Source organism: Pinus tabuliformis, chromosome 7, assembly GCF_031772625.1.
Source record: "Pinus tabuliformis cultivar Carrire ecotype Pingquan chromosome 7, CPIR1, whole genome shotgun sequence".
Classification (NCBI taxonomy): Eukaryota; Viridiplantae; Streptophyta; class Pinopsida; order Pinales; family Pinaceae; genus Pinus; species Pinus tabuliformis.
The window spans coordinates 1,765,078,469-1,765,366,826 of record NC_142293.1 but is presented as its reverse complement, the minus strand read 5'-3'; the positions used below and the strand labels follow the sequence as shown (position 1 = coordinate 1,765,366,826).

The following is a 288,358-nucleotide window of genomic DNA, read 5'->3' as shown; positions in this document are numbered from 1 at the left end:
TGAAAGTTGCAGCAGTTGAATGAATGGAAAAGTTTGGCACCAGACTACAATAGTGAGACTGTAGGAAGAACTTTTGGGAAGTTTTTAGAGATTGTAGTAGAACCTTATTCTAGCTGAGGTTTGGAATAGATAGGGATAGAGGAGCCCTTAAGAGAAGTGAGTGGAGCAACCAAAGAGAGAGCAAGATTGCTCAGTGCTAGTTTTAAAGAAAGAGGACTTAGAGACCAGGCAGAGGAGAAGCTTGGTGAGAAGATCAACTTAGAAGGAAGTTGATTGGTTGTAGGTGTGGAGCTCACAGAGAAGAGAAGATGGCTATGGAAAGTCATATGCAAGGTTCAAAAGAAGGCTACAAGATGAAGGAGAAGGGTGCTCAAACAACCCGTAGGAAATGGATGAGTCAAGTAGAGCTTGATAAGGAAATGGCTAAGATAAGAGAAGAACTCGATGTGTTAGTAATGCTGCTATAGGAGAACCAAAGACAAGGTTGGGTCTTGAAGAAGAAGCTAGTGAAGTGGCCTAAGTTGTAGAGAAGGTTGCAACAAAGACAGGTAAAGTGGTTGATAGAAAACCCCAAAGAAGAAGACGCAGAAATGGAAGTTTCCATTTGTAGACCAGAACAGGGTGAAATGTTGGGTGAAGAAGATAATGGGAGATCAGTTGAAGATCTCATGGACTATTGGCATATTTCAGAAAAATTTGAAGATATGTTGAAAAGGGAAGCAGATGAGGCAATGAAGCCTTGTGATTTTAATTCTCATAGTTTGTTTATGTTTGCAGGATATGCAGAGGATGATGGTAAGTCTGGTGAAATTCTCACAAACAGGAATGAAGCTCTTGAGGTGAAGTATGATGGAGAATTCCTTTTAGACTAAGAAGGTGTTGATTTATTGCAGCAGAAAGAGTTCATAGATGAATTTCTGTTTGGTGTAAGACAATTAGATGAAGTTGATATGGACCAGAAGTTCAATGAAAATTCCATAGTTGTATTCGAAGGAGGTAAACAAATGATTTTGTTTAATGAAATTGATGAAAGAAGTTTGCAATATGATAGTGCAAAAAACAGGATAACTCAGGAGGATTACCAGGAAAATAATGAAGTTGATGATGGAAGTTGTGATGAACTACTGGAGAGATTTCACATGGAAATAGAGTTCCTGGAAATATTGCTCAAGGAACCTGAAGGAGAAACAAAGCTTTCAGAACCTGATAAAGAAAAGGAAATGGCTACTATGCATGATAAGGATGAAATGTCTCTAACATTTATAGAGTTAAGTAAATGTTTAGACTCTTCAATTAATGATGTGACTGTAGGTATGGAAGATGACATTAATAAATATGATGTTGAAATCAGAGAAATTGAGCAGAGATTATTTGAAGGTGAAACGGAAGATGAAGGAAAACAAGGAAGTTATGTCGTCAAAGACATGAAGGAGATAGAAGAATTAATCCAGCAAGATAAAGATGGAAGGAACCAACAATTTAAAAGAGATGATGAACAACATGAGAATGAATTTGAGGAAGGCATTAGATTGCAGAATGATAGCAACTGGCAACAGAATGAAGAACAAGGGATAAGTCTGGTACTACAAAGAAAGACAAATGAAGACCGAAGATATATATGGAGAATCAAGAAATGGGTCAAGTGGAAGCTATTGCAACAGAGGTGGAATGGCAAGCTGATGAATGAGTTCAGGGAACTTGAAAAAATTCATATTGATTTGTTAGAGAAGGAGAGACTTAACGGGATGGAGTCACAAGAAGAGGGATCTGCTAAAATCCAAAATATTTATGATGGAAGATTGGTGCTTGAAGCATCAAAAGAGGATGAAGGATATTGTATTTTAAAAATTAATAATTTTTTTGTGTTTTCAGGTCATGTATGCTTGAGGGGAGACAAGCAGTTAGTGGAAACTATCAAATCAACAGGTGAAGAGATGACTACCCATAGTCATATGAAGAATAAAGAGAAAAGTTACAATCAAGTGAAGGAAGATGTCCAGATAGATGACATCCAAAGGATAAGTCAAGAGGAGGATGGCAAAGAAATTATTGAGATCAAAGGAAGTTTTGGAAAGGAAGATATCCATTCATATGAACATAGAACAAAGATTTTTCTCGGGAAAACTGATGAAGCTAATACAAACCAAGTGGAGAATCTTATGGTGTATTCAGGAAGTGGGAGTCAACTGGAAGAGTTGATGATGAAATTATTTGAGGAGAACTTGGTGTCTCATACTTTTGAAACTAATATTTTGTGTGTAAATGCGGTATACAATGAAGTAAGGAAACTGTTTAATGTTGTCATAAGGGAAATGAAAAGTAACGAGATGATTTTTCAAAAGTTAGAAGAAGGAAATTCACATAATATTGTGATGCAGAGGAAAGAATAGTTGTTAAACATAACTGTAGTGAATTATTCAGATATTAGACAACTATCGAAGACTAAAGCCAAATGAGAATAGCTACTGAAGGTTGATATAGAAGACTTCGTATATATTAAATAGTTATTGAAGATTATTGACCTTGAAGAAAGCCATACTAAAGAAGGACTAAGGACAGATGTTCCAAATGAGATGACAGATTTGTGGCACGAGTCTAGTCTTTTGGAGAAGAGGCAAGGAAACCAAAGGATAAGTAATTAGATTGTACAACCAGAACTAAATGAGAATGAAGTTGTCATGAATGAAAAATATGGAAAAGAAGTTGTCAGAAATATTGGCATAATGAAGAAACAGGGTGAAGCATTTGTTTTTAACGAAATTATTGATTATGTGAAGATTTATATGCAGGAACAAGGCAATGTGAAGTCAATTTGAAACAAGGAGTTGATTTCGAAGATCAGATCGAAGTAAGGAGGGATGAGATCAGAATGTCTCAGAAAGATGGAATGACGTTGAATTTACAATATGGAATTGTTGAACAGGAGATGAGTTCAAGAGATGATAGTAACAAGATTACTATTGTGCAACAGGGAATTATTGTAGGGGATCAATGGAGAAGGTATTGGCACATGGATTATGATGTTCTTATGCAAGAATACATCCAGTTATAGGAGAATAGTATTCATCATCTGAGAAGTGAAGTGGACAAAGAAATTGATGAGTTGTGCGAACTCATACAACAACATTCCAATAAACTAAATAGAGGACAAAATAAGGAAGGGAGATTGGCTAGAAAGAATGGTACAGTTGAAGGTAATGGTAAATTCTGATGATGAGAAAAAAGCAATAAGATATATGGAAGAGACAACAACAGACAGTGAGAGCATACCTAGTGGGGCACTACAGCTTAAAGTATGGAGACCTAGAGAACAAACAACAGCAACAACCAAGGACAGACTACCAAACAAAGTATGGGATCCAGGAGGACACAGATAAAAAGCACATGATCAAGAGATCATGATTATTCTTAAGCTTGGGAGTCTGATGTAGGAGCATCTAGGTCTAGCCAGCAATGTGATGGTGTGGTCACATGTTGTGGCTAATGAAAGTTTGGAGGAAGAATTGGTTGTTTAATTTTATTAATTGCGAAGTATGTAAGTAGTTAATTGTTGCCTAATTCTAAACAGAATTGGGAATAAGTGGCAAGTGATCCTCCCTACATGGAGATCAAGCCAATTAGTTATATTGATTAGTTAGGGTAGGGTATGATTTCTAAGTATATACTGAATTCCTTCATATGTGGAAGGATATTGTTAGATAGGACATATATGTATTTCCCTGTCTTTTATGAAACAGGGGGAACAAATAGAGAGGATTGACGATGGAATTGTAAGCCTATGGGAAGACTAGGGACAAAGGCCACTAATTTGAAGAATCATGCTAAAGAGGAAGGATTCTGGAGAGGAAGTGAGTTAGCGAGAGCAAGGATAGTGTGTGGATTGTATTTTGAAATAGAGATCCTTCATTTGTGTAACCAGGCCAAGGCAAGACTTTGTAATTATTTTATTGTGAATGAATGATGTTGTGTGTATGATTGATTATTGAGCCTGTGGAAACCCTTACATGCTTTTAGATTCTTTGTATTCGGTCAGAGTGATTATCCCTTTGTTTTCTTATGTTTAATGGCTAAATCATATGATTGATACAAGTCGAAGCTGTATTTTAAATATCCTTGTTTGATGACGGGTCAGTGAAGTCTATTACATATTTTTGGTCCCGCAGGTAGAAAACCCAAATTACACTAAGAATCAGTGCAAAACACAGTTGAATATGAAATCCGGACTTGAAAATTTATAAACAGGGACCTATACCCTTATTAGGTTCGAAAGACTGATCAGATTGGCACTTTGAATTGGAAGGAGCCTCACAAGTGAACTTGTGACTTACGATCGGCCGATTCAATCGTGGCCGTTAGATCGCGATATATCACAACCATTGGATCGTGATCAACCATGACCGTTGGATCACGGAAGCGGTCTCGCTACAGTAAATGGTATTTTGAATGCGTTAAAGGTTGCAAGCTGTTTTGAAGGGTCGGCACCTGATCCCATTCACCCTTCGACACGTAGCAAGGAGGACAAAGAGAAAATTGTTTATCGGGTGGTTAAACCTTGTGTTAATTGTTGGCCCAAAATAGATGAGAACCATCAAATCCACGACGTGTAGATCGATGGTGGAGAATTAGTGCGCCAATTGGATAGTCGGAGTAAATGTGGACCATTGGATCGGAGGATGTATTGAACGGTAGAGATTAGCTGATCGGGGATCGGTGATCGGAGAGCGTGGAGGTAGCTTGGAGTAGGTGGACTCGATGATTTAATAGATGCGGGTGAATAAGTTTTGAAGTTTGGCTATATGTTTGGAGTGGGGTTTTTCCTTTGCCCTTGTGTATTTCGATAAAAAGTGTTGTCCAGGCTTTTTAGGCTAAAGTGATAATGAAATACTTTTGATAGTGTAATGGCCTCGATAGCCTAAGTGGTTCCGTTTTTAAAGGAAATGTACCAAACTACTCTTCCGATATATATATGTGGGCATGGAGCTTTAAAGGCTTATAAGGGAGAAATAGTCTCGATAAGGTGTTTAGGGTGTGGCAGCCATATGGTTGCATTAGGATATAAAATTTCCTCAATTACGCTTTGTCTCCATCATTATATTATACTCAAAATGGATAAGGATAAACTCATATGATAATAAATTATCTCGACCATTACATTATCATCAAAATTGATAGTGATAAACAAATTTGATCATAAATTGTAATTCCTATTTCATTGTCGTTGTAAATAACAATTGCACCACATGTTGCAAAGTAAACAAGAAGCATAGGAAAGAGTAGTACCAAAGATAAAATTAAAAATTTTGTGCAATTTTATTTATTTATGAACATTTATGTGAGAAGAACTTTGAAATCTAAACTTTTCAAAATTGGGCTATATCATGGATTATAATTGTATGATGGGTTCATTGTTAAAATCACTCTCTCTAGAATTAAAAAAGCATTTTATTGAATGTTTCATCATTTTCAATATATATGATCTGTTTTAAATTTGAATGGTTAATGTCAATATACATTTTGTAGCAAGTTATTTTTCACTCCTTAAATGATTGAATAATAAAATTGGTATTTACTGTAATATCTACAATGCAACTATCTCAATTATAACACCTAGAACATTTGTATCACAAACATCAATTTACTTAAATAAAACCAAATAAGTAGATCAATTGATTCCTTAGTGGTTTGTGTAATTTAGGTATAACTCTTTTAGATAATACAACAAAGAATTGGCCAAGACCAAACCACTATAATGAAGAGATTTATATTTTTAAGAAGTTATCCAAACCAAACTACATGCCACCTTCTCAATTCTAAACTTGTCAATAAATTCATAAAAGAATTCAAAACCAGATAGGTTGGAGACTAAATTAACAAAATTTGAAGTGCTATTAATGGTAGAGAGTGTTGCAGATAATGTACAATATTTAATTTAGGAGAGAGTCGGTTCACTAGAGCCTTGGGTTAAAAATTAGTTCCTACTTCTTAAACAGTTGTTCTAACTTCCCTACTTGTGTAAAAACTATATATATTTTTTATTGTAAGATGAATTGTGTAGAGCTTCATCTAGAGGTAGTCTCCAGGTGAAGCTCATCACCGGGAGAGACCCAGTTTGATTAATAAAGTTAGTTATTCAATTTTAACATGGTATCAGAGCTCCAGGGCTCGTGACTCAAAACCACTATGCTTTGGTAGCATCTAGGTAGGAGAAGAGAGGCCCCTGGTGGATTGAGTGAAGATCTAAGTCACAGGACACGTCCTCCAGGGTCCCATGTCCAGTATTGTAGTATTTTATGTACTGGACACAAAAATGGCCCTAATACGTGTCGAATACGATTTTTATCGTGTCCTGTAAAATGGAATACGTATTCGCCGGTTTTTGTCGTGTCCTGAATTTGGAAAATGCGTATTTCGTTGGTAGAAAACCTTGCGTGCATAAGCTGCAATTTTTTTTTAAAGAAACAAATAATTTTTGAGTGGGGCAGCTTAATGATCAAGTCTAGGCCCTAGTATTGATATGCTATTCATGGTAATGTTAAATTCTTAAAGTAAAAGTGACATTCTCCTTAATCTTCATTTTCATCCTTTTACTTAAATTTTTGACATTACCATGAAATGACTCAGGATGTTTGAGAGTGGTTCCACAGCCAACTCTACCAGCACCAGCATCTACATCTAGAGGGAAAGGGAAAGTTGTGGCATTTTCTCGCAAAAGGGGCAGAGGAAATCAATAGGATTAGACTTTAGTTATTTTCTTATGTGCTTGTAAGTTGTACATGAACAATGCACATTGAATATTCAAGAATCAAGACCAAGCATATCACATTCTAATTTCTAAATAGTAAATTTTGATTCTATTTATTTTTTTAAAGTGAACTATGAACTTTGAGAAATAATTATATTTTAATTTGATTAGATAAGCCGCAACCTGCAATTTAATATGGATAAAAAACTATATTTCGGTATATATATATATATATTATTTAATATATATAAAACGTGTCCCCTGTGTCCTGTTTCAGGTTGCTGCATTTCGTATTGAATACTCATATTTACGTGTCCTTCGTGTCTCGTGTCCTCCTTGTCATGTGACTTAGGTGAAGATAGTCCGTGAGGAGATAACGTTTTTTTAAACTATGGAGTTAACTGGATCAATGCTTTTTTTCGATGAATAAGGGCACTCAACAATGTGGATTCCAGAGGTCAAGACATGTTATTGGATGATTTCCTTAGTGGTCAATTGATCAGCACACCCTAAAATAATGGATCTGGGTTCGAAAATTGCATTGCTGCTAAATGTAATTTGAAACGCCGAGGTGGAGGTTGCTGTGGAGTTTGCCATGACTGGAGGAGTTGTCTCGGTGATGCAGTTAGCATGCAGAGGGGCCTGTGTGTGTGAAGCAACGAAGTGGAGCTAGAGATCGAGCCAAGCACTGGGAGGAAGAGTAGAGGAGTGAGCTCCGAGCTGAGCACTGTGGTGCGTTTTCTGGGGTTCAAGCCGAGCGGTGGTAAGGCCAAAGTGGTAGCGTAAGCGTTGTCAAAATCGAGGCAACGGATCACCCATATCCACTCATGGAGTAGCGTGGAGTGTTGATTTGAGGAGGAACGACGTGGCTATAGATGCATCGTCCGATCTATTGTGTGTGAGCATCATCATTGTGTGGATCAGTCGTTGTTGGCCATTCGTTGCAATTCCTTTGTTTTTTAATAGTGCATGGACTCGATAACTAAAATGAGGAAGTTGTTTGGCATAGCGGAAGAGGTGGAAGTGTAGATCAGTAAATGCACTTGAGGGAACCACAATCGAGTGTTGTGAAATTGTATGAAGGATCCATAATTTCCTACAACTTAATGTGGACTGTATTGTGGTATCGACCGTTTGGAGGCTTGGTGCATGGTAATGTTGTGGCCAAGCAACTATAACATTTTTTTTTTAATGTTTTGGGATTGTAATATTCTTTTTTGCATATATTTAAAAAAGGGGGGAGTGTTTTTAAACTATGGAGTTTTTTTTAATTAAAAAAAGCAAAGGGGATATTTTTTTTAATTGAATTTAGAAGGTTTTTCCTTTAATTAAATTGAATTGGGGAATATTGGCTTGTGTAATGAAGTTTGGATTTTGAGAAGGTGCCTTGACATCGTTTGTCATAGATCTGGGTTAGATTTGGTTTTCTTTTGCTGGTGGTCATTTTTTTTACTATTAATATGAACAATCAGATAAAAGAGGCTTATCTAAACGAGAGCAACATGCTCCACGACTCCAATTAATCAAATTGGAAATTTAAGTTGCAGACATTGTTGGAGAGTCAAAACACATGGGCGATTGCAATAGGTGATGAGTGAAGCCAACCCTAGCTATAGGTGGAACAACCACAACAATCTAGGAGTCGGAAAAAATGTAGAACAAAGAAAAAGTGGTGCTTAAATTATCAGTGAAAGATTGCATTATTCTTCATATCCATGAATGTAAATCTGCAACAGACATTTGGACGACGCTCAAGGACCTATATGAAATCAAGAACACAAATCACCTGTTGTTTCTAAAGGGCAAGATTATCTACATTAAAATGGAGGAGAATAAATCATTAGCAATGTTCATTTCTCGTATCAAGGAGTTTAAGAATAAGTTGGGCAACATTAACGAAATAGTGTCAGACACTCATCTTGTCATGATTACGATGAATGGTATGACTCACAACTATCAGATGTTCATCACCACGTTAAATGCGAGAGAAAAATCCCCCAAGTCTGAAGAATTGACATGGATCCTAATGTAGGAGGAGGAAAGGTGAATGACCCTGAAATCCCAGAGCTCAAATCTTGCCCTAATGGCAAAGAAGAAGCCCTTCAGATGAAAGGATAATGCAACACACAAAATCAAAGGAACCCCACAAACAAAGCCACCTCCATCTCAAGGCATGTCTTTAGACAGAAGTGATTCAGGACCAAAATGTTTTTATTGCCTTAGAGTTGGTGATATAGCTAAACATTACCAGAAGAAGTAGTTTGATGAAGGTCAACATAGACACAGGAAGCATGTAGGTCATTTTGCTGATGAAGAACATAATCAGAATATCAGACTGTTCGTATCTGATTCTGCATTTTCTGATGATGAAGACGAAGAAGAAATTTGGTTTGTGGACTCAAGAGCTTCCACCCACATGATAAGAAACATGCATTGCTTTGAAAATTTCAAAGAGACCAACAGTGGAGCAAACATCTATCCTGGCGATGATGGAGAGTAACAATGGTAATGTTCTTGTCACTTTGCCTGATGGAAATATTAGACATATTCAAAATGTAATGTATAAATGTGGAATAAAAAAGAATCTGATCTTTTTCTTGATGATAACAGATCATAATCTTAAGGTAGAGCTTTTTAAATCTTATTGTGTTATTAAAAAAAAATTGGATTGTATGAAGCCAATTGCATTAGGTGTTCATGTGGGAGGTCTATACAAGGTGATTCTGAGAAGTGCACCACACCAAGAATTGACATCATCAGCTATGACTACAGAAGATTTATGGCATGAAAGATTCGTCCCTATTAATTTCAATGACCTGCAGCTACTTTGGAAACAGGGTACGGTTAATGTTCCCCCTATTTTAAAGAATGTCCATGTTGATTGCGAAGTATGTGCTCTTGGAAAGATCCACAAAGATGAGTTCCATATAAATGTAGATAGAAAGAAGAGAGATATACTAGAGCTAGTACACACTGATTTAGGTGCCTATTATTTCTTACTATTTGTTGATGATTGTATGAGGTTTAGTTAGTTATATTTCCTTAGAAAAAAGAGTCATACATTTGAATACTTTAAATAATTCAAAAGCATGATTGAGAAGTAGACATGAAAACTCATCAAGATTCTCTACTGAGATCAAGGGGGATAATACAAGAAGGCTGGTTTCATCAAATACTATAAAGACCATGGGATGCTACAATCTTTCATAGTACCCCACACTCCTCAACAAAACGGGGTTGTAGAGAGGAAAAACATAACCCTTGTGGAGTGTGCTCGCAACATGCTGAAAGGTAAGAATCTGTCTAATGGATTTTGGACTGAAGCAATAAATATTGCAGTATAGTTGAAGAATAGGAGTCCAATAAAAAGTCTTGATTTGAAAACTCCTTTCTAAGATTTACTAGGTTTTATGCCTACAGTATGTCATTTAAGAGTTTTTGGCTCCAAAGTGTTTTCTCATGTTCCAAACGAGGATATGAAGAAACTGGATTCAAAGGCTGTTAAATGCATTTTTGTTGGGTATTGTACAGAGTTTGATGCTTATAAATTGGTTAATCCCTCTACTTATAAAGTCTTTGCAAGTAGAGATGTAGTATTTCATGATCATGTTCATGATGGAAACCATGAGAGTTCCAATGAAGAGTGGCACATGCCTTTGCTGATGGAAGAAGGGAGTTATGAAACATGAGACAACCATGAGAAACAACAGCAACAAAAAAAGGAAGTGGATGGTACAGATGCATTTGCCAAGCGAGGCCCACCAAGGGATGATCAAAATAGGTTTGAAGCCACTCCACCACTCAGGAGATTATGTAGGCAAACTTAGTTTCCAATAAGATATAGGGAGCATTATTTTATAACTAGTATTTTAAATGTTGTTGAACCCTCTAGTTATGAATAAGCTAGTCAATATAATGAATGGAGGGTAGCCATGGAAGAGGAATATGAATCGATACTTAAAAAAAAACCTGGGATCTAGTTGAATTACCTAGCGGAAAACAACCCATAGGTTGCAAATGGCTATAAAAGCCTAAATTTAAAGCAGATGGGAGTATAGGAAAATATAAAGCTAGGATGGTTGCAAAGGGGTACTCACAGAAAGAAGGTATTGATTATGAGGAAACCTTCATGCCTGTAGCTAAATTAAACATAATCAGAACACTATTTGCTTTAGCTACCAAACATGATTGGATGATACACCAACTAGATGTGAAATCTGAATTTTTAAATGGGGAATTAAAAGAAGAAGTGTATCTAGTGCAACCTAAGGGGTTTGTTAAACAGGGGGAAGAACATTTAGTTTGTAGATTGAAGAAAGCATTGTATGGACTAAAACATGCACCTAGGTCATGGTATGATCAAATTGATTCATTTTTCCTACAACATAGTTATAAAAGAAGAAGGAATGACCCTAATTTGTATACCATGTTTGCCAAAAAAGGGGAGAATTGTTTTCATTTCCTTATATGTAGATGATCTTATCATTACAAGAAATGCAGATGAACTCATTAAAGAAATCAAAGAGCAGATGTCACAGTCTTTGAGATGAAATACCCTGGAGAGCTACACTATTGTTTGGGTCTGGAAGCCTCGTGGGATTCTAGCAAGACTTTTCTGTCACAAGGTAAGTATGTGAGGATTTTACTAAAAAAGTTCAAAATCGATGAGTGCAAAACTGCAGTAGTGCCTTTATAGCAGAATGCCAAACTTTAGAATGATGATGGTTCTAAGGAGGCAAATGAAACATTGTATAGACCATTGGTTAGGAGTCTAATATACTTGACTACAAAATGGGACAAATTTGTCTAGTGCAGTTAGTGTATTGATCCAATTCATGTCAAAGCCTCGTGAGAGTCATTGGGTTGCAGCAAAAGATGTCTTAATCTATTTGCAAGGAAACATAGACTTTGGTATTATTTATACTAATTCGTTTGATGTTAGATTGACAAGTTTTTCAGAATCGGATTGGGCCAGAAATCTAGATGACCGATGATACATAACAAGTTATGCATTAAACATTGGGTCTCGGGTCATTGCATGAAGTAACAAAAGGAAGAACATAATATCCTTGTCTTCAACAGAAGGTGTGTATCAAGCAATGTGTGCAGAAACTTGTGAAGCAGTTTGGTTGAGGAGACTTCTCCATGATGCTGGAGAAGAACAAAAGGTTTCAACAGTTATGAAATGTGACAACCAAAGCTCTATCAAACTTGAAAATAATCAAGTATTCCTTAAAAACACAAAGCACATTCATACACAGTTTCATTTTGTCAGGGATAAAGTTCAGTGAAAGGAAATACATATTGAATATTGTAGTACATGTGACAATGTTGTTGATATTTTCACTAATCCTCTCAGTCAAATAAAGTTTGAGTTGTTTAGGGAAATGTTAGGAATACTTGTGAAACCCTTTCTCTATTAAGGGTAAGTGTTGTGGACAATGGATAATATGTAATTTAGGAGAGAGTTGGTTCACTTGAGCCTTAGATTAGGAATTAGTTCCTACTTCTTACATAGTTGTTCTAACTTCCCTACTTGTGTGAAGACTACATGTATTTTTTATTGTAAGATTAATTGTGTAGAGCATTTTCCAGAGGCAGTCTCTAGGTGGAGCTCCTCACGTGTGAGCTTCCCAGTTTGATTAATAAAGTTGGTTCTTCAATTTTAACATCCATCTGAGGAATCCATTCTCTAACTATGCACTAATTAGCACCATTATTAACACTCCTAATCCACAATGGTAAACCCATTTCCTCGTCACATTGTGGTTCAAATGTTATTCCAAGTCTTATTTAGGCACTTAATCCACCCTTGTAGCAGCAATAGATTCTCACAAACTTACATTGTACCAATGGCATGGAATGTACGTTAGAAACTTAAGTAAGGCCCTCATTTTCTGACACTAGTTAGAAGGTAGTTGAGAACAATTTTGGTAAGGTGCCTATATCAAACACCTTTATAAGGGGATAAAACAAGGGAATCACATCTCTTAAATAAATTTGGTTAACTGAGGACTTCTTAACTCTTTTTACGTTTGACTTCAATTGCATAGCCTTTTACTCTATACAAATTTCCTCGGGTTATACACTTATTTTAAAAGGTTGTCCATTTTTCTCAGTTTGAAGCAACTGCTCAAACTACAAAAAACTAGGAAACACAGGCAAATGAAATTTTCCAACAGTGACTTGTCCATTGTTTAGAAATACGTAGCTTCTTTCCCTAGTAATAGCACTCTTTAATGGTTCATCTACGATTCATTGTTTTCTATTAAGGTTGTTTTACTCAAGATATGCTTATAATATTACACCTAAATTTCAGATCGACATTGACAAAGGAATGCTTAATTTTTCGTTATCAATGCAAGAAGTACATGATTTCTGATATTGATCTCATAGGGTGCACAACTCAATAATATGCATAAAGAATCTTCATTAAATATTGTGATATCTAGTTTGACAACTCGTCAACTGATCTCCTCCACTTCAAATAACTCGAAAAATATGGCAAGTGGAAGATCCTTAATAAATTTAGGCCCTAAATCATGAATTCCATCTACACCCACAACAAGGTCTACAAGGCCCAAAACATTAAAGTATTTTTACCCCTCTACAAGGCCTGCAGGTCCAACCTCATCTAGGCCTTCAACACCTAAACAAAGCTCTATAGTGCTTACATCAAGGTGTACATTTCCATCATCAAAATCATTGTCCAAGCCATCCACACCTGCAAGATGACCATCTACTCCAAGCCTGAGTGAGAGCGGTTATTGCCTTGTCCACTCTTATTCTACCAACAAAATATCTTGTATGCTCTCTACAAACCCACTAGTCTTCTGAGGAAACTCCCCTCACCAAAACCCTAACCATCTCAGCCTCCATTATTTCTTGGATTTTATCATAACGTACCTCCAAATTTAAGAATGATAATGCTTGAGAGACCACCTTCTACCACGCGGGGTAGACCAAGAGCTCCCATCTCTATAATACCTACTACTAAAATAACCTGTGCAAGTAGTAGGCCACGAAGATAGTCATGTTCTCCTAGTGTCACAATAGGAAGAATCTCAAATGATAGCCATCATAATGAATAATGTATGTTGAGAACCAACAAACCACATACTGATAGCATAACATGAAAATACCTGTTTTACTTGGCGGAAAAATGGTGTTCAAGGAAATGAGTGCAAGGTTTGTCACATGAAGGCATGAAGATCATGGGGTATTTAGATGTAATACCTCCACCTTATAGAACAAGTGTCTGGTAAGTCCACACTATCTCCTCATATTTCTTGTTTTGGTAGAACAATTTCAAAGAGCTCATTAGACATGGCTGTCGTACATATGGTATGTTCCATATATTTTATTGAATCAAGCTTTTGTTTTATAGCATGAAACAAAATGATATTTATTTTAGGGGAACCAAAATGGCTAACTTAACTTTTTTTTCATCTAACTTGCTAATTTGTAGCTTCTAAATATTTTTGACTCTCCAATTGATACAAGTAGCAATACCACTTCATAGCATAGTGCATTGATCGCCCCTTATCCTAATGGAAATGCAATGGATGATTATGATTATAAAATAGACCAAGAAAACATAGTGGCTAGTGTGAGTGAACGAAATTCAATTATATTTAAAGGAGATGGGTAGAGTACAAACTAGTTGCATATTATTAAGAGCTAATAATATTTGGTATATAGATGAGGACATTTATTTTTTTGTTGAGAACAACATGTTGAACAATCCACACTTTTTTTTTTTTTTTTTTTAAGTTATTATCCTAACATTAATCTATGTAAACATATTAATGAATCCTCTCTTCATTTTTGTTTCGCATTTAAATTTGCAGCTCTTAAATTGTTCTCTTTCATTCAGAAACATGTTGGTGCTTTGCAAGTGATCCGGATTTAAACAGGAACGCAATAGATTACAGAGATAACCATAAATACAGAGATGCAATAACCATAAACACATAGATGCAGCGGAAATAATGCCTTATTTCATTAATGGAAAATACTGAATACAACCAGAAATGGAAAGAAACCAGCTAGGGCGATGGTAGCTATCTCTGAGAAGAGATGTGCGGCTACATGCCTCTGAACTGTTCCGAACTGTGTTACAATGAGGCTCGAAGGCCTATTTATTGTTGAGAAACAATGGAAAACCCTTCACATCCCGAAACCTAACCCTAGAAGATGAAACGCCAAATTGTGGGCCCCGTTTGGGTAAATTGGTACATCAATTTCCCGGGGTCGTAACTTTGGCATACGATCTCCGTTTGACGCGTACAATAGCTCGTTAGAAAGATCTATCCGAGCACTACCACTTTGGGAAGGGCAACATACCACTTTGGGAAGGGTAACATTGGTCTATAGACCCATGTTGCCCCCAGATTCCCAAAAAAACGTCGTTTAGGGCCTCAAAACGGCTCCGGAAGTTTAGGACCCGAAAAACTGCTAAAAATAGTAAGTTGTGCTACAATTAAGGAAACTGAAAAGACTGAAAGAGACAGTTGTGGGGGTCCAAATGGGTTGGTGGGTGGCCACCAACATCCACCTGGATCATTCCTCCCCCCTTAGGAAGCAATGGTCCCCATTGCGTTGAGTTCCTCCATCTGCTGAACTTGTCCTGCAATCTCTGATGTGTCCAGTGATGGTGGGAAGCATGGTTGACGATGGTCCACATTGAACATTTGGTGCCAGTGAAGGAATGGAGGAATGATGTGCTCCAAAGCATTGTTCCCCATAGCCTTGGTACTGCTGTAAAGACCATGTCCGAGTGATCTGAGCTTCTGATGGGTTCTGGTAAGGTGTTCTTTCTGTCGATGCAACCAGACTTTGTTGCCCACCTGAAACTTGTGTGGTACCCATGTGGGTGAGGAGAAGTTGTTCCTGTGTTCTGTCATGACCGTATCCCTTTGTTGCTGCTGCTGCGTGGAGGAACCCTTTGCAGGGGTCATGGATGTAGCAACGATCTTCCCCTTACTTTGGGAGTGAACCAGACAAATGAATTTCCTGGTCTGTGATATGAGCTTGCTGCCTTTCTTAGCAGTGATCAAAGATGTGGCAGTAGGTGGAGCTACCTCTGGTATCCTGTATAATGAATCACCCAAAGAAATAATGACAGCGCGAGGCCTTGACTCATACACAGCATGTCGCCTCCATAAGTATGGCTGGCCTAATAGTACATCACAAACATCCAGAGGTGTAACATCACACAATACCTCGTCTGTGAAGGGCTTGATGCTGTAGGGAAGGCGGCACTGCTGGCGAACTTTCAGATCTCGCCCTTCATGAAGCCACCCGATACTGTACGGCTGCGGGTGCGGTGTAGTCGGTAGGCCCAACCGCTTCACGACCTCTGCTGAAATGAGGTTCTTTTGGCTGCCACTGTCGACAATGAATTGTAGCGGCGAACCCTTCACCCACATCTGTGAGTGGAAAAGACGCTCCCCCTCTTCTGGATCTGTGGGCTCATCTTTCTGGATCTTGGCAGTGGCAACAGTGGCGCTGGGATCCGCATCAATGATCTGCTTCCCTTTGCCATTCCCCTTGTCGGGTTCTGGCTCAGGATCAGAACATGCATCTGATTCGGAAGCCTTCAACTCGGCCACCAGCGACTGCTTGGTCCGACACTCACTTGTGTTATGAGTGGGACTTTTGTGGAACTCACACCACTTTCCTGTGTCCTTCTTCGGCTTTGTGGTGTTGTTCTTTTCTTGTGGCTTCGACGGGTTATCTTGGGTCACCCCGCCTTGGCTTTGTCCTTTGGGCTTCGGGTTTGCAGATCCAAAGTCTCGCTTCTTCTGATTGAACTTTTGCTCGATTTTGACAGCATATCGGTATGCTGTGCCGAGTGAGGAGATGTTCAAGAACACCATCTCTTCCTGGATGTATTTGTGCAGGCAGCCACGGTATTTGAGTACCAAATGTAGCTCAGAATCTTTGATACCCAACTGTGTGCGAAGGGTATGAAAAATGTTTGTGAACTCCGGCACATCTTGGTCTCGCCCCTGCCGCAGTGTGGTCCATTTGATGTATTTGTCCTCATAGGTTCCGACAGGGTAATACTGCTCCTTGATGGCATCTCGGAAGTCATTCCAAGTGGGTGCGGCTGAAAATAGTGAGCCTGTACTTTCATCCTTCTGCTCGCAGTAGGTTTCCCACCAGTCCTTGACGTGGGGGGCTGCTTTGAGAAGAGCGAAAACAATCTTTTCCCGACTTGAAAATTCGTGAACAGAAAAATACCCATCTAGCAGATTTAACCATTTATCTACGGCATCTGCGTCTATTTGACCCTCAAAGATGGGGATTTCAAAATTAACTTGTACCTTGAATGGTGTGGCGTTTCTAGAGTCACTGCTGGAAGCCGATGCGTCGCCTCTGGGTAGCCGCTGAAGGATCTGCGCAAAGCTATCCATCATCGCGTTCCTTTGCCGCTCGAGCGCTTCTTCGAGCAAGATTTTGATAGGATCTCCTGCCCCCTCGTCTTTCTTCTCATCCGCCATGGGAGGCCGTCGGGATTTTCGAGGCTGGTCTTGCAAAGGTTCGACCAGTTCAAGCCCTAACTCCTTATATCCTGACCTCGTTGGGGACATGCAAAGAAAAACAGAGAAAAAGCAGACCCCTCTGATACCACTGATCCGGATTTAAACAGGAACGCAATAGATTACAGAGATAACCATAAATACAGAGATGCAATAACCATAAACACATAGATGCAGCGGAAATAATGCCTTATTTCATTAATGGAAAATACTGAATACAACCAGAAATGGAAAGAAACCAGCTAGGGCGATGGTAGCTATCTCTGAGAAGAGATGTGCGGCTACATGCCTCTGAACTGTTCCGAACTGTGTTACAATGAGGCTCGAAGGCCTATTTATTGTTGAGAAACAATGGAAAACCCTTCACATCCCGAAACCTAACCCTAGAAGATGAAACGCCAAATTGTGGGCCCCGTTTGGGTAAATTGGTACATCAATTTCCCGGGGTCGTAACTTTGGCATACGATCTCCGTTTGACGCGTACAATAGCTCGTTAGAAAGATCTATCCGAGCACTACCACTTTGGGAAGGGCAACATCGGTCTATAGACCCATGTTGCCCCCAGATTCCCAAAAAAACGTCGTTTAGGGCCTCAAAACGGCTCCGGAAGTTTAGGACCCGAAAAACTGCTAAAAATAGTAAGTTGTGCTACAATTAAGGAAACTGAAAAGACTGAAAGAGACAGTTGTGGGGGTCCAAATGGGTTGGTGGGTGGCCACCAACATCCACCTGGATCAGCAAGTTTGATATTGTGAATGCGTGACTATCCCGAATAATGGCTTCATGGCCATGCAAATTCTTGTTTCTCATTTACTTCTCCTTGCATGTGAGGGGTTGATTTGTTATTAGAGTTTTGGTAACGCCCTTCACCTAAGAAGTTAAAATTTTCCCTTCATTACAAATAATGGAAACCCAAAGAAAGAGAAGTCTCAAATTTAGTCTTTGATTTTAATTTTGTAAATTAAAAAAATACAATTACATAATTCTTTTTAAATTTTGACACTCTCTCTAACACTTCCATAGCTTTTGGTTTCCAGTATTTCTAATGAAGGGAAAAATTTTACTTGTTACATCAATGGCATTACCAAACTTCTAATGAGAAATCAACCCCTCAGATGCAAGGAGAAGTAAATTGTTAGGTAAACTTGACACAGCATAGAGTCAAAGTTGACCAGGTTAAACAGTGATGGTTTTGAGGCACATGGTATTGTGCACCCATAGTATTCTTCCCGTGGTATTATATGTAATGGAGTTTATAAAAGGTTGGAAGGACTTCATTGTAATGCAAGACCTGGAGGTGAGCGGTGAAGGCTCACTTGGTCGGATTGGCCAAGGTTTTGGCCAATGCTAATGAGATCTTATTAGATTCGGTTTTTCCCTAGATTTGGGGTTTTCCCGGATAAACATTTGTGTTTATGTGTTTATGGTTGTTGCTAGTTATTTTTTATATTTATTCCTCTCGGTAATTATTTAGGTTATGCAGTAAATTTCTTAACATCTGGTATTAGAGCCAGATATTGGCTTCAAAGGGATTCTTTGATGCCAAGGGGTTTATAGTGCCTGATGAGATCAATGCAGCCATTTTACAGATCTGGGTCTAGAAAATAATGGTGGAACAATCGTACGTGGAAGAACCTCGAGGAGAATGTGCAGAAGATAGTTCCTAACTGCCAGGGATCGTAGTGCATTTGAGATATTTATCGGTTTGGAACATGCTGATGAATTGTTCGGGATTCATGCGGATATTTAAAGAGGGTCAGCAGAAGAGAATTGTTCATGCGGCTTTGAAAATTGTTCGTTTTCTGCTACGTGAGGCCACTGGTGCTAGAATCTACGAGGTTCTCGTTGGGCTCGCAGTTGGAGCAGTTTGATAGAAGTTTTTGAGCAAATCAAATTGAGAGAGGATGGATCAGAATCGCAGCAGTAATAAACAAAAAAGGCATTAGTGAAGTCAAAATTATTGCATGTAAATGGGCATACTACTGTAAGACCTGGTAAGGCATGTGTACCCCTCGGTGATCACTGGTAAAGTCTAGGTTAGACCTAGGTGATAGGGGGGCTGTCGGGTTAACAATACCCCGGGTAAAAACTCTGAGGGGGATAAGAGCTAGAGTGAGCGGCATTGTCTCACTTAGCAGGTTTTGGCTGGAGTTAGTCAAGGAACCCCAAGTCAAGTTTAAGGGGGGGAATTGTTAGGTAAACTTGGCTCAGGATAGAGTCAAAGTTGACTTGGTTAAAGAGTGATGGTATTGGGGCACATGGTATTGTGCACCCATAGTATTATACCCATGGTATTATATGAAATGGAGTTTATAAAAGGCTGGAAGGACCTCATTGTAATACAAGACCTGGAGGTGAGCGGTGAAGGCTCACTTGGTTGGATTGGCCAAGGTTTTGGCCAATTATAATGAGATCTTATTAGGTTTGGTTTTTCCCCAGATTTGGGGTTTTCCCAGATAAACATTTGTGTTTATGTGTTTATGGTTGTTGCTAGTTATTTTTTATATTTATTCCTCTTAGTAATTATTTATGTTATGCAGTAAATTTCTTAACATCTGGTATTAGAGCCAGATATTGGCTTCAAAGGGATTCTTTGATGCTAGGGGTTTATAGTGCCTGATGAGATCAATGCAGCCTTTTTACAGATCTGGGTCTAGAAAATAGTGGTGGAACAATTGTACGTGGAAGAACCTCGAGGAGAATGTGCGGAAGGTAGTGTCGTAACTGCCAAGGATCGCAGTGCATTTGAGATATTTACCGGTTTGGAACATGCTGACCAAATGTTCAGGACTCATGCGGCTATTTAAAGAGGGTCAACAGAAGAAAATTTTTCATGCGGCTTCGAAAATTGTTCGTTTTCTGCTACGTGAGGCCACTGGTGCTGGAATCTACGAGGTTCTCGTGGGGCTCGCAGTTGGAGGGGTTTGATAGAAGTTTTTGAGCAAAGCAAACTGAGAGAGGATGGATCAGAATTGCAGCAGTAATAAACAAAAAAAAATTAATGAAGTCAAAATTATTGTATGTAAATGGGCATACTACTATAAGACCTGGTAAGGCATGTGTACCCCTCGGTGATCACTGGTAAAGTCTGGGTTAGACCGAGGTGATAGGGGGACTGTCAGGTTAACAATACCCCGGGTAAAAACTCTTAGGGGGGTAAGAGCTAGAGTGAGCGGGATTGTCTCACTTTGCAGGTTTGCCTGGAGTTAGTCAAGGTACCCCAAGTCAATTTTAACGGGGGGAATTGTTAGGTAAAATTGACTGAGGATAGAGTCAAATTTGACCAGGTTAAACAGTGATGTTTTTGGGGCACATGGTATTGTGCACCCATAGTATTCTACCCGTGGTATTATATGTAATGGAGTTTATAAAAGGCTAGAAGGACTTCATTGTAATGCAAGACCTGGAGGTGAGTGGTGAAGGGTCACTTGGTCAGATTGGCCAAGGTTTTGGCCAACGCTAATGAGATCTTATTAGGTTGGGTTTTTCCACGGATTTGTGGTTTTCCCAGATAAACATTTGTGTTTATGTGTTTATGGTTGTTGCTGGTTATTTTTTATATTTATTCCTCTTAGTAATTATTTATGTTATGCGGTAAATTTCTTAACAGCTGGTATTAGAGCCAGATATTGGCTTCAAAGTGATTCTTTGATGCCAGGGGTTTATAGTGCCTGATGAGATCAATGCAGCCTCTTTACAGATCTGGATCTGGAATATAATGGTGGAACAATCGTCTGTGGAAGAACCTTAAGGAGAATGTGCGGAAGATAGTTCCATAACTGCCAAGGATCGCAGTGCATTTGAGATATTTACTGGTTTGGAACATGCTAACGTATTGTTTGGGAGTCATGCGGCTATTTAAAGAGGGTCAGCAGAAGAAAATTCTTCATGCAGCTTCAAAAATTGTTCATTTTCTGCTACGTGAGGGCACCGGTGCTGGAATCTACGAGGTTCTCGTCGAGCTCGCAGTTGAAGAGGTTTGATAGAAGTTTTTGAGAAAATCAAATTGAGAGAGTATGGATCAGAATTGCAGCAGTAATAAACAAAAAAAAATAATATAGTCAAAATTATTGCATGTAAATGGGCATACTACTATAAGACCTGGTAAGGCATGTGTACCACTCGGTGATCACTGGTAAAGTCTAGGTTAGACCTAGGTGATAAGAGGGTTGTCGAGTTAACAATACCCCGGGTAAAAACTCTGAGGGGGCTAAGAGCTAGAGTGAGCGTGATTGTCTCACTTAGCAGGTTTGGCTGGAGTTAGTCAAGGAATCCCAAGTCAAGTTTAAGGGGGGGAATTGTTAGGTAAACTTGACTTAGGATAGAGTCAAAGTTGACCAGGTTAAATAGTGATGATTTTAGGGCACATGGTATTGTGTACCCATAGTATTCTGCCCATGGTATTATATGTAATGGAGTTTATAAAAGGCTGGAAGGACTTCATTGTAATGCAAGACCTGGAGGTGAGCGGTGAAGGCTCACTTGGTCAGATTGGCCAAGGTCTTGGCCAATGCTAACGAGATCTTATTAGGTTGGGATTTTCCCCAGATTTGGGGTTTTCCTGGATAAACATTTGTGTTTATGTGTTTATGGTTGTTGCTGGTTATTTTTTATATTTATTCCCCTCAGTAATTATTTATGTTATGCAGTAAATTTCTTAACATGAATGAAAATCAAGAATTTGTATGGCCATGAAGCCATTATTTGGGCATCTCACTCATTTATGATATCAAACTTGCCAGCAAAAAATATATGTAATAAAACAAAAGACACATGAATGTGAGCATGTGTATATATATGAGCAGATGGATACATGGATAAGTAATAATTTTTTATGTCATATAGACTACAGTAGAATATCAAAATGTGTGTGCTCAAAAGTAATGGTATTTAATAGTAAAAATTATCTCTTGACTCTTTACTGCTTACTAGTACCAAGAAAGTTTAGACATATGTTATCCTTGAATAAATATCACTATAAAGGGCAGATACTACAATGGTGAAAAATATAGGTTGACTTGACTAGTATAACTTTGCAGACTAACTGTTGCAGCTACAATACTTGATTTGCTTCCTTTAACTAGGTTACAACAAAAATTTCTATGAGAAAAATCGCCAAGTCAATGGTAAGTCAAAAATGTTGCATCCAACTTCCCCTCTGGCACTCAATAAACTGGATACGAGGCTATTGCAAACTTGTCAAACATGATGAAAAATATAAAATTAAGAAATTCCATGATAAAGTTACGGAAATAATTCTTGTTGAATTTTAGCCACAAACTACATGCAATCCTATATATTACTATTCCATAGAGGATCTACACTACTCCCAGTGAACTCCTTGTTCCCGAAATAGATAATCAATAGTAATGTGACTGGTAGAACTAGAGTCAGAATCCACAATAGAATAAATGTTTCTACATGATATACAAAATGTTCAAACATTGGTTTGCATTGATGTCGCTGCTCACTCTCAAAAAATTCAAATGGTAAGTAGACATTTCCCGAGGTTGCATGAAAAATGCAAACATGTTTTTCACAATGTGTGCACAAATCTAAACTTGGGCCCAAAAACTCTAATATAGTTGAATCATCTCTAGTGCAATATCTAAGCTTTTGGCTATGAAAAAACATGAGAAAATTGTCACCAATTTCAACTTTCAAGAGACTTTCTTCTTTTAGGAATGGGTTAGTTTGTAAAGTTTTCATTGAATATAAAACTAGGCCCAAAAACTCTAATAGAGTTGAATAATATATTGTGGTAGGCTTAATGTTGCATGCAATTGCCCCTCTGACACTCAATAGATTGGTTACTAGGCTACTACAAACCTGTCAAACATGATGAAAAATAGAAACTAAAGAAATTGCATGATAAAGTTAGATGTCAAAATATTTTTTGCTAAATTTTAGCTGTAAACTGCATGAAATCCTACTAATTATTCCATAAAGGACGTATACTACTCCTGGTCAACTCCTTGATCCTGAAATACATAATCAAAGGTAATGACTGGCAGAATTGGAATCAAAATCCACATGGAATAAGTGTTTCGACATGATATACACAGTTGTAAAACATCAGTCTTTGGTTATGTGGTTGTTCACACTAAAAAATTTCAAACAATAAGTAGACATTAGCTAAGGTTGCCTCACAACTAAAAACATGTTTTTCAAAATGTTTGCACAAATATGAAGTTGGGCCCAAATACTCTCATACAATTGAATCATATTCTATGTTAGGATTCGAAAAAATATTTGAAAGGATAGTAAGGTTTCCATACATAGTGTTCCTAAATATTTGTGCACTATTCTGAACACCCACAAAATTTGTTGATGAGGCTCTTGAGAAGCCATATAATTGTGTCCCTGATGAAAAGCATACAAATTAGGCATGAAAAAAATATCTGTCAATTCCCATCCTTGATGAATGTTTTTCATTTTCCTGAGATGGCAAAAAAGAAATTGCAACAATCTCTCCTACTAGCTGAAATTTAGGCAACTCCACATGTTGCTTGTTGGAAATAGAATCAAAATAAAATGGAATGTTGAATACCCCTATAATGAGAATATGGAATAGGGTTAGAGTGGAATAAATATTTCAAAGTTATATATATGGTAGGAAGCGAGGTTTCACAAGAGTAGTTCCCTCAGAGTATAAGCGTTGTAAGAGAAGTTAGAACAGCATTTTGCTAGTGCTTTATTTTATATTTTTTATTAACTCTGTTATTTTCTTGATGTTTAAGTCATATGTTAGTTATATACTAGATAACTATGAAGGTTCTAGTGTGATATAAAATCTTTTTGGATTTTTTAGTTTTTTTTGGACCCTATATTAGGTGGGCAGACCTACCTATGGTTTTGTGCATGGATTTCACACATGGTTTTGGGCATAATGGTTTTTTGTCCATGGTATTTTGTAGATATGGTCAAGCGAACTACAATCATATTCTAATCCATGGTTAATGGATTGGGGTTTATTGATGCTTCGTCATGCATACAAAAATCTCTTTGGGTCAGAGATCCACAAAAATATAGAAATGAAAGAAGAAGATAGAGTTATAAGGTTATTTTAGGAAGATGGAGCCCCCTAACTTTGATGGGGAGAATTAGGATGATTGAGAGGCTTAGCTACTAAATATGATCAAGTACTTTCAGGTGTATGAATATTAGAGTAATCTGTGAAGGTTTTAACCCTGTACGAAGATACTTGCCTTTCCAATTAAGTGTTATCGAGGAACTGATGGTAAATTTATTAACCCCGAATGTCATACTTAGCTAAGGTTAAATTTTGAAGTATTTGGCTATTATGATGGTTTCCTGTGTTCCTCTTGTAGTGACTATAATTGTACCTTGTCCACTAATAACCATAGTATTATGGTGCAACTATATGTTAACTATGTTATCTATGCATCTATGGTAGCGTGGTTACCAATTTTCGAAGTGTACACCTCGTGTTAAACATGGTGGTACTACCTCCAAACTCCCCCACTCTCCTACTTACACCTCATCTCTGTTCACATGCCTACCACACCCTTCACGTGCCTACTCATTACTCGAGGTACGGGTAATGAAGGGTAGAGATTTATGTAGGTGAAATCTACAATGATTTTCCAAGTGTATTAACCCTAGCCCCATCGTATTCCTTTCACTTGGTAACTTTTCAATGCATCAACTATGGTTATACGAGGGTGATACCTAGGCTCTATATAGAGTTTCTCGTGGAATTTTCAACCCTTTCTAGCTAATTCTTTAGCACCATCACGACAACTACCACTTACGAGGTAAAATCATAACTTGATAAAACTCTCTTGTCTTATGTTCCAACATGGTTACCTGAAAATGCTTAAAAAATTGCTTTGTTTTGTAGGTTTGTACTCCAGGTACGAGAGGCAATCCTTCTACCTTGGTGACTTAAGCTCTATGCCCCTCTTGTAGGTATGACTAGTCTATGTGAATGTATTAACGTTCCAACCACCTGTTTTGTCAATTGCATTGGCATCCGAGGTTCTAATTTTCTCTCATTTTTTCTCTATGGTTTTGACTATAGGTGTGGGTGCCCCACCATTTTGTGCTTGCACTCACCCAAGAAGGTTACTCTATGTGAGAAAATTTCCTCAGTCAATTAACTACTAAGGGTATGTTTGTATTTTCATTTACTATAGAATTTCATGAAAACCCCTCTCTTAATTTGCACCCTAATAACATTTCTACCTTTATGAAAATTCCTTGAATGGGGTTTAACTAGTAATTTATGTTACAAGTAGCTCGAAGGTGACCTTTCTTTCCAAATTTTCCTATACATGTAACTTTTCTTTTGTCCCTACTTATCCTGTTTGTGATTTCTGGGTTTTCATTTTTTTTGCCACAATTTATTACAAATTTAACTTATTCGTTTTATCCCTTATTAGGTACCTTCAATGTGGTTTCTTTTCCTTGTGATTTCTTCATGAATTTGAGTGTAAGGTTAATCCACCCTCTTCCATTCTATAGGTGGGTACCTCATGCGTTGAACTTTCCAGTGTTTTTAGTTTGGCTCAATTTCACCTTTTATTGAGGCTTGTATTCACCCTAGCTTAGAATTTACACGAGGGAACATACCTCTGTGCACCTCTGAATTTCTAGACAGTGATGTGCTTCATCATTTGGGATTCACAAACTTGTAGTTTGTAGGTTGTAGAAAAAAAGCACATGATGTGTTATCTCCTGGTTAAGAGGGAGCGTTAAGGTCTCAACCCCCCACATTGTATTATTTGTCCAAGTTTTTAATCTCGTCTCTAGAATGATAATACTGTGGTTGTTTCCATTTTTTATTCTTTTCTTTATAAGGATGAAACTATTAATGGGAATTGTGCTAAGAATCGATTTTAAGTATATGTATGTATGTATGTATGTATGTATATCTATCTATCTATCTATCTATATATATATATATATATATATATATATATATATATATATATATATATATATATATATATATTTACATGTTGTTTGCATGATGGAAAAATTTGAGTTTTCTTTTCCGATTGCTCAGTGCTAGTTTATAAGATGACTAAACTAAAACATTGCCCCAAAATAATTTGCGTTCATGATAATTTTCTTTTAAAAATGATAGTGAGTTAGTGAGTATTGATTTCTACTTTTTGCAGTATAAAATTTTCTATGACAATGTACATACATAGGGGTTAACATGTTACTTTCAGAAGGGTGTGTGTGTCAGCATATAAGTTTTGGGTTTGTATAGTATATAACCAATTTCACCACCCCTTCTCTTGTCTATTAGTTAATGACCCCTACAACCAATGATATTTATTCCTATCTCTTTCAAGGCGACATGACGACATGTGATGTCAATTTGAAAAAAAAATTAGAGGAGATTTTCAGCTCTTTCTTATGTCAAACTTAATTTGGCCCCAACTAAAAATATGGCCCCAATGTCCCCTATTTGATAATAGATTTTAACCATCACGATGGTTTTTGAGCACTTGATAGCAAACATTTTACTAATTTATTAAGTCCTATATTGCTTACCTTAGCTATTCCAATACTCTTTTAGATTTTTGGGTGTTAACTAGCAACCTAAACTGATGCTTGGACTTAAATTAGCCCACCATATAATTCACATAGTCGAACCATCCATTTCATCTAGTATTAATAGAGTACGAGACTCCTTTATATTATTTATTAATAGAACTGAGCTGATCATTCAACCATTCATCATTCCATTAATGCCAACCTTCTACAGGTCAGATCTAACCTCCTATCTGACATACTTTTGATACTTACTATTACTAACTTAAAAATTTACTATGCATATCATAGAGTCCATTACATTACTTTTCTACACTCATAACCGTGAAAGCCTTCCCCAACATACATAATATAAATCATTGTCCTTTATTTTCCTATTCCATTCCATTTATTAATTTTATAACTTTAGATGCATACAATGGTCTTAGTTTTCTTTTCCAAGAGTAACCTAATCATACTCCTTTCTGATTTTTTCTCTTTCCTACAAGAAATTCATATGTGATAATATTGACTAAATGACCATTCATTCCATTTTGAAGAATCATTCACTTGCATATTTATTCAGATTACATCTTTACTAAAACTATTGTAGCATAATAACATTTCGAGTACTTTCATACAAATTCCAATAGCTCTATATCATCCTCTCAATAATATTTCTATTGTAATTTCTGGCATAGTGCCACTATTGAAAATAACAATCATAAGATATCTGGAATAATTAATCAAATAAAAATCTCCTACTTCATTAATCACATAGCAATAATTATACCTTTTCCATAACACCTCAATAAATAAAGCAACAAGTTTATTTATAAAATAAATTAGTAGAATTGCTACACTTAACCAATCAATCAACATATTACCAAGCTCATTTATAATAGAAGTCAACAAAACCTCTACCCAAAGTCTTAGCTCGAATAATGTTCGTAGCTAGAAACTCCTTCTGGGAAAGTGCTTTTCCTCCCAACCTCGAACCAATCTCCTCTGGCTCCCCCTGAGCAGAGAAATTTTTCCTTGAATCAACAACCTCTTGATGATTCCCATCATCTATTATATACATTAATCTTCAACAAATGTTTCCTTGATAGCATCGTGCCTTTTAGGGTTTTACCCTCCCCTTAGCCTAAGCTATTTTTTTGGCCCCTTTAAAATCTTTTTTTCTCTCCCACATATTTTTTCCCTCAATGTTTATCATCAACTAAGTGTTTTACTTTCTTTTTTTTAAAGGAATTTATAATAATATGAATATTTTTCAGATTTGGCAAGTTTCTCTAATACAAATATCTCCCAACATTTTCCAGCTTTATTCTATTAAAAAAAAAAAAGTGCCTTACTGGCCACATACTAAAACAATCTAATGAAAAAAGACAAATAAATTATTTACATAACAACAAAGTGGTGTTCAATCTTCCCGCTCTCAAAATAACACCGTCCTTGGAGATTTTATTGCTCGACTGTGTCTTACTAAAATCGTATTGGGTATGCTTCCTTCAGAGCATACTGTCGCTCCCATGTAGCCTCCTTAGGGGTAAAGTGCTTCCATTGCAATTTAACCTGAGAAACAACTTGATTCCATAGCATGGTCTCTTTCCAATCCATAATACAGAGTGGCTCTGGTAGGAAATCTCCTTAGGGTTCCCGGTATACCAAATTCCATTCAATTACATGAGAATTGTCATGGACATAATTTTTTAATGGGGATACATGAAATAAATTATGCACTTTAATTTGGCAGAGCCCGTTGATATGATATTGACACAATTATGCACAAGTTTTCAAAAGGCCCACAAAATCATGGTGCTAACTTCATAGGTTCCTGCTCATACAGTACTTTTCCTGGGTTTTACTCGCAAGAATACATGGTCTCCAACATTGAATTCTTTATGAACCCTTTTCTTGTTTGCATAAAGTTTTGTTGATCTTGAGCTATTTTGATATTGTGATGCATCTTCGGCACTATTTGTTCCATTTCATGTAAAACATCTAGTCCGAACATAAGTTTATATTTTGGTTGACTCTAACTAAGGGGCATATGACACTTCCTTCCATACATTGATTCAAAATCACTCATTTTAATAATAGATTGATAGTTACTATTATAAGAAAACTCTGCTAAGTCTCGAAAATCCTCCCATTTTGTGGGTTGATTCATAACATACATTCTTAGTATATCTTCAAGAATTTGGTTTGTTCTTTTTCTGTTTTCCCATCAATGTGTGAGTGATAGACAATGCTGAAATTTAAATGTGTTCTCATACCCCAAATAATGCTTTCCAAATTTTGGAGGTAATTTTAGCGTCTCTATCTAATACAATTAACTGGGGTACCCCACGAAAATGAAAGATGCCTTTCATGAAAATACTAGCAATTTGGGAAGTCCCAAATGTGGATTGTACTGGTATAAAATGTACTGCTTTAGTTAACACATCTACGACCACCATTATATAATCATGTTGACGTTTTCTTCGTGGTATTCTAGTAATAAAATCTATTAAAATTTTTTCCCACTTCTATTCATGTATAGATAGGGGGTTCAACAATCCTGAAAGATGTTGATGATCTACTTTGACTCGCTAGAATTTTATGCATTTCGTTAGATATTTTGCGACATCTCTTTTCATTCCTGGACAAAATTATTATTTTTAATGCGGTGATCATTTTCTAGTATCCCGAATGGCCTCCATAAGGTTTCTTGTGATATTAATCTAATATTGTATGTTTCAATATGCTCACATTGGGGATATATAGCTTATTTCGATATGTGAGTAGTTTTTGAAGCACTTTGTGCATATCCTAGAATTTCCTTTTGCTATAATTTTTGTTGAGTTTCCAGATATTGAGTGTCTTGTGTTATTGACTACTTAACCTACTCTATAAAATATGTACTTACCTTACTAACAAACATCCACAACACAGTATGTGCATGTGTGCTCAAAGAATTAGCCATTTTGTTTTCTTTCTATTATATATTCTTTATTTCAAACTCAAAGTCACTAACGAATGCCAACCACCTTGCTTGCATTGCATTTAAGTCAGGTTAGCTAAAAAAATATTTTAGACTGATGTGATCAGTCACAAAAGTAAACTTTTTCCTTATAATATAGTGTCCAGATTTTGAGCGCATGTATTACTGCCACCAATTCTAAATCATACACTACATATTTTTGTTCATGTAATTTCAGCTTTCTGGACTCATAGGCTATCACCGCATTGTCCAATAGTACTCCTCCAAGGCCCTCCAAACAGGCATCTGTACATACAATGAATTTTTTATTGGGTTCTGCGACTTTAGTATAGGAGATGTGGTTAATAATTTCTTTAGCTTATCGAAGCTTTCTTGACACTTGGCTTTCCATTCAAATTTTATTCCCTTTTTTTGTAGAGAGGTGATAGGGTGGGTCAATTTAGAAAAGGATTCCATAAATCTGCAATAGTATCCTGTAATTCCCATGAATTAACATTTTGCTGAGATGTCCTTTGATATAGGCCAATTCATGATGGTCTTAACCTTTTTAGGATCGACAACTAATCCTTCTTTAGAAATAATGTGCCCCAAATATTGTATCTAGTCTTCATAAAACTCACATTTGCTGAGTTTTGCAAACAATTGATGCTCCCTTGATGTTTGTAGCACTATCTTCAAATGCTCGTTACTCTTCCTCATTCCTTGAATATAATAAAATATCATCGATAAATACCAGTGCGAACTTATCAAGGTATGGATGCAACATGCTATTCATCAAGCACATAAAATTTGTTGGTGCATTTGTGAGACCAAAAGGTAACACATCAAACTCATAATGATCGTATCTAGTTCTAAAGGTTGTTCTATATATATCATCATTCTTGATACGTAATTGGTGGTAACCATTTCTTAAATTAATTTTTGAAAATATTGTTGCCTCTCTCACTGATTGAACAAATCATCAATTCGAGGCAAAGGGTATTTGTCTTTTACCGTTAACTTGTTCAACTAATGGTAGTCAAGACACATTCTAAGGGTGCTATCCATTTTCTTAACAAAGAGTATTGGTGGCCCCCACGGTGAGACACTAGGCCTGATATACCCCTTATTCAACAACTCTTGAAACTGCATTTTTAATTCTATTATTTCTAGTATCCTCATCCTATACGAGGTTCTAGACACCAAAACAACACCCAACACCAAGTCAATGGAAAAATTTATATCTCTATGTGGGGGTGGTCCAAGGATTTCTTCCAGAAAAACATATTTAAATTCCTTAATAACCATTAAACTCTTTAGTTTTACTTTTTATATTAACTTTTCACTAGTTTCTACCTTCACCATATACATATGACACCCTTCCCTAACACTTCTTTTCAACTCTAATGCTCAAATTTGTCGAACTAATATTGGTTTTGGTTTTCTCCTAACTAACCAAGTTTGTCCACCTTGACCCACACATTGGACTGTCTTCTCTAAATGATTTATATCAGCTCCCTATTTTTCTACCCAGTCCATGCCTATTAGCACATCATAAGACCCTAAGGGAATAATATTTAAAAAAAATTATGTACGATTTCCATTTAAATTAAGAACACATTGTTTAATTTGATAGGTTACACTTCTTTTTCTATCCATCACCAACTGGACCAACGAAGCATTCTTGAATTCTTAGATTTTAAATTACATTTTTCTACAATTTGAGGGCTAATATAGCAAAAACTAGCCCTTGGATCATTTAAAAGAAAAAAAATTTGGTTTAGTATAGTACCTTTGATTTCAACCTTCGTAGATTGATGCTTGGCATGCATGTCTTCCAATGCTACACTATTCCTAGGAATATTTATACCAATGTCATTTATTGTCATTTCTTCTTGGATTGTTTGAATATTCTAAACAAATCTAGGGATATCTAGGCAATCTCTTAATAGGGGTGGCTCACGACAGCGCCAACATTATAATGGTTCCTGGCCTTTTATGAAATTATTTTTCTTGTCGTTTCGTTCTATGGGTTTTGATCCTGTGTAAGATTGTGATGGTGGAGGTGCATTTCCTTTGTTAAACTTATTTCCTTGATGATCCTTACCAAAATTCTTAAGGTAAGAGGGCTTTTGTCTTTTAAATCTCCCTCCAGCCTTGCTCCTATCCTTATTTCTCCACGAGTTTCCACCCTCACTTCTATTCTCGAACTTTTGATAACACAACCTAGCCTTCTTTGCTACTTCATCCATTTATTTTGGTTGATCAAACTCTATTCTCTCTTTATAAGAGGTAGGTAAACAATTTAAGAATCACTGTATTTTGGCCTTTCCTTCTTTAAGATAGGGTACATATCTTTGTAGGTTTGTAAACATTTCCACAAAATTGTCGATGGTTAGTTACACCAGCTTCAGTTCATGGAATTATTTGGCATGCTCATCATAGTAATGCTCGCTAAGATAGTGTGGCTTAAATTGTTTTTGAAATTCCTCCTAGGATACTATCTTCTCTTCTAGAAAATGTACACTTTTTACCTCTTCTTGCCACAAGGTATCATTACATTGCAACTGATAGATATCGAGGGGAGCCTTCAAATTACTCTCTTATTCTTACACTTGGAAGTACTTGATCGTATTCAATAGAAAAGCCTCTATATCCTCCTATTTATCCCCATCAAAGTTATGGGGATTAATCTTCCTAAGCTAACCTTGTAACTCTATCTTCTTCATTCCTTTCTGTAATTTTGGGGATATCTGATTTGACTCCCCTCCACTATCAGATTTTTTAGAATTTGTTTCGCTTTTCATCCTCTTCAACCCTTCCGCCTCAGTGTTTCTATGGCTGGAATTTTTCATCAATTCTCTGAACATTATCTCATGTTATACATTGGATTTCAGTAATTTTTCTTTTCTACTCCCAAGTTATACTAGTTCCTATTGTAGATTATTCACTATATCCACCAACTAAGAGGGTAGTGAGGTGCCACCTTCACCCAATTCCACATACAAATCCTCACGACCCATATTAGTTGGAGGAGGGATTTTCGTCATTCGATCGTTGTCTACTCCACCTTAGCACATTATAAAACATCTAATCAAAATCAATATCCTATATGTATTTATGATGGTGCCACTAAGGCCTTGCGTAGTGAATGGAGCTCTGATACAATTTTCCATACACCTAAGATTATACATTGTAATATGTTCCTTCAATACATGCATTAAGAGTTTTTTTTTTTTTTTAACAGTAATAAAACTTTTGCTACTCTACTCTTAAATAATTTGGAATGACTTAATGCTTATATCTACCTTTATGCACATAAACAATAAGATATATTATGTTTATGTTTATCATGCATGGTTCAATAGTGTGGGTGCCTTGGTAAACATCCTTCTCTTTCTAATTAAGAACTATGGGCAAACCGATGGTAAATTTATTAGCCTGCAATTTCATACTTATCTAAGGTCGAATTTAAAATTATTCGAGTGTTATGGTAGTTGCTTTTGTTCCTCTTTTAGTTATTATAATTGTATCTTATCCATTAATAAGCATAGTAATATGGCACAACTCTACATTAATTGTGTTAACAATGTGTCTATGGTAGGGTGGCCACCAGTTTTCGAAGTGTACACCTCATGTTGAATGTAGTGTTTCTACCTCCAAACTCCCCCACTCTCCTGCTTACACCTCATCTTCATTCACATGGCTACCGCGCCCTTCATGCGGTTGCTCAATACTTGAGGTACCGTTAATTAAGGGTGGAGACTTATGTGGGTAAAATCTACTGTAATCCTGCGAGTATATTAACACTAACCCCATTTTATTCCTTTCACTTGCTAACTTCTCAATGCATCGGCTGGGGTTGAATGAGGCTCATACTTGGGCTCTGTCCAGAGCTTCTTATGGTTGTTTCAACCCTTGTTGGCTACTTCTTCAGTTCCCTTACAATAGCTACCTCTTACCACGTAAAATCATAACATGATAAAATTCTCTTGTCCGCTCCTTCAACATGGTTACCTAAAAATTCTTAAAGAATTCCTCTTTTTTGCAGGTTTGTACACTAGTTATGGTAGGCAATCCTTCTGCTTGAGCAACTTAAGGTTGATGCCCCTATTACAGGTATGACTATTCTCTGTGAATGTATTAATGCTTCAACCACATGTCTTCTCAATTGCATTGGCTTTTGGGGTTCTAATTTTCTCTCGTTTTTTCTCTATGGTTTTGATTATACACACAGGTGCCCCTCCCTTTTTGGCTTCCACTCACTTACGAAGGCTACTGTGCCATAGGAAAGTTTTTCCATGAATTAACCAGTAAGTGTAAGTTTACATTTTCGTTTTCTCTAGAATTTCATTAAAACCCCTCTCTTAAATCACTCCTTGATAGCATTTCAACCTTTTTGAAAATTCCTTGGCTGGGGTTTAACTAGTAATTTCTATTATAGGTAGCTCGAAGGTGACCCTGCTTTACAAATTTTCATGTACATGTAAATTTATTTATGTCCCTTCTTATCATGTTTTTCATTTCTATGTTTTTTTTTTTTTTGTCACATTTCTCTTACCAATTTAACGTATTTATTTTATCCCTTCTTACGCACCTTCAATGCAATTTTCCTTCTTTGTTATTTCGTCATGAATTTGGGTGTAAGGTTAATCGACCCTCTTTGTTTCTATAGGTGGGTACCTCTTGCATTGAGCTCTCCAGGGTTTTTACTTTGGCTAGGTTGCACCTTTTATTGAGGCTTGTATTCACCCTCGGTCAAAATTTCCACATAGGAACATACCTTTGTGCACCTATGAATTTATAGACAGCAATGTGCTTCATCATTTGGGAATAGTATAATTGTAGTTTGTAGGTTGTAGAATGAAAGCACAAGATGTTTTATCTCTTGGTTAAGAGGGAGGGTTAAGGCTCCAACCCCTTGCTGGAAATACTAAGAGGGGGGTGAATCAACATTTTCTTTTAATTGTTATTATTACCAATTACATTCTTCACAATTTAATCAGAGAAACATATAAGAATAATTTTATTGAGTATAAAAGAATAAATACAATGTATGACAATTATTTCAAAGCACCAACTTGGTCTTTGATGAGGGCCCAACTTCTAGGGCTTCGACCCTATCTTCTACAAGGCACCAACCTTGTGTTTAGGAGCTGTTATCACTCAGGTTGTTCCCTTTGACTCCTAAGGGAATACGGCCGAGGTAACCACTAACCAATCTTTGGATTACAGGTTCTAGCCCACCTGCAATCAGAGAGGGCTCTCTCTTTCTGATTTAGCTTTGTTTTGGGGAGTTTTAGGCTAGCTATGATGCACTGAATTTTGTTTAAAGTTTTGGTTGGATGATATCTTCTAACAGCTGCAATGCAATGTTCAGAGGATTTTAGTCCATTGGGCATTGGAGTCGATGATGATGTGTTGCTTGAGGTGCTTGGTGAGAATGATGATACTGCAGAGCCAGATGGGCATTCATGAAACAACCTTTGAATTTGAAAAATATGGATTACAGTCAGTCAGTGAAAGGCAATTGAGGTTCTTTCACTATGCTGGTATGGTGGGGAAATGAAATATTGCTCAGGAGCAACTCAGAATTCCTGAACAGTATTTACTATGAAAGATTCAGTGTAAATGTGAGCAATTAAGAATTTCACATTCATAACTAATTCTGAAGAAAACACAATTAACCGCAGAGATTGAGCTTAGGGTGTTTAAATAAACAAATCCTGAACTATTCCTTTTCTCTGATGCTAAGACCATTAAACATACAACATATGCGGGTTTGTAAGCGAAGAAAAATATAAAGACACGGTTTAGAAAACTTATTGTATCACGAAATAACGCAGGAATCCTGCAGTAGCAAACAATCTCATCATAACGCATCAAACAAAGCAGAATTTCAGGAACTTCATCAGCTTCTTGTATTCAAAGTCTGTAATTACAGTGCAGCTCTTCTGAAGAAAAATCAACAACCCCAAATAAGTTATGCGTGGGGGTATATATACAAAAATGTTTCATAAAATATCTGAAAGATGAGTCATGAACTCATAACTTTCTCACCAACTTTCTACAAATAGTAGCTACAAAAAGTTATTGCTATTAAAGGATTAATAAACAGCTGTTTATCTTTGTCAGAGATCCTTGACTTTGGAACCAACTGGGTCTGCCGACTGATTTGCATTTATTTCGGAAGTTTTTGCTTTCTTGCTGTCTTGCCACGATGCTGCTGTTGTGGTTGCGTCACTTGTAATCATCTATTGGTGCCTAGTCATCATTTTTTGCCATTCAGCTGCTCTTCCAGATTTGATTTCTCAGAGTAATGTTTCTATCATGCCTCTCCACCAATCTTCAGTAGGAAATTGGTGTCTCTGTATTTTAATCAGAGTCTCATCGGCTTCAGTATATTTGTAGTAATTTGGAGGTGTTTCAAAAAGGTGCTTGATCTCATGCTCAATAAAAAACAAATTCTCCAATTTCTCATAGAGAGTCTGCCCAGATGGGGGCCCTGCTTCCTCTGGACTGCTAGTAGATGCTGTTATTTGATTGGTTGCATAATTTTTAACCCTCTTGGCATAATTTTCATGTGATAACAACCTTCCTGCACTAGTTACCAAGCTGGGGAGACCTTTGTTATGCAATGCAGTGATTTTTGCAATGAATTCATTTACCTCTGTCTGCATTTCTTGACATCTTCTGTCCAATGTTTGCACGTAGTTCCTCAAAGTAAGCACCCTCTTGATTAGTAATATGGTATCAGTCCTGTCTCTGATACCCATTCCTGCTAGCTGAAGGCCGGTGCGGTTATTAAGCACTTGGATCATTCTGTTGGCTATTTCAGGCATACTTCCCAAGGATGCCCGGGCTCTTTGACCTTCTGCTTTTGCCCTGTTTAGGAGATCCATTTGCTCATGGATAGTTTCAATGGACTGCCATTGATCTGTAATGGATTGACCAATGTTAGCCCATAGAATTTTCTTGATATCACTTATAGTCTTGTCCAGAGTGAGCTCTTTTTCTAACTCCTTTATCCTTTTTTCAAGAGCCCTTACCTCTCTTGTTCTTTCAGCTATATTCTGCTTTGACTTGTCATATTTTTCTTCCAGTGTAGCCAATTTCTCTTTTGCTACCTTTAGTTCTGCCATCTGTGCTTCAAGAGCCTCTAGTTCTTTCCTCATACTTTGCATATCAAGGCTGGGTACCTGTTCTGATGTTGTTGTTGGTGTTGTCGCTTCTGGAGCTGGTGCTGAGCCTGAAGGGCATGCCTCTGATGTTTGTCCAGTAGGAGGACCTGCTGAAATAGTTACAGGAGGCACATCTTCAGTGGCTGTAGATGTCTGCGCTGGCTGAGTTGGTAATCCTCCTTGTTTTGCCTTTAATGCCACCTCCAAGGCGCCCTCTGTTTCCACCAATCTCTTATGCAGGGTCAAGAGTAGAGCCACCACATCTTGATCTTTCTTTTGTTCTGCAACCCCTTCAGTCTAAGGGTGATGGGTAGGTGGTATTTTAATCTGCTTTCTCAATGCTGCTATATCCTCATCTTTTTTCTTCATCAATGCCTGCACACCCTTAGGATCATTTGGGTCATGTCCTAGCTCTATAATAATTTCTTCCAAGGACTTGATTCTGTTGTCCTTGGCTTGAGATGAAGCCTTCTCTAATTCTAGCTGGGCAGTAGTGTTGTGTAGAGAATTCTGTAGACGGTGTGCTAATAGAGTTTTATCAGCCAATGTAGAATAGAACATCTCCCCTATTTGCTTGTGTAGCTCGATCTGGTCCATGGGGTGGATGTCTTTGGCAAAGACCTTTAAGTTAGTTCTAATGTAGTCTGCAGCTGATTGAGGTTGCTGCATGGTAGGCCTAAAATGACTAAGAGTCATTTTTCCTTCTTGGATATCATAGGCCGACATAAGCCTTTCTTGATTAGTTGGTTCCATTTTGAGCAGCTGGTTATAAAGCTGGAATCTAACTGGCTCATTTCTTGCTTTTATATCTGTAAATTGTTTCTTTATGCTAGAATCTGTCTTGGTACACTGCCTTGAAGAACTTACTTCTATCCCTTGTTGTAGTTCTTGCTCTTGTTGTAAGGAGCTGGCTGATGTTTCAATGCTAGGAGGGAGCATAGTATCAGTGGGTCTTTCAGGCATCTCCTCCTCAGAAAAGGGATTCACCCTTTGCCTTTTCTCACCTTGCTGATCTGTGGAAGTGGTAGGAGGATTCTGTTCTTGTCTATCTCTTTTCCTTGTTCTTTCCTCGTTTGCAGGTGTCTGTAAGACTGTAGTTTCAACAGTCACCTCCTGCCTTGGAGGGATCTGCTCTTGGGTTTGTTGTTCTGTGGAGGCAGGCATTTTAGCCATTTCTTCTTGCTACTCTGCTTGTTGCTCTAAATTGGGAAGTGACTCCTCTTGTTGTACTTCTTTGCCTTTAGTTATATTTGCTGCTTGATCAATTACTTTGGCAAACTGCTGGGGAACAGTGGAGGATGAGGCACTTTCTCCAAGATGCCGAGGGGCTGGAGACCAAACCTGTCCAAAATATTCCAAGTCAACTGCTTTTTCTATATTTTTAATTGCTCTTTTTGCTAATTCTTCTTCAGAATAGTCCTCCACTAATGTGCCTTCTTTCCACTCTAGTTGGTTAGCATATTTTTCAATTTGTGGAATGCTAAAGTGATCATAGACAGCAAGCCTATACTTGATTCTTCTGAGGCTTATGAAATGATTAGGGTCATATGGTGCCCAATAGAAGCTTGTTTTCAACTGGAGGCTTTTTAGGATCTTATCTGCTTCTCCCCAAGCTTCTTCCCTTTTATTAAAGATAAATGGACCCAGTTGGTGTTTGATTTTCAGCTGTGCTTTTTTATTTCTGCTATGAAAATGAATCATGTCTGCATTTCCAAATTGCCGGAAATATTCTAATGCAAAAAGTCTCATAGGAACATACTTTGGCAGTCTGTAAGGGGCTAGCTCACAGCCATATATTCTAATTATTGTGTGGTCTTGGTAGAGGTACCAATCTCCAATGCTATAATTCTTTGAAAGTTGGAGGATCTTCTGCATTTCATCGGTGAGTCTGGGAAGAGGAGAACTCTGCAGCAGAGACAAGGCCGGATAGATGAATAGATCAATGAACTCACAATAGTTGTATGGAGAGCAAGAGATATGGTGACAGACTGGTGTCCAAAATACCACTGACCTCCTGTTTCCTTTTGCATCTAGCTTTTTTAAGAAAATAGGGAAATTGTCAGGCTGATAATATAATATCAAATGATATATATAGGAGGTGTACTTGAATACCCTCTCTCTCTCTCCAAACTCATGAATTGCTCATGATTTTGTCAGCGATGAATGTGGCATAATCATACTGGGCAGCAGGGGGCTGCCCTGGAGTGAACATGGATAACATTACCAAGGTTGTTTCATCCACAAACTCACTGGTATTGAATCCTAGAATGCAGGATATCATATCCACTAGCAGTCTCCCTGTTTCATTGAACCAGACATGTAGATAAGGAGGAGGTTGCCGGGGCTGATATTCTGGCTTCATGAACAACTGGCCAATCCTTGTGACCTCTGAGCTGGGCAGCTTGGCAGCTTTTTTGAGCAGAAAATTCATAGAAAGGGGCACCAGAGGTTTAGTTGGCTTAAAGTTTAGCATCTGATTTATGGATTGAGGAGTGATGTGAAATAAAATAGTCCCAGATGAACCCAAAACTGCTCTTTGAGAGGGTTCATAGTGTTCACAACACTGATGGATGAGGTCTGGGAACACATTGACTTGGGGAAGGTAATAAATGGGCAAGTTAGACTCCCAGATACCTATGTCATCAGCACCACTCATGTATTTTTTCTTCAGCTCACAAACAGTTTGTATGTGATATTTGGTACTTATCTCAACTGTTTCTTTGATTTGATAATCCCGGTCAGCAAGGGCCAACCATTCCAGGTTCTTATGTGGGGCATTCAGGGGAGTAATATTCAATGCCACAGGGGTCTCCATTGCTTATTTCTCACTTGAAGTTGAATTTGTGCTTTTGGTTTGGCAAAACTGGCAGTGAACAACAGATTTTTGTCGATGGGATGACTTGCAGAGATGAGAAAGAAGGTGAATTGGGCTAACAGGGAGCAACAGCTTGTCGAGAGGGTGAAAGTAACCAATGCTGGGGGTGAGCGCTGCCTTTTCAGTGGACTTTGTTTGCTAGTGGTTTTAAGTTGCAAAATGCGCAAGAAGCTGTGGGAATTGAGTAAATTCGAACCAGGAACCCTCTTCAGATGAACTTCGGGTTGATTTGGTAATTACAGGGGCTCAGTACGTAGGTAATTAGACCAGTTGTTTAGACTTTTTTACTGTAGAAAACTAGGAAGACCAGGTTACGCAGAGAAAACGGTAAATACCTGGTGATGGTGAGGCCGAGGGTGTCGAGAATTGGTGAATTTGCAGCGGCAGTAGCTCAGGAATTGAATTTTGGAGTTGGCGGAGAAACGTCGTAAAAACAACATGCAGGGAAGCACAGCACTCGTCCAATAGAAATGCGAAAAAATCACGATTTTGCGCGAAAATATGTGAAAAATGGGATTTGGCGCCTTTTTTACAAATGACGTCAGCGTGACGTCACTGGTTGGGCCCGAGTATGACAGAGATGACGTGGCGATGTATGACTGGGATGACGTGGAGGGATGACGCGGCGGCCATGTCGGATAGAGAGCGAAATGGCAGTTGGCGTGTCTGCTGATGTGGGCGATGACGTAAGGGCGGGAGGCCGACGGTGGTAAGCGGTATTATCGGACCGCTTTTGGTACGGGCCTGGTAATGGTCAGAGGCCGCCCGATCCACTAATAAATGGGCACGCGTCCCTGGCCCTACGTCATCCTCTGACAGATTTCGGGCGCTAACGGATGGATAGTAGAGGGGGTCCGAAATGCCCGATGACCGTCGGATGGGAGGGCCCAGATCCGACGGCGGACGGGAGGACGAGCCGCCAGCGCGATAGCGGCGGGACCCAACTATTAAAAAATTATTTCTTTTGATACCGCGCGCAGAAACAAAACTTTGGTTAAATGGAAAATGTGGGTTTATGGAAAATTTACACCAGTGATGAAGAAACGAGGGATTTTATCATTAAGGGGGGTATAGCGGGTGAGGGTTATTAAATTAACCAGGTGTTAATTTAATTCCCGAACATAGCCTGGAGAAATACACATGAAAGCCTAAGATTTCCTCATGCTTCCCGAACTTTGAAAGATATGGCTATAATGCCCAAAAGGGGGGGGTATGTACATATTTTTGGGTTTTTGTATAAAATATGATAATAGTAGGGGGAGGGGAACACTTAGGGAGTTAAATAGTAAGGTTAGAAGTCAATATGAATTGGAGATGTGAGAGGGGAACAGGGAGCTAAGTTTTTGAGGAGTAAACTTAGATTAGGAGCAGATGAGAGTAAGTTATGATTTTACACAAAAAATGTCGCTTTTTTGTGTGGTAGAAACTAACACCTTGGCTTAGTATTTCACAAAAAGTAAAGTGATGCTAGGACTTGTTGAGTGAATTCCAAGGTTTATTAGAGGGATGTTAGAAAAAGATTTCCTGGGAAAGAGGGGAAGTTAGACATGCTTCCATCTTTTGTTATCAAAATGCTGAGTAACAGTTCTGTTCTTGCTGATATCAATTTTCTTTGTCAAGCTCACTCATGAAAGAAATCAGGCTTCGGCAACCCCTGACTACCTACCCATCTTAGTTCCTAGCATTTTTTGTTACTTCAGGGAAGGTGCACTTAGACTTGCAAACCCTCAATTGATCTTTCTTTTTCTTTTCCAATAATTTGCTATCTAAACTACCCTTATCACTTCCAAGGGCCCAGATTAAGCAGTTGGGCACCTTTGTTCTCTACCTAACTACCAATCTGCCAAGCTTAAACTGTTTGGACAGATTTCTCTTTCTCTAGTCTAAAACAGGCAATTTAAAACATAACATGGCCCAGCTTGCACTGTTGGGCCATCTATCAAGATAGCAGTGGCATTTTGGTTGGCCACTTTCCTGGTCTTTCTTTGGGGTTCATTTCACTTTATTTTTTCTGACCAATTCATTTTTCTTGCCTTTTGATTATTCTTTTAAGGCATACCCTCTTTTCATTTTTTAACTCTCTGTCTCCTTCACAAAAATAGAACCTTTGTGTCACCAAAGATGAACATTTTTGGCACTTCCACTGTCAATCATGAAAAATGAAACCCTATTGGTATAGGAGGCTAACAGGAGCACCAACTCCAAGGACATCGATTTTGTTTGTCTTTTCTTCTTTTAATTGGAAATTAAAAATGTACTTACTTGACTGACACCAATGAGATCACCTTACTTTGTTTGTTCATTTCAATCTTCAAGTTCAGCTTCACTTGTCCTCTTACTTTACTTCACTTAATCCATGACTACTTGTGCCATTGTTGGCTGCTTACTAAGGTTGAGGAATCTTCATTTCACTTACTCCATTAATGTGCTATTCGACAATGGCATTATTCCAGTGTCTATGTCCACTGTTCATTGTTTATGTCCACTACCTAGATAAGGCACTATTTCATTGTCCACTGTCTAGAAAGGAACTCGATATATAGCAGTCCAAGCCCACTGTGTAGAAACAAACCCAAGATATAGAAATAAAAGTTAGAAACCAAGTCCTTTTATCATAGAAGTAAGATGATGGTTGACAGTCCAAAGTTCTGTCTCTTAATCTGAACTACAATGCTTTTACGACAGTCAAGAATTCACAGTTCTGTGGTACTTGCTTGAAGATTTATCATCAAGCTACTACATAGTCTGAGGTACATAAGTGTCCAGGTTAAGCCAAAGTCACCACGCCAAATATCAGAGGTAAAAAGGAGCTAAAATCATCGTAATCTTCAGGTATCCAATTCTGAGCACTATTGTGAAGGTGATCAATCTACACAGTAAGGGATCTGCACCACTCTTTAGTGAATTCAAAGCCACAATTTGATGACTCCTCAATCCGAGCTTCTATCCAGGTGTAGGAAATTTTTCATTTTAGTTCTTTTGAGGTCCAAGGTGCAGAAGAATAGCCCAGTTTGAACTTTATATTAATGTGCTCTTCTTAACCCTTAATAGTTAGTGTTCACGAGATGTTAACCTCCTTCACCTATTCTGTGGTTGTGTGTCAAATTTCTGAGTCACAATAAGTTCAAGTGTCCTATATTTATAGTGGTTTTATAGTGGAAAAGAAAAGGGACATGAACCATAGTTTGGCCAACATGAGAGGCTTAGGACAGGTCAGCTCAAGGACCAGATTAATACCCCTAACTTAAAAAATCTATATCTCCCAAAATATTTGGAGTTTTGTGCCATGTAAGAGTTCATTGGAAAGGAATTATTATGCTTTAAAAGGTGGTAGAGGAATCATATTGAGAGCCTACCTCTAAGATATTGAAAATCATATTGACTGGCCATTTGAAAATGTAAGTCTTGATGGTGACATTTAGTAGGAGAGCTCAAAAATATATATATTTCATCAATGACAATTATGGGCCAACACCCCCCTTGTTGCATTTTTTGGCCTAGTTCTTAATCTCGTCTCTACAATGACGGAACTATAAATGTTTCCAGTTTTATTCTAGTCTCTAAAATGATAATACTGTGATTTTTTCCATTTTTTATCTTATTATCATCTCTATATCAATGAAACTGTAATTCCTTCTAGTTTTCATTCTTGTCTTTATAATGATGAAATTATGAATGGCAACTATACCAGGTATCGATTTTAAATATATATATGTGTGTGTGTGTGTGTGTGTGTGTGTGTGTGTGTGTGTGTGTTTGTGTGTTGTTCATATGATGGAAATTTTTTGAGTTTTCTTTTATAATTGTTCAGTTTTAGCTTATTAGGTGACTAAACTAAAATATTTCCACAAAATCATTTGGGTTTAGTATCATTTTCCTTTAACAATGATACCATTTTAGTGGGTACCGATTTCTGTTTTTCAGGGTATAAAATCTTCTATGAGAGTGTACATAATTAGGGGTTAACATGTTATTTTTAAAATGGTGTGTGTATGTGTTAGTGTAAGTTTTGCATTTGTATAGTATATAGCCAATTTCACCACCCCTAATCACATCTACTAGTTAATGAATTTTACACCTAAGAAAATTTATTCTTATCGCTTTTAGGAGATGTGACGACATGTGTTGTTAATTGGGAAGCATTTCCAAAGGAGATTTTTAGCTCTTTCTTATGCGAAACTTAATTTGGGACGAACTGAAAATATGGCCACAACCTCCCTTGTTATAATAGTTGAGGTTACATCAACCAAATGGTTCTCCTTAGGTCACTGACTATCGTTGCACTGTTTGATAACAAGCTGGAACCATAACGATGTTTGTTGAGTGCTTCATGGAAAACCTTTTGTTAATTTATTAACTCCTATACCTCTTACCCTAAGCTATTCCACTACTCTTTCATAGCTGTAGGCATTAACTAGTGACCCAAACTGATGTCAAAACTTAAATTGACCCACCATATAATTCATATAGTGGAACCAACAATTTAAGATAGTAATAATTGTGTACAAGCCTCCTTTATATTATTTCTTAATAGAATTTGAGCTGATCATTCAACCCTGGATCACTCCATTCACGTGAATCCTCTATAGGTGGGATCTAACCTTGTATATGGAAACTCGTATTTGACATACTTTTGATACTTACTATTACTAACTTAAAAGTTTCTTATGCATATCATAGAGTCCACTACATTACTTTTCTACACTCACAACTCCGGAAACCTACCATTGCATGCAAATATACATCATTGTCCTTTATTTTCTTTTTCCATTTCATTTATTAATTTTCTAACTTTAGATGCATACAATGGTCTCAATTTTCATTTCCAAGAGTATGTTAACCATAATCCTTTGATATTTTTTTCTCCTTCATACATGAAACTCATATGTGATAATATTGACTAAACGATCATTCATACTGTTGTAGCTTCAATTTTAATTTAAATCTTATTTTTAGTTTTATCACAAAATGAAATAAAAATCAAAAGAAGTGAAAAATCAAAGCATTGTCTAAAGGTCATGCAGGTTCAAGAGGCACGATCAAGTGATAGCTTGATCAGTACGATGAGGTGTGTCGCGGGGAAGCCACAAACACAAAGATTAGTTAAAGCTCAACCCCCGTAGGTGACCGCGACGTTAGCATGGTTGACCACAATGTGTGGCCTAAAATTACTATGCGGGTTCAACCTCAATGAAGCTCTCATAGATTCTTTACACCCACAAAGTTTAAAAGAAATAAAGTGTTTTGTTTGATTGATGGGACGACTTTTGAATGTGAACCCGCGAGAAGATCTGGGCCGTTCGATCAACAGGCCACAGATCTAATGACAATCGGGTGGGTAACTAATCAAACGTGATGACATATCAAACATAGTTTAAATTTGCTGAAGTCTGGGCCAATCTCAGTCATCCATCCAAAGGGACAGGATCCGACGGATATCGGGTGAAAAAGTAATCAAGTTTAGCATTCAAATCAGAGTCGATAGATTATTAACTGGCAGTTTATATTTCCCATCGGGTCTGTATGGGAGTCAACAGAGCGTTGAAAAGGAAGACTCGATAAGGTTTAGTTCAAACAGGTTTAAATTCTCGTGAGTTCCGAATGATCAGACTATTTATTGAATTAGAGGGAGATGATCAAAACTTCAAAGGGTAGAGAGAGATGATCAAAACTTGAAAGGGTCAGTGATTGGTTGGGTTTCCCTGTGTTTTGCCCAATCAAAACACTCTCGATACATACATGGGTGCAGGTCCACACACAACATTTTGTCAAATACAGTTATTATGATTAAAATGGTTTAATCCTTATTAAAGCATCTACAGAGACACTTCATCAGTAACCAAGTAGTAGAGCCGAAAAGCTAACAATCATCATGATCTTCTAATTTCCGTTACTCACTGTTATTCTACGTTTTTTAGAATGAGGTATCTTTTACCCTCTGTGTAATGTTCTATAATAATTTCTACTCTAGACAGTTAGGAAAATAGTTAAGGAGTTTGACAGTTTTGGTGATCACCAACTGTCTTATAATGTATAAGAAGAGAAAAATTTATAGAGAAGGGGTTTGAATTTTGGAGAACCTAGATACTAGGCCACTGAATTCCTGATACAATTATTGATTGATGAAAGAATCATAAGTTTTCCATAAATGGTTGGGTATGATTTTCTGACCTCTCTCTTATGTGTCATATTATGTTTTCTTCCTTTAAGTATGGTAATGAAGCTGCAGGACTTTATTTGCTCATGTACATGAAGTTAAAATCCCTTAAAAGAGTGCTCCTATGCTAGAAGTTCACACCTATGAAATTCTTGTAAGTTATAGATAATATTTTCTTTGTAGGACATCATATTAACTATAACTTCTCCAAGTGTCACAGGTAGTAGATCCTATGTAAAACAACATATTGTCTATGACTTATTCAATCTTTCTTCATTCATCATTTATATTCAACAATCAAATGGCATTCTGATATTTTCTTGTCACCTAACTATTGAGGGTTAAGAACCAGATCTCCCAAGTCCTTCATTTGAGAACATAGCATACAATTAAGTGACAATCATTATGATTATTAATGTCTTAAGCACAATTTCTCCATAGCCAAGAAATTGGTTTTTCTTAAGGTACAACACATACCATTTTGAAGAATGATTAATCTTCACATTTGTTGAGATTACATCTCGACTCAAACTATGACATCATAATAACATTTCGAGTACTTTCATACAAATTCCAATAGCTCTATATTATCCTCTGTATACTACTTCTACCAAAATTTCATGCATAGTACCATTGTCTAAAATAACAAACATAACATTTCTGGAATAAATAATCAAATAAAAATCTCCTACTTCATTTATCACAAAGAAATAACTATACTTTTTCCATAATAGATCAATAAACATAGCAACGACACTTTAAAATAGAGAAAGTGTCTCATGAAAAAACAAAAAATGGCTACCGCACCCGCAGTTGTTTCATCCGCAACTGAGATCGATTGGATCCTTAAGCTTCTAGCCCTAGCCACGAAGTTAAACCAGATGAGTGAAAATGAGAAGGAAGGGTGTGCGTGACTGGTTTCTTGCTACCTTAGTGGCGAAGAAGTGAAGATTGAATGGGAAAAAGTGGATCCAGTTTGGAAGAAGGGCAACCCGAGAGACCTGATAAGCATAGGTCGAGTGGGTAGCAGGAATGGAGCATACATGAAGGGATGGGTGAGGGTTTATGTAGATATCTGTTCTACATCTACCGTGGCCCATGGTCACAAGAACTTTTGATGTTTACAAGGGCAGATCTAGCACTCTACATGCCACAGATTCTGTAGCCTGTCTCGCCATTAGATCTGAAGAGGATTTTTCCTTCCCATCTTACTGGCTTTGGTACCAGACTATCCTGTCCCCAGTGGAGGACATGCCCAGATCTGTAGTGGGCACTAAACACAACCTAATCACTCCTAAAGAAGACCACGAAACTGACGACGCAGAGCAGATTGATGCAGCGCTTAAGGGCAAAGATTTTTATGTGCACGACTCTAGGGCGCCAGAGCTGTACAATTTTTGGGGGATCCAACACCATACTCTAGAACTGGTGCTTCTTAAAATCGCATGGGATCTCAAATGGATTCACACCTCTCAATGAGGAATTTCGACCATGCATGGATCCAGAATGATCTCCCTCACCAAGGAAGGGTGTATAAACTCAAGATCTGCCATTAATCTAATATATCTGGTGCTAAATAGACAGATCTGGAGAAATGCTCACACAAAGGTTCCCATCTGCACTGGATCACAGCTGTGGATCATAAACCTGACGCAGGGACTCGCATCTGTCGAGATAGATCTGGAAGCATGTGCTCTTGAAATGCCCAAGGAAAAACTAAGTACCCTCTTTATCAGATCTATGTAAGGGAACATAATATGCATCAAAATAGGAAGCGAGGAGGAGATAAAAACACTCAAATAGAGGATACAAGAAAGGATAGATATCCCATCTTGCAAACAACTCCTGATCTATAGAGGAAAAGTACTGCAGGAGGAGCACAAATTAAAAGAATACGACATAGGCAATGACTCAACTATCTACCTTAGCGCAAGAATCCGTGGAGGATGGTCAGGCACGAGCTCAAAAGGACCTGCTTCCTTCAAGGATGCAGTAAAAGGGAATATGGAATCTCAAGCACAAACAAAACAACAAGCTACAATCCCTGGTGCATACATCGTCGAGCAGACAACTCAGAACCCTACAATAACAATTGTTGTAACTGAGGTAAATGAAATACACGATGATTATTTATCTAAAGAAGTGATATGCAGGTTCAATGGGTTTTGGCCCAAGTCGGAAGCCCTTCATCAATGGATTTACTCCATATGGACATAAAACTGCGATATCCACCTCTGTTTAAAAGGGTTTTTATTGTCAAATTCGACACAGTAAATGACAAGGAATATAAATTGAACACGGGACCACAGTTCTGGGGTAATGCTGTACTTTTTATGACATCATGGTTCCCAGAATTTAACCCCAACACCATGGTAGTTTCCAAAATTCCCATGTGGGTAAAGTCATACAACCTACCCCTGGACTTTTGGCACTTCAAAGTTCTAGCAGGCATTGGCAACGCTTTGGGGAAATTCTAAAAGTAGACAATGAGCGCTTCTCCAAGGAGATCTATACATTTTCCAGGATCTATGTGGAGGTTGATCTCAGTCAGGGATTACCATACCACATCCTCTTACTCCACAACAAAAAGCAATGGGTCGAGCCACTTGATTATGAAAACACTGTCTTCAGATGCCGCATATGTCGTCAAACTAGTCATCTACAAAGTGCGTGCCCATAAAACAAAAAAAACAGGAAAAGAAGACAAACACCAAAGCTAAAAGGATGGTAGTTTTCAGCCATATGGACAGATGACATAAAAGAGGAAAAAAACAGAAACTAGCAACATATACCAAGAACCATAATATCCAGGAGATAATCCAGAACTCAGCGAAGAAAGTATTCTACACAGCCCAAAAAATGATGAAAATCAGATTGGGACTGCAGTAGTGCCAAAGACAACCAATCCACAATAGCAAAATGAGAAACTCATCCGAGGACAAGAAATTGGAGACAGCAAGCGAGCACAGTCTTCAGAAAGCTCAAATTCTGAAAAAGAAATTCTGGCTATCACAAATGAAGCACAATTTTCTATCGTAATAGCCACACCCAACAATGAAGGTTGGTAGAAAGTGGAAAAAAAAGAAAGGGCACGAAAGCATAGCTAGACAGTAAAAAAAATTTAGATCCTGTTCCATCGGGACAAGTTTTGATAAACCATATGTTGTTTTCAACATCTACAACACGTAATTTTACTCAATATGAATAAAATTATGATTTTTCCATGGGAAAGAAAAAACATAGCAAAAAGTTTATTTATAAAATAAATCAATAGAACCTCTACTCTTAACTGATCAATCAAAATAGAAACAAGTTCATTTATAAAAGAAATCAGTAGAACCTCTACTAGAAGTTGTCGCTGGAATAATGTTCCTAGCTATAAATTGGTTTCGTGAAATAGTTTTTCCTCCCTACCTCGAACCAATCTCCTCTCATTCCTCCCGAGCAGAGAAATTCTGTCTTTGAATCAACAACCTCTTGATGATTCTCATCATGTATTATATGCATTAATCTTCAGCACATGTTTCCATGGAAAAGTCTAGCTTTTGAGAGTTTTATCTACCCCTTAGCCTAGGTTCTTTTGTTTTCCTTTAAAATTTGTTTTTCTCTCCCACAAATCTTTTTCCTTGGTCTTTATCTTTAGCTAAGTGTTTTATTTTAAGGAATTTATGATAATCTGAATATTTTTTCTGATTTGGCAAGTTTCTCTAATACAAATCTCTCCCAACATTTTCGAGCTTTATTCTATAATTTTATTTATTCAAAATATCATTTCCAAAATCCAGTTTTTGTTCTTTTTTTGTGGCGTACTGGCCACATACTAAAACTATCTAATGACAAACAACATAGAAAATATTTACATCATGGGAGAGGGATGTTACAAAATCCCTACAAGGAAATGGAGAAGATTTAATAAGATGGGAGAGAAATATCTATTTGTTCACTTAGCTAGAGAAAGATGCTAAGTATGCATGGAACAAAGAACTCAGACATAGAAAGACAGGCTTTAAAGAAAAAGGTAAAAATAACCTTTTTCGAAAAAGAAAAGAAAGAAAACATAGGAAAGTGTCTTGATAGACCCAAGAAAATGTGGGAAGCTGCTAAGGAAAAATATTCTAGGAAAAAAAATGTATAAAATATGTTATCTTGGAATCAAATTGGTTGTTGATTCCATTCTCAATCATATCTCAACTTGGGGGGAACTGGTGGATAAATTCTTGGTCAAGAGGATAGTGTGCTTTCCCAACCATGGATCGAGTAGCAAATTCGGTTAGATCATCTATTTACATTTAGATCGAGTAGCAAATTCGGTTAGATCATCTATTTACATTTAATATCTGAATGAGTTAGTCAGTTAATTGTGCATATAATGAATTGAATTGGATACATGTCAGTGAGCATAAAATAGTAGAGGAAATGCATGAATATGAAATATGAATATGCTTGCTTAATTTGCTTAAGCGATTTTCCCATCGATACATCTCTGTTACATACTTAATTAATGCTCATGTAAGTGTTTTGGTTTTATAGGATTATGAACGTGCACATCAAACAAAAAAGTATATACAAGATGTGTAGCGACTAACTTATTATTAATGAGGGGAAACTTTATATCAATTTATATTTCCTTCTGAAAAAAAATGCAAAGATTGGAAGTAGGGTCGTCATAGGATGAGAAGCGGGAAGACTCAAGTGATATCGTGTAGGTCGATATCAAGAGATAGGGGAACCGACTGAGATAAGTCTCTGTATCCCTATTATAATTGAGGTGATGTAATCGAAGTTCGCAGAAGCCCAAGCATGAGCAGTTGTAGAATTACAAAGAAGCCAACAAAGCTTATATAGTAATTTTTTTATTAAATGGGTGGTTGGACTATGATAACTGTGAAATAATTAGGAAGAAAAATAAGAGACGTCACATAACAATATATACATATACATATGTAACATCGGATGGGTGGTTATATTCTGGTTTTGAGGAACTTCAACTATATAATAATGGGTAACTATATATTCAGCCAGAGTGAGTTACAAAGTATAAACAGTGATAATTAATAGTTCAACTGCACCAAATTGATTAACTCAATTTAGAGAATACGAAATTAAATAAGAATAGAAAATTGTTGTATAATATTTTTAACCTACTAATCAAAGAATACCTAAAGGTTCCTAGATCGTCACCAATGATGGGAAAATTACACAATCATCTAATTAGAACAAGATATATTTATGAAAATGACTTTGGGGGTTACCGACAGGAAAGGAAAAAACCATATTATGGATAATCAAGGGCCAGAGCCTATTACAACGACTAATTTACCACATGGAGGCATCCCAAGGTAATATATTCCTTGTCAGAAAAGATCCACTATAGTTACTTCTTTAAAGGCAAAGTTAAGTAGATACAATAAATAATTGGGCGCAACCCCCTCTAAAACACAGTGTTATGCCCAAAAAAAAAAAGTAATAATAAGAATATCATTAATTTATAAGGACTGAACAAGCCCAACATTTGAATAATGTGTATAGTAAAGAGGAGGGGGCACACTATTGTAGAGAAAATAGACCAAATATATTTGATTGCTCTTAGAAGTTAAATGTGTTAGCTAGCACATAGCCAGACATATGAGAAGTATGCATTTGACAGTGATTAAAGACACCATCACAGTAAACATAACGCCATTATATGATGAAATAAAATTGAGCCATCAATCGAATTGAGGAAATGAGGAAATGACCATAGTGTATATTATACCAAAGAAAAAGAAAACAAAACTACCTAGGAGTTGGAGCTATGCGTATGAAAAGAGAATTCATAAACCATTGGAAATTAAATTTAGATAATTAAAAAGAAAAATTACGGGTCAAACGTCATGTGTGCTAGTTAAAACAAAAAAAAAATATACCTAGTACATGTTGGGGCTATTGTTAAAAATATACATTCTAGGAACGAGTTTTCCCCTTAAATTAAATTTCCTTAGGAACAAAAGGAAACTCCGTAGAAATCACCCTCTAATAGAAGCTACAATAGGCTTACCTTAGAATTCATGGTACAAAATAGAGATATAGGGTTTTGTGAACAACAAGATGAGCACCGACCTATAGAAGCATGGTAGCAGTTAGCAGTAAGAGTCATGTCCCGAGTTAAATGAAGTACCCTATTTCGAGGAACCATTTACCTACAATTCAAATCAGAAGAACGTATACACGTAAGAGTCAGTGTTCTACCTTTTAAGAATTCATTGAGACCAACATTTAAACATAACTATTAAATGAGGTAAATATAACCTGAATGGTGAAAGAAAATTGAATATCCCCTTGTTGTGTATGAACCCTATGACTCCAATAGCATCGAGAGGGAGCAGACACGAAATTTTAAGTACTCACTTAAATAGAAATACATTGCACTCATTCCACAACGAAGAAAACAAATACAAATCTTACCACTCTGAGTGTAGAGAACTACTCCTGAAAACCATTTACTTATCTCTATGCCTCAAAGCGTAAGTATCGGAAGTAAGGGAAAATAAAGGGAACGACATTACTCGAAAATCGTTTGTATTGTACCAATAGGTAAATTGAATGAACCTAAAAATAAAAATAAAAAAAGACAACAATAACTTTCCTATATCAGAAAAATAATCACTAGACAAGGTATTGCATGGAGATATTGCTCTCCATTTTCTATATTAGACATATGAGCTATTGAGAACATGAACAATAGGGTAATGTACATTAGCATGTGAGGATTTACGCTACTTATGTCTATTAGGGAAGACAAAGAGATGTAGCTCACATCATAGAGGGTTTACTAGCAGAGTGGTGGATATATTGGCACTATAGGGTGTGGAGCCTCGTTATCTTCTTTATTCAAAGGTTCTTGTTTTAACTAGATGTATACCCTATGATTACTTTACACCCCTCTATGCCGAGGGCTGCAGGGGGGACTTGTATTCAATTGGGTCGTTCATTAGGCAAATGGTCTAATGGTAGAAGTTATGTTTAATTTATGATTTTTTTCTTTAGTAGGAAACCCCTCACTATATCGCAAGGAATTGTATTGTGGTCATGTGTATGTGTATTGTGAGTGAGAAAGGGAGAGGTTACTATGTGAGAGTGAAGAGGAAATTACAACGGATCTAATGTAGGTTGTATCTCTTCATTTTTTTGGATAATATAAAAGGAAGCTCTGTTTGTTTTTCCGTTGACGTAGCCTAAATTGGGTGAATCACATATATCTATGGCTCTCTTGTTTTATGCATTTTCTGTGTTTGTGTTTTTGCAATATTTTATTGTTCCACTGCTCTGTAATATATAATTTTCTAACAATTGGCATCAGAGCCGAAGGTCTACTTGGCTGATAAAACCATAGGAGAGAAGGGTTCCTGGTTCAAGTGGGAAAGATGGAAGAAGATGCTACGTTTAGGGTCAAAAAATATAGTGGCCAAAACTACCAACTGTGGAAGATGCAGATGAAAGTTTATATGTATCGGAAATATATATACCTACCATTAAGTGGAAAGACAAAGAATTCGATGAGTACGTGAGACATAGAATGGGATATTCTCGAAAGAAAGGCACTTGAAACAATACGACTGTGTCTAGAAGCGTCGGTAGCCTTTAATATTTCAAATGAAATGAAAACATAGGGTTTAATTTTGGCATTGGCCAAACTATATGAAAATCCATCGGCCTCAAATAAGGTATTTCTTATGAAGCGTCTATTTAATATGAAGATTTCAAAATGTTGATTTTTTGCTCATCATTTAAATGAATTTAATACGGTTATAAATGAGTTATGTTCTATAGGGATAAATTTTGATGATCAAGTTAGGGATCTGTTATTTCTATGCTCATTGCTAGAAAGTTGGAATGGTTTAGTTATGGTCATTAGTAATTCTGTCTCCAGATCTAGTACTTTAAATTTTATGATGTTGTCAGTGCAATCCTTAGTAAAGAAATGCGATGGAAAATCTCCAGTGAGACATCAGGTAATGGTTTGACTGCAGAGACTAGAGGAAGAAAAATGAAAAGAAGAAAGAGCCCAGGATATCGCAGTAAGTCAAGGAAAGGTATGTCGAAGTCCATATTGCAAATAGTGTTGTGGAAATACTGGAAGAAAGGACACCCGAGGAAAGACTTTAAGTCTCAAAAGGGTAAAGAAGGAGACACGCAACAAGAAAACGATCATGAAGTGAATGTGACAGGTGACAGGTTGCAAGACACTTTGATTATTTCATTAGAAAATATTATTGATGTCTGGGTGGCAAATTCAAGGGCCTCATTCCATGCCACACTTGATAGGAAACATTTTCATGATTATGTTTAAGGATATTTTGGACAAGTTCGTTTGGGTGATGATAAACCTTGTGAAGTCATTGGAATGGGTAAAGTTTTCATAAAACATCATAATGGAGACCAATGGATATTAAAGGAGGTAAGGCATGTTCCAAATATGAAGAAAAAGCTAATTTCAATAGGGCAGTTTGGAGGTGAATGTTGTGTAACTACTTTTATAGATAAAACCTGGAAGGTCACTAAAGGAGCTTTGGTAATAGAGAAAGCATAAAAGGTTCATATATTGTATGTATGCAATGGTATTTATAATTATGTTAGCACTTTAACCTCTATAAGAGTAAATACAACATTGTCGCATCATAGGCTTGGGCACATGAGTTAGAAGGGGATGCAGTTTCTTCACTCAAGAAATTTGTTTCCATGTTTGGAGAATGCTGATTTGGAATTTTGTGATAATTTTTTTATGGAAAACAAAGGAGAGTTAGATTTCTCAAAGTTGGGAAAGAAAATAAGAATGAAAAATTAAAGCTTGTGCATACAGATGTAAGGGGACCTACTTAGGTATCATCTCTCAGTCGCTCTTGCTATTACGTTACTTTTATTGATTACTCAACAAGGAAAATGTGGATTTATTGTATTCGAAATAAACCGGATGTATTTAATACTTTCAAGAAATGGAAAGCTTTGGTTAAGAATGAGATAGGAAAATTTTTGAAGTGTTCCAGATCAATGAATGGAGGTGAATATTTGAGAAAAGAGTTTGATAAGTATTTTTCAAAATATTGAATTAACAGAGAGAGCAACAACACAAGAAAATCATGTGTCAGAAAGGATGAACACGACAATCATGCAACATGCAAGGTGCATGAGATTGCATGCAAGATTGCCTTTATTATTTTGGCCAGATATTGTATATAACGTTGTTTTATATAATAAACAAAGGGCCTTAAAGTTCCTTGGATGGTGTTATTCCACAGGAGGCATGGATAAGTAAAACGGTAAACTACTCATTATTAAATACTTTTGGTTGTGAAGCATTTGTCCACATTAATAAAGAAAATAGAACAAATCTTGAGGAAAAATTAAACAAGCGTACCTTTATTGGATATGATGTTAATGATTTTTGTTATCGCTTATACGATCATGAAAATCTAAAAATCATTAGGAGCAGAGATGTCATATTCAATGAAAAAGTTTTTTAGAAGGATCAGATGTAGGAAAAAAAACAAGAAAAGGAAAACAAAGAATACACAGTGCTTAATGAGATCATAGAAAAAGTAAAGGTGCCTGAAAATCATAGTGATCAACAGCGAGAACAACAATAGCAACCACAATAGAAACATGCACCTCAAACACCTTAAAGTAGCGTTAGAAGATCTACCACGATAAGTAGATCCCCTGAACGATACTCTCCTTCATTATATTATGTATTACTTATTGACTCTCGTGAACCTAAATGTTATGAAGAAGAAATGGAGGTAGAAACATGGATGAAGTGGTAGCTATCCATGAAAGAAAAGATTGACTCCTTGGTACATAACCACACTTGGGATTTAGTCAAGTTTCCTATGGGTAAAACAACATTGTAGAATAAATGGGTTTACAGGTTTAAGGAAGAAGATGAAGGTAGGAAAGTGTATAAATACCAATTTCTGGTGAAGGGGTTTGCATAGAAAAAATGTATTGACTTTGATGAAATATTTTATTGTGTTGTTAAAATGACTTCAATCAAAACTATTTTAAGCCTAGTAGGAGAATAAAATTTTCATTTTGAGCAGTTAGATGTAAAGACAACCTTTCTCCATTAGGATTTGGAGGAGGAGATGTATATGAGGCAGCCACAAGGATATGAGGTGAAAGTGAAGGAGAAACTAGTGTGCAGGTTGAAGAAGATCTTGTATGGCTTAAAACAGCCTCCGAGGGAGTGGTATCTAAGATTTGATAGGTTTATGTCTGAACAAGGTTATACTAGATGTCACTATGATCATTATGTTTATTTTGAAGGACAAACTGATGGCATGTATATTATATTGTTATGGTATGTAGATGACATGCTTGTTGCAGGGTATAACATACAGGAAATAAATGCGCTCAAAGGAAAATTGGCAAATTCATTTGCAATGAAGGATTTGGGTGCTGCAAAATAAATGCTTGGTATGAGAATAAATAGAGACAAGAAAAATCACAAATTAAGATTGTCTTAGAGTGAGTAGTTACAAAAGGTCTTGGAATAATTTAATATGCAGAATGAAAAAGCAGCTAGTACACCTTTGGCTAGGCATTTAAATTAAGTAAGGAGATGTGTCCCAAGACTCAGGAAGAGATGGATTAAATGTCTAAAGTTCCATATGCATCAACACTTGGAAGCTTAATGTATGCAATGGTTTGCACAAGGCCTCACATTTCACATGTCGTGGGAGTTGTAAGCTGGTAGATGAACAATGCAAGAAAAGAACATTCAAGGGCAGTGGAGTGGATTCTCATGTATTTGATAGGTACCAGAAATCAAGCATTATGCTTTGGTGGTCCAAACATTTCTCTACATGGATATGTTGATGCACATATGCCAAGTGATAGAGATAATAAGAGTACCATAGGGTATGCGTTTACTCTAGGTGGAACAAATTTCCGTCCAATTTCAAAATTGCAGAGTGTTGTTGCCCTTTTAATAATAGAAGTCGAGTATGTTGCTGCTATAGAGGCTAGTAAACAAATGATTTGGTTAGAAAGGTTTCTTGATGAATTGGGTAAAAAGTAGGAGTTGGACAGGTTATACGATGATAGGAAGAGTGTCATAAATCTTTAAGATAACTCAACATTTCATTTCAACACTAAACATATACATCTCATGTAACATTTCATACAGTCAGTGTTGGAAGATGGACACTTAAAGCTTGAAAAGATACATAGTAGACAGAATCCTATAGATATGTTAACAAAAGTTGTAACGAGGGAGAAAATGAGACTCTACTTAGTTTCAAATGATTTGTAAGTCTGATGATGAAGACGCGAAGAAGACAAGTCGAAATTGGGGTCATTGTCTAGAAAATGAAGCATCAATCGAGTTATTATCATCAGTAGCCAAGTGGGATATTGTTGGGTGTGGGGCCTCATCATCTTCTTTATTCAAAGGTCTTTGTTTTAGCCAGATGTATACCCTAGGAATATTGTACACCCCTTCACACAGGGGTGTGTGGGGGGGACTTGTCCCCCATATGGGGGTTCGGGGGGACATTACCCCGGCTGGGGGGTCCAAGGCTCAGTGTGCCCCTGGTGTGGGTTTTGGGGCAGCGCCTCTGAACCTAAAAATAGATGTAAAATTACTTTGTAAAATATTGTAATTTTGTAGCCAATCTGGGCTATTCATTAGGCGAATGATGTGACAATAGAATTTATGTTTAATTTAGGGTTTTTTTTCCCTAAAAGGGAGCGTGTCACTATGTATGATGGAATTGTATTGGCACCGTGTATATGTGTATTCTGAGCAAGAAAGTGAGAGGAGACTGTGTGAGAGCGAAGACAAAATTAAAACAGATCTACTGTAGGTTGTATCTCTTCATTTTTCTGGATAATATGAATGGAAGGAATGATTTTTTCTCCATGGATGTAGCAAAAATTGGGTGAACCACACATATTTGTGCCTCTCTTGTTTTATGTGTTTTTTGCGTTTGTGTTTCTCCAATATTTTATGTGTTCCATTGCTCTATAATATATAATTTTCTTACAGCCACATATGGGATGCCAAATGTTACAAAATTGTATGATAGTGAGCGTTGGTATCGAGTGGTGTTGTAAGTTGTACCATGAAGTTTAGTGTTATGTAAGGGAGTGTAGGGTACGTGTTGGTGTATAAAAAAGTATGATGACACATAACAAATTGTTGTAGCATTGCCTCCAAAGGAATCTCCTAAGAGGGACAATGGGCATGCCCTTTGTTTTGGAACTTCGAAATTTGTAGAGCGAAATGGTCACAAGGCTTACCATGAGTTTACATACAAGTTTTTGATATACCCAATGGATCCCACACATTTATCACTCTCCAGTATTATGCACTCATATAAGGAAATTGGCTATGTTACTTGATGCTCTCATCACGAGCAATAAGACACAAGAGGTTCATATGAGCGAGTTGGATGAGACACAATGCATAAAGAGAGAGGATTTCTAGCTATGGGATATGGTCAAAGTGTGAGTTGGTAGGTATAAGCTTGGGGATGGTCTCATCTTCTGTAGAGGTAGCACATGGTCCACCCTTGAACCCACACTTCGTCAGATGCATGAAACCTTTTGGGCCAAGGCATTCTAAAATACCTCATGTGGATATACAATATTTGGTTGACCCTTCTTCAAGGGATATGTGTAGACTCCATAGAGTATTGGGCAATGGCTACAGGAAGTAGGATAAGAAAATATTGCAATGTGGTATTGTAGGTATAGGCCAGTCTTGCATGCACGATATTGTTCATTATGTATGAAGTCCATATACTGATTACATGGAGGGACCTCAGATGGGGTACAGTTTGGTGCTAGTAGTTGTCAATATTATGTTGCAATTGTTATGGCTAAGGGATCACCAGATTTTTTTGGTTCATTGGTCAATTTATTTCACGACGAGAAGGATCAATGTAAAGAGTGACCTAGTTCACTCTTGGTTTGACATGTGGGGGATTTCTAAGGCCTTCATCACATAGAACAGCTAATTTTCCTTCTGATTGCTCCAAATCATGGGTAGCGTTGGATGGGTAGGCCTTGACATTGTGGAGATGCTTGGGCTAAATGTGTTGAGACTCCATATATATTTTTCCATCAGTTTCTAGGAGAGGAGGATACAACTTGGATATTATACGAAGACACTCATGATTAGATGGGTGTAGCGGCAACATGGTGGCATCCTTTTGAGACTAGCATGGGATCTTGAAATCGCAATATTGGAAAATTCAACTACCCTTAGGTATGAGCTCGTTTCTATAGGGAAATAGCATTGAAAACTTCCATCAAGTTTCAATTATTAACTGAAGACATGAGGGACTACGGTAATATGGTAGGATGCTTCACACGAGGAGGTGAGGTTGGTTTGGGACCTTGGTGGCATATGATTTATTCATGTGATGATGGTAGAACAACGAGAATTAGTTTAGTGGCACATTTTGGACCATGGAATTAACTCAACAAACCTGTGTATTAGCAACATGTAGTGATATTGCTTGAGGACAAGCAATTTTGGGTGGGGAGGTCTCTCATGTCCACAATTTTGTGCATGCTAAAAGCACTAAGGAGTTTTGCTAATTCTTGATAACATTAAAATAGGGGAAAATATTATTGGTTGGAAAAGGAAAAGAATATTATTTCAATGGAATGTAGGCAAAATAATATTTTATTGAAGGGAGGCAAAATATTATTGTAAAGGATATTCGCCATAAATTATTATTTTATTAAAATTGAGGAAAAAATCACTTAGTGGAAAATGCCTCCCCACCAATAAAATAATAATTTAAAAAGGGAGTATAATATTTTGTGTGTTACATTTCACCTTTCGTCTTCTCTCGGGACTATTTAGCCCAAGAAGAAAAGTGTTGTTTAGCATAGGAATTCCAAGCTAAAATTCCACCCCCATTTCAGAGAACTTCGAGAGTCTCCCTAAGGTGGAAGTTTGGGACTCCAATTTAGGGATTCCCTTGAGCTTAGTGCACGAGGTTAGATCATCTTTGCACATTTTGTTGGTGCAGAAGGAGTTCATGGTACATATTTTGCAGCAACAACTACGGGTTATAGATTATGGGCTTTTGGAGGGATTTGATCGTTGCCTAAAAAGGAGTTTGTCCACATATTGTGGGACAAATATTGAGGGGAATATCTGGGATTAGTTTATCTATTTCTGGTGGTGGGCAAAGGTTATTATGAGAAATAGGAGCAACAGTTTGGGGTTAGAAATTAATTTTGAGTTTGGGTGGGAATTAGATCTATTTGTGGAGGAGATTTTGTGGAATATGTTCAGTTATTTGTGGAGGTGGATTTGGATCATTTTCTAATGTGATTTCTTTTGGACAAAAAGATGTGGAGTATCAGAGCTTGATGTTTTCAAGATAAGCTAGAATCTACCTAAAATTGTTCTATATTTTTTTGGGTTTTGTGAGAGGATTCTATGGTTAAAATTTCACAATTTGTGAAGAAATATTTGGGTTGGAAATCAAAATTCCTTTACCATTTGGTTTTATGGGTAAACTGGGTAATTCACAATACTTGGTGTGCTTGACCTTGGCCTTAAGCTAAACCATTTCTAGGTTTTTATGGGTTTGGTGTGAGGAACTGCATATTATATTTTCATAATTTTTAGAGCAATATTTAGGGTAGAAACACTAATTCAAATCTTGCAATAAGAGTAACAACAAAATTTCTAGACAATGAAAGTTACAAGTTAATCCATTTCTAGCCTTGAGGATCTGCATCTTTCACCTCTATCACATGCTCATAGAAGCAAGCCTAGGTTCCATCATTCTAATGCTTTTTTACTCGATTCTAGCATTGATATTAATAAAACAACTCAAATTTACTACTCATATTATGTGGTTTATAGATTGCGCATACAATTGTGAATTTCTTATTATTGTAACTTAGTGCATGTCTATGTTATTTACTATTATTTTCCATTAGGAACATTACACTTATGGTTTTATAGACTTCCACTTAGAGGAATCTAAGCTTCCAAATCACATAGGGATGGCACATGATATAGGCCACACCAACTCATGATTTGAATTTGTGTCCACACCATTTCGAACCATTGACATTTTTACCATAGAGTGTCTTAACAAAAAACCTTGCAAGCAAGTATTTGAAACTTTGTGGGCATTATATGATTGTTATATTATTCAAACTAGTTATTAAAATTAAATTATTTCAATTTAACTCCATTTTATTGATTGAAAAAAACTTTCCATAATGACTCCTTGTCTCAACCATTAATTTAAAGTCAAAATGCATAATGATAAATTCATTTAAATATTAATTGTCTCAACTAATACATTATACCGAATATGGATAGTGATTGATTATGTTATTGATAGTAAATTATAATTTCTATTTCATTGTCTTTATAGTCAAAAGTGTAAAAATGGTTATTAACATGCCTATAAGAAATTGTCCTTATAAAATAAAACTTATAAATTGTAATTGTGATTTTATTAATTTTATGACCATAAATATAATAATAAATAATAAATAGCATACTTGATTGGGCCTAATGGTTAAGAACATATGTTTCCTCATAAGAGATAATAGGTTTAAATCCAAAAGAAGGCGTAGTATAATCATAGATCTTCTAGTATGAATTGGATGTAGTTGTGGTGGTTGGGAGAAATATTTTTATAATGTTTTAAATTGAATGTTTAAATTGAGAATATAACCTTTAATATGATATGACCTCTTTACAAGAGTGTTAATGAACTCATACAAAAAACATTTAGTATTCCTTATTATTTGTAAAGTTGAGTGTTAGCTAAAATAAGAGTGAGTAACACTAATATGAAGTAGAGAGAAACTATGACAATTTGAAGTTGAAAATATCAATCCAATTTTAGAATTAAAATTATGACTTTTCATAGGATGCTTTAAATCCAATATTAATGATATAGATGGGAAACAAATTAGTGTAAAATATTAAACAATTTGTTTTTGTTAAAAATTGCACTATACCTATTTACATTTAATTAAATTTAATGATAAAGTATTTCCCTTATCTACATAAAATCTCTTGCCTCTTACCTATAATATTTATTCACCATTTCATAATAAATATTTATACAAACATTTTCATTTCACATGTAATAATTTTTCACTATTTTATAATAAATATACCTATAATATTCATTCATTATTTCCTTAAAAAAAAAAAAATTTACATTTTAGCATATAATATTTGTTCACTATTCTATAATAAATAAGGTTACCAAACTTTATAAAAACTATAAAACACTTACCAGAAAAAGAGATAGTTACACCCCTCAACAAAAGTATTTGCAGAGCACATATGTAAATAAAAGGGAATATAGGTAGTATATTTTCCCCAAAACACCTGATGTGACAGATAGAAAATTAAATGTTATCCATTAGTAAAAGTCTGATAAACTTAGCGAGATTTTGGTAAACAAAATCCCGAGCAATATATGGGATTGTTGTGTTCCAAACACAAGCCAGGCTTAATATATGGGATTGTGATGTTCCAAATACGAGGCTTTAGCAAGAATAAGATCCGTTAATTTCAGAGTTCAAAATATTTTGATTATATTTATTTATTTGAAGTCACGATGAATAGGTAATTTGTGAACTAATTTAAGCGTTGTTAAGTCAAATATATCAGACTTCATAATTTAATAAGAACAGAGATTTTATGTAAAGAGGAAGTCCACATCCTGAGATTTATCACAAGTATCCCGTGAAATTGAACGCTGGTGAACAGGAGAACCAACCATACTCCCAATAATACAACCCCAATTTTGAGATTTAAACATTTAAAGAAGACAAATGATGGATCATCGGGTTTGGCTGGTGACAATATAACAATTAAAATGGGCCGACCATAAATACATGAGCACCGTAAAATATATCTGTATATTCCATACTCCCTATATTAATACATTTACATCGTAAATTCTACAGGAGCGGCGACATTGGGCAATAAAAGGGTTTGTTTCCAGCAGTTTTTGGGCTTCTGTATTACTCTATTAGATCGCAATGGTCTTTGATTCTGTTGGGGTAATAAGAGAGAGAAAAATGGAGTACGCAGGATTCCGAGCAACAGGCGCTGAGGAGAGAAAGGGACTGGCAGAGCTCCGTACTCGCCAAGCGTCCTCGCAATGATTATGATTATGATTATGATTATGATTGCTGACAGAGGTGGTGACAGAGTAGGGGCTCGCTTATTGGATGATCATGTTCATGCTCCTTCTCTTCCTTTTCTTGATGACCATCGCTTTGTTTCGGAGACTGAGCTGGTTACATATTTAAATAGGTTAAGAGAAGATAAGGAGTTTAATTTCAGGTCGGATAGCCATCGGCTAGACCCATTAATTGGGAGGAGGCAGCCTGTGGATGATCTTCCATATCTACCAAAAGATGCATCCAACACATTGTTTGTGATGGGTGTGCCAAGCGATTGCCCTAGTAGAGAAGAAGCTCACATATTTCGCCCATTCCGCGGTTTCAAAGAAGTGAGGATTGTTAAAAAGCCCAAGGAATCCAAAAAATCTCACGGAGATGGAGAAGGAGAATCAGCGAGTGCTGTAGTTGTTCTGTGTTTTGTGGAATTCGATAACCTTAAGTGTGCCGCAACTGCCATGGAAGCTTTACAAGGGTATAACTTTGATGAAAATGACAGAGATTCGTCGTCGCTGAAGTTGCAATTTAACAGAGAGAGAAGAAGGTCATCCTTTGCGCACGATGAAGATCGAGATAGGGATTATTATCGTTATCGTCGTTGAATTCTTGAGTGAGAACATCAATTTTGCTGGTTCTCTAGAATTCAGTTTTCAGAGTTAATGTATCGATTCCATTTCTATTTTATTTTCGGGGATCGTAGTCAGTGTTGAAGGGGTATTTTTAATTGTGAAAATTTTGTAGTTGTTAGGGCTGTCCTCCTCTCTCTCCTCTTCTCTCTGTGGTCTTTTTTTTTCCTTCCTCTCTCCCCTTCTTTTTCCCACCTTTGTCTCTCTCCCCCACTCTATTCCTCCACCATATCACACACACACTCTCTCTGTCCCTTAAATGTGATACCATTGTATTGTATCAATCGTGTAGAAGAAAATACAATAATAAAAAACCTAAATGAATCATTGCACTATTTTTCCTTTATCATTGTTAGTCACTTTTTTTTCTCACTATGTTTGGATCCTTGATTAAGATGCATCTATCCCACTTGTTTATAATATTATTTATATTATATAAATTGCACATATGTATATATAAAAGTATTCTAGTTTATAATTTTATTAAAAACTCAATTTAATCTCTATGTGAATATTTTTAGTAGTCGTGACAATGGAAAGATGGAGGGTTTAGATATACTCAAAAGTAATTATAACCTTTTTTCTTTTAGATTTAATAAAAATTATCATTAAATTAAATTGAAATAAAATATTTTCATTGTGAAATAAGTTGGCATGTGGTATTGATAAGCCATGGTATTGTAACACAATAATTTAAAGCCTAGATTGTAGCATATTATCAAAATCCTAGATTTTCCAAGGTATTGATAAACCATGGTATTGGCCCATGGTATTATGTTTTTCTTTTATCTTTCTAATTTTATTAATAAAACAAAATTAAAATATAACAAGTTAAATTGTATTATTTGTATTAGCCTAAATCCTCTCGTATAACCAAAATCCTAGATTGCCCATGGTATTGATAAACCATGGTATTTGCCCATGGCATTATGATTTTATTTTATTTAAGAAAATGTTCCTACTTTTATTAATAAAAAAAATTAAAATATAACAAATTAAATTTTATTATTTTTATTACTTACCTCAAATGTTTATTGCACTAAGAACATGGAAGATTGTGTTGATTTTTAAAATTATTATTATTATTATTATATAGTTGACATTAAAAATGTTGACATACAATCTTTCTTGCATTAGATGCATCTAATGCCTACACATTTAATGCCTACATATATACCCTAAAGTAGGCTCTCCATAGAAAAATCAAATAAGATATAAGTGATCCCTTTACCCTAAGTAGGCTCTCCATAGAAAAATCAAATAAGATACAAGTGATCCCTTTATATTAAACATTTTTTTAGCTTCTTCCCAGACTAGGTATTAAAATTCATAAATGCATATAAATAATAATGTATTATATGTATAGGGCATATCTGCTCATTGAGTAGTGTGGAGTGTTGATCTGAGGAGGCACGTCGTGGCTACAGAGGCAGCGTTCGATCATTGTGTGTCAGAGTCACCAGTGTGTGGATTAGTTGCTCTTGTGGAGTCGTTGCAATTCCTCTGTTTTTTAATAGTACATTGACTCGATAACCCCCTGAGGAAGTTGCTTGGCGTAGCGGAAGAGGAGGTGTGGATGAGTAAATGCGCCTGAAAGAACCATAATCCCGTGCTGTGAAATTGTGTGAGAGAACCACAATTCCCTACGGCCTAACGTGGAGTGTACCATGGGCTCGGCCGTTTGGAGGCTCGATGCATGGCAACGGTGTGGCCGAGTGATTGTAACAATTTTATTTTTTATTTTTTGGGATTATAATATTCTGGTCACATACATTTAAAAAAAAGGGAGGCGTTTTTTTAAATGGATGGAGTTTATTTTTTATAAAAAAAAACAAAGGGGCTCTTTTTTCTAATAGAATTAAAAGGGTTTTTTATTAAATTAAATTGAATTGGGCCATATTAGCGTGAGCAATGAATCTTGCATGTTGAGAAGGTGCCTTGATATCGTTAATTGAATTAAAAGGGTTTTTTTTTTAAATTAAATTGAATTGGGCCATATTAGCGTGAGCAATGAATCTTGCATTTTGAGAAGGTGCCTTGATATCGTTTATTGTCAATTTGGGATAGATCTGATTTTCTTTTGCTTGAGGTCTTATTTTTACTATCGAATGGATGCATTTCTTGAGAGAAATATCGTTTCAATTGAAATTTAAGTTGCAGATTTGCTTGGGCTATTGCAGTGATCTAGCTATTTTGGACTTTGTTGCTTGCGAGTGTTGCTTATTCAGCGAATGTAAATCTAGCAACATGTACGAGATCATTAATGGTCATATATCATGAAGATTAAGTTAGATGACATAGTCAGACAATCATCAACATGGTATCAAATGTTCATCACTGGGTTTAATGCGAGAGAAAAATGCCCCAAGGATGAAGAATTGTTAGGGATCGTAATGCAGGAGGATGAAAGGAAGATGACCCTGAAAGCCTAGAACTTTGATCTTTCCCTAATGAGAAATATGAATCCCTTCAGAGGACAGGCAAATGAAACTCACAAAAGTGGTGGAACCCCACAAAGAAAGCCACCTCCATCTCAAGGTATGTCCTCAAACAGCAATGATTCAGGACCAAAATGTTTTTATTGCAGTAGAGTTGGTCATATAGTTAAACATTGCCGAAAGAAGATGTTCGATGAATGCCATCAGAGACACAAGAAGCATGCAGGTCATTTCGTTGATGAAGAACATAATCATAATCTCAAACTGTTCGTATTTGATTCTACAGTTTATAATGAGGAAGATGAAGTAGAAACTTGGTTTGTGGACTGAGGAGCTTCCACCCACATGACAGGAAAAAGGCATTGGTCTGATAATTTGAAAGAGACCAGTAGTGGGGAAAACATCTATCTTGGTTATGATAGAGGCTACCAAATGATAGGATATGGTAATTTTCTTGTTGTTTTTCTTGATGGAAATACTAGGCATATTCAAAATCTGATGTATTTACCTGGAATAAAAAAGAATTTGATCTTTGTTTCAATGATAAAAGATCATAATATTGAGGTAGATTCTTTTCAATATTATTGTGTTATTAAAGATATCCTATATCGTATGAAGCCAATTGCATCTGGTGTTCATGTGGGAGGTCTGTACAAGCTCAATGTGAGAAGTGTGCATACCAAGCATTGACATCATCAGTTATGACTGCATAAGATGTATGGCATCAAAGAATAGACCATAACAATTTCAAAGAACTGCAACTACTTCAAAAAGGAGGTATGGTCAATGTTCTCCCTATTTTAAAGAATTTCCATGTTGATTGTGAAGCATGTGCTCTTGGGAGAATGCACAAAGATGAGTTTCCTGTAAATGTAGATTGAAGGAAGAGAGATATGCTATAGCTAGTGCACACTAATTTATGTGGGCCAATGGAAACGAGGTCATTGAAGGTGCCCATTATTTCTTACTATTTGTTGATGATTGTATGAGATTTACTTGGGTATATTCCATAGAAAAAAGATTCATAGTTTTGAATACTTTAAAGAATTATGAAGCATGATTGAGAAGGAGACATGAAAATTCATCAAGATTCTTGGCTCAAACCAAGGGGGATAATACAAGAAGGGTGGTTTCATCAAATACTATAAATACCATGGGATATTGTAGGAGTTCATAGTACCCCACACTCCTCAATAGAACGAGTTTGTAGAGAGAAAAAAGAGAACCCTTGTGGAGTGTGCTCGCAACATGCTAAAATGTAGGAATCTATCCAATGGATTAAGGGCTAAAGCAATAAATACTACAGTATATTTGAAGAATAGGAGTCCAACAAAATGTCTTGATTTGAAAAATCGTTTCGAAGCTTTACTAGGTTTTAAGCTTGCAGTAAATCATTTAAGAGTTTTTGGCTCCAAAGCATTTGCTTGTGTTCTAAAGGAGGATATGAAGAAACCAGATTGAAAGACCATTAAATGAATTTTTATTGGGTATTTTAGAGTGTTTGAGTCTTATAAATTGTTTAATCCCTCTACTCATAAATTCTTTGCAAGTAGATATGTAGTATTTCATGAGCATGTTAATGATGGAAACCATGAGACTACTAATGAAGAGTGCCACATGCCTTTGCTGATGAAAGAAGGGAGTGATGAAACAAGAGCCAACCATGAGCAACAACAAGAATAAGGAAGTGGATGGTACAAATGAATTTTCCAAGTCAATCCCACCAAGGGATGATTAGAATAGGTTTGAAGCCACTCCACCACTAAGGAGATCAAGTAGGCAAACTGAGTTTCCAACAATATATAGGGAGAATGCTTATGTTAAATGTTGTTGAACCCTCTAGTTATAAAGAAGCTAGTCAATATAATGAATGGAAGGAAACCATGGAAGAGGAATATGAATCAATACTTAAGAACAAAACTTGGCATCTAGCTGAATTACCTAAAGGTAAACAACCCATAGGTTGGAAATGACTATACAAGCCTAAATTTAAAGAAGATGGGAGTATAAACAAATATAAAGCTAGGTTTATTGCAAAGGGGTACTTACAGAAACAAGGTATCGACTATCAAGAAACCTTCGCCCTATAGCTAAATTAAACACAATCAGAATGTTAATTGCTTTATCTACCAAACATCATGGGATGATACACTAGCTAGATGTGAAATATTAATTTTTAAATGGGGAATTAAAATAAGAAGTCTATTTAGTGCAACCCGAGGTGTTTGTTGAATAGGGGGAGGAACATTTAGTCTGTAGATTGAAGAAACCATTGTATGGACTAAACAAGCACCCAAGTCATGGTATGATAAAATTGATTCATTTTTCCTACAACATCGTTATCAAAGAAGCAAGAATTACCCTAATCTTTTTACCGTGTTTGAAAAAGAGGGGAGAATTGTTTTGATTTCCTTATATGTATATGATGTTATCATTATAGGAAATGCAGATGAACTCATCAAATAAATCAAAGAGAAAATATCACAACTTTTTGAGATGAAAAACCTTAGAGAGCTAAACTAATGTTTGGGTTTGTTATCACTCAGTAATTTCTGAAGGTTAAAGAAAGAAATCACCGAGGTAACCACAAACCACTTTTGGAGCATAGGCTTTAGCCAACCTATATTCAGAGAGGGCTCTCTCTATATGATTTAACTTTGTTTGTCTGAAATTTAGGCTAGCTATGATTGTTCTTGAGGTTTTTTATTTCTATTTAAGATTGGGTGGTGGGGTCCTTAAAACAAATAGATAAAATGATGTCTTTAGACCATTGGGCTATGGTGTCAACAAAAGGGTAGCAAAACTAGATCAACTCACTAAAGGGAATGTTCAAAGGGCAAGCTAGCAGAGTAAAGTGCAGGTCTTTAGTACATGGGGGTAAAATGGTTATAATTAGGGTGAGAGAGCAATTAAGAATTCTCAGATTGGACTTAAATGAGTAATAGAGGGTAATCAAGAGCAAAGAGAAATTAAAAATCCTTTGACCTAGATTATTAGGAAGAACCTAAACTAAGGAGAAATTAAGAATTCGTTAACTTAGATATCAGTAGAAAACATTCAAATGCATAATTGTTAAGAGAGAGTGCAATTAAACAAGTTATGAAATATTATTCTAGTTATAACATTGAGATTGAGAAAAACAAAGATTGTGGAAAAACTTTAAAAAGATAACAACAACATGAGAAAATACTTGTCTGCACTTCGCTCAACACGTGAATCCCTTGAAATGTCTTGTCTTTATTCATCAATCCAGCTTGTTGGCTCAGTCCATGATACAATAGCTTTATAGTATTTTGATTAAGAAGTCTATAGAAATTTCTAAGAATCCACCCTACATACTTCGAATTGTGAAATATTTATACAAATGTTTTATTACAAAATATCTCAAACTAACTTGAGATTTAATCTAGGAAATAAAAATATCTTCTTGCAAGAAGATAGAGACAGATATTGAAGTGCTTTCATGTTGAACCATTTATTGTGGTATTGTTGGCCTTTATGGCTTGATTTCTAGCCCTTTATGCTCTTTGCTATTTGAATTTTCACGTTGGAGGCCTTAATCACCTTTGGCTTTCATCTGATACTCTTTGACTTTGATGACCTGTCAATATCCTTTACTGTTTTTTTACCTTTACTGTACATTTTAACGTTTTACTGTGTATTTCAATAGTAAATTATTTAGTTTTTTATATGTGTCAACATATGGTAATGGATATTGATCAACTTTCTTCATGTTTGATCTGTTTGTCTTTTGACTGCATGCTCTATCTGGTTCCTTTGTTTTAACAGTCAATGTCTCTGTGTGAATGATCTATTTCTCTGTTCTGTGTATAATTGTTTTCTTCTTCTGAATGAAGGTTTTTTAATATATTTCCTCCGAGTCTTAGAGTAAACAAGTTTTGTGACTAGTATCAAAATTGTTTATCCAAGCTCTAGTCTTCTTCTAATTAACTGCAAAATACGACAATTTGTTAATAAAACACAGGTCTGTGAGGAGGTGACCGAAGGCCATACTAAAACTAGTAACAACTGTGGATAGAGTCCGGAAGGTGTTCGGGAGGGAATCTATGGTGAAATCATGTCAGAGAGGCTCATTGTGGTGTTGGAAGGGTTTGATAGGTTTCGCTGTGTAACTAAGTAAAAGGCATGAAAATGAGGGTTTCTGGGGTTTTAATGGGTGATGGGTAAATTGGATTGAAAATTTATATTATGAATAGTGAGTGGTTTCTTGGGTTGAGCGGGGAAGTGGTTTCCCAAGCCATCGCACTACTTTTGTGGCAAAGATGGTTTTCAAGAGGGATCACCCGATCTACCTCCATGCCTGACACATAGAATTTGGGGTCCAGGGAAAACTGCTTTATCGGCTGGGTAACGATCGACCATCGGGCACGACCGATATGGCTGTGGACCGTTGGGTGAGGGGGATAGTGATCGGACGAAAGTTGAGCAAGGGAGGTGAACGAGTGATAAAAGCATGGGTTTCGGGGGGGGAAGGTAGAGCTTTAATCCTTCGCTGATTATGATCATAGCAAGGTTAATCATGCGGTTAGGGGATCAGATAAGTTTCAATGAAGGTTTAAGTTAATTTTAGGTAAAGTTAAGGCATTGAGTGAGCTTGATATGGCTGTGCACCATTTGATTTGGGTGCAGATGATCAGATGGTATTCGAGTGATAGATTAGCATGAAGGAAATGGACAGAGGTTTGGGGGGGTTAGCACTTTAAACTTTGACAAATTGGGATTTATTCAAGGTTAATGAGGGGATTAATTGATTTGACACGACTTAATGATGATATTAACCCAACATTACCAAAAACTGGTAAGTTAAGAAAATTATTTTGGGGGTATGGAGGAATTGTATAGTTTTTATTAAAACTAAGGGTTGGGATATTATATAGGGGATTTAATTAATATAAGGGAAAAGGTATTATGGGGATTATATAATAAAATAAAAAATTAATATGAAATTGGTGGAGATGAAAATAGTATTATGTGTAATGTAATATTTGTACATTCCCTTTACATAAACTTAACTTAGGATAAAATCTTTTGTGGGTTTTTGAATGAAATGGGATTTAACATGGTGTTTCTCACTTTTCACAGGCTAATGTAATTTAACCTTAGGAAAATGGGTTTTATTAGGGAAATGAAGTGGGGTGACTTTTGTGAAGGGGATTCTAACACTTAATGTACATAAGTCATGAAGCTGAGGGTCTGGTCCCACCAAAAGTCAGAAAAATGCTCTGAGCCTCTTTGACTTGAAGGATTAAAAGTGCTAGAAAATGTTTGTGGATAGGAATTACTAAGTATAGGGGAAGAAATGACTGAGGGGGAGTTAATTAAATTAACTTATAAACCTTTTATTTTGCCTTCATAATTGATCATACATGTTAGCACATATGTCTAAGCATAATGGATGTGTTTTGATCCAATCAAATTTATACTTCAGCAACCTTTCTTCTACTTACCCATTACCTACTGTAACATTTTATTCTTCTTTATACTTATTTGGGTGAATTTAGGCTAGCATACCCTTTTCTTTCCTTTTCTTTTATAAAACAAACTATCTACTTCTAACCTTATATCTTCCAAAGGCTCAGATTAAACTTATGAGCTACGTTTATTTCTATAGCTATCCACTGATCTGCCAAGATTAAGCTGTTTGGTTAGATTTTATTCTCCGACTATTAACAAAAAATTCAAAGCATGACATAGTCAAGATTAAGCAATTTGACTCCCATGACTTGTGGCACACAACCATTATTTGTAGAAGAAGTAACATAGTAGTGGAATTTAGACTTGCACACTTTCATGATCTGTTATTGTATTTGGGGTTCATATATTTTCATTTTTTGACCTTTTCTTATTCTTTTTGACCTTTTGTTTCTTTTTCTTTTTTTCTGTCATTTGATTATTCTTTTAGGAAATACCCTCTTTACATGTTTTAATTCTAATATAAAAAACATTTGCAGAAAGCAAAGGTATGTATAATATTACGGTACTGACCATAGTCAATTCAAAATTATGAATCCTATTATTATAAGACCCTAACAGTGGCTTCACATGGGGATGGCATCTCCTTGTGAGATGTCAAGAACACCATCGACTGATAGCCTGATCCATTGGGCCAATCCTGAACATGTATATGCTTTGTTGTATAATCTTTGTGACTGAAACTCTTAAACTGAAAATGCACCCTTTTCTACAAACTGAAGTCTGACACATGATGTACTGAAATCTGATCTAAAATAAACTTGCTGCTGAAAAACTATATTTAATCAAACTGAAATCCTACCTACTTACTCTAATAAGTTGTCTAACTACTGGTTAGGTAAAATGAAACAACCATTGCAACCATTCAAGCATCATATACATTGGTGGATTTTGTTTCTTATGCTTGTTTGAGATTAAAACTGAAGTTCTACAGCCCAATATAACCTTTTCATCCAATGAGAAGATAAGGAAATACTTGATTTCCTTTGTGGACTCTAAAAACTATACAAAAGGATCTTCCAAAATATATGAACTATTGTTCAACTGATTTAAGAAATTGTACAATTGTTCTGGATGGCCTCCATGCCATGAAACTGAAATGTCAGTTTTATCTTTAACACCCTGCAGATTTTCAAATAAGCTTTGTGATGATATTTCCACTGATTGAAATGTCTGTCTGGTGAAACCTTTATGATCTTGATATTGACTCTCATAGTCGGTTAATGGAGAAAAATTTTGATTGTATTCATTATCTAACATATCAGCTATAGGATCATAAAAAACTTGGAAGGATTGTTGAAACTTATTGCATATAGGTTTGAATGGAACTTCATAGAGATTTTATACCACATTTCCTTTAAAAACTGAAATGATTCAAAACATACTGGTATAGAACTTTCCTATGTCAGCTGATCAAATATCTTAATAGAATTTGATAATTTCACTTCTGAAACTGAATAATCGTGATTAAGATTTTCATTGTCTTCTTTGCTGTCAATATTAATACCTAAAGATTGCTAATTTTTGACTGCTTTAAATTTTTCACTAATGAACTGAAATGAAGCAAAACAAAGAGGCAAAGAATCTTCACTTATTTCCAAATTTTCTGCAATTTCTTCCTCACTTTCATAGCTGATATGGATAAGATGATCACTATTTTCAAGCTACTGAAACTGAGTTCCTTTATTTCCCAAAATAGTTTCTCATTGCTCTGTAAGGTTAGTTTGGATTTGAAGAACATAATTATCATCATACTGATCATATTTAGGAAAATCATTAAAATAAGTAATGTCATCAAACATACACATTAGATCAAGAGATTGCTTCTCCACATATTTCTCTATAAATCTATATTCTAATCTATCGTAGTTGGAATTAACATGAATTTGTTCATGGCTATAAACCTCTCCTTTTTGTGAAATAAATGTGTAATGGTGATTTTGAGCAAAAAAATTGTATTTCATGGTGATCTTGTATATCCTTACCTCTATTTTACTTACCAAAATGTCGATTTTTACCTCTGTAGTGTTGTTCTTCTCCGCTCTTGCTTTCAACTTTTCTCTTCTAATTTGCAGATTAACTTCCACATCTATTGCAATATTCTGCATTTGTTCTAGTGTTAAGGGGTTTCTTTCTCTTAGCTGAAATTCTATCTCTTGATCAAATGCTTTTGGATGATGAAAGAGAGCTAAATCAGGAGGAGGTATTATATTTGATGGCATTGAATAATAGACTTGATTAAATTTGTCAGAAAATTGTTGTATTGTTTCATTTGGTTGTCATTTTAACTAATTATATTCTTCTATGATCACAAAAAGATTAACCTTGATTGTCCATCTATCAAAGAAAAATTTGACAAACTGTTGGAAATTTGAGATGCTTGCCATAGGTAGATTCTTGAACCAACTCTTACTCTACTTTGCAAAGAGAGAGAAAAAAGTTTGATTCTAACATCATTTTCATCAATCTCAAATAAGTCTAGATAATTCTCAAAATCTTGAATATGTTTTTGGGCAATGATTTTACCATCTTCTCCATCAAACCTAGGGAGATACTTGTAATAATTGTTAGGGAAAGCATGGAGTGTACGAGGTAAGATGAGTGGCATATACCTATCAGGGACTTTCGTATGTACAGGAATATGTATAGGTATTGTAAGATCATTCTTGATTATTTGAGATTTCTTGATTGGAAAATGATCATCGTAAGATTCAAAAGAATGTTGCTCAAATGTGTAAGAAGATTTTCTATTTACGATTTTCAAAGGAAAATAATTAAAAACTAATCTAATATCTTCTTTAAAATACAATATGCATTGAAAAACCTTGTTGATGAGAAAGAACATAATGTCTTGGATAACAATCCAAGTTAAAAGCCTCATCTTTTCATAGTATTCTTTCAGGTTCATTACTCCAGTGGAGTCTTGATTGTGAAATTGATTTGGAGTCACCAAGTGGATGATTTTAACCTTTATGTGTCTGATCATTTTCCGACATCATAGATCAGATCTGAACCTATAAAAAATTTCGAAAGAAAATGTTAGTCTCCCACAGTGGAGTCACCACTATGTTATCACTGAGTAATTTCTCAAGGTTAAAGAAAGAAATCATTGTGGTAACCAAAAACCACTTTTGGTGCATAGGTTCTAGCCAACCTATACTTAGAGAGGGTTCTCTCTGTATCATTTAACTTTGTTTGTTTGAATTTTAGGCTAGTTATGATTGTTCTTGAGGTTCTTTATTTGTATTTAACATTGGGTGGTGGGGTCCTTAAAATAGATAGATAGAAAGATGTCTTTAGACCATTGGGCTATGGAGTCAACAAAAGGGCAGCATAACTGGATCAACTCACTAAAGGGAATGTTCAAAGGGAAATCTAGCAGAGTAAAGTGTAGCTCTTTGGGACAGGGGGTGAAATGGTTTTAATCAGGGTGAGAGAGAAATTAAGAATTCTCAAACTCAGACTTAAACGAGGAACAAAGGGTAATAAATATCAAAGGGCAATTAAGAATCCTTTGACATAGATTATTAGGAACAACTTAAACTAAGGAGCAATTAAGAATTCCTTAACTTAGATATCAGTAGAAAAAATTCAAATGCATAACTGTTAAGACAGAGTGTAATTAAACAAGTTCTGAAATATTATTCCTGTTATAACATTGAGATTGAGAAAAACATTAAAGATTGTGGAAAAACTTTAAGAACGATAACAACAACATGAGAAAATACTTGTCTTCACTTCGCTCAACACATGAATCCTGTGAAGTATCTTGTCTTTATTCATCAATCCAACTTGCTGGCTCAGTCCATGATACAATAGCTTTACAGTATTTTAATCAAAAAGTGTATAGAAATGTCTAAGAATCCACCCTACATACTTCGAATTGTGAAGTATTTATACAAAAGTTTTATTACAAAATATCTCAAACTAACTTGAGATTTAATCTAGGAAATAAAAATATCTTCTTGCAAGAAGATAGAGACATCTATTGAACTTCTTTCATACTGTCCCATTTATTCTCGTATTGTTGGCCTTTATGGTTTGATTTTTAGCTCTTTATGCTCTTTACTATTTGAACTCCGCTAGAGGTTTTAGTCACTTTAGGCTTTCATCTCATACTCTTTGACTATCATGACCTGTCAATGTCCTTTACTATTTTTTTACTTTTATTGTACATTTTAGCTTTTTACTGTGTATTTCAATAGTAAATTAGTTAGTTTTTTATATGTATTAGCATATGGTAATGGATATTGATCAACTTTTTGTATGTTTGATCTGTTTGTCTTTTGACTGTATGCTCTGTCTCGTTCCTTTGTTTTAACAGTCAATGTCTATGTGTGAATGATTTATTTATCTATTCTGTGTATAATTGTTTTCTTCTTCTAAATAAAGGTTTTTTAATAGATTTCCTTCCGAGTCTTGGAGTAAACAAATTTTGTGACTAGCATCAAAATTGTTTATCCAAGCTCTGGTCTTCTGTTAATTACCTACAAAATACAACAATTTGTTAATAAAACACAGGTCTACGACAAGGTGACCGGAGCCCATATTGAAACTGGGAAGAACTGTGGACAGAGTCCGGAAGTTGTTTGGGGGGGAATCCATTGTGAAATCATGTCTCAGAGGTTGATCATGGTGGTGGAAGGGTTTGATAGGTTTCATTGTGTAACTGAGTAAAAGGCATGAAAATGAGGATTTTCAAGGTTTTAACGGGCAATGGGTAAATTGGCACGAATATTTATATTATGAACAATAAGTGGTTTCTCAGGTTGAGAGGGGAGGTGGTTTCCCAGGCCATCGCACCTCTTTTGTGGTGAAGGTGGTGTTGAGGAGGGGTCACTCGATCTACCTCTGCACTTGACACGTAGCATTTGGGGTTCGAGGGAAAACCGCTTTATCGGGCATGTAACGATCGACAATCAGGCCGGCTGATATGGCTATGGACTGTCGGATGAGGGGGATAGTGATTGGATGACAGTCGAGTGAGGGAGGTGTGCGGGTGATAAAATCATGGGCTTCACGAGGGCCCAAATCTTTAATCCTTGGCGGATTATGATTATTGCAGGGTTAATCACATACATAGGGGATCAGATGAGTTTTAATGAAGGTTTAACTTAAATTCAGGTAAAGTTTTGGCATCATGTGAGCTTTATATGGCTGTGTGCCCTTTGATTTGGGCGTAGATGATCGGACAGTAGTCGGGTGGTAGGATAGCATGGAGGAAATCGACGGAGGTTTGGGGGGGGCAATGCTTTAACCTCGACAGATTGTGATTTATTCAAGGTTAATAAGGGGATTAATTAATCGGTCGAGGCTTAATGACGAGATTAACCCAAAATTACCAAAAACTAGTAAGTTAACCAAATTATGTCGGGGGTATGGGGGAATTGTATAGTTTTTATTAAAACTAAGGGTTGGGATATTATGTAGGAGATTTAATATAAGGGAAAAGGTATTATGGGAATTATATAATAAAAATAAAAATTAATATGAATTTGGCTGAGATAAAAATAGTATTAAGTGTAATGTAATATTTGTACGTTTCCTTTACATACACGTAACTTAGGATAAAATATTTTGTGGGTTTTGAACGAAATGGGATTTAACATGGTATTTCTCACTTTTCATAGGCTAATGGAGTTTAACCTTATGAAAAGAAGTTTTATTAGGGAAATGGAGGGGGGTGACTTTTATGAAGGGTATTATAACACTTGATGTCCATAAGTCATTAAGTCAAGGGTTCGGTCCCACCAAAGGTCATAGAAATGCTCTGAGGCTCTTTGACTTGAAGGATTAAAAGTACTAGAACATGATTGTGGATAGGAAATTAGTAAGTATAGAGGAAAAAATGACTTGGGGGGTTAATTAAATTAACTTGTAAACCTTTGCTTTTTCCTTCATAATTGATCATACAATCTATTAGCACATATGTCTAAGCATGATGAATGTGTTTTGACCCAATCAACTTTATACTTCAACAACCTTTCTTCTACTTACCCATTACCTACCCTAACATTTTATTCTTCCTTATACTTATTTGGGTGCATACCCTTTCATTTATTTTTCTTTTATAAAACAAACTACCTACTTCTAACCTTATATCTTCCAAGGGCTCAGATTAAACTCATGAGCTCCTTTTATTTTTCTACCTATCTGCTGATCTGTGAAGATTAAGTTGTTTGGTCACATTTTATTCTCTCGCTATAAACATAAAATTCAAAGCATGACATAGTCAATATTAAGAAGTTTGACTACCATGGGTTGTGGCATGTGTGACAAGCTGCACACAACCATTATTTGCAGAAGAAATAACATAGTAGTGGCATTTAGACTAGCACACTTTCATGATCTGTTTTTGTATTTGGGGTTCATATATTTTCATTTTTTGATCTTTTCTTATTATTTTTGTCCTTTTGTTTATTTTTTTCTGTCCTTTGATTATTCTTTTAGGACATACCCTCTTTACATTTTTTAATTCTAATATAGAAAGCATTTGTAGAAGGCAAAGATATGTATATTATTACAATACTAACCATAGTCAATTCAAAATTATGAATCCTATTATTATACGACCCTAACAAGGTCTAGAAGTTTGGAGGGATTATGGCCAGACCTTTTTGTCATAGGGTAAGTACGTCAGGATGAGTTCAAAGTTGCAGTTGTGCCTTTATAGAAGAATACTAAACTTTAGAATGGTGATGGTTCTAAGGAGGTAGATGCAACATTTTATAGACAACTGGTTGGAAATCTAATATACTTGACTAAAAATAGGTTAGATTTGGCTTATGCAGTTACTGCATTGAGCCAATTCATGTCGAAGCCTCATGAGATTCATTGGGTTGCATCGAAAGGCATCTTAAGGTATCTGTAAGGAACCTTAGACTTTGGCATTTTTTATACTCATTCATTTGATGTCAGAAGCTGAGTATCAAGTGATGTGTGCAACAACTTTTGAAGCAATCTGGTTGAGGAGACTTCTCCATGATGCTAGAGAAGAAAAAAAGGTTGCAATAGTTATCAAATGCGACAACCAGACCTCTATCAAACTTGCAAATAATCAAGTATTTCATATTAAAACAAAGCACATTGATACACAGTTTTATTTTGTCAGGGAGAAAGTTCAATCAAAAAAATCCATAGTGTCGAATATTGTAGTACATGTGACAATGTTGCTGATATTTTCACTAAGCCTCTTAGTAGAATCAAGTTTGAGTTTTTTAGATAAATGTTAGGAATACTTTTGAACCCCTTTATCCATTAAGGGGAGCATTGCAGATAATGGGGCATATGTAATTTAGGAGAGAGTCAGTTCACTGGAGCCATAGATTAGAAATTAGTTCCTACTTCTTAGGCAGTTGTTCTAACTTCCATACTTGTGTGAAAACTATATATATTTTTGATTTTAAGATGAATTTTGTAGAGCATTCTACTAGAGGTAGTCTCTAGGTGGAGCTCCTCACTTATGAGCTACCCAGTTTGATTAATAAAGTTGGTTCTTCAATTTTAACATCTCACTGAGGAATTTGTTCTGTAACTCTACACTTAGCACCATTATTTTTAGTCCTAATCTGTGACGGTAAACCCATTTCATCATCACATTGTTATTCAAAAACCATTGCAAGTCTTAATTAGGCACTAAATCCACCCTTCTAGTAGCAATAGATTCTCACAAACTTACATTGTACCTATGGCATGGAATGTATGTAAGAAACTTAAGTAAGGCACTCATTTTTTGACACTCGTTAGAAGGTAGTTGAGAACAATTTTGGTAAGGTGCCTATATCCAACACCTTTATAAGGGGCTAAAACAATCAAATCACTTGTCCTAAATAAATTTGGTTAATTGAGGACTTATTAACTCTTGTTATGTCTGACTTCAATTGCAGAGCCTTTTACTCTATACAAATTTCCTCAGGTTATACACTTCTTTTAAAATATTGTCTAGTTTTCTCAGTTTGAAGCAACTGCTCAAGCTACACAAAACTGGGAAACACAAGAAATGTAGGTTTCCAATAGAGACTTGCCCATTGTTTAGAAATAAATAGTTTCTTTCCCTAATAATAACACTCTTTAATGGTTCGTCCAGTTTCTTTCCCTAATAATAACACCCTTTAATGGTTCGTCCAGGATTCATTATTTTCTATTAAGGTTGTTTCACCTAAGGTATGCTTATAATATTATGCCTAAATTTTAGATCGTCATTGACAGAGGCATGATTAATTTTTCCTTGTCAATGTAAGAAGTAGATGATTTCTAATATTGATCTCTTATGGTGCACAACTCAATAATGTTTGTAACGAGTCTTCATTAAATATTGTGATAACTAGTTTGACTACTCATCAACTGATCTCCTCCACCTCAAGTAACTCAAAAATTATGGCAAGTGGAAGATCCTCAATACATTTGGGCCCTAAATCATGAAGTCCATCTACACCCACAACAAGGTCTATAGGGCCAACAACAATAAAATATTTTTACCCCAGTATAAGTTGTACAGGTCTAGCCTCATCTAGGCCTTCAACACTTAGAGGAAGGTCTATAGTGCTTGCATCAAGGTGTACATTTCCATCATTAAAATCATTGCCCAAACCATCCACACCTACAAGATAACCATCTAATCCCAGCCTAAGTTGGAGCAGTTATTTTCTTGTCCATTATTTCTCTTCCAACAGAATATCTTGTATGCCCTCTCAAAAACCATCAACCTCTCGAGGAATCTCCCCCTCACCAAAACACATTATTGACTACATTTTCTTTTAACATAACTCCAAATTTAAGAATGATGATGCCTTATAGACCACCTTCTTCCACATGGGGTAGACCAGGAGGTCCTAGCTCTATAGGAGATACTACTAAAATAACATGTGCAAGTAATAAGCTGAGAAGATAGTCATGTTATCCTAGTGTCACAGCAGGAAGAATCTCAAATGAGAGCCAAACATGATGAAAAATAGAAACTAAAGAAATTGCATGAAAAAGTTAGATATCAAAATAGTTTTCTCTGAATTTTAGCTGTAAACTGTGTTGTAGCATCCATTGTCATTTTAATTTTATTTCCAGTTTTATCACAAAAAAATAAAATCAAATATTATGTTCTAACGAAATTAAAATAAAATATGCAAATTCGAGAGAAGTGATTTATTTTATATTATTAATGGTTTTTGAATGTGAGAAACCCGGGAGAAGATCTGAGCCATCTGATTGACAGGCAACAGATCTAACGATAATCATGTGCTAACAAGCACGAAGGATAACTCCAAAATTGGATGCGAGAAATTATAAAACTGAGTTAAAACCTCAGTTAATCAGGGTCATCTGCTTAAAGGATTTAGATCCGATGGTAATTGTGTGGTTAACAAGGATGAAGTTTAATCCAGAAAATGGATGCGATGGTTTATGGAATGTGATTTAATTTGTTGAAATCTAGATCGATCATGGCTTCTCATCAATAACAGATGACATCTGATGGCTATCGTGTAAAAAAGTACATGGGTTTTATTATAAATTTTGGACCCGAGAAGTCTATGAACCGCAACATTGTTTCCTTTTGATTCCGTGGGTAAGGTAAGGGTTTGTGGAAAAGGTAGACCCAATATGTTTTGAACTGGAGTTTATTTCCTTTTGGGTTCTGGCCCTAAGCATTTAAGGATGGAGCAACAGTGATTGGTTAGGTTTCTTTGTGATTCCGCCAATTAGAATTATTCCGATATATACGTGGGCCATAAGGGTTTCTTTGTGTTTCTGCCAATCAAAACACTTTTTATATATACATGAGCCCATAACCCAAAGGTCCACGCATGAAGTTTTGTAAAGATGCAGCTTTGTTGCGTTAAAGTAGTTTAGCTGTCATCAAGACATTTACAGGATTACAACTTGCAAAATAAGGGACCACATACTCAAGCCACAGATTCAAAAAGTTAGAAGCCATGTCTAGTCATATTCTAATTTCTATTACTTCTTGTTATTTCTTTTCTTGTGAAGAATGAGCTGTCTTTTACCCTCCAATGTAATATTGTATAATGACTTTTACTTTAGACAGTTAGGAGATAATTAAGTAGTTTGACAGTTTTGGTGCTTACCAACTATCCCATTATGTATAAAAAGAGGCAAAATTATAGAAAAATAATTTTGAAGAACCTGGAGACTGGGCTATTTTTGATAAAACTAAGATTAATGAAAGAATAAGGAGTTTTCCACACATTGTTGGGCATGATTTGTAATTTCTCTATTATGTGTCATCATGTATCTTCCTTTCATTAAGTATGCTAATGAAGTTGCAGGTCTTTGTTTACTTATGTGAATGAAGTTAAAATTATTTAAAAGAGCGGTCTTGTACTTAAAGTTCCTACATCTACATTTCTTATAAGTTACAGATAACAATTTCTGTGAAAAATAGCATATTGTCTTTAACTTCACAAAGTGTTATAGATAATAGTTTATGTGAAAAACAACATATTTTGTCTAACTTCTCAAAGAATTCTTCACTTAGCATTTATATTCAACAATCATATGGCATTCTAAGAAATTCATATCACATAAGTATTAGGGGTTAAAAGTCAGGTCCTTCAGGCCCTTCACTTGAGAATACATAAAACAAATAAGTGACAAGAATAATAAAAATTAATGTCTTAAGCACAATTTCTAGACATCCAAGGAATTGGTTTCTTAAGGGACAACATTAATTGGCGTTGTTGTCAGGGAATGAAATCAAAAACTCTTTTCCCTGCGTTCTTAATATTTTCCTCTACTTGTTCTGTGAGGAGGAAATATTTGGCTATATTGAGCAAAAAAAAAATAACTCTAGCTTCAAAGAGGCCTCATACAAGGTCAGATAGCTCACAGCAAAAGGCTTAAGCCCTTTCAGACCCTAAGAGACTAGTTTCCAAGAGGGTTGGGAGGTAAAAAACTCCAGTTTCCCCAAGTCCTACAATATCTACACCTTGCAGTAGTTCAACACATCTTTCATCCAAACATTCACCTTTGTTTAACCAAGAGCTACCTTTTACATCCACTTCATTTCAAGAACCCAACTGTTAAGAACAGTCTTTAGAATCTAATTCTTTCTCAGTATCTACTATAGTTATTCAACCTGAACCTATAATTACATTGCCACCTTTTCATACTTAATTTACTCCTCAGTGAGGTTCTACATCTATTGGTACTCAAGGTTTAGTAAGTTTAGGAGCAAACATGGCAACACCTGCATTCTTGTTGAATAGTTATGCACCTATTCAGTTGCCACAATAGTTGAATCCAATGCCACAAGAATACTTAAAAAGTCTTCCTCGTTTCTCATGGGAGGATGAACAAACAAAAGAGAAGCATATAGCAGTGTTTTGTAATTTTGTAGGAAATATGAATGTTGAACACTTGGATGTTGTTTTCGGAATTTTTGTACAATCCTTGGATGAAGAAGCAAGAAAGTGATTTAAAGGAATTCCTAATAACTCTATTCCTACATGGGAAGAGATGGAGTGCATTTTCACCCAGAGATGGGGAGAGAAAAGAGACCATGGGTATTCACTCACAGAGTTTAATGCTATTAAGAAGAAATCTAATGAAAGTCTTGTTGAGTTCATTAGAAGGTTCAATAAATTTTACAATAGTGTTCGAGTGGAGATCAAGCCACCTCTTGCTGGTGCAAAATTAACTTTTACAGTGGAATTTGAATCAGATTTTGAGTTCACATTGAGGGAGAGAAGATCCACAACCTTTGATCAGATCCAAACTGATGCTTTAGAAATAGAAGCAAATTTGGTGGCTACAGGTAAAGCACCAGAGACACAGCCTACTCAAGATAAGGGAAAGGCTAAAGTGGAATCCTCTCAAAGTCAAACATTAGAGAATATGAATAATGTAATTAAAAATTTGTCTAATAAATTGATTAAATTGGAATTGGAGAGTAAGAATTCTCAGAGTCAAGCACAACAGAATAGAAACTTTAATACTCAATATAGAAGACAACCTCTACAAATTTTGCAGAAGGAGAGAAAAGACCAAGATCAAGTTCAAGCACCACTTTACTTAGAGGCAGATCTTGATGAAGTACCAGCGCATTCCAGGGACCATAATAATCATATTTCCACATTGTATGTAGTAGATGAAGATGAACTAGGTGTTTAGGAATAAGGATATACTGAAACAAATGCCATTTATGATAAATATTGGAAGCAATTTACTGATTTTATGCAGGCAAAATTACATAAGAAATGTGACTTGAGATTATGGAAAATATATAGAATTAAAGAAAATGAAGCTGAGTAGCAAATTCCAGCTCCCCTACAAAAGGCGACTCCACAAGTATCACAACCTGCAAAATAATTAAATAAAAGAAAGCAACAACAAAATACAAATAACAAGGCTCAAATACTTCAAGGTGAGTCTTCTCAAGATAAAAGTGACAAAATTCCTTTAGAAAGAATTGTTTCCATTCTATGGGAGATTTCAGTGATGAAGAAAAGTGAAGATGAAAATTAAAGGAATGCTATACAGGTTCATGTATTTAGTCTTACTAAAGAGTTAGAAAAAATCAGAATTCAAGTGCCCCTCACAGAGTTGGTCAAAACACCAGTTTATCAAAGAAAGATTGTTGAGTTTATCTTTTTTTTACTGAAGCAAGAGTAGGACCTTCTTTAATCATTAATAAAATACAAATTTACAAAAAACCACCCAGACAGGTGACGAAGGAGAGAGACCCTCTCAAAAAACAAGCTTTTCCACCAAGCAAAGCTAAACAGGAAGAGGCTAAAAAGGAACCAGAGTAGTGGAACTGATCAAAAATAAAAAAGGACCCCACCGGCCCCCTGGGCCATGGAGAGAACCATGCCCCAAAGCAACTAAACATCCAAGGTGGGTCCACGCAAACCCCACTTCCAAACAAAGTGTACTCCTTAAACTATAAAGAATATTCGGTGAGCCCAAATCAATAGCCACGGACAAAATCGCAGAGGGAAGAAGCACTCCACTTAACTGGCCAATCTCCCAACGTGCACGATCTTTCACCACTGTTGATTTTCTAAAATGTATCGGATGGACAAGGTTCATATCGCACCCACAAAGAAAGCCAAGCTTTAGCCAGCGATGAGGGCGGTATTCAAACCGGCCCCACTGCCACGTGTCTCCTCCTGATAGGAATCGCTGCCAAAATAAGAAAACCACTTTCCACCTTCGGGGTGTGCGATCGCTGGGAAATCTCTCCATAGCCGGTTTGCCGACTTCCAGAAAAGCATCTGCCGAAAGTGCCAATCGAGACTCCCGCCCTGCCCGAGCTAATGACAGAGGAACTATCCACCACAAAGCTGGTTGGAAAAGAAACACGGCCCCTCGACAGGCTGTCCATCCCCAAGGTCGAGTCAACTTGGTTCATGGTCCAAGGCTCTGCCACAAAATTCTGACCTATCACTTTCTGCCTGTTCATGTAAAATCTCCTTAAGCCTGCTCCACGGCAACTCATTCCAATTTGAAGCCACTTTGTCCTTTGTGCTGATAACACCTTAGTTGGCAAGCAAGTCTGCCAACTTGTTCACCGACCTGCAAACATGCCTAAAGTCCACTTCACGAAGGCTCTGTAAGTGGTGTTGTATCCACTAAAACCCTGAATCAGTCTCCAATTTTTTGAGGCTCTTTCCGGCTTAGTGCCCCTGTTGATTTTCTTGACTGTATTGATGATAAGTTCAGAGTCTGCCTCCACTATTACATTTTGCCAGTTTTCCCGATTCAGGAAATCCAAACATTGCTCCATGGCCATCAATTATGCCAAGTTATTAGTAGCTTTCCCCAGATGACAGTGGAAAATGAAGAGGACACTACCTTTCTCATCTCTTAACACCCCTCCATAACCAGCGGTACCCGGATTGCCTTTTGAAGCTCCATCTATGTTGAATTTTAGATAGCCCTTTGGAGGAGGATGCCAAATATCGTTAGTATTCTTCATGGAGATGAGATTTCTATCCAAACCCTGAGGAGATATGTTTTTCAGGCCCAGCTCACAGAGAATTCTCAAGTCGGTAGCCGAAGGGGGGTTCTTAGGGAAATTTCCCACTGAGGTGCTGACCATTTCCTTGAGTTGTTTTAAGATCAGCTCAAAACTTCAATGGGAAGTCCTCTTGTCATCTTCGAAGATTCAGTTATTCATCTATTTCCAAATGTTCCAAACAATGACGCCTGGAAGGAGAGTCCAAGTAGTGGCGAGAACTAAGTTGTCTGAAAAATCTCTCCTCCAGTTGGTCAGGGTGTTGTAGATATTATTTTTGTCTCTATCCGTTTGATGGAAAATAAAGGCAAAAGAATCCCACGAATTGGAGGAGAACATACAGCTATTGAGGAGGTGCTCCATAGTTTCCTCATGAGCTTCACAAAGTTGGCATCTATAGGGTCCCAAAATACCCTTCTTCCTGATGTTGTCCTAGGTCAGGATTTTCCCATGCTGAACCAGCCACATGAATAGTTTAATTTTCATCCAGCCCTTGTGTCTCCAAAGGTTAAGCCAGGTTTTATTCATAATTTGAGAGCTAAGGTCAAGGAGAATGAGCTTTTCTTCCCTGAGGTTAAAAACCCCCTCATTATTGTTGCCCCATCTCAGCTGTTCGTGGCCCTCAGATTTCAGAATCTTCCTCTGATCTAACATTTCCTTGAGAGTTTTTGCTTTAGCCTTCAGGGTGCTATTGTCCCTAAAGTCAAGATTCCTCCAGAGTCTCCATTTTTCATTGTTATTGGTTTGCTCCCAAAAGTCTTTGACCTTAGAAAGTCCATTGTTATTAGTGTTTTCCTTTAGATCCTTTAGGTCTTCATTTAGTAAAATAGATTCTTGTTGCCATCTATTCTGCTAGAATAGGCTAAGATTTCCATCTCTTATTTACCAGAAGTTGTTTTCTTGTACCAAACTCCAGTTATCCCAGGCCTTGTTCCAAATGTGCGAGACCTTTCTGTGGCCAGACATTTTTATTAGATCCTATTTGTACCATGTGCTAGCATATTTTTCTTTCCAAACAGTTGTCCACTGCACCTCTAGCTCTTTAACTCAATGCCACCATAATTTGGCTCCTAGAGCCTTGCTGAGTATGTCAGGGTCATCCAAACCTAGCCCACCAAAGCTCTTAGGTTTGGAGATCTTTTCCCAAGCCACCAAGGCCGATTACTTATGGTCCTCCCCCTTACCCCACAGAAAGTCCCTTTGAATGGATCTGAGCTGATGTAGGTCACTTTGAGGAGCTGGGAGAACAGATAGCATAAAGACAGGGATGGATTGAAGGAAAACTTTGGTCAACACTAATCTATCGGCCAAATTTAGAGATCTAAAAGTCCACTTCCTGATTTTGTCTTGCAACTTATTAATTACAGGTTCCCATATACTCTTGTATAAGGGTTTGGCCATAAGAGGAACACCCAAATATTTCATGGGGAGGAGCTCTCTTTGGAAGCCCAGGATTCTGGCTATATTTCTTTGAATAGCAATGTGAGTGTTAAAGAAAAAAAATATTAGATTTAGAAAGATTTACCTCCAAACCTGAAGCCATTGCAAAGTCTCTCAAGATTTTCCTATATGCAAGAGCTTCCTTGACCGTAGGGATTCCTTGCAGCATGGTATCATCCACAAATCGTTGATGGGTTAAGGTACAATCCTCTTGAGAAAGTTGGAGACCTTTGACTGCACCCTCTACCTTGGCATGTCTGATCATTTGTCCCAGCCCTTCCATCATGAGTATAAAAAGAAAGGGAGAGAGTGGATCTCCCTACCTTAAGCCTCCTGAAGGAGTGAAAGTCTCTGAGAGTGATCCATTAACCAGGATTGAAAATTTGGGTGAAGTAACTAGGGCCATGACCCATCTGACCCAACTATGATCAAACCCAAAAGTAATGAGAACTTTTCTGATATATGTCCAGTTTAGCTTATCATAGGCTTTGGCTATGTCCAGTTGCATGATCATTCCAACTTTCTTGTTGCTTGTTAATGAGTGAACCACCTCATGGGCTTGAATGATGTTGTCAAGGATTTGTCTACCTTCCACATAACCTAATTGTTCCATAGATACCAGGGAGGGAAGAAGGGGTTTGAGTCTATTGGAAACCACTTTGGAAATAATTTTGTAGACAACATTGCATAGGGCTATGGGTTTGAATCTTTCCAGTGTTTGGGAAACCTCTTGTTTGGGGATCAGGGCGATAAAGGTGGAGTTAAGTGCCTTCAGGATAGCTTTATCCCTTCTTGAGTCTTCCACCACGTTCAGAATGTCTTGTTTTACTATAGTCCAGCAGGCTTTGAAGAAGTCTACATTGAACCCATCCGGACCAGGAGCCTTGCCATTTTGCATCTCTTTAAGGACCTCACTAACCTCCCCTTCTGATACTAGTCTGTTGAGGTTGATATTGTCTTCTTTGGAAACCAGCTTAGGTATATGTCTAGCTATATCCCTGATGGATTGATCTCTGTTGGAGCAGGTCTCCTGAGCAATGCCTCGAAAGTGCTGGACCAGTACTGCTTCGATTTCTTCTTGCTTGCTGAGCATATTGCCTTTCTTGTCCTTAATAGAAGAAATCCTGTTGTGAGCTCTATTCGCCATAGTGGATTTGTGGAAGAATCTGGTGTTGCGATCTCCTTCTTTTAGCCATTGCACTCTAGATTTCTACCTCCAGAAAATCTCCTCTTATTTATAGAGGTTCTCCCAGTCTTGATGATATTTATTTGCCAGTTCATTTTGCTCCTTATCAAAACCCTCTGTAATCAGGGTTTGGTTGAGGTTCTGCATTTTCCTTTCCACAATTTTTTTTGCTTCAAAAATGTTGCCATATTCCTTCTTGTTCCACTCCTTGAGCCAGAGTTTAATGTGTTTGAGTCTTTTTTGCAAAAGGAACATTCTGGTGCCTTGAACTTCTAAATCTTCAGACCACCAGATGGCTATGTTATTATGGAAATTTGGGTGGGAGAGCCAAATATTCTTGAATATGAAATGTCTATTCTTAGGTTTACCAATGCCTTGAATATCCAGTTGAACCAGCCAATGATCTAAGCCTCCAAAGGGAAGAATACTCACAACTATGTCCTTGTCCTTGGTTATCAGATCTTCTGAAATTATAAATCTATCCAGTTTGGAGGCTACTTGAGACTCTCCTCCTCTTTTATTGTTCCAGGTGAAAGTACCGTTATTCATAACAATATCCACAAGCCTCATACTATCTATGAAGGATTGAAAAGCCCAAGAATATTTGGTTAGAATTCTGGTTCCTCCTTTTTTCTCCGATAGTGTTTTTATCAAATTGAAATCAACCCCAGGATCGAGGGTATATTTTCATGTCATTCTCTGAGCTTCTGCAATGAATCTTGAAGCAAGAGTTTACCCTCTCGCTTTTGTGGGTCATACACATTCGTAGCTAGGTACAACTCCTTATCTCCCACTGGCTAAATGATCACTGAAAGATAATCTCTAGATGCTTCAGCATCTATCCTATCGATCTTTTGGGGGTTCCAAAGCATGAGAATACCTCCTACTGTATTCTTTGCTTTGACCTCCAGGAATTCAAATCTGTTGACCCATTTACTGTGAATCTCTTTTACCTTTTGAATGGAACATTTATTTTCCTGAATGAAGATCACATCCGGGGCTTCTTGTTTCATTCTGTTACTTAATAGTCTTTGTTTTCTTTTACTACCTAGACCTCTTATATTCCAATTCGTGAACTTCATTATCAAAAATTTGTAAAGGAGTAGTTGGATAGGTCTTTCATCTTACCTAAATCTATCATTATCTTTCCACATTCCATAAGAAGCTCGTTCTATTTTTTCCGGCCTCTTTTCTTTCCTGGGATTCTTGGTGCTAATCCTGGTGTGGCTTTCATAGCTTTCACCCCCTCCTTGCCCTGTTTTTCATTTTTCCTTAGCTTTTCGAATCCTTTGTTCTGAGTTTTCCATATGAACAGCTGCTGAACTCTGTGGAACTCCTCTTGAGGTAGCGAATCCACTCCCTCTTTGGTTCCTTGTTTTAGGAAGCCTTCTAGATCTAGATTTTCTTTCTCCAGAATTTACTGTAGCTCATGATCCTCCATCTCCATATCGCTCTGGGTCATTTCCTGATCCATTTCTAGTTCTGCATCACTCATTATATCTTCTTTCTATTTTTATTTTTTTTTTGTGTGCTCCACGTTGTCCTCTTTTTCTTCCTCCACTCGACTGCCTACCTGGACCTGATCTACTTGTTCCGCTATTTCTTCCTCTTCTAGAGCTTGAAACCTATTTTGACTGGCCTGATGCTTGTCTGTCTGAGATAGTTTCGGTCCTCGTTTGCTCCCTTTTCCTTTCTGGACCACCTTATGGAAGCTTTCTGAATCCTTCATGGTGTTGGTTTTACCTATGTTTCCTATTTTACTGAGAGGGCAGTCTCTGAATAGGTGACCATGCTCATGGAATTTATGGCATCTAAAAGGGATATGTTTGTAATCCACATTTTGTACCCATTATTCATCCAGTACTTCCAATATTACTTCATCTGGCAGAGATCCAGAGAGGTCCATCTCCACACGTATCCTTGCAAAGGATGTGTATTTTCCTCTTCTAGTTGCCTCAGAGGCTTTGACAAAATTCCCTAGCTTGTTTCCTATGGTAGATAAGGATTCCAGTTGCCAATAATCCAAAGGAAAAGAGAAGAGTCTTACCCAGACCAGAACCAAGGTGAAGGTTTTGCATTCTGCGACAAAATTCACCACCCATGGTCGCATATATAGGCCTACAGCTGCGTAAAAGTAGGGGGCTCCTTCAAACACTCTTTCCTTGTCTTCAATATTTGCAAAAACTACAGTAAAGAAACCTTTTGATCCCAGGTGAAGTTCTATGCTACCTTTTAGTTCCCAGTTGTATGTAATCCATGTTTCTAAAGCTTTTTCAATGGGCCATAAGCCCATGAACTTACAAATTATTGCATACGTCTGCATGTGGTCCCTATGCGCCCGAAGCGCAGGGTCATTCAACACTACTCTGGGCACGATTGAGGATTTGGGCTTGCATGGTCCCTTTGGTTTTTTGTCTTTTATATTCTGATCTTTGTATTCTTCCTTGTTGTCTTTAGTGTAGTTGCTTTCCCTGGTTCAGGTGCCATTCTGCCCCTCTTCTTTGTCTTTTTGCCTTACTCCTTCAGAGGAATCTCTGTCCTCCTCAGCGGTTTTCTTACCTCTCTCAGTCACTATCTGCTTGAAGGGGGGACTGAAGCTCCCTCCCTTACACTCCACCATGAAGAACCTGCTTAGATGGCTGTAACCCTAGTTCCTTGGTTCATGTGTGGTCCTTGTTCGTCCTTCGTCGTCGTCCCTTGGTGCGACCTTTAAACCCAAAGTACTCCAATCACATACTCATCGATATTGTTGAGTTTATCAATCTATATTAGAATGTGAATATAAATGACACTGTGAATCTACAAGAAGATAAACCAGTAGTGGTGTTGGGTAGCAGAGGTCCTGCATAAGGGTTTTGGGGCAGAAAACCTAGAAATCAGGATTAAATTATGGTAAAAACTCCAAAGTATGTAGAGCGCAAAATGTAAAAGGTCGAGTCAAAGGGTTGTCCACCCAAGAAATAATGTAAAATAATAGGAAGTAAGTCGGTCCGCAGACCATAGGAAGGTATAAATAGAGCACAGCTCTATGAGGAAAAGGCAGTTCTTGTTGGGGCATGATCTTGGATCTAAATTGTAATGGGTTGTTGAGGGAAGCACTCTGAAAGCGTTTGTAAGTCCGAGTCGAGGGTTTGGGTAGAGGATAGAGGATCTACAGCTGTGTGCGCAGAGGCCTGAAAGAGTCTGTAACAGTGTGCATGGACGCCTGCAACTGAGTGTGCAGGGAAGATTTGGTTGTACGAGTGAGAAGTGGAAATAAAGATAATTTCATTCTGAGAATTATTTGTGATCTCTGAATTATCGTGAATCTAGAATTTTCTATGGTTAATAAGACTATTTTGACTTATGCGAACTACTTATTGAATACTTGTGAATCTGGGTTTAAATCTTAGTCTGCGAACTGAATAAAAGTGATAAATGTTTGCTTAAGTACCACTTTAAAGTAGATCTGGGTTGTAATACTTCCTCCTCTAGATTAGATCTATGGACTTCGTGTTAATAGGCAGTGATAGGTACTCCATATTTGTGAGAATATGGCGTAGCATGAAGCTGTAGAATGCGGCACGAAGCCTCCAATCCACATCTAGACATCCCAAGGGTGCAGAAACCTGGTTCCAGCACCCTCCCGTGCTACCTCGGGTGAGACCTCAGTCCACACTTTGTGGGCTATTGCCGAAAGGGCCAGTAGCTTTAGGATTTGCTTAGCTAAATAATTCTTCTGAACCTGGGTCAGGCCCATATAAGCCAACAAATGGTTCCGTTGGCTTACTAGCTGTAATGCATTGTCCACGGGATCCATCCATTGATCTTCAAAGAGGAATGTCGACAAAAACTCTTTGCACAAGATATCCCACTCACCTGTGTCGTGCCGGAGCTCTGCTGAGTTTCTTTGCCATAGGCTTTGATCCATCTGGTAAGGTGCATGCGTGGGTCATAACATCCATCGTATTTCTCCATTAGGCATAATTCTAGCTTCCCAAATCTACTCTTCATCATATGTCTGCAGGCACCAATCTTCAAACGTCCCTTCATGTGTTCCCCACCATCGCACAGGTGTCGCGCGCAATGCCCACCTCATCGCATCAAACCGCTAGTGCTCTAGTACTACAACTTCAAATTTGGTCAGGAATTCGTCTATTATTGTCAGCCCATCATACATCAACATTTTGTTATCCCGGGCCATCACGTAGTACAGAGATTTAGTCACCATGTTGCAATGTAGTGTGGTCACTCTGTTCAACCTGTTGTGCCACCGCTAATCTTCATCATTAGACTCAGAAGTGCAGGATTCTCCATAGCCTCATGATATTCTTCTATCTTCCATTGTCTTGACCCCTTCTCGCCTTTGCGCAACCATTCTGTAACTACAATCTACATCGCCATCGCTTTCCCTGTCACGCGCAAGTTCAATGTAGCATCGTCCTTTAGCCGGATCAGGGGGAATGACCACGCGGAGTGACTTTGTTTCAATACCATTGTTCACTTCTTTAAATTTATAATCCCATTCATTTCGGTGGCCCAGTCTATCCCTAATAATGCAGGATAGGGCATACTTTCATCCATGAGCTCAATAACTTCAAAGTCCGTTCGAGTACTTGCACCATCAAGGTCTACTGTAACTCCTTGTAGCCTTCCCACAGGCAGTACCTTATGCTGATTTGTCATCCGCAATTGGATAGGGGACAATTGTAGCGTAGGCTTACCCATGTGCTCGCAAGTCTATTTAGGCAGTACATTGGCATCTGAACCTAGATCTAGAATGACCTGATCCATTTCATACTCACCAATCTATGTTGTTAGTCGCATTTCCCTCCCGATCCATGATGCATGTCTTCCCAACTTTCGAACGACACGAGGTGCACTCCATCTTGCACATCTATTTATCAACTCCTGCAAGCCTTTAATGCCCTGTTGTCACAAAGCAATTTTATAAATGCCTCTAAGAAGGTAGTTATCATCAAGGGATCCTTATCTGCCTCCAGTAGATCCCTACTGCCTAGAGTAGATACCTCCACAAAGCTCCCCCGAGCTTCCAGATATGTCTCCTTATTAGTCCCTTAGTTCCTTTCATTTTCTCCTGTGGCCATGCTGCTTCTTAGTACCATGTTGAATTTGGGATCTTCCTCACAGGGTTCGGATGTCATCATCTGCACATTTTGGGTCGTTGTTGGTTGTTCTGTCCTTTTTTTGCAAATTTGTGCTATCAGCATAGGGCAATCTATCAGCTCATGATCGAATTGCTCACAGTAACTACATGAAATTCTAGTTGGGTTGGTACAATCCTGCGTGTAATGTCATAGTCCCCCGCAGTTATAGCAGATTAGTTGTTCGTGACCCCTTCCTAGCCCCATTCCACCTTGTCCTCGTCGTTAGCCTTGGATGCCACCACGCGCAATTGCCCTGGCTGGATCCTGACCTCGTGCCTCAGTATCCATTCTATAAGTAGGTGAGTGGTCCATTAACAATTGGTAGCTACGAAAGTGTCTTTCCTCATGGCCCATTGACCTGCAAAGGTTGCAAAATAGCTGCCGGGGGGTCTAGTTGTATTTGGTAATAGATGATAGTTATCAGTGTTGTGCTTTTCTCCCACCTGATATATTGCACACCAGAGTGGGGCTATAGTGTTCGGTCCTGCTTATGCCTCTGGTCGCAATAGGGTTAGTCCCCCTATTGCCACAAAATTCACTGAGACCGGATAGTGATCTTTATCGTATCCCTGGCTTCTGCACTTTATGCACCATACTCCCTCTCGGACTTCTAGTCGCGGTACCTGTTCTTGTTTTAACTTCTTCATTTCTAAACACAAATTTTGGATCTACACTTGGATTTGCTGAACTCCCAACCCTGGGTCTTATAACAGAGTTTTGTGTAACCTCATTGTTGTCTCTAATGCTTCGCCCTAGGTTAAGATCTTTTGCTGTGATAAAGCCATCCTTAGATGTGGTGTTAAGGATGCCATAATCCAAGTGCAGTGTTGTGCATCCATCAATGTCATGTTAGCCTCGCGAATAGTACTTTTCAGTATTTGGTCCAAATCCCACGGGGTTTCACCAGGCATCATCGCAATCTCTTTGAACCATATAATCGACTATGTTTCTGACTTTGGCTGGCTAAACTCCTTCTTCAATTTGGTCTAGATTTCTGCTGTCCCCACCGTTGGGTGATCATTCGAGTACTTTATGTACCATTCCAGTGCTCGATCGTGCAGTGCACTGACTAAGGTATCCCTTCTGATATTATCATCAGCAATTTATTGAGTGTTCCATACAGATGTTAACACGAACCAGAATTGTTTCGGGTCTTCACCTCCTGCTCCTTTGAATATCGGTAACTGGATCGCGCTCGTCATTGTTACCCTTGAACTACTACTGTTCCTGGTCCCTTCACTCCTTTAGTTATTTTCTCTATAGAGTCCCCGTGTTTCACACCAGACACCCCTTAGGTAGATCCTGATCCCGACAATGGAACCATTTGTTGGCTTATATGGGCCTAACCCAGGTTCAGAAGAATTATTTAGCCAAGCAAATCTCGTAGCTACCGGCCCTTTCGGCAATAGCCCAAAAAGCATAGACTGAGGTCTCACCCGAGGTAGCAGGGGAGGGTGCTAGAACCAGGTTTCCGCACCCTTGGGATGTCTAGATGTGGTTTGGAGACTTCGCACCCTGTTTTAAAGCTTTGCGCTGCACCGTATTCGTGCAAATCCAGAGTACCTGTTACTGTCTATTAATGCCCAGTCTATAGATCTAATCTAGAGGAGGAAGTATTGCAACCTAGATCTACTTTAAAGTGGTATTTAAGGAGACATTTATCACTTTTATTTAGTTCACAGATTAAGATTTAAACCCAGATTCACAAGTATTCAACAAGTAGTGTGCATAAATCAAAACAGTCTTATTAACCATAAAAAATGCCAGATTCGCGATAATTTAGAGATCACAAATAATTCTCAGAATGAACTTATCTGTATTTCCACTTCTCACCCGTATAACCAGATCTGCCCTGTGCACTCAGCTGCAGGGGTTCACATACAAAACTACAGACTCTTTTAGGCCTCTGCACACACAACTTCAGAGCCTCTATCCTCTACCTAAACCCTCGACCTAGACTTACAAATGCTTCGAGAGTGCTTCCCTCAATAACCCATTATAATTTAGATCCAAGATCATCTCCCAACAAGAACTACCTTTTCCTCATAGAGCTGTGCTCTATTTATACCTTCCTATGGTCTGTAGACCAACTTACCTTCTATTCTTTTGCATTATTTCTTGGGCAACAACCCTTTGACTCGACCTTTTACATTTCGCGCTCTGCATACTTCAGAGTTTTTACCATAATTTAATCCTAATTTCTAGGCTTTTTGCCCCAAAACCTTTACACAGGACCTCCACTACCCAACAAGTGGTTTTTGGTCCACATGTGGAGGAGGTAGATTCTTCAACATCTCCCTTGTACATTTCTTTATTGATTCATGATTTCCTCTTGCATAATTGTATGTCTTATTCTGGAGCTTCGCATAACCATATGCCACTACCAGTGATGAAACTACTAAACCTACAAGTTAATAAACCCTACAGAGACATGTAGTCTTTTGATTCAAATAAAGTTAAGTGTCTGGGGGTCATTAAGGATATGGTGGTGCCACTAGCCCAAATCCCAGCTAGAAGCTTGGTAATGGATGTAGTGGTAGCAGATATCCCTACTAGGTTTGCAATGTTGCTATCTAGGTCTTGGGGGGCTAAATTGGGTGGTGTTTTTAAACTAGATTTTACTTATGCTATCATACCAATTTTTGGTGGAGAAGAAAGAATACAGTACAGAGAAACAAGATTTGTAAAAACAATCACAAAGAACGGAGAAAGTAATTCACCTATATATAGCCAAGAAAAAGATCACTTTTCTTGCTTCATGCTACATGACAATGTAGAATTGGCTGGAGATAATGAGAGGCATCTTAATTCAGCCAATGTAAATACAGAGTTGCAAACAGAAGGGATGTGGAATTTCTTCTTTGATGGAGCCTATTCTAAAGAAGGAACATGTGCTGGTTTCCTTGTAATTACACCTGGAGGTAATATGATCGCATTTTTTTTTAAATTGGAGTTCGAAGCAACTAATATTGTGGCAGAATATGAATCCTTGAACATTACTTTGCAAATAGTAAAACAAATGGGATCCAGTCAATTTCCATTTTTGGAGATTTAGAGGTGATTATAGAGAAAATAAAGAACCGTTGTCAAACAAAACACCCTAGGCTTAGGGCATACAAAAAAGAAGTATGGGATTTAGTTGAGAACTTCTTTTAGGCTTTCAACATATAGATCATTCCAAGTGATGGAAACAGATTATTAGACTCTTTGGCTCTGGTTGGCAGTACTTTTAGGCCTCCTATAAATCCAAAGCTAAGAGATGAAGTTGAAATGAGGCACAGGCCTTTTGTTCCTGATAATATAAAACACTGGCAGATTTTTGAGGATGATCAGCAGATTAAGTAATTCTTGACTATGATTGAAGATTTTCAAGGCATCGAGATTGATCAAGATGAAGATGAAGCAACAGAAGGTGCATAATTAAGTGGTTTTAAAAATTTCATAGTTAGTCAAAAAATTATTCAATTGAAAGATAACGTTCTACCAAGGGGGCTTGTCCCTTTTGAAAGACTTTTTAACTCTAATGATGTAGCTGTTAGTTCAAAGAAAATTCCACAGGATGATCAGATTCAAGGTCACAATATTGGAACCTAGAAGGAGTCCAAGTTGATAAAATTATTTAATGGAATTCCATTTACTTATAAGGAGACATATTAAGATTTTCAGGGACTATATTGATTGTTTTTCTTGCTCCAATGAGGATCTCAAAACATATGATGTAAGTATTATTCAGCACAAGATTCCCTTGGAAGGAGGATTACACCATTTAAGTAGAAACGGAAGCAAATAAACCCTCTGCTTTTACCGTTTATTGAGAAAGATGTCAGAAAGCTTCTTGATCCCAAGATAATAGTTCCACTCAGGTACTTTGATTGGCTAGCCAATTTATTGCGCGTGAGGAAGAAAAAAGGAGAAATAATGCTATGTGTGGATTTTAGAAATTTGAATAGGGCTTCCTTAAAAGATAACTATCTGTTACCTAAAATGGATCATGTGTTGCATAAGGTAAAGTGATCATTTAGAGTGTCAATGCTGGATGGGTTCTTTGGGTATAACTAGGTGGCTGTTGATAAAGAAGATCAGAAAAAGACTGCATTCGCAATGCCTTGGGGAACCTTCATGTATGCTTGAATTCCTTTTAGGTTGATGAATGCAGGTGCAAAACTTGAGAGGGCTATGGACATTGCATTTGTAGGTGATAATTTTGTAGTGATATAATTGGATGGCATCATTATTTTCTCTAAGTGTGATGAGGAGCATCTAGACCATCTTGAAAAGACTTTTGAGAAATGTAGAAAATTTGGGCTTTCTTTGAATCCTAAGAAGTCTATTTTTTCTCTAAAGGAAGGAAAACTACTGGGGCACATTGTTTCCAGAGATGGAGTTAAGATATATCTAGTAAGGGTGCAAGCTATACAGAAAATAGCCCTACCCAGGAGCAAGAAACATATTCAAAAGTTTCTAGGAATTTTTTTTTTAGGGAGGTTTGTGTCCACTTATGTTGAAATTGTAAAAGAAATTACTAATATGTTGAAGAAGGAAAATGAGGTGCATTGGACCAAGGAATCCGGAGAGTCATTCTCCAAGATTAAATAAGCATTAAAAGTAGCTCCAATTTTAATTAGCCCTGATTATCAAAAGCCGTTTCAATTTTTTTCATTTGCTTCACTTAATTCAATAATTGTTGTTTTGTTGCAGAAAAATGATGAAGAAAAAGAGCAGCTAGTTGCTTTCTTTAGCAATATTCTCAGAGATGGTGAGCTAAAGTAAAATATTCTTGAAAAACAGGTATATGCTTCGGTAAAATCCCTAAAGGCCTTTAGGACTTATGTGTTGCAGTCACAGATCATTGCTTACGTGCCAAATGTTGTAGTCACGGATCATTTCTTATGTGCGAAATGCTACAGTAAAGGATGTTTTAGTCCAGAGTGATGTGGAAGGAAAAAGAAGAAAATGGATAGCTGAGATTCAAGAGTATGACCTGGACATAAAGCCCACAAAGCTGATGAAAGCGAAGGGATTAGAAAAGATGTTGACATAGTCAAATTTTCAGGCACAGGGAATCAACTTGCTAATGCCTGTGAATGAGGAAATAATTGAAGAAGATGAAGAAAAATCAAACCCAGGTATGAATATCTGATATAAATTTTTATGTTCAGAATGGTACAAGCACATAGTTCATTATTTATGTTTTCTCTCTTGTCCTCAATCTTTGGATATAACAAGATATAGAGCATTAAAAATCAAAGCACAACCATATGTGATTGTAGAGGGAAGATTGTATTGGAAGGATCCTGTGGGAATCTTATTTTTATGTTTAACAGAGGATGAATCTACAGAGCCCATTAAATATTATCATGAGAAGTTTTGTGGTGGACATTATAGTTGGAAAGCTACTGCACATAAAATCCTCCAGGCATGGTTTTATTGGCCCACCCTATTGGTGATATATAGAAGTTTTTTAGAAGCTGTGAGAAGTATCAGCTTTTCACTGAGAAGAAAAGGCTAGCTCCATTGCCTTTGATCCCAGTATTCATAGAAGAACCATTCAAACAATGGGGACTAGACTTTGTTGGAGAAATTAACCCACCTTCAAGTGGACAACACAAGTGCATTCCTAGAGTTACTGATTATTTCAGCAAGTGGGTAGAAGATATACCTACTAAAAGCAAAAATGACCAGGTGGTGATGAAGTTTACAGAGGAAAGTATTTTCAGTAGATTTGGATGCCCTGTCAAAATAAGAACAGACAATGATCAAGTGTTCAATTCAAAGAATCAGAAAGACAGGGATTCACAGTTAAAGTTTGCTCTATGGGCTGTCCCAGTGAGTACAAGAAGGTCTACAAGAAAATCAGCTTTTGAGTTAGTGTATGGAACTCAAGCTTTGTTCCCTAATTAGCTTGTGAAGCCTGTGATTGCAATGATTTAGGAGGCAAAAGAAGATCCCAATGCTTTGATAAGAAGAATGCATAAGGTAGTGGAGTTGAGTGAAAGCAGGGATAAGGTAAGAGATAATTTGATTATGTATCAATCAAAGATGAAGGGTATTTTTGACAGAGAGGCCAAGGAAATTGATTTTAAATTTGGAGACCTGGTATTAAGGTGGGATACTAGAAGAGAAGATAAGGGAAAACATGGGAATTTTGATCCTCTCTGGTATGGCTCATTCAGAATTATAGAAGCAAGGGAAAATAATACATTCTTCATGGAGAATCTTGATGGTGAAACTTTACAGCCGCCTGTCAATGGGCAGTGCCTCAAAATTATTTTCAATACTGAAGCACAAGCATCTTGCCATTCTAGATACTGGAGTGAATTCATTGTACAAATTCCATAGAATTTAAATCGGCTAAGCAATACGTGACTCCATGCCCGAGGTGAAGGTGTTGATCTACAGTTCATAGTGCTTCTATGGCAAAATCATTGTCCATAGGTGGAGCCACATGTTGTAGCATCGATTGTCATTTTAAATTTATTTTCAGTTCTATCACAAAAAAAAAAAAAACAAATATTATGTTCTAACGGAATTAAAATAAAATTTGGAAATCCGAAAGAAGTGATTTATTTTATATTATTGATGGCTTTTGAACATGAGAAACCCAAGAGAATATTTGAGCTACCCGATTGACAGGCAACAAATCTAACGGTAATCAGGTGCTAACAAGCGCAGAGGATAACTCCAAAATCGGAAACGAGAAATTATAAAACTAAGTTAAAACCTCAGTTAATTAGGGCCATCTGCTTGAAGGATTCAGATCCGATGATAATGTTGTGGTTAACAAGGATGAAGTTTAATCCAGAAAACGGATGTGATGGTTTATGGAATGTGATTTAATCCATTGAAGTCCGGATTGATCATAGCCGCTCATCAAGAAGGGACGAGATCCAATGGATATCACATCAAACAGTGCATGGGTTTTATTATAAATTTCGGACCCATCAAGTCTATATACTACAACTTTGTTTCCTTTCAGTTCCATGGGGAAGGGAAGGGTTTGTGGAAAAGGTGGACCCGATATGTTTTGAACTGGAGTTTATTTCCTTTTGGGTTCCAACCATAAGCGTTTAAGGACGGATCAATGGTGATTGGTCGGGTTTCTTTGTGATTCCGCCAATTAGAATGCTTTCGATATATACGTGGGCCATAAGGGTTTCTTTGTGTTTCCTCCAATCAGAACACTTCTGATATATATGTGGGCCCATAACCCACAGGTCCACACATGCAATTTTGTAAAGATGCAACTTTGCTCCGTTAAAGTAGTTTAGCTATCATCAGGACATTTATAGGATTACAAATCGCAGAATATAGGACCACATACTCAAGCCACAAATTTGAACAATGAGCAACCATCACTAGTCATATTTTAATTTTTGTTACTTGTTATTGTGCTTTCTCATGAAGAATGAGGTGTCTTTTACCCTCCAATGTAATATTTTGTAATGAATTTTACTTTAGACAGTTAGGAGATAGTTAAGCAGTTTGATAGTTTTGGTGATTATCAACTGTCCCATGATGTATTAAAAGAGGAAAAATTATAGAAAAAGTTTTTGAATTTTGAAGAACCTAGAGACTAGGCTATTTCATTCTTGATAAAAATGACGATTAATGAAACAATCAGGAGTTTTCCACACCTTGTTGGGTATGATTTGTAATTTCTATGTTATGTGTCATCATGTATCTTCCTTTCTTTAATTCTGGTAATGAAGTTGCGGGTCTTTGTTTACTTGTGTGAATGAAGTTAAAATTCCTTAAAATAGCACTCCTGTACTTAAAGTTGCCACTTCTACATTTCGTGTAAGTCACATATAATAGTTTTTGTGAAAAACAACATATTGTCTCTAACTTCTCAAAGCATTCTTCACTCAATATTTATCTTTAGCAATCATATGCCATTCTTAGACTTTCATATCACCTAAGTATTAACAGTTAAAAGTCAGGTCATTTAGGTCCTTAAGTCCCTTCACTTGAGGATACATAAAACAAACAAGTGACAAGAATAATAAGCATTAATATCTTAAGCACAATTTCTATAGAGCTAAGAAATTGGTTTCTTAAGGGACAACAAACTGCATGAAATAATACAAATTACTATTCCATAGAAGAGGTACACTAATTCTAATCAACTACTTGATCTTGAAATGCATAATCAATAGCAATGTCACTAGAAGAATTGGAATCAGAATCCACATGTAATAAGTGTTTCTAAATTATATATACACTTGTCAAAGATCAGTCTGTGTTGATGTGGTTGCTCCCACTCAAAAAATCCAAACAATGAGTAGATGTTTCCTAAGGTTGAATCACCACTGCAAACATGCTTTTCACAATGCGTGCACAAATATGAAGTTGGGCCCAAATACTCTGATAGAGTTGAATAATCTTCTATGGTAGGATTCAAAAAAAGAGGTTAAAAGATAGTAAGGTTTCCCTACATAGTGTTTCTAACCATTTCTACACTTTTCTGAACACCCATGAAATTTCTTGATGAGGTTGTTGAGAAGGCATATAATTACATCCCTGATAAAAGGGTACAAAGTAGGCATGAAACAGATATCTATCAATTCCCATCCTTGATGAATGTTTTTCGTTTGCCCGAGATGGCAAAAGAGGAATTGCAACACTCTCTCCTGCTAGCTAAAATTTAGGCAACTCCACATGTGGCTTGCTAGAAATAGAATCAAAATAAACTAGAACATTGAATACACCTAAAATGAGAAGCTGGAATAGGGTTAGAGTGGAATACATATTTCAAAGTTATATATATGGTAGGAAGTGAAGTTTCACAATAGTAATTCCCTCAGAGTACAAACCATACAATAGAAGTGAGAACATCATTTTGATGGTGCTTTATTTTATATTTTTTGAAGGTGCTAGTGCGATATATAAGCTTTTGGGATAATTTTTTTTGGACCCTATATTAGGTGGGCGGACCTATCCATGGTTTTATGCATGTATTTCACATGGTTTTGGGCATGATGGTTTTCTGTCAATGGTATTTTGTAGATCCATTCAAGGGAACTAGGGTTATGTTCTAATATAGGGTTAATGGATTGGGGTTTATTGATGCTTCGTCATGTATATATATGTATTATAACATTGAAAGGAACATAATGAAAAATCAATTTGGCAGTCCCAGTTTTGGGATCCAGGGGAAAATCTTCGTGTATATCTATTTTATGTTTTATGCTCTCGCTATTGTTCATTTTTTATTTTTAGAATTCATATGCAGGTAATTTTTGTATGGGGTTAAAACCTTCAAAAATTACTCCCATATTCATACACCTAAAAATACTTCATCATATTCAGTAGTTAAGGCTGTACATCGTCCTATTTTTCCCAATCAAAGTTAGTGGCTTAATCTTCCTAAACTCATCTTGTAACTCTTTATTCTTCTTTCGTTGTTGTATTTTTGTTGATATTCGACCCAACTCCCCTCCACTTTCATATTTTTCATATTTTATTTCACTTTTATTCCTCTTTAGCCCTTTTTGCTCAGTGCATCTATGGCTCGAATTTTCCATTACTACTCCTAAGTTGTATTATTTCCTCTTGCAAATTATTTGCTATATCCACGAACTGAGAGGTTAGTGAAGTGCTACCTTCACCCAATTCCACAAACAAATCCTCACCACCCATAATAGTTGGAGGAAAGCTTTATGTGTTTCTATCGCCCCATACTCCACCTCAATGCGTTATAAAACATACAATTTCTATCAGTATCTTACACCTAAGGTTACACATAGTAATATGTTCCTTCAATACATGCACTAAGAGATTTTTTTTTTTTCGAGACAGTAATAAATTTTTTGCTAATTTTCTCTTAAATAATGTGGACTGACATAAGGCTTATATCTACATTTATGCATATAACCAATTATTTATATTGTGTTTATGTTGAAGATGCATGGCTCAATAGAGTGGGAACCTTGGTAAGGATACTTCCCTTTCCAATTAAGCGCTATGGGGGAACTGATGGTAAATTTATTATCCCCCAATGTCATACTTAGCTAAGGTAAAATGTTAAAGTATTAGGGTGTTATGCCCATGTTCCTATTTTAGTGACTATAATTGTATCTTATCCACTAATAACCATAGTTTTATGGTGCAACTATACATTACTTGTGTTAACTATGCATCTAGGGTAGGGTGGCTACCAGTTTTCCAAGTGTACACCTCGCAATAAACATGGTGGGGGCCTGCTCACTACTTGAGGTACTGGTAACCAAGGGTGGATATTTATGTAGGTAAAATCTACGGTGATTATGCGAGTGAATTCACCCTAGCCCCATCGTATTCCTTTCACTTGCTAACTTCTCAATGCATCAGATAGGGTTCTACAAGGGTGATACCTAACCTCTATCCAAAGTTTCTTGTTCAAGTTTCAACCCTTGCTCACTAATTCTTCAGTTCCATCATGACAAATACCACTTACGAGGCAAAACCATAACTCGGTAAAACCTTCTTGTCTTATTTATCAACATGGTTACATGTAAGTTATTAAAGAATTACTTTGTTTTGCACTTTTGTACTCCAAGTATGGGAGGCAATCCTTCTGCCTAGGTGACTTAAGGTCTATTCCCCTCTTACATGTATGACTACTATGTGTGAATGTATTATGTTTCAACCACCTGTTTTCTCATTTGCATTGGTATCTAGGGTTTTAAATTTCTCTCGTTTTTCTCTATGGTTTTGAGTATAGATGCAGGTGCCCCTTCCTTTTGTGCTTCCAATCGCCCAGGAAGGTTACCCTGCAGGAGGAAATTTCCGCTGTCAATTAACTAGTAAGGGTAAGTTTGCATTTTCAATCCCTCTCTTAAATTTCTCCCTGATAGAATTTCTACCTTTATCAAAATTCCTTGACCGGGATTTAACTAGTAATTTATGTTACAGATAGCTGGAAGGTGACCTTTCTTTCCAAATTCTCCTATAGAGGTAACTTGACTTTTGTGCCTTCTTATCATGTTTTTGATTTTTGGGTTTTCATCTTTTTGTCACAATTTATTACCATTTTAACTTATTCGCTTTATCCTTTATTATGTACCTTCAATGTGGTTTACCTTCTTTATGATTTCGTCATGAATTTTGGTGTAATGTTAATCCACCCTCTTTGTTTCTATAGCTGGGTACCTCCTACGTTGAACTCATCAGGGCTTTTATTTTGGTTGAGCAGCACCTTTTACTGAGGCTTGTATTCACCCTAGCTAAGAATTTCCGCCAGGGAACATGCCTCTGTGCACCTCTGAATTTCTAGACAGTGATGTGCTTCATCATATGGGATTAAAAAACTTGTATTTTGCAGGTTGGAGAATAGAAGCACATGATGTGTTATCTCTTGGTTAAGAGGGAGTGTTAAGGTTTCAACCCCCCTCGTTGTATTATTCATCCTAGTTTTTAATCTCATATCTACAATGATGGAACTATAATTGTTTCCAGATTTATTCTCATCTCTAGAACGATAACACTGTGATTGCTTCCGTTTTTTATTGTTGTCTTTACAACGATGAAACTATTAATGGGAACTATGCCAAGTATATATTTTAATATATATATATATATCTCCATGTTGTTTGAATGATGGAAACTTTTGAGTTTTCTTTTTCGATTGTTCATTGCTAGCTTATAAGATTACTAAATGAAAATCTTTCCCCAAAATAATTTGGGTTCAGTATCGTTTTCCTTTAATAATGATATTGGTTAAGTGAGTACGGATTTTTGGCTTTTGGGGTATAAAATTTTCTATGACAACGTAAATACTTAGGGGTTAACATGTTACCTTCGGAAAGTGTGTGTGTCAGCATTTATGTTTTTGGTTTCTATAATATATAACCAATTTCACCTCCCATTCTCTTGTCTACCACTTAATGACCCCTGAAGCTAACGATATTTATTCCTATCTCTTTCTAGGCAATGTGATGACATTTGCTGTAAATTTGAAAATATTTTCAGAGGATATTTTTAGTTCTTTCTTACTCCAAACTTAATTTGGTCCCAACCGATAATATGGCCCCAACCTCCCCTGTTTGATAATAGATTGTAACCATAACGATCGTTGTTGAGTGCTTGATAGCAAACCTTTTACTAATTTATTAAGTCTGATATCGCTTACCTTAAACTATTCCAAAACTCTTTCAGTGTTTTGGGAATTAACTACCGACCCAAACTGATGCCCAGACTTGAGCACATCCACCATATAATTCAAGAAGTCAAACCAACCATGTCATCTAGTAATAATTGTGTACAAGCCTCATTTCTATTATTTATTAATAGAATCTAAGGTGATCGTTCAGCCCTGCATCATTCCATTCACTCCAAATTTCTACACGTCGGATCTAACTTTCTATATGATAACTCCTATCTGGCATACTTTTGATGCTTAGTATTACTAACTTAAAAAATTCTTGTGCATATGGTGGAGTCCATTACATTACTTTTCTACACTCATAACTAGGGAAACCTTCACCAGAATAAATAATATAAATCATTATCCTTTATTTTCCTTTTCCATTTCATTTATTAATTTGCTAACTTTAGATGTATACAATGGTCTCAATTTCCTTTTCTAAGAGTAACTTAACGATAATCATTTCATATTTTTTTCTCTTTCCAAAAGGAATCTCATATGTGATAATATCAACTAAATTATCATTCATACCATTTTGAAGAATGATTCATGTACACATATCATCAGATTACATCACTACTGAAACTATTGCAGCATAATAACATTTCGAGTACTTTCATACAAATTTCAATAGCTCTATATCATCCTCTGAATACTAATTCTACCATAATTTCCTGCATAGTAACACTGTGTAAAATAATAGGCATAACATATCTGGAATACTTAACAAAACAAAAATCTCCTACTTAATTCATCACAGAGCAATAATTATACTTTTTCCATAATAGATCAATAAATAAAGCAACAAGTTTATTTATAAAAGAAATTAGTAGAACCGCTACTCTTAACTGATCAATCAAGATATTAGCAAGTTCATTTATAAAATAAATTAGCATAAGATCTACCCAAATTCTTGGCTTGAATAATGCTCCTAGCGGGAAAATGCTTCCGGGAAAGAGTTTTTCCTCCCAACCTTGAACCAATCTCCTATGGTTACCTCTAAGGAGAGAAATTTTTCCTTGAATCAAAAACCTCATGATGATACCCTTCATTTATTATATACATTAAGGTTCAACAAATGTTTCCTTGGTAGTGTCCTTCATTTCGGGGTTCTGCCCTCCCCTTCATTTCGGGGTTCTGCCCTCCCCTTAGCCCAGGCAATTTTTTTTTCCCCTTAAATTTTGTTTTTCTCCCCCACATATTTTTCTCCTCGATGTTTATCTTCAACTCAGTGTTTTTTGTTTTTGTTTTTTGTTTTGTCTTTTTTAAACGAATTTATGATAATCTGAATATTTTTCAGATTTGGCAAGTTTCTCTAATACAAACCTCTCCCAACATTTTCCAACTTTATTCTATAATTTTATAATTTGTTTTTTTTTTGTTTTTTTTTGTTTGTTTTTTTTAATTTTTGGCTTTTGTTATTTTTTTTCGTTGCTTACTAGCAAAATACTAAAACAGTATAATGACAAACAAAAAATAAATTATATACATAATAGAAAAGGGGTGTTACATCTTTCCCCTCTCAAAATAACACCATCCTTGGTGTTTCTATTGTTCAACTATGTCTTATTGAAATAGTATTCGATATGCTTCCTTCAGAGCATCCTGCTGCTCCCATGTAGCCTCCTCAGAGTTAAAGTGCTTCCATTGCACTTTAACCTGAGAGAAAACTTGATTCCATAACATGGTCTCTTTCCGATCTAGAATACGAAGTGGCTCTGGCAGGAAATCTCCTTTGGGTTCCACCTGTATCAAATTCTAGTCAATTACATGAGAATTGTCACGGACATACTTTTTTAATAAGGATATATGAAATAAGTTATGCACTTTAATGTGATTGCAAAGAGCTCTTTGATATGATACTAGCCCAATTATGCCCAAGTTTTCAAGAGGCACACAGAATCGTGATGCCAACTTTGCATAGGCTCCTATTCATAAAGTACTTTTCCTCAGTTTTACTCGCATGAATACATGGTCCCAAATGTTGAATTCTTTATGAAAACTTTTCTTGAATGAATAATGTTTTTGTTGACCTTGAGATGTTTTGATATTCTGACATATCTTCTGTACCATTTGTTACATTTCCTACAAAACATCTGGTCCCAATATAAGTTTACCTTCTGGTTGACTCTAACTAAGGGGCATATGACACTTCCTGCCATACAATGATTCAAAATGACTTATTTTATTAGTATCTTGATAGCTACTGTTATAAGTAAACTCTGCTAATTGCAGAAAGTCCTCCCATCTTGTCATTTCATTCATAACATACGTTCTTAGTATATCTTCAACAATTTGATTCGTTCTTTCTGTTTTCCCATCGATTTATGGGTGATATACAATATTGAAATTTAAATGTATTCCCATGCCCCAAATAATGCTTTCCAAAATTTGGAGGTAAATTTAGCACCTCTATATGATACAATTAACTCAGGTACCCCATGCAAACGAAAGATGTCTTTCACGAAAATAATAGCAATTTGGGTAGTCCTAAACATGGATTGTACTGATATAAAATGTGTTGCTTTAGTTAACACATTTACTACCACCATTATAGAATCATGTTGATGTTTTTTTCATGGTAGTTCGATAATAAAATCTATTAAAATTGTTTCCCACTTCCATTCATGTATAGGTAGGGGGTTCAAAAATCCCACAAGATGTTGATGAACCACATTGACTTGCTGGAATTTTATGCATTTTGCTAGATATTCTACCACATTGCTTTTCATACCTGGCCCAAATAAAAAAATAAATTAGTACAGTGATCATTTTGTAGTATCCGGGATGGCCTACATAAGATTTCTTGTGATATTCATCTAATATTTTATGTTTCAATGTACTCAAACTGGGGATATATAGCCTATTTTGGTATGTGAGTAGTTTTTCTTTAGTCTCTTCATATCCTAGAATTTCCTTTTGCTATAATTTTTTATGAGTTCCTAGCTACTGGGTGTCTTGGGTGATTGACTCCTTAACCTGCTCTATAAAATATGTACTTACCTTACTAACATACATCCCCAACACAGTATGTGCATGTGTGCTCAAAGCATTAGCCAACTTGTTCTCTTTCCCTTTTATATTCTTTATTTCAAACTCAAAGTCACTAAGTTCCCACCAACTTTCTTGAATTGTATTTAAGTTAGGTTGGATGAAAAAATATTTCAGACTAATATGATCAGTCACAAATGTAAAATTTTCCCCTCGAATATAATGCCCATATTTTGAGTGCATGTATTACCACTACCAATTCTAAATCATACACTGAATAATTTTTCCATGTAATTTCAACTTTCTGGACCCATAGGCTATGAACACATTGTCTTGCATTAGTACTCCTCCAAGACCCTCCAAACATGCATGTGTACATACAATGAATTTTTTATTACGGTCTACAATTTTTAGTATTGGGGATGTGGTTAATACTTGCTTTATCTTATCAAAGCTTTCTTGACACTTGACTTTACATCCAAATTTTATTCCCTTTCTCTGTAGAGAGATGATAGGGTAGGCCAATTTAGAAAAAGATTCTATAAATCTGTCATAGTATCCTAGAACTCCCACGAATGAGCATATTGTTGATACATCCTTTGGTATAGGCCAATTCATGATGGCCTTGACCTTTTCAGGATCCACAACCAATCCTTCTTTAGAAGGAATGTGCCCCAAATATTGTATCTTATCTCTGTAAGACTCACATTCGATGAGTTTTTCATACAATTGATGCTCCCTTGATGTTTGTAGCACTATCTTCAAATGCTCATTGTGCTATTCCTCATTCCTTGAATATACTAAATTATCATCTGTAAATACCAGTGTGAACTTATCAAGGTATGTATGAAGTATCTTATTCATGAGGCACATAAAATTTGTTGGTGTATTTATGACAGTGAAAGGTAACACAACAAACTCGTAATGAACATATCTAGTTATAAAGGTTGTTTTTCATATATCCTCATTATTGATATGTAACTAGTGGTAACCAATTCTTAAGTTAATTTTTTGGAAATATTATTGCCTCTCTCACTTGATCAAACAAATCATCAATTCAATGCAAAGGGTATGTTTTTTACCGTTAACTTGTTCAAGTAATGGTAGTTAATACACATTCTAAGGGTGCCATCCTTTTTCGTAACAAAGAGTATTGGTGCCCCCCACAGTGAGACATTAGGCTTGCTATACCCTTTATTCAACAACACCTGAAATTGTATTTTTAATTCTATTATTTCTGGTATGCTCATCCTATACGAGACTCTAGACACCGAAACAACACCCAACACCAACTCAATGTCGAAATATATATCTCTATGCCGAGGTAGTCCAAAAATATCTTCCAGGAAAACATCTTGGAATTCCCTAATAACCATTAAACTGTTTAGTTTTTCTTTTTTCTATTAACTTTTCAATGGTTTCTGCCTACACCATATACAATTGACACCTTTTTGTAGCACTTCTTTTCAACTCTAGCGCTGAAATTTGTCAAACTTATACTGGTTTTGGTTTTTCCCTAATTAACGAAGTTTGTCCACCCTCACCCACACATTGGTTTGTTTATATAAATAAATTATATAAACTCCATGTTTTTCTACCCAATGCATGCCTATTAGCACATCATAAGACCCCAAGGGAAGAATATTTAAATTTTTTGATGTACGATACCCATTATAACACATTGTTTCATTTGATTGGTTACCCTTCTTTTTGTATCCATTACCAACTGGACTAATGAAGTATTCTTGAATTTTTCAGATTTTAAATTACACTAATTTACAATTTGAGGGCCAATATAGCATAAACGAGCCTCGAGATCAATTAAAACAGACATATTTTGGTTCAGTATAGTACCTTCGATTTCAATCATGGTAGGTTCATGCTTGGCTTGCCTATCTTCCAATGTTGTGCTATTCCTAGGAATATTTCTAGTAATGTCATTCATTGTCATTTCTTCTTGGATTGCTTAAAGATTTTGGACAAATCTAGGGTTATGTGGGCAATCTCTTAATAGGTGTGGCTCACCACAACTCCAACACTTCAATGGTTCCTGATCTTTTATGCCATTACTCTTCATACTATTTGGTTCTGTGGATTTTGGTCCCATGTAATATTGTGTTGGTGGAGGTGCATTTTCTTTCCTAAACCTATTTCCTTGATGATCCTTACCAAAATTATTAAGGTAAGAGGGCTTCTTTCTTTTAAAACTCCCTCTAGCCTTGCTCCTAGCCTTATTTTTCCATGAATTTCCACCCCCACTTCTATTCTTGAACTATTGATAACACAAGCTAGCCTTCATTACTACTTCATCCATTGATTCCGGCTGATCAAACTCGATTCTCTCTTTATAAGAGGAGGGTAAGAAATTTAAGAATTGCTATTTTTTTTCCTTTTCATCTTTAAGATAGGGTACATATCTTTGCGGGTTGGTGAGCTTTGCCATGATCTCGTCCATGGTTAGTTGCCCCAACTCTAGTTCATGGAATTAGTTGGCACGGTCATCATAGTAATGCTCACTAAGATAGTGTGACTGAAATTGTTTTAAAATTCCTCCTAGGATACGATATTATCTTCTAGAAAATGAACACATTTTACCTCTTCCCACCACAAGGTATATTTACCTTGTAGTTGATAGATATCTAGACGAGCCTTCAAATTACTCTCGTATTCATACACCTGAAAGTTATTGATCATACTCAGTAGCCAAGCATCTACATCCTCCTCTTTCTCCCCCTCAAAGGCATGGGGATTAATCTTCCCAAACACACCTTGTAACTCTATCTTCTTCTTTCCTTTAGGTACTTTTGGGGATATCTAACGCAACTCCCCTCCACTCTCAGATTTTTTAGATTCTGTTTCACTTTTATTCCACTTTAGCCCTTCTCCCTCAGTGCTTGTTATGGAACCAGCTCACAAAAAGATAGAAAAGATAGGTCAACGCCTTAGAATTCAACCTCTTCGAGGGGGCAACCTCCTTTACATTACACAAATGAATGATTCTTTGACAATTCAAATGAAAAAACCTCCTTTCTATATAGGAGTCTAAGGAGTCACAATATAACCCAGCCGACCTAACAATAATAATATAAAGGCACAAAAATAACAATAGAGGGATTCTATGGGGCACAGTAATAACAATATGGGGACAATAGGGGCACAACAATATTAATAAGGGATACAACTACAATAGTAATGGGGTAATCGCTAGTATTATAGGGACATAACATGCCACTCTACTTCAAAAAAAGTTTTTTCCTCAACGCTTGACTAGTTTTGGATGTTTCTGCATAAAATTCTCATCCTCCCATGTGGAATCTTCAGTGGATAAGTTCTTCCACTAAATGAGATACTCCGAAATTGATTCATTTCATAGCTGTCGATTTCTTGTTTCTGTGACTGCTTCCGGTTCCAATAAAATTTTTCCTTCCTCGTCAAGTTCTAGAAATATTGTTTGAACTGGGAGCTTGTTTCCTATAACCTTCTTTAAACATGAAATATTGTTTGAACTGGGAGCTCCAATTTGTATGCCATAGTACCAATCTTTTGCAACACCTTGTATGGACCATAATAATTTGATGATAATTTATTACCCTTCTTGGTTTGCTTGAGGGACATTTGCTTATATGGTTGTAGCTGTAGGAATACCCAATCACTTACATCAAAACTTCTTTCGCTGCGATGTTGATCTGCCTGGTGTTTCATTCTATTCTGCGCTAACACGAGTTTGTCCGTTAAGAGTTGGAGGACTTGTTGTTGATGTTCGATGTGATGTTCCACTACTTGAACCTTAGAATTTTCTCTTAAATATGATGTGATGGATGGTGGTTGATATCCATAAAGTGCCATAAATGGGGTCATTTTTGTTGTTGTATGGAAGGAAGTGTCATACCACCATTCAGTCAAAGGCAACCATTTGACCCATTGTGTTTGTTTATCAGATACAAAGCAATGAAGATATCCTTCCAAACATTTGTTTACTATCTCAGTTTTCCCATCAGATTGAGGATGATAAGATGATCTATGAGCTAACTGAGTACTCAGACAAGAAAATAATTATGTCCAAAAATTTCTAGTCAAAATGGGATCCCTGTCACTTACAATAATCTTTGGGTTTCCATGAAGTTTTTGAATTGTTTCCATAAATGCAGTAGAAATTGTATTGTCTTTAAATGGATGTGATAAAGCAAAAAAGTGTTCATACTTGGTAAGTCTGTCAACTACCACCATGGTGACACTCTTTCCCTCAGACTTGGGTAAACTTGTGATAAAATCCATTGAAACCTCCTCCTAACGTTGGTTTGGAATGGATAAAGGTTGTAATAGACCTAGGGTCTTAATTGTTTCAACTTTATTTTGTTGGTAAACCAAACATTCTACAATAAACTTTTGAATTTCCATTTTAAGGCCATCCCAAAATAATTCCTTCTTAACCCTGTGGTAAGTTTTTAAAAATCCTGAGTGCCCTCCTAAGGGAGAAGTGTGCAATTCCATAAGAATCTTTTGCTTGAGTTGGGAATTCTTATAGAGATATAAGCGATCTTTGTACCATAACGAATAATTTTTCCAGCTAAATGTATCAGATGTAAGGGAATCTTGTTGTAACTTTCGAATAAGTGCCCACACTTCTTCATCATTCTTCCATTCCTCCCTTGCTTTGTTTATCCAATCTGGTTGGATAATAGAAATGGCGCACAACAATGCTTCCACATCCTCATCCTTTCTTGAGAGTGCATTTGCCACCACATTTTGCTTCCCTTTTTTGTAGATGATTTCAAAGTCATAACCCAACATCTTTGTGACCCACTTTTGCTACTCTTCAGAGGATAATCTTTGTTCTAAAAAGTATTTAAGGCTATCATGATTCATTTTTACCTTGAAGTGTCTTCCCACTAGGTAAGGTCGCCATTTCTTAAGTGCGTGTAATATTGCCAACATTTCCTTCTCATAAGTAGCTTTGTGTAAAAACTTTCCCTTGGTTAGACGACTTTCAAAAGCAATGGGTGTTTCATCTTGCATTAAAACAACACCAATTCCATTTCCTGAAGCATCACATTCCACAATAAAGGTTTTTGTGAAGTCCAGTGTAGCTAAGACCAGTGCTTGGCACATTGCCTCTTTAGGATGTTCAAAGGCCTTTGTTGCTTCTGGAGTCCATGAAAATGCATCTTTCTTCAATAATGTTGTTAGAGGTGTTACTATTCTCCCATATTTCTTAACAAACTTGTGATAATACCCTATCATCCCAGGAAATCCTCATAGATGCTTTATGGATGTGGGGATTTTCCATTCCTTAATGGCTTTAATTTTGCTAGGGTCTACCTTAACTCCTTCATGAGATACAATATGACCCAGATATTCCACCTCTTGTAGTCCAAAGAAACATTTGGATCTTTTTGCATATAATTATTTCTCCTCCAATAGTTGTAACACCCTGTCAACATGTTCAACATAATCCTTCCAAGACTTGTTGTAGATTAGTATATCATCAAAAAGTACTAACAAAATTTTCTAAGGGTTTGAAAATGGAATTCATCAAACCTTGAAATGTAGAGGGTGCATTGGTAAGGCCAAAAGGCATGACCAAAAATTCATAATGACCCTCATGAGTTCTAAATGTAGTTTTCAGAATGTCTTCAGTCTTCATTCTGATTTGATGATATCCTGAACGAAGATCCAACTTGGTGAAGTAAATTGATCCATGCAATTCATCCAATAATTCATCAATGACAGGAATGGGAAACTTATCTTTAATAGTGAGCTTTTTGAGCTCCCTATAATATGGACACATGCGCCATGATCCATCCTTCTTGTGCACCAATACTACTGGAGCAGAGAAAGAACTTTGACTGGGTTGAATTATACCAGCCTCTAGCATTTCTGCAACCACACGTTCAATTTCACTCTTTTGGGCATATGGATATCTATACGGCCTGATGTTTGGAGGAACACTTCTTGGAATCAGATGAATAGCATAATCATGATCACGAACAGGTGGGAGACCTTTGGGATTCTCAAATACCTTGGAATTATTTTCCAAGAATTTTTGAAGATTTGGAGAAATAGATGATTTCAATGTGGAAACATCTAGTGAACATAATTGTGAAATTACACCTCTTTGTTCCTTTTTTAGAAGCTTTGTCATACCGTTAGAGCTGATTATCTTTCCTGGTATCCCTTCAATACCCCTTAATTCAACTTCCTTCCCTTCTGCATAAAATTTCATGAAAAGTTCTTGAAAATTAAAAGCTATTGTACCCAACGATTGTAGCCATTGGACTCCTAGTACAACATCAGCGCCTCCCATTGGAATGGAAAGCATTGGGCTAGTCAATACATATTCTCCCATGGACAGCTTGATATTATGGCACTTTCTAGAGAAATTTATTGTTCCTCCATTTGCAACCATCACTTGACACTTTGGTGCTGGATATAGGAAGAAATTTAATTCTTTTACTACCTTACAATGAATAAAATTGTGGGTACTTCCTGAATCAATCAACACTATGTTGAAGGCCCAAAAATCGGGTCTACAACAAGGGGGATACCCGCCCGGTCCAGACCTTGGTTGGCAGCTCCTTGTCCATTTGGTATAGCGGGTCTGATTGGGGATATGGAACCAGTTTCCCAATCTATGAGTGTGTGTGTGTAGAATTTAATGTTCGTGATCTAATAGTTCCTAATTAAGATATTCTAATTTTAACTTTAATCTAATGCTATGCTATTGTAATCCAATAAGCAGCAACATCTAAGTCTATACTAACCCGGGATGTAATTCTTCTATTATGCGATCTAAAATGATTTCAAATAACAACTGGTAATAAAGATCATTCAGCTATTATGAGAAAGGAAATCAATAAGGATGAACCATTTCGCATAAAAAGTTAGATGAAACAGTTGTGAAAAACATATTGCATAATGAGCTATTCATACATTAAGCATAAACAAATAGCTATCACTGTACAAAAGTGCCAAATGATAACTCAGGTATTCATGCAATAATACGTAAACAACTAAAACCTGTATATCACTTTAAACACATAAGCAAAAATGGTTAAGAGTTAAAAGTACCATTTATAACTAGTCCTACTCATGAGCTTCAAGCAACAATGATTTATCTCTCTTTGCTCTAACATCCACTAAGAGTACAGAAGTGCAACATCAGTAGCAGATATCAAATGCAAACATCAACAAATCTTGTTCCATTCACTCATCAAAACCTCCTTGGAGGGTGCAAAAGTGCATGTTCTAAGGACACGTTTTTGATAAATTTCTGGACCCTCCTCTAAATGCATGAGAAGGGTTTAAATATTACTAACTAAATAACTTATTTACAAAGATTTAGGATACGGTTTAAATGACGCCCTTTTTCTAAGCAAAAATAAATCAAAACTATTTCTAAAAATTAAATCTAATATCTAACTATTTATTCATTTTCTCCTTAACGTTGCAAGCATTCAGTATTTGCTTGAGCAGAGTCGGCTTATTGTCTTCTAGTTTTGGTTGAGCTAAGCAAACAGAATTGAAAAGACCTAGCACCATCTTTTCAGCAAAATCGATGATATACTTGAGAGTCATCCACTGACTATGTGGCTTTACCATGTATGCCCAGTAATAATCCCAGTTTAACTTGGTTAACCCTTTGAATTCATTTGCCTTTTCTTTAGCTTTTTGTTTCCAGTTTGTTTTTATCATTGCTTTTTGCAATTTTCGGGCTTACAGGTGACTGAGCAGTTAGAAGCTTTCCTTCTCGAGCAATTTTCTCAGCGATGCGCGATTAGCGCTAAGCGCTAATTACGCATCGGAAACTGCCTATGTTCTTTGATTCGGGCTTCTCTGACGCATTTTTCGCCTTTTGCACCTCTTTCTCTTATCGGGTATAAAGCTCAAAAATTTTAAAAATAATGATCTCGTGAGCTCTTGACCATGAGCATTAAACTGTCTGTTTCTAATATCAGCATCACTCAGTACCCATTTAACCATGGTTGTATATGAAAGATCTGTAATGGATGGCTCAGCAACATTCTATGAATCTGCAGCTCTGTTGCATGCGGTGTCTTCATATAAGGGCGCCTTTTCTCTGTCTTTGGACATTGGAGCCTTCCCCTTTTTCCCCATAGCTTCCTGCACATTTCTTTGTGTAACTTTTGTTGTTCGTTCCTGCAGTTTACAAGTGAGGAGAGAGTAATGATAATAAATAATAACAGGAAAGCTTTAAATGCCAAGGATATGTGAAAACATGCCATCTGATGTGAACTGGCTCTTCGAAAAAAACAAAACCATATTTTATTAACAACTGGCATGTAATTCATTAATTATCATTAAAGTGCATAACCGGTTCTTGGTTTTATGGAAAAACTTCTTGAATATTGAGCCAAGAAAATCTGCGATGGAACGTTTCTGTGATTCGCATCGCAGTATCGCATTACTGCAATTTCATCGTGTTGTTTTATCGCAGGGTTGTTTGATCGCAATACCGCAAGATCGCGCATCGCAAGATCGCTTAATCATTTAATTGTTATGTGTATTTTATGCGATTTTGCGATATGCGATATGCGATATCGCATATTGGTGATTTTAAGGTTTTCCAACATGAGTGTTTATTAATGCATGCGATGTGATGGAGTTCGCGTCGCAATCTTGCATTTTATCATTTTGACTCATAAGAAAATGCCCTATCATTCTTTGCGCGATGCGATATTTCTTAAGGAGTGACATATAAGCACTAATTGATTTTTTTTAATTTTTTTTTACTAAGGGTCCCCACTTATATAGTGTTATTGCTAATACTAAATAAGGAGGGGGATTGTTGGTGGCCACAACAATTGGCGATTCACTTGGAAGAACCAATTATCTCTTTTTTTCTATTGAATTTTCTAAACTTCCAAAACAGAATTTTTTTCAGAAAGTTAAACTTTATTATGGAAAGATAAAGTACATTATGCTCTAACCTATCAATGACATTTTGTTCCAACTATTTTCAACTTTGATTATTTGCTTCCTTAGGCTAGTCCTTGTATTTACATCAGTCATTACTTGGTCTGTAAAGATAAAACAAAGCCTCCTCTGTAGACCAGTTTTAAATATGCTCATTTGTTGTAGGTAGAGCCTCTGCTGTCAGCAGGCGTTTATAGCCTCGACAGGGTTACCTGTTACCCAGCAATGATCCTGTATCCTGCTTAAAGCAACCTACAACTATCAAAGAAGAATCCACATCCACACTTATTGCTTTGATTTTCTTTTTACTCTTAAAGAACAATGTCTTGTTTTGATAGCCAATTTATGACATAGTCATTCACTTGATTTATAACTTTGCTGAACAAGCTGGCTCGTGATGAGACCCCTTGTCTTTTGATTGCAACAATCTTGAGTCATTTCCCTGTTGTGGTGTACAGTATTTGGCAAAGTCAGCAAGTTATAATATCTGTGATTATGATAAGCCGACTCGTGATGAGACCTCTTATTCTTCAAGATGAAGTGTATCCTTGGGTTGTTCCTCTGAAAGTTGTGATCTCCTTAGCAGGGAGGAAGTCATTGTTTCCTTAAGATAGCTCTAGACGACAATATTAGAGTTTTTGGAAACAGCTTTTCTACAGAGAATCTTTATTTTGTTATTGATACCTTTCATTGTACTGAGATAAAACAATTTCTTCACTAAAGGTTGTTTTCATCAAACTTTATGAAGTTGAAACTAGTATCATATCTAGTTTAGAGTCTTTAACTGTATCTATCAATAATAAAGATCAATTTTCCAAAAGATTTGCTATTTATACAAGTGAAAAATCAAAATCTGAAAGAGAATTGTTGTCTTGTTCGTAAATTCCTAATGTAACCACTCACAACTAGTTTTATTATGAAAAGGAAAACAATTAATCTACAAAAATAGAAGAATAATCTTCTATGGAAAATATTTCTTGAGAAATTTTCCATTAACAGGCAAAGAGTCTATCTTACCTGCTAAATCCTGTAACACAAACGTTGATGGACCTATGACTTCTACAATTTGAAAAGGACCAAGCCACATTCTTTGAAATTTTGTATGTTTGCCTTTTTCTTCATGAGCCTTGTCCCATTTTAAAACTAAGTCTCCCATCTGAAAATCTTTTTTGGTCATTATGTTTGAATCAAAAGAGGATTTTACTAGTGCTTGATGATGAGCATGGGTTTTCTTAGCCTGTTCTCGTTGTTCTTCTAATTTGATTATTTCCATTTGTCTTAGTTGTAAGGAGGAAGTTGGTACTTCATCAATGTATTGAACTAGAGACAAAGAGGGAATTGCTAAATGAGTCGGAAGAACCACTTCTTTTCCATAAACTAAATTAAAGGGAGAAGTGCCGATAGAAGCTTTTTGCATTATTTGGTTTGCCCATAAAGCATATATCAAAGCCTTATGCCAATTTTTATGATTTTGGTCAACTGTTCCTTTGATAATCCTTATTAGGTTTTTATTTATAGACTCAGCTAACCCATTGCCTTGTGGGTAATAATTGGCCGAATATTTAAGTTTGAATCCTCTTTTAAGTGCGAATTCAGTCATTGCATTTCCAGAAAAGTATGATGCATTATCAAAAATTAAAGCGGAAGGCAATCCAAACCTAGTGATTATAAATTGATCTATGAACTCAATGATATTTTCAGCATTAGCTGTCTTCAGTGGAACTGCTTCTACCCACTTAGTAAAATAATCTGTTGCTGTAAGGATATATGTATGTTGCTTGGAAGAGTGAGGAACGATCTCACCTATTATGTCCAATCCCCACTGACTGAAAGGTTGCCCAATGTTAACCGGTTGTAGTGGCAAGGATGGCTTCTTTTGTCTACCAGCAGTAGTTTGGCAGACTTGATATTTCCTCACGTAACTGTGCGAGTCTTTAAATAACATGGGCCAGTAATAGCCTGTGTGCAAGATTTTATGTGCAGTAGCATCTCCAGCATAGTGTCCGCCTGCTGGCCCATCATGGAGTTCCTGCAAAACTTTTTCAGCTTCAGATTTCTCAAGACATCTAATAATAACATAATCATAATTTATTCTAAAAAGAATATCATTTATGAGCTGATATTGTTTGGCTTTCAACCTTAGAGCTCTTTTCTTAGTATGATCGAGGTGTGAAGGAGCATACCCATTCTTAAGATAATAAATGATATCAGCGTATAATGACTCTGCATCGTTTAGGCTTACCTCACACATTTGTACCTCTGCAGATGGAATTTTAGAAATTTGCGACGCTCCAGCCAGCATTTTGCAAAAGCCTTGGCCTCTTACAATGTTTGCTGGTTTAATAGCTATGTCATATTCCTGTAAGGCAGTAACCCAATTGGCCCTTTTCCCACCCACATCCTTCTGTACTAGAAGATTCCTTACCGCTGGAAACGGTACTATAATTTTACTATGGGTTTTGAGTAGAAAAGGTCTGAAGTATTTGACTGCTTTGAAAACAGCATAAGCCTATTTATCCACATCTGAATAATTTAATTCAGTGCCCTGTAAATTTGAACTGAAAAAATCAATTGGGGCTTCCACTTTTTCTTGATTTGCTTGAGTGAGTATCGCAGCATATGACCTATTTGAGGCAAACGTATATAAAATAAAAGGCTCTGAAAAATTCAAAGTTGCTAAAGATGGAGCATTAATAATAGCTTGTTTGATAAGGTTGAATGCTTCATGTTCATCTTGGCCCGATTTAAAATTTGAGTTCTTTTTAATCATGGCTTGCAAAGGGGACACGATTTGTGAAAAATCTAGAACAAATCTCTTTACAAAGTTGATCTGACCAAGGAAAGATTGCATGGCTTTTTTGTTGTGAGGTAGGGATATTTCAAAAATCTCTTTGATTCTGTCGGAATGGATGTGAATTCCATATTTTGACACTTTGAATCATAGAAGTTTCCCTTCACTTAATGCGAAAAAGGATTTTTTCAGGTCAAGTGAAATTCCATACCTTAAACACTGTTGGAAGATTTGTTTTAAATCTTTAAGAGTTCGCTTCGTTTCTTGGAATACACTGTTATATCATCCAAATAAATTACTAAAAATTTATTGACTAAACCTTTGAATGCGATGTCCATGGCTCTCTGGAATGTGGCACCAGCATTAATCAAACCGAGTGGCATCTTTCGATATGCGTATGTGCCCCATTTAGTTCTGAATGTGGTTTTTAATTGATCATCAAGATGTACTAACACTTGATTGTATCCTGAAAATCCATCCAAGAAAGACATTAATTCTGATCCCACCACTGCCTCCAATATCTGTTCCATAGGTGGTAAAGGAAAATTATCTTTTTGGCAGGCCTTGTTAAGGTTTCGAAAGTCAATGCAAATCCTAACATCTCTGTTTTTCTTTCTAACAGGTACCATATTGGAGACCCATTTAGAATGTCTGACGGGAAAGATTATTCTGGCTTTCAATAACTTATTGAGTTCAGCTTTTATCTGATTTTCTAAATTGGGATGGATCTTTCTCAACTTTTGTTGGATGGGTTTTTTGTTATCAATCATTGGAATAGTATGTTCGATGATGGAAGTGTCGTATGTTTTGAGTTCATCATAGTTCCAAGCAAAAACATTTTTATATTGTCTCAAAAGACGAATATATGCTAATTTTTCTTCAGGGGCTAGGCCGAGACCTAGAGTAATGTTTTGTGGTTTGGCATCAGTTCCTAGGTTAACTAATTCGTAGTTCAAAGTTGAACTTTGGAGTTTTGAATTGGTAGACATTTTAAACCGATCTTTCAAATCGTACAAATCTTCTAACTTGACTACCGACTTAGGTATAGCATTGTTAGTGCTATCTTGTTGCAATTGTCGATCATGTTGGTCTTCGTCAATTATTTGATTGGAGTAGGATCCTTCAAATGTGAGGAAATTTATGATATCAGGATCGTCATTGAATACTCTCCAATTTGTGATGTTATCAGGAATAGATGGTCTAAAGATTAATTCTATTGAGAATCTATCTGGACTAAAATCTTTTGAAGGAATAAGCTTAGAAGCTATGTTAGCCAAAAGGTCTGCACTTGCATTTTGGAGTCTGAGAATTGAAGAAATATTAAATTTTATAAAATGCTCAGTCAGATCTTGAACTAAGGATTGATAATGTTTTAAATGACCTGATAAGCAATGTATAGTATTACGTTGTCTGACCACAATTTCAGAGTCTTCGAAAACTTGAAGGTACTTAACGTCTAATCCGATTGCTTTGTACAATCCTTGAACCAAAGCCTCATATTCTGCTGTATTATTAGTGCAATGAAATTCGAGTCTGCATGTTAGCATAATTTTATCTCCTTCTAGACTAATTAGAATGCATCCTGCTCCTACTCCTTCGTTAGATTTAGAACCATCAAAAAATAATTTCCAAAACAAATATTTATTTACAAGACTATCTAAAAAATAGATACATTTTGAACTATCAGTTCGAGAAAAATTTTCTACTGGGGACAAAACAGAGTGTTCTAAATAAGGTGACGTGTGAGCATTAAAATTGCCGAGGAAAAAATCTACTGAGTAATTTCCAATAATGCTACTGTTATATGCTACTGGTTCATTTTCCCCCTCTAGCTCTATTACTATGTATTTCTGATGTAGTTCTCGTTCAACTTTTATTTGATTTGGCTTACCATTGTAGGGCAGCCACATGTGCGACCAGTCAATCGCGAAGTATCCATGAAGTTTTTCTGACCAATCCCTGCTAAGAATTAAGCCATAAAATTCTGGAATATCAGCAACTAAAATGTCAATAACTTGACATACCTTTGGGTTGGATGACAGCCTTATGGTTACTTGATTTAGTTCACCAATCACTTCGACTTGAGATCAATCTAGCTAAACTATGCACACAGTAGATTTCTATGGTTGAATGTTTAACTTGGCACATATGGACTTTGGTAAAATATTCGATGAAGCACCAGAATCCACTAAGCAATTGTGCACATTTTTATTGAAAATTTCATAAGTAAGGAGAAACGGGGGAGTATGAGATCTCGATCTTCCTCCAATTAGAGCGATGTCATTTGGATCAATCATATTGATTGCATTAGTTGGAGGTCTTCCCATATTATGAGAAGCTTGAGAAAGTATAGCAGCAGGCAAAGGTGCAACTGGCACAGTATGTAATTCTTTCAACATTATCTTCTGTTGATGCTTTAATTTGCTCAATTCGTAAAGAGTGATGTTGGCGCTAGTCTTCTTCATATCTTCTATAATATTGTACTCCATTTCATCCAACACGATCAGTGTTTTAGATGAGTTGATACATCTATTTGGATTGGGCTGGTTTGAGTCGCTTTAGATGTCATTTTCTTTGTTGTGACTTTATCCTTTATTGCAGAGCTTACGCTCTTTGGTTGAGGGGTAGTTTGGGGAGGATCAAGCTGATTTCTACTTCATGTGCTAACTGGGAATACTTCTTGATCTTCTTCTTATGGGAGGATGAAATCCCACATTCCTTGTAACTCTACAACTTCTTCTTCATCGGTTTGCCCTTCAGTGGCAATTTCCTCTTCCTCTTCTTTGGATTCAACATTTGAAATAGCATTGGGTGGCTTTGAATCTATTGAAGGGCCTCTTTTAAAAGCTCTGTAGGGCTTTTTTTAAAAGTTTCTGCTACTTGCTTCTTGATGTCGACCATTTCATTGGACATGGTCTTCAGAACTTTTTGCAATCCTTGCAAATCGAATGGATCTTTTTTTTCTTTCTTCATGGAATCTTCCTTGAAGGTGACTTTCTTGGATTTGTGTTCCTCTATCACAGATTTCTTTTCAAGGGCTATTATACATTTCTCTACTGCTATTGCTTCTTTCATGTTTTCAGCTAAGGTTGTTTTATTAGCCCTGTCCACGAAGATTGCTATGTTTGATGGTAAAGCAGTGATATACCATTCACTTCGTACTTCTTTGCTAGGTTAGGAAGTAGTAGGAATTTTGTTTAGGATTTTATTGAAATGTAAATTGAAATCTTTGATAGGCTCTCTTGACTCAGCCCTAAGGTTATATATATTATTGATTAGCATTGTCGTAGACCTGTCATCACCAAACTAGGTCAAGAATTGCTCTTGGAAGATGTCCCAACTAGTGATAGATCTAGAGGGTAATGAGAAATACCATGATCTGGTTGTTCCTTGTAGAGTATGAGGAAAAAGTCGAACAATAGCATCTTCATTAGTAACCCCATTGAGATTAATGGATAGCATAAAGCTTTTTATATGTGCTAGCATGCCTGCCTCGGAATTAAACTTAGGCAGCCATTTCTCAGGATGGGCCGGTATTTGACTCAAGGGTGCAGGCATTAAGACTACCCTAGGATTATTCCATGGAGATTGGGCCATTGCTGAACTACTAACAGAGGAAAGTGCAGAAGATGATCCCTGCGGTTGGGAAGATGAGGATATTACGGTTGCGGATGATTTAGGCGGAGTACTGGGGGTTCCAGTGGACAAATGGACAATGATCTGAAGTGGAGGAGTGACTTCACGGTGAAGAAGTTGAGATGGATGATGATGATGAAGGAGTCTCGCTATGGACTCCTTAGGTGATTTCCTTGCTCTTTTCCTTGTGGGAAGAGGTAATTCGGTTGGTTGAACGCCAAACTTTTCACTCTTTAATCTGGTCAGGGGATGAGCAGGGTTATATTGCGAAGTCACGCTGCCTTGAGATTTATCAGATTTTTTAGGAGAAATAGAAAATCGCTGAAGTTTGTGAATCAGAGATTTGACTTCAAGAAGTTCAATAGTAGATTGTTCTGAAATTTTAGGATTTTTAGCAGCGGTTGATGCTCCAGCGACTTCTAACTCTGGATTTAAGTGTAATGGAGAAGTTGGGGGAGATGGCGAGGGCGATTTACTCTCAGAATGGTATTCAGTTTTAGATTTACTTGCTATTCATAGTTCAGGCCCTCCTTCTAGCACCAAATATGTTGAAGGCCTGAAAATCGGGTCTACAACAAGGGGGATACTCGCTCGATCCGGACCTTGGTTGGCAGCTGCTTTTTCGTTTGGTATAGCGGGTCCGACTGGGGATATGGAAGCAGTTTCCCAATCTATGAGTGTGTGTGTGTAGAATTTGATGTTCCTGATCTAATAGTTCCTAATTAAGATATTATAATTTTAACTTTAATCTAATGCTATGCTATTGTAATCCAATAAGCAGCAACATCTAAGTCTATACTAACCCGGGATGTAATTCTTCTATTATGTGATCTAAAAAGATTTCAAATAATAACTGCTAATAAAGATCATTCAGCTATTATGAGAAAGGAAATCAATAAGGATGAACCACTTCGGATAAAAAGTTAGATGAAACAATTGTGAAAAACATATCGCATAATGAGCTATTCATACATTAAGCATAAACAAATAGCTATCACCGTACAAAAGTGCCAAATGATAACTCAGGTATCCATGCAATAATACATAAACAACTAAAAACTGTATATCACTTTAAACACATAAGCAGAAATGGTTAAGAGATAAAAGTACCATTTATAACTAGTCCTACTCATGAGCTTCAAGCGACAATGAGTTATCTCTCTTTGCTCTAACATCCATTAAGAGTACAGAAGTACAACATCAGTAGCAGATATCAAATACAAACATCAACAAATCTTGTTCCATTCATTCATCAAAACCTCCTTGGAGGGTGCAAAAGTGCATGTTCTGAGGACAAGTTTTTGATAAATTTCCGGACCCTTCTCTAAATGCATGATAAGGGTTTAAATACTACTAACTAAATAACTTATTTACAAAGATTCAGGATACGGTTTAAATGACCACCCTTTTTCTAAGCAAAAATAAAGCAAAACTATTTCTAAAAATTAAATCTAATATCTAACTATTTCTGCATTTTCTCCTTAACGTTGCAAGCATTCAGTATTTGCTTGAGTAGAGTTAGTTGACTGTTTTCCTCTTTTGCTTGAGCTAAGCAAACAGAATTGGCAAGAGTTGGCACCATCTTTTCAGCAAAATCGATGACATACTTGAGAGTCATCCACTAACTATGTGGCTTTACCGTGTATGCCCTGTAATAATCCCAGTTTAACTTGGTTAACCCTTTGAATTGCTTTTGCCTTTTCTTTAGCTTTCTGTTTCCAGTTTGTTTTTATCATTGCTTTTTGCAATTTTCAGGCTTACAGGTGAATGAGCAGTTAGAAGCTTTCCTTCTCGAGCAATTTTCTCAGCGATGCGCGATTAGCGCTAAGCTCTAATCGTGCATCCGAAACTGCCTCCGTTCTTTGATCCGCGCTTCTCTGATGTGTTTTTCGCCTTTTGCGCCTCTTTCTCTTATCAGGTATAAAGCTCAAATTTTGTAAAAATAATGATCTCGTGAGCTCTTGACCGTGAGCACTAAACTCTCTGTTTCTGATACCAACATCACTAAGTACCCATTTAACCATGTTTGTATATGAAAGATCTGTAATGGATGGCTCAGCAGCATTTTGTGAATCTGCGACTCTATTGCATGTGGTGTCTGCATATAAGGGCACCTTTTCTCTGTCTTTGGACATTGGAGCCTTCCCCTTTTTCCCCTTATCTTCCTGCACATTTCTTTGTGTAACTTTTGTCGTCCGTTCCTGTAGTTCACAAGTGAGGAGAGAGTAATGATAATAAATAATAACAGGAAAGCTTTAAATGCCAAGGATATGCAAAAACATGTCATCTAACGTGAACTGGCTCTTCGAAAAACACAAAACCATATTTTATTAACAACTGTCGTGTAATTCATTAATTATCATTTATGGAAAAACTTCTTGAATATTGAGCCAGGAAAATTTGCGATGGAATGTTTCTGCGATTTGCATCGTAGTATCGCATTTCACTGTATCGCATTACCACAATTTTATCGTGTTGTTTTATCGCAAGGTTGTTTGATCTCAATATCGCAAGATCGCGGATCGCAATATCGCAGGATCGTGGATCGCTTAATCGTTTAATTGTTATGTGTATTTTATGCCATTTTGCTATATTCGATATGTGATATCGCATATCAACGATTTTAAGGTTTTCCAACGTGAGTGTTTCTTAATGCATGTGATGCGATGGAGTTCACATCGCAATCTCGTATTTTATCATTTTGACTCATAAGAAAATGCCCTATCATTCTTTGCGCGATGCGATATTTCTTAAGGAGTGACATATAAGCACTAATTGATTTTTTTTAAAAAAATTGACTAAGGGTCCCCACTTATATAGTGTTTTGCTAATACTAAATAAGCAGGGGGGTTGTTGGTGGCCACAACACACTATTACCTTTTCCTTCTTGATTTGTCCTTCTATCTTGATGGTTTGAGGAGTGGTAATTCCAGCCAATGCATTACAAGATATGGTCAGATTCATTTCCTCTTTATCTAGGCATTGTTCCTGGAGTATATCCTCTTATTTTGACCTTTCTTGCTCCTTTTCTTCTACCTCTTCACAATCTATGTAGAATAGTTTCTTCTCAGCACACTTATGACCTTTAGTGTATTTGCTATCACAACTGTAACAAAGCCCTTTTGCTCTTTTTTCTTCCAATTGTTGTGGTGTCAACCTTATAGGTTGTGGAAGACTAAGGGCAACAATACTTCTATCTTTATAGTTGTGAGTGGTATGCTTCCTAGTTGCCATAATTTTGCTTGCCATTTTTCTTGCTAACCTGAATGCCTTCTCTAATGAATCAAGTTCCCAAAAGCGAACATCATCTTGTATATTATCTTTAAAGTCCCTATGAACAGATCAATCCTATGCTCCTCTGGAATATTTTTTACCCTTATGTTCAAGTTTTGGAACTCCTCAATGTGCTCCATTATTGAACCCTTTTGTTTGAGACTTATCAATTGGCTAGAAAAATTGTTGCTTTTTGTATGCTCATAATGTGCTATCAATTCTTCCGTAAAAATTGCCCAAGTGATAATTTGTTGACGAGAGCAAAGCCATTGATACCATACTGATTTGGTTCCAAATGTAAAGTTGCAATACGTACCTTTTGTGTGTTTTGCACATTATTGAGATCGAAAAATTGCTCCATCTGTCATATCCATGTTACGCAATCCTTGCCATCAAACTTTCTCATGTTGATTTTTGGAATATGGTGGGCCTTCGATCCAACATTAGAGTCTATGAAATCATGATTAACATTTCTTTTGTTCGCATCATGAGTTTCCTTTAATACCCTTTCACCATTAGTAAGTATTTCTTGTAGAAAATTTGTCAAATATGTCTTCAAATCTATCTTCAAATTGTCAATCTTAGCTTCCACACCATTCATCTTAGCTTCCACACCCTTTATCTTAGGTTCCACGCCATCTATCTTAGCTTCTATTAGCTTTTGTGACAGTGAAATTTGTTGCACTTGGTCTTGTAATTTTGATATATCATGTAGCATTTCTTCCTCTTCTTCATGAGTCATGCTAGAGCTTTCAGGTTGCTTACTAGGTGTTTGCATTTTCTTTCCTCGAGGCATCAGTTACCAATAATAATTCTCTACTATGCCCTTTGAATTCCTTCAAAATTATTTTTCAAACCAAGCTTAAGAAAAAATTTAAAAATATTCTACACACCTTTTTTCACTTTGTAGGAGCTCGATATTGCCTCTGATGTATCTCTATAATTTCGGATCATCTAGCTCTGAAATTACAAGTTATAGTAGCCCTATGTGTCCTCTTTCCAATGCCACCAGTCTGATCCCAATTGGATTCTCCAAAGAAGAGTTATGCCAAATCTCCCATAGTGACCTGATTATAGACTAGTTCAATAGAGTGAACTTGTACGACGTGCCACGTGTTCTTGTTTCAACCTTTGGCTTTGAAAAATATACAAAAGAAGCTACAATCCATTCAATTTCTATACCTTCTTACAAAATTTCAATCCGATGCTTAGAGAGATAGTTATGATGATTTTCCCCAGGTCACCTGTTTGGAATGTAATTCAAGAGTCTGCAAAAAGACCAACTTCCTCAGATCATATCTCTGCAAATATAGTGCGAAAAGCTCTGAAATTTGGACCCGAGCTTTAGTGTGATCTCATCTCAAATGTGTTTACTTTTTTAGCTTCTGAAATGTCGCAGAAAAAAAGTTATAGCGAAAATGCCTCGATGACATATTTAGAGCAGTGAAACCCTAGAATCCAAAGCTCTGATACCAAATGTTATGGAACCAGCTCACAAAAACATAGGAAAGATAGATCAATGCCTTATAATTCAGCCTCTTCGAGGGGGAAACCTCCTTTACATTACACAAATGAATGATCCTTTGGTGATTCAAATGACCAAACCTCCTTTGTATATATAGGAGTCTAAGGAGTCACAATATAACCTATCCGGCCTAACAATAATAATATAAAGGCACAAAAATAACAATAGAGGGATTCTATGGGGCACAGTAATAACAATATGGGGACAATAGAGCACAAAAATATTAATAAGGGATACAACTACAATAGTAATGGGTTAATCACTAGTATTATAAGGACCTAATAGTTCTTTTATGGCTGGAATTTTCCATCCACTCTCTGAACATTCTCTCATGCTCTACACTGGCTTTCAGTAATTTTTCCTTACTAATCCCATGTTATAATAGTTCCTATTGTAGATTCTTCACTATATCCACCAAATAAGAGGGTGGTGAACTTCTACCTTCACCCAATTCCACATACAAATCCTCCCCACCCATATCAGTTGGAGGAGGGCTTTTCATCATTCTATCATCATCTACTCCAACTTAGCACCTTATAAAACATACAATCACTATCAGTATCTTATATTTATTTATTACGGTTCCCCTAAGGCCTAGTGTAGTGAGTGGAGCTTTGATAATATTTTTTATACACCTAATATTACACATTGTAATATGTTCCTTCATTATAGGCACTAAGAGTTTTTTTTCAATAGAGTAATAAATTTTTTGCTAATTTCCTCTTAAATAATTTGGAATGACATAACACTTATATCTACCTTTATGCACATAACAAATCAGTTATATTGTGTTTATGTTTATCATGCACGGTTCAATAGTATGGGTGACCTGGTAAAGATCCTTTTCTTTCCAATTAAGCACTATGGGGGAAGCAATGGTAAATTTATTAACCTGCAATGTCATACTTAGCTAAGGTCGAAGTTCAAAGTATTCGGGTGTTATGGTGGTTTCTCATGTTCCTCTTTTAGCGATTATAATTCTATCATATCCATTAATAACCATAGTACTATGGCACAACTATACCTTAACCGTGTTAACTATCCATCTAGGGTAGGGTGGCTACGAGTTTTCAAAGTGTACACCTCACATTAAACATAGTGGCTCTACCACGAAACTCCCCCACTCTCATTCTTACACCTCGTCTCCATTCCGAAGGCTACCACACCCTTCACGCGGCTTCTCAATACTTGAGGTATCGGTAATCGAGGGTGGAGATTTATGCGGGTAAAATCTCTTGTGATCCTATGAGTATATTAACCCTAGCCCCATCGTATTCCTTTCACTTGGTAACTTATCAATAAATCGACTGGGCTTCTGTGAGGGTAATACATGGGATTTCTCAAAATATTCTTATGGTGGCTTTAACCTTGCCTGGCTAATTCTTCAGAGCCCTTACAACAACTTCCACTTACCATGTAAAATCATAACATGATAAAACCCTCTTGTCTGCTCTTCTAACATTGTTACATGCAAATTCTTAAAGAATTACTTTGTTTTGCAGGTTTATACACCAGGTATGTGTGTTAAGTCCCTATACTACTAGTGTAACCCCTTATTTTTATTAGTGAAACCCCATTATTGTATTATTGTACCCATATAGTCCCCATGTTGTTATTATTATGCCCCATAGAAGCCCACTATTGTTATTGTTGTGCCCCTACAACATTATAGTTATATAGGCTCTGATTGTATTGGGACCCCTTAGAATCCTATATATATAAAGGAGGTCTTGTCATTTGTATTATTGAATAATTCTTCATTTTTGTAATGTAAAGGAGGTTTCCCCTCGAAGAGGCTAATTTTGAAGTCGTTTATCTATATTTTCTATCTTTTTGTAAGTTGGTTTCATAACAATTGGTATTAGAGCTTTGGATTCTAGGGTTTTGGTACTCCAAAAAGGTCATCGTAAAATATTCTCTATAAATTTCTCGCTTCAGATCTTGTCTCACCATATTTTTGAAGATATGATCTGAGGAAGTTAGGGTTTGTGCATGCTCCTGAATTCCATCTCAAATAGGTCAGCATGGCATTTTTGCTACAATTGTGTTTCTACGAAGGCTCAAACTCTAAAATTAAAACCCATTTGAGAATAAATCTTGATGCAACTGAGAACCTTATTTCAGAACTTGTTTAACTATATTTCCAGAGATACGATCCAAGGCATTTAGGGTTTCTACAGGCTCCAGAATTACATCCCAAACTAGTGACCCGTACAAAATAGGCATAACTTTCTCTCTGAGCATCGGATTGAAAGTTCATAAAAAGTGACAGAAAGAAAACAAACTGCATTTTTCTGTGTATCATTTTTATGTCATAAGGTTGACAAAGTGATACGTGGCACTTCGTACAAGTTAGCTCTACTAAGCTAGTCTATAATTAGGTCATTGTGAGAGATTTTGCATAACGCTTCCTTGCAGAATCCAATATTGATCAAACTTGCAGGGTTTGATACAGGTCTCAAAGGGCTACCATAGGACACAATTTAAGAGCTTTAAGATATGAAATTATAGAGTTATATTCATTTAAATATCGAGCTCCTAAAAGCAAGAAAAATAATGAATCGAATCAAGAAAATAGAAACACCTAGTAAGCAAAATTGGATTGATGATTGGAAGAATGTGATCGAAGCTCAGATATATACTCTTATATGTGCCATGGAAGCATGTTTTAAGGAATACATGAAATATTTGAAGAAATACATGGAAGGTTTGAAGGAAGGTGGTACAAAGCTACTGCAAGAAAGGCCTGTTAATGATGAAAAGGTAGTAGAGGAAACTCATGATGAGAAAAAAATAAATGTTAGTCATGATTTAATAGAATCTAACATTCAATTGAAGACCCACCGTATTCCAAGTATCGATATGAGGGCATTTAATGACAAGGATCCCATAACATGGATACTACATATGGAGAAAATTGTTGATCTACATGATGTGCAACTGTTACAAAAGGTATGTATTACATCTTTATATTTACAACAAAATCAATTTTTTTGGTATAAAGGGATTTGTTATCATAAACCACTTGTCACTTGGTTAATGTTTATGGATGAAATGATAACACATTATGAGGATACAAATAGAAACACCTCCTTTATCCAATTGATAAATCTCAAACAAAAGGGTTCGATGGCAAAGCACATTGAGGACTTCCAAAAATTGAATATAACGGTAAATGATATTCCAGAGAAACAGAGGATTGATGTCTTCAGAGGAATTTTAAAGGATAAAATTCAACATGAGGTTCGTCTTTGGGAACTTGTTTCATTAGAGAAGGCATTCAGGTTGGCAAGGAAAATGGAAAACAAAATTATAACAAGAAGGAAGCCTACTACTCACAACTGTGAAGATCAAAGTGTTGTTTCTCCTAGCCTTTCACCACCTACAAGGTTGACACCACAATAATTGGAAGAAAAAGAAGAGAAAAAGGGCTTTGTTACAATTTTGATAGAAAATACATTATAGGTCATAAGTGTTCTCAGAAGAAATTAATTTACATAGGTGGGGAAGATGACCAAGAAAAGGAACAAGTAACATAAAAACAGGAGGATATACACTAGCAACCAATCCCAAACAAAGAAGAAATGAATATGACCATATCTTGTAATGCATTTTCATGAATTACCACTCCTCAAACTCGCAAGATAGAAAAGTATATCAAGAATAAAAAGTTAATAGTGTTGATTGATTCGAGTATTACCCATAATTTTATTCATTGTAAAATAGCCATGTCAAGGGTCGCTTTGCTTTGGAATCACTTCATTCCCCTTGCCCTCCTAAGTGCTGATTCCTAGAACTGGCCCCCTTGGCCTGCTAGGGGCTGATTCTGAGAATCAAACCCTTGATTGTGTGGGGGCTAATTTTGAGAATAGACCCCTTTCGCTTGTGGGGGCCGACTTTGAGGTCAATTCCTAGAATCAACCCACTAGCCTACCTAGGCATAATTCCCAGAATGTCAGGGGGCCACTTTGACCCATGTAGGCATGCCCATCCATGGACGTCCCTGCCGGGATCAAAGTTCTCTCCTATAGGCCGTGGGGGCAATTCTAGGAATCAGGCTACTAGCCTACTAGGGGTTGAATCCTAGACATGCCCCTCTAGCTTACTGGGGGTTGATTCCTGGAATCATCCCCATCACCTGTAGCGAGCTGATTTAGGGAATCACTACTTTGACCAGGACTAGCACGCCTAAGAATGCAGCTTAATGAATCAGTTGTGGAATTCGTTGATCGGTTCCTTCACCTCTATTGTAAAATTCCTGACAAAAATTTGAACTCAGATTTCTTGAGACAAGAGTTTAAACACTTGGTTCATGTCTCCCAATATAGTGAACATCTTATTTTCCCTTCTTCGCCACCTCTTTCGGGTCACAAGGGACCTCAGATTTCTGAGGAGGAACCCACTACCCCATTTGTTCCTTGTCCTCCTCCTTTCCTAGTCTTGATGTGGGTGCCCCGTTGCGGTGATCATGAAGCCGAGAAATCTACACAGCATGTCCCCAACCCATCTTCTCATTCGTATCCTGCTTCAATGGAGGAAATTCCAAAATGGCTCAGGAAGCCTACATTAAAGACTCACTCCTCCATTCCGTAAGATGATGTCACCATTCATAACTCAAGTCTTGAATCTAATCTACAACTCTGCCATCCTCTATCATATAGAAGCCATGAATTTTTGTACCTTGAATCGCTTGATTAGTCTGCTTCACTAACCAGTTGTTCAGATTCTCTTGATTCTCAAGCTACTGTCTCAAATTGCGATTAAGCACACGGAAGTCACTTTACACATGCATATGAGCATAAAGGTGATGACACTATCAGTCTTCCCTCTCTGTTTCAAAATTTTTCACATTGACTACTCTTGATGAAACACCTTATACAATAAATTCTTTTGATCAACCCCCGGTCTTGGGCAGTCATCACTCCCATGCTTCCATATGCCATGACAAACACCCAAGAACATCATTTTATCTTTCGTTTTCTCATGAAGACTCTAACTATCATCCTGCTAGGGGAGTGATTCTAAGAATCTTCCCCTAGTAGGGTAAGGGGTTGATTCACAGAATCCCCTTCCTAGGTTGCTTGGGGCCGCTTCTTAGAATCAGCCCCCTGGCTTACCAAGGGGCTGCTTTGATGTAGGTGGCATGCACATGGCTGGTTGTGCACATTAACAGGCATAGGAATTGTCAGTGCCAGTGCCTATGGGCGGGCATGCCTAGTGCATGTAACTGTCGAGGGTTGATACATAGAATCAAGCCCTCAGCCTGTTGGAGGCTGATTTCCAAACTCGACCCCTTGGCCTGCCACAGGTCGATTCATAGAATTAGCCACAGGCAAGCTAAGGGGTCGATTCCCAGACTAGGAATCAGCTCCTGGAAGGCCAAAGGGTCGATTCTAGTAATCAATACTTGACATGCCAGGGAGTTGATTCCTAGAATCAGTTTACGACAGGCCAAGGGGTTGATTTCAGTCTGTAAATTAGCCACCCATAGGCCAGGAGCCAATTCTCGAAATCATCCCCTTTTCTTACCAAGGACCGACTCCAGAAATCAACCACCTAGCCTAGTGGCAGCTGGTTCATAGAGTCAGTCGCTACTAGGCCAGGGGGCCTATTGTGCAAATGGACCCCCTGCAAGCGAGGCAGTAGATTCCTGAAATCAACCCCTACAAGGCTAGGAGGATGATTAATCGACCCCTTGGAATGTCAAGAATCAGCATCTTGGGCTACCAAAGGGCCTCTTTGTATCAACCCCCAGCAGGCCAAGGGGATAATTCTGAAAATTGGCCCCTATAGTCGAGGGGGGTGATTCACAAAATCATCCCCTGGTAGGCTAGGTGGTCGATTCTGGGAATCAACCCCTAGTAGGCCAAGTGGTCGATTCCTTGATCAGACTTGACCCCCAACAAGGAAAGGGGCCAATTTCTATAATTGGTATAAGGTAGGGGAGGTGGTTGATTCTCAAAATTAGCCCTCAGTAGGCTAAGGGGATGACTTCGAGAATCGAACCCCAGGACTATCGGGGTTCAATTTCTAGAATCAGCATGTTAGTCTACGAGGGAATCGACTCCTTAGCCTTGCAGGGGTTGATTGTGGGAATTGACTCTCGGGAGGCTAGGGGTCTGCTTCGCTGCCACGACTGGGGAAAAGCAGCCCCTCGAACACGAGGGGTCTGATTATGAGAACTGGCGCCTTGTAGGCCAATGGGTTGATTTTGGGAATTGACCCTCTAGCTTGTTGGGGGCTGATTCCCAGGCCACGGGATAATTCTAGGAAAAGACCTGTTAGCCTGCCTAGGGCCAATTCTGAGGCTAATTATGGGATTTATCCCTTGGCAGGCCCAAAATCAGCCCTCGATATGCCAAGGGGTTGATTCCCAGAATCAGCCCTAGCATTGGAGGGGGACAATTCCCATAATTGGCCCTTGGAAGACTAGGTGGTTGATTCCTAGAATCAACCAGGGTAGGCCAAATGGTGGATTCCAAGAATTGTCCCCATTTCCTGCCACGGGCCAATTCCCAAACCATAATAGACCCCTTGGCCTGTTAGGGGCCAATTCTAAGAATTAGCCCAATTCACGGAATGGGCCCCCGACAAACCAAGTGGCTAATTCTCAAAATCATCCCTCATAGGCAAAGGGGCTAATTCCCAGAATCGGCCCCCTAGCATACCAGGGGTCGATTCCCAAACTGGAATCGATCCCTTGGACTACTAGCTATCAATTCCTATAATCGGCCCACCTTTCTACATGGAGCCAACCCCTTGGCCTGCAAGGGGATGATTCAGGGAATTAGCCCCTAGCACAATAAGGGGTCCATTACTAGAATCAAGCCCTTGGCCTCCAAGGCACTACTTCGACTTAGTTGGACATGCCTGCCCACTGCACCTATAGAAGACCCTGGAAATCTAGGGGTGTGATTATGAGAATCAACCCCGTAAATGCCAGGGGACTGATTCTGGGGTTGCGGATTGCTAGAGTCAACCTCTTGGCCTACGAGGGACCGATTCTGAGAATTAGCCCTTCGGAGGCCAAGGGGTTGTTTGTAGGAATGGGAATCGACCCCTTCATGGAATCACCCCTTTGGCCTAATGGGGACCTATTCTAATTATGAGAATCAGCCCCCTAGGCTGTCAAGGGCGATTTTGGGAATTGGCCCTCAGCCCCTAGCAGGCTAGTGGGCTGCTCTTCCTCTGGCGAGCATGCCAATGGCTAGGTACGCATGCCCAGAGGTGCCTCTAGGTGGGCGCACCTAGATGTGGGCATGCCTGCTCGCAGCATAGCAACCTCCTAGAATGATAGGGTAGTTATTCTAGGAATCAACCGGTAATACACTAAGGAGATGATTCCTAGAATCGGCCCCTGACAAAACCAGAGGCCCAATTCTAGGAGTCAACCCCTTAGCTTGCCAGGGGTCGATTCCTAGAATCAGCCCATGGCAGGCCAAGGGGCCCTTAGTCCTGCCAGGGGGAGATTCTAAGAATATTACCTCAGGAGGTCAAGGGATGGATTCACAGAATCCACTCCCTGGCTTGTCGTGGGCCCCATGGCTTGTAAGGGGATCGCTTTGACCTCGACAGATACGCCCATGGTTAGCTGCACCTGCCCAGAGGTATAGGAATTTCTAGTGCCTATGTGTGGGCACACCCAGTGACTGTGCCTTTGGGTGGACATGCCCAACATTTGGCGTACCCGCTCGAGTCAAAGCAACCCAAAGTAGACCAAGGGGTCGATTCTAGGAATCACCCCCCTAGCTTACTAGGGTTGATTTCAAGAATTAGCACCCTATATTGTTGGGGGTCAATACACAGAAACGAACGCTTGGCCTGATAGAGGCTGATTACTAGAATCGACCACTGGTAAGCCAAGGGGCGGATTCCCACACCAGGAATCAACCTATGGGAGGCCAAGTGATCAATTCTAGGAATCAGACCCTTGGGCCCTTGACAGGTCAGGGGGCTGATTCTCATTATCGATCTTTGGTAAGGTAAGGTGTCGATTCTAGTATGGGAATTAGCCCCCGGTAAGCCAGGGGGTTGATTCCAGGAATCAACCCGTAGTAGTGTAGGGGCCGATTCCAGGAATTAGAACCTTTTCTTACCGGGGTCTAATTTTGGGAATCATCCATGTGTCTTGCTAGTAGCCGAGTCACAAAATCAGCTGGCCACAGGCCCGAGTGCCAATTCCTAGAATCAGCCCCTTTTCTTACTGGGGTCTGTTTTTGGGAATCATCCATGTGGCCTGCTAGCAGTTGATTCATAGAATCAGTCACCCGCAGTCCCAGCCACTGATTCTCAGAATCGTCCCTCGTTAGGCTAGGTGGTCAGTTCCTAGTATCATTCCCTGATAGGCTAGGTGATGATTCCCAAAACTGACCCACTTGCTTACTAGGGGTTGACTCTCATAATTTCCTTCCTGGCTTGCCAGGCTGAGAATCAACCCCCGGTAGGCTAAGGGGTCAATTTTCCCTGAGTGGGCATGCCCTCACTTGCATGCACCAACAACACTCTAATTATGTAGCAAGAAGGCACAACCAAGACTGGACGTGACCTTGCACAACTTCCCACAAGCACAGCCACTAGCATAGGGCATGCTCACAGGCCGTGGGTGTTCCCATCCACAGGTAGGTCAGGTGGTCACCTTTCCCTGGCGAGCACAGCCATGGCTTGGGAAAAGCTTCCTCCTCAAACACCAGGGGCTCGATTGTCCGGTGAATTCCTGGAATCAACCTCTGGAAGGCCAATTGGTTGATTTTAAAAATCAGCCCTTGACAGTCGAGGGGTTCAGTTCCTGAAATCAACCCCTTGTAGGTTAGGTGGTTGATTCCTAGAATTGACTCCAAGTAGGCCAAGGGGTCATTTCCGAGAATGGGCTCCCTTTCCTACTAGAGCTCGATTGTAAAACTGGAATCATCCCCTTGGCCTATTGGGGGTCAATTTTGGGAAATAGCCCCTTGGCAAGCCAAGGGGTTCATTCTAGGAATGGAGCCCCAGTAGAGCAGAGGTTTGATTTCTGGAATCAGCCCCAAGTAGGCCCTGTGGAATTGGCACCTGATAGGAAAAGGGGTAGATACCCAAAACATTCCCCTATCTTGCCAGGGGCAAATTCCCAAATCATAATCGGCTCCCGATAGGCCAAGGGGGCTATTCCTAGAATTGGTCCTCGGCAAGCCAGGTGGTTGATTCCTAGAATCGACCACCTGTAGGCTAATGGGTTGATTCTAGAAATTGGTACCTTGGCATGTCGGGGGGTCGATTCCAAGACCAGAATTGATCCCTTGGCCTGCTGGGGGACAATTCCCATAAAAGGTTTGTAGGTATGTGGGGGTTTGATTCTCATAATTGGCCCCTTCGTCTGTAGGTGAATCTTTTACCGAGATATGTAGGTCGTCCCACTGCACCTGTATGTGGGTGCAATTATTGACTACACCTATACACGAGCGCATCCTATCATGGGGGTGATCTCTCGAGTCAATGTATACCCCTAGCAAGCCAGGGGTCAGATTCTAAGAATCAGTGCCCTACAGTCTAGGAGGACAATTCTAGGAATCCATCCCTTGGCCTCGTGGGGTTCGTTTGCCAGAATTTTCCCCTAGACATGACAAGGACTGATTCTAGGGATCATCCTCTAGCATGCTAAGGGGACGATTCTGGGAATCGGCCCCCTGGTAGGCCACGGGGCCGATTCACGGAATCACTGCATTGGACTACGGGGGGATAATTCCTAGAATTGGCCCCTGAGCCTATTAGGGGATGATTCCAAGGGATTGATTCCCACAATCGGACCCTTGGTCTATTGGGGGCTGATTACAAGAAATGACCCCTGGTAGGCCAGGTGGCCGCTCTGCCCTTGGCAGGCATGCCCACCGATGGGTGTGCCAGCCCACAAGCACCTATGGGCAGGTCACACTCAACCCATAGGAACCTATCGGCGGGCATGCCCAATCGAGGCAAAGCGGCCCCCTGGAGTTTCCCTACTTTTCTTGCACAAATTTAGGGAAATAATATCTAGATATTTTATGGCAGATTCATTGGCATAACCACTTGAGCATCAGTAAAGTTCACTAACGCTCCCTCTAGTCTAACAACATGAGTTAGCAGCTTGACTAACACTCCTTTATGCTTGTAAAAAATATTTATAAAGTAGGTTATGAATGTACAGAGAGCGTTAGTGTGGATTCTGGGCTTGCAACTATGGTCAATCTTTTAGTCATCTTGTCCTTCTCCTCTGAGTTGATTAGGAGGTCAATTTTTCCTATAACAGATGCCCCCTAAAGTATGAGATCAGAGGCAAAGATGATGGCCAAAATACTTTATGAAAATATTGTAGTTTCCTATCAAAATCTTTGTAGAGAGATAGAGAAGTTTCGGGTGATAAGGAAAACCTGATACAACAAAAGTACATATATATGAACTGCTAAAATCATGTCCTGATTCAGGCATTCCCATGCTTAGTAGCTATGTCAGAGTAACTTTCTCCTCAGAGATATAACAATTCTGGCTATCAACATGGCACAGGGTAGATCTAGTGTCATAATAGATTATCCTGAAATGGCTGTCTTCAAAGAACAATATTGCAGCTTGGGAGAGGAAACAACGTTGAATGATGTAAGCCTATACCCAATGTCTTGATTCCTGCTTCATCGAACAACATAGATCGGTACATGTGATAAAATGAGTTGACATCAAACATGCACGAAATCATCTAATTACCAGCCAATAATGGAGACTGTTAATAGATGCGAGGAAGGCCACTGATAATGGTGATGGTCTGCAAGATGCATAGTGAAAACTAGTGAGTGTGAAAGATTTTTTGTCGTCGAACACTCGTAGAATCGCTTAACCAGGAGCCAATGATAAAAATCCATGATCAAGCACAAGGTAACCTTCCACGAATGTTTGCAAGCACCAAGGCACTGAATGTGTTTCTGGGTTATCTTCCTAGATAGAGTGTTGAAGTTGATAGGAAAGAACCTGTCAAAAGGTAGGCAATGACGTGTCCTACATCAGTCGACATGAATCCGGATAAGGATGATTTTGTTTTCTGAAGAAACTTTTGAGCTTCTGGGTCTAGACAACAGAGGGCATGATGAAAGGATATGTAGGGTTAGTTGATCGAGGAAACAAGTAGGGACCCTTGAACAATAGAAGGCACAACAATGGTTTTAACCAAACAGCACTAGACTCATGAACATTACAGAGTGCTTAAGATACAGATATGCAATCGCATTAGGGTATATAGGCTAAACAATCATAGGTTGGTAGGGTTCATATTGAGAGGCTATCAAAATGATGGTTTATCTGAGGGAATGCCATGTTCAAGGGAACTTTTGCTACCAAACCACGCTTCAAAATATGGTTGTATTTCCACTTTTCCCCATCTGATTTTTAATGAGTCCAAACAGGTAAAGTCATCGATCTTTTCATGTTTAGAGAGTCTAAAAAGGATCGTAAAAAGAACAACTCTTTGCCCTATCTGATTAGTTTAATGATTCCAGATAGGCAAACTCGTCAATTTTTCCATTTTTTAAGAGTTTGAAAAGTATCATAAAAAGAACGACTCTGTATCCTGTCTGTGTATTTAAAGAGTCCAGACTAGACAACTAGGTGATATTTTCATCTTTAGAGAGTCTGAAAAGATCGTGAAGAGAGACTCCATGGTGGTCCCTTTGTCATAGTTGTTAAACGGGTGCAACAAAAGGTTAATAGTATACCCGTATCGGTTACTTTTTTTGTATTTAATCTACTCGACCCAGATAAAGAGAAACCTTTTTCCAATAGATGTCAACCTCATTCTCTTACGAGTACGAGGTGGTGGACTAAACTCATGTTTTGTTGTGACACTTTAACGAGCTTAGTAACAAAAACTCAAGATTTTTCATTTTTTAACGAGCTTGAAAAAGTACCTAAAAGAATGCTCGGGTCATCTTTAGCATGTTCAACGAGCAGCAAGACACAGCTCAAGATTTTTTCAGTTTAAAGAGCGAGAAAAAAGTGCCTAAAAAGGATGCTCTGTTGGTCTTTTTCAGTTTATGAGCTGGAAGTAGATCAAAAAAGAGGTGCTCAGAGCATCGTTTGCATATGTTTAACGAGTGCAAATGATGAAAAACTCGGGGATGTTTATATTGTTTAAAGAGTAATAAAATATCCCACAAAAGTGCTTTACGGATTGTGGTATATATGTTTAACGAGCTCTACTACAAAAACTCGGAGGTGTTTATATTTTTTAAAGAGAAATAAAATGTCTCCAAAAGTGCTCTATTCATCATTTCATAGATTTAACGAGCGCAAGGACAAAATCTTGGGGATGTTTATATTTTTTAAAGAGCAATAAAATATCCCTAACAGTTCTCTATTAAGTCTTGCATGTAGCTTTTACTGCTTTTCATTCCTGAAGTACTTCTATCAAAAGCAATAAAAAGGTAGAAATTCCTATTCTCTGGGTTCATGCATGATAAAAAATCATGTAGAATGGACTATTCCTCTTTAATGATTTTTTCAAAAAATCATGTCTCTCATAGTTATATAAAGAAATTCTTTAAGCTTTCACATGCATCATTTTCACTATTTTGAAGTTTGTGAGAGCTAGTTGGAGCCAAAGAGGAGCAGATTTTCCAAGGACCATTGCAGGAGATCCAGGCAACCATTAGAGGTGCTGTCAGTCCTAGGTGAGAGCTAAGACGGTGCTCCATGCTTTATGAAACATTTTTTATCAGTTTTGTGGGTGGAAATTTGCAGATCTAACGTGCCCTAGAGCCATGCTTGCACACTAACGCCCTCCAGCAGGCCAGTAGGGAGCATTAAACCCTCTGTACAAATCATGAAAGGGCATTATTCCTCCTTGTGCAGCACTGGGAGGGGTGTTAAGGCAGTAGGGCGCATTTGAAACCCTCATGCAAGGATTCCTTAAGTGATTTTGCCCCATTTTAACTAATTTTAGGGTTATTTTGTGTAGGTTTTGAGCTGAAATGACTTACTTATGGAGAGAATGGGCCCACAAAAATGAGGAATTTCTGATGTGAAATGATCCAACTTGCATACTTTCATTGCGCTACTACGGTTTTTTGAAGTATGCAAGGTTAGAGATGATGAAAGGATAGGAGGAGCTACTGAGATGGATCATACAACGCTGGGATGAATGCGAGCAAGTGTTCTAGATTGGAGATCAAGAGCTGGCAATTGACCGGGATGACATTTACTTTTTGACTGGCTTGTCATGCCGTGGGGCACATGCAAACCTTACCAATGTCAAGTCAGATCCACGATCTACTTCAGAGTTGGTAGATATCTACTGCATCCTTGGGAGTGGATTAGTCAGCAATAGAGTCCCGACAGAGAGGATTTGATCTCGATCTATGAGGGCAGTTTTATGGATGATTGTGCGCTTGGTGGGGTCAAAAAGTCCCCATGTGGCAACAAAGGCCCAACTATTGCTTGCCATTGACTGTGTCCAGCCCCAGATGTTCAACTGGTGTGAAGTAGTGCTTCGCCAGTTGAAGGAAGAATTGACAATGTGTAAGACCTGTACCCAACACAGTTTTGGGTACAGTACTATCATAGTCTCATTTATCCTTGAGAGGGTACCTGTCATGTGCTCACGGGTGAGCTTAGGTCCCTTTGATCCGAGGGAGCTGAGGCAGGGTCACTGGTAATCACTTCATCCTCGCACAGGAGGAGGACCACTCTGACATTTCTTTGATGAAGACTTCTTCCAGTGGCTTCGTAGCCAGATCGTCATTGTTGATGATTATACCTATGAAGGCATGGAATTTACTGGCAACCTAGACTTGATGCTAATGCCCGGGACGAACTGGGGTCCTCAAGGTGAGAATAATGTTGATAGTACTTAAGTATTTTTATACTTTTGACTATATATGTAATGTTTTTTAATGATGAGATAAGAACTGACATGAAACTTTTATGCTTAACACAGATGTGGCCCCAGTACGACCTGCAGACCAACCTCGCTATGTACGACAGGGCGGCCAACTACATGCTAGAGGTGGTGATGCCAACAGTCTCCATGAGGTTCTGAGGAACCTGGAGGGTTGACTATGGGTGTCCCTCCCCTTCCTATGAGGGAGATTCCTGCTCATATGCAGCAACACACCGTTGGTGTAACTAAGCAGTTTCTAGTTCCTCTTCGGAGGGTAGCTAGAGTTATTTTAGCTTTTCTGTAGCAATAGGCTCATTTTAGTAGGTGTTCTGGCGTAGCCATATGAGCATTTATAGCTGGGCTTTGAGCCATTTTGTACTTAACTCATCCAAGTTTTGGAATATTTTTGATGTAAAAAGCTGGATTTCTATCTATATATATATATACAGATATTTTTTGGTATTTTTGGTGGTGTAAATGTGTTTTATTTTTAAAAATGTGTTTGGTGACAAATTTTTAACTTTAGTAAATGTTTTTACTTCTCATGCATCCTATTATAACGAATGTGACAAATGCCAATCTAATACATAGTTAGCTAACAAATCAGTGATAGTATTTAATTCTCGAGGAACATGCTCATATGTGATTGTATCAAATCGGTGTTCAAAGAGGCGTACCCTTAGACAGTTACATAACAAGGTTGGATTGCCGACGTGATAATGATTGGTCAATTGCATAATGACTAGCTGGGAGTCTAACCTGACCACCAGATTGGAGATGCCCCTTGATGACGCTTCTGTGAGAAGTGAAATGATGGACATGTACTCAGCAATGTTGTTGGTGGCAGTACCAAGAAAGAATCCCCTAGAGCAAAATAGTTATGACTCAGGTGTATAGATGACCCAAGTAGCTGATGCAATGTGCCGTGTGTGACGACTGGCACCATTCGCATATCCTACGTATGCTAGGGGCAATGATATCATGTGCATTGCGAACAGAATGTATGAGACAAGTACTCCACTAAATAACAAAATCAATCGAATCACATCAAAAAAGGGATGCAAAACCTATGAATACATAAAATTACAAAGTACCTATCCAACATGACACTAGGTAGAATACTTTTTCAGATAGAGCCTATATGTGGGCTCCTTTAGTGGGTTTCCTTCCCAATCATGCAGTTCATGTTCCCTTGAGGGGAGGACTTTAGTTATGACATAGGGACCTAGCCAAATGGGTCGAAGCGTGCATGCCTCCAAGAGATTATCTTTTGGATGATAGAGTGATATGAAGTCACCCTCTTGGAAAGAAGAAAACCTAACTGCTTGTGCAAATTTGGCTTGTACCTGCTCCTTGTGAGCTGCGAGTGCTAAATCAGCAGCTCTACGGGTTTTATCTAGTTATTTGAGGTATAGTAGGCGTTCTTCTTCGGTTGTAGGGATAGGCATGGGTTCAATGGCTATATTGAGGGAAGGAAGTGGCCATCCATTCCATTTTGCTTCATTGTAAAGTTGGATCTCATGCACAACAAACGACGAGTTAAAGTCAGGCATTTCCTCCTGAGACCAAACAAATTCTTCATTGAATTCCTTATGTAGGCAAGTAGAGTTTGCAATTTCCTCAGGACTGCAACCTGCGCTTATTGGGGTGTCTTGCATGGTGCCTGTCGTGACTAAACTATCTATGGGCATTGACCTAGAATTGCCGTCCATAGTTTCTTCCACCCCAGAAATTTGAATGCTTGTATAGGGTGTGGAAATGATTTCATTTGTGTCAGAGGAGAGGACTTGAAGTGGCATCATGTCTGAATCAGATGTCGAACCCCAAATATGCCATTCTTCCCAATGTTTCTCTCCAAAACTCATGATTTCTCTAACGGCTTCGTCCATTGAGGGGAGTTGATTGCATGGATCTAAAGGAAGAGCGGTTATGGGAAGGGGGGTGGTGCCGTCAGCTATAGCCAACATGACCAGAGATGTGGATGCTGATTGAATGCCTTGGTAGGCTGATTCAGTTGATGACAATGGCATCTGGTCTCCGAATGTGTCAAGGTCTAAAGGCGCCGTTAGGATCTAGGGATCGGTTAGTTCATGAGGAATTGATGAAAGCATGTTGACCGATTGTGGAACGTATGGTGACGGAAGAGGAAAACAACCCATCAGGGAGGAAGCCTTCAATAGACCGGTATTGATACTGAGAAATCTGTCAGTTACACCTCCTACTAGGGGTACGGAGCCATGTTGTAATGGTGAATAATAAAAGGTAGAGAAAGACAATTGATCCAATGTTATGACCTTTCCATCTAATGGAAATAGGATGATACAAAATACAGTGGATACGACCGCCATCATGGCATATGTCCAACTGCGACCTAGCAACAAATTATAGTCGAGTTTTTGGTCTATGACTTCTACATCCACTGTTGCTGTTTTCCCAGCCAAAGTTATGGGAAAATTTGCTAAGTATCCTTTTGGGACAAAGGTGTGGCCATCAAAAGCTTTAAGGGAGTTTGACGGTGGTGAGAGGGTTGGGGAACCTAAGGCGAGCCAACATGAATCCGACATGACGTAGGTTGAAGCACCTTCATCGATGATAGTTTGGTGTATACCTTTACCTTTCGAAGTGATATGCACCTAAAATGTAAGCTGGTGTGAAAGGGGAGGTTTACATTTGTCCATGTCGAAAATGGAAAGCATGGAATCTACAAGGTAAATACCCTCGATAGTTGAAAGAAAAACCTTTCTTTGGCTAGGGCATGTTTGTAATACTTTGAGCGCCGACATAGCCGATGGCGCTTGCGCCAAATCCTCTATGATGTTGTAGTGTTGAGCACACATGCAAATGTGTTGTGCATTTCGCGTCGAAGTGCCCCTTTGGGGGGTTGAATTACAAAGCCCTCAACTGGCCTTTCGATTCGCAAATCCTCGAGCAACGATGGGTTTTGACCTGCAAATGATTCTGCTGCTGGAGCAACAGGAGCTTCATATGATTTGGCTATGGTTGTTAGTTATACCATTTCAAATGTGTAAACGGTAGAACTTCCTTCACCAATTGAAGGTTGTTGCGAACTATCGCTGCCCCCTGACATGGTTTGCGGTTGGTTGGCAACAAGATTTTGTTGCTATTGATTAGGAAAAGGATTTCTAAGGACAACAGGTGCCTTACCAGAATCTTTCTTAGTAAGGTATCTGTCCATTCTTGAAGACACGGACAAGACTAGGTTATGTGATCTTCAAGACAAAGTTTTCACGAATAGTTGGTGCCTTTATCCTTCTCTGTATCAATAGGCACAGCAGCCTTCTATTTCGGGTTGGGCTGCTTAGATGGCTACTCCTTATAAGGAGCAGTCTTTTTCTATTTCTTCTTGTTCTTGCTACTGGATTTCTATGTATACTTTATAGAGTTAATCACAGTGGTAGGAAGAGTAGTCGCTTTGGTAGAGGGGTCCACTGCCAACTTGGCAATGGACCCACTAAGTTGTTTTACAGTGCCTGTGGAGGTTGTGCCAATGATCCCGTCGGCATGCGCTCCAGGGCACTGAGTGGTGGGGGGATTGGTGTTAAAGGAAGCATAGGGGATAATGTCATAGAGAGTTCCAGACTATGAATAAATTAAATCCAAGTGTTGGGCACGACATATGGATTGGTCCTCCGTGACTGCACCACCTAGAGAGACATCTCTAGTGATTTGCAGGAGTAATGACTTACAGAACCAGTCTGTTAAGAGAAAGTAAGGGATGCGGGCTTTCACTAACCTTTGCCCATGTCTTCGTTCATGGATATGATCAAAGATGTGGGTGGCGGTATCCTAACAAAACAAAGTAAGGAGCTCCATCCCTGTCTCATAATGGATACGTAACTGAAAGTGCTTTAGGAACTCCATCGCTAAAGCGTCAAAGGTATTCACTAACGCATGTGGTAACTCAATATACCACTTTGCAGCATTGCCAGTGATCATGCGGCGAAATAGACGCAACCGGACACTCTCATCCACCATGGAGTTAGAAACACACCATAGATGGTAGGTGGTGATGTGAGTGCCTGGATCCTCACCTTGTTTTCTGTTGAACTTAGGAATATCCGCTGGTATTTTATGCGGGATCGGTGGCCACTATAGGTTATGGTAGATGGGGTCGTTAGTCAACTTGTATAAGTTGGGAATATCCAATGTTGCTAAAAAGGAAAATTATTGGGTGCCCCCGACTTAGACCATTGTGATGACGGATGACCTGAGGAGCTCTGTGCTCCGTCCATCATTTGGTTCTGTATGTTGTACATAGGCTGTGAGGTGTAGTAGTTGCTTTGTAGTACAGTGTTGTAAAGTGGATTACCATGAGGATTTTGATACTAGGGTATGAATTTGCCTCTAGTATAAGTTGTGCCCCTTTGACTCATTTAAGATTGTGAGTAAGGTGCCCCCATGGATTGGGTGGGGATCCTTTGTGGATTCCCAACCGACACTAAACTAACCATATGGCTTTGATTGATAGAGGGAAAACTCATGTCAATTAGTGACTATCCATGCATACTTCAGAACGGCGGGGGAACTGTGACATTCTCCGCTCCCATGTGCATATTGGGGACTGCCCCAGATATCTAAATCTGAGGGTTATAACCGTACATTGGCGGCCATCCTTGGTTTTGGTAAACTGGAACCGTGCCCATAGTGCCACATTGAGTGTTATATGGAGCATTATATGTGGCACTAGTCAAACATATGCTTTGGTGCACCACAGGAGTGGAACCTGGCATCTGCTAGGTTCCGTTGATAGAGGGTGTGATGTGAGTTACAGTACCTGGGACAAATGGGATTGTGGGGTTCCACATTGTCAGTGTTGTGATGACCATCAACTGGGGAAGTGGTAGAGGACTCGCAGTGTCTCTATAAATCCACAACCCTTGAGATGCTGACTGAATAGATGGGAGAGTTCCTCCCAGTGAAGACTGAAGTACTGGTATGACAGGATCAATAATAGGATCCGACAGATTTGTAAGTGGAGTGTTAAAATGAGGAAGAAATCCTTCTGGCAAATCAGAATCATGGGTCATCCAGAATGATCCCATGTACGATTTAGGATACTGATTCCTCAAAGATGAGGAATCCGAGTAAGTGGATCTCGGTAGATCCTCCACAGTGAGTGGAGGAAGTCCTAACAACCGTCTGGATCGATGGTGAGGGCCAGATGTAGCCACAATGACTGGTAAATTTTATCAGATAAATTTTTTAGGTTATATTATTTAAGTCTCAAAAACGATAGCACTCAGGTACCTAAAAAGAAAAAATACACTAAAAATGACAATCAGCAAACAAAGTGAAATTACCTTGTCTGATAAGCACCGATTATTGGAGATGACACCCAGTCTCTCAATGAGTAACAGAGAAGGATGGAAAATGTATGGTTACGGCTACTTTTGAGCTTCACCCAAACCTCAAATTAAGGGGCCAAGTACTCTCATGAAGACAGGCACCCTCCAAAAAAATGAAGACAAAGTAGGTCCGTCTGTTTGAGGTACTAGGACAACCCATCCCAGTCACCTTAAGTAAGTACCTAGAAGTATTGGCCACTAGAGATACCTCAAATCACAAACATTACCAGGGGGGACATAGTCGCAGACAGCACGCTGTGTGGGCAGGATACCTGAGTCCCCGACTCAGTGCTCAAATCCCCAAAGGGACCCCCATTATCCAGAATGCCCAAAGGAGTTGTAAAAGAAGGCAGGCTACCTTCGATTACAATCCGATGTTGTCTCGTATTTATCTCCGTTGTGAGTGGAGTGGTCCTGGTAATATGAGTGCAGAAGGATTTTTCACTCTTTAATGACACTATTTTGATTTTCAACCTTGGGTAGTTGACTCACTCTCTTATCCCAAGGTTCTAATCTATTTGATGTTGGTTTGCTCTACAAAAGAGTATCTGATTGATTTTAGTCTAAATTTTAGTGTACTTTTTTATTTGTCTGCGGAGGGGGTGTTGATGTATGAATATTATGAGACTTTAGACTCGATAAACCATGCAGAACAATGCTTGAATTTTTTTTTCTCAATTTCTTATGCAAACAAGTTTTATTATACACATGTATTAGTTCACATATTCATGTATTCATCAGTGCATCTAAAAATCATTCAACACTTTGCATAACCGAAAGTTCCTTTCCTCAATATTCACTAACAACTATTGAACCAAAACAAAGTAGCCTACAACTAATTTGATAGAAGGACATGTAGAGTCTATTAGTGATTCTTTCAATAAAAAATTCTTTTATGAGAGAAAAACTAAAGCATTTTCTTAAAAAATAAATTTTAAGACACCAAATTTGTTAGCATGATACTATTGCAGATCTTGATTCAGCCCTTGGGACAAGTTCCCCCCCTTTTGGTCCAGAAAATCTCTTGAGAAACATTGAAATGGGTCACTAATGCTCTGTCTATGTGTAAATAGAGCTTTATTTTGGCCACTAATGCTTCCTATCCATAGTCAAAGAGCTTTATAAAGCTCTGTGTAGACCAACAACCTGTGTTAGTGAGGGAAATAGCTCAAAAATTGGGCTTTCGGGATTAGTTTCTGAAGAGAAAGCAACTTTGTAGGATGCAACAAACTAGATGGTGGATCAGAGAAGGATATGAAGAAGCGAGAAGCTCATAGAAGAGAGAAGAGATCTGAGAGGAGTCCGGATAACCGGGAACTAAAGTATAGTCCCCAGCGAAGTCGCCAGTTCTGCTATGGGGTAAAATTCATAGGATGAAAACTACCCTCAAAAGTCTTCCTGGGACTTCCAACAGACCGTAAGGTTATCTGTAAAAGGTACATGTTACACACATGTTCATCTATCTGACATATATTGACAAGATATGGAGAAATGATTACGTTTGGTTCTTTCTAGATTCGCTTGGGGATCTTCATGCAGTAATAAGAACTCCTCCTGATTGGCTCCAAGATGATTCCTACACAAAAGAATGAAGCAAACCAATCACAGCATATACTTATGACAATTAATGAAAGAATCTGTAACAAACATGTATAAATGTGTAACTTATCTACTCAACACAACAAGCATCAAAATGGACAAATAAATGCACAATATCACCGACACTTTGAGTAGTGGAACACAACCGCAATCTTATATTCAGAATAGAAGAGTGATTACGACAACCCTATTGCATTAGACATCCTTATCCCTTCTTCTTCTCTCTCTCTCCTTCTTTCAGCTAGCTCCTTCAAGAATATGACAATATCACAACAGCACCATGTACTATCCTTCTAAATGCTATAACCCTTGTGTAATGGCCTTATCATTTCTTAAATAGCAATTGATTTAGGGCTTCCCAACTCCACCTATAGTTCATTTGGGTAAAAACCATGAACTCTTTTACTAGCTTTTTCCCATTTTCCTCTATTTCGGGAATAGAATTTCTCCAAATATCTTGACTTTTGGAGTTTCCCTCCTTTTCTTGCAGAAATTTAGGGAAATGATATCTAGATATTTTATGGCAAATTCGTTGGCATAACCACTTGAGCATCACTAAATTTCACTAATGCTCCCTCTGGTCTAACAACATGAGTTAGCAGCTTGACTAACACTCCTTTATGCTTGCAAACAAGCTTTATGAAGCAGGTTATCAATATACAGAGAGCGTTAGTGTGGATTTTGGGCCTGCAACTATGGTCAATATTAAAGTCATCTTGTCCTTCTCCTCTGAGTTGATTAGGAGGTCAATTTGTCCTATAACAGCTGGTGGATGGGTGTGCCTAGTCATCGACGTGCCTCCTTGAGTCAAAGTAGCGCAAGGCAGGTGAGGGGCCAATTTTGGGAATCGTCACCTTGGCTTGACAGGGGCCAATTCTCAGAATCAAGAACCTGGCCTGCAAGGGGTCAATAAACAAAATCAGACCCTTGGCCTGCCATAAGAAGATTTCCAGAATCAACCTCTTGGCCTAACACGGGTCGATTCCCAAAATCAACCCCCTAGCCTACCTGGGGCCACCTTGACTCGAGCAGGCATGCCCATGGCCACTGGCAAGTGAAGCAGTCAATTCTTGGAATCGGCCCCTAATATAGAAAGGGGTCGATTCTTGGAATCAGCCCCCGGTAGGCCAAGGGGATGATTCCAGGAATCAACCCCCTAGCCCATCGGGTGCCGATTCCTAGACCGGAATTAACCCCTTGGCCTCAAGGGGGTCAATTCCCAGAATAATCTTACTGGTCTACTAGGGGCCAATTCTGTCAATTGAACCCTAGGCCTTGGAGCGACAATGCTTGGAATGGACCCCTTGGCCTTGGAGGGACAATGCTATGAATCGACCCCTGGCAAGCTAGGAAGCAACTTTTTCCCAAGAGGGCATGCCCACGGCTGGGGAAAAGTGACCCCCATAATGCCATGGGGGTGATTATGAGAATCAGCCCCTGACAAGTCGAGGGGTTGATTCTGGGAATTGACCCTTTGGATTTCCTAGGGTCAACTCTAAGAATTGGTCCCTGATAGGCCAAGGGGTTGATTTCAAGAATCAACCCCTAGTAGTCCAAGGGGTTGATTCCTATAATCGGCCCTCAAGAGGCTAGGTGGTCAATTCCAAGAATTGACCCCTCAACTTATGATGGACTGAATTGACCAGTATTAGGCCAAGGGGTTGATCGCAGCAGTTAGAACCTTAGCTTGCTCGGGGTCGATTCTGAGACCATAGTTGACCCCCCACTAGTCTCTCAAGGGTCAGTTCCCATAATCAACCCCTTATCCTATGAGGGGCCGAATAGGCCATCGACAGGCCAAGGGAGTGAGTCCAAGAATCAGTTCCCTGGCCAACAAGGGGTGGCTTTAACCTGGGCAGGAACACCTACCCACTGCACCTATGGATGGTGCCCCAAGTCGTGGGCATGCTCTCCTAGGTCAAACCGCTCCCCTCGCAAGATAATGTTCTAATTCTAAGATTTGGCCCCCTACAGGCAAGGGGAGCAATTCCCATAATCAACCCCTTGCCCTACATGGGACAGATTCCTAGAATCAACCCCTAGCAGGCGAGGGGGATGATTTTGGGAATCGACCCACAATATGTCATGGGGCCAATTTGTGGAATCAGCCCCTTCGTAGGCCAAGGGGGTGGTTCAGTCAATCAAACACCTAGCTTGTCAGGGGATGATTCTCAAAATCGGCTCCCTCACCTGCCTGGGGCTGATTCCCATAATTGTCCCTCGATAGGCGAAGGGGTTGAATCCAAGAATCAGTCACATATCTTGCTAGTTGCTGATTCCAATAATTAGCCCCTGGAAGGCCAGGAAGCCTCTTTGCTCCGGGTGCGCCCACCCATAATCATAGGCACAGGTACTACCTATACCTCTTGGTGGGTGCTCCTAACCATGTGCATGCCCGCCCAGGGAAAAGAGGCCCATTGTCAGTCGTTTGGCTTGCTAGCTGCCGATTCCGGTAATTAGCCCATGGCAAGCCTAGAGACCACTTTTCCCTGGGCGCGCCCACCCACAAGCATAGGCACAGGCACTACCTATACCTTTGGGTTGGTGCGCCTGACCATGAGCATGCCTGCTCAATGCAAAGAGGCCCCGTCGAAGGATAGTCAGCTGATTCTCAACACACCAAGGGGCTGATACCTAAAATCAGCCCCCAGTAGGACAAGAGGTCGATTTTAGGAACTGTCCCCCGAAAGGCAAGGGGTCTAATTCATGGAATCACCCCCTTAGACTGTCATGGGGGTGACTCCATGAATCACACTTGAGGAGGACAGGGGACTGAATCTTAGAATCGTCTCCCTGGCATGCTAGGGGTCAATTCCCATAATCTTTCCTTGATAGGCTAAGCAGTCGATTCCCAAAATCATTCGCTTGGCCTGTCGGGGGATGATCTCTGAAATTGGCCCCTGGGAGGCGAGTGGGGTGGTTTGCCCCGGGCAGGCATGCCAAGGGCCGAGCATGCATATGGGTTCTTTGCCTATGGGTAGGCATGCTTAGTCGTGGATGTGCCCACCCAGGGAAAAAAAAACCCCTTGGAAGTCCTGGGAATCGATTCTGGGAATCAGCCCTCAATAGGCTAAGGGATTGATTCACAGAATCAGCCCTGAGTAGGACAAGGAGTCAGCTCTTGGAATCAGCACCTTGGCCTACTAGGAGCTGATTCCTACAATTGGTCCCCTGGCCTTTCAAGTTTTGATTCTCAAAATCAGCTCCCTCTCTTACTAGGGAGTCATTGTGACCAGGCCCATAGGCATTAGTGCATGTGCCTGTGGGCGTGCACACCTGACCGTGGGTGCATGTGCCTAGCCCTAGGTGTACCAAAGGGTGCACCTACCCAAAATAATAGGAATTTTGTGTGCCTATGGGTAGGAATGCAGATGCATTGGGAAAAGTGGCCCCATCTAGGAATATGCCTCATGGCATGCCAGTGGGTCGATTCAGGGAATCGGTCCATACCAAGCTAGGTGTCTGATTTCGAAATCGGCCCTGAGCAAGCCAGGTGATCATTTTTCTAGGGAACATCTATCCACATGCATAGGGAGTGTCTATTCCTATGGGTGAGAAAGCCCACGTCTGGGCGTGTCCACCCACTATCACTCGCACCCACCAATAGGCACAGGCAGTGCCTGTGCCTATGGGTGGGCATGCCCGCCCGTGACACAACATTTGTATGTTTGATTAATGTTAGAAAAGTCATTTATGTACAAGTTAATTGAACTTTTAGTATTCCATGTTACATTCAAAATTCAAACCTTATTAACCATGGAAATTAACGAATTATAAGTGATTGTGAGTTCATCCATGTTGAATGTGTGACAAAAGATGATAGCTATATGCCTATGCTTCTTAATCGAGTAGATGGAAAGAGTCATAGCCAAGTACTGGTTTATGACATTGTTGTTAAAAAACTATCATATCAATATAACCAAGAAAGAGGAGAGATAGTTAACATTTATCAAAAGCCACAACCATTGACTATCTTATAGACTTATGTGCGAACAAAGGAAATTGGGTTGTGGATTTATTCTCAGGCTCATCTAAGTTTTATTATGTAAAACTGAATCACAATATCTTGTTTTTAATTTATATGTAATTATACTAATTTACTTCATTATTTGTTTAGATAATCTTCGGCAAAATCACATAACCAATCTTTTGTCGACGCGTTTCGAACCAACCAGTGTGGTTCATCGTCAGGACAAGTTGAAGAACCCCCTGAGACCCATTGTCAATACCATCGGTGGTCCGACTTACCTCCTGGCCAAATTCCTCGCCGCTAAGTTAAGACCCTTGGTTGGGCAAACTGAGTCCTTTGTCGAAGACTCAGCTTCTTTTATTGAGGATCTTAAGAGGGTTAATCTTGAGCCCGAGGACATTTTGGTTAGTTTCGACGTGGTCTCTCTTTATACTTGCATTCCTATCAATGAGGCCATGGCGGTTATTAATAAGCTGATCGACCCTGATACGGCTAAGTTGGTTGAGCTTTGCCTGACCTCTACCTTTTTCAGCTTCGAAGGAGAATTCTATGAGCAGACTTGTGGGGTTGCCATGGGCTCCCCCTTGTCCCCTGTGGTCGCTAATCTCTTCATGGAGGATTTTGAGTCTAAGGCTTTGGCCTCCTCTCGTCTCTTACCAAAGCTTTGGAAAAGATTCGTCGATGATACTGGTGTTGTCTGGTCTCACGGTCCTGACGAGCTGGATCGTTTCTTTTGTCACCTCAATAACCAATCCGCCTCCATTAAATTCACGATGGAGAAGGAAGAGAATGGTTGTCTTCCGTTCTTGGATGTCCTCATCTCGAAGAAGGTGGATGGTTCCTTTTCTCATCAGGTGTTTAGAAAGAAGACGCATACTGAGCAATACTTGCATGCTTCGTCACACCATTTCCCCGCTCAGAAGTTAGGAGTTCTTAGCACTCTTGCCACCCGTGCTGTGAGAATTTCAGATAAGGAGAGCCTGGAAACTGAGAAGGCTCACCTCCTTGATGTTTTTGAGAAGAATGGTTACAATAGGCACCTCGGTCAAAAAGCCTTCCTCAAGGCCAGGAAGGAGCCTTCAATCCGAAAGGTTCCTAAGGATCATGTTCTAGGTGTGAACCTTCCTTACATCCAAGGGACCACAGATAGGATTGCGAGGATTCTAAGGAAGTATGATGTATCCGCAACTTTTAGACCTCTCGATACAATCCGTGGCTCCCTCAGGTCTGTAAAAGACCCGGTTGACCCTAAGAGCATGAAGGGTGTCTATATCATTCCCTGTTCCTGTGGGACCCCCTATATTGGTGAAACTGGTCGTTCTATCAATCAGCGGATCAGCGAGCATTCCGCTGACTTAAGACATGGTAGGACCAAGTCCTCGGCCCTGGCTGAGCATGCAGGGAAGACTATGCATCATGTATGCATAGAGGAGGCTCAAGTCATTGCCAAAATTCTGCAGTTTCACCATCGCAAATTTAGAGAGGCCCTGGAGATTGAGAAAAGGCCGAACAATCTTAATAGGGATGATGGCTGGAAGATTAGCCGTTGCTGGGTCCCAGCCCTGTCTTCCTAGCCTCCTCATTCTCCTTTGTGTTAGTCTCAAGGTTTCTGTCCTCCTCTGTTTCTCTTTTGGCAAGTTTATCCTAGTATTTTGGAGTATTTAAGTCATTCGGGCTTCCTGGTGAATTAACCTTAACCTGTTTTTGATTCTTTTGGGTGATTTTTTAATTAAATTTGATTTTTCCTTATTTCATTATTTTTTCTATTATTTTTCTATTACTTTCCTAGAATCGAGTTGGCCTTTAGCTTATGTCTATTAATTAATTTTATTGAAATATTTATCATCAAAATTAAATATGGATTATTAAGGTAGGTTTATGGGTATATTATGATATATTAATAGTATTAGTGTGAGTATATTTAAACTTAAAATATTGATTTAATATTGAGTATTTTGGGTTTTATAGATATTTACGATTTATTGGTTGGGTCTTTATTAACCCTAAAATCTGATTTTTACCATAAGGAGCTAAATTCTAGGAAGAATTAAGAGTTAACAATTTATTTGGAATTATATATTATTCAGTAGATCATTTAATAAGCATATATAACTTACTAAATTTAATTTTGGAATAGACCTTTATATTTAAATAATAGATAGAAATAATATATTCTAAAATTTATTACCATTATTACCATTACCTAATAGGGTTTATTACTTTGTAAAAATTATATTAGAATAATTTCAAGTATAAATAAATGCGATATAACCATTAGATTATTAGATAGGGTACCACTTAGAACTCTCTTAATAATTAATTAATATTAGATTTATTTATTATTTATTTTTAATTAACGCCTTTATAAAAAGTTATAAAAAACTATATAAAAAATATTTAAATATTAATTTAACTAATTTGACTAGGGTCATTGGTCAAAATTAGCCATTGGTATTATTAACCCTGGAGTCTCTGCACCTCTATTTAAGCAAGCTAGGCCAGATTGGTTCTTCAACTTGTCCTGACGATGAACCACACTGGTTGGTTCGAAACGCGTCGACAAAAGATTGGTTATGTGATTTTGCCGAAGATTATCTAAACAATGTTATGGATCACAGAAGTCTAAATTACTTCATTATTTATTTTGTGCTTAGCAATTAGCTACAACACTAGCATGTTGCTTACTTAAAGTATGAAATTGCATTACCATTGAAAAAGACCCAGTATAGTGCAAATTTATTCAGCAAAGAATTAATGCTTTTCAATTTCTTCGAGATGCAATGCAAAAAATATGTTTGAGGAAAGGGGATTTTAATGAATCACATGTGGAAAAAAAGGTAAAGGAACCTAAACCAGCATTAGATGGAATTATTGGAAAGGCATAATTGGGAGATTCATAGACATCAAAGATCCGTCAAAAGAGAAAAATTAGCAAATCGAAGTAGAAAATATTGTGGAAGAAGACAATGATGAAACTCTACAAGATGAAGAGTATGGATTATGTGATATTATTGATTAAATTTAAGTTATGGTTGGAAATCAAGCTCATTTTTTGTAACTATTAATTAGTTATGCTTATAATGTTTTGACTTTTACATTTTATGAGAAGAATAAGTATTCAGTTAATGTTGTTATATGTTCAATATTTGTATTATGTGATTTTTTCTTTAATTTTTGTGTGAATCATTTTTTTTTTAAATCTATGATTATTATTACTTTTTGACATGAAATTCATAAAAAAACTATTATTTAACCATTTTTTGTTAAATTTTTCCTATAAAAATTGTTTATTTGACATGTCATTTGTAGCAAAAAGTCTCAAAATGTGTACTATTTTTGTTATCTTGACATTCAAAATGTGTATTTTTATGTCAATTCTTCAAAATTATTGTTTTTATAGAGACAATTATTTGATTTGCATTGAAATATTAATTAACGATATATAAGTATATAGAAGATCGAAACTTTAGAATATCAATCTTTTATTTTTTTAACTATGCAAAAATATAAAGATCTCACTACAGAAAAAAAAAAGTAAGAGAAAAAGAAAAAGTAGGAAGAAGACGACTACATTAAAAAACATTAAATTTTAAAAATAATTATTCCCATTTAACGCATTAAAAATTTAAAGTCAAAAAATAAATCTTCTGACAAAAGGGCTTGAAGTTGCATCAACATTTTTTAAAATCGGCATGAAAATAATGTACTAACAAAATTTAAAGTGTCAAAAACTATGCTATATATATATATATATATATGTATGTATGTATGTATGTATGTATGTATGTATGTATGTATGTATTCTCGATCAACACCACTCAAAATCAGTTGATTTTTTTGCTACCTCAAGAAAACAAGTAATCGTATCAGTTCCTATTTCAATGTTTACATTGTTGATCTATGATTCTTCTTTTTGATGGTCACATGTGATTTATGATGTTGATCTATTACGGTTGTGTCTTTACATAGCCTAATGTGATATTTTTATACATGATGATTTCGTCAAATATTCTAGTTTGACTTGTTGTGATAGGAAATAAAAATGATTACAGGGGTGCCTTATTGATGAGCTACCAATGAGGTATGATTTGAAGTTATTTAAATTTATTTGTAAATCTAAGGGAAGTTGTGTGCTTAGAACATGAATGCATGAACATGCCCGATTGTGTGGTTGAAATTGACTGCAAGAATTAGCAGCAAAATGAAAGAAATTGGAACATGCAACATTATGTTGGTAGAGTACTTCAGGAGGAGGGCCATTGTGGGACATTTCTAGCCAATAGTGTTCATTGATTTCCATAAGGTCATTTCTGTGGATTTTATTATAGTTTTTCCAAGGATATCGAAGACACATTATTAAATCATCGTTGTGGTTGAAAAGTTGAGCAAGGTGGCTCACTTCATTTCAGTGAAGTCTACGAATTCAACTAGCGAGGCATCTCAAATACTCATGAGGGAGATACCGATGTTTCTTGATGTTCCCAAGAAGATCATATCAAATAAAGATGACAAGTTCACTTCTAGGTTTTGGAAGGTGTTGTTTGTAGGTTTCAGGGTAGTTAGATTTTAGCACAACTTACTATCCACATATAGATGGATATAGAGACAGGGTTAATAGGATTCTAGAGGACGTGTTGAGGATGTATGTCATGCATTAGTAGAGGAAGTGGGAGGAGTTGCTTCCACTCGTGGAGTTTATATATAATAATGGGTATCAAGAACCCTTGAATATTAGTTCATTTGAGGCTCTTTATGGGTGAAGTTATAATGCTCCTATGAGCGGGAGTTGTCCAATGATAATTGTTAGCATTATGATGCATGTGTTGTACTTGATGGCAAACAACTTATAGAAGATCAACTCACTTATATATATCTAGATGAATCTACGGAAGAGATATCAGATGACAATTCTCAGTATGACAAGTCCAAAGGGGGAGATTGTTGGCATTATGAGACAAGTGTTGTCCTTGATGGCAAATCACACAAATGATAAATTATAGTGCAACAAATTTATTTGATAAATTATAGTGCAAAAAAGTTTCCTTCATGTAGAGAAACGTTCACGCACTTTTATGCAGAGAAAAGTTTATTCCATGTAGAGAAAAGTTCACGCACTTTTATGCAGAGAAAAGTTTATTCCATGTAGAGAAAATTTCACGCACTTTTATGCAGAGAAAAGTTTATTCCATGTAGAGAAAAGTTCACGCACTTTTATACAGAGAAAAGTTTATTCCATGTAGAGAAAAGTTCACGCACTTTTATGCAGAGAAAAGTTTATTTCATGTAGAGAAAAGTTCACGCACTTTTATGCAGAGAAGAGTTTATTTCATGTAGAGAAATGTTCACGCACTTTTATGCAGAGAAAAGTTTATTTCATGTAGAGAAAAGTTTACACACTTTCATGCAGAGAAAAGTTCCCTTCATGCAAGAGAAGAGTTCACGCACTTTCATGGTTGGTTCATGGTATTAGTCCGACAGTTTTTGATCCTATGGTTTTGGTCCGTGTATTGCACCCAAAAGTGTTGATCGCACGCACTTTCATGGTTGGTTCATGGTATTAGTCCAACAGTTTTTTGATCCTATGGTTTTGGACCGTGGTATTGAGAAAGGACTAAGGCTATAAAAGAGGAAGGAGATCATTTGGCAAAGCATCATTTGAATTATTGAATATCTGATAAAGTGCTAGATCTGGAATACTGTGATTGGGTTATGGTGCAGATCTGGATCTGAGCTAAAGAGGGATCTCACCGGTTGATGGAGAACAAGATCTAAGGATAGATCGGGATCAAATGGTTTGAAATGAACTATCTCTATATATATTTGATTATGCTTATTCTAGATCTGTATATTGAAAAATGATCTGAACTGGGTATAACTTAAGTTTGAAATCGCTGCAAGTCATGTTTGAATATTTATAGATCTGTACGTGGGTTGGCTTTGGTGTAAGCGCGTATATATGCAGGTTTGGTTCATTGTAGTAGCGTATACAATTTGAGCTATGATAGTTGAAGTCACAGGTGGTTCTGGTTGTTGATGGGTTCTGATGACAGTTTAAAGGTGTCAGTGTTCTGCATATCCTGTTTGGTTGATTGTGTTTAGCTTCTGTATTGATGGATGAGAACTAATATTGGATCAGGATCATAATGACTCATATTTGTGTGATCTGATGGACTAGATCTGGGTGCTAACACATATATTATCCTTGTATATGTATTGATCTGGTGTTTGGGTGATTCAGAAGATTGATTGATTATGTGCTTCAATGATATTAATGGGTCCAGTCTGAAAATGTATGAAACGTGGTATCTGGAGGAGAGAAGATTGTAGGCCTGCGCCTACGTACTAGTATCTTAGCTAGTACAAGAGCTAAGGGGGTAGTAGCTCCCTTCCAGTAGCATTTGAAAACTTTGGAGCATTGTAGCAGGTAGCAGCCTGCATAATAGTAAATGGATCAGCTAGTACAAGAACTATGGGGGTTGTAGCTCCCTTCCAGGAGAGACTGGAGAACGAGAGAGGGTTGTAGCTCTCTGCAGGTAGAAGCCTGCGTACTGGTATAAGACTGCACCAGTACATAAATATTGTAAAAGGATTTTCTTATTAAGAAGAAGATTGAGATGACTTGCAGCAGGTGGTTTTCTCCCACATTGGGTTTCCACCTTATATCATGGTGTTCATGTGTGTGGCTTATGTGTGATGATCTGTTCTATTTTACTGCACCTGTTTACTGTTAATATGGTTGATAATGTTCTAATGCACTCATTAAGGATCAACTAACTGAATCATAAGAAGTTGTGGAAGTAGCATATATGAATCTGAATATGGAAATGAAAAAGTTGTATTGATGTGATAATACTGATTCACCCCCCCCCCTCTCAGTATTATTTCCAACAATAATGGTATTGATTGGAACAAATATGTTATTTGAGATGGAGCAGGAGATGAAGGCTATTAAAAGGAATCTAAAGCAAGCACAAAATAGGTAAAAGAGTTATGTGGATCAACATGGAGAATTCAATTAGTTTTAGTTTGGGGAGCATGTGTACTTGTGCATCAAGCCCAAGAGGAGCTCCTAGAGAATTTGGTCATGTGCTATGCTTGCACCTCGGTATTGTGGGCCTCTTTAGATCATTGAGAGGATTGGACCAATTGCCTACAAACTTTCATTGGCACCAAGAGTGAAATTCCATGATTTTTTCTATGTTTCATTGTTTAAGAGATATTTGTAGCATTCTAATCATTTGATTTATTGTTCTATATTACAAGTGGAACAAGAGGGAGAATTCCAGCTAGAGCAATAGTGCATTATGCACCAGAAACAACTCATGCTTCGGAACTGAGCAATAGAGAAAGTTAAAGTGCAGTGGAAGAACTTTGAGGCTGATGAAAATACATGGGAGATGGTTGATTAGATGTAGGCATTGTATCCTTCATTATTTTTTGTTTGAAGAAAGTGAATTTTTGGTATATATACATATATGGTTGTTATTATAAATACAACAATGAGATGTGTTATAAAGCTCGAATAAGCAGTATGTTAAATTTCTTTTTTCCAGTAGGATGTCATTGTAAATAATGCATCATGCTATGTTATAAATATCCATAGGTAGTATTTTTTCTATTCAGCAGTTTGATGGTCATAGGTGTCATAGAACATAGAGGATAGTATTCCCCCAAGGGGGAGGAGTTTGTAACAATGCCAAGTTAAAGTTTCATGTAATAAAAGATATTAAAGGAAAAAAGAATAAGACCAAGACAATGGGACATGTATTCCAAGTGGAATGTCGAGTAAAAACTATAATGGGATTCACTTGTGGTTTGTTATGGCTAAGGAAATTGGGAAGGGAAAATAGATAATGATTGGCATTTAATTATGAGAAATAAAGAAAATATGAGAAAAGGAGGTGAAGGGGCAGAAATTTGCATGCAAAGGAAATTATATGAAAAATGAAGAAAAAGGATAAAATAATGATAAAAGTGCATAAGAGAAAAATTCAAAGATTTAGTCAGTTTAGTTTTTGGCTCTCATACACTCTATCACACTAAGAGCATTCTTGAAGCACCCTAGAATTCACATGGATTGGGAAGAAGGCAAGCAAAGAAAAGAAAAGAGGACGCAAGCAAGGGAAAGCCAAGGGCAAGGAGAGGATAGAAAGTGAGCACGAGGAGAAATTTGGATCAACAACTTCAACCAAAATATTTCACAGGTAACTGGTTGCATGTCTATTTTCCTTGCTGGGGTGTGAATCTATGGTACATGCATTTGATTATTTGGTTCATTTGTTCTCATTGTAATGGGTTTTTCTTGGACTGGTAGTGGTTTCAACCTTTCCTTGCCATTTCTTGGATAACCATGTTGTGATGGGATTCATTCTTCATTGAGCATTGGAGTTTCAGAAGGTTTTCGAAACTGGGGAATAGTTCACATAGACATAACGATCATTAAAACAATTACAACACACATTCAACAAGATAAGCACTGAAACCAATGAAGTATTATAACATATGAGAACATAAACACATATTAAAAACATCTAAAGAGTAGTATTAGAACATTCACAATATATGCATGAAAGTTTGATGGCTCAATGAGCTTCTAATTATTAAGTGAAAGATCCAAGATACATTGTTACGAAGAGACACAACTAGCTCCAATAGTGGAGCACTAAGCCACTACATTTTTCCTAAAAGAAAAATAGTTCTCTCTAATGCTTAGCTGGAGAAGGCAAGGTGAAAAGTCCCTTTTCTTGAGTAGTTAGGGTTCTTTTATAATGAGAGGGATGACCTTTCATATCCTCATGACTCTTGAACAACCCTCATGACCCTTGGACTTATAATATGAACTTTGGACTTATTTGGACTTTTCCTAATGAATCTTTCGTCCATATGTGCCTCTTGGACTTTAACATATTTACATTTACAATATTTTATCAAAATTACAACATCATTTTCCACATCAACAGGTGACGACAACAAGATAAGTCACTGACATTGATGACTAGGAACCCAGTGACTTGTAACATGAAGTTCTTTGAGAAGTGATGACTTTGCCACTATGTCTTCAATACTTGTAACAAATATTGCATTGTGGTAGTCTTCTAATCTCCAAAAGTTCTAGAGGGATTATATATTCTTCATGGGTCACTTTGATCATAAGGATCCAACATTCCATCAATTATTGTAACATCGTTTCTTTGTGCCTTTCTTCTTAAAATGCCTCCTTGGACAACGTTTTTTGAATATTTTCCATAAATATGTTTTCCATGATTACTCGGAACACTTGTGAGTATGGGTGGCTCATCGAAAGAAAACATTAGCCCATAAATGTCCAACTCTATGATGATTTATGCAATGTATTTATTGTGGGTCAAAAATGCACAAGGGAGAGAGAGGGATGTATATTGAGTCTAGAGTGCACTTGCAGCAGATAGGTAGGCAAGTAATCCTCACTGAGACTGTGCCATGAAAAAATCTAGGAGAGGAAGAGGCAAGGTTAGTGCATGACATAGTTCCAAGGGGTAAGGCTACAATGATTTCTCATTAGGAATGCACCATGCACTAGGGAGGAAGGCCAAGGACATAAGGATGGTGTAAGGCTCAGCTTTGAGGAGAAATCAAGGGCATCACTACCCACTAGAAGTGTACAGTGTGATACACTAGGAGTCATAGGTAGGATTGACATAGGGAGGAAGAGTAAGCAACAAGGATTGGGGTCTTTCTCGCTAAAATTGTGTAGGGTGCAGGAGAAAGAGGGGAGATTCAGAATCACATTGGGTACATTTCTAGTTGACAAGGAGGGTCAATGATAGGATTTGGGAGTGCATAGTGTGCTCTTGCTATCCCACAAGAGGAGTTGCGGGGTCAAAAAATGACTAAGTATGGAAGCATAAAACATGGAAAAAGACAACGAGTTAGGAGTAAAATCCAACGTTATACATCTAAATTCATCACTATACATTATCCAAGTGTAGCAAGAAAAGAATGGGAAATTGCGACACATAAGTGTCATTTTGTGACTACAAAGTTCACTATGACTCAAAAGTGCACTATAACTATTCTTGACTATCTGACGAAACTTATGAGGGACATGGGCACTCACTAGTATAAAATGAGAAATTAGTGACTAGTTGACTAAACAAGTTAGACACCATGGCTTTTCCAAGTGAAATACTACCAAAAATGAGCAATCTTAAGTGTTTGAACTAAAAACGACTAACATAAATCACTAATTTAGTCACGGGTTAAAATATGTGACTAGATAATAAGTAATACAACAAAAAATGACTAACATGAATGACTAATTGAGTCTAAGAACAAAAATACAACTACCTAACAAGTACTACAATAATATGGATCAGGTTGTTATGTTAGTCATCTTAATTGTGTCAAGCAATCTAAACTTACAAGTGATAGGGGATTGAAAGGTTGTCAAAGATAGGTTGAAAGGTTATCCTTAAACACTTCTTCATCCTCACATGGTGTATAGGTGAGCCAACTTTGCACTATGTATGTCTAATCATTTGTAATTTAAAAAATATATTTTTTAATAAACAAAAATATTTTATGTATTTTTTAAAAATCTTTTTATTGAATCTAATTGGATCTAGTTCTAATTTGAAATTAATTTAAAGGGAAATTTTAATCTTTAATACTATAATATCAAATAAAAACAACTTTCTTTTCATATTAACCAACCTACATCCATCTTAACCCCAGATCTATCAAGCATTGAGGGGGGTCCAATCTCTCGAGGTGCAAACTTCTTTTTCTAGTGCAAAACTTATGGAATTGTTTTCACCTCGAGAGATTGGATCCCTCTTGGCACTTGATAGTTATATGGTTAATATGGATCTAGGTTGGTTATATAATACTATATAATATATATATTTGTATTTGTGTCTCTTTGTTATTCCCTCTCTCTATCTCACCCCTCAAACATACACACACTCTCCCTCCCTCTCTTCCCCTTCTCTGTCTATCTCTCTCTTCCCTTCTCTCCCTCTTTATCTATATCCCTCTCTCTATTCCCTACTACTCTCCTCTATCCCTCACGCTCTCTGTATGACTCCCTTATCAGCCCCTCTCACTCTCCACCTTCCTCCCACTATGTTTTTCTTATCCCCTCCATCTCATACCCCCTCCAATTCCATCTCTCTCCTCATCTCTATCTTCCTTCCTCTCTATCCCTTATCTCCCACCTCCCTCTATCTCTCACCCCCAAATCACTCTCCCTCTCTCTCTCTCTCTTCTGTCCAACTCTATCACTATCTCCCCCTTCCTTGTCCTTCCCCAACTCTATGTCTCCATCTCTCTTCCTTCCACTTCTCTCCCTATCTCTATCCTCTCCTCTCTCCCTAACTCTCTCTCCATCTCTCCCTTCTCACTCTTCTCTCTCTCCACCTCTCTCTCTATGTGATGCAGGAGCATTCAACCCAAGAGAAAATCATTGTATTTTAGTAGACATTGGGGGTCATGTGTTTTAAGGAATTTGGATTCCTAAGCGTTGAATTAATGTAATATTTAGCCTTTTGCGTGAGTAGGATAGGAATTAATTAGATAATGTGAGATATTTTGTAAATGCTCTTGAATGAAGGAGAACATGAGCGGTTAATAATGACGTGAGTGTTAGAAGTCAATTATAACTCTTTAGGTAGTTTCGTGATTCGAGGAACTAGTGAGGATTCTTAGGGATTAACTGGAGTTAGAAGTGGACTTAGAGGACATTTAGGAGTTAGTTCAGTAGATTAAGGATCTAAACTAGAATTAGTTCAATAGAACCTTTCTGGTATAAATATAAGCCTACAGGAAGACTGTAAAGAAGAGGCCACTCTTATTGAAGATCATGCCTGAGAGACAGAGAGTCTCGATATGTAATCAGTTGTTTATAATTATATATACAGAGGTTTATTCTGGAACTGTATAGGTGTGTGAAATGAATATTTAATGATTGAATTACGTGAAAGTTGTGTATTATGTAATAGAGGTTGCAGGCAGAGTTCTATAGAACTACGCAGAGGAGAAGAATGATTCGGAGGAATCATAATGGGTCATCGAATCCAATTGAAGGATTAGAATGAAGCTCTGGAGAGGTAGCAATGTGAGATTTCGTGGAGTTTATCTTGGAAAGAGTTCAACAGCGGAAGAGCCGAAGAATGAAACCCTGAAGAAACCCAAGACCACAGGAAAACGTTGAATAAATAGTGAAGTCATGAAAAGGGATGAACGAAGAAGTGAGAAGTTAGTACATAGGAACCGTTGGATATTGGAGATCAATAGACGAGGTTGTCAGATGATAAGTGACCAAGATTAAATCACGTAGATTTGAATTAAGGAATGAGCGGTGGAGATTAACAAGAAGCACTGGTGGAAGAGGAAGCTGGAGGAGCCGTCACAACTGTTGATGGTTGAAGATCTACGGTCATCGGGTGTGAACAAATCTAGACGTTAACCAAGAAGAAAGGCAGGTTTATAAGCAGAAGTGGCATTTCGGGCGAGGTAGAAACCATAAGTGATAAAAAGGAGTGCTCATTGGATTCCACTAACCGAGCGACATGTATTAGTGGAGGAGAGAGAGGAAACCACCTTTTCATGAGGGTACTCTTCGTGCTATTTTTCTACCCAAAATCTCTGACAGTTGTTGGATCAAAATGGGTTTGATCTATGGTGGAGGATCAACAATTAGTTTCATTGATTGGGTGTAACTTCAACCACTGGATCGGAGAATGAAATGGCTAATAGAGATTGAGGCTGATAGAGTTTGGGTGAAAAGAGCAGACCTAAGAAGGTTTAGGCATGGCTGTATTTGATTTGAAGTTTGGTTACGTTATCACATATTGGACAGGTAAGCATCGGGAACTATGCAAAGGCTAAAGATTAGCAGAAAAGGTGATTTTACGTGTATTTATGTATATTGCTATTATATGAAGGTTGTAATAGAATAAATGCATGGATAAGGTTTATGGAAGGCTATATATGTGTGTGTGTGTGTGTGTGTGTGTGTGTGTGTGTATATGTATATGTATATATATATATATATATATATATATATATATATATATATATATATATCTATATATATATATATATATATATATATATATATATATATATATATATATATATATATATATAGATTATATATATGCGGCTAAGGGTTAATGAGTCCCAATAGAAAGGATATTAACTAAGGGTTAGACTATGGTTGATTTATGAAATCATTCTACATAAGACTTGAGTAAGGGTTCCTTAAACCATTCATTAAGAATTGAAGATTTGACTCCTTAGAGAGTTAAAATTCCTGGGAGAAAAGTGATTATGCATTTGATATGCATACTGTGGGTGTCAGCGGGGGTAACCCTGCGTCATTTGGTATCATAGAAAAATTTTAATTGAAACAATTGTTGTTAAAACAGAATGAAGAAATTCTATGTGAACGAATGGAGAAAAAAGTTATGTGTCAAAGATGTTTATGCAGGCAAAGAAGGATCAGATTCTAATCTAATAGAAAGTATTCACACAGAGGTGATGTGTCATAGAAATTACATATGCAAGAAACAGAGGACAACCCATTCAAGGTACAAGTGGAATGGTAGAACAATATCATGCAGAGATCTTGAAGGTGAGGTGATATGCTCTATTTTGATTTGATTGGAGAATGTGTGTTTGTACATTGATGCACAGATAACAACAAAAGAAGGTGAGAAGGTTGTAACATCTAGAGCAAGGAGTTCCTGAATTGGTTCGGGAGGAAAGAACCACAGAAATGCTAAGAGACTGAGTTCAAAGAAGAGAAGCTTAGTCAGGCATACGTAGTAAGGAGGAGACTTGTTACTGTAGGGGTATTGTTGCAGCTCACAAAGGTAATTCCACAAAGGATGTGGGTAAAATTTCCAAGGTAATGAAGGAAGCTGGTAAGAGTTTCTAAGTGAAAAAATAGGTGGTCAGAACCAACTATTTTATGGTGATTGAAATACAAGAGGATATTTGTGCTCCTAGGAGATGCAAAAAAGTTGAAGCCTAGAAGGAGCAGAGAGAAGTGCTCAACAGAGGTTCCAGAGACAGAGAACCAAGGGCTTGCCAAAATACCAAGTACAAAGGATAGCTTGGTGAGGTAAGAGGTAGCAGGGAGGACTTTTTGTTGCAGAGGCTTTAATACAGCTCATAGTAAGTCAATAAGGAGCTAATGAAGAGAGAGGAGAAGAAGATGGATACTAATAGTCATAGTAGAGGTTCTAAGGAAGACCAGAATAGAAGCAATATGAAGAAAGAGGATGCCAAGGCAAATGGCAAGAGGATGAGTCAAGAGGAAGTTGACAAGGAAATTGCAGAGAATAAAGATCAACTCAATGTATTGATAAGGATACTTGAGGAAAATGAAAGACTAGGTTGGGTCTTGAGGGAGAAGCTAGTGAAGTGGCATAAGTTGCAGAGAAGGCTACAACAGAGGAAAGTAAGGTGGCTAATGGAAAACTCTGAGAAGCTGAGTTGGAAATGAAAATGGAAGTATCAATTTGTGAAGCAGAACAGGGTGAAGTTCTGAGTGAAGATGAAGACTTGAAGACTAAAACTTCAAGTGAGGCCAAAGGGTCACGTGATTTTAAATCTGATAATTTTTGTGTGTTTGCAGGTGAAACATGTAAAGAAGGACAATTTGTTGATATTGTCATAAAGGAGGAAGAAGACAAGTAGAATCTAAATTTTTTTCTGGAAGAAGATGAGATAGATAGGTCTCATATACAGTTGGGGAAGATATCAAGCAACCAAGTGAAGCATTTGAGGAGATTGAAGAGGAGACCATCGAAGAATTTCTGAGTCTTAAAGAGAACGATATGATGGCTAAAACATCAAGTGGTACCATAGTGTCTTATGTTTTTAAGACTAATAGTTTGTCTGTGGATGCAGAACAAATGCAGGGGAATATTAATGTAGATGGTGAGACAAGGATGGCTCTTGGAGAAGGTAAACATCAAGAGATTATAGGAAAACTTGAAGAAGAGACTATATTAATTGAAAACATAGTAAAGGATCATCAATTCATCGTGATGATAGGCACAATGGAAATAACCATGGAAGCTGTTGAGATAGTCAGTAAAAAAGAAGGACATCTACTGAAATATGTTAAGAAGGAAGAAACCTATGAAGAGGATTTAACCTTGGGAGAAAGGACATCTAATGATTGATCACTAAAAAAGGAGTGTTTTGCAAAGGATGATAAATATTTTGAATTTGTCAAAAGTATGGAAAAGTATCTTTCAGAAGATTAATACTCTGGATTGAAGGATATGGGAGAATATCTCTTGAATGAGGAAGGAAGTGACTTATTACAGCAGAAAGAACTTAGTAATGAAACTGCTACAACACAGGGACAATTTCTTGTGGGAAAAAGAGATGAAGTTCAGTTTTAAGAACTAATATGTGAAACAACAATTGAAACTGTTGAGCCTTGTAATTTTCAAACTGACAATTCATTTATAAATGCAGGGATTATAAGTGATGATGAATTACTTGTGAAGTGTCATAGAGAAATTGCATTGCTGGAATATTTGCTGAGAAATTCAGAGTATGAGAGTGTGATTGCAGAGGAAGAAGTTCACTATGGTGGACAAGAGCAAGAAGACATCATTAAAGCATATGATATGGAAGAGAGACTAGTTGATAGTATTAAAAGTTCTTTAGAGAATTCTTTAAAGAGGATGAATCATCATACTGATGTGCTGACAGAGAAGAAAGAAACAGAGCAGCAACCTAAATTGTTGCCAAAGGTGTTATGAAACCAGCTCACAAAAAGATAGAAAAGATAGATCAACACCTTAGAATTCAGCCTCTTCGAGAGCGTAACCTCCTTTACATTACATAAATGAACAATTCTCGGATGATTCAAATGAAAAAACCTCCTTTCTATATATAGGAGTCTAAGGGGTCACAATATAACCAAGCTGACCTAACAATAATAATATAAGGGCACAAAAGTAACAATAGAGGGATTCTTTGGGGCACAGTAATAACAATATGGGGACAATAGGGGCACAACAATATTAATAAGGGATACAACTACAATATTAATGGGGGAATCACTAGTATTATAGGGACCTAACATGCCCCTCTCCTTAAAAAAGGTGTTGTCCTCAACGCTTGAGTAGTTCTGGAGGCTTCTGTATAAAATTCTCATCCTCCCATGTGGAATCTTCAGTGGATAAGTTCCTCCACTTGATGAGATACTCTGAAATGGATCGATTTCATAGTTGTCGAGTTCTTGTTTCTATGACTGCTTCCGATTCCAATATAATTTTTCCTTCCTCATCAAGTTCTGGCAATATTGTTTGAACTGGGTGCTTGTCACCTATAACCTTCTTTAAACATGAAACACGGAAAACCGGGTGCACTCGAGAAGCTGCAGGAAGCTCCACTTTGTATGCCATAGTACCAATCTTTTGCAACACCATATATGGACCATAATACTTTGGTGACAATTTGTTATCCTTCTTAGATTCCTTAAGGGACATTTGTTTATATGGTTGTAGCCATAGGAATACCCAATCACCTACATCAAAACTTCTTTCACTGCGATGTTGATCTACCTGTTGTTTCATTCTATTTTGTGCCAACATGAGGTTATCCTTTAAGAGTTGGAGAACTTGTTGTTGATGCTCGATGTGATGTCCCATTGCTTGAACCTTAGAATTTTCTCTTAAATATGATGTGATGGATGGTGGCTTATATCCATAAAGTGCCATAAATGGGGTCATTTTTGTTGCAGTATGGAAGGAAGTGTTATACCACCATTTAGCCAAAGGAAACCATTTGAACCATTGTGTCTCTTTATGAGATACAAAGCAACGAAGATAACTTTCCAAACATTTGTTTACTATCTTCATTTTCCCATTAGAATGAGGATGATAAGATGAGCTATGAGCTAAATGAGTACCAAGACAAGAAAATAATTCTGTCCAAAAATTTCCTGTAAAAATCGGATCTTTGTCACTTACAATAATTTTTGGGTTTCCATGTAGCTTTTGAATTCTTTCCATAAATGCCATGGAAAGTGTACTAGCTTTAAATGGATGTGATAATGCACAAAAGTGTGCATACTTGGTAAGTCTGTCAACTACAACCATGATGACACTCTTTCCCTCAGACTTGGGTAAACCTGTGATAAAATCCATTGAAACCTCCTCCCAATGTTGGCTTGGAATGGATAAAGGTTGTAATAGAAGTGGTGTCTTAATTGTTTCAACATTATTTTGTTGGCATACCAAACATTCCGCCACAAACTTTTGAATATCCGATTTAAGGCCATCCCAAAAAAAAATTCCTTCTTAACCCTATGGCAAGCTTTTAAAAATCCTGAGTGCCCTCCTAAGGGAGAAGCATGCAATTCCAGAAGAATCTTTTGTTTGAGTTGTGAATTATTACAGAGGTATAAGCGATCTTTGTATCATAACGAATCATTTTTCCAGCTAAATGTATCAGATGTATTGGCATCTTGTTGTAACTTTCGAATAAGTTCCCACACTTCTTCATCATTCTTCCATTCCTCCCTTGCTTCATTTATCCAATCTAGTTGCATAATAGAAATGGCACACAACAATGCTTCCACATCCTCATCCTTTCTTGAGATCGCATCTGCCACAACATTTTTCTTCCCTTTTTTGTATATGATTTCAAAGTCATAACCCAACATCTTTGTGACCCATTTTTGTTGTTCTTCAGAGGATAATATTTGTTCTAAAAAGTATTTAAGGCTATCATGATTCATTTTTACCTTGAAGTGTCTTCCCATTAGGTAAGGTTGCCATTTATTAAGTGCATGTAGTATTGCTAATATTTCCTTCTCATAAATAGCTTTGTGTAAATACTTTCCCTTGATTGGACGACTTTTGAAAGCAATGCGTATTTCATCTTGCATTAAAACAACAACAATTCCATTTCTAGAAGCATCACATTCCACAATAAAGGTTTTTGTGAAGTCTGGTGTAGCTAAGATCGGTGCTTGGCGCATTCTCTTTAAGATCTTCAAAGGCCTTTGTTGCTTCTAGAGTCCATGAAAATGCATCTTTCTTCAACAATGTTGTTAGAGGTGCTGCTATTTTCCCATAATTCTTAACAAACTTGTGATAATACCGTGTCAACCTAAGAAATCCTCGCAAATGCTTTATGGATGTGGGGATTTCCCATTCCTTAATGGCTTTAATTTTTCCAAGGTCTACCTTAACTCCTTCATCAAATACAATATGACCTAGATATTCCACCTCTTGTACTGCAAAGAAGCATTTGGATCTCTTTTCATATAATTGTTTCTCCTATAATAGTTGTAGCACCCTATCAACATGTTCAACATGATCCTTCCAAGACTTGCTGTAGATTAGTATATCATCAAAAAATACTAACACAAATTTTCTAAGGAAGGGTTTGAAAATGGAATTCATCAAACCTTGAAATGTAGAAGGTGCATTGGTAAGGCCAAAAGGCATGACCAAAAACTCATAGTGACCCTCATGATTTCTAAATGCTCTTCTCGAAATGTCTTGATTCTTCATTCTAATTTGATGATATCTTAAATGAAGATCTAACTTGGTGAAGTAAATTGATCCATGCAATTCATTCAATAATTCATCAATGACAAGAATGGGAAACTTATCTTTAATAGTGAGCTTGTTGAGCTCCCTATAATTCGGACACATGTGCCATGATCCATCCTTCTTGTGCACCAATACTACTAGAGCAGAGAAAGAACTTTGGCTAGGTTGAATTATACCAGCCTCAAGCATTTCTGCAACCATACATTCGATTTCACTCTTTTGGGCATAGGGATATCTGTATGGCCTAATGTTTGGAGGAACACTTCTTGGAATCAAATGAATAGCATGATCATGATCACGAATAGGTGGGAGACCTTTGGGACTCTCAAATACCTTGGAATGATTGTCCAAGACTTTTTGCAAATCTGGAGCAATAGATGAATTTGATGTGGAAACATCTAGCAAACATAATTGTGAAATTACACCTCATTTTTCCTTTCTTAGAAGCTTTTTCATACCGTTAGAGCTTATTATCTTCCCCAGTTTCCCTGCAATACCCCTTAATACAAATTCCATTCCTTTTGCATAAATTTTCATGAAAATTTCTTGAAAGTTAAAAGCTATTTGTACCCAAGGATTGTAGCCATTAGACTCCTAGTACAACATCAGCACCTCCCATTGGAATGGAAAGCATTGGGATTTTCAATACATATTCTCCCGTGGATAGCTTGATATTATGGCACTTTCCAAATTAATTTATCATTCCTCCATCTGCAACCATCACTTGACACTTTGGTGCCAGATATAGGAATCAATTCAATTCTTTCACTATCTTACAATGAATAAAATTGTGGGTACTTCCTGAATCAATCAACACTATTACCTTTTTCTTCTTGACTTATCCTTCTATCTTGATGGTTTGATGAGTGGTAATTCCATCGAATGCATTACAAGATATGGTCGGATTCATTTCTTCTTTATCTAGGCTTTGTTCCTGGAATATATCCTCTTCTTTTGACCTTTCTTGCTCCTTTTCTTCTTCCTCTTCACAATCTATGTAGAATAATTTCTTCTTAACACACTTATGACCTTTAGTGTATTTTCTATCACAACTGTAAAAAAGCCCTTCTGCTCTTTTTTCTTCCAATTGTTGTGGTGTCAACCTTATAGGTTGTGGAAGACTATGGGCAACAACACTTCCATCTTTATAGTTGTGAATGGTATGCTTCTTGGTTGCCATAATTTTGCTTTCCATTTTTCTTGCTAACCTGAATGCCTTCTCTAATGACTCAGGTTCCCAAAGGTGAACATCATGTTGGATATTATCCTTTAGAGTCCCTATGAACACATCAATCCTATGCTCCTCTAGAATATTTTTTACCCTTATGTTCAATTTTTGGAACTCCTCAATGTGCTCCATTATTGAACCCTTTTGTTTGAGACTTATCAATTGGCTAAAAAAAGTGTTTCTTTTTGTATCGTCATAATGTGTTGTCAATTCTTCCGTAAAAATTATCCAAGTGATAATTTGTTTACGAGAGCAAAGCCATTGATACCATACAAACTTATTTGGTTCAAAATATAAAGTTGCAATGCGTTCCTGTTGTGTGTTTTACACATTATTAAGATCGAAAAATTGCTCCATCTGTAATATCCATGTTGCAGGATCCTTGCCATCAAACTTCCTCATACTGATTTTTGGAATATGGTGGGTCTTCGATCCAACATTAGAGTCTATGGAATCATGATTAACATTTCTTTTGTTTTCATCATGAGTTTCCTTTACTACCCTTTCACCATAGTGACCATTTGTTGTAGCAACTTATTCATATTTATCTTCCATTCTTCCATCTTATCATCCATGCCATCTATTTTAGCATCCATGCCATTCATATTAGCTTCCATGCCATCCATCTTAGCTTCTACATCTTTCTTTAAACCATCCATCTTAGATTCTGTTACTTTTTGTGCAAGTGACACTTGTTGCACTTGGTCTCGTAATTTTGATATATCATGTTGCATTTCTTCCTCTTCTTCGTGACTCATGCTAGAGCTTTTAGGTTGCTTACTAGGTGTTTGCATTTTCTTTCCTCGAGGCATCAATTACCAATAATATTGCTTTACTATGCCCTTTTAATTCCTTCAAACTAATTTTTCAAACCAATCTTATGCAAAAATTTTAAAAAAGCTACACACCTTTTTTCACTTTGTAGGAGCTTGATATTTAATCTGCTGTATCTCTATAATTTCGGATTATCCAGTTCTGAATTTACAATCTGTAGTAGCTCTCTGTGTCATCTTTCCAATGCCACCAATCGGATCCCAATTGGATTCTCCAAGGAAGAGTTATGCACAATATCCCAAGATAGCCTGATTATAGACCTTTCCAAAAGAGTGAACTTGTATGAAGTGCCACATGTCACTTTTTCGACCTTTGGCTTTGGAAAATATATAAAGGAAAGTACAATCTATCCTCTTTCCGTATCTTCTTACAAACTTTCAATCCAATGCTTAGAAAGAAAGTTATGACGATTTTCCCCAGGTCACCTGTTTGGAATGTAATTCAGGAGTTTACAAAAAGACCAACTTCCTTAGATCATATCTCTGAAAATATAGTGCAAAAAGCTCTAAAATTCAAACCTGAGGTTTAGTGTGATTTCATCTCAAATGGGTTTTTTTTCACTTCTGAAAAATCAAGGAAAAACATTTATAGCGAAAATGCCATGATGACCTATTTACAGCAGTGAAACCCTAGAATCCAAAGCTCTCATACCAAATGTTATGGAACCAGCTCACAAAAAGATAGAAAAGATAGATCAACGCCTTAGAATTAAGCCTCTTTGATGGGGCAACCTCCTTTACATTACATAAATGAACAATTCTTGGATGGCTGAAATGAAAAAACCTCCTTTCTATATATAGGAGTCTAAGGGGTCACAATATAACCAATCCGACCTAACAATAATAATATAAGGGCACAAAAATAACAATAGAGGGATTCTATGGAGCACATTAATAACAATATGGGGACAATAGGGGCACATTAATATTAATAAGGGATACAACTACAATATTAATGGGGGTGTCACTAGTATTATAGGTACCTAACGAAAGGAAGATAAGGCACAAAAGCCTTATGTTTTTTATTTTAACAAGTGTTTTGTGAGTTTAGGTCTAGTTACAGATGCTGGAGGAAATTTGGCAAAGATGAGCAGCCAAATAAAGATGAAAGAAGAAGATTCTGTGGAGGAATTTAATCCATGGAATAGAGATGCTCAGTTGCTGGAGAGAATGCTAGAAAGTCATGATTCATTGCAAACATAAATAATCATGAAAGAGAGTAAGGATGAAAGGGAGGCAGTAAGTGTAGGAGTCAAAGCAAAAGTTGGAGCAAGAGCAAGAGAAAAAGTAGAAGAAAAAGAAAACCAGCAACTACAAAGTGAAGGTAACCAACAATAGTTTGAAGAGTTAGTGGACAATAGCAAAAACCTGAAGCAAAGAGAAAGAGGAAGAAGTAAGAGGTAGAATATGGACTAGTCCAAGGATGAACTGGAGATAGAGATTGAAGGATTATGGCAGTTGAAGATGAAACAGTTCATGTGGAGGAAATTGATAATAGCAGGAAGGATGATCAATCAGAACATGTACCTGATTGACAAGGAGAGGAAGATGAAATAGAATACAACAGAAATACAACATCAACAAAGGTGCAAGGCATTTGGGTAGCTACAAACAAAAGTTTGATACCCTGGAGGTTTTCTATCAACTTATGAAGACACATAATCAGGAGATCATGAATATTTTCTACTTTGGGAGTCTAATGTAGGAGCATTCAACCCAAGAGAAAATCACTATATTTTAGTAGACATAGGGGGTAATGTGTTTTAAGGAAGTTGGATAGGAATTAATTAAATAATGTGAGATATTTTGTAAATTCTCTCGAATGAAGGAGAACATGAGTGGTTAATAATGATGAGAGAGTTAGAAGTCAATTATAACTCTTAAGGTAGTTTCATGATTCAAGGAACTAGGGAGGATTCTTAGGGATTAATTGGAGTTAGAAGTGGACTTAGAGGACATTTAGGAGTTAGTTAAGTAGGTTAAGGATCTGAACCAGAATTAGTTCAACAAAACCTTTCTAGTATAAATATAAGCCTACAAGAAGACTGCAAAGGAGAGGCCACTGATATTGAAGATCAAGCCTGAGAGATAGAGAGTCTCGATCTGTAATTAGTTGTTTATACTTATATATACAAAAGCTTATTCCAGAATTGTATAAATGTGTGAAATGAATATTGAATGATTGAATTACGTGAAAGTTGTTTATTCTGTAACAGAGGTTGCAGGAAGAGTTTTGTATAACTACACATAGGAGAAGAATGATTTGGAGGAATCATAATGGATCATCGAATCTAATTGAAGGATCAGCATGAAGCTCTAGAGAGATAGCGAAGTGAGAATTCATGGAGTTAAGCTCAGAGAGAGTTGAGAAGCGGAAGAGTGGAAGAATGAAACCCTGAAGAAACCCAAAACCATAGGAAAACATTGAAGAAATAGTGAAGTCAAGAAAATGGACGAACGAAGAAGTGAGGTGTCTGTACACAGGAATCGTTGGATCTCAAAGATCAATGGATGAGGTTGTCAGATGATAAGTGGACAATATTAAATCATGTAGATTGGAATTAAGGAATGAATGGTGGAGATTAACCAGAAGCATTGGTGGAAGAGGAATCTAGAGGAGCCATCACAGCCGTTGATGGTTGAAGATCTACGATCATTAGGCATGAACAAGTCTGGACGTTAACCAAGAAGAAAGGTGGGTTTATAAGCGGAAGTGGTATTTTGGGCAAGGTAGAAACCATAAGTGGTAAAAAGGAGTGGTCACCCGATTCCACTAATAGAGTGACACGTAGCAGCGGAGGAGAGAGAGGAAACTGATTTTTTGGGCAGGTACTCTCCGTGCTATTTTTCTACCCGAAATCTCTGACAGTCATCGGATCAAATGGGGTTAGATATACGATGGAGGATTAGCAATTAGTTTTATTGATCGGGTGTAATGTCAACCATTGGATCTGAGAATGAAATCGATGGTAGAGATTGAGGCCAATAGAGTTTGGGTGAAAAGAGCAGACCTGAGAGGGTTTAGGCCTAGTTGTATTTGATTTGAAGTCTAGTTGTGTTGTCGCATATCGGATAGGAAAGGAGGAAGAAATTTTGGTGGATCCACACAATTGCGATAGTGATAAAGGTAAGCATCGAGAACTATGCAAAGGCTAAAGATTGGCAGAAAAGGTGAGTTTAAGTGTATTTATGTATATTCCTATTATAAGAAGGTTATAATAGAAATAATGCATGGATAAGGTTTATGGAAAGTTATAAATAAATAAATATATATATATATATATATATATATATATATATATATATATATATATATATATATATATATATATAATATATTTGTAAGGGTTAATGAATCCTGATAGAAAGGATATTAACTAAGGGTTAGACTATGGTTGATTTATGAAATCATTCTACATAAGACTTGAGTAAGGGGGCCTTAAACCATTCATTAATAATTAAAGATTTGACTCCTTAGAGAGTTAAAATTCTTGCAACAAATGCGATTATGCATTTGATATGCATACTGTGGGTGTAAGCGGGGGTAACTCGGTGTCACTATGTCTTTGTTCTTTCCTCCCTCTCTCTCCCACTCCAACTCCATCTCTCTCTCTCTCTCCTCTCTCTTCCTTCCTCTCGCTCCCTCTCTCCCACCTCACTCTATCTCCCACCCATCACTCTCTCTTTCTCTCTCTCTATCCTCCAACCTTTTCACTGCCTCACTCCTCTCTCCACCCCCTCCCCAACACTATCTTAAATTTGATCACATTGTATTGTGTTTAAGAAAATATCTAAATTAGAAAAACTTAATTGGTTGTAAAATATTAAACCAATATTTTGTATCAATCATATCGAAGAAAATAAATAATTAAAGGAATTAAAAAGATCATGCACTATATTTAATCTATTATAATTAGTCAATTTTCTTTCTCTCATCCCTCAGTATTGTGGGCCATTTTAGATCCTTGAGAGGATTGGACCAATCGCCTACAAACTTGCATTGGCACCAACAGTGAAATTTCATGATGTTTTCTATGTTTCATTGATTAAGAGATATTTTTAGGATGCTAATCATGTGATTTATTGTTTTATATTACAGGTGGAACAAGAGGGAGAATTCCAGCTAGAGCGATAGTGCATTATGCACCAGAAATAGCTCATTCTTTGGAACCGAGAAATAGAGAAAGTTAAAGTGCAGTGGAAGCACTTTGGGGCTGATGAAAATACATGGGAGATGGTTGATTAGATGTAGGCATTCTATCCTTCATTAATTTTTGGTTGAAGAAAATTGATTTTGGTATATATACATATATGGTTGTTATTGTAAATACAACAATGAGATGTGTTATAAAGCTCGAATAAGAAATATGTTATTTTTTTTTATTTTTTTTTAGCAATATGTCATTGTAAATATTGCACCGTGCTATCTTATAAATATCCATAGGTAGTATGTTTTGTGTTTAGCAGTTTGTTGTTCATAGATGTCATAGAATAGAGAGGATAGTATTCCCCCAAGGGGGAGGATTTTGTAACAACGTCAGGTTAAATTTTCATGTAATAAAATATATTAAAGGAAAAAAGAATAAGACCAAGACAATGGAACATGTATTCCAAGTTGAATGTTGAGTAAACACTATAATGGGCTTCACTCGTGGTTTATTATGGCTAAGGATATTAGGAAAGGAAAAGAGATAATGATTGGAATTTAATTATGAGAAATAAAGAAAATAAGAGAAAAGGAAGGTGAAGAGACACAAAGTTGCATGCAGAGGATATTATATGGAAAATGAAGAAAAAGGAGAAATTAATGATAAAAGTGCATAAGGGAACAATTCACAGATTTAGTCAGTTTATTTTTTGGCTCTCATACACTCTATCACACATAGAGCATTCTTGGAGCACCCTAGAATTCACATGGATTGGGAAGAAGGCAATCAAAGAAAAGAAAAGAGGAAGCAAGCAAGGGAAAGCCAATGGCAATGTGAATCTATGGTACATGCATTTGATTATTTGGTTCATTTGCTGTCATTGGAATGGGTTTTTCCTGGATTGATAGTGGTTTCCACCTTTCCTTGTCATTTCCTGGATATCCATGTTGTGATGGGATTCATTCTTCATTGAGCATTAGAGTTTTAGAAGGTTCTTGAAATTGGGAAGGCAGTCTCAGGAGAATCCGAAGGGTTGGGAGTGGAGATGGTTTTCTCCTGGAGGACCTCAGTGGGTGGGTGAAGATAGGAAAATTCTTCAAGGTATGGTGAAGGAATTTTGAGGCACCCAAGATTGGTTTGCATTTGTGCTCTAGGGACTAGTTTAAGTGAGATCATAGTAGCTTGAGGGTGGAGGTTGTTTAACCTCTTGAGTCTGTATTTGGTCGTGTCTTGGTTTATCCCCTAAGATTTCAAGTTCATGCTGAAAATATAGCACGTGGATGATTGGCTAAAAGGAATATTTGGTTCAACCCAATCTATGGTTGGGTGGTATGTGGAAGTCCCTCAGTTGGTTGGATTTTTCATTTGTTAATATGAGTTATTTTTCTAGTGTCATTAATGAGCACATGTACTTATTATTATGATGTCTTTATGATAGATTTATCATGATTTTGATTCTGGTTATATGATGTTTATATGAATGGTTAGATGATGTGCTCTAGATATGCCTCTTGTTCATGATTTTATAAGTTATTGAATGGTTGATGAATGCATGGGGTAAAAAGTGTTGCTGAAACTAGATTGAGAGGGATTTGAGCCTTCATGGTGATTCTCAGATGAAGTTCAAAATTTTAGTATCAGATATGCACTCACAACCTGTAGCTTTAATGTTTATCGTATCTTTGACCAAATGTCTATTGTCTACTAGACATGTCTAGGTCAAGTTCTTGTTCAAGTTTTCAATGGTTATCATTGTTATCATCTTAATCATGATTTTAGAAAGTTACATGTAGTTCTTAGTTGTGGTATGGAGTCTTTCCTAAAAAATTAGCATAGATCTCATGATCACATGCACAAAAGAACAGATTTTGGCTTTTAACCATTAGTATGCATGCCTATGCATGTGGTTGGGGCCTCATAACCACATGCATGAAGTGTCAAGGGTGAAATTATGGAGATAGGTTAGTTAAAAGAGTTCTATCTCAAGGATTTATCACTTAGAGTGGTTGACAGGCTCTTGAGTGATCTAAAATATAACATCCATATGTTAAAATTTCATGTAATAAAAGTTAATAAAGGAAAAATAAGACCACAGGAAAGGAACACTTGTTCCAAGCTAAATGTTGGGAAAAATTTCCTAGTGGGAATCACTTGTTATGTTTTATGGCTAAGGGGAAATTGGCAAAGGAAATCACTAAGGATTTGGAGAGGGAAAAAGGTATTTTTGGCACATTATTTATGAAAATAATAGAAATTAGGATAAAAGGAAGGTGAAAGGTCACGGGTTGCATGTGAGGAGGAAAATGAAGGAAAATAATGGAAAATTGAAAAAAATAGAGGAATCATCAATAAAAAGACCACAGAGCATCAGTTGCTAACATTTTGTCAGCATATATTATTGTTAGTGTTATAATTTGTCTCATAGAGGAGGAAGAACCAAAAGGAGAAAGGTAGTAAGAAAGAAACGAAAGGAAAGGAAAATAATGCAAGGACAAGGAAAGAAAAGGAATGCAAGGACCAAGAAGCTTCAACGGCAATACTTGTAGGTAATAGATCGTATTTGTGATTTCCTAGCTAGTTTTGAGATGTATGGTATGTTCATGTTCCTATATGGTTCTTTTGCTATCATTGGAATGGATTTTGTTAGGATTCTACAGTGGACTAGCCTAGCCTTTCCCTTTCTAGAGAACCATGGTATGATGGGATTTTTCTCGGTTTGAGCTTTGGATTGTCAGATGGTTTTGGAATCCAGTGTGAGGTGGCCTTAGGGAAGTTCCCAAAGGTCTATCAATCCCTTGACTAGTAATGGTGGGATACACGGTAAAGCCTAAGCATGGAGACAAGAAAATCCCTCATTGATAGTCAAGAAATTCTAAGGCATCCAAGCTCGGTTCATTTTTTTGATGTTGGCATAGGTTTAGGTGCGATAAGAGTATGGAGACGGTGGAGGTGGTTTAACCTCTGGATTCTGCTGGTTGTATTTGGATTGGTTTATCGCATGAGAACCTACATTCATGCTTGGAATATGGCGCGGGGGTCATTGGAATATTGCACGTGGGTGATTAGCTGAAAGAAAGATTTGGTTAAGCCAATCTATGGTCGGGTGGAACATGGAAGTCATGAATCTAGTTCGTAATTGTCTACGGCTAATAAAAGCTAACTTTCTCTCGCTTTTGGTAAGGAAATCTACTGGGTATTATGTGGCTTTAATGGTTGTTCCCTTATGGTTATTTATCTAGTTATATTCTAGTTATAAGCACAGTTGTATGCTGAATCTTAGTCATGGATTTATTCATTTTTTTACACATAACTAAATAAATAATGAATGCAAGATGTAATTGGTATTAAGAAAACTAATGTGAGAAGGTAGGGAGCCTTCTTATTAAGCCTCAGATATGTTTTCATTCCCTTACATTCAAACTTGAATTCATGATCTAGAGGTTTCATATCTAACAAGTGTTCAATAAAATGTTTGCCCCGGTTGGGGATAGGCATGTCAAGTCCTCGTTCCATTTTTTGGTATACAAGCATTGTCTTCATATCTTTTATGAGTTGTGGAAGTTTCATGAATTTATCGATAGAGGCTTAGCCCCAACCCTAGAAAGTAGCCTTAATTCTCAAAGTCGTTGGCACAACACTGGCAGAAAAAGGCCATAGTCACACTATTGTAGACCTATGGGAGAAATTGGGAACCCATAGTCACCTGGAGGCCTTGGAAAGGGAGTGACTCAACTTCTACAGTAAGAAAAAAGTGAGTTATCTCAAGGGTTGGACACCTAGAGGGGTTTGGTTACTCCTGGATGTCTTGTGGCACCTCAAGGAAGTCAATAGAGTCTTATTGTGTTGACTCCATTTCCTTAAGGTAATCTAGGAGGTTGAGACATATCATATTAACCCCTCATATCATGTTCACCTCAAATAAGCCAGTGAAAGTGGGTAGATGTCAGAGGAGGCGACATTACGTGTAGTCTCTGAGGATTGACAATTTGTTTCTAGTTTGTGGGTGCAAATTCCATAACTAGAAATTGGAGGTCGGGTCATGTCATAGTGACCCCTAACTAATGCTTACCCTAAAAGGTCTGTAAAAGTGGGTAGATGAGGGCTAGGGCATTGCATAAGACTCCACAGGGCACAATATGTTGATTAAAACATGGGAAGAAGAGAACAATACAGAAGATAAGCTAGGCCATGGGTTAGATGATTCAATATTTAGGTGACAGAAAACAACTCTCTGTATTCTTCGTTTTGGGTGGAGGTTTTGTAATCCTTTGGATTGTTGATCTAGAGAGGTGTTCTATATGTTTTCTCATTGGATAGTGGCTTGCAGTTGGTTACAGTATTGGTTTTATTCCTTTGAGCACTCCTCCTCAAGCACTAAACTTGACTTGTGGTGTGATTGGCTACAACTGGGTCCACGAACTCCATGTTCCACCTGACCATGTGTTGATGGTCCTCTAAATTAGATATACATTAAGGCCAATGCCTCTAATTTAAAACATAGATTAAGGCCTATGACCATCCTTCAACACATTAAACCTCGCTTTTTACATTAGATAATTTATTTCTAACTTTAATATATTCATTAGGAAGGTTTATGAATAATTGAATATTTGTGCCTAATATTATTTATTTTTTGTGGAATATTATGAGAATATTCAGCAGATTATGAAGAGTTGGAGGAGTAGATAGTTTAGGGACTTGTTCTCTACTACTAGAGGATCAATAATAAATAATACGTCAATAAGATATTACGGAATTATGGCACAAATTGTGGAACTCCAATGATTGAGAAAATCTAGGAATGTGTTCCACTAATTAAGGGAGCAGATCCACTAATCAAGGGATTTTGGTGGGGAAAGTTTCCTCCATCCATGGGAAATGATTCTTAATCATTTTTTGTAAGTACCCAATCGAATTTTCCTCTAGGGAATGATTGAGAAAATCTAGGAATGTATCCCTTGCCATTTAATGCAAATTTCTAGTATTGGGGATTAGATCCACTAATAAAGGGATTTTGGTGGGCAAAGCTTCCTCCATTCATGGGGAGTGATTCCTAATCATTTTTTATAAGTATGAAGTCGAATTTTCCTTTAGGGATAGATTTTTATTAGTGTTATTGTGGAGAGAGCTTGCATTCTTGCAACTCCATTGTATTTTCTTGTAGGGATGTAATTCTATTTATGAAAATAATGAAGATTGGTGTCATGTTCAGCTTCTAAATCTTGTTATCCTCCATAGGTCTCTGATTTTCCTTGGGATTGGCCATCCCAGGAGCCTCAGAGTCCTTTTGTGTCATTTTATTTCCCTCTTTTCATTTCTTATTCACATGCATCTCTTGTTTTCATTTCTTTCTATTTCTACATTTAGAATTAATGATTTCTTGTTGTAGGATTGAGTTAAATGGTTGATGTAAGTTCTTTTGCAAGATCACAAGCATTATTTCATCCTTGGAAAGCTTTAGAATTTTGTAGGAATCATTGAGTTTCTTGGATTGGTCTTCTTATTCCCAAATCTAGATTGTTGGACCTCCTTTTTAACAAATAGCAGTAAATTTCTGCTATTTTTAGAGCATGCTAATGAGATTCAATCGAATTGATTCAACTTGAATTAGATCAAAAAAACATTCTAGTTCATAAAAAAATTACCCCATTTCATTTTCACTTGACTTGGTTACGCATTTTTTATATTTACTAGCTCACTAGTTCTCAAATTTCAAGATTTTTGACTAGTAATGTTTTTTATTTTTTTTGCATGGGTTAGCATAGGTATTTTTGAATGATTCCACTTTGAACATGGACCTAAGACATCCTAGTTAATACCAAAATTTGACCCATCCAATTTGTATTTGATTTTCTGGGTCATGTGATGGATTATTGTAAATTTATACATCCTATAGGAAATGAGGGTATCCTGTAGGAAATCATTGTAGCATCCTGTAGGAAAGCCTGTTTTGAGGCCGCATTGAGGAAAAATCCTGTAGGAAGCTAGAAAATGGTCCCTACTTGTCTCCCAAGCCTTCTGACCATTCACCATCATCTCCAAGCCACCTGTGACATCACCAAAAGAGATTACCTTCTACACTCTCACATGAAAAAGACAAAAATAAAAACAAATTTATTTGATTCATTTGCATGCACAACTGTAGAAGGTTTGATGGTTTGAATCTACATGCTTAGCATAGTAGGATTTCATAATTGTTAACTTAGCATTCTTTCGAAGCAAAGCCTCTTAGGAGTTAGTTAGAACATGGCGTGTTTTAGCATTTGATTTCATTCTCTTTCCTTGTACTTTATCTCTTGCAATAGGTTAAGGTTCCATTTTGAACATTTCATTTTCTTCAATTAGTTTAGGATTTGAATTCAGTACATAAACTCCATTACATTATGACAAGAAAGGAAGGACACATTGTATGTTGCACATATAATGTTGATATCTCTTGAGCTTTTATGAACCCCGAGTTGATAATTAAAGTTGGTAGCCTTGAGATTTACAGCATTCTTGTTGCAATATCAAGGCCCATCACTTTTTGGCACCATTTGCGGGAAGGTGTCAAAGATGCATTGTTTTCTTCCCTAGTTGATTTATTTCTTTTTACCTTTTGCAGAAACAAAAAAATATTTGCATTAGGCATATTTAATTTCCAAAGTGGAAAATTTCATTGCATTATAGTTTTCGTTCAATCATAAAAACAAAAGAAAAAAATTCTCCAACACCAAACCACCCCCCGATTTGATCACATGGTTCAGTAAGAGCCACATCACCATTCACGTTTGTAGGTAGAAGAAGAAGATGGCAAAGAATGTAGAAGAAATGGATGGAGATGATGAAAATGAGGAAGATCCACTTGGATTTCCCATTCATGATACGGATATCAATGTGCACATGAAGAACATCCCTCCATCTTTTCTTCCAAAATTTCATGGTCTAAGGTTAGAGGATTCAGAAACATTTCTCTTTGAATTTGAAATTGTTTGTAGATCTTATGGTTACTTCTTAAAAATTCAAAAATTGAGATTGTTTCCAACAACATTAAAGGATAGAGCTCCTAAAGGGTTCACAAGTTTACGGACTAATTCAATAAGATCATGGAATGATATGAAAAATATATTTTTTGAAAAATATAAAAATCATGACCTTAAGGAAGAAATCTTTAGAATGAATCAAAGATAAGATAAGAGCCTTGAGGATCTAATAGTGAGGTTCACGTATAATGTTAAGAGGAGAAAACCACATCATTTAGGATCCAACACACTAAAAAATCTCTTACTTAGAACAATTAGGATGAATGGTTTGATCTCCTTAATCTCATGAGTAGAGGTGATGTTTATCAATTATCATTTGAGAAAATTTGTGAAACATGTAAACAATATCAAGAGTAAAAGAAAGAGTAGGTAAATCAGCATCAAGATCGGTAAGTCAAGATAAACTTGGAAATTTTTTTGATGATTTTAAAACAAAATTCTTAGCAATCTAACAAAACAAGTAGAAATGTTAATAATCCAAGATGAAGGAAAATAAAAATGCTGATATTTGTGTTGCAGAATCACATGATGTTAAACATTGTCCATCATTTCCAAGGTTGAAGGAAGTTCACCAAGAGGACAATGGAGAAAATCAATCATAAATGCAACAATATTATGTAGCTCCAAGAGGACCATGGCAGCCTATTCAGCCTGATATGATGCAAGAGCCTAATTCACAATTTCAAGGTTATGCATATCCACCTCAAAGTAATTGGAACACACCCTTTACTTGGCAACATTGGCCATATCAACCCTAAACCCAATCTTGGCAACAAGGTTGGCAAATAACTTATGGGATCCATCCAAAATATCCTTATTATTTTCTATGGGGAGGTGCGTAAGGATGATGGAAACATGCTCAAAACTTTTCCACTCAATCCAGTCTACCGTTTGGGAGAGGTGGACAAAACAAGTTGTTGTCATGTAAACCTACAAGATACAGAACAACACCTACAAGATTGGCAGTGAGTAGTGATGAGCCTCATAAATGGGTAATTATATGGGCTCATTTTACCTCCTAACTTAGTCAAATAAACCATTCTCTTAGCTTATTCTATGATTTTCTGATTATATTTATGCTTATATGGTGAGTTGAGTTAGTTATTATGCCATGTGGTCTAACATGTATTTAATGAAGATTATTGATGAATTTCGAGGTCAAATTCAAGGATATAGTGGTCAAAGTACAACAATAACTCGAAGTAGATATAGGAGAGGACTTATAGGATGGAATTTCCCTCATTTATTGCTCCTCACTTTGAATTCCCCTTCATTCAGCTCAGAGTACAAGAAACCAAATCATGCACTAGAAGGCAGCCGAGCAAGTGAAAGATGATTGATAGTTATCTTGAGTTTTGGGAGCCAAGCCTCCTTGATTTTTAGGAAGCTATTGGTAGATTCAGATTTATAAGTAGAGAGGCCTAAGGCCTCACTAGGGTTGACTTTCTTGTTTGTGTAAACTCTGCTCAAATTTCGAGCTTACTATTTTATGATAGTTTTATGTAATCTTGCTATTTTTTGATAATGAAGATGGAATCCTTTTTGAGCTAGCACTGAGTTACCTCAGAGGGCTGAAGCTCTTGGGTTAGTGACCAATCCAAGCAGCCAAGCTTCTCTTTACTTTTATTTGTATGCTTTACTTCAGTTTGTAGATTACTTTGTTGTTAGATGTATTTCTCTTATGGTTAAGAATAGGTTGCTTTTGATGATTTAGTAGCTTGCTTCCACTTGTTCTTTCTGTAGTAGGTTAAGTAGTGATTAGAGAAGATTCAAAACCCTAGCAACAGTGCCTTGGCCTCTTTTCCTCCCTCTGGAACCATGATTTGAGGCAAAGACTCTCTTGCTGCCCCAAAAACACAAATTTTCCTCATTCATAGGACTTCTAGTGTTTGCAGCTCTCTAGTAGGTTGATAGTTCAGTTTTGCTTTCCTCTAGATCTTCTTTATCATGTTCACTTCCTAATTTTCAATATTCCTTTTCCATGCTTTCCTTTCTTACAACATTTCCCAACATTTCCTTCTATGCATCATAGTTTAGACCATTTTAATGCAAAACTCTGTTTTTCCTAGGATGCACTCATTTCATTGGTTGCTTGATTTTCTTGGTTGACTGTCAGTTTCTACGTAGCAGATCTCTTCCAGAAGTATGCCAACTTACCAGAAATCACACCTCCATCTGATCCATGCCCTATAGGTCTCCCAAACCTCACCTTAATTCTGCCCTAGTTTCCTTCATTTTTCATAGAACTTCTTCCTCTCTCCTTGAGCAAACCCAATCATCTTTCTCTCTCCTGGTAATTCATGGTAGACCTTTGGTTCCCTAACACCTCATTCCAATCTTCATCCACCTTTTCCACCCACTCTCACACCCTCAAAACAATGAAAATTTCTCTCGGCCTTCTCCTGTAGGCATCTTGTAGTTTCCCTATTTTCCTCCTATAGTTTTCATGTGTCCTCCTATATTCTTTTCTGTAGGCTTTCGTGTGAAGGCCGAATATGGGAAAAGCCTCCATAAGGCCACCTTAGACCTCCTAGGACCCATCCAAACCATCCTACATCCTCCCAAGCTCCAAAACTACCCTCTAATGCCACATATTCGCTGCCACACTCACACACAATAAGTTAGATGCATGTTAAATTCACATAAAAACACATAAAAATCCAAAACTATGTTTTTTGCTTATTTAATTATAGAAATAGCATGGTTATATGTTGTTTACTTCCTTGAGTAGGTAATGGCATCTCTTTCATGGTTTTCATAATGCTTTTCGCAAAAGTAGAATTAGCTTGTTAATTAGGGTTTACTAGGTTTTGTTTTACATTCTAGTCTTTCTCCTTTCTGTAGTCAGAATAGAATCTGTAGAGTAATCTTTCTTTCCTTTCATAACACATAGAGCTTCTTCTAAAATCTATAGAAGTTGGCTTGAGATTCTAGTGATCTCACATCGGCTGACCAAGTGACAACCCGTAGCGAGAACTAGTACTTGTGCATATAGCACCGACGCTTCCAAGTTTGTTACGAACTATCGGGTTGATAAAAGTAAAGTTGGTAGCCCAGGAGTTGCAGCATTCTTGCTGCAATACTAGTGCTCACCACTTTTTGGCACCATTGCCGAGGAAGCGTCAGAGTATTCTGTGATTACTGCTTTCTTCTATTTCCTATTGTAACATTCTGCTAATAGTTTATTTCGGCAAAAGTAGACTAATCATTTCTTTTCTTTCAGTTCTGCATTTCCTTGCTTTCCTTTTCAATTTTGCAAATTTCCATTCAGCAAGTTCATTTCATCTAGTTACAGTTTGTTTTTTTCAATCACAATTTCAGTTTCTACAGGTACTTTCAGTGTGCAGAAAAACAAAAAAGCAACCAAAAATATTTCCTTTCATGCCTCGTACGAGTAGAGGTAACTTAGGAAAAAAATTTCCCAACACCCCCACTACTTCACACAGACAACCTTCTCTCTTCTTTGGTGGCTGCAATCAAGAAGAACCTTTAGGTGAACATTTAGACATATTTTAAGAACCTATAGGGGAAGAAGAAGAAGAAAACATTCCTCTGGAACCAATGAATGAAAATAGGAGTGCTAGGGGAAATGGAGAGAGAATAGAGGGTACCTTCCCCATTCAGGAGACCAATGGGGATACCAAAATGAAGAATATAAGTCCTTCAGCCCTACCTCACTTCCATGGTCTCACTACAGAAGATCTTGACACCTTCTTGTTCGAGTTTGTTGTCATCTGTCAAACTTATGACTATGCAGAAGACGAGAAAAAGTTGAAAATGTTACCTTCTACTCTCAAGGACGTAGCACTGTGCTAGTTCATGGGATTACCTGGAAATAGCATGAAAACTTGGGATCAGATGCAGCAGGCCTTTAACAAAAAGTATCGAGACTATTGTAGGTCAAAATATACTAAGGAAGAATTCTTTTGAATGACCATAGGAAGTGATGAGTCCCTGGAAGATTATGAAGAGAGGTTCCAGCTCGGTTACGAAAGGGCCAGGGGTACACTTGACCCTGAGTCTCTGAAGTTAGTCCTACTCAAGGGAATTTGGGAAGACCTTTTAGACACCCTCCATTCATTGTCTAGGGGAGACATCTACCAACTATCCTATGAGGACATAAAGACAGTTTTTAGAAACCATTCTAGAGTAGTCAGAAAGAAAGGTAGGGGGAGTCAACCCATATCCAATACTTCTTCTTTCAATTGATCCATTAAAGGTGAAATTGGAAACATGTTGGAAGACTTCAAGAGTGAGATGCTGTAGACTCTTGCCATGCAAATGGATACCTTACATATCAAAAGAAAACAAGAGGAAGCAGAGAGGGCTTTCCCCATTTTTTGCCCTAGATGGATGAGCAGGCATCCTAGGAATGAATGCCCATTGAACTCTATAGAGGTTTTTTCAGTTCGTGAAGAAGATCATTCTACAGGTAAGAGCCCTTCCTTGCCTAGACTCAAAGCTACATACCAAGGGACCAAAGGAGTCACTGAACAGATCTATTACATAAACCAAAGGAGGCCGCATGGACCTAGACCATACCAGCAAGGGATGGAAGGGACATCTCAAGCATACTACAACCCCAACCAAGTCACCTCCATACCTTCTTGGGGCCCCCTTGCTTATCCTTCCTAGTCAATGCCTCCTCCTTGGTCCTTCACATCTCAATATCATGCCCAACCAGCCACCCATTCATTTCAATCCTAGCCTCAGCCGCAACCTCAGTGGAATGCATCTCATTAGGGGTGGAGGCCCCAATAAAACTCTATTCCCAGTCTTCTGCCTCCACCACCTACCTAACCACAATCGTTACCTTTTGCTCCACCAAAGCAACCCCAAATGCCTACCCATCCAAATCCATACCCGAACAATAGACAAACTCAACACGTGTATAGTGGGGAACCATCATGCACAACTTATGTTGTGGAGATTCAAGAAATTAACTTGTGATCTAGGAAAGTTCTCCCAAATAGCCAGCTTCCACCCAGTGAGGTTGAGGAAGATAAAAAGGAAAGTGAACCTAAATCAAGTCCACCCTTTCCTTAGAGATTATCCATGACAATCCAGCCTACCCCAGAAGAGATTGAACTCCTGGGAGAATTGAAACATTTATGTGTGAAGATATCACTTCTTCAAGCCATAAAATATGTGCCTATATATAATAGGTTGATCAAAGAGAAGTGCTTTAGGAATCCAGGAAGGCACAAGAGAGATGCCCCAACCGTCATTGTCATAGGACAACTGTCTGACCTAATGTTGGGGCAGATAATCGGTCCAAAATATCTGGACCCTGAAAGCCCAGTATTTGATGTCCACATCAATGGCACAATGGTCCCACATACCTTGATTGATCTGGGAGCTGCCATTGATGTGATGACAAAGGACACAATGTTCAAACTTAACCTCCAAGTCTCCTTCAGGAAGACCATGACAGTGCTCCAGCTAGCAGGCTGCTCCATAGTGACCCCTGAGGGGATTGTGGAAGATGTGATGTTCTCCATTGGTTCTTGGGAGTACCTTGTTGATTTCTTAGTTCTCCAGCCAAAGGTAAAGCTCACTGGGTATCCTCTCATTCTGGGAAGACCCTGGTTGGCTACAACCGATGCCTGCATCAGCTGCCGAGATGCGAACATGACCATAAATAACAGGCACATGTCCAAGCAGTTAATCCTATATCCTCCTGCCCAACCTTTCCTAGAACATGATATACCTCTCTGGTTGGAGGAGAATGATGACGATGAAGTTTATTCTGCACCACTTTGTACATTAGAAATCACCATGGGGTTAAATCCACAAGATGAGGATTATATGATTGAAAATTTGGTTCTAAATCTGCCTCGCAGTGTATCACCATTAGAAGACATAGTAAGAGAAACCCAAAACAACCCCTCAACTGATCTCTGTGTCACTGAACCCACTTCTCTCCATGCTAAAAATATAGATTTCAACCCAGAAATAACATTGAAAATCAATCCATCCCTATCTACTTCCCAGGAGAAGGAGCTATGCAGCATACTGAGAAAACTTCTATATGCCTTCACCTAGACTTATAAGGAGATCAAGTGAGTGCACCCTTCAGTATGTACTCATCATCTATACATCATGGAAGATTACAAGCTAGTCAGGCAGCCTCAAAGGATGATGAACCCAACACTTAATGATATTTTTATGGAAGAACTGCAGAAATTGCTTGATATAGGATTCATCTATCCCATCTCTGACAGTGAATGGGTCTCTCCTTTGGTGCTAGTGCCAAAGAAAAATGGTAAGTGGAGAATCTATGTCGATTATCAGGAATTGAACAAAGCCACTAAAAAGGACCATTTTCCTTTACCTTTCATAGATCAAGTGTTAGATGGGCTGGCAGGGAGAAAGTTTTTCTCCTTCCTAGATGGGTTTAGAGGGTACAATCAGATTCAAATCAGCCTAGAAGACCAAGATAAGACCACTTTCACTTGTCCTTGGGGTACCTTTTCATACCAGGTCCTTCCTTTTGGTTTGTGCAAATCTCCAGCCACTTTCCAAAGAGCAGTATTGGGTATATTTTCTGAACTAGTTCATGTTGCAGTAGAAATATACATGGATGATTTTAATCCTTAGGGCTCTGAATTTTGGGAATCTTTATCTAACCTAGTAAAATTCTATATAAGTGTATTGAGATGAACTTGTCCCTCAGTTTGAAAAAATGTGAATTTTTGATGACTGAAGGGACCGTGCTAGGTCTGCAATATCTCAACAAGGACTGCAGGTGGACCCCGACAAAATTTCCATCATCCAAAGGGTCCCACCTCCTTAAAAGGTGAGAGATGTCAGAAGCATCCTAGGCTTAGCTAGATATTATAGGAGATTCATTAAAAACTTAAGCGAGCTAGCCTATCCTTTGTTTGTCCTCCTAGGCAAAGACGTTGAGTTCATATGGTTGGAAAACTGTCAAGAAGCCCTAGATACCTTGAAGAGCAAGCTAGTGATTGCCCCAATTCTCAGAGGCCTAAATTGCGCCCTACCCTTTCACATTCACACAGATGCCTCGAAAAAAGCAATTGGAGCAGCCTTACGACAAATTGATGAAAAGCTATCTTATGCCATATACTTTATAAGAAAAAACTTGTCAATGGTAGAGTTAAACTATATAGTGACTGAACTCTTAGCTATCGTGCATTCCTTAAAAAAATTCATACATTATATCACAGGCTATCAAACCTTTTTTCACACTGATCATGTTGTAATTAGATATTTAATGAACAAACCAGATGTAAATGCTTGGATTATTAGATGGTTGCTTTTACTGCAGCAGTTTGATCTGACCATTATTGATAGGCCTGGTAAAGAGAATGTTGTTGCTAACTTTTTGTCTAGAGTAAATTTTCCTGCAGGTGAAGAAGGAATGGTGGATGACCAAATGCCAGACAAACACCTATTTTCTATATCATTACTCTCTCCATGGTTTTCTAATATAGCAAACTACTTGGTTTCAACACACTTCCCACAACACCTATCCTCAGAAGAGAAGAGCAAGATAGTAAGGAAAAGAACCCCTTTCACCTGGATTGGAGGAAATCTCTTCAAACTTGGCCCAGATCAAATGCTGAGAAGATGTGTCAAGGATGAGGAAGTCTTTGACATCCTCCCGACCTGTCATGACGGGCCTTGTGGAGGTCATTTTGCAGCAAAAAGAATTGCCTTCAAGATATTGCAAGCAGGCTACTACTGGCCCACTCTTCATCAGGATGTGAGGAGATACACGAGACAGTGTGATTGGTGTCAGAGGATGGGGAAACCCACTCTAAAGGATGAAATGCCCATGCAACCTCAAGTGACCTTTGAACCATTTGAGAAGTGGGGCATGGACTTTGTGGGGCCTATCAACCCCCCTTCAAAGAAGTAGTACATCATTGTGTGCGCCGACTATCTCACAAAGTGGGTGGAGACAAAAGCAATCAAAGCAACGACAAAGGAAAAACTAGTTGATTTTTTGAGGGAAAACATATTCTACAAGTTTGGGTATTCGAGAGAGTTGGTCACAGACCAAGGCAGTTAGTTCACCTCCAACCTGATTAAAGAACTACTCACACATCATAAGATCAAGGACAATAGTTCCACCCCTTACTGTCCATAAGCCAATGGGCAAGTGGAGGTCACTAATAGAGCATTGGAAGGGATCCTAACCAAGATAATTAGCAGCAGCAGAAAAGACTGGGCAAACAAATTAGTTGAGGCCACTTGGGCCTACAACACAACATGTAAGACCACCACCGGGTTCACACCCTATGAACTGGTCTACGGGAAGAAGGATTTGTTGTCAATAGAGTTTGAATTCAATACCCTAAGGATGGCAGCGCAACTGGACCTAGAACTCAGCCACACACAGAAGGAGAGATTACTTCAGCTCAATGGATTGGATGAATACATATTGCAAGCCCTTCTCCATATAAAGGTAGTTCAGCTTCATAGGAAGATATGGCATGATGGAAATATCAAGGAAAAGAAATTCCAAAAGGGAGATTGGGCACTACTCTATGATTGAATATACAAGGATTTCAAAGGTAGGCCGAGGACAAGATGGCTAGGACCTTACACTATGGAGAAATGCAATGACAATGGTTCAGTTCTAATCAGAACCATTGATGATGAAGCCATCCCCATGCTTATCAATGGATACTGGTTGAAAGTCTACAAGAAACCCCTCTCCAAGCGAGAGTTTATTGAAGATTTGAATAAAACAGTGATGGTAGTGGAGCATGTCTTAGCTTCCACTTCACCCATTCACTGAGGAAGAAAGAGAAAAAATAAGGACTCAAGTGAAAACCTCCATGAGGCGCCTGAGTCCCATCATTGGGTTGAAAAACCCTTCTAAGGTGGCCCAGTGATGTCAAAAAAAAGGGAAAAGAATAAGATCCCTGGGTGAAAACCTCTCTTGGAGGCACCCAGGGTAGGTAATTAAGGTGAAAACCTCTCTGAGGTACCCTAGTTGTTTTCAAAAAAAAAATGATTTTTTATTGCATTGCAATTTTGCAGGAGGACTACAGGGAGCAGAAGAAGGTGCCAAGGGGACCCTGACATTCATACCAGCATCCATCTCATCTTCTCTACACCTTCCTCCATCATTTTTTGCATCTCTTTCACCCCACTGTACCTCTTCTTCCAAAACTGTGTTTTTTACAGGAGGCTCTATTTTTCTACAAGAGGCTCCTGTAGGAATTACAGAGAGCCAAAAGTGTCTACAGGAGTCAGTTTGAGGGACAAGAAAAGCTTCATGAGGAACCTATAATCTCTCTTACTATCTTCAAACCTCCTTGCCATCATTTCGAAGCATGCATTACACTCCAAGCATCATTATTATTTTTTTTCCTTTCTAAGAAAAAACACAGCAAAAAAATTTCAGTTTGGAAAAAAAACAAAAATAAAAGGAGGAAAAGTCACCATTAACTTTACCTGCAGCTTACCTACTATCCCTCCATCATTCATCTCCACCTATGGCATCATTCTCGAGCTCCAAGCATGGGGAAATAACTGAAGTTTCAAGCGGAGAAGCACCTACAGGAGTTCCAGTAGGAATTCCTGTAGCAGATGATCCCATAGAAGTCTAGCACCAGCAGCAAGGGACATCACATTTGAAGGTTGAAAAGGCACATGCATCTTAGCTCTAGCAAAAGAAGAACCTACAAAAACACACAACAACAAATTAGAAAGAAGAGATGGCATGCATGAAGGAAAATGAAGACATGCAACAGAAAAAGCCACAACAACTCACAGTCGATCGCAGCAAATACACTTGGAGTACATGTAAGTAGTTAAGTCACTCCTCTATCTACATTTGTGTAATTAGCAATCATACGAAGGCAACGAGATGGTTGAAATTGAAAGAGGGAAAGGTGGTCAGTTAACTTGGCCACCTTTGTTTAGTTGACTCCACTTATACAAGATATCACCCACACATGCGCACAGTCAATTCGAGCAAAATATGTGAAGGATAGGTAGTGGGAGGAAGAGTTAACTCTGATGCAGTAATGAGGGGATGATTATGAGGGGGATCATGATGACCAAGCAAGTGGGGACCAACAGTGCTAATCTGGGCAACGTACAACTTTCCAACTCAGCTCTCATAACCGAAAACAACCATAAAAGGTAATGAGCACTCCTTCCCATGCATTCTCATCAGATTTTATTCAGTTTCTACTGGTAACTTAGCCACACAACAGTCTTCTTATGCCCCCACAGCCTTGTATCCACCATCTTCCATCGATTTCCTCCATATTTTTGCTCTCGGCATCTTCTACAGGAGGGGCAGTGAGTCATTTTGAAGGGAAGAAACATGATTTCTGGCGCGAATTTCATTCTGAAGAGGTAGGGTTGATGAATTCCCTCTATTGAATATCAAAATGTGAAAGATTTTGTCCCAAATTGAAGAGAAAATGAGTCTTTGAGAGGATAGAAATACATAATTTTTTTTTTTAAACACAATCCCCTCTGTTTTTCTATTTCACTCAAAATTCTTTATCTCCACCTCCATTTCTGGTTTTTCAAAAGAAGTACAGGCAGTATGATCGGGGGGTTTATGAGAAAAGATCCGACTAACTTCACTAGACTCCATGTACATCCTCAAGTGGTGGAAATATTTATAAGGGCAAACTAGATGAATCTCTTTGAGAAGTTTATAGGGCTTGATGATGAAATTGCCCATGAATTTTCTCTTTCTCTGGTCCCTCACACAAGAACTCATGCAACTGTAAACATTAGAGGCCTTTCCATTGAAATAACCCCTGAATTCATTAGTAGGGTCATTACCCTTCCTCTTGGGCTGCCTTGGAGTAAAGATGAAAAAATAATTGGCCAGGTTGCCAAGAGGAAATTTTTCCAAGATAATGAAACCCTTGTTGAAGAGAAAATTGGAATTAGGAGGGCTAGAATGTCGTATCCATTTGATGAGGTTAGCTACCAAGTGATCAAATATATATCTTGTAAGGGGAGGCACAACATTGTTTATGGATATCATTTTAGAATCATCCAAGAATTAAGATATGGCATGGATACCCCAGCACATCAAAAGCTTAGTATCCCTTACTTTCTCCTTCAGTCCCTCATTGACTCCAGCACCAAGGTACAGGAAGGAAATTCACAACAGCTAGCTCACCATGGCTTAATCAAGATCCTAGTAGAAGAAGCCCTCCATATCCTTACAATCCCTATAGCATGTGAAGTTTTCAGAAATATGACAGTTGAGGATGACATCAAGACATTAACCTATGATGTCAGTCCTGATGTTAGTGAGGAGGGAGAATAACAAGGAGGAGAGGATGAAGCCAGTGGTAACATAGCAGAGCAAGACAAGAAGGAGGAAAGGAAAGAAATATAGGAGGGGAGAGTTGAAGAGACAAAACAGGAGGTAGAAAAAGAGACAGGGTAGGAGGAGGAAAAAGAAATAGAAGAGGGTGGAAAGGAGGCAAAGAGGGCAGAGCAAAGAGAAGAGTCCGATGAAACTTTGGAAAGAGAAGCAATAGCTTCCCTCACTACCCTCAGTACACCAATCAAGCAGAAGAAGAAGATGAAAAGAAAAACCTCCATGTATTTCACGGCAAGGAAGAGTACTAGAATTAAAACAGGCAAACTTCAGCCCTCATCAAAAACTCCCATTAACATTGAAGATTCACCATCTGCCAAGGTGAAAGAATCTCCTTCCAAGACACCCATAACCTATGAAATGAGGACTACAAGATCTTCTACATGGAAGGAAAAGGCAATTCTACAGGACCCCAAACTAGACCTACATGAGGCTAAAAAAGTCCTACAGGAGACATTGTCTAAACTACAGGAGAAACAAAAACTTGAGGAAAAGATAGAAGGACAGCCATAGGTGAAAGAGGAAGCACAAGAGCTACAAGAACCTGACCCCTAGCCTAATATTGACTCCTATTACAGAATACTTGAGTGAGGCAAGATGATACCACAGAAATTTGCAATTCCACTGTTTTTCGAATTGGAAAAAGAGGGAGTGAGAACACATAGGTGGATGCAAATAGCCAAGTCCAAAGGAGTTGAGGATATTGGCCACATGGAAGATAAACTTAGGGAAATGGGTAGGGAATTGAGTGCTCTTAGAGACAGAGAAGCCGTTATAAGAATCCACCTTGAGAATCAGAATGAAATACTAAGGAGGCAGTTGCAGGAGAAAAAGACTCATTTGGCATACATGACCAGCTTATCCGTAGAAGCATTACAATGCAGAACACAAGCCAAATATTATGGCCCATATCTAAAGGATAATTGGCTTCAATTGCAAATAAAAACTTTGGCTCAAAGAGGCATAATTCCTTTCCAATATTATAGGCAGTTCATGGATTTGTGTGACCAAAGCACCTCCGAGGAGAAAGCAAAGATGGCAGAGTTCTATCTACAGAACATGGCCCTCACAGACCTAAATGTGTGGGACCCCAATGCCAAGTTAGGGGATCTGCAATTAATAGCCATGGCATCATGGACAAACCATGAAGAATTGAGGGCAACATAAATGAAAAGATTGTTAATTAAAGAGCATAATGAACCATTCATGATAAGATCTGAGCCATCAGATCCTATGGCACTCATAAAAACACACAACCTGCTTGCCAATGAACCTTAGATTGACCCTAAATATCTAGCCAATCAGGAACAAGGCATTGCACTTTGAAGATATGCTTAGGCTACTTGGGGATGACTGTGTGCATGTATGCATGAGAAGATGGAACACCCTACTCCACAGATCACAAATGAAAGAATACCATTCCCCCATGAGGTTGAAGGAGGCATTGAAAAGAGTGCCAATGTATAAGAGCTCCATGCAAAGGCTGAAGGTCAACTAGATAGGCCTCAAACTAAGTCCTCCACTAATATTAGGCATGCTGGAAGGTAGAAGAGAAGAAGAAGAGAAGGAGCAGTGGAAGGACATAGACAAATGTTGAGCGATGGAAAAGGTATGTATTTACCATTTATTTCTTTATCTTTTCCTTTGAATCATAACTCCTTTACATTCTAAGATGGTAATATGTTAAATAATTATGATATAATTAAGGAGATTTGTGATTGATACAAAATAACTATTTATTGTCTTTTTCTATACAGAAAGTGAAGGAAATAGAAAATCACTATTCAGGAGTAAAAGACAAATCAGAAGCAACTACTATCCCTTCGACAGGAAGCCATATCCAGACAAGGAGATCAAGATCAGAGTGCATGGTCCAGGAAAAGGAAGAGAAAACGTGGCATCAACACAAGAAGACAAAACGATAAACTAGAGATCAAAGATATAGCGAATCCCTCAAGATCCTTTGATCCTGAGGGATCACTGCTTCAAGGCTTATCTATACTCTTGATACTTCTGCCTGGCCATTATAAAAAGGGATACCGTTGGTAGCCCAGGGGGTGGATATTATTATCAATTTGTAGAATTTACTGCTGTAATCTTAACTTTTGTCATCGACTCTCTTTGAAGAGCGATAGTTGTAACTTTGCCATATATGATTAATATATAACTCAGTTGCTGTTCCACTATCTGATCCTGGAGTAAACACAACACTGCTTCTCTGGTGGCTAAGGGCCCAACCCTAGTGGATCCACTTGCTTCTTGTATCACTACTTTATAATTACAGTTGTGTGTGGTTTGATTTCCTTTGCATTTCCTTAATTTGCTTTCTTAGGTAATCTTTTGTTTCTAAAAATTTAAATGAATTGCTTTGTTGTATCAAAATCGTAATTGGATAGCAATATTATTATTCACAACTTAAAATGTCATGCTATTCATTATGAAACAATATTGCACAGTCTAATTCGGATTTTGTTGTTCATTTACAATTGTGATTGTTGTTCATTTAACTACGATTCACTTACAATTGTGATTATTCTTCATTTAACTATTGTTCAATTATAATTACAACTGTATTTGCTTTATACCTGTGGTTAATTCCCATTACGCTAGAATAAGATTACTGATTCAATTACTCTATAGTCATTGTGTGTTTATACTTAGTTAGGTTTGTTGTTCCTTTATTAGTTAAATATTGTTGTTCAATTCATTTCGGTTAAGGCTGCTATTCAATTCATTTCTATAGATTAAGTGTTGTTGTTTGACCTTTTCAATAGATTTAGTTGTTGTTCCCTTTCTACTAATCGAATTGTTATTTCTAGTATTTGCTTTAGTGGAAAGATCTACAACTGTAACAAACATTGACTACTATTGTCTAAGTTCTCAGATTGGAGATCTTGTCTGTGCTTGATTTTCATTTACATAAGTTTATAGGGGAAGGAGTTATCATCGTCACTAAATCCACAACTGATGGTTGTTGAATAAACGCTTTCGTTACAGAGCATTTAAGTTTCTTACCATTACAATTAGATTTTGTTTCTAGCATTCATTTCCTTTTGCAAGAACTATACTGCAAACATTACTCTTGAACAAGTGACCTCCTTAGACTGAGTACACTCTTGAGATAAAAAATTGTGCCTCGATTGATAATTAATGTATGATAAATAGGGGTTAAAAGACACCTTTTATCACTCAACATTTTGGCACTGCTGCTGGGGAGAGTGTAGCCATTTGTTTCTTTTGAAAAGCGAGTAGTGTGAGTACCTACTAGGAAAGAGTTGGGTTTTAAAAATGGAAGGTAAGAACCTGCATATGGAGCATGTAACAGCCCCACTCCCCCACCCGCTTTCCTACAGATTTGTTGATTATTTTGGGTAGAAATAAGTATTTGATTTGTGTGCATGACTAAGCAGAAAAAGCCTGAAAAGAATCGAAAACCACTACCCAAACCTGATAAATCTAAGGGACCGGTGACCCTTGGCCGATCAACCTTTATAGACGATGTCATTAAAAAATCAGAATCTCATCCGTCAGTAGGCCCTGGAAAAGTTGCTTCTAGACAACCTACTAGCTCCTTTCGGGCCACAGAATCACCATCTATAGCCTTTGCTGAGGTGCACAGCCAGATAGAGGAGTAAGATTTTAAAGAAATTGAGAATTCTAGCCCAAAATCTTTACAAGAAGGAAACCTTAGTAATCTCTGCGAAGGAGGAGGAGAAACAGGGGAAACAGAAGAACTAAGATCTCCTCTTGGAATAGTTCAGCCACTAAGCATCCCAGATAAGGAGAGTGCTATCAAAATCATCCAGAACAAAGCTGAAGAACCTGAAGAGATAAGATCCCCCTAGATATTAGTTCAGCAAGGAACTCTCATCATCCCAGATCAAGGAAGTGTTGTTAAGGCCATTCCTACTCCTTCTAGTTAGCCTAGGAATAACTCCCTAGAAATCCCATAACGATATTGGCACATATTTGATCAAATGGCCCAGAACTAGCAAACACCTCAAACATCCACATTGTAATATCCCATTGTAGATACTGCAGTTAATGCACCTATGAAGGCCATTCCTCTCCAGCATATTCCTACATTCCATGGCCTAACATCAGAAGACCCAGATGCATTTCTGTTCGATTTCAATGTATTATGTCAGGGGTATGACTATACCACTGATCCCCAAAAACTAAAATTATTTCCCTACACATTAAAAGGAGCAGCTTTATGATGGTTATGGGGTTAGGTGGAGGTGTTATAAATGACCGGGATCAGATGAAAGGTGCTTTTCTAAAGAAGTATTAGGATTATTGTAGGTCTAGAGAATTAAAGGATGAAATATTTCAGATGTTAGCCAAAACTAATGAGACACTAGAAGAGTATGTTGAACGTTTTCAATATAATCTTCAAATATCTCCTTATGCATCATTACCGTTACCTAACAATGTATTAAAAACGACATTAATTAAGGGGATGAAGGAACAATGGGTTGAAACACTAAATATTATGGGAAAAGGTGACATCTATTAAGAAAATTTTTCTCACAATATTGATTTCTGTATCAGGAGTTCGAAAGGCAGTACAAGGCTAAAACTAGAGGAACGTGACATGCTCATAAGAGACAACAAGATCTCTGGTGGAGGAGTAACCTACGTATAAGTTGGGAATTTACAGTAGAATTTCAAAATTGATATATTAGGGACTCTAACAACACAACTCGATATTATGCAAGCTAAACAAAAACAAGCAGAAGCAGAGAAAAACCTGGAAATATTTTTCCCTAGATGCAGAAAGAAACACATCCATAAAGAGTACCCACTAGATGCAGTTTAAGTCTGCGCTATTTGTACAAAAGATCACTCCACAGATAATTTCCCCTCACTCTCAGGTTTGAAAGCAGTGTATAAAGAAGCAGAAGAAGAATCAGAACCAGTGTACCTACTCAATCAGTGCCGTCAATGGTAGCCACGACAACCAGGTATGCCCACCAATCCATCTTCTTCTTTCCAACCTCTCCAATATCATGCTGAACAATATAATACAATGTGGCAAAATAAACCACCCTTTCCAAGCTATTCACAACAACCATTTCCTCCATCATCAGGGTCAAATCAAACAAGCCAAACTAATTGGCCAAACTATCCCTACTCTCCACCATGTTGGAAAAACAATGCATATCCAACACAGTGGTCCCCTTCCACCTCGCAGAGTCAAGCCTGACAGTCAAATTGGCAAAGACCGATGAATCAGCCAACTGGAACCATCCCTCTCCCTCAACCCACACTGCCAGTGCCATATACACTACAACAAAATCCCTAGTCCAACTTAAGACCGCAACTCCTGTTACACTAAAAAATGTCACCATGGCTATTTGCAGTTAGTATGGCTCCATCAACTGTCATACTATCCTCCTTGGCAAGCCTCATACCTCTGCTCTCCATGTCAAACTCCAAAAAAGAGAGAAAGTCATTAAAAATCTATATATCTCTGGGTACGCAGTTTCTCTTAGCCTTACCTGCGTGTACGCACCCCAACTTCACAATACCTGCGTAAGTGTACGCTCTGTCTGTAAATCAATGGGTGCGTACTCCTGTAAAGGTTAAAAGGCGCAAGTTTCACTCCAAAAAAGTTACTTGTGGTCATTTCTAGAGCATTCTAGAAACTTGTTTGACGTGTATGAAGCGCCTCCAGATGGTTCATGTATCCCTACCAAAGAGGAACTTATCCCATCAAGAGGGGAGCTATCCCATCCAAATAGGGGCTTATCCCATTGATGGTGGACCTGAATAACTTCCTCTAGAGCACTATAAATACAGGCATTGGGCCAAAGGAAGGGGAGGTTGAAAGCTGAACATTCCTAAGGGTAGATGCTGCTGGAATTAGGACTTCCTTGTAGAAGCTTGTGAGGAGAGATTCCCATCCTTTCTTGTTTCATTTGGAAGTGGGTGAGCTTATCAGAGTAAAGAAAAACTCTTGCTGGACCCTGGGAGGGACCTGCACAACACCAAGGCTCAGGTTGTAATGGTTTCTTTTGTTTCCTATTAATACAAATAAGTCCATTCTTCTCAACAATTTGTTATTTATGAGTTGTTTCATATACTCCTTGGTCTGTATGTTAAATATGTTTTGTTTTATGAGATATTCAGGTGCCATTCAATCGTTTGATTGTTAGTGAATGCAGGTTTCGAAGAGAAGGAGGAGCTCATCCGGATCGACGAGGCTGGACTACTACAACAGCGTTGGGTTACAGGTAGGATCTAAACACTTGATTTCTTGTATGATAACTGCATATTTAGAGAAGGATTGCTCTTAATTGTCTTGTTTGTCACTAGAAAGCCTTAAGCTTCTAGGGAGGTTGGTTGTGTCCGCACTATCGACTCTTTCCGCATGACAAAATGGCGACCATACTGGGGATCTCCATTGATGTGAACAATTTTTCCTTCGTCTGAAACTTTGATCTGAGAAAAGTCGTTTGTTTTCTGGTTTTTGGCTGTCTGACTGTGTTTTTGGGTGTGCTAGCTTAGGGTTAAATTAGATTTTAGTTTTTCTTTGTTTTGCTAGAAGTACGCAGCCTCTGCATTGAGCACAGTGCGTACTTGTACGCACTGCAGCTTTGTGCACAGAGCGTACCCGCACCTGTGCAAACAGGTCGCCTGCGTACCCTGTCAAAATTAAGAAAATTTCAATTTTCTTCTTTTTGCCTTTTAGATTTTGGTTTTAATTTGTTTTCTCTGCCCAGATCCACTGGTTTTCTGCCATAAATCTTCACCTAAGCTTGTTTCGTCAGTATCAAGAGTTTTAGTGAAATTCATAGAGATTTTGCCTTAGGTTTTGATTTTTAAACTGGTCCTGTAGTGACTTTGGCATTAGAGGTTGTCAAACTTTGAATCTCCCTGGTTTTGTTCAACCCTCTTAGGAGTCGGGCCTGTCATAGAATTCATCCTTGTGAGAGACCTACCTTTGTGTCTTCTCTTTGCAAATCTTGAAAAAGTTTGTTGATTGAACTTTGAATTTTATTCTTGAGAAAAAGAACAAAAGATCTTGATTTTTGTTTTTGACTAGTTTTTGGTTCTGCATTAACTAGTCCTTAGTTGCATTTTGACTGAGTAAAACATCCAGGAATCATCTTTAGTAGGCTTTTGCCTCGTTTGATTTAGTTTTTAGGTGCATTTCTCTAGATTTGCTTTTGAGTGAAATTGAGTTGATTTGATTGCCATAGCTTTTTTAACTTTGATTTTTGTTACAGTAAGTTTTACATGCTTTATTAATTAGGAAAAAATACAAAAAATATCTTTTGAAGGAAAGTTTGCTTTGGTAGCATTTGAGTCTTTGAAAGGAAAAGGAATTTTCGTAGAATAATTAGTGGTCATGTGTTGTATGTTTTGGAAAAGATAAAGAGATTGTTTCTTTGATTGTCTTTGCCAAGAAAGTTGTCTTTTATAAATTTTGCATTCTCCAACTCTCTTAGCTGGGGAATTCATTGAAAAAGAAAATTAGTACAAATCATCCTAAGTGCATCTTTTTAGTGGATTTGAGTCGAGTCTACACACCATCAGTTTCATCTCCGCTACCTTTTGTCTTAAAGAAAAGCCATAAAAATTAACGCTTAAACTAAAATCAACGTAGTAACTTTTATTTACTAGGGCTCTAAAGCACCAATATAGATCAGGCTAGTGTCTTGGAGTAGGAGAGTAATTAACTCTCCAAGATAGCAAAACCAAACAAGTAGCTTATCTTGTGGTAGGATAAATCCAACTGTTGCATTTATACTCTGGGAAAGCTCCTGTTAAAGGAGAAGCACGAGCTCGTGTCCGAACCAGTGAGGGGATCAATCCTCCCTCGTTGGGAACGACACCAGACACGCACGTATTACAAATCGTAAACCTCGGATTAACCATTGTCGAGGAGCCAGGGGTCACTTGTCGATAAACCTTGGATTATTGTCAAGGAGCCGGCAAGGGGATTGAGCTTGATACTCTGCCCTTGCGTGCTGTCGGAGCGTAGACTATTCCCCCAGGTGTATTTGTTGCTGTTGGTAACCTTAGTGACCATTATCTTTAGGATTCTACCCGAGGTGACGGTGGAGGGAAGATCCCACTGTACCTGGAGCAGACGTCGGCTAGACTCACTTGGATTTTCCGGGGGGTTCACTTCACTCGAGACGGTTAAAGTGGAGGAACTTGTGCCGGTCTATTCATTAAGCAGGTTACCGGGGTAACTGTTCCACCCTCCACTTCTGTACTGAATTCGGCGATGTTGGGCTTCATCACCAACTAGTGTTTTCGTTCCGGAAGGCTACTGTTTGTGTATGGTTTGATGCCCTAGATTCTTTAGGCATATGATTCAAATTTGTTTGGTTCTTTAGAGACTTTAGGTGGTTTGCTTTGAGATTTTACTTTGTTTGCGTGTGTAGTAGTTAAAAGTTTTAACTATGGCGGAATTACCGAGACAGTCCCGTAGACTTCGCGGCAAGTCTCCTGAGATTGTTATCGTGGCTGATTTGTTGAGGAAGTCCCGTAGATTGCGGGGTGAACCTCCTGAAGAGGTCCCAAGTCATTACGAAGGTTTGAAGGTCCTTGTAACTCCTAGTGGCAGTAAAGTAGGTTCACCTGAAGAAGGAGAATCGTCGTTGGTAGTCCATCCAGATTACCAAGGTCTAGAAACAGGTTATAATCCCGAAGCAGTTGCAGTTTCCGAGCTTGCTGGTAGTTTTTCATCTACTAGTGATATAGGCGAAGAACCTGAAGTATCTGAACCTGTTACTCTGACTTCTAGTGCACCTGATTCACCTAGGGTAGAAAGAGTTATCACCGAAAATCTTCCTGCTGGTTTGATAGCTATTGAAGAACTTGCTCCAGAGGAAGAATTTGGCGTTTCTACCCTTGAAGATCAACCTACTATTGATCTAAGGGAGCGTGAATCCATCTTTTACAGTCCTCCTAGAAGTACTACTTGGTACCTTTCGTTAACCAACTATTTAGACAACTCAGGGATAAGTTTTTCTCCACCTCGTACTCCTTTTCCACCTGGAGGTATTTATACTCCTGTAAATATGTCTGGTCAGTCGTCCGTGTTCACTCAATCTCCTGAATCTTTCTTGTATGGCGGTCCTTCTGTTCCCTCTGGGTATCAGTCACTTTCTGGTACTTTTGCGGGAGCATCTCCTCAACCCATTGAACATGGGTTATTAGCTGGAAACAATGGTAATAGACCATTGGGTGTAGGAGACATTTATATGATGTCAGGTTCAGTTCCCGGTTCTCAACCTCAAGGTGGCCAATTACCGCCTGGGGGGCAGCCTTAATTAATGCCTGGGGGGCAACCTCAAGGTACACAAGTTACGTCTGGGGGGCAACCTCAAGGACAGTATGTACCCATAGTACAATACATTCCTCAAGGTCAACCCCAGCCTCAATATGTACCCCAGGGTCAACCTCAGTATAAATATTTACCTCAAGGGTATCAACCTCAAGGTCAAGGTCAACCCCAGTATCAGTATTTACCTCAAGGGTATCAACCTCAAGGTCAATACTCGAGTCAAGGTTATCAACCACCTCAAGGTCAATCATATGTTCAAGGTACGGGAACTGTGCCTTTCAGTTATCAATCCTACCCTCAATCCGGTTATGGATCTCAATATCCTCAACCTGTCATGGGTCAATACCCCGGAATGAACATAGTGTGGGATCCATCGCAAGTTCAACAGGTATTGTAGCCAAGTGTACAGTTGTCATCTCAAGCTAGACAACCCTTAGTTGCTGGTCCATCCCAGCAACCAGTCCAGTCTAATGTTCAAACTTCTGTACCTTCGGTAGTTACTCAGTCGCCAATTGCACCTAGTACTCCATCTCAAACGACTGCTGCAACTACCGCAACATCTGTTTCTTCCACCGCACTTACTTCTGGAGTATCGACGGCTCCGGTTTCTACTGTCTCTGCCACTACTCCGCAGACATCTTTACCATTGTCTGGATCCACGATTCAAACTACGGTTCAGATGCCTGTGGGGTAGCCTGGTTTAAGTACGGTTGTCACTAGTCAACCACAATTTGTTTATCAACCGTACCAGGGACAGTACCAATACGGGCCTGCTGTCCAACAACCGGTTTACCAGTATCAACCGTATCCTGGGTACACTTATCAACAACCACAGCAACCCCAGTACGGTCCGGTTAATCCTGGTTTTTCGAGAGGATACAATATCCCGAATGCGATTCCTGTTCCAAGTTATCCTGGATATCCTCCTCCTGGGACTAGTCTTGTGACCCAGAGTTTTAGGGATCCTAATCGGCAATTGCGATTTATCGCAACTTTGGATTTACCAGACTTGACGCGCCTAACAAACGACCCAATAAATTATCTTCCGTTCTGGCCGCCAATGCCAAATAAGTTGCCAAGTGACATACCCAAGTTCGAAGGTAACTCTGGAGAGGATCCATCAAATCACGTGATGACTTACCACCTCTGGTGTGCTTCAAATTCTATCTCGGATGATTCGATCCGTTTACGTCTTTTTCAGCGTACGCTCATTGGTCTCGCGGCCAAGTGGTACATTGAGTTACCACGGGCCTCTTTTTATAATTTTAGTCAGTTAGCTACCTCGTTCTTAACACATTTTCAGTTGCCAGTCAGGTACGATAATGGCACCGAGTTATTAACTTCATTAAAATAGTCGAGGTCCACTTATATTTCCGATCATATTCATGAATGGAGACATCGAAGGCGATTAGTGAAAGTTTTTATCTCAGACCAAATCTTAGCTGAATGGTTTGTTAAATCATTATTACCGAAGATTACTGAAGACGTAGCTAAGGCCGGAGTAGTTACTGAAGAGCAAGTAATTGCTCAAGCGCAGTACCTTGACTTAGTTTATACTCAGTCGGGTACGTTACACGAAAAGATCCCAGATCTTCCAAAGTCAAATCAAATTGCTGCTGCTCCTTCGGGGTCTCATGCTGCTGATGGCATGATTGGTACAGTAAATACTAAAAGCAAGAAGAAGTCTTCAAAGAATTCTTCGCCCATTATAACCTTACCAGACTCCCCGACAGGAGAATCTTCTCCTGAAATTTCCGCTGATATTCACGCTGTAGAGTCATCTACGGCTAAATCAAAAAATGGTGGGAAAAAGAAAGGCAAGAAGAAGGATAAAGCAGACAAGGCTCCAAAGGAGAAAAAAGAAAAGTCGGAAACCAATGACGAAAAGCGCAAACCTCGATATCCTTGTCTTATTTGTGAAGAGGATCATTTTACAAGAGATTGCCCTCATCGGGCCGAGGTTGTGAAAATCATCAAGGGTTCCCCAACTCCTGCTGTTTTGAAAGATCCATTTCCAAAGCAGGAGAGTAAGATGATAGGTTCTTCCTCGAGTGCCAGTGAAGAACCCATATTGATGATGTCTCATGTACGGATTGCGACTCGATCACACGATTATGGTAGTAAAAGTCCTGTTGATGGATCGAAAGAAGCAGAATCTTCTCAATCAAATCCATCAACCTCAGCTCCCGGTTCCGATCCACTACAGATCGAGAAACCTAACCCTGACTTAGTAATCAAACCACCCGCCAAGGGTGTACTTTGAAAGTCTGCTTTCAATCCACATGCGAGAGCGGCCCAAAATTACAACATTGTTAAGGATTTAGCTGTTTCACCCTCAGCAATGTCGGCTTTAGAAGTGCTGCAATCATGCCCAGCACAACGAAAATTACTTTTGTCGGCTATAGGAGCTGTTGATGTTCAGGACCCGAACCTGATAATCTTTGATCTAGAAAATAGTACGCCGCGTCTCCCTCATCAGATGGCTTTCCAGATTCCAGTGATAGTAAAAAACAGGCCTATTCATCGGACTGTAATTGATGAGGGAGCTTCCACGTGTATTATGTCGATTCAGTGTTGGAGATCGCTTGGTTCTCCTTCACTGAACCAATCCCCGACAATTCTTAAGGCATTTGATGGCCATGGGTTCCATCCGTTTGGCATTTTACAGGATTTGCCTATAGGGGTTGAAGGAAAAACCGTTAGTCTGGATGTGGACGTGGTTGATGCCCCTCTAGACTACAACCTTCTCTTGGGTCGAAGTTGGTCTTACGCTATGACAGCGGTCATCTCATCGGTCTTTAGAGTTATAAAGTTTCCACATAATGGCAAGATCGTGACAATAGACCAGCTGGCTTTCTTTTCATCTGACCCAGCCTCTTCAGAGAGTATCCAGCATGTCGGTAAAACAACTATCCCTTATAAGGATATTGGCGTAGGATTAGTTAAAGATTCCGGTTTATTGGGAAGTTTTCCTTTTCCTCCAATCAACGCAGACCCTTCATTCACATTCATTCATATGATTACGTCAGATACTATTATTTACGATGATCCTTGGATTGTCCCATCTGAATCTGAGATAGACTCATTCGGTGATGCTATGCCTTTGAGTCCATATGAAATTGCTTATGAAGCCGTGCAGTCTTTTACCGACCCTCGTTCAACCCAAATCGACCAAATGAATGTGGTCGGTGAGGAATCACTTTTCACATCAACCTCAGAACGGATAGCGTTTCCCGAAGTCGTGTCATCTGACAAGCAACTTCGCGAAATCCTAAGTGTAGATGATCTACCATGGGAAGATCTCCATCATAGATCTTCGTTTTTACCTGAGGGTGATGGCTTTGAAAATGATTTTTCATCAATCTTTACGGCTGAATATGTCAAGGACGCTCAGAATCCCATGAAACATCCTGATTCAGAGTTGAATTTGGGAAACATTTCCCAAACTATTGCCATTGACATTTCAGTCAAAACTGGAATTGTTGAGAACATTCATATAGGTGCCTTGTGTACAGATGACGAAACTCAAACATAGAAGGCCCTATTTCAAGAATTCCGTGACGTGTTTCCCTGGTCCTATGAGGAGATGCCAGGAATTGATCCCTCCATTGTTGTTCATGAGATCAAGACTTACCCGGACGCTAAACCCGTTCGGCAACGTCTGCGTCAGATACACCCTCGGAAAGCGACTGCAATTAAAGCCGAAGTTGAGAAGGTGTTGAAAGCAGGTTTCATTTATCCGATCCCGTTAACGGATTGGGTATCGAATATTGTTCCGGTTAACAAGAAACAAGGAATAATAAGAATATGCATCGACTATAGGGATATTAATCGTGCTTGTCCAAAAGACAACTATCCCACGCCCTATATCGATCAAATAATTGATGATTGTGCTGACAGTGAAATATTTTCCTTTATGGACGGTTTTTCCGGTTACAATCAAATCAATATTCTACCTGCCGATCAACCAAAAACGGCTTTCATTTGTCCATGGGGGACATTTGCTTACTGCAAATTACCTTTTGGGCTTAAGAATGCCGGAGCCACTTTTCAAAGGGCAATGTCTTATGCGTTTCATGACATCAAGCACATTGTGCAACCGTATCTCGATGATTTGCCCACTCATTCATTACATCGAGCTGATCACCTTGTCCATTTACGAGCAATCTTCATGAGGTGTAGGCATTATCGTATACGTTTGAACCCACACAAATGTGTCTTCTGTATAGAAGTGGGACGATTGCTGGGATTTGTAGTTTCAAAAGCCGGCATTCGCATCGATCCCTCGAAGGTAGAAGCTATCATCAAATTGCCTCCTCCTTCGAGTCTTCGCCAACTTCAAAGTTTGCAGGGAAAAGCAAACCTTTTACGCCGATTCATTCCTAACTACGCCGAGGTCACAAAAGGTTTTACGCGGTTGTTGAAACAGAACGCTCAATTCTCTTGGGATGAGATAGCTCAGCAATCTTTCAATGCACTTAAACATGCGTTGACCCATGCACCGTTGTTGCATCCTCCCAACTACAACCAAGATTACTTTTTGTACCTCGCCGCCTCTCATTCCACTATTGGAATGGTGTTAGTCCAGGAAGACGAAGTCGGAACGGAACATGTGATATATTATCTTAGTAGGACGTTAAATCCCACTGAGCTAAAATATTCGCATGTGGAGAAATTGGCCCTGGCAGCCGTTCAGGCTGTCCAACGTTTTCGTCATTACATTCTTCTCCGTAAAACTACAGTCATTTCAGATTGCAACCCTATGATCTACATTTTGACTAAACAATTGCTAGGGGGCAAGTACTCTAAATGGATCGTTATCCTGCAAGAGTTCGACTTAGAGTTTGAAAAATCTAAGTCTAAGAAATCTTTAGTCTTTGCAGAGTTGATGTGTGACTTCCCGCGTGCTGACACGGAAACTGTGGCAGAGGAACCCATTGCGGACGAATCTTTGTTTCTCATCAGCACTTTAGATCCGTGGTATGGGGATATAATCGTCTATCTTCAAACCCAATCATTTCGGCCCGAAGCTTCAAAGTCGGAACGTCAGAAAATTCGATTTCAGTCCCAACAGTACAAAATTATTGGAGATACTCTTTATCGCCGGGGGGCAGACTTGGTTTTCCGACGTTGCTTAACTCACGAAGAGGCAGAAAGGGTTTTAAATGACTGTCACTCTGGGGCGTGTGGCGGTCATATGTCTGGGTATGCCACAACTCAGAAGGTGTTGCGTGCTGGCTACTTCTGGCCATCCATGTTTAAAGATTGTATCATTGCGGTCTGAAAATGCCACAACTGCCAAGTGTTTAATCGCAAGATGCGCGCACCACCTGCTCCTCTCCACCCTATAATTGCCGTTGGTCCTTTTTCCAAATGGGGTATTGACTTTATTACATGTAACCCTCACTCGGCCGGGGGGCATGCGTATATCATCCTTGCGGTTGATTATTTTACTAAGTGGGCCGAGGCGATGCCTACATTTGAGGCTGACGGCAAGACAGCTGCAATTTTCGTATTCAATCACATTATTACTAGGTTTGGTGTCCCGCAAGCGATAATCACTGACCATGGGCGCCATTTTCGAAACATTATGATGACAGAACTTACACGCCAGCTTGGTTTACGTCATGATAGTTCTACTCCTTATTATCCCCAAGCAAACGATCTGGTTGAAGCCATCAACAAAGTTCTAGTTATCATGATCCGATGAATCATTGGTATTCATCGATCGAATTGGCACAACATGTTATTTTCAGTGCTTTGGGCGTACCGAACCTTAGTAAAAACATCAACAGGGTTCACTCCTTTCCAGCTAGTTTACGGTTTGGAAGCAGTGCTGCCCATTGAATGCGAAATCCCATCACTTCAAATGGTTGTCTAATTACTTCCAGCTACTTCCGAAGAGGAGAAGCGTTTGTTATACTTAGCTCAATTAGATGAGACTCGACGCGATGCTGCACTGGCAATCGAGACTCATGCAAAACGGATGAAAGCTCAGTATGACCATAACGTGACCCCTCAACATTTTTCGGAAGGAGACCTAGTGCTATTATATGATCAAGCTAACGATAAATTAGGTGCTGGCAAATTCGTTCCTATGTGGCATGGGCCCTACATTGTCAAGCGAAAGCTAGCAAAAGGGGCCTATGAGCTGGTTGAATTTGATGGGGACTCTTTCGGTAAACCCAGAAATGGACTTTACCTAAAGAGGTATTATGCTTAAGTGATGGGTGTGGAGATTTTAGTTAGGTTAGTTAGGTTAATTTCTCTTTCTAGCTGGTGTGTTTGTTAGTTTAGACAGTGTGCTTAGCTTAGAAAGTGTGTTTTCATCGTTATTCTGGCTTATCTTGGTTTTACTCTTGATATTGCAGATGTCGACGCCTCTCCAAACGTACATTGGATTCGCTGATGGTGCTTGTCGTAGTACACGGAATATCTCTTCCGCAGCCTGGGTTATCTATTCGCCCTCTGACGAGTTAGTTTCTATGCATGGGGTGAGCCTCGGTCAAACAACAAACAACATTGCAGAATACAGTGCAGTGATTGAGTTATTATCTGAATCTATTTCATTTCGGATTCGGAGTTTGATAGTGAGGTTAGATTCTGAACTCGTTGTATTACAGCTTAATAGAGTATATGCCATTAGAAATCCAGTGTTATTAAGGTTATTTTTGAGAGTGCGTCTCTTGGAACGTGAATTTGATTACATTGAATATCAGCATATTCCAAGGTCATTAAATACATTAGCAGATGCAATTGCTTCTCGAATGTTAGACAGACATTTGCGATAATCATAAATGTAAATTTAAAAACATTTCATCACACATGTTTAACAAGATAAGCCGGTAATAATGATATATATAGATAGGAGTGTGTCAAAATATACATCGTCTTCGATCATAGGTTGAAAAACACCTTATGATCGGCAAAAATGATAAGTACAAAAAACCAAAATGTCACATGTGTCTACAAAAAGTGACTAGCCAATCACTGGTGGTGCTCTCTATACAACACCACTGCCCGCGCTACCCTACACAGGAACCTCCTGAAAGGTCCTGGGACTGCGACCACATAGCACTGAAGTCGGATAGGAATATCGTCTATAGTCGTCTCTGGTATGTCCGCCGTAAGACGCTCTAGGTCCTGTTCCAACTCGGCTAAGGTCTCTGCGGCTGCATCCTGTGGGGCCGGTGCTGGTGCAACTGGTACTCTTCTCTCGAATGGCCGGAGACTGACCGAACGCTGTGGACCTACATCTGCATTTTGAAAATTGTCACTGTCAGTTTTGAGACGATATAAAAAACAAACAAAAAAAAAAAAGTAAATAATTTAAAAATTTGTGAAAAATGAAATACCTCTGTCGTCCCATTGTTCTCCCTGTGGAAGAACCATGTCCGGATCACCACGAAAATCCACTCCGGCATAAGGAAAATCCTGAATCGCAAAGACCTGGTCCTCCAACCAGTGAAAGTAACCCGCAGGAAATCGGACAACTCTCGCTCCCTCATCAGGATGCCGAGCTATCACCGCAACCCATCGCATCAACTTTGGCTCCCGAGGAGGCCCAACTGCAACAGTAAGATGCTGTGGGATCAGCATCGGAACCCTCTCTAGGGCAAAGCTCACAACTAGAGGCCCATACCCAAAGGTCTTTAATTGCCCGTTCTTTGCCCTAGTCAGTTGGCCCATCATATTAGCTAACACAGCATCGCACCAGTTGAAAATGGTGCCTCGGTAGCAATCAATCGCCATCCGCATTTGGGACCCGGTGGCAATATGCAAAGCGGCTGCGCCACAGAGTCTGGTAACTGTAAAGGCAATTACCATAAGTTCAGGCAGGGATATGTATTTGATTTCTATCCCTTTCTCCTGGTGCTGATTATTGCACCACTCTAGCCGGAGACTAGCAAGGGATTGGCCACCCGGCCTAGTCCCGGACAGAGTCAGTTGCTCACCCCTATTAGGCAAACTAGTGAGAAAATATATGTCTGAGGGCTCTATCTCAAGCTGGTGCCCTCCGATGTAAAAACATTGATCTTGAACGTTCCACCTTTCAACCAGCCATTCTAAGAATCGCACCTGGGCCCTCATGCCAGGTATGGCCCAGTATTTGTAGAGACCGCATGCTTTCAAAGAATCAATGGAAGGTTGATGATCTATTGCGGTCAAATCGACATCTTCGTGTTCTCTTTCGTGCCAATCAAGCATGGTGGGAAATCTACACACCAGAAAACATTCATTAGAATTCACTAAATCAAAAATTAATGGTTCAATTTTGAGATTTGGGGGTTTAAAATTGCTTTGCGCGGAGTACGCACCCCGCGTTCAGAAACAGAGCGTGGGTACGCAGCTGTTCTGAAGGTAGGCTGCGTACTCCTACCATTTTCCCATTAACGAAAATGTCGGGGTACGCAGGTCGCCCATGGGGCACCTGCGTACCCCGAAAAGCGGATCTTGAAACCCCAAAGCCCCCAAAAAATCAAACTAGGGCTTAAAATGAAATTCTAAATGGATGAAAACAAGGAGGAGGATGTTGTGAAATACCTGAAAGAGACGGCGCTCGATTCCGACGGTCGGATTCTCCGCAAAGTCCACGGGAAGTTTCTTGCCAAAAGCCCTTTTCTCTCCTTCAATAGTAAAATGGTAAAAATGACATGGTAAAAGGTCTTTTTATAGGTTTTTTGGATAAATGAATGCCAAGTTTGTTTATTTTTCACCATGGAAGGATATTTTTCAATGTATTTTTGCCTATCTTAAACAGGTATGAGTAATGTGTCGTTTTTGTGCAGGACAAAAGGACTTTCAGGGAAAATTATCATTTTTCACGAACCAAAACATCAGAGTCATATTTTAAGCCCTTTTCTGACTCCTAAAACATGAAAAGATTGCCGAGCGTTTCTTTTACACTCGTTAAAACGGAATTAAAAGACGGTCCCCTTATAGCCCTTTTCTGACCGTAAAAACAAGAAAAGATTGCCGGGTTTTTGTCGTTTCAAACTCGATACTGGAAATAAAACGACGTGTCCTTGATCGCTTTTTACTTTTCAGGTCAAAGACACTAATCATGAAAGTACTCCTTGGTCGCAAGATCGAGCGGTTCTCTCAGGTATTATTTTATACTTTTTTGGGCTTGGGAGACACAACTTTACGAAAAAGTTCAACTTGGAGTCTTCTTAAGTTTTTCAGACTCTCTAAAAATGAAAAACGCCGAGTTTCTCCTATACTGGACTCGTTAAAATTTCACAGTAAAGGACCTGTTCGATTACAAACAGGAACGGACCGCTCCTTCTTAGGGTTCGAATCAAAACTAAGTTGGACTCATCCGAAGGATGAGCTTATAATCAAGCATATGTTATCCTCCTCAAGCTTGTAAAAAATAAAGAGGTACTTGCCAGAAATGGTGGGGGAAAAGAGAGAAGAATGAGCCTATTTGTTATCCTTTGTCACAGAAAAAACCTTATTACCACTCTTGAACACGACACTTTTCATTCACCTGGGTTGGGAAATCCTTTGCCTTAAAGTTGATTAAACCACTTTGAAAGTCTTCAACCGTTTTTGGGTATTAACTTAGGGTCAATCGTCGCCAAGCCATCTGTCGTGTCGTTATGTGTTCAAGAGGTCTCTGCAAATAAACCATTCATATGCAAAATACTTGTCATCCATTTTGACCATCCCTGAGTCAGTCCTTACAGCAACATTTCTTCAACTTGAACTATGATTTCGGGTTGTGGGCTTGCCTGCAACGGGTCGCTTTCTATCGACAACAACACATTATCTAGAGAGATGACATAGAAATCGTCAGTACCTTGAAGTTTGCATGCATCAATCGCAGGTTTCTCGCCTTTGACGACAATTTACATCATTGACTTTCGATCGAAGGATTCCGTGACATGTTCGACATCAACCCATTCATTCGCATCTCATGGATTTTACTGGGTACTTTGAGAACCATTGACATCACTGGTGGTCTCTCTCACGCTTTTTAACCGTTTACATCATTGACTGGTAATCAAGTGGTTTCTACCATGTTCGACATCAACTCATTTATTCGCATGGATAGAATCGTACCAATTCGGGAAGTAGAAATGAAGACCCTGGATCTAGTTTCCACCATCCAGGCTGCGAGGAGTTTTGTATTCATTATATAGTAGACTAATCATAAACAGATGGCTGCGTCCATACTGTGTCTACATGAGTCTATGATTGTGATGTACTGCAAAATCATTCCTGTATCAGAGCAGTAGTTAGATTGTTAGTTAAAGTTTTCAATCTGAGTATGGGAATGCCTACCTCAGCGATGATAACATCTTATATATGTATTTTGTGTTGAATATTTGTAGGTTCTGACCAGGCTCTCCACAAGATAATCCTTTAAATGATAAAGTACTTCACCCTTCCTAGATGATATAAAACCCTAATCTACTACAGGTTTCGCACTTTAGGGGGCAATCTGTTACACTAAAAAATGTCACCATGGCTATTTGCAGTTAGTATGGCTCCATCAACTGTCATACTATCCTCCTTGGCAAGCCTCATACCTCTGCTCTCCATGTCAAACTCCAAAAAAGAGAGAAAGTCATTAAAAATCTATATATCTCTGGGTACGCAGTTTCTCTTAGCCTTACCTGCGTGTACGCACCCCAACTTCACAATACCTGCGTACTTGTACGCTTTGTCTGTAAAGCAATGGGTGCATACTCCTGTAAAGGTCAAAAGGCACAAGTTTCACTCCAAAAAAGTTACTGTGGTCATTTCTAGAGCATTCTAGAAGCTTGTTTGACATGTATGAAGCGCCTCCAGATGGTTCATGTATCCCTACGAAAGAGGAACTTATCCCATCAAGAGGGGAGCTATCCCATCCAAAGAGGGGCTTATCCCATTGATGGTGGACCTGAATAACTTCCTCTAGAGAACTATAAATATAGGCATTGGGCCAAAGGAAGGGGAGGTTGAAAGCTGAACATTCCTAAGGGTAGATGCTGCTGGAATTAGGACTTCCTTGTAGAAGCTTGTGAGGAGAGATTCCCATCCTTTCTTGTTTCATTTGGAAGTGGGTGAGCTTATCAGAGTAAAGAAAAACTCTTGCTGGACCCTGGGAGGGACCTGCACAACACCAAGGCTCAGGTTGTAATGGTTTCTTTTGTTTCCTATTAATACAAATAAGTCCATTCTTCTCAACAATTTGTTATTTATGAGTTGTTTCATATACTCCTTGTCTGTATGTTAAATATGTTTTGTTTTATGAGATATTCAGGTGCCATTCAATCGTTTGATTGTTAGTGAATGCAGGTTTCGAAGAGAAGGAGGAGCTCATCCGGATCAACGAGGCTGGACTACTACAACAACGTTGGGTTACAGGTAGGATCTAAACACTTGATTTCTTGTATGATAAATGCATATTTAGAGAAGGATTGCTCTTAATTGTCTTGTTTGTCACTAGAAAGCCTTAAGCTTCTAGGGAGGTTGGTTGTGTCCACACTATCGACTCTTTCCGCATGACAACTCCCAGTCCAACCTAAATCGAACCCTAATAATAGACTGATTCAATCTAATCAAATAATCAAAACACCAAAACTAGAAACTGATGTAAAGGAGTGCAACGACCTTCAATTAAGGTCTGGGTGCATAATAGAAACTGAGGGAGATAAAGATACTCAAGTTGAAAATTCGTTACCTACAGAACAACCACTACAAGAAGAGGATGTGGTCAGACAACAAACTCTTGACCAAGCAACCACGTCTTCTCCCCCATTCCTAGAATGATTAATCATACAACACCCTATAGAACATCGTGAATTTGATCTTCTGGGAGAACTAAGAAATTTTTGTATTAAAATCCCACTCCTCCAAGCTATCCAAGATATCCCAATATATGCAAAAACCATCAAAGAGTTATTTATAAGAAAGCCAAAGAGGAGAATAACAACTAACCCAACCGTCAAAGTAGTTGGCACCCTATATGATCTATTATCAGGAATAGAAGCACCTGTCAAATATGAAGACCCAGTGAATCCTATAGTGACGGTGCAAATCAATGGATAAACCTTTTCAAGTGCCCTAGTTGATTTAGGGGCTGCAATTAATATTTTAACAACCACCACTTGTTAAAAACTTGGCATTACATCAGTGAAACCAACCTCCACCTTATTACAACTAGCTGACCGATTGGTAGTGAGGCCAAAAGGTACTTTACACGATGTAATGGTATCCGTAGATTCCTTGGAATACCCTGCCGACTTTTTGTTAATCAACCCCAAAAACCGACTCGATGGACACCCTTTAATCTTTGGTAGACCTTGGCTTGCGACTATTGATGCTTACATCAGCTACTGACAAGGCAGTATGACTCTAAGTAGAGGGAGTAATATCAAGAATCTAGCTCTATACCCTCCAGCCTAGCCAAGTTTAACAATAATGAAAACTAACAAACAACCTATATCATATCTCACAGAAAACATTAGGTCCCCGTTAACCATAGAAGATGCCCTCGATTTTAAAGATCAAACAGAGGATGACATTATTAACAACTTCATTAACCAATGTGAATCCAGATCCCATGTACAATGTCACATGATAGAGGCAGCATTTGAAAATGAACTAGAAGAAGATCCCTTCAAAGACACTCGTGATCAATCAATACCCACTACCTCTATTTCAAACAACAAAAATATAAAGATTGAGACAGGAAAAACGTTGAACATTAATAAAAACCTGACTCCTGAACAAGAAGAGAAGCTGGTCCAAATACTGAGAAAATATAAGGAAGCTTTTGCATGGGATTATCCGGACATGAAGGGAATTGATCCCTAGCTGTGTATGCATCACATTTATACAGAAATGGATGCTAGACCCATTCGCCAACCCCAATGGAGACTCAACCCTCACCTAAAAGATATTGTGAAAGCTGAGTTACAAAAACATTTAGATGTAAACTTTATTTATCCAATCTCCGATAGCAAGTGGGTCTCTCCACTAGTAGTGGTGCCAAAGAAGAATGGAAAATGGCGGATTTGTGTAGATTACAGAGAATTAAACAAAGCAACCTAGAAAGACCACTTTCCCCTTCCATTCATTGATTAGGTATTAGACACATTAGCAAGAAATAAATTCTTTTCTTTCTTGGATGGCTTCAGTGGATACAATCAGATTCAGATTTCCCCTGAAGACAAGGATAAAGCTACTTTTACCTGTCCTTTGGGAACATTTGCTTATAGAGTCCTACCCTTTGGCCTATGCAGTGCCCCTACCACATTTCAGAGGGCCATCCTCAACATTTTTTCAGATTTAATAAGTGAAGGGATCAAAGTATATATGGATGATTTCACACCATATAGAGATGATTTTGAGCCAGCACTAGACACATTCGAAAAGGTGCTGCAACGATGTATTGCCACCAAGCTCTGCTTGAGCCATGAAAAGTGTTATATGATGATGACTGAAGAGCTCATCCTAGGTCATTATATCTCAGTAGCTGGAATACAAGTAGATCCGGCCAAAATTCAAATAATTTTGTTAATACCTACTCCTACCACACAGATAGAGGTACGCAGTTTTCTAGGATTTTTTGGTTATTATAGGAGATTCATAGAGAATTTTTCTCAAATAATTGCACCTCTATACGCATTGATAGGGAATGTTGATTTTATTTGGACAAATAAATGCAACCATGATTTTGAAGATCTGAAAAAGCTTGTGTCAACAACCCCAGTGCTCAGAGGCCCAAATTAGGATCTAGCATTTCAAATTTCATCGGATGCTTCAAACATAGCTATTGGGGCAGTCCTTGGGCAAGAAGAAGACAAAAAACCATATGCAATCTATTATATTAGCAGGAATTTGTCTCCTGCTAAGCTAAGCTATACCATAACTGAAAAAGAGTTTTTAGGTGTAATACATGCTGTAAATAAATTTAGGCATTATATCACTGGATATCCTGTTGTTTTATATACAAATCACTCTGCCATAAAATACTTAGCAAATAAACCTATTACAAATGGTAGAGTAACAAGATGGTTGATTTTATTGTAGGAATTTGACATCACAATAAAATATCGACCTGGGAAAAGAATCATGTAGCTGATTTTCTCTCACGAATGCCGAAGCCAGCGGGCGCAACAGCAGTCAAATATCAATTCGCAGATAAACATTTGTTTTCTGTTACTATCAAGACACCCTGGTATGCTGACGTTGAAAATTATTTAGCAGTAGGAAAATTACCAAAGCATATAACCCCCAATGAACGAAAACAGATTGTGCAACGTAGTACCTAATTTTCTTGGATTGGGGGCTACCTATTTCATACAGGGGTAGATATGCACATTAGAAAATGTGCCTGTGAAGACGAAATATTTGACATTCTGAAAGCTTGTCATGATGGACCATGTGGCGGACATTTTGCAGATCGCAGGACTGGTCACAAGGTTTTGCAAATAGGTTATTACTGGCCCACAATCTTTAAAGACGCTAAGAAATATGTTCAAGCTTGTGACAATTTCCAAAGAGCAGGACACCCTGGACAGTTTGACGAAATTCCTTTAAACCCATAGCTAGTAATTGAACCATTTAAGCGTTGGGCGCTCGATTTTGTTGGTTTGATCAACCCATCATCAAATCAGAAAACATATATTCTAATAGCAAGAGAGTATGTTACCAAATGGGTTGAAGTAGAGGCACTTCCAAGAGCTACAAAGGACTCTGTGATTCATTTCCTGTTCCAAATATTTGTGCGATATGGCCTCCCGAGGGACATAATCACAAACGGAGGACTGCAGTTTGTAGGTAATAAAATTGCTGCAACATTAAAAAATTATCAAATTTAGCACAAAATTACCACTTCGTATCACCCACAGGCAAATGGCCAAGTAGAGAGCACAAATAAGGTGATAGAGGCAATACTCACAAAAACAGTTGCATCACACAGACACAACTGGGCTTCAAGATTGCCTGAAGCCTTGTGGGCATACCGAACAACGTGGAGAAACAGCACGGGCCATTCACCATATCAGCTAGTAGTTGGAAAACAACCCATATTTCCAATAGAGTTCGAAATACAAACATTAAGAACAGCACAAGGGATCGGTCTAAATTTAAATGAGGCCTAGACTAACAGATTACAGCTAATTAATGAGCTAGATGAAATTAGGCTCTCAGCTCTTCAACGCACTGCATTAATTCAATAGCAGAGAGAAAAATGGCACGATGCCCTAATCAAAAATAAAATCTTCCACGAAGGAGATTGGTCACTCCTATATGATTCCACGTTTCAGGATTTTCCAGGAAAACTTTAGACTCGATGAGTTGGACCATATGAAATACAGAAAGTGCATGACAATGGCACCATTACTTTGACTATTATTGACGGATCTGGACATATCATTAAAGAAAATGGTCACCGAGTGCAACTGAACCATAAATCACTTACTCAAGAATCCTTTTACCAGCAGCTATGGGAAGATTCTGATATGCAAATTCTTGCTGAGGAAAATGATCCTTCCTCAACATTGGTTCACTAAATAGTCCCATTGTTCTTAAATTTTGTACATAAGCTTTTCTTTTCTGCTTGTATAAACTACTTTCTATACAGATTTTTGCATTTCTGCATTTTTTTGTTTTTTGTTGTTCCTTTCTGAAAAAGGAACATTTTCACATTTTGCTGTTCCTTTTCGAAGGAACAAAATTTATGCATTTTTGTTGTTCCTTTCTGAGAGAACATCGCTTTCGCATTTTGTTGTTCCTTTCCGAAGGGATAGCTTTTCCACATTTTGCTGTTCCTTTCCAAAGGAACAATATTTCCACATTTTTGCTATTCCTTTCCGAAAAAACAACATTTTCGCATTTTTTTGTTCCTTTTAGAAGGAACAACATTTCCACATTTTTGTTGTTTCTTTCTGAAGGAACAACACTTTCACATTTTGTTGTTCCTTTCCGAACGAACAACATTTCCGCATTTTTGTTGTTTCTTTCCGAAGGAATAGCATTTCCGCATTTTTTGTTGTTCCTTTCCAAAGGAATAGCACTTTTGCATTTTGCTATTCCTTTATGAAGGAACAACATTTCTACATTTTTGTTGTTCTTTTCCAAAGGAACAAGATTTCCGCATTTTTGTTGTTCCTTTCCAAAGGAACAACACTTTGGCATTTTGATGTTCCTTTCCGAAGGAACAAGATTTCCACATTTTTGCTATTTCTTTCCGAAGGAATAAGATTTTTGCATTTTTGCTGTTCCTTTCTGAAGGAACAACATTTCCGCATTTTTGTTGTTCCTTTTGTAAAGGAACAACACTTTCGCATTTCTACTGTTCCTTTCTAAAGGAACAACATTCCTGCATTTTTGTCGTTCCTTTACGAAGGAACAACACTTTAGCCAAATTGTTTTGCCATTCCTTTTAAAGGAACAATCCTCCTTCGAATTTTTTCTTCTGCCATTCTTTCCGAAGGAGCAGTAGTTTCGATTGTAAATGATCTTAGGCCGTTCCTCCAAAGGGTCAGTATTTTATTTTGTGCTTACTTTATTTGCTGTTCCGTTTAAGGAACAGTTGTTGTTCCTCTTAAGGAACAACAATTTCGAGTGTATTTTTTTCTTTTGTTTGCTGTTCCTCTTAAAGGAACCACGGTTTTCTGTGCAAATGTTTTTTTTGTTGTCCCTCTTAAGGAATAGCAGCTATTCCATCTAAGGAACAACACCTTCTGAGTGCATTTTTTTCATGTACGTGTGTGTTTCTTAAAGAACATCATTTAGAGGATTTTTGTGAATGACGATTCATTGTTTATGCTCCCTTTAAGGCACAAATATACATTCATGCAAGAACACAAAAACTAGAGGATACTGAAATCAACAAACCAAAGAAAAATTGTTATCTTTAGAGAAATTTCTTTGTATCGATAAGAAAAAAGAGGAAAGGACACAACTATTTTTATCACTTTGCTGTCTTTATTTTCACTAAAATCAATTTGATTGATTATTTTTATCATGTTGGTTCTTTCTTAATCTTCATAATTCTCTTTGATCATTATTATTGAATAAGAATAAGGGTGTATTTTTCTCTATTTAGATGTTCAAACCTATTCCACCATCCCTGCTCTTAAGGAGTGATGAGCCATCATCTGTATATAAATAGGAAAGTTCTATATAAAATAAGAAAAAAGAACAGAAAAAATATATATCTATATGATTAGTAACGTGATTTTTCAGATGAAGGATAGGGGGTCTTATCAAGAGCCAGCCTACCATGATCATAAGGAAGTAGTGAAGTGGCATTCTCACTATGGCCACCACGCTAGGGATATGATCCAATAGGCATATCAAAAAAATAAAAAAGTCCTTGGAACAGGAGGTCTCATCACGAGCCCACTTGCCCACCATTCATTCCTTCTAGGTGAATGGCATTGTGATTCATCTGGTTACCAAGCCAACACGATGGCCTCCATTCTGACATCACACAACACTTTCCTAGGCATACATAAAGGATTATGGTTCCAAAGGTGAAACAAGAAACTTTGTTAAGGTTATGAACACCTGTGGGTAACAGAGCTCTGTTGATGGTATTGAAGTCATAGTTTTCATATACCAATAGTCATTATAAACCCTTTTCTTATATCCTTATCTTGATTTCAAATGAGATTATGTTATATAACCCTTTCGAACCTCTTACACATGAAAAATCATTTATAAATCAATCATAATGGTTAAAGTGGATAATGTTTGCATAAGAATTTTTACTCACATCAGCTATCCTCTCCCATATTTTTCACATCATTTCATAGCATTTCCATATCTATTAGTGATTTCCATCATAAGCCTCGATTTCGATAATCTGCTACTTTTTGTAATCATGTCATAGATATATATTCTGTTCCTTTGTTTTTACTGTATGACTGCAGTCTAGCACGCTACTCTTTCATTTGTCGGTCGAGGATGAACTATCACATTTCAGGGGGGCGAAGGTGACCTCCAGAATACATTGGCATACGTGTCAATTCCCTATTTGGAGGTACTATGACTCCATTAGAACTCAGAAATAGCAATTTTAATGGTATTGATATTTCCCAATATGCACAGCGTGTTGTTCCATTGTCATTTCTGTGTTTTTGCTCTGTAAAAATTAACAGTGTGCTAAGCTCGAACAAAATGGGAGGTACATCAATACATAGCAAATCATAGATGTTAATAATCTTTGATGCTGCATGAGAAATTCTAGTGAGATCAGGATCGATTGCCTACCTTAACTGACTACAACAGTCTCATGAAACACTAGCCATCAAATTTCTGCAAAATTGGCGCGAAGATCATTCCATGGTGAGGGGGAGGCAAATAATAGTAACAAATGCGGTAATCGCTGAAGTATCGGGACTACCAGCTATTGGACTAGTATGGACCCAGAAAAAGTGAGACATCGAGACGTCATAGCCATCTTCTGGGACGAAGGATAGAACCTCATTGTTAAAGGAAAAGGAGTCTTGCCTACAACCCTCGGAGAACCATGGGTAGAATTAGCCAGAATTATGCAAAGCTACATCACATGCAATGGGAGAAAGGATGTGGTAAGACCATGCCATCTCAAATTATTAGACATATTAAAACAAAAATGTGTTGTAAATTTTCCTGCATATTTAAATATTTTATTGCATGATCCTGCTCGAAGCATAAGGAAATCTCATCATACAGAGACAGTAGTAAGTCATCACAGCTTAATTCGGCTAATAGTCAGTTATTGTCTCGCTCAACAATAGATTAGTTGGGAAGAATTGGTATTCTAAATAGATGTGGGATTGGCCTTACCAGCCCTGAAACAAAAAATAATTGCTAGCACATCAATTAGACCGTAGAAACATAGGCACTCCTCTAGATTGAGGAGAAGTAAGGTAACATTGGGAAGTCTCCAAGATAGCAGTAGCCAACCCTTAGAGATATATGGCTCAGAGGATGAGTAACCCCCACAACTTGAAGGAGGGGAAAATGAAGAAGAATTAGAAGAAAATATAAAATAATAACCAAAAGAGGAAACTAAGCACTCCGGCGAGGAGGAAGGGGAGGAAGCAGAGACACCGAACAAAATCCCATTACAAAACCCTCTGCAAGAAGATGAATTGGCCCAAATTTTGGCCAATATGGGTGAGTATATCTAGCCCCACAACACACTCAACCTTGATATTGAGATAGGACAATCATAGGAACACTCTACTCACAGCAAGAGTGCATCTGAGGAGATGAACGATGAAGAAGAAGTAGAAGTAGAAGCCACCTGGGAAATAGCAGATCAAACCAGGGTTACCTCCACTAAGAGACCTAATCAGGAGGATGAGAACACTGAAGAAGTGTTCCAAACAGAAAATACGGAAATAAGCCAAGGTGAGGGTATAATCCTTGAAGAACAAATCCCAAGCCTAAGAAAAGAAACATATGTTCCCTCGAAGAAGAAGACGAATGAAATCAAAAGGATGCGAAAGGAATAGAAAAGACTACTAAATGTGGTAAAACAAATCAGACAACAAATAAGGGTCCTAAAAATGGGAAGAATATCAAAAAGAACCCCAGGAACAAAGGATGCAGCCACCGAGACGAAACCCTATAAAATAAAGTCCAAGGGGACTCAAACCGAGCCCATATCCATTAGGGACATCAAGGAACAGCATGTGGCTGTTACAAACGTAGAGGCCCAAACAAAAGAGACACCAGTCTATAATAAGGACATCCAGATAGTGGCATTTTCCTCTAGCATCATGACCGACTAGACAATTCATGACAAAGAAACACAGACTGAGGAAACCATATGTCACAATAAGAAGATCCAGGTAGATCTTTAACCTAAAAGTGTTTTGATAGACAATGACCCTAGGGTAGTAAAACTCCAAGAGGATCTGGCACAGGCTCAACAGACTATAGAAAATCTCTTAGAAGAAACTATTCCTTAGGATAAATATCAAAAGTTACAACAGTAAGTAAAGAACATCAATGCATCAAAGAATGAGGCCTTCAATAGATGTTGGAGGGTAGAGAAAAAAGTTAAAAAGGTAACGAATACACTAGACACAATGATGAGTCAAATGGATACTCTTTATTCTTTATATACTGATGTTCTAACATTTAGGGCACCTACCAAAAATTATGCTTTGTTTTTTATGGAAAGGTATTTAAAGTTAAAAATTAAGGTTGTCAAGGCAGGGGTGCCTATAGAGTTAAAAACTATTGATGATTTTATAAACTGCTGTAAACATTATGGGGTGAAAGTCCAACAATTGCTATGTGAGTTTTATTTGCATAATTTTGTGTTGGAGGATGAAACGGAAAAGAATCCCAGTCCTTTTGTGGGTGATATCCAGCTTGAGGCATTCATCTCTTTTGCTATTAACTAGTTAAAGTGGCTCAAGGCCTATAATACCTTTCAGAGACAAGAAAATGGGTTAGACCTTTAGGTAAGGGGTGAACCGAAAAACTCATTGAAACTATGGGATAAGCATAGAAGCTTAATGAGAAAGAAGGGTGTGATTCAGACATTGGGAACCATTCACAAAGTAGTTGTCTAGTAAGGGGCAGAATAGTTCCTATCCATCAAAGACCTTGCCATAGCAGCAGCTAAACGCCGATGGAAGACCTCCAATCAGAATGTTCAGGATAGAAAGCCATTCAATTACAAAAATTTTAAGCTAGCTGGTGATCGCCTGGTTACCTGTAGTAACCTCATCTTGAGAGAAGGACCGTATTGGCTAGGTTGTAGGTTTCGAAGTCCAATTATCTCGTATCGTGCAGTAGGGTATAAGGCCCTATATGAATTTCCTAAACACCAGACAGGGCATATTTTTGAAGTTTTAGCTACACATCATGGTTTTAGACATCTTCATGAAAATCCCTCTCCAGCCTATACCCTAACTGCCTTGCATGTAAATTACATGGTTTTCACGAGGGCATGAAAAAGGGTAAGCAGGGGGGTGTGTTGAGCTATGGAAAAGGTATGTATTTACCATTTTTTTATTTGTCTTTTCCTTTGAATCATAACTCCTTTACATTCCAAGATGGTAATATGTTAAAGAATTATGATAGAACTAAGGAGATTTGTGATTGATACAAAATAACTAATTATTGTCTTTTTCTATACAAAAAGTGAAGGAAATAGAAAATCACTATTCAGGAGGAAAAGACAAAGTAGAAGGAACCGTTGTCCCTTCGACAGGAAGCCGTATCCAGACAAGGAGATCAAGATCGGAGCAGATGGTCCAAGAAAAGGAAGAGAAAACATGACATCAGCACAAGAAGACAAAACGATAAATTGGAGATCAAAGATATAGTGAATCCACTGCTTCAAGACTTATCTGTACTCTTGATAACTCCTTCTAGCGATTATAAAAAGGGACAACACTCGTAGCCCAGGGGGTGGATATTGTTATCAATTTGTAGAATTTACTGTTGTAATCTTAACTTTTACCATCGACTCTCTTTGAAGAGAAATAGATGTAACTTTGCCATATATGATTAATATATAACTCAGTTCTTGTTCCATTATCTAATCCTGGAGTAAACACAATAGTGCTTCCCTGGTGGCTAAGGGCCCGGCCCTAGTGGATCCACTTGCTTCTTATATCACTACTTTACAATTACAGTTTTGTGTGGTTTGATTTCCTTTGCATTTCCTTAATTCACTTTATTCGGTAATCTTCTATTTCTAAACATTTCACTGAAATCCTCTGTTGTATCGAAATCGTAATTGGATAGAAAGATTATTGTTCACAACTTAAAATGTCACGCTATTCATTCTGAAACAATATTGCACTGTCTAATTTGGATTATGTTGTTCAATTACAGTTGTGATTGATGTTCATTTAACTATGGTTCACTTACAACTGTGATTGATGTTCATTTAACTATCGTTCAATCATAACTGCAATTGTCTTTCCTTTATACCTATGGTTAATGTCCGTTACGCTAGAATAAGATTACTGATTCAATTACTCTATAGTCACTGTGTATTTATACTTAGTTAGGTTTGTTGTTCCTTTATTAGTTAAAGATTGTTTTTCAATTAATTTATGTAGGTTAAGCATTGTTGTTCGACCTTTTCAATATATTTAGTTGTTGTTCCTTTTTTGCTAATCGAATTGTTATTTCCAGTATTTTCTTTAGTAGAAATATCTACAACTATAACGAACATTGACTACTGTTGTCTAAGTTCTCAGATTGGAGATATTATCTGTGCTTGATTTTCATTTACATCAGTTTACAGGGGAAGGAGTTATCATTACTGAATCCATGACTGATGGCTGTTGAATAAACGATTTAGTTACAAAGAATTTAAGTTTCTTGCCATTACAATTAGATTTTGTTTCCCACATTCATTTACTTTTGTAAGCACTATACTGCAAACATTACCCTTGAACAAGTTACCGCCTCAGACTGAGTACACGCTTGAGATAGAAAATCATGTCTGAATTGATAACTAATGTAGGATAAATAGGGGTTAAAAGACACCTTTTATCACTCAACAACAGAAAGGCAGGACTTTATGGAGAACATGGGCAGGCTACATCAAAAGTCTGGAATGCTATGGAGGCCACCAGGGCCATGAAAGACCGAGAGATTGACTAGGTTGCTAAGAGGATGAGCAACACCTTCAGTAGGGGGTGATGATGAGCCTCATAAATGGGTAATTATATGGGCTCATTTTACCTCCTAACCTAGTCAAATCAACCATTCTCATAGCTTATTGTATGATTTTCTGATTATATTTATGTTTATAGGGTGAGTTGAGTTAGTTATTATGCCATGTGGTCTAACATGTATTTAATGCAGATTATTGATGGATTTCAAGGTCAAAGTCAAGGATCTAGTGGTTAAACTACAGAAATAACTCGAAGTAGATAGAGGAGAGGACTTATGTGAGGGAACCCCCCTCATTTATTACTCCTCACTTCGAATTCCGCTTCATTAAGCTTGGAGTAAAAGCAGTCGAATCATGCACTAGAAGGTAGCCGATCAAGTGGAAGATCATTGATAGTTATCTCAAGTTTTGGGAGCCAGGTCTCCTTGATTTTAAGGAAGTTATTGGTAGCTTCAAATGTATAAGTAGAGAGGCCTAGGACCTCATTAGGGTTGACTTTTTTTCTTGTGTAAACTCTGCTCAAATTTCAAGCTTACTATTTTATGACAGTTTTATGTAATCTTGCTATTTTTTAATAACAAAGATGAAATCCTTTTTGATCTAGCACTGAGTAACTTCAGAGGGCTGAAGCTCTTGGGTTGGGGCCAATCCTAGTAGCCAAGCTTCTATTTACTTGTATTTTTATGCTTTACTTTAATTTGTAGATTAGTTTGTTGTTAGATGTATTTCTCTGATGGTTAAGAATAGGTTGCTTTTGATGATTTAGTAGCTTGCTTCCATTTGTTCTTTCTGTAGCAGGTTAAGCAGTGATCAGAGAAGATTGAAAAGGCTAGCAATAGTGCCTTGGCCTCTCTTCCCCCCTCTGGGACCATGATTTTAGGCAAAGACTCTCTTGCTGCCCCAAAAACGTAGATTTCCCTCATTCCTAGGACTTTTAGTGTTTGCAGCTCTCTAGTAGGTTGATAGTATAGTTTTTCTTTGCTTTAGATCTTCTTTATCATGTTCACTTCATGATTTGCAATATTCCTTTTGCATGCTTTCCTTTCTTACAACATTTCCCAACATTTCCTTCTATACATCATAGGTTAGACCATTTTAATGCAAAACTCTGTTTTTCCTAGGATGCACTCATTTCATTGGTTGTTTGATTTTCTTGGATGACTTTTAGTTTCTATGTAGCAGATCTCTTCTAGAAGTAGGACAGATTACCATCAATCACACCCTCCATCTGATCCATGCCCTATAGTTCTCCCAAACCTCACCTGAATTTTTCCCTAGTTTCCTTAATTTTTCATAGAACTTCTTCCTCTCTCCTTGAGCAAACCCAATCATCTTTCTCTCTCCCGACAATTCATGGTAGAACTTAGGTTCCATAGCACCTCATTCCAACCTTAATCCTCCTTTTCTACCCACTCTCACACCCTCAAAACAGAAAAAATTTCTCTCGGCCTCCTAGTGTAGACCTCCTATAGTTTCCCTGTTTTCCTCCTGCAGTTTTCCTGTGTCCTCCTGTAGTTTTTCCTGTAGGCTTTCTTTTGAAGGCCGAGTGTAGAAAATGACTCTAGAAGGCCACTTAAGAACTCCTAAGACCCACACACACCATCCTACATCCTCTCAAGCTCCAAAACCACCCTCTAATGCCAGCTGTTCGCTGCCACACTCACACAGAATAAATTAGATGCATGTTAAATTAACATAAAAGCACATAAAAATAAAAAATAAAATATGTTTTTTGCTTATTTACTTCTAGAAATAGCATGGTTAGATGCTGTTTACTTCCTTGAGTAGGTAATGGCATTTTTTTCATGGTTTTCATAGTGTTTTTGGCAAAAGTAGAATTAGCTTGTTAATTAGGGCTTACTAGATTTTGCTTTACATTCCAGTCTTTCTCCTTTCTGTAGTTAGAATAGCATCTATATAGTAATATTTCTTTCCTTTCATCACACATAGAGCTTCTTATAAAAGTTATAGAAGTTGGTTTGAGCTCCTAGTGATCTCGCTTTGGCTGACCAAGTGACAACCTGTAGTGAGAACTAGTACTTGTGCATATAATACCGATGCTTCCAAGTTTGTTATGAACTACTGGGTTGTTAAAAGTAAATTTGGTAGCCCAGGAGTTGCAACATTCTTGCTGCAATACTGGTGCTCACCAAGAAACTTTAAAGAAGATCCAGAGGCCAAAGAAGCTCGTCCAGAGCTTAGCAGTACCACCGGGATCATCAGCATCACCATTTAACACCTGCACATCAACATCAACTCAGCAACATCATGCATGTCTCTCCAAAAACCATCAGGTAGGTACATGTATGCAATATTCTTGACCTCCTCTCTTGAGCATATTATAGTTAGAAGTTCATCGTGAATGCATGACAGATGACGTTTTATAAGATAAGGATTGGTCAACAGTCTCAACCACCTTCAGCTAGTTAATTGCAACTCACTCCTTCACTCATGCAATGTTGAAAATTCAAATTATGAAGGGTGATGATTTCAAGGAATGAGGACACTAGTTAAAAGAAGAATTTTTTGAAAATGTCAAGGTCACCACAAAACTGCAAGCCCTCCATCCACTTCATATTCACTATCTATTCATCATTCATCCATCCCATTTCATTCTTGAAAAAAACAAACAAGAGCATCCTCTCCATTTTCACAAGCCTACACTACTCCCTTTGAGCCCTAGCATCATCATCCAATCCCTCTTCATCATTTCTCATCACTCTCATACAGTTAGAATAATCTGAAGGAAGAAGGAATGACTACTACAGGAAGGATGAATGATGCTACAAGAAGGAAGAAAGGAAAAATTTTTGCTAAAACCTAAAATGACAGTGCCTAAGAGATACCTAATAAAAACATAGAACTCTAAGGTGATTAGGCAGTCACCTAGGTCATAAGAGAGAATAAGAAGGCAACAAAAGGAAATAAGGGATTCACCATAAAAATATAAATCAAACTGCAGTGATGAAAAGAGGTGTTCCAATAAGTCTCCAATATATTTCTAGTTTTTTTTAGGTCCTAAAAATGGGAGAAATGCATGGGAGTCAAGTTGAGGGCCTGCCCTAAAACCCCAGTTTATCATTTATCCTCAAAACTGGTTTCTTGTAGTTTTATCAGGGCTTCCTGTAGGCTTCCTCTAGTTTTGACAGGAATTCCTACAGGATGTCGAAGTTCTCATCTAAATGCATTTTGAATGTTTTAGAGGTGTTCAAATGGTAGAACAAGGTAACATAAGGTTGATAAGGGTGTGGCATACCTTGCCAAATTGAAAAATATTCAAGGACCAATCTTGAATAAGGGGAAGAAGTAAAACTAATGGTCTCAAGAAACAAGGATTTTTCTTTTCACAAATATGTTTTTTTGGCTTATCCTTGTAGAGCTTATAGCCAAGCATCTTAATGCACAAGAGAGAGGCCACCAGGGCAATGGATGATGCACAATGGGGTCACTAAGCTATTGAGAGGATGAGCAATAGTTTCAGTAGGGGGTGACCTCTAAATTAGACATAAATTAAGACCCATGTCTCTAATTTGAAACATAAATTAAGGCCTATGACCATCCTTCAGCACATTAAACCTCTCTTTTTGCATTATATAATTTATTTTTAGCTTTAATATATTCATTAGGAAGGTTTATGAATAATTGAATATTTGTGCCTAATATTATTTATTTTTTGTTGAATATTATGAGAATATTGGGAAAATTCTAAAGATTTGGAGGAGGAGATAATTTAGGGACTTGTTCCTGACTACTGGAGGATAAAAAAATAAAAAAATTCAACAAGATATTATGGAATATGGCACAAATTGTGGAACTACAATGATTGAGAAAATCTAGGAATGTGTTTCACTAATCAAGGGAGCAGATCCACCAATCAAGGGAACAAATCCACTAATCAAGGGATTTTTGTGGGGAAATCTTACTCCATCCACAGGGAATGATTCTTAATCATCTTTTATAAGTACCAAGTCGAATTTGCCTCTAGAGAATGATTGAGAAAATCTAGAAATGTGTTCCCTACGATTTAATGCAAATTCCTAGTATTGGTGACTAAATTCACTAATGAAGGGATTTGGTGGGGAAAGATTCCTCCATTTATGGGGAATGATTCCTAATTATTTTTTATAAGTACCAAGTCAAATTTTCCTCTAGGGATAGATTTTCATTAGTGTTATTGTGGAGAGAGCTTGTATTCTTGCAGCTCCATTGTATTTTCTTGCAGGGATGTAATCTATTGATGAAAATATTGGTGTCATGTTCAGCCTCTATATCTTGTTATCCTGCATAGGTCTCTGAGTTTCCTTGGACTTGGCCATCCCAGGAGCCTCAGAGCCCTTTTGTATCATTTTCTTTCCCTCTTTTCATTTCTTATTCACTTGCATCTCTTGTTTTTATTTCTTTCTATTTCTACATTTAGAATTAATGATTCCTTGTTGTAGGATTGAGTAAAATGGTTGACGTAAGTTCTCTTGTAGGATCACAAGCATTATTTCATCCTATGAAATCTTTGGAAATTCATAGGAATCATTGAGTTTCTTGGATTAGTCTTCTTATTCCCAAATCTAGATTGTTGGACCTCCTTTTTAGCAAAGAACATTAAGTTTATGCTATTTTTTAGAGCATGCTAATGAGATTCAATAAAATTGATTCTACTTGCGTTAGATCAAAAAAACATTCTAGTTCATAAAAAAAATTACCCCATTGCATTTGCACTTTATATGGTAAGGAATTTTTTAGATTTACTAGCTCATTAGTTGTCAAATTTCTAGATTTTAGACTAGTAATGTTTTTTATTTTTGTTTGCATGGGTTAACATAGGTATGTTTGAGTGATTCTACTTGGAATAGGGACCTAAGACATCCAAGTTAATACCAAAAAATGTCCCATCGAATTTGGATTTGATTTTCTTGGTGATTCAATGAATTATTATAAATCTGTACATCCTATACAAAATCAGGGATCATGTAGGAAATCACTGTAGCATCTTGTAGGAAATCCTTTTTTGAGGTTGAATTGAGGAAAACTCCTCTAGGAAGCTAGCAAAGGCTCCCTACTTGTCTCCTAATCCTTCTGACCATTCACCATCATGTCCAAGCCACCTGGCATGTCACCAAAAGAGATTAGCATTCACACGCTCACATGAAAAAGACAAAAAGAAAAACAAATTTATTTTATTCATTTACATGCACAATAGTAGAAGGTTTGATGGTTCGAATCTACATGCGTAGGATAGTAGGATTGCATACATGTTAACTTAGCATTCTTTTGAAGCAATGCCTCTTAGGAGTTATTTATAAAATGGTGTGTTTTAGCATTTGATTTCATTCTCTTTCCTTGTACTTTCTTTCTTGCAATAGGTTAAGGTTCCATTTCGAACATTTCATTTTCTTCAATTAGTTTAGGATTTGAATTCAATTATACACTCCAATACATTATGACAACAAAGGGGGGACACATTGTATGTTGCACATATAGTGTCGATACCTATTAAGTTTGTACGAACCCCAAGTTGATAATTAAAGTTGGTAGCCTTGAGAGTTGCAGCATTCTCGTTGCATTACCGAGACCCATCATGTGCACCCTATATCGGATGGCCACAAATTTCTAATAATTAGTGCCTGAGAGTTGGACCAAGTGTTTTATTTATAGTCTTGAAGCTTAGGAGAGATAATCTCAACATTTTTTAATTGTATGATGAATGAAGAAGTGTTTCAAGGTTGATAGGGGTTGTGATTCCCATTATGTAATGGCGTGATCCCCATTCTTGCCTTGGAGAGGGATGGGTATTGGCATAGTAGGCTTGAAAAATGATAGCATGGCAAGGTGAGAGAGGTAAATAATTCTCAGCATAATATGGATGGGTTTCTTTCTCAGTCTCAACCTTGAAGAAATTGTTATATAAGTGGCGAGATAGGGAATATAAGCCAAGGTGAGGTTATATTGAGGTGAGGTAAGGATCCATCAAAATGGAATTAAGATATTTACAACGGAAATGGAAATTTGCACAAGAGTAATGACCCTAGTGGCATCTAAGCAAGCAAATCGAGGTGGAAATGATGTGGATCTAGGGGTGACATGGTGCACAAGGGGTGTGATATGTGGTAGGGTCCAATTACCATGTTGAAGGGAAAAATGGCCCAAAAATGAGTGACATGTGGTGGCTCTAGAGAAGGCCACATGGACCGATGATGTTAGCATGACATCATCTCAAGATAACAACAACATGACACCAACTTGACACCAACATGACACCAAGATGGAGATGTTTCAAGAATATATCAACATTACATCAAAGTGACATAATCTCAGGGTGATGTCATTTTGGGCCCTAGGTTTTTGAGATCTAAGGAGGCATCTAGGAGTGCACACATGCAGAATAAATGAAAGTGAGAAGGCTAGGGGATGGAGAATTCCTTGTCAAGAGATGGGAAATGTTAATGTCACATGACCTTTGAGGATATCCGTGTGTGACATATGTTATCGAAGGAAAGGGAGTGGGGGCTAAGAGATGGGAAAGTCGTAGCCTCGTAGTTAACCTAAATGTTCCCCATCTTTCCCTAGGCTTAAAAAGATGTGAATGTGCATTGTTCCAATGGGAAATGGGAGTTGAGGCCAAGATTTAAATAACATTAGATGGTTAAGAATCACATTATGTACTCAATATTATGGGCCTCAGATGAGTGTGACATGAAGTGTGTTATGGGTTGCCACATGGGATCGGGTATGAATTGATGTGTGAAGTGTGTTTCCATGTGGAAACCTATTGACAATACTGTAAACTACCAACACACAACGGGTCTCTGCAATATGATGTCCCAATAAGACCTCACACCATTTGATGTAGGAGCCCCATCCATAATATGGATCGACTTCCATGTTCTTAAAGATTTTCCTTGGTTGCAATAGTTAGCATAAGACATAAACATGCATGTACTTTCAAATGAGCAAGTAAGCCTTATGAAATATTCAATAGCAATATGTATTGAGGTTCTTTCATTGAAAGGGAAGAGAAAGTGAGTCCTCAGATGAAAAGTAGTAGTATTATTCTAATAAAGACACACACGCATACATATGAAAGAATCGTTAACCATATAGCGGAATATTTCACATAGACATAACAATCATTAAAACAATTACAACGCACATTCAACAAGATAAGCACCAAAACCAATGAAGTATTATAACATATGAGAACATAAACACATATGAAAAACATCTAAAGAGTAGTATTACAACATTCACAATATATGCACGAAATTTTGATGGCTCAATGAGCTTCTAATTATTGAGTGAAAGATCCAAGATACATTGTTACAAAGAGACACAACTGGCTCCAATAGTGGAGCATTAAGCCACTACATTCTCCCTGAACGAAAAATATTTCTTTCTAATGCTTAGCTGGAGAAGGCAAGGTGAAAAGTCCCTTTGCTTGAGTAGTGAGGCTTCTTTTATAATTAGATGAATGTGTTTTCATATCATCATCACTCTTGAACAACCCTCATGACCCTTGGACTTCTAATATGAACTTTGGACTTATTTGGACATTTTCTAATGAGTATTTTGTCCATATGTGACTCTTGGACTTTGACATATTTACGTTTACAATATTTTATCAAAATTACAACATCATTTTCCACATCAACATGTGACGGCACCAAGATAAGTCACTGACATTGATGACTTGTAACCCAGTGACTTGTAACATGAAGTTCTTTGATAAGTGACGACGTTGTCACTATGTCATCAATAGTTTTAACAAATACTACATTGTGGTTGTATTCTACCCTCCAAAAGGTCTAGAGGGATTATACAGTCTTCATGGGTGACTTTGATCATAAGGATCCAACATTCCATCAATTATTGTAACATGGTTTCTTTGTGCCTATGTTCTCAAAATGCCTCCTTGGTCAACGTTTTTTGAATATTTTCCTTAAATATGTCTTCCATGCTTACTCAAGACACATGTGAGTATGGATGGCTCATCGAAAGAAAACATTAGCCCATAAATGTCCTACTCTATGATGATTTATGCAATGTATTTATTGTGGGTCAACAATGCGCAAGGGAGAGAAAGGGCAGTATTTTGAGTGTAGAGTGCACTTGCAAGAGATAGGGAGGAAATTAATGCTCATTGAGACTGCTCCATGCACAAATCTAGGAGAGGAAGAGGCAAGGTGAGCACATGACATAATTCCAAGGGGTAAGGCTACAATGACTGCTCATTAGGAATGCACCATGCGCAAGGGAGGAATGCCAAGGACATAAGGAGGGTGTAACACTCAGTTCTAAGGAGAGATCAAGGGCATAACTACCCACTAGAAGTATAAAGTGTGCTACACTAGGAGTCATAGGTAGGACTGATAGAGGGAGGAAGAGTAAGCAACAAGGGTTGGGGTCTTTCTTGCTAGAATTACACATGGCACAGGAGAAAGAGGGGAGACTTAGAATCACATAGGGCGCATTTCTAGCTGACAAGGAGGGCCAATGATAGGCTTTAGGAGTGCATAGTGTGCTCTTGCTAGCTCACAAGAGGAGTTGCAAGGTCAAAAAATGACTAAGTATCGAAGCGTAAAACATGGAAAAAGACAATGAGTTAGGAGTAAAAGCTAACATTATACATGTCAATTCATCACTATAACTTAAATATGACCCAATAATAAGAAATAAATATCAAAATTCCATTTCAAAGACATTATCCAAGTCTAGCAATCAAAGCATGGGAAATTGCGACACATAAGTGTCATTTTGTGACTAGAACGTTCACTATGACTCAAAAGTGCACTATAGTTATTATTGACTATCTGAGGAAACTTATGAGGGACATGGACACTCAACAATATAAAATGAGTAATTAGTGACAAGGTGACTGAACAAGTTAGTCACCACATTTTTTCCAAGTGAAATACTACCAAAAATGAGCAATCTTATGTGTCCAAACTAAAAACGACAAGCATAAATCACTAATTTAGTCACGGGTTAAAATATGTGACTAGATAGTAAGTAATACAACAAAAAATGACTAACATGAATGACTAATTTAGTCTAAGAAAAAAATACAACTACCTAATAGGTACTACAATAATATGGATCAAGTTTTTATGTTAGTCATCTTAATTGCGTCAAGCAATCTAAACTTACAAGTGATAGGGGATTGAAAGGTTGTTAAATATTGGTTGAAAGGTTATCCTTCCTTAAACACTTCTTCATCCTCACATGGTGTATAGGTGACACAACTTTGCACTATGTATCTCTAATAATTTGTAATTTTAAAAATATATTTTTTAATAAAAAAAATATTTTATGTATTTTTTTAAAATCTATTCATTGAATCTAATTGGATCTAGTTCTAATTTGAAATTAATTTAAAGGGAAATTTTAATTTTTAATACTATAATATCAAATAAAAATTACTTTAATTTCATATTAACTGACCTACATCCATCTTAACCCCAGGTATATTGAGCATTGAGTGGGGTCGAATCTCTCGAGGTGCAAACTTTTTTTTCTAGTGCAAAACTTGAGGAACTGTTTTCAGCTCGAGAGATTGGATCCCTCTCAGAACTTGGTAGTTATAGGGTTAATATGGATCTACGTTGGTTATATAATGCTATATAATATCTATATTTGTATTTATGTCTCTTTTTTATTCCCTCTCTCTATCTCAATCCCCAGACATAAACACACTCTCTCTCCCTCTCTTCCCCTTATTTATATATCTCACTCTTCCCCTTCTCTCCCTCTCTATCTATATCCTTCTCTCTATTCCCTCCTGCTCTCCTCTCTCCCTCACACTCTCTTCATGACTCCCTGGTCACCCACTCTCTCTCTCCACCTTTCTCCTACCCCCTCCAATTCCATCTCTCTCTCCTCATCTCTATATTCCTTACTCTCTATCCCTTATCTCCCACCTCCCTCTATCTCTCGTCCCCAAATCACTCTCCCTCTCTACCTCTATCTCTTTTCCAACTCTATCAATATCTCCCACCCTCCCTGTCCTTCTCCATCTCTATGTATCCATCTCTCTTCCTTCCCCTTATCTCCCTATCTCTATCCTCTCCTCTTCTTTCTCTTCCCTCCTCTCCTATCTCCCTAACTCTCTCTCTATGTCTTTGTTCTTTCCTCGCTTTCTCTCCGACTCCAACTCCATCTCTCTCTCTCTCCTCTCTCTTCCTTCCTCTCGCTCCCTCTCTCCCACTTCACTCTATCTCCCCGCCATCACTCTCTCTTTCTCTCGTTCTATCCTCCAACTTTTTCACTGCCTCTCTCCCTTTCTCCACCCCCTCCCCAACTCTCTCTTAAATTTGATCACATTGTATTTTGTTCAAGAAATTATCTAAATTAGAAAAACATAATTCGTTGTAAAACATTAAATATATATTTTTGATCAATCATGTCAAAGAAAAAAAAATAATGAAAAAATCATGCACTACATTTAATCTATTATAATTAGCCAAATTTCTTGCTCTCATCACTTGGAGCCTTAGCTATGATGGATCGATGTTGGTTCTTTATATATATATATATATATATATATATATATATATATATATATATATATATATATATATATATATATATACCAACATAGATCCATCTTAGCTTAATTTTATTAAGACCTTATTTTAATTTCTATGGGAATATTTTTAGTAGCCTTGAGGATAGAGGGTTTAGATATATCTCAAATTGTAACCTTTTCCCTTTTAGATTGAATTAAGAAAATGTTGTAAAATTAAATTAAAATAAAATATTTTTACTATGAAATATGCTATGGTTTTTTGGCATGTGGTATTGATAAGCCATGGTTAAGTATTTGAAACTATTGATGTTGAAGGAGTGGTGCAGATGGAGGTAGAGGTGGCAGATTTTGCATAAAATTCCATACATATTGTGTCATAGGTGATAGAGAAGAAAGTCTTTCTGATTGTTTCCTTTGTGAGAATGGAATGTTGCTCGATGATGGTGTCACAAGCAACAATAAGTCAAAGCTTAGTGTATCAAAGCCAAGGGAATATCCAGCATTTTCCCAAGATTTTGGTACCATTCCTAATGTAATTTCTATACATGTTGACCTAGAACCATTCACTGAAGCCACAGGGTCACCAACACAATATGTTAAATTGAATGAATATGCCAAGCTAGAACTTGAATTGTTGTCACGAGTAACAAAAAATTGAAGTGTTCTCAACCTTGATTGTGAAGTTGGGATATTATTTTGATGTGTTTAGTGAGGAGGCTAACCCATTATAGGTCGATGTTCTAATGCACCTTGACTACTTTTTAGCAAATATGATATCTCTGTGGAAGTGTCTTTGATATTTTGAGACACAATACCTGATTGCAGAAGAGAATATGGATGGCGCTCTTCAGACTTCTACATTAAGAAAAATATCATTGTTAGACATCCTTTGTCTTTACATGCTAAGGAAATCACTAAAATAGCAATAATGAAAAAAGGAAATGGGTAATAATTTGTCATCGAAATAATTAGATCAAAAGAGAGAGCAGGGAGAAAGGAAGCCTACATTTCTAGGAGGTCGTCTCTCCTTCTCACTCATCATAGGTCTATCCACATGAGACAAGGGTCCATGCATATGCCAATCACTCTTAGGAAGAGCAGGTTCCAAACCCATTGCTTCTCTCTCTCTCTCTCTCTCTCTCTCTCTCTCTCTCTCTCTAAGCCTAACCACATCTTTAGATCACCAGGAAAATATTCATCTTTCCTTGAGTTATAACTTCCTCTTCCATGACTTTCAAATCTTGGGCTCAGATCTTCCCACAAGTGTTTTTCTTCCTCGGAATTTTTCCAATTTCTAGACACCATTCTAATGCATATTATATCAATTTCCTGGGGTGGTTGTACAAGTGAAAGTAGTCCATTCAGAGATCTCTAGCCCCTGTAATTTCCATATGCATCAATTATAGCACCATGCATTAGTTGATGCCTCCAATCATATCCATTCCTTTAACCATATGCCACACTCGTATTACCAATGTCAAGTTTCCTGAGGCAATCGCCATCACCTTTCCAACCCAAGGCCTTTCCCACCCATTATCCTTCTCTGCATTCCTATCATTCAAGCTTCAAACAATCCTTGATGGAGAAGGAGTCCTTCCAACTCCAATCCTCGATGATTCCAGAGGGGCACTCTTGCTAATAGCATTTAATAGAGAAGGATCCCTTCCAATTACAACTCTTGGTGGAGAGGTAGCCCTTCCACCTATTAACCTAGAGAGTGGAGAGGAAGGTTTTCCAACTCTAATCCTTGACAAAGGAGAGAAAGGCCATCCAAGTCTAATGATTTATGGAGAAACATTGAAATTGTAACCACTATAGCTTGTAGAAAAAATTTGTCCATATCCAGGTTCAAGACTCATATCCATACTAGAGAAATTCATGTTAGCATGTATAAAGGATTTTCTTCATTTCTAGCAACTTCATTCTTATTTCAGCTATAATACATAAAAATGACTACCTTGTGAAATTAATCTCTTTCATTTCTGTCTATCACAACTTACATCTTGAAGAAGACTATAAAAATGGCATTGAAATGCAATATCCTCTCCAACCCACTTGAATTTCCTAGGTAAAAAAATCATTATGGTTGTGGTGAGCACTTGTTTTACGGATCCCATAAAGATTAGGCATAAGATGGATCATAAATATCCCTTCCCACTAGTAGTATTTCCAACCACAAGGCACTATTAGCTCTTTGGTGGCAGCCATTAGCTATTTGAAAAATATTGGGTCTATGCAAAGAGCTTCTTTATCAAGAATTTGTTTTATATCCGACAAAAAAAATGAGAATTCCACCAATAAAGTGAATTTAAATAGAGACATGTAGTATAAATTAAAAAAATTCCAAAATTGTATTAGCGTAGTTGTGAAATTTAATTGGTTTGGAGTCTAATAGAAAATATTTCCCAAGGACAATTGTAGTCGAGTGAACATACACTTACTAGCAAACCTTGAAGTTACTAAGAATAGAGACATGCTTCACAAGCCCATGGTGTTGCAGAAGAATAAAGTTGATAAGTAAGATCCTCCTACACATTTCAACATAACCATGGGTAAGATCCTGTGTAGCCTCATAAGATATCTTGAGATGTTTGTGTTGTATTATATAATTGATATATAACAAAGTTAGGGTTGATATATTGAATGTGTCCACTCTTAGGTCCTGTAACGACAGATGATGTAATTTTAGTCATCTAAACTAGAATTATTTCCTCCACGTATCATATAAAGCCATCCCCAAGCCATAAACATAAATCCATACCTTATTCTCTTCATAAAGAAATGCAACAAGATGCCTTGTAAAGTTCTGAATAGTTTTCTCAATAGCTTTATCAAGAACCAAGTAAATCAGATCAAACCTACAAGCATAAACCATTAATTTTGTGGATTTGAAAAGCAAGCAAACCTCGTAAGGACTCATACCATTCCCACAACAATGGCCAAAATTTACCTAGAGAGCAATGTTGGAGGAAGTTAGATATTGTCAATGAATGAAAATATTTGATTGTAGTGTGAACCACTAGGGTTCACACATGCTAACATAGATGTTCGAGCATTAAGGGTTTCTATGATCCCAACCTTGGAAACTGACATGGTCTATTGTTCCATCACCTACCTCAAATAGCATACCACATTAAGAAATGACAAAAAAGTGTAGGAAATAAAATAGAATGTGGGTAAGATTGATCAAGAGAAAACCACCAAATGCATAATATTTTGTGAACTAATTTGAAGACGGGAATCCCACCTCATGTAGCATGCTTCGAGAATTATATGACATCTTGTCAAATTCATTTATGTAACAAATCCCTCTGTCAGTCAATACTAGTGCTCCACTTTCCAATACCTGTTAAATTCAAAACCTAATCAATAATCCAACATTTCAATGGATGTGACAATTCCATTGTTGCTCACTAAAAGAATCAATGATGGAACATTAGAGTCATTAAACACATAGTTTCACCAGCTTTAGGATCCTTTGATACATAAGCAGTCAAGCCAATGACAAAGATTCCTCAACCACTTGTATAAATACCTCAAGGAGCTAACTTATGTACATACTGAAGTAGTTGAGACTTACACGTACCTAGGTCCTTAGCAAGCACAATGTTGATGTCATCACAAAAAGTGACACATGTGGCTAAGTTTACAGGCATGCCCCCAAAAAGTTGTTTCGAACAACAATAGTAACTCCAAGGGTGGGATCATAGTATAGGTACAAGAAATTACTAGAAATGAAAGAGATAAAGATCCAACAACATGGTTAACTTCTCATAGATACGAGGCTGCCATGATAGCTCTTTCAACTTCTCAACCTAAAAATAAGAAATACATGTTAATGAATTTAGTAAATGTATTAGTATGGTGAAAAGGTGAAGATGAGACTAAATTTATACCTTGGATTCATACCGAGCAGCTGAAATATCACATTCTTGAAAAGAAGAAAAGTTGCCACTAGTGGCATCACACTCCATTGGATCTTCTTCTTGTAGTCGTGTCTAGTCTTCCTTCTTTAAGTGAAAGTACTCGATGTAAGTCTAAAAACAAACAATATTTATAACTTCTGTTTATAATGCATAGTAAGAAGAACAAATATCCAAGCACATGCAAAACAACTTTGAGACAGGATTATACCTTAAAAGGGGATTTTATTGTCCTCTAGTTTGGTCCTATTCTAACACTCATGGCCCTGAAGATTCCATTTACCTGAAAAACATTTACAAGTCATGATCAAAACTCCTTTCACAAAAATATTTTTTCTACAAAAAATAACTTTCGGAAATCACTCAATACCTCAACTATATCACTAGGTTTAGCATCATCCACTAGCTTGTCATGCATTAACAAGTTGACTGTATGTGGGGTTTCCCCCTTTGGAATGGCATCGGGGCTTTCTTACAGCCTTATGATCTATTTGTTAGCAAACCTAACTCAAAATTAAATGAGAAGGAGATCATTGTAATAATGCAAATTCAACAACTAGATTACTATTTAACTCAACTATATTGACGGTTACCTACATCTATTATGAGCCAAAGTCATGAAGTTCATAGCAGCACATTTTGGCCTTCCACGTTGAGTAGGTTAATTAATTCGATCTGGTAGTCAGGTTATGAGTAAAAACATGACTTTCCAAATACATTTTTGAACCTCTTTTGAGACACAACCATGTTCATAGAAAATGAGTAGTATTCACTAAGAGAGCTTGAGAATTGCTTCCAATGGCATGAATAAATCATGAACATTAATGCATCACTCTAAAATTGAATTATATTCCCTTTAGTATAAACTTTATTCTATGAAAGTAACTATAAAATTATGAAGAAACAAAACCTATAGTAAAAAGATATAACTACGAAACAAAATTATAGTTGCAGTCAAGAAAATGAATACTTCTATCAATGGGCACTAGTGATGGACCATAGCCACAAACAAGGCATCTGAAAAATGCCTCTTTTATTTCTGCAATTATTGAGCTACAATGTATAATCATCCCTTTCACTGAAATAATTTTCTCAATATCTAGATTTCAAGGCCAACACAACCCAGGCTTACTTTCTACCAAAAAGTGGCATTGAACAAAATGACTAAAGAGATTAGATATCATAGAAAAAAATGCACTAGTCACCAAAGCCTCTTTGAGGGATTCAAATCTCACATGTTAACTATAACTTTGAGTTCGAATATTCTTGCCCGAATACAAAATCAATTATATAAATAAGAATAAATATTTTTATACAATTTTATAGGGAGTTCAATTTGAAAGAACCATGCAAATGAAACCATAAGCTGAAAATGAAATATATACTTGAGACATGAAACTTTAGAGGATTGCAGTTTGTCTACCTATACGTGCTTCTCCCATAAAGGTTTAAGGTGAGCACCAACATCCATCAAAATTATATCAAAAATAGAAAGAAATTCAAGGGTGTATATAACCATCTTCCCATAAAGGTCTTCATCATAATCAAAGATGTTCATTGCATCAATGTTCAAAGAATCGTTTTGTACTTCCATTGTCTGTAGGGGTTGTTAGCTAAATGTAGTCAACACAAAATATAAATGATGTGTTATGAGCTTTGGGAAGGCTGTATTGTTGAAAATATCATCATATATAAATTACCTTCAAATCTTGGAAATATTTTGGATTGAGAAACATAATCGTTGTTTTCTTCAGCTTGATTAAAGTGGTTGATCTTTCTGTCCTTAGCTTTACAACTTTATCTAACTTACTCTCATTCTCTTCTTGAGTAGAGTTTGGTTCTGTCATAGGGATGATTTGATCACAAAACTCACAATTTATATCAGCGCTAGAACCAGAAGATAGGGGTTGATCTAGAGTGTCTTCTTTGTTAACAGCTTCGTAATTCTCAAGAATGCAGTAAAATTCTATGATATTTTAGTCAGTGAAATAGTTTTAACTTACATCTACTAGTAGTTTTAACTTGTTATAGATTACTAGTAGTATTAACTTTTAGTGTTAAGGCATTGGAATAGCTTTCTAGATTAGTTGAGGTTATTTACCAAGAAATTGTTTGTATAGTCCTACTAAAACACAACATTATAATGAACATTCTGTTGGAGAGAGACTAGACATGTTCAAGGGAGGGTTGTTGACTTTCTTCCACTTTTATTAGTAGTGCCTACTTCAACAACCAATGGACATGTGCTCCTTTAGGGAGTTCATGAGAACCTCAGGATCTTGTCATTGACCCATGAAAATGACTTCAATATCCACCAATCACAAAATTATCAACAATTTATCAAAGGAAATGTCATCACCCTCTATGCTTGATCACTATAGCAAACAAGGCCACATTGAGCTCTGAGTGCTTTTAATCTGCAGACTCTATGACTACCAGACTGAGCCATAATATTGGTATCTAGACACCATTAGGTGCAAATATACTCTAGTGATGATTGTTACATGTTTGTTCTATGTATCTTTGAACATGGTTTCTGTAGTGGTTACTCCAACATAAAAAATCTTGCAATTCTCCTACTAGCTCTAAACCTTTTTCGCATAAGAAAAACAATTGCTGATATAATCCTTTCTGGTACAGATCTGCTCTAAGGGTCTGTAGCCATTTTGGATGGTCAAGTATAATTTACAAGATTATCTTTGGCAAGTAAGTCTTGCCACCACTGCTATTGTTCATACCTATGCTTTGGAAAATCTAATGTGAAGACTGAAACTAAGAGTATTGGAATGATGCATTCCACCATCAATTCTCGTTTGCGGAACCTACCTTATCAAGCATTCTTGGTAGCCCTTTAGCAACACACAACTCATACTCAAATATAGGATTTGGGATTTTCAATTCCAATGGAGAAGATCTCACCTTCTAGAGCACACAGAAAATGTATTCACTACTAGGGTTCAGATGAGCTCCATACTGTTACAAGAACTCACTTGGTAGGAAAGAGTGAAATCTACGACAAAAGTGATAAATTGGTATCTTCCATGACTGGTTGTGGCTTCATTGAAAGCAATCTATCTTTCATTATCACTGAGGCATGGAAGGATTTGAACCAACATTGTTGTGGTCCTCCATATGTTCCACTCAGCTTCATCCTGGCATAGTGATAAGAGCACATGGTCAACACTGCTCCTTGCCACATTGTTTTCCTAAAGGGATTGTATGTGTACTGCTTCAGACTTATTTTGAATATCATCAACATAAGTTTTCATCCTTCTTAAACCAAGGAACAAATGACCAATCATGGAAATATCCACAAGGATGTTCAGATTTGTCAACAAGAAAATCTCAAGCTCTCTCCTTGCTCCAATTACACAAATAGTTATACAAGTCTGATGACCCTCAGGTGAACTATCATATTTTGTTTCTTTTTCTAGAAATGAGAAATCGAGTGAAAGGAATATGTTCATTTCATTGTTGGAAAAAACTCCCTTTCGTTTTCCTATTGTGTGACTAAATTTCACTGAAAAATCCTCTAGGAGAATATCATATTGTTGTTCTATTCACCCACACCAAAATTATCTATACCATCAAGTGATTTTCCATAGAAATCAAATTGGCATAGATCAATTTTCCTTTTGGCAAGTTCACCCTTCCTCAATCCATCATACATTCGGATAATGGAAAAATTCCTGGGATACAACCATGGCTCCAAAACATTATGTGTTTGATGTGAGCAGCTATAATGGAATTTTTTGTTTGTGTCCCATGTGGCTTTAGCACACTATCATCATCATCAATAGGAAAATCCAGTCCATAAAAAATAAATGGGTGATAACTGAATTTTTTATCCTTGGGAAACCATTTGAATGCCATCTTTTTGGTAATCTTTAACCAAGATGTTGTTCATTGCCAAGAAATCCACTTTTGTTCATGTTTCCATCATTTTCATATAGAGGAACAACCATAATGGGAGAGAGGAAAAAGCCAGTTTCCATTGTGACAGGAGACCCAGATTCCTTTTCTTTCTGGTGGTAATTATCAAAATTTGGTGATCCCTAAAAACAAATTCATGTGACCTTCCCCTATTCTACTGTGAATGAAATTCCAAATTAATATCATTCCAATTGGGCCTATTATACTTACTCCCTAGCCAACTAGGATGGTTGCGATTTTCCCTTCCGACATCATAAGTTTGTTCAAATTCCATCTCATCAATGCTAACAAACTCATGATCCTCTGCATTCATATTTTTCTCAAGCCTGGAATCTGGTTGCTCTTTTAATGGAAAGTGAAACAAAGAGTTGGACATCCTTGTCATCATAGGATGAGATTGGTTAATCATCTACAACAATGGTGGATGGTGGCTCAATTACAACCAAAGTGGCCTGGTTTGTAGGGAAGGTATTAAGAACCTCATATTTAAAAGTATTCTCTTCACAAGTATATGCAATGCCCAGGGATACCTTTTTTGACGTGACCTCTACTGTGGGAATAAAGTTGTTCCCTCTCCAATGACTATCATTGTCAAACTACAGAGCATTGTCTTGTTTAATTTTAGCATGTGTCTCATTACTAGCATGGAGAAATAAATTTCCCTTTCTACTTATCTCTAATTCTGAGCACAAATGTTGTGTTATGAGATTTGGGAAGGTTTTATTGTTGAAAATAGTATCATATACAAAGTAGTCCACTACTTCAAATCTAGGAAATACTTTGGACTGAGAAACATAACTGTTGTTTTCTTCAGCTTGATTAAGGTGGTTGATCTGTCTATCTTCAGAATTATTCTTTACAACTTGAACACACTTACTATAATTCTATTCTTGGGGAGAGTTTGGTTCTGTCGTAGGGATGATCTGATCACAAAAATCACAATATATATTAGTGTTGGAACCAGAAGAGAGAGGCTAATCTAGAGTGTCTTCACTGTTAACAGCTTTTTTTCATTCAAGAAATAGTATGTGGATAACAGTGCTATCATCAAATGATTTCCCTTGTACGGGGGCTCCATATCAATGGATGTAACCCCACTCCTTTCTTGGACACAATAATCCCTAGCGCGATCATCGATATTATATTTTTTTTACGAAATCAAGGAACACTATGATTCCATGAGTGCTCCTCAAAAATTTTCATCCTTCCTTATCTATGTCATCATGACTGTCATCTTCACGAATGCATTATCAGACTGATTTTATACCATAGGAAAATGATCAAGTCATGCCCCTTCAATGTGATTCTCAGCCACTAGCCTAGTGTGTTGTTTTTCTTTACAATTATCATATCACTGTAAGGGTCATCATTGAAAAGCATGTAGAAAAGGACTTTTCATGAATTAGACACACAGACTTATTTAAATCATATAATTTAGAGGCTATCTCTCTAGAAAACTACATGATGGATATCTTATTTATGTTTCATGTTCTGCTACAAAAGTACTGCCATAACCATGGGTGGAATAAATCATAACAATGTCATCTTCAGTTTTATCACACCATTTTCTTCACCTTGAAATTCTTCCCAGAGAAACTCAGGGTGGCCTTTCAGCCCCTAAAACTTCTACAACTTCTGACTTATCAATGGGAAACTCATGATCTTCCCTTTTTGCAATAATCAACTTTTTTCTGTCAACAATATCTTCTTTCGGCTCTCTCCATTTGTCCTTGGTTATGTCAAGTTTCAGTAGCTTTTTAAACAAGGTTATATGCTGATCACTGTTCATGGGGTCCTCGAAAAGGTTTATCTCTGCCTTTCTATTGCAATATTTTTTTCTATAACTGCACACAGTGAATTAACTACTTCATATGCTTCAGCTAGTTCTTGGGAAATCAAATCCGTGGGATTGTTATGATAATTTTTCATTATCACATCAAACATTAATAGAGTTTAGGCTTCTGTGATCCATATTAAGTTAGAGAAAGATTTCGGCGAAAATCACATGGAAAGTCATTTGTCGACGCGTTTCGAACCAACCAGTGTGGTTCATCGTCAGGACAAGTTGAAGAACAGATCTAGCGTAGCATGTTATATAGACCGAGCGGAGCCTCCAACGGCTAGTTTGACCAGCCGCTAATATTGACCAAGGGACCAGGATCAAAATACAGTAAGAAAATTAGTTGCAACATACTACTTCTAAGACAAAATTAAGGGAGAATGAAATAATAAAAATAACAAATTAGACAAATAAATATATATAAAAAACTCACGAAATAAAAATAAAATAAATCCACAATCAAATAAAATAAAACAAATGAGAACAGATAAATAAGAGTTAAAACGCGCATGGATCAATGGAATAAAACGCATACCAATAGTAAAAATAAAAATAAAACAAATAAATTAATTAATTAATTAATAAAAATTAAAACTTAGTAATGAAAAATAATAATAAAGCTCTAAGAATAATGAAATCAAATAATAAATAAAGGGGGAATAAAACCTAACTGAATGACCAAAGGTAAAGAATAAATACCTAAATGAAAATAAATAATAAGAATAGAAATAAAATAAAATAATTAATAAAAAGTAATAATAATATTAATAATAATAATAATAAATTAATTAATTAAAACTAAAAATTAATAATAAAATAATAAGTGAATTAAAATAATAACCATAATAATACGAAAAAAAAAAAAAAATTAAATTGAATAACCAAATGAGGATAAAACAAAACTGAAAGACAAAATAAAAATAATAGTATAAATGAATAAATAAATAAAAATAATAATAAAAAATAAATTAAAATAACTAAATTAATAATAATTACTAATAATAATAATAATAATAAAAACAAATAAAGTAATCAAGTAATAAATAAAGGGGGAATAAAACCTAACTGAATGACCAAAGGTAAAGAATAAATACCTAAATGAAAATAAATAATAAGAATAGAAATAAAAATTAATTAATTAATAAAAAGTAATAATAATATTAATAATAGTAATAATAGTAATAAATTAATTAATTAAAACTAAAAATTAATAAGTGAGTTAAAATAATAACCAAATAATACGAAAAATAAAAATAAAAAGAATAAAATTAAATTGAATAACCAAATGAGGATAAAACAAAACTGAAAGAAAAAATAAAAATAATAGTATAAATAAATAAAATTAAAATAATAATAAAAAAAAATTAAAATAACTAAATTAATAAAAATTAATAATAATAATAATAATAATAATAACAAATAAAGTAAGAAAATAAAGGGGAAAAAATAGGTGTATAGAGTAATGTATACAGTTAAATACAATAAAAATAGCGAGTTAAATAGTAAAATAGAAAAGCAATATAAGTAGAAAAAGCTACACTGAGGTCCATAAATAAAATTAGGAGAGGCGAAATAATGATGATAACATAAAAAAGGAGAACATTATAAAAACCAACGCGGACGGAAAACCCGACTAGGAGGAGAGGGCAGGGACCCAACACCTGCTGACTTTCCAACCATCATCTCTATTGAGATTATTAGGTCTCTTTTCAATCTCTAGCGCTTCCCTGAATTTACGATGATGGAAATGCGGAATCTTAGCAATAACACTTGCTTCTTCGATACAAACATGATGATTGGTTTTCTCCGCATGTTCAGCCAAAGCGGAAGACTTAAATCTCCTATGCCTCAGATCCGCTGCGTGCTCACTAATCCTCTGATTAATGGAACGACCAGTCTCCCCAATATAGGGGGTCCCGCACGAACAAGGGATCAAATAAACACCTTTCATATCCTTAGGGTCGATGGGATCCTTCACCGATCTAAGAGACGAACGGATGGTGTTCAGGGGCCTGAAGGATACCGGGATACTATGTCTCCTGAGAATCCTACCAATTCTATCCGTGGTACCTTGAACATAAGGAAGAAGGACACCAGGAACACGATCTCTTGGCTCTCTTTTCACGAGAGAATTCTTGGAAGCTTTAAGGAAAGCCCTATGACCCAGGTATCTACTGTAACCATTTTCCACAAAGACATCCAGCAGATGGGATTTTTCTTTCTCAAAGCTCTTCTTGTCCGAGATCCTCAGGGCCCGAGTAGCAAGGGTACTAAGAACCCCCATCTTCTGAGCTGGGAAATGGTGGGAACTGGCATGAAGATACTGCTCCGTATGAGTTTTCTTTCGAAAAACTTGATGGGCCAGGGAGCCATCCTCATTCCTAGAAATAAGAATATCAAGGAAAGGAAGGCATCCATCAACTTCCTGTTCCTTAGTGAACTTAATGGCTGAGGACTGCTTGTTAAGATGATCAAAGAAGAGATCAAGCTCATCCTGGCCATGAGACCAAATGACATTGGTGTCATCCACAAACCTCTTCCATAGCTTAGGAAGGAGCCGGGAAGAGTTCAAAGCTTTGGACTCAAAATCTTCCATAAACAGATTAGCCACAACAGGGGAAAGGGGGGATCCCATAGCAACCCCACATGTTTGCTCAAAGAACTCCCCTTCAAAACTAAAAAAGGTTGAAGTGAGACAGATCTCAACCAACCAAAGCTTTGAACTCTTCCCGGCTCCTTCCTAAGCTATGGAAGAGGTTTGTGGATGACACCAATGTCATTTGGTCTCATGGCCAGGATGAGCTTGATCTCTTCTTTGATCATCTTAACAAGCAGTCCTCAGCCATTAAGTTCACTAAGGAACAGGAAGTTGATGGATGCCTTCCTTTCCTTGATATTCTTATTTCTAGGAATGAGGATGGCTCCCTGGCCCATCAAGTTTTTCGAAAGAAAACTCATACGGAGTAGTATCTTCATGCCAGTTCCCACCATTTCCCAGCTCAGAAGATGGGGGTTCTTAGTACCCTTGCTACTCGGGCCCTGAGGATCTCGGACAAGAAGAGCTTTGAGAAAGAAAAATCCCATCTGCTGGATGTCTTTGTGGAGAATGGTTACAGTAGATACCTGGGTCATAGGGCTTTCCTTAAAGCTTCCAAGAATTCTCTCGTGAAAAGAGAGCCAAGAGATCGTGTTCCTGGTGTCCTTCTTCCTTATGTTCAAGGTACCACGGATAGAATTGGTAGGATTCTCAGGAGACATAGTATCCCGGTATCCTTCAGGCCCCTGAACACCATCCGTTCGTCTCTCAGATTGGTGAAGGATCCCATCGACCCTAAGGATATGAAAGGTGTTTATTTGATCCCTTGTTCGTGCGGGACCCCCTATATTGGGGAGACTGGTCGTTCCATTAATCAGAGGATTAGTGAGCACGCAGCGGATCTGAGGCATAGGAGATTTAAGTCTTCCGCTTTGGCTGAACATGCGGAGAAAACCAATCATCATGTTTGTATCGAAGAAGCGAGTGTTATTGCTAAGATTCTGCATTTCCATCATCGTAAATTCAGGGAAGCGCTAGAGATTGAAAAGAGACCTAGTAATCTCAATAGGGATGATGGTTGGAAAGTCAGTAGATGTTGGGTCCCTGCCCTCTCCTCCTAGTGTTTTCCGTCCTCGTTGGTTTTTATATTATTCTCCTTTTTTATGTTATCGTCATTATTTCGCCTCTCCTAATTTTATCTATGGACCTCAGTGTAGCTTTTTCTACTTATATTGCTTTTCTATTTTACTATTTAACTCGCTATTTTTATTGTATTTAATTGTATACATTACTCTATACACCTATTTTTTCCCTTTTATTTTCTTACTTTATTTGTTATTATTATTATTATTATTATTATTATTAATTTTTATTAATTTAGTTATTTTAATTTATTTTTTATTATTATTTTAATTTTATTTATTTATACTATTATTTTTATTTTTTCTTTCAGTTTTGTTTTATCCTCATTTGGTTATTCAATTTAATTTTATTCTTTTTATTTTTATTTTTCGTATTATTTGGTTATTATTTTAACTCACTTATTAATTTTTAGTTTTAATTAATTAATTTATTAGTATTATTACTATTATTAATATTATTATTATTTTTTATTAATTAATTTATTTTTATTTCTATTCTTATTATTTATTTTCATTTAGGTATTTATTCTTTACCTTTGGTCATTCAGTTAGGTTTTATTCCCCCTTTATTTATTACTTGATTACTTTATTTGTTTTTATTATTATTATTATTAGTAATTATTATTAATTTAGTTATTTTAATTTATTTTTTATTATTATTTTTATTTATTTATTCATTTATACTATTATTTTTATTTTGTCTTTCAGTTTTGTTTTATCCTCATTTGGTTATTCAATTTATTTTTTTTTATTTTTTTTATTTTCGTATTATTATGGTTATTATTTTAATTCACTTATTATTTTATTATTAATTTTTAGTTTTAATTAATTAATTTATTATTATTATTATTAATATTATTATTACTTTTTATTAATTATTTTATTTTATTTCTATTCTTATTATTTATTTTCATTTAGGTATTTATTCTTTACCTTTGGTCATTCAGTTAGGTTTTATTCCCCCTTTATTTATTATTTGATTTCATTATTCTTAGAGCTTTATTATTATTTTTCATTACTAAGTTTTAATTTTTATTAATTAATTAATTAATTTATTTGTTTTATTTTTATTTTTACTATTGGTATGCGTTTTATTCCATTGATCCATGCGCGTTTTAACTCTTATTTATCTGTTCTCATTTGTTTTATTTTATTTGATTGTGGATTTATTTTATTTTTATTTCGTGAGTTTTTTATATATATTTATTTGTTTAATTTGTTATTTTTATTATTTCATTCTCCCTTAATTTTGTCTTAGAAGTAGTATGTTGCAACTAATTTTCTTACTGTATTTTGATCCTGGTCCCTTGGTCAATATTAGCGGCTGGTCAAACTAGCCGTTGGAGGCTCCGCTCGGTCTATATAACATGCTACGCTAGATCTGTTATTCAACTTGTCCTGACGATGAACCACACTGGTTGGTTCGAAATGCGTCGACAAATGACTTTCCATGTGATTTTCGCCGAAATCTTTCTCTAACACATCAAACATTCTCCTTATTTCAACATGAATATTGAGCGACAAGTCCCCATAAGATTTTTTGATAACTGCTCATAGTACCTAGTATCTTCATCAATGGAATCTTTGAAAAGTTAAAGACGATCTTTTTCTTGTAAGGCCACCATCAAATTTTAATTGGTATCTTCATATCTTTGAAATATTGGACCCAAATTCTTGAGAAAAAATTCAAATAAATCTGCTATAGAAGATATAATTTATTTTGTGCAACAATACATAATGTTTAAACCAATCCCTTTATGGTGCCAATGAATAAGTGAATAATTTCATCAGGTTGTCTTCATCAATCACATCTACTTCTGAGGTTTATTTCAAAGGACATAAAATATGAGGGATCGCTGAAAGGGTAACCATCAAATTTTGGACAAACTTCAACCAATCCAGATTGTAGTGGTTTGGGTACCTTGGGATACTCTTGCCACCAATTAGCCTTATATATCTCATGAAATTCCCAAGGAGCCATGTTTCATCAATACGGGAGCTTACATTGATAATAATGAAATTTTGTAACTTATCATAATGAGCAGCAAATGTGAGTTGTCAATGCCTTCACAATGATGCTTCTCTCACCTCACAAAAATAGTCCTCAACATCTTTAAAGAAGAAGATCTTTGTTCCTCCAATATGAGAAAAAAATTTCAAAAATGAATCCTCATCCAATGTTGTAGCTTTTCTATAAATGTCTTTTAGGAAATGGTCTTTATCTTTGGCAACAATACCAAAATCTTATTACGCAAACTTATACCTCTTAAGATAAAGTCCAAAAGTTGAAGTGCAGTTTGAGTGAAACTAAAAAGGGAGGCCACTGTCACCCCACCAACCCTCTTCTTCACTTTAGACTGGCTCTCCTCCAGCTCAAGGGGGTCTTCCCTAGATTAAGATTGCTTGGTTTTAAGGCAATGAGTTTCAAGGTGATACGAAGACTAAATCTAACAAAATGGTTCTAAAAGAGTTTTAGATTATGGAATTTGATGGAAGGACTAGAGACCACTCTCTTTCCTTTGGGAAAACCGGGTCAACTAAGGACTCCCTTGGGAGAAAGTAAGTGGATCTAGGGTTGATAGGAGTCACCAATATGAGAAAAAATCTTCAAGAATGAATCCTCATCCAATGTTGTAGCTTTAGCCTTTTTTATAGATGTCTTTCAAGAAATGGACTTTATCCTTGGCAACAATGGCAAAATGTTATTACAGAAACTCTTACCTCTTGAGATAAAGTCCATAAGTTGAAGTGTGGTTGGAGTGCAACTAAAAGGGAGGACATTTTCACCTCACCAGCCCTCTTCTTCACTTCAAGCTAGCTCTCCTCCGCCTCATGGGGAGCGGGTGGGGTTGGCTTCCCTAAGTTAAGATTGCTCGGTTTTAAGGAAATGAGTTTCAAGGATATGAAGGGTTTTAGATGAGGTGTATAAGTGTAGTTGGGTTTACCATTATATCAATAAATACAAAAGGTCTAGTTTCTTTCTCTTCTCTCTTCCTCACCTATAGATGGAATCCTTGGATTTAAATTGAAATATGTACTATTTGGTTGAATTTGATTGGCTTCAAAAACAAGGTCCACTGAAGTACTTTCAGGATAGAATCATTTAGTTTTTTGTCTTTTGTTTCTATTTTCAATAGTGACATTTTGTGTGTGTGTAGAAAAAATACTATTACTATAACTTCTCAAATTAATGGACCTTGATAGGGCTCCATTGTTGTCTATTTCCATTTCTGATTTCTGATCCCAATTAGTAGGTGCTGGAATAATGGTATTTTGTTCAAGCCAACCACCACATCTAGATGTCACAACTGGAAAACCACTAGAAAAAAGATGGTGATCAATACGATTCCTAAGTTGTTTAGAATTATGGGAATCTTGTATAAGATCATCATCAGACTTGTGTTTCCTATCAATAAATATTCCTACAACATGTTCCTTGTGATAACATTAGAATCAACAGGGAAAGGAATTCAACAACCTTTCACCTAGGATCTCTATTCTTTGGTTGGATTTTCTGAGAAGACCCAGTCATTAGATTTATTAACTTCCCTGTCTCAATTGCACCCTTACTACTATGGAAAACTGGTACTTCTAGCTCCTCTGAAGAACTGGTTTGAATCTTTAACCCCACAACATTGGATTCCATGTATGAGTTCAATTGTGGAATTCTAGAATCTATTGTTCATTCATACATTGATCAAGCTAAATAAACAAACACAAAGTTTAGACATACAAAATATTTTGCACAACAAATCTATTGGCAAGGATCATATATTTTCACTTAAGTTCAAGCTTTATTTAACTCTTATATATTATAATGGCTTCAATATTATCTAACTTCATATGGTACAGTAGGATCCTTCATGATACAAAAAAATGATAGCATCCACAATTCCATAATTCCAACCAGATATTGGAACAGGGACAACTTCACAAGAAGAACAAATACACCAAAGAGTATTTTATTTATAACTTTCAATGACCCATCAAATTAAAAAATGGATAATTAGTATATATGGAGCAATGATTGCACCATATTCAGAATTGTCATTGTTGCTAATTGCAATTGGAGAGTAGTGTATACTAGATTACTTGATTTTGGTGGCTCTTGCTTGGACAATATGCTGAAATGAGTTCGACATGATGGTCATAGGAGGCTGGAAGCTACCTGGTGTAATTTTCGTTCAATCCTGAAAACAACAGAACAAAATTGTCATTTTTTATCATTTTTTATTGAAGCTTCTGCATACAACATGCTTTCTCACAATTGCAACACAATCATGTTCAATTAGTATGAATTATCATTTTATACAAGCCAAATTGCAAGGCAAATTGAATTAATTTTAGGAAAAAGAATAATATGACATTAAGGTCCATGCCAAGACAAATTATGCACAGAAGGTTGTTGAGTCAATACTCACCATGTGTTCTAGATCCATAAAAAAGTTTGGCTTTGAGAGTGTCCTCCCAAAGCGAGTGCTCTCTTGAGATGACATCGAATCACTATCTCTTCGGGTTGCAAGGTGGCATTGATAGACTTAATTGATTTCTTTACTATAGTTTGAGAGAGAGATCCCATTTCATCTATACCTTTCTACCATCTTGCTGCCTAGTGTAATGGGCACTATCATGCTATGAATGCCATTACCATGTAGTTTGGTATTATGCAAACTAGACCTATCACTAGTAAGGTTGTCATACCAAAATCTTTCTCTTGCTCTGCTCAGTGACCATGATTGTCTTCTTGGAATGCTTACAATAGGAGCTTCAGTTCTACATCGCGCAAAGTTGGGGGCTCCAGGTCTACACCTATTAGCTAAAGCTATCTTTTCTCGCATTGTGGTCCTTAAATTTGGAGGTGTTGCACCTAAAAAAATAGGTAATAAGGAAGGCGGCAAAGGATTTGTTTTCACTTTGAGAGAAGTTCCTTATGGCATTACTAAATTTATAGACAACATGATGCTAACTTTGCTCACAGAAGAAGGTTCTGGAGGAGGAACTAAATTCTTCTGACTTAATTTTGGCATGGAAGATTGAAATAGTGGTTTTTATGACTACATGGATTACCTTGGTGAGGAATTTGATGCAAACAATACTGACTTTGAATATGGGTTTGAAGACCATGAAGAAGATGCAAAGTTTGGTGTTGTCACAATAATTTTTTGTGTTGTTGGCTTTGATCTAGACACAATTGACCTTGACAAGGGGATTGAAGACCTTGAAGAAGCTTTAGATTTGGTTGTTCTCATTGAAGGTTTTCATGTGGTTGTGTTTCTTAAACCATCATTTCCATAGGATGTCCTTGGTGCATAGATTCTTGACCTTGATGAGGGGATGGAAGACCTTGAAGAGGCTACAACTTTTGGTGATATCACTGATGGTTTCTTTGTTATTGTGTTTGTTAAACTTTTTATCCCAAAGGAGGGTGTTATCCAACGTGAATTTGAAACCCCCCTCATAGTTTTCAATGAAGGTTCTATCAAAATTTTAGGGAGCTACACATTATAAAAATTCAACCTCATGTACCAAATACTTCACAGACATCCGAAAAATAGAAACAACCTATGTATGTTAAAATATTACTATTTTGGTGTGACTCATTGTTGTTTCTTCAAATATGGAGAGAGTGACAACAAGGCGACTATAATGAGCTATCATCATTCCCTCCACATGTCTGTAATCATCAAGCACTGACCTTATTGTTGTCTCTCAATAAAAAGCATCACCTACAGTAAATTAAATTCGTGTGAGATGAGAATCTTCCATATGGAAAAGAAGCCTAGTTGTCTAGCTAAAATATTCAAAGAGAAGAAGTCTAATAATCTCAGCAGGGCCATCACTTCTAGCCTTTAAGGTTGATGGATCTGTAAAAAGCTTAAGAACAAAGTAGTCTTCCCCATTTATTGGATTCTCTCCAATGCTTCTAGCATCAGAAAACATGGTTTTGGTGGTGCTTGGATCCATGCCCTGAACCAAACACACGATTTAAAGACTTGAACACCGCATAATTTATTAATTGAAACAAGAAATGAAGAAGAAATATAACTTCTAAATTCAAAAAAATGTGGATTTTGTACTTTATCAAGAACTAAGTATGAATGTAGGCTTTGGTAATTGGGTAATGAAAAACTGATAAAATTGAACACTGCAAAAACTGAAATTTGGCAATAGGTAGTGTGCAATTTCACTAAAACTATCAAACACATATTCCAAATATCCTACACATCTAGGACATATTAAACACATGATCCATCAGGTTCTATTTTGGCCAGGTTACAGAAATAACCATTCCTATAAAAGACCAACAAGAAACACAGGTTTTAGCACCTATCTAAGAGTTATCAAAAATTAAATAAATAGATCATAACCTAAAACTAAAAAAAGCGTCTCAAATATGGCCTGAGTGAAAAAAATTGAATCTATTAAAATATGGTAAAATCTAAAATTACAAGAAAGTAATATGGTAAAATCTAAAATTACCAATCCCTTCAACTAGTAAAGAAAAATAAGAAGAAAGCACACAAAGGACCACAAATAACAGTACAGTAGAGAAAAAGAATAGTATCTCAGCAACTATAATTGCAAGGCATAAATTAATATCATATATTCCAATTGCAACACTAAAAGAAAATTCAAAATAACATAAAAATAGAGACAACTCTGTATTACACAAGTAAACATTGTTAATGGAAAGATGCAACACAGATTGGCAGAATCATGTCTTTATTAGTGAAATTTCATCAGACCATTGAACACTTTCATGTTAAAATATTTAAATAAGTTAAAGGAAACCCTTGACCTATATTGTACAATTTTTGGGATGGAAATCAATATGTAGAAATCTTCACTTGGTTTTAATTGGGTAGAGGAGGAATAACTTAGAATGATCTTGTATGTCTTCTCATTTTAGAGCTCAACTTTTCAAGAAGGTTTTAAGTATCCACATTTCAAAAATCACTGGAAGTGGTTGATAATGAATATACGAAGAAAAATAAATTAAACAATGGTTTAATCAATGGATTTATTGGGAGGTAGATTGACATTGTCCAAGGCAGTGTTGTAAGCAAGTCCAATATATTGGCATATTATGTCCTACATCCCTAAGGGGTATTGAAATAATTATAAAGAAATGCTTTAATGTTTTTTTGGATAGGTAAGAGGAAGAAAGAGGTTAATATTCCACTTGTTAAAAGCTAGTCCTTGTCTAAACGAAAAGAAACTAGAGGTTGGGATTTCAAAGACATTCACTTCTTTGAAAATGTTTTAGATACCAAAATTCCATGGTAGCTTATTTCCAATGGGACTCTGGAGGTAGGTGATATACCAAGAGCACATTGAACACCTTAACATGGAATAATGAGATAGGAAGGAAAATAAAACTATCCAAAATGAGTCTATAGTCTAGAAATCATTGACACTGACTTTCACTTTGGTAAGTGTATGGTTAGTATGGGGAGTTAGCAAAGGCTATAAAATCAGAATAGGGGCTAATCCACAAGTTCAATGTGGAGAAGCCTACAGATTACCATTGGATTTGATTGCTACTTTGCAACGTCAAGGAATCCATACCTTGGGTTAGGGAGCTGATGCAATATCTGCCTCATTTTGGTAGCAAAGATGGAAGAAAGGAAAGGAGTTTGGTTTGAAAAAGAGGGAAATATGCCACTGGAAGGTATTTGTGGATCAACATAACAAGATTCATATCAGAATAAGCAAAGGGGATGTTCTACTATACTCAAGGAACCCTACCCTGGGGGGATATACTCCTATATTAGGGTACAAAGAAAAGTTTGTAGATACAACCTAGGAAGAGGAGGCCTAAAGGTGAAAGATTCCATGGAAGTCTTATGCTCCTCTAAATTCAAAGGTTTAGATGTCATTAGTTCTTTGGAACAAAGCACTAACTTGGAAAATACTTCAAAAATGTAGCAAGAATGGTCCAGGGTGGTGTACACTATGTAAGAAGGAAAGAGAACTAGTTGATCATTTATTAAAAATTCCACATATGCTGGTAAGTAATGGGAAGAGATGATGTAACAGACAAATTTTAGGGAAGGGTGAAAGTTGCAGACTATGGAGGAGGGTTTTAAGAACTAGACCTAGAATAAAGAAGAGGAAGGTTTTAGAGCTCTTCCTATTGTGGTTTCTTAGAGCATGTCATCAGCTTGAAATACTAATATATTTCAAGAGAGAAACATTCCTCCTCAATGTGCATCTAATATCAGGTCAGTGTTTGGAATCATAAAATTACATCAAAAGACACAAATATGGGATGTGGAAGAAACCATGAATTGATAAATTGGGGTGACTTGTATGGTGCTAGCCAAGAGAAACATACTCTTTGTAGTGTAGGAGGTACCTTATTTCTAAATTATTCTCTTCTCCTTAATTTCAATGCAAGCTTGGGTGCACTACTAATAACTATGTTGAGTTGATGACTTTAATGACCTTAATGAAACTGGCAGCATACATGAGGAGACAAAATTGTTAATTTTTGGTGACATTTATAAGGTTATACACTAGATGAAGGGATGCTAAAAAATGGGGAATATGAATTTGCACCTTATGCTAGCTCAGATGAAAAAAATGGAGACATTATTCTCCAACATATCCTATCATCATTCTTGTAGGGAACCTAACACAAGAACAGATGATTTATCAAAATGATTACTTCTAGGAGTCAAGCAGGTGTGATCCTGGAGGTTGAAGAAGGAATCAACCAGCTAGAAAGCATGAAGATAATAGTTGGAGTCTGAAGTTGTTTACTAAGTGTTGAGTAGTAGGATGTTCAAATTTTGGCTTACTAATGTCTAGAATTGTTGAAATTCAAATAGTTTTTTTATGAAAGACACATGTATATGGACTGTAATGTATTTTTGAGAATGGGAGAAATCATGTATATTGCTTTTGTTTTGGAATATTTTTTTGTTGTGAGACTAAATTAAGGGAAGTGTGAGTGTAATTATAAAATACTGCTAGTATTCCTTTAGGTTTTATTAAGTTGATTATAATAATGTGAAAAAAAACAAAATAAACAAGGACAGTGTGTGGGTGGGAGAGTGTGAAAATCAGAACACAGATAGATATACATACCAAGTTATTGTTAGGGGTGTCATAGTAGTTTGAATTTGTTCAAACTTGGGAAAAGTAATTGGTATTCCACTGCTTTCCCTCTAGTTAGTTTTCTTTGTCTCTTTACCTCAAGTTCACCTAGATGCCTCCCAGATAGCCACTCACTAGCTGTCGAAAAGTAAGTATCATCTAGTTTCCTCTTTTTGGTAATTGATTGAACAAAATGTCCATTTGTAGTTTCTTGATGGTTCAAGACTCGCCCATATTGTCTATTATTTCCATTAAATGCATCATGCTTCTCATTTATCATTGACAATGGATATTCAAACTTTACCTCACTAGGCAAGAATGGCAAAGATTGCATTGGTTGAGTCGATTTTAAAGGGGGCTCAACTCTAGTGATACCTTGAAATTTACTAGCCTGCACAAGAGTATGGGGGTGGATAAATGAGCAATTATGGGCATGCCTTTGATGGCATCCATCCCCACATTGACCTATAAACCATTGCCAACAACCCAAACATGGTTACTGCAAAGCCAAGGTACTGTGCTTCATAGGCTTCTCCAAGTTGCAAACATCCATTTAGTTGATGGAACACCATTCCTAATCCATTACTCCAATCCACTGTTCTCCATTTCTAAGCCATGATTTTTTTTCCATAAATGTCGTTCTCCAAAGATGTGCCATAGGTTGGCAGACAAAAGAGCCAGATTGAAATTTTTGAAATTAAGGATGCCCTAGCCTCCAATATTAATTGGTCTAGAGATTAGATTGAGACTAGCAAGGGGGGTTTTTCTTTTGGTGCCAGATCCCGGCCATAAAAAATGTCACAGAATGGATTCAATCTTCTCCATAGTAGATTGAGGGATGTGAAATATATGCATCCAATAAACAGGGATGCTTTGGAAAACAACTTGAATCATGACAACCCTGCCTTCAAGATTTAACCACCTATGATCCCAGCAACATAACGTTTGCTCGAACTTTCTCGAATTGTTGACTAGCCAATCCAAATCTGAAAGCTTGTACTTGCTAGGTTTAAATTGGCATCCTAGGTATTTGAGGCCATTTGACAGTGGGAAAATATTTATCTTAAACATAGCAGCGATTCTAATTACCTCCATCGAGGAATCATCATCAGAAATAAATTTTATTTTATTTTTATTAATGTTCAGCCCAGATGCATTGTTAAATTTCAGAAAAATCTTGTGGAATGCTTCCCATTCAGAGATTTTTGCCTCCCATGCACATATGATATCGTCCACAAACATCAGATGTGATAGTCGTCTATTTTTTGATATCCCTCAAAATTTTATGGAACCGAAATCTTTCATGGAGTTGATCCCCCTGCATAATGTGTCCATCAAAAGAATAAACCATAGGGAGATAGAGCACAACCTTGTCTCAGTGCTTTGCTCATTTGGAAGAAATTTGTGGGATCCCCATTGATTAGAACCGACATAGATGAAGATTTGATACAGGCCATTATCCATCTAACATGTCTGTGTTTGAAGCCGATTTTGTATAGGATCATTGTGAGGAACTCCTATTCAATACAATTGAAGGCTGGAATGAGGTCAATTTTCATGAAACATGACTTTTGATTACTTGATTTGACTGAATGAATGCCTTCTTGAATAATGGCCACTTCAACTTATATTCACTTATTGGGCAAGAAGTCAAACTGTTCTTGTGAAATATATGTGGAGATGATATTTTTGACACGATTAGCAATAAGTTTGGACATCATTTTATATACGGAATTGCATAATGAAATAGGCCTATTGATCCAAAATGGATCTTGTATTAAAACGTCTAGGTCTATGTCTTCATATGTATTAACCATCGAAAAACATTATTGCAGAGAAAAACACTAACAATGGTGGAAAACAGACCTAAGCGGAGGTTGAAGTAACATTGCACAGGAGTCGTCGGTTTGGACAGATCGACGACCCAAATTAAATTAGGATATCACATCAGGAGAGGCCATCGGATCATATCAAAGGCAGCCCTAAGGAAAATGCGCTCAACGATACAACGTGAATCATTGATCAAGCGCACAGATCAACGGTGGACATGAATGGAAACATATCGCATTGCAATAATCTAAGAGGAGGACTTAACACAGGTTATAGGTTTAAGCGATATGTGATGACTGTATTATCACATCGCAAAGAACCAAGGGAGAAGGATGGAACCTGTAGACTTAAGACTGTGCGATGAGCGCTTCATTGATAGACATTGGATCTAGAAAGGAATGGATGGTTGCAATTAAAATTGGTGATCGGAATGATCAGGGTGATCAGAGATCGGGGATTGGGAGCACAATAGAGCAAAGGACCGTTGAAGTAGTGATACTACCGATGTGCCGATAGCTGATGAGGCCAATCAAAGCAATCCGAGATCGGAGATCGGAGAATCGAATGCAAAGGGAATAAGTGATATGTGACTTGCGACAATGATAAAAGACAAACCTAAGAGGATTATAGGGTGGACTTTATATCTTTCGAAGTCCGGCTTAGTTGGATTTTCCATTATTTTTAGAGTATTTCCTGTGTATTTCTCTGTGTAAATAGATAAGAGATTCTTTGGGATTTTCACCTACACTAGTCCTTTCCGTTTGAAAACAAGTGGCCACCATCCCTTAGATAATTTTGCAATTATTGTTTAACGCTCAACAGGGATTTGAACGGATAGTAGTTGAGAGCCAGAAAGCCTGAGAATGGAGCTGAACAGATAATGATGATTAGTTTAAAAAGATCCATCCATGACAATTGAGGAGGGAGAAATGGTCAGAGAAGTCAGTTGAAGCCAGTCATAGAAAGATAGTTAGTCGGTCAAATTGAGGCAGAGTGAATAGAGGAACAAGACAGAGGGAGAGTCTATGCACTCTTTTAGACTCAAGGTTTTCAAGTAGATCCCTCTTTGATGTCATTGTTCGTTGAGACTCTGTTTTTGAGCTCACTCTTGTAATAATCTGTTCTCGAAGACTTAATATAGAGGTAGACACTAAAAGCTGGACCACGAGACATAGCTAGGGGGTCTGGTGAACTCCTTTATTATTTTTTATTGTGTTGATGTGTGTTTGTTATGTTTTCTGACTATTAATTGTCTGTATTATTTGAAATCTTTTATATCCACTGCACTAAATAATATAGGCATTCCTGCACATGAGTCTATAATGCCTTTTATTCTTGATTTAATATCCATTTCGGATCACCTATAGTCATTGAGAGATAGAGGACTGTGTTTCTTAGGATTGAGAGTGAGAAATTTTGAATTGCTTGCACCTAGAATTTTTTTGGAAATTTAGATTGCTTCCATGATCTTAACCAAGTTTGGGCCCATTAATTCAAAGAAGAAAAGAAAGAATTCAAATGGCCAGCCATCAGGCCCAGGTCTTTTTCCCTTTTCCATCTCCTCGAGGGTTTGTAGCAGATCCTCATTGGAAATATGTATGTCCATCAATAAAGTAATTTCATTGTTGATCCAAGTAGGAAAGAGACCAATTGGTTCCATGTTATCATCCATATGAGTATCCTCTCTTTCCTGAAATTGATTTTTGAAATGTTGATATGCTATGTCTTTGATCTCTTTGATGGATGTATAAGTGTTCCCTGCTTCATCTTTGATTGACCAAATTGAGTTTGTCTGTTTTCTTTTGGATGCAGCCCTATGAAAAATATTTTTATTTCGAACACCTCCTTTGATCCATGCAAGTCTGCTTTTCTTGCACCAACCTTCTTCCTGTAATTTTAGGATTTTATCTTTTTTGGAAATCAACTCTAAAATTGTTGTGTGCTGATGTACAGAAAAATAGCCCAGCACAATAGGATCCATCAGTAGGGCAATTTCTATGTCTATTGATTGAAGCTCCTTTCTGAGATTTCATTTTTTATTTTTAATCCACTTTCTTACCATAGTTTCTGTTAGGTTCCTATCCCAATAGGAGTCATAATTTTGAATGACTAAAGTTAAGCCTTGTAATATTGTACATACCTTTGCTTTCTGCAAATTTTTTCCATATTATAAAAAATTAAGAAATATAAAGAGGGTATGTCCTAAAAGAAAAATCAAAGGGAAAAAGAATAAGAGAAGGTCAAAAAATATGAAAATATATGAACCCCAAAAACAAAGAGACCATGAAAGTATGCAAGTCCAAATGCCACTACTATTTACTTTTATGGATAACAATAACTGTGTGCAACTAGTTATTCATGCCATAATCCATGGTAATCAAATAGCTTAATCTTGGTTATTCTATGATTTGAATTTCATGTTTCTAGATTAGAGAATAAAATCTGACCAAACAGTTTAATCTTGGCAGATCAGAGTTAGGTAGAGAAAATAAAAGGAGCTCATAAGCTTAATCTGAGCCCTTGGATGATATAAGGTTAAAATTAGGTAGTTTTCTTTATGAAAGAAAACTAAATGAATAAGGTTTTGCTAGCCTAAATGCACCCTAAGAAATGAAAAAAATATGTTAGAGGTCAGAAATGGGTAAGCAGAAGAAAGGTTACTGAACTACAAAGTTACTTGGATCAAAGAACATGCATCATGCTTATACACATCTTTCAACATGTATGGTCAACTATGAAGGCAAAGGCAAAGATTTACAAGTTCATGTGATTAACTTCCCCTCATTCACTTTTCCCATTTACTTACTAATTTCCTATCCATATATATGTTCTAAGTACTTTTAACCCTACAAGTCAAATGGGCTCAAAGCATTTCTCTGACTTTTGGAGGGACTGGACCCTCAGCTTAATGACTTATGGACTCAAGTACTAGAATCCCCTTCATAAACACATTCCTCCTTCAAAAAAATCCATTTCCTGTCATTACCCTAAAAAACCCCTCTTCCCAAGGTTAAACTCCATTTACCTAGGAAAAGTAATAAAAACCCCATAAAAACCCCTTTCCTAAGGTGAAAACACCTTTTTACCTAAGGAAAACTACTTCCCCCCCATATAAATCCATTTTGAACAAAAAATCTTTTTTCCTAAGAATAGATCGAAATTCACAATCACATACACGTTACCCCTTTTTACTGAGAAAAAAAACCCCGCCATCACTTTTCATATTAATTAAATAACACTATTATATAAACCCATTATAACCCTTTTCCCATAAATAAATTAAAACCCTATATAAATACCCCAACCCCTGAGTTTTAAATAAAAACTATAGAAATCACCCCTATCACGACATAAGTAATTAATCCTGGCAGTTAACCCCACCCCATTACCTAATCCTCTCATTAAGTTGCACCCAATCACTTAACCTGCGATTAAAGCCTAAAATAATCCCATACCTCCCTAATTAAAACCCTGAGCCCCACTCAATTCTCGTTCATTCCCCCCTGCGCAGCTCTCCCGCTCGGCCACCATCAAATCATGATCCTACAGATCCAATGACCCAAAGCCATATCGGTTGGGCCTGATGGACTACCTTTACCCACTCGATAAGGTGGTTTTCCACTGCCCCCTGATGGCTACATGTCATGCCCTAAAGCACATCCATTGACCCCTTTGCAAAACCACCCATGCCTAAAAGTGGTGCGACGACACTTCTAATAAACCACCCATCCTCCATTAATATGAAACTTTGCACCATATTTCAAAAGCTTTCCTGTTAAAGTTTAAACCTCGAAAGCCCATGTTTTCTCGCCTTTTGCCCATTTTACTGTGTAAACCTATGAAACCCTTCATCGCCCCCCGAAGCCTCTGCGATGAAATTTCCCCTCCAATTACATCCAAAATGTTGCCCCAAGACCTTTTCCAGGCATCCCATTGCAAATAGAGCCATCAAGTGCCCTTCATGCAGACCATTGTTTTCTTAAACATTATTGAATTTTTCAGGTTATCATACTACGATCAAAGCTTAGATAAATAGTTTTGATACTAGTCAAAAGAACATGTTTACACCAAGACTCGACCAAATTTAGAAAAAGAATGCCAATTATACCTGGAACAAAGATGAAGACTTATAAACACAGAGTCGAGAAGAGGATAGTTATATAGAGAAATGACAGTTAAAATAGAGGAAACACACCAGAGATGCAGTTAGAGGACAAATAAATAGAACACACTAAAACTTGATCAAAATCCACTGCCAATTGCTGAGACACATAAAAAACATAAGAATTTACTATTGAGAAACACAGTAAAAGTTAAATTGTAACAGTGAAAGGAAGAATCATAGAAAGGATAAAGACAGGTCATCAGAGTGAAAGAGTATCAATGATAGAGAGAATTTGATGAAGGACATAAGTGAATACAACCTCCACTGTAAATAATTCAAACAAAAATAACATAAAGAGCTAAAAGCAAATCATCATAGCTAGTAACACCACAAAAAAGGGACAGCATGAAAATAGTTCATTAGCTACCTCTATCTTCCTGCGAGAAGATATTTTCTATTTCCTATCTTAAATCTCAAGTTAGTTTGAGATATTTGTATTAACACCTTAGTATAAATACTTCACAAATTCAAGTATGTAGGGTGGATTCTTAGACATTTCTATAGACTGCTTGATTGAAAGACTATAAAATCTATTGGAGCATGGACTGAGCCAGTAAGTTGGATTGGTGAATAATGACCATATATTTCAAAGGATTCATGTGCAGGGTGAAGTGTAGACAAGTAGTTTCTCATGTTGTTGTTATCTCTTAAATCTTTCACGCTATTGATCCAAATCTGGATGCCATAACTAGAATTATTATATCAGAATTTGTTTAATTACACACTGCTATAATAGTTAGGAAAATATTTGTTTTCTACAAATAATATAAGTTAAGGAATTCTTAATTGCTCCTTAGTTCAGGTTGTTTCTTTTAATCTATAGCAAAGGATTCTTAATTGCACTTTCCTTCTAATAACCCCCTGTTCTTCGTTTCAATCCCGATCTGAGAATTCTTAGTTGCTCTCTCACCCTGGTTAAAACATTTTCCACCCCTCTTGCCTAAAGACCTGCACTCTGCTCTATTATCTTTCCCTTTGAACATTCCCTTTAATGAGTTGATCTAGCTTTTCTGCACTTCTTTTGACTGCATATGCCCAATGTTCTAGAGACAACATTCTATCCATCTGTTTTAAGGATTCCACCATGTAATATTCAATAGAGATCAAAACCCCCCTTGAACTTTCATAACTAGCCTAATATTCAAACAAATAAAGCTAAGTCATATAGAGAGAGCCCTCTCTAAGCATTAGGAAGTCTAGGTCCTGATCTCCAAAAGTGGTTAGTGGTTACCCTGGTGATCTCCTTCTTTAACCTTGGGAAATTACTGGGTGATAACATAGTGACAACTCTGCTGGGGAAGACTAACATTTTCTTTAGAAATATTTTATAGGTTTAGATATGATCAATGATGGCGGATAGTGATCAAATACACAAAGGTTAAAATCATCCACCTGGCAACTCCAAATCAATTCCAAAATCAAGACTCCATTGAATGTATGAACCTGAAAGAACTGTATGAAAAGATCATGCTTTTAACTTGGATTGTTATCCAAGACATTATGTTCTTTCTCATCAATAAAGTTTTTTAATGTATATTGCATTTTAGAGAAGATTTTGGATTAAATTTTTATTATCTCCCTTTGAAAATTGTAGATATAAAGTCTCCTTACACATTTGAACATCAATGTTCTAACTCATATGAAGATCATTTTCCAATTTAGGAGCATCAAATAGTCAACACTAATCATTCAATCCATGTACATATTCTAGTACCTCATAAAGTTCCTGATAGATATAAACCACTCATTTTGCCTCCTACACTCCATGATTTCCCTAACAATTATTACAAACATCTCCATAGGTTTGACGGAGAGAATGGTATTAGTGCCCAAAAACATATTCAAGGTTTTGAGAATTATTTAGACTTATTTGAAATTGATGTAGATGATGTTATTATCAAGATTTTTTCTCTTTCTTTGCAAAGTATAGTAAATAGTTGGTTCAAGAATTTACCTATTGCAAGCATCTCAAATTTCCAATAGTTTGTCAAAATTTTCCTTGATAGATCGATAATCAAAGTCAATCTTCTTGTGATCATAGAAAAATATAATCAGTTCAAAAGAAAGATAGATGAAACAATACAAAAATTTTCAGACAGATTTAATCAAGCCTATTATTCAATGCCATCAAATATAATATCTCCCCCTGATTCAACTCTTGTGCATTACCCAAGAGAATTTGATCCAGAGACACAATTTTAGCTAAGAGAAGGAAACTCCTAAACGCTCGAACATATGCCAAACATTGCAGTAGATGTAGAAGTTAATATGCAAATTAGAAGAGAAAAGTTGAAAGCAGAAGCATAGGAAAACAACACTGCAGAGGAAAAAATTGACATTTTGACGAAGAAAATAGAGGAAAGGATGCAGAAGATTACCATGAAAGATGAATTTTTTGCTCAGAATCACCATGACACATTTATTTCACAAAGGAAATATGTTGAGAATCATGAACAAATTCCTACTAGTTCTAACTACCATAGATTAGAAGATAGACTCGTAGAGAAATATGTAGAGGAGCAATCTCCTGATCTAATGTGTATGTTTGATGAAATTACTTCTTTTGATGATTTTCCCAAATATGCTCAATATGATGATAATCATGTTCTCCAAATCCAAACTAACTTTACATAGCAATCACAAGCTAGTTTGGGGAATAAGGAAATCCAATTTCACCATCTTGAAAAAAATGATCATCTTATCCATGTCAACTATGAAAGTGAAGAAGAAAGTGCAAAAAATTTGGAAATAAGTGAAGCTTCTTTGCCTCTTTGTTTTGAATCATTTCAATTTTTAAAGGAAATGTGGTATAACATTTCTAAAGAAAAGGATGAGCAACTTGTAGAAACCTATGAAGTTCCATTCAAACCTATGTACAATAAGTTGCAGCAATCCTTTCAAGTTCTTTACAGTCCAGTGGTTGATAGGTTGGATGACAAATGCAATCAAGACTTTTCTCCATTAACAGACTATGAGAGTGAAAATCAAGATGCTAATGTTTTCACCAAACAAACATTTCAATTAGTAGAAGTATCATCACAAAGCTCATCTGAAAGTCTCCAGGGTGTTAAAGATAAAAGTGACATTTTAGTTTCATCGCATGGAAGCCATCCAGAACAAGTGTGAAGTTGCTTAAATCCATTGAACAATAGTGCATATATTTTGGAAGATCCTTTTGTATAGTTTTTAGAGTCTACAAAGGAAAGAAAGTATTTCCTTATCTTCTCATTGGTTGACAACGTTATATTTAGCTTTAGAACCTCAGTTTTAATTACAAACAAGCCCAAGCAACAAAATCCATCAATGTATATAATGCTTGAGTGGTTGCATTCGTCGTTTCATTTCACCTAACCAGTAGTCAGAAAGCTGAATAGAGTAAGTAGGTAGAATTTCAGTTTGAATAAATTCAATTTTTAGCAGCAAGTTTATGTTAGATCAGATTTCAGTTTACAGAAAAAGGTGTATTTTCAGTTCAAAATTTTTAGTCACAAAGATGATACAACACAACATATACATGTGTGGGATTGGCCCAATGGATCAGGCTACTAGTCGATGGTGTTCTTGAAATTTCACAAGGAATTTCCATCCCCAAGTGGAACCACTGTTAGCTTCCTATACCAATAGGAGTCATAATTTTGAATGACTAAGGTTAAGCCTTGTAATATTGTACATACCTTTTCTTTTTTCAAATGCTTTCCATATTATAAAAAATTAAAAAATATAAAGAGGGTATGTCCTAAAAGAAAAATCAAAGGACAAAAGAATAAGAGAAGGTCAAAAAAGATGAAAATATATGAACCCCAAAAACAAAGAGACCATGAAAGTGTGCAAGTCCAAATGCCACTACTATCTACTTTTCTGCAGAATAATGATTGCGTGAAACTTGTTATTCATGCCACAATCCATGGTAATCAAATAGTTTAATATTGGTTATTCCATGATTTGAATTTCAGGTTTCTAGATTAGAGAATAAAATCTGACCAAACAGTTTAATCTTGGCAGATCATAGTTAGGTAGAGAAAGTAAAAGGAGCTCATAAGCTTAATCTGAGCCCTTGGATGATATAAGGCTAGAATTAGATAGTTTGCTTTCTGAAAGAAAAATAGATGAATAAGGGTTTGCTAGCCTAAATGCACCCTAGTAAATGAAGAAAATACGTTAGAGGTAAGAAATGGGTAAGTAGAAGAAAGGTTACTGAACTACAAAGTTACTTGGATTAAAGAACATGCATCATGCTCATACACATCTTTCAACATCTATGGTCAATTATGAAGGCAAAGGCAAATATTTACAAGTTCATGTGATTAACTTCCCCTCATTCACTTTTACCCTTTACTTACTAATTTCATATCCATAAATTTGTTCTAAGTACTTTTAACCCTACAAGTCAAAGGGGCTCAGAGAATTTCTCTAACTTTGGGAGGGACCGGACCCTCAGCTTAATGACTTATGGACTCAAGTACTAGAATCCCCTTCATAAACACATACCACTTCAAAAAAATCAATTTCCCCTCATTACCCTTAAAAACTCCTTTTCCTAAGATTAAACTCCATTTACCTAGGAAAAGTAATAAAAACCCCTTTCCTAAGCTTAAAACACCTTTTTCCCTAAGCAAAAGTAATTCCCCCCCATATAAATCCCTTTTGCATAAAAAACACATAAAAAAGCCTTTTTCCTAAGTATAGATCTAAATGTGTAATTTCATACACTTTACCCTTTTTTATGTTGGAAATAATACTGAGAGGGGGGGTGAATCAGTATTATCAAGTCAAATATTCCCTTTTTCAAATTTAGATGATATACGCTACTTCAACTAATTAAACCCGTGTATATATGCAATCATGTCGAAATAAAACCCCGTATACAATGCAAACTTATAATTTACTTTATCTGTCAGATGTTGATTGTTAATCTATGTATTAGAATTAGTTAACCAGTTACCAGGAACAATAAAAAACAAAGTAGAAGACAATCGTACACAAGAACACAAGATATAAGGTGGAAACCCAATGTGGGTGAAAACCACCTGCTGCAATTCGTCTCTATCTTCTCTTTAATTGGAAACTTCTTTTTTTACAATTGTACTAGTGCAGTCCTTTACCAGTACACAGGCTGGAACCTGCAGAGAGCTACAACCCTCTCTCATTTTCCAGCTTCTCCTGGAAGGGAGCTACAACCCCCTTAGCTCTTGCACTAGCCAAGATACTAGTACGTAGGTGCTGGCCTACAGAAGGCTACAACCTTCTCTTTCTTTCAGGGACCACGTTTCATAAATTTTCAGACTAGATCCACAAATAACATCAATCAAACATCAAGAATTTCTACATTAACCAATCAACTTCTCACCAATCAAAAACTGAATCAAAATAAATGCTTCTCTGACAACTGTACCCAGATCGCAGTAACAGTAACCACACACCAAATCTGAACCCAGAACACTACAGCAATAAATAGAAGCCGCAAGATCACAACTCAATATATATACGCTACTTTAATAGCCTGAAACATGTGTGTATACGCTTCTGAATATGGAACAACCTGCGTATACGTTGTTTTCCTTCACTGAACCTGCGTATATACGCGCCTTAGCTAAACTGAACCTGCATACAGATCTACAAAAGATAATTCACTCTTTCAAATATTCAGGCACTGATTAACCCAAATTATCAGATTTATAGATCACGCATGCGCCATATATAACAGATCAAAATCATGCAAAGATATTATCATTCAAGCCAAGAGATTATGACCCATCAATAGAACTTATCCTTCTTTGTGCTAAGGTTCCTCCTTCATTCTGATCCAGATATGCTCCACAACGCTAATCACCAACATTTCAGATCTCGCCACATGATCTCCTTCCTCTTTTATAGTTTTAGGCCTTCCACAATACCACGGTCCAAAACCATAATAAACCAATACCACGGACCGAATACTTGGGATCTACACGTTTGACGAGGTACCATGGTCCAAAACCATAGGTTCAAATACCAAGGACTAACTACCACGGACCAAAGGCAAGTTCTCCAACATATACGCACTTTTCCTTGCATTAAAGTGTGTGTATAAGCATACGCGCCTTTGAAACGTATAACCTGCATGTATACGCACCTTTGTCTAGATGAACCTACGTATATGACTTTTCCTTCATTCTGAAAGCCTGAACTGAGATCTGTTACCAAAGAGAGTTGCCATCAAGGACAACACCTGTGCCATAGCTCCAATCCTGTGCCATAATGCCAACAATCTCCCCCTTTGGACTTGATGGCAACCAAAAATCCTCAAATTCATTCTCCTGCTTTGACATCAAGGGCAAAGGGTTGTGCTCCCCCTGAGTACATGCTGAAAGTTCTGCCCTGCTGTGCTAACCATGCTCCCCCTAACTGTAGGCAAGATCTGCAAAAGATGTTCTTCAAGAAGAACCCTGACTTAAACATTATAAAAGACCTTCCTATCACCAAAAGACTCAATACATACATCCATCACCCAACCAAGTGGGGATCATCCAACCAAGTGGGGATACATCAGAAAATTACATATGACAACCAAGTTCATTACATGTTTATCCCAGGCATAGTGGGGAAACCAAGATAGGCCGTTACATGACCTTGACACCATAAAAGAGATACCACAAAAGAGATACATGACATAGAGACGAAATATCTAGAACAAGACTTATGAAAGTCACAAATAATTGATAGCAGCAGCATCTGTCAATCACAATTCATATCAATAACCAAGATTTCCTTTCGTTCTCCCTCTGCCTCTGCTCCACCTAAAACCAACAACAACTGTGAACTAGAACCAAAAGCTTCTAAGATAATGCCAACAATGAATTATTAGAAGATTATCCGCTCCCCCTGAACCTGTGCCAGATGGTATCTGTCAGACCCATATCAGACTCTCTTCAACCAGAGTCTGTCCTTGCTGATTTTCTTCAGAACTCCATATACGCGACTGCACCTTCATAAATCGGCGTATATACGCGGATCTTCCTCATTCAACTCGCGTACACCCATTTTTCTCTGAAAGAGACACGATTTAACAGCAATATGATGCATCAACTACTCCCAGCTTCTGTCTGAGGTATTCAAATGTCTCCCTGGGAAGTGGTTTGGTTAGAATATTAGCAACTTGTTTCTTAGAAGGAACATACTCCAATTTGACCTTTTGTTCCAACACTTGTTCCTGGAGAAAGTGATACTTGATCGGTATGTGCTTGGTCTTTGAATGCATGACTGGGTTCTTTGAAATGCTGATTGCACTTGTATTATCACATAAGATGGAGATAGGTGGTGTACAAGTGATTTGAAAGTCCTGCAAGGTTTGCATCATCCAAAGAAGTTGAGTGCAACAAGATGTAGCAGCCACATATTCTGCTTCAGCTGTAGATAAAGCAATCGAACTCTGTTTCTTGCTGAACCAAGATACTAATCTGGAACCCATAAAGAATGCACCACCACTTGTGCTCTTCATGTCATCCACGCTTCCAGCCCAATCTGCATCTGTATAAGCATGAAGAGTGAGATCTGTATCTCTAGGATACCATAAGCCATAGTGTTGAGTTCCTTGAAGATACTTGAAAATTCTCTTCACTGCCTAAAGATGAGTTTCCTTTGGATTTGCCTGAAATCTTCCAACTATTCCCACTGCATGCATGATGTCTGGTCGGGTACCTGTCAAATAAAGTAGACTTCCAATCATAAATATATAGGTTGGTTGATGCACTGCTGCTGATTCATCATTTGCACTGAGGCTTCATCCTGTAACCATGGGGGTACATACTCGTTTCGAATCTTCCATGCCATACTTCTTCAGAATCTGCTTGAGGTACTTGGTTTGAGACAAGAAGATACCGCCTTCATTTTGTTGGATTTGCAATCCAAGAAAGTATGTCAGTTCTCCAAGCAAGGACATTTCGAATTGTTTCTGCATCACCAAGGCAAAGCTTTGACTCATAGCTTCTTCATTGCTTCCAAAGATAATATAATCTACATACACAACAAGTATTAGCAATTTGTCATTTTCAATTTTTATATAGAGATTGCTATCTTCTGATCCTTTTCAAAATCCTTGTTGATGAAGATATTTGTCCGAAAGGTAGTACCAAGCCCTTGGAGCCTGTGTAAGACCATAGAGAGCCTTTTTTAGTCTACATACAAGATTTGGATCATTCCCAAGGATGAAACCATCTGGTTGCTCAATGTACACTTCTTCTTCTAAGTCTCCATTCAGAAATGCTGATTTCACGTCCATTTGAAAAACTTTGAACTTCTGAAAGCTTGAGAGAGCAAGGAACATTCGGATGGCCTCAAGTCTAGCAACGGGAGCAAAAGTTTCTTCAAAGTCTATTCCTTCTTGTTGAGCATACCCTTTACACAAAAGTCTGGCCTTGTTTCTAATTACTTCCCCATTTTCATTCAACTTATTTTTGAAGATCCATTTTGTCCCTATGACATTCTTATCTTTTGGTCTAGGAACCAACTCCCAAGTGTTGTTCTTTTCGATCTGCTCAAGTTCTTCATCCATCACCTTGACCCAGCATTCATCTTTGCATGCCTCTCTTACATTTTGTGGTTCAGTGGAGGAGAGCAATGCCAAATAGCTTGAGGCTTCTGCAATTGTTCTTCTTGTTTGTACACCTGCTTCTTTCTGCCCCAAAATCTGAGATTCTGGATGATTCTTCTGAACATACCTGGATGGAGTCTTCTCTTCTATCCTTATTTGCTCCTCAGGTGCCTCTTGAGGTTCTTATTCATCATTTGTCTGATTTGGAGAGTAGTCTTCATCCTCTTCGATATTTTCATGATTTACTTGCCTAAGGATGTATCCTTTTTCATCAACCACTACATCAATGTTGTCAACAATTCTTCCAAGTCTTTTATTGTAACACTTATATGCTTTGTTGTGGGGAGAATAACCAAGGAGAATGCCTTCATCTGCTCTAGGTTCAAGTTTGCCAAGTTGTTCATCAGTATTCTTATTATAGCATTTGCTCCCAAAAATTTTGAAATGCTTTACGGAAGGAGTCTCACCATACCAGAGCTCATGAGGAGTTTGAGTGCTTTTCACTCTGACATTTTTTTTGTTGAGAATAACAACCGTAGCAAATGTAGCTTCACCCCAGAAGGTTGCAGGAGTCCCAGACTCATCAAGCATAGCACGAGCCATTTGTTGGACCATTCTTTTCATCCTTTCCACCACTCCATTTTGCTGAGGAGTCCTAGCTGTAGAGAATTCCCTTCTTATTCCATGTTCTTCACAGAAATAGAAAAATTCATTTGAGGTAAACTCCCCACCTCTGTCGGACCTGAGGCACTTAATTTTGTGATCTGATTCATTTTTAGCCAAGGCTTTGAAAGATTTGAATTTTTCGAATGCTTCGTCCTTGTGTTTCATAAGTCCCAACCAAACCATCCTAGAGAAGTCGTCAATGAATAATATAAAGTATTCTTCTCCTCGAGGTGACCTTGTCCTAAATGGACCACATACATATGTATGGAGTAGTTCAAGAGGCCTACTGGCTGATCCTTCCTTCTCAGGGAAGTTAGTTCTGGTTTGCTTACCAAACTAACATGATTTGCATATGGTGTTGTCTGGAATTTTGATATCTAGAAGACCACGAACTACCTGGTATTTGCATGCTTTCCTTATTTGTGAAAAGCTTAGATGCCCCAACCTCCGGTGCCATAACTAATGTTCATCATCCTTGCTCAAATAGCATTGTTGTTGTCCTTCTTCAAATATGTATAGATTATTTGGAGTTCTTCTGCCTTTGATCACTGTTTTTCCTGTATCAAGATCACGAACACTACATCCATTTGATCGAAATATTACCTATGTTCCTTGATTACACATCTGACTGACACTTAGTAGATTATGCTTCAAGCCATCAACATACAAAACATTTCCAGCTTTGACCTTTTCTTTCAACTGAGCAGTGCCTTTTCCTTTTATGGCTGCAGGGGTATCATTTCCAAAAGAAACTTTCTTTCCCTTTTCTAAAGCAGTATATGATTCAAGTTTTTCTTTATCACCTATCATATGCTTTGAACATCCACTGTCGATTTACCATAGATTTTCTTGTCCTTCTGCATAAAAAGCTATCCCACATCTTTCTGTTTTTGGTTCCTTTATTCTCCATGTTCTGGTGCTTGAGGCTTGTTCCTTTTTCTGCCGAAACCTGCTCCTACATTCAGAATCTTCATGACCGAAGTTATTACAAATAGAACATTCAATTTCATTTTCAAGGGCCAAAAAGTTGTTATAGGTCCTTTTCGTAATCCCAGTCATACTTCTTTTTTTTGAGCTTCTCTAGTCATGATTGTCTTATAAGCAACACATTGAGCTACTTTGTGGCCAAAGTTATGGCAAGAGAAACATTGGCCATTGAAGAAACTTCTGCGATTATCAAATCTACCAGCCGAATGATTGTAATTTCTATTGTCATCCATTCTTGAAGCAAATTGAGAAATTTTTACCTGTGGCTGGTTGTAGCTTTTGTTCACCCTTAAGATGGATTGCCCCTGGTTTACCTGGTAGTCTCTGTTTGTTCTTGATGTAATTCATTCCTGCTTTACCTGATGATCTCCATTGGGCTTTTGCTCATTCCTCCTTGCTGCATCAATATAACTCTTTGAGGTGGATGCTTGAGATGTTTCTCCATTGTAACCCAGACCTGTCTTGATTAGTGGAGAACGTTGTACATTGATAATCTCATCTAGAGTTTCAGATCCTTTAACAAACCTAAGATTAAGAACCTTTATTTTCTTAATTTCTTTTCTAAGGCCAACAATTTCACATTCTAACTTCTCAAGAGATTTTTCTTTTTCATCAAGTTGAAATTGCAGAGTATCAATGATCACATTCTTTTCTTCTAAACATGTCTTGAGTCTAGAAATATCTTCATAAAAGTCATCCACATCTATAACATCCATGTAATCATCATCTTCAAAAGCCATTAAAAGTTTATAATCATTACCTCGTTCATCTTCGTCACTATTTGATAGGCCATCACTGTCTTCATGAGTGTAGTAACTTTTCTTAGTTGCATTTTGTTTCTTGTTCCATCTAACAGGTTCCTTCCCTTTGTCAATCTTATCCTTGTGAGGACATTTGGCAGCATAGTGACCGACTCTTCCACAAGCAAAGCATTTGAAAGGTAACTTACCTTGGAAACGTCCAGTACCCCGTTGAAGATTTCTGACAAAATTTGATTCTTCTTCTCCTTCTGACACGTGTCCTAACTCATAGTACTCTCCTTTGCTTGAAGCCTTGAAGGCAACTTCTCTCCTGTCTGAAGGACCTCCTTTCCTCATTTCATAAGCAGTTAGAATTTCGTGCAGCTGGGACATTTTAAGGCTTTGTAGACTCGCTTTTTCTTCTATTGTAGAAACTTTTGATTCAAACCTAGGGGACAAAGATCTTAGAACTTTTTCAACCACAACAGCCTCTTTTATTTCTTCACCCAAATTTTTCATACAATTAACAATATCATCTACAGGAAGAAAATAGTTAGCTACACTTTCATCATTATACATCCTGAGATTTTCATACTGAATCCTAAGGGTTTGAAGGTTTTCACGTTTTACCTGATCATCTCCTTCATAGCTCAGAACAATCTTGTCCCATATCTCTTTTGCGGATTTAAACTGCATTACCTTGACAAATTATGATTGAGATAGGCATCCTAATAGAGTATTGACCGCCTTTGCATTTGTTTCATATTTCTTCTTCTCAACTGGATCTGTAGGAGTTGTTGATGGAAAAGTATACCCTCTATCTATGATATCCCAGACTTCTGTACCAAGAGATTGAAGATAGGCAGTAACTCTTACCTTCCAATAAACGAAGTTTATCCCATCAAAAATCGGTGGCCTGATTGATGCTTCCCTCTCGTAGTTGCTCATGATGAATGATCTTCCTTCAAGCGATCAAGCTTCTTTTGAAGGACCTGCTCTGATACCAATTGTTGGAAATAATACTGAGAGGGGGGGGTGAATCAATATTATCAAGTCAAATATTCCCCTTTTCAGATTTATATGATATATGCTACTCCAACTAATTAAACCCGCGTATATACGCAATCATGTCGAAATAAAACCGCGTATACAATGCAAAATTATAATTTACTTTATCTGTCAGATGTTGATTGTTAATCTGTGTATCAGAATCAATTAACCAGTAACCAGGAACAGTAAAAACAGAGTAGAAGAAAATAATACACAAGAACACAAGATATAAGGTGAAAACCCAATGTGGGTGAAAACCACCTGCTGCAATTCGTCTCTATCTTCTCTTTAATTAGAAACTTCTTTTTTTACAATTGTACTGGTGCAGTCCTTTACCAGTACGCAGGCTGCAACCTGCAGAGAGCTACAACCCTCTCTCGTTTTCCAGCTTCTCCTGGAAGGGAGCTACAACCCCCTTAGCTCTTGCACTATCCAAGATACTAGTACGTAGGTGCTGGCCTATAGAAGGCTACAACATTCTCTTTCTTTCAGGGACCACGTTTCATACATTTGCAGACTAGATCCAAAAATAACATCAATCAAACATCAAGAATTTCTGCATTAACCAATCACCTTCTCACCAATCAAAAACTGAATCAAAATAAACACTTCTCTGACAGCTGTACCCAGATCACAGTAACAGTAACCACACACCAAATCTGAACCCAGAACACTACAGCAATAAATAGAAGCAACAAGATCACAAATCAAAATGTATACGCTAATTTAATAGCCTGAAACCTGCATGTATACGCTTCTCAATATGGAACAACCTGCGTATACGCAGTTTTCCTTCAATGAACCTGCGTATATACGCGCCTTAGTTGAACTGAACTTGCGTACAAATCTACAAAAGATAATTCACTCTTTCAAATATTCAGGCACTGATTAACCCAGATTATCAGATTTATAGATCACGCATGCGCCATATATAATAGATCAAAATCATGAAAAGATATTATCATTCAAGCCAAGAGATTATGACCCATCAATAGAACTTATCCTTCTTTGCGCTAAGGTTCCTCCTTCATTCTGATCCAGATCTGCTCCACAACACTAATCACCAATATTTCAGATCTCGCACTTTATCAGATATTCAGATGATACCTTGCCACATGATCTCCTTCCTCTTTTATAGTTTTAGGCCTTCGACAATACCATGGTCCAAAACCATAATAAACCAATACCACAGACCCAATACTTGGGATCTACACGTTTGACGAGGTACCATGGTCCAAAACCATAGGTTCAAGTACCAAGGACTAACTACCACGGACCAAAGGTAAGTTCTCCAACATATACGCACTTTTCCTTGCATTAAAGTGCGTGTATACGCATACGCACCTTTGAAACGTATAACCCACGTGTATACGCGCCTTCGTCTAGATGAACCTGCGTATATGACTTTTCCTTCATTCTGAAAGCCTGAACTGAGATCTGTTACCAAAGAGAGTTGCCATCAAGGACAAGACCTATGCCATAGCTCCAATCCTGTGCCATAATGCCAACATTTTACTTAGAAAAAAACCCCCACCATCACTTTTCATATTAAGTAACTAACATTATTATATAAACCCATTATAAACCTTTTCCCATAAATAAATTAAAGCCCTATATAAATATCCCAACCCCTTAGTTCTAAATAAGAACTATAGAAATCACCCCTATCCCAACATAAGTAATTAATCCCGACAGTTAACCCTGCCCCATCGCCTAATCTTATCATTAAGCAACACCTAATCACTTAACCTACAATTACAGCCTAAACTAATCCCATACCGCCCCAATTAAAACCTTGGGCCCTCCTCAATTCCCATTCATTTCCCCCCATGTAGCTCTCCCACCGGACCACAGTTAGATCGCAATCCTGTAGATCCAATGGCCCAAAGGCATATTGGTTGGGCCTGATGGAATGCCTTTACCCACCCAATAAGGCAGTTTTCTACCGACCCCCAATGGCTATGTGTCACACCCTAAAGCACATCGGGTGACCCCTCCACAAAACCTCCCATTCCTAAAAGCGGTGTGAGAACCTCCTAAAACTGCTTCCCTTCCCTTCTGATAAACTACCTATCCTTCATTAATATGAAACTTCGCGCCATATTTCAAAATTTTTCCCGTTAAAGTTTAAATCCCCAAAACCCATGTTTTCTCGCCTTTTGCCTGTTTTACTGTGTAAACCTATGAAACCCTTCATTGCCACCTGAATCCTTTGTGATGTGATTTTCCCTCCAATTATGTCCAAAACGCTACCCCGACACCTTTTCTAGGCATCCCATTGCAAATAGGGCCATTAAGTGCCCTTCATGCAGACTGTTGTTTTCTTAAACATTATTTAATTTTTCAGGTTATCAGATTATGATCACAACTTGGATAAATAGTTCTGATACTAGTCAAAAGAACTTGTTTACTCTAAGACTTGACCAAAAACCTGTTAAAATACCAAATTTAGAAGAAGAAGACCAATTATACCAGCAACGAAGATGAAGACTAATACACACAAAGTCGAGAAGAGGACATTTATATAGAGCAGTGATAGTCAAAACAGAGTAAATAGACTAGAGATGCAGTTAGAGGACAAATAAGCAAAACACATTGAAAATTTATCAAAATCCACTTCCAATTGCTGAGACAGATAAAAAACATAAGAATTTGTTGTTGAAAAACACAGTAAAATTTAAATTGTAACAGTGAAAGGAAGAAACACAGAAAGGATAAAGACATGTCATTAGAGTGAAAGAGTATGAGTGACAGAGAGAATCAGATGAAAGATATAAGTGAATACAACCTTTAGTATAAATAATTCAAACAGAAAGGGCATAAAGAGCTAAAAGAAAACCATAATAGCCAGCAACAGCACAATAAAAGGGACAACATTAAAATAGTTCATTAGCTGCCTCTATCTTCCTACGAGAAGATGTTTTCTATTTCCTAGATTAAATCTCAAGTTAGCTTGAGATATTTATATTAACACCTTAGTATAAATACTTCACAAATTGAGGTATGTAGGGTGGATTCTTAGACATTTCTATAGACTGCTTGATTGAAAGATTACAAAAGTTGTTGGAGCACTGATTGAGCTAGCAAGATGGATTGGTGAATAAAGACCAGATATTTCAATGGATTCATGTGTAAGGTGAAGTGTAGACAAGTATTTTCTCACGTTCTTGTTATCTCTTAAATTTTTCATGCTATTGATCTAAAATTGGATGCCATAACTGAAATCATTATATCAGAATTTTTTTAATTACACTCTGCTATAACAATTAGGCAAACCTATGTTTTCTACAAATGATTTAAGTTAAAGAATTCTTAATTGCTCCTTAGTTCAGGTTGTTTCTATTAAATCTATAGCAAAGGATTCTTAATTCCCTTTGTTTCTGATTACCCCCGTGTTCTTTGTTTCAATCCCGGTATGAGAATTCTTAATTTCTCTCTAACCCTGGTTAAAAACGTTCCCACCCCTCTAGCCTAAAGACCTGCACTCTGCTCTGGTATCTTTCCCTTTGAACATTCGCATTAATGAGTTGATCTAGTTTTGCTGCCCTTGTTTTGACTCCATGTGCCCAATGGTCTAGAGACAACATTCTATTGATATCTTTCAAGGATTCCACCACCCAATCTTCAATACAAATCAAAACCCCTCTTGAGCTTTCATAACTAGCCTAATATTCAAACAAACAAAGCTTAAATCATATAGAGAGAGCCCTCTCTAAGCATCAGGAAGGCTAGGTCTTGATCTCCAAAAGTGGTTAATGGATACCCCAAATGATCTCCTTCTTTAACCTTGGGAAATTACTGGATGATAACAATTTTCATTCTCATCAACTTTGTAATAACCACCTTTGATGGATCAATGTTATCTAGAGAGAGAGGGTTAGACCAAGATCACAGAACCAGGTCCTAGAAATCAGTCTCATTAACCCACATATGATTAAATTTGAATGGTATTTTTATGTCTTCCAGGTCATCTTACCGTTCCAGGATGATGGCATCATAATCAGATATATCCAACGAAAAAGTCCATGACTTGAGACTTTTCAATCCAAGTGATAAGTTGGAGTCCACCATGTTGGACATTTTGGATCAGGAGAAATGTCATGGAGAGCCTTGCGGTTCAAGAGATCTATGAAATATGCTGCCAAAGGATTTGGATTAGCCTTGTACACCCAACATTCACCCGCATTCATTGTTAAATTGAAGTCCCCTGTAATGATTAATGGGTGAATATCTAGTAAGCCTGAATTTTCAATCAATTCCCATAAAGGCTTACAATTTCTATAAGGGCCATACATATTAATAATTCAGAGTCTACAACTCCATCCCTGAGCATGTCCTGTCAGTACTATGCCAGAAAGGAGAAATAGGTAGGGTCCCAGATTGCTACAAGACCACCAGAATTTCCATAGGAATTGGTAGCACAACCATGCCATGTCAAGCGTATTTATAGTAAGATCTCCAAGGATTTTTCCTTAGACATCATATTTTGTTCAAGGAGAACAATTAACGGATGTTTTCTCATTATGTGGTAGTTTAGGAATCTTTTTGAATGGGTAGATCCCAACCCTCTCAGATTTAGGGACATTAGCTTTATTAGGAACCAGAATATACAGGATTCGCTGCTCTAAGGTCCCAGATGTGTGAGTCTTCCCTTGGTTCAGTGGACTCAGTTAAGGGTCTCGGATCGAAGGACAGATATAGAGTCTCCTCCAAAGATTCTGAGAACTGGGAATTCATTTATGTTTCTAAGTCCCTTGTGAGAGTTAATTTTCTGAATTTAGGGGCTTTATTCCTACTACAGTTTTAAGATGAAAGAGACTTATTTCTGTCATTCTCTGGTTCTTTACAAAGTGTGTGGTTTTTCTTGATTGACATCTGTTCTAGTCCAAGTCCTGGGTAATCCTCTAGATCCAGTATATCCATGTCATCTGAAATAGGAGAGGGGATCGAGTCAACAATGCTTCTATTGCAAATAGGGGATAGGAGGGAAGTCTTTCTTGATTTCTTTGCTGAAAGAACCAATTCTTTCCCCTTTCTTTTTGTGGGGGTCTAGAGTGAGGGGGCCTCCATTGTCTCATTAGCATTTTTACCAAGCTCCCTATACTCAACATCCATTGAAAACATCAGATCAACAATTGCATGATGATATTCTAGGTGATTTTGTACAATTTCCTTTGTGATACCTAGTTTTCCAGCAGGGAGACCGCCCACAAAAGTTCCCTTATCTCTCATGTCAGGTTGCCTATTATGAAGGGTGATCTCCTTCGACCTCTGATTCAAATCCCTGAAGTGGAAAGGACAATTAGCCATAATATGAACAATAATATATCATTCAATAAATCCAAACAGGATTACCCAACAGTTGACCTATTGTCTGATGGAGAAAGTGGCCCAGAAGATGTCAATTGCTGCTAGCAGCCCTTCTGATAGATCCACTTCTACTAGAAACTAGGAAAATTTCTTATCTAGTAGTCCCATGCATCCTTCATCAACATAATATAGTTTTCCTATTTTGCTGGCTAATTCCTTTATGAGTCCCTTCAACCATAGCTCAATGGGGAGCCTGGGAAGTTTTTCCCATATAATTTTTCTTTTTAGAGTCTCAACTACTAGGTCAAAGTTGACTTTCCAAGGTTGCATTACCAAAAAACCCTAGCCTTTGACCCAAGGTAAATCAACAATCTTCATGGCATCCTCCTCATTTAGGAAATGGAAGCCAAACCAACCATTAACCATCGCACTGACCTTCGGTTGATAACTGAGAAGAGAAGCCCAACTTTTCTATGTCCAATCCTTCATCTGAACACCATTCATTTTGATGAACTCCCATCTTCCTATAAACATATGCTTTCTAAGTCTAACCACATTTTCCCAATATAAATTGACTCCTAGGATTAGTTTTTGGATCTCTTCTAGGGCTTTGATTGGTTTTTTGTTGTTAACTTTTTTGAGTTTCCTATTGGGAAGGTTATCCTGTAGTGTCCTTTCCATTCCAATCACCTCTAAAGATTTTAATGTGAGCTCTATCTCCGATAATGGACTGAGATTATGTATCCCTGTGGGGGATGCATCCTTCATTCCAGAGCCTCTTGTAGCAGATCAGATTCCTTTTTTGATTGTATTAGATTTCTTCTGCCAGGATCTGTATGCATTTTCATTTTCTGTGACCACAGTTACTTCTATGAGCGATTCCACATCAATGTCCAGGTCTGTAAATGGTGATTGGCCTTCCATTCTGTAGGTTTTTATAGATCCATTAGTTGCAGGGTGAGGGCATGCATGATAAAATGTAGGAAAATACCATTGATGGCTACGACCAATTTGTAAGAATTCAATGAGCACCTGACCCAAATGGATTTGCATGGTGAGACGCCTGAATCACCTGGATTTGCCAGAGTTTACCGCAGAGATTACCATACATAGGGGAGTAGCCAACAAGAGGATTCACAACCAATAGGATGGTTCAATGACCAACACCGGCCAATCGTTTTTATATAAAATACAAATAGAGGATATCTTATGAGTTTTTGGCAACCTCTCCAGCATTGACCAACTGATTCTAGGGTAATATCAAATATAGGTAGCTCTTCCAAGTGGACTTGATCTATTTGGAGTATTTGTTTGAGAACCTAGAGTAGGTGAATCAGATGTGATTGAAAATAGTGTTGGTTTGATTTATTTAATTTGTTCCATTGGGATATCAAGATTCAAAATTCAATGGGACTGTTTGGTGCATCCAATCTGACTGCCAATAGTTGCTTCTCAGTTATTCAACACATGTACTGTGGAGATCCTTTGGCGGCATTCTAGCACTCAAACAACATGTCTTCTTACCTGCCTATTTTCAAAAGTACCTACCACCACCAACCAGCTTAATTTCTATTGGATACTAGGGCGCAACAACTAAGCCGGGTCGAGTTTGAAACCAGAAAGTGTAGTAATTCTGTAAAGGGGCTGAATATCCTACATCCGCTAAACCAACATCATACTTCAGAGAACCCCAAGAATGGATAATTTCCTGGCATCAAAAAAAATAATCAAGTCCATCGCTAGAGATGTGGTGGAAATCGGTTGTGCACATATTATTCATCAACACTCCATCAATTTCTTGCTAGATGTTTGAGGAGTTATGGATCCATTGTAGTTATGCCTATTTCACTAATGATTCTTTTCCTCACGGAGTTCCATATATCATTTAGCATTTGAAAATCAAAAATATCTATCAGGAATTTACCTCTTCCAATGATGAAGTATTGGCCACTCGATTCTAACTTGTATTTTCGCATCACATGCATTGTAAATCCAATTTTGAGACTGCTCCAATGGTGAAGGGGAGGACACCATCTCCTCGGCACTCCATAAAGTTGCAGTCCTCTACATTGGATGTTCCAACCTCATATTCTCTCTTCTTTCCATCCAAGCCTGATTTTTCTTCCTATTCCATTCAGCCTCTCCACTCTTCTCCTGTACTATGTCATCCTTTGCCCTCTATCTCTTCGGCTCCTTGTAAGCCCTCCTTTCTCTTCAGCTCAAACCCTTCAATGGTGAAACCTGTACATGCCATACATACTAATGTGAAACATTACAATGCTAAAAAAATTTGTGTAGTCCTACTTGTGCTGGAAGCGGAATCAACATTTTCCACACTAAAACAGTTGCTCTGCAAATCCTATATCTTTTCCTTCTTTTGTTCTCACTATTTTTGTATCTCGCTGCAACTTTTAGTGGCTCTCTGTTACCAGAGGCATTGAAATGACCAATACCTTGAATTTGGTGACGAAGTTATGAAGGAAGAGATCTAGTGCAAGCTTTTCCAAATGCATTCATGGATAGATCCAAGAACCTCCTCCAAAAGGCATAAATGAGGGGTTCTTTGAGATCTCTTGATCTTGCAGATGTTGCTTCCAACGCCATGGGTCAAATGTGAGAACAGAGGAAATAATTATCTCAGTTTAAACCAACATCATCATTATTTTTTTCACTTCACTCCAATGTTTACATCTATAATGTAATCAAAATCTATAATGTAATGCAAGGAATAATGACATCTATATAGCACTCAAAAAAAGTACGGCCACCTAATGCCACCTACTCTAGCAAATTAAACCCCACGCTGTCAGTAAAACCAAAAGTGACTCATGAGGTACATTATAGAGCTAAATGTAAAAAAAAACTATTTTTTATAAACCCCTCCCATGGGCCCAGATCTCTATTAAGCACAACTTTAATTTCTATTAAGCGCTGCCAAATTAATCTAGAGCAAAGACTATGTTTTTATTTTTTTTCTTTTGGGTTTAGGTAAAAGTTGTTTAGAGAGTTTTTTTTTTAAGAATATTTGGATTTTCAATAGTTAATCTATTTTTTATAGTAAAAAATAAAAAATATTTAATCAATTTAGATTATATTTTCAAATTAAAAGTATTTTTAATATTTATTAAAAAATTCAAATCAAAATGGTCCCTGGGTAGAGTATATTGTTTAATGTTTATGCATTAGAAGGATATTGCGAATTGTATTTAGTGTCCAAGTTAACGTAATAAAATGAAGAGTGATTAATCTCCTAAGAGTACAAGTGGCCATGATTATGTGACATCAATGATGAGAAATGTTATTAAAATATGCACAAATAGATTTGATAATATGCAAACAAATCAAAAGGTTAGGACTCCTTAGTCACCTACAATGTCATGATCCTCCTATGAAATATAACAAAGGTATTCACATCTCCACACATACAATATATAACAAAAGGAAATGAGAAAAATGAGGGAAAATATAAATCTAACTAGG

The 288,358-nt window shown here is 37.5% G+C and overlaps 2 pseudogenes; both read right to left on the bottom strand.

Annotated features, from left to right (window-relative positions):
• Positions 1-107,141: 107,141 nt before the first annotated feature.
• On the bottom strand, positions 107,142-242,877 carry LOC149255414 (DNA replication licensing factor MCM4-like; annotated as a pseudogene).
• A 10-nt stretch (positions 242,878-242,887) lies between these two features.
• On the bottom strand, positions 242,888-244,602 carry LOC149255413 (DNA replication licensing factor MCM4-like; annotated as a pseudogene).
• Positions 244,603-288,358: the final 43,756 nt, after the last annotated feature.